Here is a 288358-nt window from a genome sequence, read left to right as displayed (position 1 = left end):
TATTTTTTTTTTACTTTTGGCATGCTTCAATAGTCTCCATGGGAGGCTAGAAGCTGCCACAACTTGATCGGCTCTGCTACATAGAGGTGATGATCAGATCGCCTCTACGTAGCTGAATTGCAGACTTGCTATGAGCGTCGACCACAGGGTGGCGCTCACAGCAATCCAGCATCAACAACCATAGAGGTCTCAAGGAGACCTCTGGTTGTCATGCCAACACACTAGTGACCCGCTATCACGTGAAATGAGTTGCCGGTGAACGCATTTCCGGCTGGATCACAGGGAGCACTTGTTAAATGCCGCTGTCAGAGTTTGACAGCAGCATTTAACTAGTTAATAGCCACGGGAGGATTGAGATTCCGCACCCGGCTATTGCAGGCACATGTCAGTGGTTCAAAACAGCTGACATCATGTCCCAGCTTTGAGGTGGGCTCACTGCCCAAGCCCACATCAAATCGGGCAATACTGACATCGGACATACTATTCCATCCGATTTCAGTAAGGGGTTAACATGTCACTCTCCGCAAGGAGAAATGATACTTCTTGGATTTTGGATAATATGAACATTTTTGAATATTAGTTTTAATTAGAGTTGAGCGAAACAGGTCTGTCAGATTCAAAAGTCGCCTACTTTCGACAAAGTCGGGTTTCATGAAACGAAACCCGACCACAGTGTGAAGTTGGCCAGGCGGTCGGTGACCTAAGCGTCAAAGTCGGGTTTCGCTGAATGCTTGCACGTGACTTTTTTCAGCCAATAAGAGAAGCGGAGCGTAGCTGGAGTGGGAGTGGGAGAGGGAGAGAGAGAGAAGAGAGAGAGATTTCGCCGCCTCTAGGGTTAAAATTCATGCCAGGTGTGCTTACAGTCCTCCACTCACTTTTCTTCCCATTGACTTGCATTGGGTTTCGTGTTTCACGACTTTTCCCTGTAGTCGGCCGATTTCGTTCGACTCGACTTTTGAGAAAGTCGGGTTTCATGAAACCCGACTTGACCCTAAAAAAGGCAAAGTCGCTCATCTCTAGTTTTAAGATATTCCATTTACTCACCTGCCCTGGCTCCAGCAATGAGCTGCCCATCTTCTTCCTCCAGTGGTAAGCTCCCTATGTGTCTGTGTGTGTTGGGTTAAAATGATACCTAGGCAAGCATCTATGATATCACCATCTAAGTCATGTTACCTGACTATTCATCTTGTCTGCTTGGACTTTGCTGTTTCTTTTAAGTATATTATAAAATATGGGAACCCACAAAGCTCTCCACAGTGCAGCACCCCCCTATATATGCTCCCTCATTTCTGTCTATTGGCCTAACTGACCACTGCGCTCTGCAAATGACTTTTGACTAACCTCTGCACTAATCCGTACCTCCCACTTCCGACTCCAAGACTTTTCCCGTGCTGCGCCAATCCTCTGGAATGCTCTACTCCAAGAAATTAGGACTATCCACAATTTGCATAGTTTCAGGCACTCCCTCAAAACACATTTGTTCAGAGCGGCCTATCACGTTCACTAATCACAGTCATTCTATGTGTAAGTGTGCGTGTGTAGCCCATTCACTATCTCCATCCATCCCTCACTCCCTCAAGATGGCTGGACCATCATTGTAAGTACACCATTGTAAATACACACCTGTACTCTGTATCTCCCCCACCTCATTGTAGATTGTAAGCTCTCACAAGCAGGATCTTCTTATTTTGCTTTAATTATTGTATTGTTAACGTTGTTACTTATGACTTGTGTTTTGAAAATGTTAAGCTGCAAAGCGCTGCGGAATATGTTGGCGCTATATAAATAAAGACTATTAGTATTATTATTATTATGGGAAGCTTGAAGAAATTACCACAGAATGTCTATATTGGTGCTGAACTCTATGTGTATTCCAATGTCCGATCCGCCTCTTACGGAGACATCCAGGTTTCCGAAAATGCACAAATAAGCACTTAGTTACTGGTCTGTTTTATGAGGGTGCAAAATGAGGGTGAGTTAATACAATTTGGTGTTACTCCCTTGCTCCTTTATTCTCTGTATCTACTGATCGTAATGTTGATCTGGCTCATGTATGGTGGGATTGTATAATGTCCAGAGATTTAAAAATCTGAGGGGGGGGGGTATTTTTCTGCTTTTGTTGTATTATTTAAACAAAACCTTAATAAAAAAGTTATCTGATTAAAAAAATATATCTCCTGAGAAACCCAGTTTTAATGAAACACTGGGCTTCATTTGATCAGTTTAAGTGGGCTCTGCTATACTGCTGGGCTCTGCTGCATTAGTTCTAAGTGTGTCTCCTGTCAAGCCCAGCTCTGCTGCATCAGCTCCAAGTTTGTTTCTTAACCTAACCAGCTTAGCTGTTCCAAATGGGTTTCCTGACAAACCCAAACTCTGCTGTACTGCTAGGCTCAGCTGTTCCATGCAAAGTTTACAATATCCAGCACTGTTCCATTTTCCAATAGGTGAAGTCCACCATATCCAGCTCAGCTGGTCAGTGCTGCTCCAGATGCCATTCCGCATAACCAGCTGTACTGCTTGATATGTCGTCAAGTTAATCCACCTCTGCTGTACCAAACCATTCTATTACAATCCACCATGTTCAGTTTTACTGCTTTACATGTTGTCCTGCACATTCAACTCTGCTTTTCCAAGATGTTAAATTATCCACTATATCGAGCTCTTCTGATTTATATGCCGCCCAGCACATCCAGCTCTACTGTTCCAAGCCGTTCTACGACTATCAGCTACTGTATATCCAGCTCTATTTCTTTATATCTCATCCAGCACATTCAGATCTGCTGTTCTTCACTTATGCACTACTAACTGGAGAGCCCGGCGTTGCCTGGGCATAGTAACCAACTGTGGTTAGTTATAACAAATTATAATGATTATATTGCACATAAAAACATTTCACATCATATATTCAACACTACAGATTTGCAACACAAATTAACTAAACGATTACCCAAGTATTGATAGCATTTTATTTTCAACTCAATTTTGGTTTTTCCTTTCGGTGCAAAGATGAACAGATTTTTGGCAGTTCCAACGCTTGAACAGACCACGTAAAGTTGACCATGAGAAAAGCATGGAGATTGCAAATCGATCCCTACTACTTTCAAGGACTGTCCCTTTGCATTGTTAATGGACATTGCAAATAGCAGTTGAACTGGAAACTGGAGACGTTTAAAATCAAAAAACAAATCAGATGGAAAGAGTGGAATTCTTGGAATGAAAATGTCCTCTCCTTTGCCACATCCTGTTTCTGAGCTGTGCATCTAACCCTATCCTGTGTGATAATGTCTGCTGAGCTGTGTACCTAACCCTCTCCTGTGTGATACTTTCTGCTGAGCTGTGTATCTAATCCTATCGTGTGTTACTGACTGCTCAGCTGTATATCTAATCCTATCCTGTGTGATACTGCCTGCTGAGCCGTGTATCTAATCCTATCTAGTGTGATACTGACTGCTGAGCAGTGTATCTAATCCTATCCTGTGTGATAACGTCTGCTGAGCCGTGTATCTAACCCTATCCTGTGTGATACTGACTGCTGAACCGTGTACCTAATCCTATCATGTGTGTTACTGACTGCTCAGCCATGTATCTAATCCTATCCTGTTTTAATACATTAGATAGGGACGCTCCATTAAGGGTTACCTTGATGAGGTGGAGTAACTTGGTATACATTTTTTTGCAAAAAAACATATCGACTAAATACCCTGTATTTGTTGTCATCTTTTTACCAGCACTTGCTGATTACTGTCATATTTGTTACTGCAGGGTATTTCTGCACATTTGTCATTCTGTGTTTTCGCTTTGTGTTTCAGTCAGTGGGTGGTGTGAACACTGTCTGACCGACTTGTTCACATTTGTGCATGTCACATATGTTTTTAATCCTATCCTGTGTGATACTGACTGCTGAGCTGTGTATCTAATACTATTCTGTATGATACTGTGTGCTGAGCTGTGTATCTAATCCTATCCTGTGTGATATTGACTGCTGAGCCATGTATCTATTCCTATCCTGTGTGATACTGTCTGCTGAACTGTGTATCTAATCCTATCCTGTGTGATACTGACTACTGAGCCGTGTATCTAATCCTATCCTGTGTGATACTGTCTGCTGAGCCGTGTATCTATTCCTATCCTGTGTGATACTGACTGCTGAGCTGTGTATCTAATCCTATCCTGTGTGATACTGACTGCTGAGCTGTGTATCTAATCATCTCCTGTGTGATACTGACTGCTGAGCTGTGTATGTAATCCTATCCTGTGTGATACTGACTGCTGAGCTGTGTATGTAAGCCTATCCTGTGTGATACTGACTGCTGAGCTGTGTATCTAATCGTATCCTGTGTGATACTGGGCTCCCCCTGCAGTCTGTGTCAGAGGGTGGTCTGTGTTGGCATGGTAATAAATTGTGTTATTTCCAGCTTTACAGAATGACGATAACACCATAGAAATGATAAGAATAATAGGCCAAATTGTTTGGTAAATTGGAACGCACGGGGTTAAAATTTTGCCTCACAACATAGCCTTTGACGCTCTCGGGGTCCAGACGTGTGACTGTGTAAAATTTTGTGGCTGTAGCTGCGACAGTGCAGATGCCAATCCCGGATAAACACACATACACACATACATACACACATTCAGCTTTATATATTAGATAGATAGCTTTACTGCTTTACATGCCATTCAACAAATCCTGCTTTTCTCTTCCAAACTATTCTATGACTAGCCACTGTGTTCAGATCTACTGCTTTTTATGTCATCCAGCACATCTAGCTCTGCTGTTCCCAGCTGTTTTATGCTATCCACTATATTGAGCTATACTGCTTTGATGTCATCCAGCACATCCAACTCTGCTGTTCCAAGCTGTTCTTCAACTATCCACTATATCCAACTCTACTGCTTAACATGTCTTCCAGCACATCCAGTTCTGCTATTTCAAGCAGTTCTATGATTATCCGCTATATCAAACTCTACTGTTTTACATGCTGTTCAGCACATTCAGCTCTGCTGTTCCAAGCTAGTCTACAACTATCCACTATATACAGCATATCCAGCATTGCTGTTTCAAGCTGCTCTACAATCATCAAATATATCCAGCTCTGTTTCTTTACATGTTGTCCAGCACATCCAGATCTGCTGTTCCAAGCTTCTCTATGACTATGCACTATATCCAGCTCAGCTGCTTTTCATTCCATCCAGCTCTACTGTTCCATGTAGTTCCACGACTCCAGCTCTGCTATTTCTTGCTGCTCCAAGTGGCTTCCAGCTCTATTGCTCCTCACTCCACCAATGCCGTTGTTCCATGCTGCACATCCAGGCCTTAGATCTTGAAAATCCACCTCACCAGGTGAGCCATAAAAGTTTCATTTTGTCCTACAGGTTGACTGAAATTAAAATTCAATAAAAAGCTTCTTATTCTAACAAAATATAAAAATAATTACTTTTCAGAATGAAATCATAATAGCTATTCGCTCTATTTTAATTAACTAAACACTGCCAAAGTGTGAATGCAGCTGATAACCTAAAAAAACATTTTCTGGTTATTTACCCATGAGGTTTTTGCTTCTATCAAGCAGGCTTACTGACAAGTCATGCATCATTTCAAAAAGACATATATAGCCTGGAAACAGCTTTAAGGCAGCTGCGAGCAAGTGTCACTTTGAGTTAAATGCATTATTAAACTATTGGGAAATTTCACATCATGGGTCATTTATCTATGCTAAATTAGGTCAAAAAGCCTCTACACTTGCCTAGATAAATGAATAAGAAGCAATGATTCTCTCTTGGGATACCATTCATTGACAGGTTAGCGCTATGTATTTTCTTGTGTTTTGTCGATGCCGGGTTAAAATGTGCATAATAATCTATAATGGCCACAGGAAAAGCCATTTGTGAAAATCGAACACATCGATATATCCTTGCGAGAAGCTTGAAACCAGTCAGACAGCGCCATTGGAAATGACAGGTTTTCCGCCGAATGACAAAATTACCGTAGCCCTTAAGCTTTGTTTGTCTGCTACAGTCCGTCGGGCTGTTTTTGCCTGACTGTGCTTCTACAGTATGCATTGTAATTCTAATAATGCCCATTAAAAATTTGCAAGAGAATCTTCCAAAAATCTTCATCATGAGAATGACAGAGTCAAAAGTTATTAATGGATCTATGGAAAATTTAGTTTTTGCCATCTAAAAAAATTATCTTTAGGGCTTGTGAACATGACAATTCCACAAAACACCCGGACCATTGTTACTCTAAGATTTTTTCTTCCAACCACTTCGGATCAAACTACATGCCTGAGTTTCATCCAACGCTCAGATCGCACTCGGCCAGGCAAGTCAATGAGTCCGTGGAAAATATTGGACTTGGATGACATCATAATAACTCCGATTTCCAAGACTGACACAATAAAGAAGGTGGAGACATTTTTTTCTCCATCTTCTCCTCATCCAATAAAGCATGAGACAATTTCTGTTGAAAATTGACAATTGGAATCTCACCCAAAAGTAATTAAACATAATATAAAGCAATAGGTGAAAAAATAATTATGTTTAATCATTTTGTATTAAAGCTCCTTCGATTTTGTCTAAGGCTGGTTTCACATTCGCGCTTTTTAAGCGCACGCACGGCCGGGGGTAGCTCCGCCCCCGAGCCGGCTCTCTGCCCGGCGTGCCCGCCCCTTCCTTGTAGCGCCGCCTCCTAGCGCACAGCGGCGCCTGCGATCGGCGCACCCTATCTTTAGCATAGGGTGCGCAGATCGTGCGCAGGCCGTGCGCTAGTTGCGCTTTGACCTGCGCTGCGCACTTTTGACGGTGCGCCGTGCGCGCCAAAATCAAACTTTTCGGATTTTGGCGCGCACGGCGCACCGTCAAAAGTGCGCAGCGCAGGTCAAAGCGCAACTAGCGCACGGCCTGCGCACGATCTGCGCACCCTATGCTAAAGATAGGGTGCGCCGATCGCAGGCGCCGCTGTGCGCTAGGAGGCGGCGCTACAAGGAAGGGGCGGGCACGCCGGGCAGAGAGCCGGCTCGGGGGCGGAGCTACCCCCGGCCGTGCGTGCGCTTAAAAAGCGCGAATGTGAAACCAGCCTAACACAATTTTTTTATATTTAACCATAAGTTCTACCACCAGCTGAGGGGGACCGCCATTGGGAGTCCCTGTGCGCCGGCTTATGCAAATCTCCTCCTCGGCTGCTGGGAGGAATCGGTGGTATTCGGGAGTGACCAGTTGGATGGTTCGTCTATGTGCCATGCCCCTGAGATATGGACACGGTACATAGACGATATATTCATCATCTGGAAAAATTCAGTTGAGGAATTTGGTGAATTTGTGACTAAGCTCAATTGCAATGATGTAGGTTTATTTTTTACATCAGTAATTGAGACCTCGAGATTGCCCTTTCTTGACATTCTTATCGAGAAAAATGAAAAAGGAGACTTGGTGACTTCCACATACAGGAAGCCAACGTCCACAAACTCCTTATTACATTGGGGTAGCCACTACCCACAACATCTGAAGAGAGCCATCCCTCTCAGGTGTTACCAACTATGTGTGATCTCACATGAAGTGATTTTATCTATAGATATGCCCTTCTTCCTCCACCGCTTGTGGGTAGCAAAGGGAGTGGAAGGTTTTTGTTCCTCTCATTATTAGCACTATGGCACTTTACAAGTTAAGTCCCCTGAAGATTTTACTTGGATGAAACGCGTTGGGACACCCCCTTAGGGAAAGTGCAGGGCATGTGCAATTTAGGGCTAGCTGTGGACTGCCCTTGTTAGGGTGGGAGTTGGGGGATTAGCTGATTGTTAGCCCCTTAGGGATGTGACAGGGTATTGTCTTCCCCTATCTATTCTCCATTTGGACTGAACAGAGGATCCTTCGAGACTCCCGACCCATCATTTTACCTGGTGAGATTGTTCCTTTTACATTACCATCTCACTTGATTGTTTGTTTTATGCGGTCCTGAAAGACCATTTTGGTGATTTCTGCATGATGTGTATGTATATATGTGCAATTAGGTTATAGCATTTATGAGTGGAATATGTTTCTACTGCTGTACCTTCTAGATTTTTGTCTTCCTATTTAATTGATTTTTAGGTGACAATCTACGTCCTCACTGCATCTAGGTGTGGTTTCCCTCCCTTATTTTTAGGGCCCACCCATCAGATTGGCATTTTGTATGCGTTTTATTTCACATTTGGGTAATATATGTTAGTAGTTTTTTTAATTGACGGATTAAAGGTTATGTTTTATTTTTTCACCTATTGCTTTATATCATCTTCTCCTCATCCAAGAGAATTGGATCACACTCTGATCAAACTCTGGTCAACTCTGTGTGACTTGCATAATCAACCAGATTCTCTTGATTTGGAGAATACATGGTTGTCTGCACCTAGTCTTAGGCAGTGGCAGGCTACAACCAGATATTATAATCCCCATTCATCTAAGTGATTACACAAGAATTCTGGCGTAAAACACCTGGAAAAGTTGCCAAACTTTTGCAAACGCAAAGTTGCACAAAATAGTTGCCACTTTTACTATTTTTCAGGCACAGTTTCACTCAGTTCTGACAAAATGGGTGTAGCTAGGGCAGGGCAAGGGTGCAATAGGGGTGTGATAGAACAGCTCATCTAATCCATTCCATTAAGGGCTCAAGGTGGTGACCATAAAAATTGAATTACTGCTGTCTGTGGTTTTTGTGACAGCACTCATCCTTGTGCTATTCTACGGGGCTGTGCATATGTTCAATTCTTTCCTTGGATCAATGCAGTCCAAGGAAAAAATTGCAGCATGCACAATTGAATGGCATTCCCCCATTCAACATTATGGGTCCGAGGAAAAATTTTCAGTGACTGACAATATGGAGAAAAGTTTTGGGGTTTTATTCACCACGTTTGAGAAAATCGTATCCAACTATGATCAAATTCTGATCAGAGTGTGATCAGAGTTTGATGAGCATATCAGACCGATTTTCTCAGATGAGAGAAAAATGGTTGTGTGACCACAGTTTGACAGTAAGATTCCTGGCGTGGAGCAAAGAGGCCTACTCCAATTATCCAATACTCCTAATATATAAAGAGGCGTGCCCCTGTTAATTAATCAGGAGCATTAGACTTCTACATACCCCCTCAGCAACACCGGTGAGAAAAATACTGGTCTTGATGAATTGGGACCTAAGGGTAGAATTTTCTGGTGTTAAATAATTACAAACTTTATCGCACTCTGTCTCTATGTGTAAATGTAAAGCTTGTTCCACTTTATAGCTACTTGTTAGGGCTGGCGGAACCCACCCAGTTAATATAAAGACGGTAATAAGGTGCGTTCACAGCCCGGGGTCCACCGTGCAGAGATGTTAACTGCTGCTTGGTAATGGCAGACACTAAATGGCAGTATCGCACTGGACACACGTGAGTTAAACGCCACCCCGTATGTAGTAGCGACAGGCTATGTTGCTTCACAGAGCCAAGGTAGCACACGACACAGATGCCGTACCCTGTTGACTGTCAAAGGGCACAGCTGAGTCAGCGCTAGTGTACGGTCACAAGACTCTGCCCCAAGGACGCAGGGTAAGAGCCTCTCTAGACCTACTAGTCGCACAGCGTCGCACCTGCGAACGCCACTAATAGACAATGGCTACTGTGGAGTGCAAAGCACACAGTGGTGTACAAGCAAGCCACTGCAAAACGCTAAAGCTAGACCCTGACTCTGCCTCCTACCTGCACTATCAGCATAGGCACTAACTGGCAAGGCTGATCAACACATGCGTACCAAGGATAGGGGTTTCATAATGAGTCAGTCACCAGAGACATTCATATGTTCATACAACACTCACTCCACATTGTCTATACTAGCGCACGGCGATCCTTTTATAACCGCAGCCTTCCAGGACCTTGCTGATGGCCCAATCTGAGCTGCTTGAGGACCTGAGCATGTGACCTCCGACCACCAATGAGCGGTCATCTAACGGGTATGCTCAGATGGAGAAAAGCAGGACTTAGTCCCAGGAGTGTCTGCTCCCCGCTAACTAATGCTGAAGGCTATAGCTGAACCTGGGGCAGCAGCAGCAACCAGACACATGGCATTAGCCTGAGCAAGATGATCATCTGACTGGGATGATTTTGCGAATCCTGCCTTGAGCAGGGGTTTGGACCAGATGGCCCAGGAGGTCCCTTCCAACTCTACGATTCTATGATTCTAAGACGCTGGAACCAACATCTCTGCTGAGCAGGAACCTCTGGGGCTGAAGAAAAATGGAAGACCACAGAGGACATGGCTTGAGATTCCCCCTGTGCAGTGGTGGCTACTCGACACCTCACACTAATCTTGCCTCTTTCAAAGTATGCGTGTGAAAGTAACAATGAGCACCCTGAGTGAATATGTGACTTTAATCACCATTAGGGCTCATTTGGACATCAGTGATTGATCTTGTATTAAAAAGTTGATTTGATCAGAGTGTCATCAGAGTTTGGTATGTATCAGAATTTCATCGTTTTCTCAGATGAAAAATAAACTGATCAAAGTTCTTTCCTATTAAACAGCTCGTGAAAAAGGGCAACACATGAATGTCATGCAAGTGAAGTCCAATTTTTAAACAGACCCATAGACGTGCACTTATGATTTTGCTCAGATACTCGGGTCATATCCTAGGTGGTACTCGTGGAATTGTTTCTTTCCAAAAGAGAGCTGGTTTACATACTTGTCTCCCATGGATCTTTGCACATATGTAAGATTAGCAAATCTATACTTAGCAAGAAAAATTGAATGTAAAATTTCCCAAAATTTGTCAATTCTATGGGAACTGAATTTTTGGGATTTGTGTGACTAAAGAAAAATAGAGCCCAAGCTTGCTGAATTTATATGAGCAGGAAAGAGTTTAAATACACAATTTAATAAAAGTACTCATCCAGCCAATCATCTGTCACAACCACTGCAGCTCCACTTTGGTGTTCTGTTGGCTTCCAAGACACATGATTCACTCCTGCGCCAGTCTCCTCTTCTCTTTTTACCAGTGATTATGGCACCAGCTAGGGCTTGAGTGAAGAGTAGACCAGTGCTGCAACTGAGCAGAGGAATACCATTTTTGTACATATTTGTACATATTCATCTCAACTTGCTACCTCTTCTAGGTGGTTGTTGTAAGATAGTTTATTTCATTCCAGTAGAAAGAGTTCAATGTCCCTGCTCACAATGAAGTGACAGTGGAAGCGTACCTACAGTGACCTGCGGTAACCTCTTTGACATCACCGCTCGTCACTGAAGCTGCATCCTGCTTTTCGGCCTGGGCGGTTGCATCATGAGAGCATTCAGGTTGTGAACCATGTTTTTTTTTTCAGGGGATAAAAGCTTCAGTTGATTAGGCATAAGGTAGGTATAATGGTTGTTTATTGTTTTCTGTATTTTACAGGGGCAAGGGCTTCAAGGCAGAAGGTGAGTATAACTTTGTTTTTTATTTTTAAATAAATGTGTAAAACACAGTGTTGATTTTTATTTCAAGTAAAGGATTTTATTTATGTTGTGTGTTTATTTCTAAACTTACTATTGGGTTAGTAATAGGGGCATCTTATAGACAGCTCTCCACTACTAACCCCTAGGCTTGATGTTACCTGACAATTCAAAGGTGACATCAACCCCACAAATATTTCCCTACTTGTCTTCACCATCGGACAAGTGGGAAGAGTGAGGGTAAGTGCCAGATTTGGTGCATCCTATTGATGCACCTTTTCTTGGCAGCTGAGGGCTGATGTTCTTAGCCTGGGAGGGGGGGCAATTTTCCTGGCCCCTTTCTTGCTCACGGTGCGATAAATAAGGTCACCAGGTTTCAACTATGAATTCTGGAGAACTTTCTCACGAGAGATCAGCGCTAGACACTGCAGGAGCAATTAGGCTCCTGTCATTGTGTATCGGCTGACAGAGAGAGCGTCACTGGTGTGACTGCTCTACAAATTATCCAAATCATCGTGGGGCAGTATGGAATATCTTCATGTCAAACACGTGAGGGATATGGTTGTTTATTTATTCCTGTTTTTTGCAGGTGACAAGGGCTTCAATTGAATAGGCGTAAGGTCAATATAACTATTCTTTTCTTTTATTTGAAATAAAGGAGTCTATGTCTTACTTTCAACTAAAGGATTTTATTCTAGCTATTTCTTTTTTACAATCTAACTATGGGGTTATTAATAGGGGTGTCTTGTAGTCCCCTTTCTACTACTAACCTGTGGACTTAATGCCAGCTGCCATAAAACAACTGTCATCAACCCCACAACAATTACCCCATTTACCATTGCACCAGGGCAGGTGAGAATAGGCAGGAAAAGTGCCAGGGTTGGTGCATATAAGCGATACGCCATTTCCAAGGTGGCTGCGGGCTGCCATTTTTAGGCTGAGGGGCCAATGTCCATGGCCCTTTACCATTCTGAGAATTCCGTCCACAGCTTTTTGCTTTAGCTTGGCTGGTTGTCAAAAATGGGGGAACCCAAGCCATTTTTTAAAATTACTTATCTAAATAGTTTAAAAAATCGGAGTGGGACGCCTTTATTCTTGATAACCATCCATGATATAGTGGACAGCTGAGGGTTGGAGCCTTTAGTTGTCAGTTTTGCCTGTGCTGATAATTAAACATAGAAGATACCCCATGCTATTTTTTAATTATTATTTATTTATTGCACAGGTGCCAGCTGATGAATACTCCCTTCAGTGGCAGTTGCTGTCGCTGTTATCAGGCTGATGGAAGTAGTACTCTCTCGGTTGGTGCCTGTGACCAACCGTAGCTTATTTACCACTGGTCACAGCTGCTGGCTCACACTGTCTTCTGACAGCATGGGAACTCTCTGATCGTCTCGGTAAGATCGTTAGCCTGTGTTTTCCACTCCATGTTTGCCACCAATCAGAGCCTTTGATTGCCATGCTGTCATGCAACGGATGTTAGGGCCCCTTATTCATCTGAATGAGGTTCAGTTTCGGATACGGGTACCGTTCTGGTACCCAAACCAAACTTTTATTACATGTTCGGTCAAACCCGCCGGACCTGAATATCCACGAGTTTGCCCATCACTTGGTCATCAAAGAAGTTGTTCGTCCTTAGGCTACAAGTCTACAGTCACTCTGTGTGACTGCACATTTCTGAATCCTTACAGTGCAATCACTGTGAGAATTCTCCAGTGCTGTCACCGCGAGAATGTTGCCATGTGACTGCAAGTATCTGATTTGCATATTTCTGACCACATTTCTACTAAACCTGTCTGACCTCATTCAATGAACATAATTTGAGCGAGGCTGTCTCCGTCTAGTTGGCATACAATCACATGTAGGCAAATCACATACTTGTGGTCATGTGCCCGTGATGACATCGGAGAATCCTCATAGCATGCTGCATATTTCTCAGTGGATCTATTTTCTGATTTTATGCAATTGCCTTTATGTTTTACCTCCATTAATAGATGTGCTTTAGGCTCTTATGTTCTGTTATTTTTACTTTTTCTATCTTTCTTTTAGCACCGCTTGCTCTAGGCTATGATGGACAATGTGTATTTAATAACTAGTATTTTTTTTAGCATTTTTCAATGTAATACACTAGGCATTTTATTGATAAGATACAGCCATGCGGTTTAGTATGTTATTTTATTGTTAGTCCCAATGTATTAGGATTTTACTGCTAGTAGGATTATATTTTCGTTATGGTTTGTGATTGATTATGTACCAACATGATCACTGCATCTTATAAGAGTGATACTCCATCTTTTATGTGTTTGATATGGACTGTGAATACAAAGATATTCTTTTCATGGATTATCTCTTTGGGACTTTATTTTTGTCTCCGTAAACATTGCGCAGACATAAGTCACAACAATTGTTTTATTTCGATACGTGACAATCCATTTGACTATTTTATAGTACAAAATTAAGACTTTCATAGCATAAAGTTCCTTCCCGAACTAATCACTGTTCTCTCACTTCTATCAAGTACAAACATCTTTAATTTGTACTCTGATTTACTCTGTGATACATTGTTGTAATATCTCCTTCAGCGCATGTATCTATTGATTGCTTTTTAAAAAAAAAATCATTTTAAAATATAGCAAGCATTATGAGATTGTGCTTTCTGCAAACATGTTGTGAAATATTATTTACGGGGATATAAAAATTTCCCAACAGGGATTTTTTTTAAGACTTTGTTCTAAATAACTTCTTTGCAAAAGCATTTTGTTTGGTGTTTTCTTTTTCTTCTCGCTACTTGTAATCAGCAAAAGTTCAAGGACACCTGCAAAATAATTCCTCTAGTATTAATTAGCATTCTAATCCTTTATTTCTAGAAAACCCAAATCAAACAGTGAGATAATTAGTACAAAATATCACCAAAAGCAACAAGCAGAAAAAGAAAATCCAACATTTACTGCTCACTAACCCACAAGCGCTTTTGACTCTTTTTCTTCTTATTATTCGATTTAATCTTTTCTTTTTCCTTTTCTTTCTCTTTTTCCTTTTCAGTTTCCTCTTCTTCATCAGCTATTTCTTTTTCTTCAATTTTTCGTCTCCTATTTGTCTTCGTCTTCTTTTTCTTCTCCTTTACATTGTATTTCTTATACTTATTCTTTCCATTCTATTTCTTACTTTTCTTCTTCTTCTTTCCATTCTTCTTCGTCTTCCTCTTTTTTTTCCATTGTACTGCTTCTTATTCTTCTTTTTCTTCTTCCTCTTCTTCTTCCTGTTTCCATTCTACTTTGTCTTCCTCTTTTTTTCTTTCCATTGTACTGCTTCTTATTCTTCTTTTTCTTCTTCCTCTTCTGGTTTCCATTCTACTTCTTCGTCTTCCTCTTCTTTCTTTCTTTCTTTCTTTCCATTGTACTGCTTCTTAATTCTTTTTCTTCTTCCTCTTTTTCTTTCTGTTTTCATGCTACTTCATCTTCCTCTTCTATTTTCTTTCCAATGTGCTGCTTCTTATTCTTCTTTTTCTTCTTCCTCTTCTTCTTCCTGTTTCCATTCTACTTCTTCGTCTTCCTCTTCTTTTTTTCTTTCCATTCTACTGCTTCTTATTCTTCTTTTTCTTCTTCCTCTTCTTCTTCCAGTTTTCATTCTATTTCTTCATCTTCCTCTTCTTTTTTTTCCATTGTACTGCTTCTTAATTCTTTTTCTTCTTCCTCTTCTTCTTCCTGTTTTCATTATACTTCATCTTCCTCTTCTTCTTTTTTCCATTGTACTGCTTCTTATTCTTTTTCTTCTTCCTCTTCTTCTTCCTGTTTCCATTCTACTTTGTCTTCCTCTTCTATTTTCTTTCCAATGTACTGCTTCTTATTCTTCTTTTTCTTCTTCCTCTTCTTCTTGTTTCCAGTCTACTTCTTTGTCTTTTTCTTATTTTTCTTCTTTTTTCCATTGTACTGTTTCTACTTCTTCTTTCCATTCTACTTCATCCTCTTCTTTTTCTTTCCAGTCTACTTGTTTTTCCCCTATTCTTTTTCTTTCTGTTCTCCTTCTTCTTTTTCCTCTTCTTCATTTTCTATTTCCTCTTCGATTATTATACCATCTCTTCTTCTAAAATTGAACTACACAGATATTTACAAAAAAACATGTCCAATCCATTGATTGGGCAGGCTGTATGAAAACCCTATTAAATTCATTATAAGCTAAAAAATAACTCTCACCCAGCCCTTTTTCCATCATGGCTCCTCTTCTGACCCAATGCTTCAGAATCGAGTAGGAAGACAAACACTGATGGTTTGATGTCTCTTCCCATGCTCTCTATTTACCAAGACAACACTGACATTTATTGCCCTATATTGGCACTGGAAAAAAGTCATGGTGACTTTATCTGGTATCCTCACATTTGGAGATGAGTAGAGTCGCCGGGATTCGAATTTGGAAAATATTGTATTACATGGTAAACCAGCCATTTTGTCTGTCACATAGATTTACTGGAAGTCTGTGATAAATGCCATATTATGTCATTCATCACCTATAGTAATCTATTAGAAAAGAAAACATTCCCTAATATAGGTTTTTAATGGGATGAATTGTATGACATATAACAGCCTGTCATTCTATTCCATGCAGGAAAAAAAAGGATGGAAACCCAAATGCATACTACTGAATAGAGATTAAATTAGCATCTTTCAAGTAAATGGGGGTTCAATAGTTCTGTATATGTGAAATGTTATGCATTGGCACGTAAGATAAAATGTAAAAAAATGCAGTGTGTAAAGACCCTACTATTACCCTATTTTCCATAACAAAAACAGCTGCAAATAAAATATACAGAAGGTGAAATAATTTTAATACCATCACTAATTCTCTAAATAAATATATTTCCAAAGGTGCTATGTACATGAAATTATCACCAGATGTCGGTAACAACCCATCCAATTCACACACGCAAATAAATCAAACCTTAGATGTCCATAAATTAAGTTATATCTGTGTAATAATGAGAAACCAACTGAGAGTTTCATTGACTCTGTGTTTGGGATCATTGTCTTGCTGAAATGTTTGCCCTTGTTTCATGTTCATCAGCCTGGTATCAGATTTTTATCAAGAATGCCTCGATATATTTTTCCATTCATTCTTCATTCAATACAGTTTGTCAGTGCCGTTTGCTGAAAAATAGCACCACATCCTCATGTTTCAATCTCTAATTATGACTGTTGGTATGGTGTTTTGGGTTGATAGACAGTGCCTTTTGGCCTCCAAACAAGGTGTGTATTATGCCATCCAAGGAGTTCAGCTTGGGTCTTATCTGAACTGATTATATTCTTTCAGTATTTCACAGGCTTGTCTAAATTTTGCTGAGCAAACTTTAAACGCGCTTGAACATGTCTTTTGTTCAGCAATGGAGTCTTGTGTGGTGAGCGCTCATACAAGCCATGAAGGTTGAGTGCATTACTTATTCTTCCCTTTGAAACAATTATACATCCTGATAGCAGGTCTTTCTGTACTTCTTCACAAGTGGTCCATGGCTCCAGGACAACTATTCTAATAACTATTTTCACTCATCTGTCTGAAATCTTGTTGGGTGCATGTGGTCATGGCCAGATTATGGTGAAATGATGTCCTTTCCACTTCTAGATATGTACCCAACAGTGCTTGCTGGAACCATCAGTAGTTTAGAAGTCTTCTGTAACAAATGCCATAAATATGTTTTGCAACAAAAATGTTGTAAAGGTCTTGAAACAGCTTACTGGTTTTACCCATCATGAAATGTTTCTTGTGTGGCACCTTGGTAATGAGATACCTTTATATAAGCCATAAGTTGAACCAGCTGATATTATTTTTCACTAAGAGGCAGGATTGTTTTCTAATTACTGATATATTTCAGCTGGTGTCATGGCTTTTTGCACCTCTCTTTCTTCATGTGTTCAATACTTTTCCCTGTATCATTTCTCATTATTATGCATAACTTAATTTATGGATATCTACAGTGGCATGTAAAAGTTCTGGCACCCTTGTTCAAAACAACTTTTATTACGAACTGAGAAACTTAATATTGTATTTTGATTTTGTGGTCTGTCCCTGCAATGCCATCACAATAGGGTCTTGTAGGGAGAGACCTATAGGGAGAGCCGTCATGGAGCGTCCAAGAGGGTGCCAGCCTTCGCTGCCAGGTAGGGACAAAGCTAGGGGACAGAAGAGGGTGACGGCCCTGGCCTCTCGTAAATAGTGTCTTAAACCATTTTGGATTGTAATTTTTAAGGGTTTTTTTGTATGTTTTTGCATTTATTTTAATTGATACCAGTAAATAGAGATTTTATGTGTATAGTCTGTGAACCTAAAAATTATAAGTAGGAAAATAGGCGGATGGAAAAGTTTGGGTACTCTTGAAGATTTGTGTGCTCAGATAACTTTGACCAAGGTTTCAGTTCTGGATTTAGCATGTTAGAGTTATGGCTTTTTCACTATCCTAAGTGGGAAAGGCTATGTGATGCAAATTTCCCAGCTTTATAAAACCACATCCTCCTCTATCCTTGTGTCACGCTCGCGCCTTGGCTGAATGGCGCGAGCCGGGGGTTTGTGGCCCCACTGTGCCAGCAACACAACAACTACCTCGGTCTTCACTGGAGCCTCTGATGGTGAGGTCAGGCTTGTGCGGCAGATAGCTGTCGGGTGCCACTCCAGGGTGGTGTCTGGCTGTGGCTGCTGGTCCCACTCGGGGACAAGTCACTTGGACAGGTGTGACTAACAGGCAGGCTGAGACACTGGGCAAGCAGGCACGGCTTGGTACACTGGCAGGCAGGCACGGCTTGGAGACACAGCTTGGAGACACTGGGCAAGCGGGCACGGCTTGGAGACACTGGGCAAGTGGGCACGGCTTGGAGACACTGGGCAAGCGGGCATGGCTTGGAGACACTGAGCAGGTAGGTGACGGCTTGAGACACAGAGCAAGCAGGAGTGGTATATGAGAGAACAGGTTTGGACCTGTTCACACAGGAGGTGCAGGTAGGCGGAGCCGCAGGAGTGCGGAGTAGGCAGAGCGGCTAGGGAGCCGTGCAGGCAGAGCGGCTAGGGAGCCGTGCAGGCAGAGCGGCTAGGGAGCCGTGCAGGCAGAACGGCTAGGGAGCCATGCAGGCAGAGCAGCTAAGAAGCCGAGCAGGTTTGGACTTGTTCACACAGGAGGTGCAGGTAGGCGGAGCCGCAGGAGTACGGAGTAGGCAGAGCGGCTAGGTAGCCATGCAGGCAGAGCGGCTAGGGAGCCGTGCAGGCAGAGCGGCTAGGGAGCCGTGCAGGCAGAGCGGCTAGGGAGCCGTGCAGGCAGAGCGGCTAGGGAGCCGTGCAGGCAGAGCGGCTAGGGAGCCATGCAGGCAGAGCAGCTAGGGAGCCGTGCAGACAGAGCGGCTAGGGAGCAGAGCCTCTGACAGGGAGGACACAAGGAAAGATACAGCAGAGAAGGAGCCACAGACAAGGAGACAGACAGACAGAGGTAAGACTGAGTTCAGACAGAGACACAGGGACAAAGACACAAGGACCAGGATATTCTGCCTCCTGGCAGGCGGACAGAAAACAGACAAGGCACTGGGAACAAGACTCAAGGGCCAGGATATTCTGCCTCCTGGCAGGCGGACAGAGAAATGCTAGGCAAGGTACCAAGACACAGGAATACGCAGTAAGAGCCTTCAGAGAAGGCAAGACATAGGACAGGGCCTGGCTAGCTCAGCAGCAAGGAGCTGAGTTTAGACATTGCACAGGCAAAGGTCAGTGGGTGTGGCGAAACTAAATAGTCAAGGGCTCTAGGTGATTGGTAAGGGACATATTACACAGGTGCACCCTGACTGCATAAGAACCAGAGAGTTCAGGTGCCGCCCCCCTATACACACAGTCAGGAAACATGGAGAGCAAGCAGGAAAACAAGAGGCATAGCACATGGAGCTCAGGGCTGGCAACAGACAGAATTCACAGCATGGCTTGAAGCAGAAAGTAAGTTGGTGTGCAGGGAATGGGAGGCCATGCAGTGATGCCAGCAGGGTTGTTACACCTTGTGGCAAAAACAGCAGCAATGGATTCTTCTATGCAGCTGCCTAGCACTTTGGAAATGAAAATGATGGAGCCCCACAAAGTAATGGGAAGGCTATAAGAAGATAGCAAAGTGTTTTCAAGTTGCCCTTTCCCCAATTTGAAATGTAATTATCAAATGGCAGCTAACAGGAACAGTGGAGATCAAAATAAGGTCTGCAAGATTAAGCAAAATTTCAGTGACAGCTGCTCGCAGGATAGAGAGGCAACTCAGAACCCTTGCTTGAGTGCAAAAGGCCTTAAGAAGGATTTAGAAGTCTCTTCAGTTGTGGTACACTGTTTTACAGTTCAGAGACACCTGTACAAATATGGCCAATATGGACGAGTCATCAGAAGAAAATCTCTCGTGTGTCTTGATAAAATTAAGCATCAGAAATATACAAAAGAACATATAAACAAGCCTGATGCATGTTGGAAACAAGTCCTGTGGACTGATGAGGTTAAAATTGATCTCTTTGGCCACAATGACCAAACGTACGAGGGGCGCCTGAAAAGTTTGATGCCCACCCATGAAATCTTTTTTGCATGGTCTTGTTTTGCAATGCAATATGTTATTTAGTTAGTTGAATGTTCTTATGAGCAATCTGGATTCATTTTGATTTTTTTTGTTTCCGTTACAGCATTTTAAAGTTGGGTCGCAAGGCTGAAATATGGAAATGGAGAAGTTGGCAAAGCGTCCATGACGGCTTCATCAGAAGGAAAACGACTTCCACCAAGGTGCTTTTTCATCTGTGGGAATAGGTGATAGTCCGAGGGAGCCAAATCAGGGGAATAGGGTGGGTGCTGAAGCCTTTGGAAACCACAGGAGTGAATTGCAGCCATTGCAACAGCCGATTTGCCAACTTCTCCATTTCCATATTTCAGCCTTGCGACCCAACTTAAAAATGCTGTAACGGAAACAAAAAAAATCTAAATAAATCCAGATTGCTCATGAGACCATTCAACTAACTAAATAACATATTGCATTGCAAAACAAGACCATGCAAAAAAGATTTCATGGGTGGGCCTCGAACTTTTCAGGCGCCCCTCGTATTTGTGGAAAAAAAAGGGAGCAGAATTTCAGAAAAAGAACATCTCGCCAAATATTAAGCAATGAAGAAAAATGAACTTTTTCGAATTTGCCAAATGGCTGCAACGAAACAAAGAGTGAAAAATTTAAAGGTGTCTGAATACTTTCTGTACCCACTGTAGATAGCAATATAAGAGTAAACCGAGTGAATCTATCTTCAACTGGTCAAATAAACTTGCTTGAATTTGACTTTCAAAAAGGTCCGTGAAAGTATGGGAAAAAATAGTGAGCGCCATATATATTAATTACCCATTGTGCCAGTAACCCTAACCACTGTACCAGTCTAGCTTGGCTCATCAGATAGGGCCAATGAATGTGCAGCCTCTGTTTATCTGATTTCTTTAACGTTTTGTAGCTTTTTGTTTTCCCCGAAGATTAAATCCTGTATTTGCAAAGAACATCGAACATAAATGGAAAATAAATGATATAACTCGAGCGAGCCCCATCCGTTCTTATTTACTGCCAGTTCCTGTGTTACAAAATAAGCAAACAATTTGAATAATTTTGTATTCACCTGTATAATTGCATTCTTTATTTTTATGACATAAACACACTTATTATTAATGATTTTAATTATAGCAATTCAATGTTCTTCATCTTGGATTTGCATTTCCCATTTGAATGCATTTAATCTGAACCAGTTTGTAGTCAAAAATATATTTAAAACCTCCATTACAAAACCAGCATGGAACATAAAGTATAAAGCAATAGCGGGAACAAAACCCTTTTAATCTATCATAATGCGCCAAATAATCTTTGCAACGTTAAAGATTTCAGTCAGTCATCGAATATATGACAATGTTTTATAAATCGATACATCATTGTAACAAAGCCACCAGAAGAAATGTTCATTTTTTTAATCTAGGCTAAAACATACAAAGTTGCTGCGTTCGAGAAAGTAATTGCTGCTTTTGTGGCAGTGCTGGAATCATGAAATGATAGAGATCTACAGGAGAGCGAGATGTGGCAGTGTTGGAACCATGTTGACCACAATATCAGTCCTGAATTTTCAGAGGCTTCACAGGGGTAGGAATGTAAACTACCTGAATACTCAGGTGGTTTAATGCCGCCTGAGCTGACCAGGATAAATGATGCTGTTGGAGAAGGTTGTGGGTGGAGGAGAAGAAACAAACCAGATAATCTTGATCAGGACTGAAGAGGTGAGCAACAACACGCCTTGCAAGGAACACCTATGAAGCTTTAATAGGCAGCTCTATAAGCAGATATCTGAAAAATAGCAGGTCTTAAAACTTAAAAAAAAGGAATCAGTCAATGGCATAGTAGGACTTAAACCTCAAAACATGTAGATATATGTGCATTTTTTTCCATTACACAGGTGCACATATTCCTTTAAAGGGAATCTGTCACCTTTTTTTGCTCTATCAGCTGCCGGCATTGACATCAGGGGCTTATCTACAGCATTCTGTAATGTTGTAGATAAGCCCCCAATGTAACCTGAAAGATAAGAAAAACACGTTAGATTATACTCACCGGAGGGGGCGGTCCGGTCCGATGGGTGTCGCCGTCCCGTCCGACGCCTCCCAACTTCATACGATGCCATCCTCTTCTTCCCTTCCTGTAGTGGCTCCGGCTCAGGCACACTGCTCTGCCCTGTTGAGAGAAGAGCAGAATACTGCAGTGCGCAGGACCTCTCCCGATGCCTGCGCACTGCAGGACTCTGCTCTGCCCTCAACAGGGCAGAGCAGTGCGTCTGCCCCTGAGCCACTACAGGACGGGAAGAAGAGGATGGCATCGTATGAAGATGGGAGGCGTCAGACCGGACCGCAACACCCATCGGACCGGACCGTCCCCCGGTGAGTATAATCTAACGTGTTTTTCTTATCTTTCAGGTTACATCGGGGGCTTATCTACAGCATTACAGAATGCTGTAGTTAAGCCCCTGATGTCAATGCTGGCAGCTGATAGGGTAAAAAAAGGGTGACAGATTCCCTTTAACATACCTTAACCTGTAATCAAAAATGTGAAAAAATAATGCAATAACTCTACTGCATACTTTTTTGATTGAGTCTTTTGGGTGGAGCCAGAGATGATAACAGTCACAATTGTACTCAATGCCTTCCCTTTGAATGTGTTCAGTGGGGCATGAAACAGGTAACAGTAGGCATTACAGATGATTGGATTGGAGTAGTAAATGGCGTGGATTTAACTTTATTCTAAGCTGGCAGGTTCCCTTTAAATTTCCATTCAGTGTGATCGGAAAACAAGTTAGAATGGATCTCAAGCTCAGTACGAGACATCAAGGATTCTTTTGAATTCAGGCATTTTTTCTATTAATGCCTGATGGGTGGGTGTCTCACCTCAGGGACCCCTATTTTGTGGAGAATAATGGACCCTTACTTATCATAAATGCCCCTTTAATACATAGTAAATTCCATTACAGAGCTATTTGTTCTGGACATCCCCTTAGAATCCAAGGGTCCTTAGTGTAAGCCAATGAGGATTGTCAGGTCCAAAAATTTTCCACCATGAAATGGATCTAGAAAATCACTTCTGCCTTTCGTAACAATGCAGGAACATGAATGTAACATCTTTTTCAATAGCAAAGAAGCATTTTTATATGAAACGGAGTACTTGAATCTCCATTTTGCTTCCATCACCCGTCTATGTTTAGCAATAAATTTGTTCCGAATCTCTATAAAAGTCCTTCTTGGCCGAGCCGCCTGATCTGTTCCTACTTGTTTCTGCAATAGGCCACATTTTACATTGCACATTATATTACCGCCACTATTGCTTAACATTCGCACTGTCCATTTTAATCTATTGCATGGATTTTCTCTTCTATAAATGCTGCTGTTGTGTAAAACAAGCCTCTGTGATCGATCTTTCTCAGAATTAATAGGAATGGTATCATTTTTATTTTTATTGCTTAAAAATCCAATAAAATCAGGTTTTACCAATTCCCAGAGGATTAGAGAGCTGTAATGTGTTTTATATAATGTAACCCGCATTTATAGATACAATGTTAATGGAAAAAATGCTATTTCCTATTTCAGCTTCTTCTGATGCTAGAATCATTGTGACTATTGAACGAATGTTTGTCATAGCAGGTGGTTCTATATTGCTAGCGTATGCCAAAACTTTATAACTGAAGTGTGTCCCATATTTGGGACCCCTGTTCAAACCAAGAACACAGGTGCAATGATTTTCTTAAGACATTTTGGAAAGTGGAACACATTTAGGGTGCAGTGAAGACGGCCATAAATCACTGACGATGACTGCATAGCAGTGGGCGGACTGGCCGGTGGATCTGTTGACCCGAGCATAACAGCTGCATGGAAATACATGCTGTCATGAGTGGGGTTTGTCAGACTTAATTGGCAAGGGCCCACTGGTAACGTTGATTCTTTGGGCCCACTTTTCAGCTACATGTAAAAATAACCTGACCCTTGTGCGCAAATTTACTTTTATTAGCACTACTCATTAGCACTCCTTTACAGCGGCCAACCGGAGGATTCTCCAGTTCTCCTGTGGGCCAGTGCGAGCTTGTGCTTGGGTTAGGAGAGCTACCGGCCAGTCGGAGCATTGGGATGTGATCATCATCCATGTAATACGACCATCTGACTGCGCCTTTAGAGTTAGGAGTTCTGACTCTGTTGCCAATCAACGGCTACATTGGTTAGTTCATTGGAGGTAGGTCCAGAAGAGATCATTGAAAAAGCAGTTCTGGAGCAGGGAACAGAGAAGCCGTATTACAGACGAGCGGATCAGGCAAAATTAAAATTTTTCTGTTTGTGTGGATGTTTCGGAGAATTTTTTTTCATGGAGAAGGCCTTCTCTGCAAATATAATGTCCCTTGTTATGCTCTAGAGTCTTGTCAGACACCAGAGCATACTAAACATAATATGAATAGAGTAAAACAAATCCTTATACTCGGCTCAACGCTCATCTCTATGGACCTCCACACGTCACCATCACCCGTTTGGACTTTTTGCATCTTCAGATCACCGCCACTTATAATAAAACCCCTAGACTCTCACGCTGGACCAGAACTTTTGGCTTTGATGTGGCCCGCGAGGGTTCTGCACATGTATATTCAAGGTCACAGTGCACAATGTGACATCATTACACAGTGACCTTTTCATGCCCTTGTGAAGATTTCAGTACAAGCGATTATGTGAAGAGGAGGCAAGAACCAGTAAAAGTGTCATGTAGTGGCCTGCAATGAGAATGCTGTTGACCTTCTGCTCGCTTGCACAGAACACTCCTGGGAATCATGTCAGCCAGAAATCTGGCACAGTGCTAGAGGTTTTCATCACTAGCACTAGGGATCGAAAGATGTGGCAAGGGCTAGAAGGTTAGTGATTAGAAGCAGAGAGGCTGGGGAACGGTGGGGTGAGTATAAGGATTTTTAACTTTTTTTAACCTTTTGATGGCCCAAAATGGTACAGAAGAATAACAGCCATCAGCTGCCATTTTCCTTTATCAGCACAGATGAGAATTACACAAAAGTCGAATTTTGGTGAATGTGAGATTTTTAATAAACTTCGAGTAGAACTCAATTCCACTTGAATTTATTCACTCACCTCTACTAAGTATGCCATCTTTCATTGTTTTAACTCTATGAATGCTCACAAGGAAATTTACCTAACAAACAGAGAACCCCTTTAAAGACGTTGACCGCTACAAATCGATAAATCTACAGTAACTCTGTGTGACTACAGACTCATGATTCCTCCCAGTGAATGCATTGTGTTCTTCAAGGATTCGTCGGTTTCTGAGCTGGGACCGGAGGGTATGTATTCGTTATACATACACCCGGCGAGAGCCCATCTAGTGGGTGCAGGAATATACTCTGGGGGTTATCTTCACGAGACAACCCTTTTAAAATCTAAGAATCCCTTTGAAAATACATGAAATATGACTTTTTTGGTAAGACGTGACATGTTGTCCTCTTGATGCCAGTTGGATTTAATTAATGGTTAAAGTTATTGTAAAATGAAAATTTAATTTTAGGCTAAAAACTCTGTGGAGAAATGAAGAAAGGATGAAGAATAGTTATTAAAGACGGAGCTTCTTCTAGAACGTTAAGTATTCCAGATAAAACCACCTATGAGTCGGAGGAAGATAATAAAGTGAAATAGAAATGTTGCGCCATGCTTATTAATCTCTGACCATCCAAGGACTTCTGCTGGAGAAGAAGAAATGTGTTTGATCTTTGATGAATGATGGAGTGTAAGTAATTAAATATATAGTTCATACCCAATTATGCAAACAAACTTCTGTGGAGTTCATTTTAATCACTTTTCACAGTTCATTTCATTAAATATCAGTGTTGGGAATTTGTTTTAATTATACGTATAATATACGTTCGCTGTGAAAAATTGTATCTCAGGCAAGACTTAGCCTTAAAGGATCCCTTTCTCCCGTTTCCATCTTACAATTCTTCATACTCTCTTACGGGGTTTTACGGAACGTCATTAATTGTTCTGGGTTGTGGGGCATGAATATGCTGTGCTATAATGATAGATCACATGGGTAGGATCAGATCTTTTTTATGTTTTTGTAGGCTTAATTTTGAGATTAAAAAATGCAGAAAAATTGAAATGGTTGGCAACTTGGATCAACAGATGGCAAGCAACTGCACAGCGAAAGGTGGCAGTACAGATTACATAAAGGTAGGTTGATGGGTACACATTAGAGATGATCATGATCAAATCTGTTTGAGGTGTATTCAAGTCTCCTATTTTGTAATTAATTTTCATGAATTTGATATTTTTGCAATTAATTTTGTTTTAATTCAGCAAGGTGGTGGCCCTGCTCCGCTTGTACAATGAGTGCTGGGTGTGGGGGTCACAGGGTAGCAGGGGGGGTTAGACATACAGTAGCTCTCTATTCAGTGTGCCACACAATACAGCAATAGATGGCAGTTATTCAGCTCATCACAAGCCTTTTTTAAAGGGAATATGGCACCAGATTTTTGCTATCTTATGTAAAAGCAGCATATTATAGGGGCAGAGATTCTAATTTCAATGATATATCACTTACTGGGCTGCTTGCTGCTTTTGAAAAAAATACTGTTTTATCTGCTCCAAGTCTAACAGTTCTCTGAATGCTGAGCTCTGTATAACTCCACCCATACCACTGATTGGCAGACCTATGCACAGTGCATGTCACGCTCGCGCCTTGGCTGAATGGCGCGAGCCGGGGGTTGTGGCCCCACTATGCCACAAACCAGACTACCCTGGAAGGGGCGTAACTATTGCAGCTACCTTGGTCTTCACTGGAGCCTCTGATGGTGAGGTCAGGCTTGTGCGGCAGGTAGCTGCCGGGTGCCACTCCAGGGTGGTGTCTGGCTGTGGCTGCTGATCCCACTCGGGAACAGGACACCTGGATAGGTGCGAGTGACAAGCAGGCTGATACACAGGGCAAGAAGGTACGACAGATACAGGGCAAACAGGCGTGGCTTGGAGACACTGGGCAAGCAGGCGTGGCTTGAGACACAGGACAGGTGGGCACGGCTTGAGACACAGGACAGGCGGGCACGGCTTGAGACACAGGACAGGCGGGCACGGCTTGAGACACAGGACAGGCGGGCACGGCTTGAGACACAGGACAGGTGGGCACGGCTTGAGACAGGACAGGCGGGCACGGCTTGAGAAGGAACAGGTAGGGACCTGTTCACACAGCAGGTGCAGGTATGGATGCAGGCAGGCAGGAGTGGAATATGAAGGAACAGGTTTGGACCTGTTCACACAGGAGGTGCAGGTATGGATGCCAACAGGCGTGGAATATGAAGGAACAGGTCTGGACCTGTTCACACAGGAGGTGCAGGTATGGATGCAGGCAGGCGTAGAATATGAAGGAACAGGTTTGGACCTGTTCACACAGGAGGTGCAGGTATGGATGCAGGCAGGAGTGAAATAAGAAGGAACAGGTTTGGACCTGTTCACACAGGGGGTGCAGGTGAAGGCAGGAGTGGAGAGAGAAGCTGCAGAAAGAGGTTCTGCAGCGGCAGCAGGAGTGGAGCAAAGCAGAACCACAAGGTCTGTGGAGAGAAGCTGCAGCAAGAGGTTCTGCAGCGGCAGCAGGACTGGAGCAAAGCAGAACCACAAGGTCTGTGGAGAGAAGCTGCATCAAGAGGTTCTGCAGCGGCAGCAGGAGTGGAGCAAAGCAGAACCACAAGGTCTGTGGAGAGAAGCTGCAGCAAGAGGTTCTGCAGCGGCAGCAGGACTGGAGCAAAGCAGAACCACAAGGACTGTGGAGAGAAGCTGCAGCAAGGGGTTCTGCAGCGGCAGCAGGAATGGAGCAAAGCAGAGCAGCTAAGGGGCCATGCAGACAGAGCGGCTAAGGAGCCGTGCAGATAGGGAGGACACAAGGAAAGACACGGCAGAGAAGGAATCACAGACAAGGAGACTGACAGACAGGGGTAAGACTGAGTTCAGACAGAGACACCAGGACAAAGACACAAGGACCAGGATATTCTGCCTCCTGGCAAGTGGACAGAGAACAGACAAGGCACTGGGAACAAGACTCAAGGGCCAGAATATACAGCCTCCTGGCAGGCAGACAAGGTACAAAGCAAGACTAGGAGTAAACCTCCAGAGAAGGAGATACACAGAACAGGGCCTGGCTAGTTCAGCAGCAAGGAGCTAACTGAGTTTAGACATTGCACAGGCAATGTTTCAGTGGGAGTGGCGAAACTAAATAGTCAAGGGCTCCAGGTGATTGGTCAGGGACAGATTACCAAGGTGCACCCAGACTGCATAAGAACCAGAGAGTTCAGGCGCCGCCCCCCTATACACACAGTCAGGAAACATGGAGAGCAAGCAGGAAAACAAGAGGCATAGCACATGGAGCTCAGGGCTGGCAACAGACAGATTTCACAGCATGGCTTGAAGCAGAAAGTAAGTAGGTGTGCGGGGGCTGGGAGACCATGCAGTGATGCCAGCAGGGTTGTTACAGTACCCCCCCTTTACGTCCCCTCTTCCTCAAGCCTGCCAGAATGAGGACCACACACAGTCCAGGTTGACACGACATCCTTCAGGTAGGGTGGAGTATGTGTGCCATCAGGAATCACAGATTGCCCGGTTTCTTGGTGCCTAAGGCAGTCAGTTTCCAACACAGAGGGTACAAAGACTTCTTCCTCCTGATTGACAGAGAGCAGGGACCTGGAAGCTTCAGACTTGACCCCTACATCAGCCGGCCAGCTAGAAACAGCAGACACCTTCACTAAGTCCGACTTCAGCCCGACATGCCAGAAAAATTGGACCTCCTCCTCCTGGTTGATGAGAAATGGAGATACGTGGGTCACTGTTCCAACCTCTTCACCCACCTGCCAAATGGAAGCTGGAGGCATACATACGGGGAGCCACTTCAGCCTGTTACCCTGAAAAAACTGGACCACATCCTCCTGGTTAGATGAGTGAAGCTCTGTCTTGGGACCTACACCCCTAGGCCACAGGGGAGCTGAAGGCATTCACTCTGGATCCATCTTCAGCCCTTTATCCTGGGGAAGACAATCAATAGGCAGGGGTGCTCTTGGGAGCAGAACACTGGTATAGTCGCTGGGGATGTGTAAGGAGACTGAGACCGCCTCCCCCTCTTCAGAGGCATCCTCACACGTTGACTCGGCGACTAGCAAACCAGGCAAAGAAAACGACTTTGCTGACTGAATGCGACACAAGGGAACCAGACACCTCTTGTCACTTGGTTGTTTCAAGTGTGGTGCCTTGCTGGGTCTCCAAACATAAATGGGCATCAGGATCTCTGGTTCAGAATGACCCATGGGCATACCAGACAGCAAATGGAAGACGAACTTCTTCGTATACAAGGCTCCGACCTGGAGCTGTAGTTGTCCTTGCAGGACTAGACTGTTCTCCAAGAGGGCTCGGCCACCTCGAGACAACGCCCACGCCGGCTTCGGGAGCTGTATGACAGAGACCACACACTGACTCTGTAAGACTGGCGACTTAAATACACCAAAGCTCCCTGAAGGCAGAGAAACAGTTAAAGAGTTTAATGGATAGGGAGTACTCTCGCCAGGGACAGCCTCTTCTACTGGCTCAGGGTTCTGGAGTACAGGCTTCACAGGACAGAGGCCAGATTCCGGCTGCAACTTGGCCCGCTTCTTCTTTTTAGACCTCTTGGATCTTGCACGGGAGGCCGCATCGGCAGACTGTGGAACAGGAGATGGCTGGACTGTCATAGGTGGTTGAGACGATTCTTCCACAGGTTCCTCTTGTCTGGTCTGTATCTGGAAGCTTGAAGGGGAAGACATCTCAAGAGCAGCTGGACGAGGCATGTCGAAAACTTTACGGAAGGCCACCAGGAAGGCCCCCAGGCTCATGACGACAGGGTCCCCTGCTTCCCAAAGGGGACAGATCCAATTCAAGGCATCACCAGCTAGGTAGGACATGATATATGCCACCTTGACCCGGTCAGAGGGGAAACAAACTGCCTTCTGCAGGATGTAGTGCAGGCACTTTTTCAGGAACCCTTGGCACTCTTTGGGGTCCCCATAGAACCTAGGCGGATCTGCTGGGTCGTGCTCTTCGTAGGCCAGGAGCTGCTCATAGATGGCCTTAGAGACTATGAGTGGTTCAGAAGTCTCCACAATTGGGACCACACAAGGCGGAACAAACTCTTCCGGAGGCTCACACTCGCAGGGAGAGAGTTCATGACGCTCTGCGAGCGGAAGGACATGGGACTCAGCGGGGACCATGGCCTGTGCAAACTGTCACGCTCGCGCCTTGGCTGAATGGTGCGAGCCGGGGGGTTGTGGCCCCACTATGCCACAAACCAGACTACCCTGGAAGGGGCGTAACTACGGCAGCTACCTTGGTCTTCACTGGAGCCTCTGATGGTGAGGTCAGGCTTGTGCGGCAGGTAGCTGCCGGGTGCCACTCCAGGGTGGTGTCTGGCTGTGGCTGCTGATCCCACTCGGGAACAGGACACCTGGATAGGTGCGAGTGACAAGCAGGCTGATACACAGGGCAAGAAGGTACAACAGATACAGGGCAAGCAGGCGTGGCTTGGAGACACTGGGCAAGCAGGCGTGGCTTGAGACACAGGACAGGCGGGCACGGCTTGAGACACAGGACAGGCGGGCACGGCTTGAGACACAGGACAGGCGGGCACGGCTTGAGACACAGGACAGGCGGGCACGGCTTGAGACACAGGACAGGCGGGCACGGCTTGAGACACAGGACAGGCGGGCACGGCTTGAGACACAGGACAGGCGGGCACGGCTTGAGACACAGGACAGGCGGGCACGGCTTGAGACACAGGACAGGCGGGCACGGCTTGAGAAGGAACAGGTAGGGACCTGTTCACACAGCAGGTGCAGGTATGGATGCAGGCAGGCAGGAGTGGAATATGAAGGAACAGGTTTGGACCTGTTCACACAGGAGGTGCAGGTATGGATGCCAACAGGCGTGGAATATGAAGGAACAGGTCTGGACCTGTTCACACAGGAGGTGCAGGTATGGATGCAGGCAGGCGTAGAATATGAAGGAACAGGTTTGGACCTGTTCACACAGGAGGTGCAGGTATGGATGCAGGCAGGAGTGGAGAGAAGCTGCAGCAAGAGGTTCTGCAGCGGCAGCAGGACTGGAGCAAAGCAGAACCACAAGGTCTGTGGAAAGAAGCTGCATCAAGAGGTTCTGCAGCGGCAGCAGGAGTGGAGCAAAGCAGAACCACAAGGTCTGTGGAGAGAAGCTGCAGCAAGAGGTTCTGCAGCGGCAGCAGGACTGGAGCAAAGCAGAACCACAAGGTCTGTGGAGAGAAGCTGCAGCAAGGGGTTCTGCAGCGGCAGCAGGAATGGAGCAAAGCAGAGCGGCTAAGGGGCCATGCAGACAGAGCGGCTAAGGAGCCGTGCAGATAGGGAGGACACAAGGAAAGACACGGCAGAGAAGGAATCACAGACAAGGAGACTGAGTTCAGACAGAGACACCAGGACAAAGACACAAGGACCAGGATATTCTGCCTCCTGGCAAGTGGACAGAGAACAGACAAGGCACTGGGAACAAGACTCAAGGGCCAGAATATACAGCCTCCTGGCAGGCAGACAAGGTACAAAGCAAGACTAGGAGTAAACCTCCAGAGAAGGAGATACACAGAACAGGGCCTGGCTAGTTCAGCAGCAAGGAGCTAACTGAGTTTAGACATTGCACAGGCAATGTTTCAGTGGGAGTGGCGAAACTAAATAGTCAAGGGCTCCAGGTGATTGGTCAGGGACAGATTACCCAGGTGCACCCAGACTGCATAAGAACCAGAGAGTTCAGGCGCCGCCCCCCTATACACACAGTCAGGAAATATGGAGAGCAAGCAGGAAAACAAGAGGCATAGCACATGGAGCACAGGGCTGGCAACAGACAGATTTCACAGCATGGCTTGAAGCAGAAAGTAAGTAGGTGTGCGGGGGCTGGGAGACCATGCAGTGATGCCAGCAGGGTTGTTCCATTGCACACACAAAGCTGTCAATCAAGAGAGTGGGCGGGGTATACAGAGCTCATTAATATGGAGGACTACATGACAGCAGATTTACTAGTCCTCTAGTGATAATCTCCTGCTGATAAAATAGTGATTTTTTTTCAAACCTACAGCAAGCAGTCAAGGAGGTGACACAGCGCTGGAGTCAGGGTCTTTGTCTCAACATTGTTCAGCTCTCAGATTAGGTGGCAAAGACCTGGTAACAGAGTCCCTTTAATTCATATTGAAAAAGGCTTGTGGAAAACTAAAACATTCAGGTGAAACAGCTGAAATAAAGTCATTCCTAATAGAGCAGTCCCCTTCATGTGAATGCAGCTTAAAGCAGGTGTCATAAGTTCATAAATGGTTAAAATAGCAAAATACTTGTAAAAAAGAGCAACTTTGCAATTTTACCCTTTATTAAGAAATATCTCTATTGTCAAGAATGGAAGAATTTTAACTTTTATAATGTACAGCTGATTTTCTAGTTTACTGGCCACCCTGCAGTTCCAGAGTGGCCAGTTACCTAGGCAAAGAGAGTGGAACACGAGTAGTCTCTATGATCTACAGCCTGTTCACTCGACTCTGAAGCTGGATCTGTGGTGCCCCTGCAGGTCCAGTCACCACAGAGGTGCTGCATCTCATCCAGAGGTGTGGTATCTCATGACCAGGTAAGGTGGGGGCACCTCACCACACTCTTAACACTGCACTCAACACACACACTAGCTAGTCAGGGCACCTGGGTGTACCCTTCGGGAGAATGGCCTCATCCCAGGCTGGCTAGGAAAGGGTGTTGGGAGCTAGTGGGGAAAGTAGGAAAAGGGGAGGAGCTTAGAAAGTGGAGTGATGTAGAGCAGCCAATGAGAACAGCGAGTGGGCGGAGCTTAGAGAAAGAGTGAGAGATCTGAAGTGAGTTGAAGGGAGTTCCCTCAGTGGGAGAGCAGGTGGAAGGATGCGCTTGGAGCAGCTTCTGTCAGGAGGAGCTGCCAGATAGATTGGCTTGGAGGAAAGCTTCCGGGAGGAAAGAGTGGAATTTCTAGAGTCCCACGCTGATTGCTATCAGGTGGGGGAAGAAATTAGGTCACAGAAGGGTCTCAGCCCCTAGCCTAGCGAAGTGAACAACGAACTTAACTAGCAAGCTGACAGCTGTGGTTACTGTATGAGCCACAGTGATTCCCACAGTTACCTTCCCAGAAAGGCAGCCACATAGGATCACGAAGCCGCTTGATAGACAAATTCGGACAGGATCCGCGGCAGCTAGCCTGGGACACTGACTGTGAAGGTGCTGGAAAGGGAGGAAGGAGAGTGGAAACCAGCACAGTGAGACGGCCTAGGAAGGAACATACTAAAAGGGAGTGTTGGAGGGGTGTACTCATCTACCCAGGAGTTTACTGGACCCCTGACCTGGAGGACTCAGCACCAAAGTGGGTGTCTGTGCGCACCAGACAGTGAGTAAAGCCCTTCTGAACTACATTGAGTCCTTGTCTCCTTTCTACAACCAACACTCAGCACTGCTACATCTTCCCATCTGCTTGTCACCATCAACCCTGAAACGACACTCAACAGATCGGGGACTATTGCTCTACCTGTGGAGAGCCATTGCCACCTCAGCTGCGTCATACCAATGGTCCCAGGAGAACAACACCGCAGCGCTGGTCACCTCTGACCAGAATACCACAGGTGGCGTCACGTATTTAATCTTATTTAAACTTTATCTTCATTTTTACAACATCTAACAACATCACAAACAACTTCCCCCCTTTTTCCCCCCTAATTTATTATTTAATTGACACCCCAGGGCCACGGACCAGGTCACCTCCGCCGTGACACCATCCCCCATTGAAGTCGACAGGCCCGGTACTGAGAACCCCACGGCCCTGCCTGCCCATGCTCTCACACACGCGCCCTGGGCGCTCCAGATCCAGCTAGCTTTAGAGCCCCTCTGCTTCTCCCATGCAGCAGAGGCAAAGCTGCGTTGGGTTGTTCCCTGGAAGAGAAAGCATGACCATGCCGCTGGTCTGAACTGTCAGTCTTCAGGAGTGTACCACCCCCAGCAAAGCAGGAAGCAGAGGAACAGGGTACTTCAGAAGCTTCATCTTGAGAAAACCCTAAAATTGCCAAGATGGCAACTTTGGCTTCGATTCAGGTTGCACGGCCAATTAACACTGTGCTGCTGCTCCATCACAACATAATGCAGGTGTGTGGGATCACATGATGAGATGCAGGGTACCGCAACCACAGCAAGCAAGTTGCCAAAACTTTCAACTGTTTCAGCCTTTTTGTGATGTGCACCAATCGCCTGAAATATGCTGCGATATAACAGCTGCAAGAGAGATTTTTGATAGCAACTTTGGCTGTGGCACAGGTGGCACTATCTACCCCAACTTAACACTGGCCACTAGAGAAGATTAGATTGATTAGTGGGACTTCAGACCAGCATCCAGGTCAGACAGCTAGAAGAGAGGCCCACTCATTTCTTACTATCCGGCATCCCTGATGGAGCATTTCATTTTTCCTGGCTGGTGCAACGTCACCTGTGCGACGTTACATGCAGATGATGGACCTCCAAACCGGTTGATCAAAAGCCATGCCGGAGATGCCAGAAGGTAAGAGATTTGTGGACCTCCTGTCAGGATGCTAGGCACCACCGACCAGAGCCCAGCCAATCGATCCACTCATCTCCACTGACCACTCAGACAAAGGGTTGTCTATAGGATCATCTTTAGCATAAGCTTCATGTAGAGCAATTCTATTACACATTTCTAGTATGAGATTTTCTACTTCTCCGAGCGGGAGTGCGACGGTACAGCCAAATTTCATATTTCTAAATGATTTTAGTCTTTCCATAAACAGTGCAGAAATTCATTTTCCTTCTCAGCAGGTTATATCTAACTACACTGAGCTCACACATCTAATGCCACATTACATTGTATCGTTACATGATTCGCAATCTACATTTCAAATGACGGAATTGCAAATTTTGCTAAGAGCACAAAAAAAAAAACAAGTGCAGAAGGGTACATTTTTTTGCAGGTAAGCAGCTAATAATATTTGCATGAGGAAATTACAAAACCCACTGGCGGTGACCCGGGGGCACTTATTTATTTTGATCACAGACTAATATAATTCAGAATCATTCAAATATTTTATGATATGTCGACTTTTTCCTTAAATATGTTTTACGAGGTTTAGACAGGGTCACTTGATGGAATTATTAATATTCGCAAAAGGAAATAAAAGTAAAGCAAAGATCAAAGAAAGACAAGAAAATGCAAAGTCTGAAGATTATGGACATTTACCGTTTATTACAGCTGTTCTCTTTCATAGCAGTAGCCACCAGATCTCCTCCTAGAGGCCCAATCCCCCCAAAATGGCAATGCTTCAGAAAAGACCTGGCAATGTTTAAAAGTAAAAATATAGATTAGATAATTGCAGTTAGAGCCAAAGTCTAAATTAAATTTTTGGAATTGCTTCTTGTATTGATAAGAAAAATCTGAAACTAGTTGTGATGTCAGAGCGGCTCATCTAATAGAAACACAGTTGTGATGTCACGACAGCTTATCTAATAGAAACACAGTTGTGATGTCACGACAGCTTAGGGCTGTTTCACACTTCAGTGTTTTGTGTCAGTTAAAATCCGCCAAAATGGCGGAAAGCGGATCCGTTGCTAAACTGATGTGAACGGATGCCACTGGACCATTTTTTTTGACGGATCCGATGAATGAAGAATTTTAAAGGAACCGTAGCCCGAATTTTTTCCTTCCGCCAGAAATGATTTCAGGGTTAAATTTCCAGCTGACTTCCTTCCTCCGGGCATGCGCACTCTAATATGCGGATCCTGCAGCAAAAAAAAGTTGCATGGTCCGTCCGGGCATGTCGGCGGATGCAAAAAATTTGGCGGATCCGCAAAAAAACGGATCCAACGGATGGCCATCCGTCAAGATCCGCCGGTAATGCAACTCAATGGGGAAAAAAACAGATCCGCCAAAAAAAATGGCGGATCCGTTTTTTTTAAAAACGACGGATTTTGACTGATGGTCAAAAACGGAAGTGTGAAACAGACCTTATCTAATAGAAACACAGTTGTGATGTCACGACAGGTTACCAGATGGAAATATGGTTGTGGTGTCACACAAACTTACCTAATAAAATTTATGAACCCCAATTTTTTTTTCTTTTAGCAACTAGCAGACACCTTTAATCCTTAAGGCCTCTCTACAGCTAGGTTGCACATATGAGTTTTCTGTCCCTGTCCGGGAGTTGTACAACTCTTAAGAATAAGGAGAACAACCGTTCAGGCTTTTTTTAATGAAACTGTGTTGCAGTTCCTTACTAAAAAGCTGGATATTGTGAACACAAAATGGAAATTAAACCATTTTTATTCATCCTAAAAATCAGTTGCAGTCCTGACCCTGCATCTGAACAAGAAGTAATTGCATATCCTAGCTGTGTGCCTAACCATACACCATTTCTTTAAGGCAGCACCTTGACAAAGTTATGCAATGTTCAGCTCTACCTACATCATGAATGCCTCCAGTGTTAGTCTGGGGTGCCAAGGAACAACCAGTAATATCAACTCTAGAGGTCTACTGTCCAGCTACATGCTCATATAGAAGGATGGTGGACCAACTCTTGCACTGTGGCCTACCGGGTGATTCTCCTGTTCTCCCGTAAGCCAGTCCGAGCATACATATCTCCTAACCTTTACCCTCCAAATCACTGTACATTTTAATTCTACCCTATTCTACCTAAAATGATCCCTTTTATACAAATATGCATAACCTCTACTCTTTGTAGCCCTTTTTTGAGCATTGGGTGGGACAGAGTTGATATTTTCCATAGGCAGTATTATCCATTTAATGTCGTGCTTAAGAAGAAGGCAGAATTCTGAGATGTCTTCCAGTATTTACTTGCAGAACGTCTTCTTTACCAGAACATTCTCTCCTTATTAGTATGTATTGTTGTCTTCAGCCTCAGACTGTTAGTTTTATTTAACCTTGATGTACAACTATGTCAATGCAAATATATAGAGAATTTAATTATTCTGCTCAAATAATTTCCAACGAGATTGTGTTTTCTACCTAATCAACAAAGGGATTTTTGTTCTGCTTTGTGTCTCGTCCTCAAGATGAATTACTCTGCTTACTTCGCCTAATTGTGTTATGAAGCTTCTTCTCAAGGTAAATTCTCTTCCTGTTGTCGGATGTCACAAGTAAAAACAGCTGCTCAGAGAAAGGTTTTTATTACTTTTGAGAGTCTTTTTTGCTTATTTATTGTAGTTTTTTTGTTTTTGGAACCTTTTAATCCCTTGAGGAAAGAGTGTTTTTTTTTCCATTTTTCGTCACTGTGTCCTGAGAGCGATACATTTTTAAATGTTATAGTTAATTTATGTATAATTGGTGGAGAAAAGTTGAACTTGATGGACCTAGGGCTTTTTCAACCCATGTAACTATGTAATTTTTGTTATTTTCCATGTTACAAGTTTTTTTTTTTAGTGCCATTATTATGGGGTACTTATTGCACACTGAAATAATTTTTAGTAAATTCACTTCAGAAGTCCGAGGGCCATAATTGTTTTTATATACCGTATTTTTCGGATTATAAAACGCTCCCCAAATTTTGAGGAGAAAAATAGGATTTTTTTTTTTAATAAAATGGTGGTGCCTCTTATAATCCATGCATCTTATTGCTTACTGGGGTGGTGGCTGCGGTGAAGCGGGGTCCCAGGGTCGCTGCTAGAGTAGGCAGAAGTGGGGGATGCTGCAGGCTGCAGGCTTGGATTAAGGGGGCGTGCCGCTGCAGGTGTCCTGTGCTGCCGGTGTCCTGTGCTATGGGTGTCTGCGACGGTGCTGCTGGGGTGCCCGGCATTGCTGCTCGGGGTGTTCGCCGCTGCTGCCTGAGGTGTTCGCTGCTCTGCCGACATTTTTTGAAAGACCACCGAGACAGGAAACCATGTAACAGCGAGGGGCTCTGGCCTTTCACAAAATGTTGGCAGAGCCCCCAGCAGCACCGGACACATCGGGCAGCACCGCCAGGCACCCACTCATCCCAGCCTGCAGCATCGGTACCGGTAAGGTATATATGCATTATAAGACGCATCCCCATTTCCCCCCCAAATTTGGGGGGGGAGTGCGTCTTATAATGCATAGAATACGGTATATTTTTCTTCATTTTTGGCTTTTTTTGCAATACATGTAGTAGTTTTAATTGGCTTTATTTGGAAAGGATGATCTATTGATTACAGATTCTTGACAGAGAAGATGAATGAAAAATAGTTTTGGCATTGTTTTCCGTTTACGTTATCACAGGACAAATATCCTCAACCTGCGGACTAGATTTGGCCCGCAAGTCGGAGTTTGACATATGTGCTCTAGAGAAAACCTTAATTCTGTATATTTAATATAAATAAAAAATAACCTATATTTTTAAATAAATATATTAATGTAATAATAATAATAGTAACAGAATTTAAAAAAAAAAACTAAAAATATATATATATTTTTTAGATATATGCAGAATCAAGAAAGTTGTTTTCCCGGGCTTCGAAATCCATCTGTTCCATATACTACATGAGGACTAAGTGTCACATAAATAGATGCATATATACATTGCCTCTGCGGTAATTTAATTCAAGAACTTGTAGCATTAGCTAACATGCCGACACACATGTAATAAAAATTCACATTATTATGTTGTCATTGCAAAATTTACTGATTTGTTTATTTGGCCTTCTAGGATCGTTCTAGTGCATTTTAATAAGTGTATATAATTTAACAATCAAACATATTTTATTTTTATTTTCCCGCGGGCCACAATAGACCTGTAAAATAAAAATGATATTGCTTTATATAAAACATTCTCATCGGGATAGAAATTTCTTTTTTTTTTTTTTTTCTTCCTCTCCTATCTACAAGGCCATTTTAATGAGCAATATTCATATTCTTCGGTATATTGGGAAAGCGTTTTTAATTTGAGCTAAATGCATTTTAGTGTTACGGAGCGCAGCTCTCTAGCGCAGAAAACACATTTCTACGTATCACAAAGCGAAGCATTTTAGAGTTATTATCTCTTTATTATCTGTACTTACACTACTTAATCTTAATGACGAAGCCGAGATATCTTCAGAACAACGCGAAAAAAAAAAACAGATTTTTTTCAAATAAAAAATTTCCTAAAATGCCGTCCAAGGAATTTGTACATGGAGCGGTTTGTGGCAATTATATTGTTATGGAAAAAGATTACCTTCGTAATAATGAAAGTCGCTTTGTGTTTTATGTTTCATTTTAATGGATCAACATTACAAGGTACCTCGGCGCATAAGCTTCCTAGACTTCACAGGTCTCTTCATCTTCCTATAATAATATGGGACATATGTTATCTTGGATCTGAATAAAATAAATAGAGATTATTTTTCAAAGACTCGTGTCTGAAAAAAACAGCGGCTGTGGATAAAAGCAACGCGAAAAGTATAATATTAAGGTAAAAAGTACGATTGAGGCTTTACTTTTTCCATGCTCGAAACTTATTCATGAAAATTCCCATCCAAATAAAACGTATACATTACCCTGAAGCCTCGTGTATGTGGTCAAGTTACATTGCACATGGTCACAAAGCATAAAGATATATTGTATTACATATAGTCATTTTACAATGCACAAGGTCATATATTACTGCACAAGGTCATATATTACTGCATAAGGTCATATTATGCTGCTCAAAGTCATATTACAACATACATGGTCATATAAGTATGTGCAAGATCATATTTTGTCTCACAAGGTCATATTACAGTAACATTAAAGCTTTTTGCTCTCTAGAGCTCAAATATGACTCCCACAGAAGTCCAGCAGGTCACCTTAAAACTCTTTAAGTGCTAATGCGATCATAGTACAATAGATGGATCTATGTTATAATACAATTAGGGTTGAGTGAACCCGAACCCCGAACACGAACTTCTTAGTGTGCGGTCGATTTACAGTTCGGGTTCTGCACACTAATAGCTTGCTGACTGGGCAGCCAATCAAGAAGGTTTTTGGGTGTGGGCACTTCCACCACCATCACAGCCATGTAAAGTATTGGTATGGCTGTTATTGGCCGTCGCACCATATTAGAAAAAAAAATGATAAAAAAAGACGTGGGGTCCCCTGCATTTTTTATAACAAATGCAGATAAAGCAGACAGCTGCAGGCTGTAGCCCTCAGCTGTCTGCTTTATCTCGGCTGGTTATCAAAAACAGAGGGGCCCCCAAGCTGTTTTTTTAGATTATTTAAATGAAAAAATTAAAAAACGGCATGGGTCCGCCCCATTTTTGATAACCAGGCAAGGTAATACCAGCCCCAAGGCTAGTATTCTCTGTCTGGGAAAGTACATGGATATTTGGCCCTGCCCCAGCCTAAAAATAGCAGCCTGCAGCCATCCCAGAAAAGGCACATCCAGTATATGCACCAATTCTGACACTTTGCCAAGCTTTTCCCACTTGCCCTGGTGCATTGGCAAGTGAGGTAATATTTGGAGTTGATGTCAGCTGTGCAATTTCTGCTGATATCAAGCCCAGAGGTTAGTAATGGGTTGATTTCTATCAGACATCCCATCACTAACCTAGTAAGGGAATAGTTAAACAAACATAGACACACATAAAAAATATACTTTACATGAATAAAGACTCCCACACACTGCCTCGTTTACCCATTTATTAATTAAAAATAAACCCAGAAAATTCAAATGTTAATCCAATAGTGAAAAGTCTCAGAATGCCCATTGAATCCTATGAAGTCTCACTGTGAGAAAGGTCTCAGAATGAGACTTCATAGTTCACTCCTGTTCAGTGACAGGCACAGAAATTCTCATGATCATGCCTGCCGCTGACCACAAATAACCCTACTTGCTCTCAGAACGTTCTTAGAACAAGACTCCATAGGGTTATTCATGGTCAGCAGCAGGCAAGAGTGTGACTGTGGCTCTGAACCTAAGTAAACTTAAGGTTGCCAGAGTTCACAGCCTAATCTGGTCTCCTGGAAGCTCGTAGGCTCAGAAACCTTAAGGTAGCCATTAAGTGAGACTTTAAGGTTACTAAAGTTTCCAGCTGCCCTCTTGAGAACAGGCCACTGTACCTGAGATGAGATCAGTTATGTTACCTCAGTTCATAGCTATGTTTCTCTCCTGAGAACTGGCAACTGGGAACTGAGATAACCTTACTGACGACACCTCAGTTCATTGCATCCGGGTTACGCAAATGGCAGCTCAAGATTCGGCACTGGCTGCTGTTCCAGTCTATGGAGCCACGATCTCTGAATGCAGCTCCATAGACTGGATGAAAAACACTGGGATCATCGATGGACCTCCATATTATGAATTATGGCATACCCTGTGGATTATTTTTTTCAAATAAATGGGGGAAAGAGTGAAACTATTAGTGAGTTTTTTTAAATAAAGATTTTTTATTCTGTGTGTCTACCCTGTGGGTTTGATATCAGTGGAAATTACACACCTGGCATCAATCTCACAATCCCATTACCTCGATTGCCTCTGCACCAGGGCAATTGGAAAGAGTCAAGGCTAAGCGCCAGAATTGGTGCATTTAATGAATGGTCCATTTCTGGGGCGGCTGAGGGCTGGTCTTATTAGGCTGGAAAAGGGCTAATATCCTTGGACCTTCCCAGCCTATTTATATCAGCCTCCAGATGTCTGCTTTACCTTAGCTGGTTATTAAGAATAGGAGGAACCCCACATCATTTTTTTAGGGTCTCCACATTTTTAATAACCATCAAAGGCAAACAGACAGCTGGTGGCTGATATTAATAGGTTGGGGAGGTCCATGGATATTGACTCATTTTCAAATTAATAAGACCAGCTCACAACTGTGTGCTTTCCCTTTGGTGGTTATTAAAAAAGGGGAGACTGCACATTGCTGTTTTTTCATTTATTAGTATTTTTCATTTACTTATTTATTATTAATAAATAAATACATGAAACAACAGCTTGGGGGGCCTCCTTATTTTTAATGACCAGCTAAGGGAAAGAAGACAGCTAAGGGCTGATATTGAAAGACTGGAAATGCCAGCAGTAAAAATAAACACACAGTAAAAAAAAACTTTATTTAAATAAAGACTCTCCCATACTTGCCCTCGTTCACTCATGTATCAATAAAATGATCCCACAAAGTAATCCACGTTCATCTTCTTTGTCCCTGGCTATCAGTGAGAGCAGGAGATGCTAATGACAGTAGTAGTCATCATCAGCGAGCGCCTGACAGGTGGTAACCTTGTCACCACTGGTCACAGTCACTGGCTGACACACTATAATCTATGGGACAACAAGGGAACCGTGATACCCAGCATCTGTCACAGGCAGTGACTTCTAAGGTTACCGCCAGTCAGACCCTCAGTTTGCCTCACTGTGACACAGAGAACAGTGTGGGAACCACCACATGTTCAAACCCCACATTGTCTTAAATGAGGTTCAGGATTAAGTTTTGGTACCATTATGATACTTGAACCAAGCTTTTTTTTTAAGGTTAGGCCAGACCCAATGAATCCGAACATCCTCGGGTCTGCTCACCCCAAATTACAATAAATCTGGTCATATCCCTGCACTGCAAAAGCTTTGAGTTCCCCAGAGCTGCAATATGGGCCATAATGAAGTTTCTTATATCTCTATCAAAGAACTTTATGAAAGTATTTTTACGAAAAGTTTTCAACAAATTGCAGAAAAAAAATAGCGAAAATTGACCCGCAGTGTGAAATTTAAATATGCAACATTTCCGTTCATGTTGAAGATTTTTGCAGTAGATTTTACCCTTTATAATGAATTGGAGAAAATCTGTAGCAAAGCTGAGTCAACATTGTAACGTAAACCTTGCAGATTTTGATATGATTTGACATGGTAACTAGTGATGATGTTTGTCAGGTAATTCCTGTATTTGTTGTGTCAGCTGTCAGACAGCCTTGAGGCATCTAGGCGTGGATACTCGAATATATTATCGGCTAGCAGTCGAGCATGCTCTGATAACACCTTATCCAAGCACGCTCGCTCATCACTAGTGACAACATCTACAGCAGGAAATCTTCAGAGGAAAAATTGTTCACGTGAACAGACTGATAGACTATTAATTTTCTTTTCGATCTCCTTAGGGTAGGACCAATTACAGTACGTCTTGAGCTAAAGACATGAGTAATTGCACATACTGCCTTCAAATAGCATGCATCAAATAATAAATTTGTCATATTTTTTAGATATCTGAGCCACACTATGCGCTTAAAGTATTACATGTTTTAAATACTTAAATTATCATTCAGGACAAGGCTCGGACTGTCCCACAGGAGAGAGGGTGAATCCCCCGGTGGCCCTATGCTGCAACTTATATGCAACGAATGATACAATACACTGGATTTACTATTGAAAATACCAGAGAACAAAGAGTTTGCGGTAAAAAAAATTTTTGAAAAATATTTATTAAGGACACAATACATTATAAAAGCACACGGATATTACAAAGACATGATATATGTTTCCAGGAATGTCCCAAAGTAAGGGGGTATCACCCTCAGACAAAGGTACCTAAACAGCTCATTTTTATGGATTCATAATGCCATAATTTTAACACCACATATAAGGGCTTCCATAACACATGGTGCAGTACCAGGTAATGACTAGAGTTGAGCGACTTTTGGTTTTTTAGGGTCGCGTTTCGTTTCGTGAAACCCGACTTTTCCAAAAGTCGGGTCGAGCAAGATCGTCCGATTATAGGGAAAAGTCGGTGTCGTCCCGAAACACGAAACCCAATGTAAGTCAATGGGGAATAAAAGTCGGCAGTGAGAGGAGGACAGGAAACACACCAACAGTGCCCATTTGAATGCCAAAAGCATCAATTCTTCTTACTTAAGCTTGTCAACCTTAATTAACTTCATAATACAAGTTACGCACTGAAAAATGGGGGTTATTTGGCTACAGACTGTGGGGGGGGAGGGTTGGCTCCAGGTTTTCATGTGCCCTGGGCGAAAGAGCGCCCCTTTAACACATACCACAACTCATCATGCTCCGATACGGCAGAGAAATAGCGGTATAGTACAATGAAAAATACCTCACTTTTTACATCTCATGACGAGGCCCATCTATTTCTCCATACAGAATCATTGGTCCCATATAATGTTTGAAACAGTATATGATGAGCTCCACATAATGCTACAGTATATGTTGGTCCCCATGGATGAAGCTCTACTGTCTTATGGGCCCAAATAATGCTCCAAACATAATGGGCCCCATTTCTAATGCTCTAGTGTATAATGGGCCCTGTAAATGCTGCTCCAGTGTCTGATGTCCACCTTTGGAATGTTCCAGTGTATGGTGGGCCCCATCTATCATTCTCAGACGGTGTTAGGCCCAGTATGGATTGCACGTGATTGCACAAAGGTGAGAAAGGGTACCGTATCCCCAGATAACATGTATGGATAGTGTACACATTAAAAATATATGTCTATACATCAGGAGGCAGGCTCAGACGGAGTTAGGCCCAGTATGGATTGCACGTGATTGCACAAAGGTTAGAAAGGGTACCGTATCCCCAGATAACATGTATGGATAGCGTACACATTCAAAATATATGTCTCAGGAGGCAGGCTCAGACGGTGTTAGGCCCAGTATGGATTGCACGTGATTGCACAAAGGTTAGAAAGGGTACCGTATCCCCGGATAACATGTATGGATAGCGTACACATTCAAAATATATGTCTCAGGAGGCAGGCTCAGACGGTGTTAGGCCCAGTATGGATTGCACGTGATTGCACAAAGGTTAGAAAGGGTACCGTATCCCCAGATAACATGTATGGATAGCGTACACATTCAAAATATATGTCTCAGGAGGCAGGCTCAGACGGTGTTAGGCCCAGTATGGATTGCACGTGATTGCACAAAGGTTAGAAAGGGTACCGTATCCCCAGATAACATGTATGGATAGCGTACACATTCAAAATATATGTCTCAGGAGGCAGGCTCAGACGGTGTTAGGCCCAGTATGGATTGCACGTGATTGCACAAAGGTTAGAAAGGGTACCGTATCCCCAGATAACATGTATGGATAGCGTACACATTCAAAATATATGTCTCAGGAGGCAGGCTCAGACGGTGTTAGGCCCAGTATGGATTGCACGTGATTGCCCCAAGGTTAGAAAGGGTCCCTTTTCCCCGGATAACATGTATGGATAGCGTACACATTCAAAATATATGTCTATACATCAGGAGGCAGGTTCAGACGGTGTCAGGCACAGTATGGATTTGACGGCCCAGATTACACAGCGGAGGAGCAGGGAGAGGTAAAGATTGCAAATGCTGGGGCCCTGCCCAAGCAAGGGGGGCCCACTCGTGGGCGTCGGTACTGGCACTGGGCCCCTCATAGTACAGCGGTGTGTCTGACGGCGGGTGTGCACCACCACCGTCAGAGACACTTGATTGCACTATGAGGGACCCTGTGCCAGTGCCCGCGCCCAAGAGTCGGCCTACCCACCTGTCCAGGGCAACGGCACTCGCACGTTGTCGTGCGCTAGGTGGTGACCCCGGCCATGGGGGGGGAGGCAGCACAGTTAGGGAGTTTTAGAAAGTGGCATATGTTGATGTTGGACATTCAGCTGATGCAAAAGGTGAAATAGGTGAAGTACCAGGAAGAGGTGGACCAAAGCAAGCCATTTTTCTGTCACCCTATGTGTCATCAGGGGAAGGTGGGACAAAATCCTTGGAAACCCATGCGTGGTTCATTTTAATGAAGGTTAGATCATCCACATTTTGGGTTGACAGACGGGTCCTTTTTTCTGTCAGGATTGATCCAGCTGCACTGAAGACTCTTTCCGATAGCACACTTGCAGCTGGGCAAGCGAGCTCCTGTAAGGCATATTGGGCCAATTCAGGCCAGGTGTCCAGTTTAGCGGCCCAATAGTCAAAGGGGAATGACCTGTGTGGGAGAACATCGATATGGGAGGAAAAGTAGTTTGTAACCATAGTTGACAACTGCTGTCTCCTGTCAATTTCCATCGATGCAGTATTACCAGTTGTGTGAGCGGTATTTGAAAAATCAGTCCACAACATTGTCATGAAACCCCTGTCTCCAACGCCACTTCTGCTGTGTGCACCACGAACACCTCTGCCAAGCTGCCCCCGGCCCGTACGGCTCGTGTGAGAACCATCACCGCTGCTGTGTGCTGGGAATGCCTCAAGCAACCGATTTACCAGAGTTGCTTGTTTATTAGCCAATATTAGGTCAAGGTTCTCCTGTGGCATGATGTTTTGTAATTTGCCTTTATAGCGTGGATCCAGGATGCTGGCCAACCAGTAGTCGTCATCGTTCATCATTTTGGCAATGCGGGGGTCCCTTTTTAGGATCCGCAAGGCATAATCTGACATGTGGGCCAATGTTCCCGGTGTCAATGATGCACTGCGAGTGCTGGGTGGAGGAGCACTTTCTGGCAAATCCACATCCCTCCAGTCACGCACAAACCCTGTACCAGCCCTTGCCACGCCAACATTTTCACTTGCCCCACGAGATGCATCCTCCTCCCCTAAGTAATCATCCCCATCATCATCCTCCTCCTCCTCTTCTTCCTCCACCTCGTCCAGGAGAGGTCCCTGAGCAGACAATGGCTGAATGTCATCAAGGATTCCCTCCTCCTCCTCATCAACATTGGCTGCAGACGCCTGCTCCTTAAGGTGCGTCAAAGTTTGCATGAGCAGACGCATAAGTGGGATGCTCATGCTTAGGATGGCGTCGTCTGCGCTTACCAGCCGTATGCATTCCTCAAAACACTGAAGGACTTTACAAAGGTCTTTCAGCTTCGACCACTGCACACCTGTCAACTCCATGTCTGCTCTCAAAGTGCCTGGCCGTGTATCCTCCCACAAATGCATTATGGCCTGCCTCTGCTCGCACAGCCGCTCCACCATGTGCAGGGTGGAGTTCCACCTTGTTGCAATGTCGATAATGAGGCGGTGGTTGGGAAGGTGGAGCAATCGCTGCAGCTTCTGCATACGAACGGAGTGTACAGGCGACCGGCGGATGTGCGCGCACAGTTTTCGCACCTTCTGGAGCAGGGCTGTTAACTCCGGATAATGTTTGAGGAAGCACTGCACCACCAGGTTCAAGGTGTGAGCCAAGCAAGGTATGTGTCTGAGTTTTGAAAGGGCTATGGCTGCCACAAAATTACGGCCGTTATCACTAACTACCTTGCCTGCCTCAAGATGTACACTGCCCAGCCATGACTCAGTTTGTTGCTTCAAGTACTCGGCCAGCACCTCGGCGGTGTGTCTGTCTCCCAAACACATCATCTGCAACACAGCCTGCTGACGCTTTCCACTAGCTGCTCGATAGGGGGACACATCGTGTGCAACAGTGGCAGCTGCAGATGGAGTGCTCGTACGACTGCGCTCTGTGGACGAGCTTTCGCTTCTGGAGGAGGAGGAGGAGAAGGAGGGTCGAACACCTACAGCCAACTGTTTCCTATACCGTGGGCTAGGCAGCACTGTCCCACCACCGCTGTCCCCTGTGGACCCTGCATCCACCACATTAACCCAGTGCGCAGTGATGGACACGTAACGGCCCTGGCCATGCCGACTGGACCATGCATCAGTTGTGAGGTGCACCTTTCCGCTCACTGACTGCTTGAGTGCATGGACAATGCGGTCTTTCACATGATGGTGGAGGGCTGGGATGGCTTTGCGAGAGAAGAAGTGGCGACTGGGTAGGTCATAGCGTGGTACTGCATAGGCCATGAGTTCGCGGAAAGCTGTGCTTTCCACCAACCGAAAGGGCATCATCTCAAACGAGATTAGTTTGGCAATGTGGGCGTTCAAACGCGGATGAGAGACTGAGTACTTTCTTGACCTACTCATAGTGTCTGGGAGGGTGAGCTGGACTTGAGAGTTGCATATGGTGGAAGTAGCGGTGGACAGGGCGGACTGAGAGAGGGTTGATGATGGTGATGGAGTTGGTGTTCTTTCTGATGGCCTAGAATCAGTCTTTCGTTGATATAACAGTGGGATTCCCTGACTGCTGTGGTCTTGCAATGACACCTCAACATTTGCTGCTGTGCTAACCGGTTGGCTTGCAGTGGGGGAAACAATGTAGCGTTGCTGACTACCTTCGTTGTGATCAGTTGCACATGTGGCACTTGAGGTTTGGTGTTGTGTCCACGCTTGCAAGTGCATGCTGGTTAAATGTCTAAGCATGCAACTGGTATTCAAATTTTTCAGATTTTTCCCTCGGCTAAAGGTCTTTGCGCACTTCTTACAGATAACCTTGGCCTGATCATGAGGATTTTGTTCAAAAAAGTGCCACACTGCACTCTTCCTACTTTGGCAGACATTTTGCGGCCTAGCACGCTGTGATCTTTTGACCCTCTGGACAAGCTGTCCAGCAACTCTTTTGATGTTTGGAACCTGTCTTTGGAGTGCTCCGGGCCTGCCAGACAACAGCTGTTGCGATGTCGATGTCTGCTGTGGATGCTCCTCATCTGAGCTATTGGAAGCAGCACCCTCTTCCCCCAATGGATGCCAATCTGGGTCAACAACTGGGTCATCCATCACCTCCTCTTCTATGTCATGTGCACCTTCCTCTGTGTCACCTTGTATGGTGGTATAGTGTGCGGGAAGGGGCACCTGAGTCTCATCAGGGTCAGAATCTGGCTCTGTACACTGCGAGGACAATGTAGTGCTCTGAGTGAATGTACCAGCAGAATCATCCATCAGCAGCTGTGCATCAGTGCACTACATGTCAGATTCATCTTGGCCTGGGTAATTCACCATTTGACTTGATAATCCAGGCATGGTATGTGAAAACAGCTCCATGGAGTAATCAGTAGTATGGCCTGCGTCATCCTTCAATCTTGGTTGGGGTGAAGGACACAAGGAAAGGTGTGGTTCATGAACATGAGCCTCCAATGACGACTCAGTGCTTTTACTTTTTACAACTGAAGAAGAGGAGGCGATAGAGCTGGAGGCTGAGTCAGCAATGTAAGACAAAACTTTTTCCTGATGCTCTGGCTTTAAAAGCGGTTTGCCAACTCCTAGAAAACTAAGTGTTCGAGGCCTTATGTAGCCAGACGATGACGCAGGGTCAGCACCTCCTGCATTCGGTCCTATTTTGCTCTTGCCACTACCATGAGATCCACCACCAACACCATCATTACCAGCTGCCAACCCCCGCCCAATTCCACGGCCTCTTCCACCAGCCTTCCTCATTTTTGGTAGAAATGTAGACAAAATCCAACAAACTATATAGTAATGTAAAACAAGGTACAAGGTGTCTATAGGACAGGGGAGATTTTGAATTTCTGCAGACACTTGTTGACACTGGACACTTTTGGATTGTGTGAGGCCCACTGATATCTGAGCGCTATGTGACAGGCTCGATGGCACAGCTGTGACCAAAGTGACTAGAGGATAAGGGAGATTTTGAATCTCTGCACACACTTTTGGACACTGGATGGACACTTTTGGATTGTGTGAGGCCCACTGATATCTGAGCGCTATGTGACAGGCTCGATGGCACAGCTGTGACCAAAGTGACTAGAGGATAAGGGAGATTTTGAATCTCTGCACACACTTTTGGACACTGGATGGACACTTTTGGATTGTGTGAGGCCCACTGATATCTGAGCGCTATGTGACAGGCTCGATGGCACAGCTGTGACCAAAGTGACTAGAGGATAAGGGAGATTTTGAATCTCTGCACACACTTTTGGACACTGGATGGACACTTTTGGATTGTGTGAGGCCCACTGATATCTGAGCGCTATGTGACAGGCTCGATGGCACAGCTGTGACCAAAGTGACTAGAGGATAAGGGAGATTTTGAATCTCTGCACACACTTTTGGACACTGGACACTTTTGGATTGTGTGAGGCCCACTGATATCTGAGCGCTATGTGACAGGCTCGATGGCACAGCTGTGACCAAAGTGACTAGAGGATAAGGGAGATTTTGAATCTCTGCACACACTTTTGGACACTGGATGGACACTTTTGGATTGTGTGAGGCCCACTGATATCTGAGCACTATGTGACAGGCTCGATGGCACAGCTGTGACCAAAGTGACTAGAGGATAAGGGAGATTTTGAATCTCTGCACACACTTTTGGACACTGGATGGACACTTTTGGATTGTGTGAGGCCCACTGATATCTGAGCGCTATGTGACAGGCTCGATGGCACAGCTGTGACCAAAGTGACTAGAGGATAAGGGAGATTTTGAATCTCTGCACACACTTTTGGACACTGGATGGACACTTTTGGATTGTGTGAGGCCCACTGATATCTGAGCGCTATGTGACAGGCTCGATGGCACAGCTGTGACCAAAGTGACTAGAGGATAAGGGAGATTTTGAATCTCTGCACACACTTTTGGACACTGGATGGACACTTTTGGATTGTGTGAGGCCCACTGATATCTGAGCGCTATGTGACAGGCTCGATGGCACAGCTGTGACCAAAATGACTAGAGGATAAGGGAGATTTTGAATCTCTGCACACACTTTTGGACACTGGACACTTTTGGATTGTGTGAGGCCCACTGATATCTGAGCGCTATGTGACAGGCTCGATGGCACAGCTGTGACCAAAGTGACTAGAGGATAAGGGAGATTTTGAATCTCTGCACACACTTTTGGACACTGGACACTTTTGGATTGTGTGAGGCCCACTGATATCTGAGCGCTATGTGACAGGCTCGATGGCACAGCTGTGACCAAAGTGACTAGAGGATAAGGGAGATTTTGAATCTCTGTACACACTTTTGGACACTGGACACTTTTGGATTGTGTGAGGCCCAATGAATATCTGAGCGCTATGTGACAGGCTCGATGGCACAGCTGTGTCAAAAGTGACTAGAGGATAAGGGAGATTGGATTGCTTTTAAAAAAGCAGTTTGCGGAGCAGTGGGTAAACAGCAATGCAGGAATGTCAAGAAGCCTTAGAAGGCAGCCCAACAACCAACACCACTGATACACCACTATATAGCCTCCCCTTGCACTGCACACACAGTGACTGGTGTGTTGTGCAGGCCAAATTGCTAGCAGCAGAAGCAGTTTTTTTTTCTTCTCAGCAGGACAAAAAAAAAAAATTGGGATTGCTTTTAAAAAAGCAGTTTGCGGAGCAGTGGGTAAACAGCAATGCAGGAATGTCAGGAAGCCTTAGAAGGCAGCCCAACAACCAACACCACTGATACACCACTATATAGCTTCCCCTTGCACTGCACACACAGTGACTGGTGTGTTGTGCAGGCCAAATCGCTAGCAGCAGAAGCAGTTTTTTTGTCTTCTTCCCTGCCTAACACTCTCCCTACAGAATCAGCAGCAACCTCTCCCTATACTAAGATCGGCAGAAGTAAGATGGCGGTCGGCGTGCACGCCCTTTTATACCCCCTGTGACGCCCACCAAAGCAAGCCAATCACTTGTATGCCCTTCTGAAAGATGGTGGTGACCCGTGCCTATGTCATCACGTTGCCCACAGTGTCCGTGGATCCTGATTGGCTGAAAAAGAGCGCAAAACAAACTTTTGAAACGCGACTTTGGCGCGTAAGTCGCTGACCTCGTGGCCAACCTCATCCTAGGGTTTCGTTTCATGAAACCCGACTTTGCCAAAAGTCGGCGACTTTTGAATTTTTTCGACCCGTTTCGCTCAACTCTAGTAATGACGCTCTATATGATGCCCATAGTACAAAGTATGCATAAAAAAGTGCTTTAAGATAAACAAACAAGGGCAGGAAGAGCTTACCAAGTGTTGAAGGGTAAAGAGAGGGGATCCCCACGCCAGATGTAGCCCCGACGCGCGTTTCGCTGACCTAACATGCAGCTTTCTCAAGAGGACAGACAAGGAAAATTTACCATCATTCATTCGACAAACTACGTAGTTTAGAATTATACAGAAGAAAGGTAAATTTGGGTATAAAGGTGATATAATATTTGTATGTAGCCGAACAGTGGGCCTCCAGAGGTAACATTAATGGTGGGACCTTGGAACCCCTGTCTGACGCAGGCATCTGGGAAAGTTGGCTGACAACTAATGTAAGATGGAAAGTGTAATCCCAACCGTCTAAGTTGATACCCAGGGAAATGCATATAAAAAAAATGGCTAAAAAGAATTGTTAACAACAAGCCAGCAGAGAATAACAACAAAAAAATGAAAACGTAGAATTAAATTGGCCTGACTATCAGTATTGAGAGGAAAGCGTTTTAAATCTGTCCATTTCCATCAAATTTACATGAAATTATTAGATGCATCATGAGCGCCCTACATGGAGCATTATTTTGTGAAGATTGAGTAACCTTGCTGTTTGCATATAAAGTCGAGCTGAGCCTAATATTTACACTGCAGAATATAAAAAAACAACATAAAGTAGTAAACCAACACAAAGCATACCCGCAGTTTCCATAAAATAAGCTGAACTTGTTCGTTAGCAATCACGTATAGTACATCAATGGTCAGTTTACTTCTGTAAATACCCACCCCACATTTGCATGGATTATTTCAGGTGGCATGTGATTGTATCCTGATTTCGACTTAAAGGGGACAATATTTTTTTCTTACTTAAGTGTATGTAACCGAAGCTAAAAATCTTTTCTGCAATTGGGTATCATTAAAAATGTTGCACTGTTTGCCTACTATAGCCTCTGTGATACAGTATGTGTTACTGGCTGCAGAATGTGTTACCTGCTGACAATCCATTAGTGAGCTCGTTCTGATGGTCCAATGGGAGAATTTTCAACTCTCTTGTCTGTCTTTTTCTAAAGTCATCTCAGCTGACTTATAACCAGAGACCACACCTAAGTTGGGCGTGAAGAAAACATCGAGCACGTAAAAGCCAAACAGTGCAAAATTGTTAATGAGACCCAATTGCAAAAATTATTTTTAACCCAAAATAAATGGATTCAATTTAAAAAATAATGTCCCCAAAGGTGGACAACCCTTTTAAATGAATGAATGGTTTATCATACGTTTCCATGTTTACACTTTACAAACTCTTTGCTGTCTGATCCTGCCGTCCCGTGTTTCTCCACTTCCTCTTCCTCTCTTTTTGATAACCCCCCCAAGAGTAGAAAAGAGGTAGTAGGAAAGGAATAACATAAGGCGGCATGTCTATAACAATGGAAGCACAAAAATCTACAATTTGGCTCTGGCAATATCTGCGGTGGCACACCTGGGCTTTTGAGCAGGGCATAACTTTAGTGGGTCCAAGGGTTGCAATCGCACCAAAGCTCTAGAGAATAAGGGTGCCCAAAGATCCCTTTGGCCTGTATGAGAAGACTAATGTTTATTATAGAGTCTTGATTTTCAGAGGCTCTATTGGAAATTTTGCCGTAGTGCCTTCAAGCTACAAGTTCCTCTATTGTAGAGAAGTTCTAAAAGGTCTCTATGTCACGAGAAGACATTAGAACTATAAATGGTGCATTTTAAGAGGCTTTGTACCAAATTTTGCATTTGAGTTGAGTTTAAAGTTATGCCTTTTAATGATAGAAAATTGAAGAATGCTCCGCCAAATGCAGAATATCAGACCATGTTGCCTCCTAGAAACACCACATGATGGTGCATTTGTTTGTGCAGCCTTAATTTCTTCTTGTTGGCCTGAATTTGAGACCTTCATTAATCGGGTCCAATTTTAAGTATTATTTTATGGAGAAGGATAATCTAAAACAAGGAAGTGCTATCATTATGAAATCAACTAGAATTTTTTTTTCACCTTAATAGAACGTGGTTACTTTAGAGGAACATCCACCAGGAAGCCTCACTAGATTATAGCACTTTTAATTGTAACTATGTACCATTTCTAAAACATACCGTATTATAATCTACATGAAAAATGGTACATTTTGTGCATCTAGTTAAGACATTTACATTTATATGCGGCTCATTCAGCATCTTCCTGAGCAATAAACGTATACATATTTCTAACGGATGACACAGACTATCCGGAGATAATATAAGTGGTGTAATTATCACTGTTTTGATTAACATGAAAGCCAAGGAACATGCCTCAGCAGATTACTCCTACAATCCACAATGTACCTTCCTTGATATTTATTGGGAACATTATGATATTGAACCTCTAAACTTGGCACCGTAATGATTTGCGATGCTCTTGAAACTTACTCCGACGCAGCTCTATTTGCATCTAAATCATCATCGGAGACTTCTGTCTTTGAAAACATCTTCAAAATTTGTCGGACGAAAGGTGAGGATGGAAAGATTTCGGACGATGACAATGAAGGTGATCAGGAACGTTATTGAGTAAATAAGGGTTGTGGCTCAATTTTTTTCATTCGATTAAAGTGGAAAATTTTTGATTTTTTTTTTGCACAGAGCTCAAATTATTGTCCGAAGAAACCAATAAAGTGTCAGATACCAAGGAAATAGACTGTCTAATCCATCAGCCTGGTAGAAGCTAAACCAGTGGTATCCTTTAGTCTTCAGTCCTGATTCCCCCAAAGGAAGTAGGTATTTTGTTACATGGAAGTCTCAAGGTTGTGGTCTATAAAAGAGTATATAATCAGTGTCAGATTTGTAGAAATCAGATTAAGTACAGGTAGTTGCAGTCAGCATATAGTGCAAGTGCAGACATACCACTGCTGCAACCTAAGTGGTTGCACAGGGGACTAAAAGGCATTGGGACCCACAACCAGCTCCAAACCAGGTGGAATTTTACATTATGATGAATCATTGGACTGCAAAGGCGTTACATATTGTTTATACATAATAGCCCTCTTCTGTTTGCCTCAGTTATATGGTGAAAGCAGTGTTAAATCTATAGTAGTTTCAAAACTTGCAGTCGAATGCAGCCTTGATCCTAGAGGGGCCTAAAAAGTTCCTTTTGCCTATTTAGGAAGACTAATACTATTAAAGACAAATGCCAGTTTCTGGCTCTTTTGAATGTTTTGGAGACTACAAGGTTCAAGGCTGAATGGTCTAGTCAGGAGAGTAATCAGTAAAAGTACAAATGCCTGACTACTAGATGGATTGGGTGTTGAAATTCAACATGATCAATCCTTCTCGAGGAGGTTGAATTTCAAGTGAGGAAGATCCAACTACACCTTAAATAGTCTAAAGATTGCATGAAAAATTGATGAGCATGGTCAACAGCTAATGAACCTGGAAATCATAAAGCAGTTGTTCAACCCTGGTAAAATCTTTAGCAAGTGCTGAAGCTTGCCAAATCCAAACAGTGATTATTGCACAAAGGATTAGGCTTCACCTCTGCTTTCTGGTTTCTAACGATTGTGGTGTGAAGCTTGGTGTCATGATTTGCGTACTTGCAGTCATGTCATGACTAGTGTCTAAGCGGAGTCTCTCAATAGCTGAGACTCTAGTCGGCATATGTCACGAATATACAAATCACAGAATTTGCAAGATGCGGTCCATCAGCTAACTCAGTAATCTGTGGCTGGTGGACATGAGCCCTGAGAACCGCCTCTTACGCTGACAGGCTGGCAGCAACTCTGGATCCTTTGATTAACTGGCATGGCACAACATTATCATTGTCGTAGCTGTGATGTCATGCCAGATGGTTCTCAGGGCTTCCATCGAGCGGCCACAGATAACTCACAAGGCCAATAGATTGGGTCCTCCAAATCAATTAGTTAGTTAGCACCCATTTTTGGGATGTGATAATTTGATCTAACTGGACTACCCATTTCAGGCATTCCTTGATACATAGCACCACTTTTCTTGGACAGAGTTTTTGGAAAGTATTCCTCTTTGATATGAGCAAATCAAATAGAGGAAAATCAAAGTCAACTCTAATTATATTAAAGAAAAATTGGCTTCACCTGACTGAAAATCTTTTATGATCCACTTCGGACTTCAATAGACTCTAAGTCATTAGTTGACAAGTGACAAACATCTGTCACGTTCCAAATGACTCGATGTGGCTCAATGCAGTCAATGAAGTGCATTGAGCTCCATGTGATAAAAAGGGATCTAGTGATTAGAATCTCCAGATAAAAGAAAGATAGGAAGTGGAACAAAAAAGATTTGATCAAGGGACCGGTTTTGGTGGGGCAAGTACGGGGAGTGTCAAGGAGAGGTGAGAACTATTTTTTTATCCCCTTCCCGGCCTATTCAATTCACATAAAATCTGTTTGATGCAATTTAATACCACCACCACCACCAGGTCCTGTATTGAGTCATCCTGCACAAATGTAATTTGTGGAGATTCACTCAACTTTTGAACCAAGAACAACCACATTTAAAAAGAAAACAATGAATCATGTAATGCTTAATTTCTCCTGTGGAGGTGCTGTTGGAAAATTAAAGATATGATACCAGACTATCGAATAGAATAGAAATAATGTGGAAACGTTTCAAATTTATGTTTATCTGATCGGAAAATTTTTGTTAATCCAAAGTCGGAAAACACAAATAATTATGTAGATATTTATCCTAATTACATTAACATATTTATTCGCACACATGGATAAGACTCTTCTGATGATTCTTCCATTCATTTATTCTTTTTAATTTTCAATTTATCTCAGAGATTGTCAAAAAAGTGACAGAATCTCATTTAAGGCCTGTGAAGTCAAATGACAGAAAGTGCATTAAAAATGAGAGTTTGAATTGGAGAAGTGAAAGCCTTAAATCACTACAGGCATGTCTGTAGGACAAGATTGATACCAGATGCCATTTAGTACATGTTATTAAGAAACCATTCAAGCCTTGAAGGGACCTTGTCACCACATAACTTCTGTCTATGTAAATAAGAATGAAGAAAGGATTTATATTCACACCAATTTCAGGAAACCATTACATCAAAGAAGCTAGGACAGAGTGTAATACTCATCTTGGGAATGTACCTGTGAATACTAAAAATCTTTGACTTTCCATTGACTTTGCTTATAGACATAAATCAGACTGATACAATGTGTATCGTATGGAAATATGGTGGAATATTTGTTTAGACGGATCTTTTTTTTTCCTCTCCCATGTTAACCTCTTAAGCAACCGCTAATGTGTTATCAGCAAGTGATATATGTAGACCATATAGATATAAGTGATATATGTAGACCATGGTGTAACTTGAATCTGTTGAGGCCCAACTAATACAGGTCTGTAATAGTCTTTTATATGAGGGAAAATGCATCTTGGGTCCCCATAGTCTCCAGGGTTCAGGTGCCTTGTAACCCCTGCATCTATTGTAGTTACACCCCTGATGCCGAGCCTTAAAGTGGTTGCACAGGTTTAGGATGAACGTCTGCAGTCTCACTACGTGACTGCAGACTTTTGAATCCTCACAGAGCATCAATAATCTCCGGATCGGAGGTGACGGGACCACAAGTATGTGATTTGCATACATGTGGCCACATGTCAACTAGACGTGAATGACTTTGCTCAATTCACTTGTATTGAGCGAGGTCACGCATGTCTAGTCGGTATGTGGTCAGAAGGGTAAATGACAGATTTTTTTCTGAATTCTTTTATTCAAACTGAGAACCTCCTCAAATTGCTGCTGATCTTCTGATTCTGGAACTGTTTTTCTTTTTCTTCTGTGGTCCTCCATTCCAAAGTTATACTCCTTGGAAATAATTGCGCAAATTTTCCCTTCCACCAACTGGGCATATACCACAGAACAATTTCTGTGGGCGTTGGCTTTTTTCCCTCTGACTCTGGCCAATCAATGGACAGCAGCGACAACATAAACATTCTCTGGTATACGCCCACCTAGTTCAAGGGAAAAATTGCATCTTTATTACTGGAGGCATAACTTTGAAACAGCGGAACCCAGAAGGAAAAGAAAAAACTTCCAGAATCAGGGGAGCAGTGACAATTGGAGGAGATTCTAAACTTAAATTAAAGTATCCAGTAAAAGTTTCCCTTTAAAGCACTTGTTCACCTTTTTTTATATTAAAAAGTGCCAGGGTATGCACTAAGAAAATTAAAAAGCACATACTCACCTACCTATCCCTGACCTTTTTCCCTACTCCTGACCTTGTCCCCTTTCTGTCTTTTCTAAAATGATCAGAGTTAGGTTCGATTGTCTTTTGCAGTTATGGACTGACAACACCTGAAGAAGAAGAAAGTAGATAGCGATAGAAAAGATTGCCCACTCAGGATAGTGTCCAGTTCTTTAGGCCTTAGCACAGACCAACACACAAGAGAACCACACATCTCCAGACCCAGACACTGAATGAAACATTCGGTCTCCATTTTATCTGCCAAACCACGCCCCTTGGGTTGGGATATGTGAGCGGTAATTTCCACCCATCTCTTTTGACTTCTCGTAAAACCCGGCCCTGGAATGGCCTAATAACTCTCAGCCTTATATGTGCTGAAGCATGCTTTCCGAGCTCACATCACCGAAGCTACCAAACGGCGATGACACATATCTCCCCTCAAGGACCCATCTGGCACTGTTCTGTATATGTTAAACACCTTCTCTTGCCTTTTATAATCCAGGAAAATGACTGCAATCTTTCTGGATTCATCCAAAGTTTGCCGCAAAAAGTTTAGATTCTGCAAGTTTCAATTTTTTGGTGCAATTTTTTGGACGAATTAGATTTGCCTCGAATACCTACTAGGAATGATCTAACGTGTATAAGCCAAGCAAGAAAGAAAGCACTTGATTGCAAGAGGTCAAACACACACCAATATATAACGCCGCACGACCCCAAATGAAACGGGTGCTAAATCCATAAGAAAAAACAAATCAGAAATCAACATAAGAAAAAATGATGGATGGCACTCATGGTTCCGATACATCAGGCTTTATTCAGGAAAAAAAGACATCGGTATGGGAGACATGGGCAAAGTACGGACTACGGCCGTTTCGTGCTGTTGCGCTTCAACGGGTCCTGATGATCAGAACGGCCGTAGTCCGTACTTTGCCCATGTCTCCCATGCCGATGTCTTTTATTCCTGAATATAACGTGTATGAGTTATCCATTAATGTATAGTCCCCTGTTCGGATGGAATGTGAAGTCTGAAGACCGTCAGCCGCTCGTGACATTAAAAATGAAAGAAGATCGAAGATCCATAGAGAAAGGACAGAAGCAAGTGCAGAAATGTGGCACCAGTAAGTGAGGCGCGCATAGGTTTGCTATTCATTGTCCACCACCTTGGGTCTAAACAAAAAAAGTTTTAAAGAAGAGCAAACTCCTTTAACGAGACATCTTTCTGGAAACTTCAGAGAAAGATTTATAATATTGTGTGCTAACCCTTCAAGTTGTCATCCATGGAGGTATGATATCCCCCAGTGCAGCATCTACACACTAGAATGATAGAAGGTATTCTGCGAGAGGGTATGACAGCCATTGGTCAGCTGAAGATTGTAGTAAATGAGAAAGAAGACGATTATTTGCAACGACAACACACGAAAATAATTAAATTCAATAACTGTAAAAAATTGATTAGGATGAAATGCCACAGAGGATATTGACTGGCGCTGTCAGCGGTTGACTTTGATGTCACTTGAGCAGCTTAACTCCCATTATAATGTATGAAATTAACAATCTCCTCTTTGATGCAGGTGAAGGGGATTTTAAAGTTGCAAGACGGCATCTAAAATGTATCAAAGATCTTTAGTGTAGAGCTGAAGGAGAGGCTTTATGTTAAGTCACCAAAAGCAAAATCAGATCACAGAGTTTTAAGAGACTAATCACAAGGTGCTTCATTGATGATGGAGAGAAGCCCGTGTCCTTACGTGAACCGATCCATATTCTTTCTAATCTTAATGTTGATTTGCAAACTTAATAGGGTTTTGGTTAAAGTGATACTGTCAAATATTATAGTAAATTCTCGTATTCTACGTAAAATAGTAATGCTTGGAACCCTGCAGTGTATTATTCCTATGTTACTCTTCTTCCAAATGTATGGCTGTTACATTGCCCGTGTTAAAAAAAGGGTCACTTTTGAGTTTGACACTGTCAACTCAGTGCTGAGTAATAAGAAGCCTTATTGTAAGTTGGAAAAGAATAATCAAGCCCAGCTAACAGTGGTGAAACTAGAGTCGGATAAGCCCCAATGCAAAATGTAGACCTAAGCCCCATCTGCATGTTCGTCAGATGTATGGGATCTTGTAAGATTCCAGATCCTGTGAAGATATACATGTTCACCCTTTCATGCAACAATGTTCCCCATGCCCTATTAACATCCCCCATCTTGGCCCCTTCCTATAATAACGCTCCCTGTTCTGTGTACCTTTCCAGTAATAATACCATGATTAAGGCTCCTTAGCCGAAACGCGTTGGTCAGTGTACCACTGCTGATTCCATCTCTGTTTTTGAATTTTATTCATTTTTAATAATAAAGTTTTTTTCTGAATTTTACCACATATACCTTGTTGGATTTCCAATCCCTTTCATATTGAATGCTGAAGATTTTGCCTTGCCCCAGGCCAGCTACACGGGACATCTCATCTGTATTCCTACAACGTGGTGAGCTGACTTTTCTTTCTTATTTTTTCCTGTAATAATGTCCTCCATCCTGGACCTTTCCTGTAATAATGTCCCTTTTCTGTGTGCCTTTACTGCAATAATGTCCTCCATTCTGGCCCCTTCTTGCAATATCCCCTATCCTGGGCATTATTCGAGCACACCAAAATGCAACATGGTGCGTTTGGCGCACGTCTGCGCTCTGTCAAAAGGGCGCATGCGCCGCGAAAAGCATACCAGCAAATGGTCTGCATACCAAATGCTAAAAAGGATACGCAGGTCGCATGAAGTGGCATGCGCCCATAGGAGGAGCTGACCGAAGGGGTGCGGCAGGAGGCAGAGCTGCACAGCGGCCGTGCACTGCGCCTCCTAATGCAAGTGTGAAAGTAGCCTAACAGGGAAGATGTGACTTTGAGATGGAGGATGTGTGATGGGTATATAGGCACAGGAGGGGTGGATTCATTTCTGTCATGTACTCACTGCTCCCTTCTGGGGGACAGACGATGGCTGGGAGCTTATGGTCCCAGGGATGCTAGATTTCTCCCACCATGTCAGTGTCTGCTGAGGTGTTGTCAAGTGGGAAAACTTGCTCATAGCAACCAATCACAGCTCAGCTTCTTTTAACCAGCTCTGGTGAAATGAGAGATGCTTAGTGATTGGTTGCAAGGAAAACTGTTGCTCGTAGCAACCAATCACAGCTCAGCTTCCTTTGAACAGCTCTGGTGAAATGAAAGATGCTTCATGATTGATTGGTGATACACACATACATACATATATTCACTTTTATATGTAGAGATGAATAGAGCCGAGGCAGAGTGGTTCCACCACCACTGATCCAAAGATTGTGTCATGCCGGCGCCGCCTATCAGGTCGGTACCAGCGCCTCCTGTCAGGTCGGGGCCGGCGTCACCTGTCTTGCCGGGTCCCACTCTGCCTGCTCCTGCTCCCTGGGTCTCCCCCCGGCTCCCCGCTCACCGCTCCAGCCGGCGCGCGGCACCCCCGGTCATTCATCCTGCAGCTCTGCACAGGGCTTCCTCCTCTTCCTCTGCTCCTGTCCCAAGCATGCGCCTTAGGCCACGGGCGCGCGCTCTTCCCCTCTCTTTACCCCTTCTGCACCTTCCCTGTGGAGCACTTGCCAAACAAGCTCCAGCACAGGGTATATCAGGCGGTTCCTCCCTCATGGAGGCGCCTGATTATCGTGTGCCTTCCGTACGGTACTCTGGCCCCGTCTGGTCACTCCTGTCTCCAGTCGCTCCTGACTCCGGTCACTTCTGACTCCAGTCACTCCTGACTCCTGTTGTTTCTGACTCCTGTCACTCCTAACTCCTGTTGCTCCTGACTCCGGACTCCTGTCGCTCCTGACCCTTGTTGCTCCTGACTCCGGTCACTTCTGACTCTAGTCACTCCTGACTCCAGTCGCTCCTGACCCTCTGCCTTGTCTGTCTCACCCGCACCTGAGCCGCCCCTCTTGGTATCAGCTGTCACGGTATTTGACTCCTTTGGGCCTGATCCTAACGGTCCCTGTAAAGGGGTCAGCACCACCTGGCCAGCTCACCCCAGGGATCCCGGTACGTGACCCAGAGGGTCCACTCTTGCTACTCATAACAGATTGAGGTTCTAAAATACCCATGGGAATGGAGGCGTGACTTTGCATGAGCACCACTTCTCCATCCATTGACTATGGGGCTTCCTGGGATTTTTTTTGGCAGTCCGTTAGAGAAAGGACAAAGGTGTGGTACATCGATAAAAAACTTTATCACTTATCCTTTGGATTGGTGCTAACTTTTAATGATTGAAATTACTCATTAACAAGTTTATCGCTATAGAAATAATCTTGGACGGAAAATCCAATCTATTGATTTGGGTTTTTTTTCCATGGTCTTATGTGTCTTTATCCTACCATACAGATAAATAAATAAATAGGGTCCCTATCTTTTTTCATGAGTATTATAGTCATGGAAACTTCTTTTTGGCTTGCCGCCGAGATCTTCCTTCATCTGTTTCGTTCAATATCTGGACATGAATATTAATCTGGTCTCCATTCATTGACGGTGAGTTCTCCTTCAATGGAAGTCTTCAAACAGAGGCTGGACAGACATCTGTCTGAGATGGTTTAGTGACTCCTGCATTGAGCAGGGTGTTGGACATGATGACCCTGGAGATCCCTTCCAACTCTAACATTCTAGGATCCTATGGTCATTTTCTTCTCATTTCTAGACTTTCTTGTCTCTAATGACACTTGTTTCACATTCCTTTTACGACGTTCCTTTAGCTCTCCCCAGCTAGGTCTGGTAAGAATTTTCTATTTCTACACCTGAGTAATAAATTCCGAGCAATTATTCATTAAGGGAAGTCTTATGAAACTTCTAGTCTGCTCATCAGTCACCGCGGCTTCAGTAGGCAATGAAAAGTAAATATACAAAGCCAGTCTGCTTCCCCTCAGTTAATGTATTAACCGGAGATTTATAATCACGCTTCCATCAAGCTCGGCTGGGCTGCCTTTTTCCTCTAACTAATATTTCAGCCATTAACTGGTATACTTTACAACATATTGACTGACTGTTTTACTATGCCGGTAATATAGGTTTCCCTCAATAGACATAAATCTTGGCCTTACAGAGGGAACACAGACGTACTCAAACATAAAAAGTGGGAAATGTCTTCTGCAAATGTTGACCAAACTCTTCCATTGTGTCATTCTCGAAGAAAGTAGTAAATAAAATATACTTCCGCCTCCGATTTCGTAATGGAAGTTAATTAACCCCTTTTGCTTGTAATGAGTCTTGCCTCCAAGTTCCATTGTAAAATTTTACTACTGTAACAAAATGATTCCTCATTTATTAGAGCCGGTTAAGCATTGTTTATTCTAGAAATAAACCGGAGCGCGACACACAGAGCTACATTTTATAGCTTGTTTTCAGGCAGGGCTAGATATATGTCAATTTTTTGGCAACCAAGAGTATTTTGATCTTTTTTCCCCTTTTTTTTCCATTTATGGGCCGATTCATTAAGACTGGCATTGTAAACACTGGTTTTAATGAAGGGTTCAGGGGAGAACAATGTGCTAAATTCATTAAGAGGTGCACACTAGAGATGAGTGGATTCATTCGTAGTACTCCAGTTTGGCGTCCAGGTCAGTAGTACCCGGCAGCTAAACAAGAGGTCCACAAATGTCTTATTTTCCTGCGTCTCCAACACGCCTTTTGATTAGCCATGGCTGGTGTGACCTAATATGTGTGTCATGTTGCAGAGATGACATTGCGCTAACCATGAAAAATCAAATATGTCACCAGGGACATCGGAATGTAAGAGATTCATGGGATTCCTGCCTAGACACCAGGTACCACTGACTTGGACGCTAGACTGAAGTTCCTCAAATTGATCTACTCATCTCTCCAATGAATTTAGGGCATCTTCTCAGTGATAAGTGTCTCTGTGCGCCCCGCCTCGCCATTTTTTGCAAAACAAATGCCAGCACTTCTGCTGGATTTTTCTAACTACACCAAGCCCCATCCCCAGCAACGTCCATTTTGGTGGAGCTGCTTTTACAGCATTTTTGAACAGCTCCACCTTGTACAACCATTTGGTAACTTTTCCAAGCATTCTACTGAAAAAACTTTGATGAATCGGGGCCATGTTGTCATAGTGAAGCACTTTCATTATGTCTTTTTTTTATTTAATATATTGCACTATATTTACAGTATGTGATTACCTGAGCCGTGAATGGAAGCTTTGAGATTTGCTTGAAGGAAACTTGCTTTTTTACAGAATTTTTGTGAACCGCTTCCTCTAGTTGAAATTTCAAGCAGACGCCATCTTTGCCAGCGGCTGTGCATGCACAGTCACTTCCAAATTATGTCATTGAGCTGAGAAGTCAGTTTTCCTCTGGCAATTGTGACACTTGCGTGAGATTTCAGCCATTACCAGGCTGGTCAGTTCTTAAAGGGGATGTCACGGCAGCGGTGACTTGTTCCATGGCCCTGGGCGTCCAGTAAATGATGATGATGGGGTAGATGATGGTGGGGTAGTTTGTAGGGAATCCTGTTCGTTACGCCAGTTGGAGCGCCCAGCAGGGGCATAAGGTTACTCGGTACCGGGCCGGTCAGTTCTTAAAGGGGATGTCATGGCAGCAGTGATCCGGTCCATGGCCCTGAGCATCCAGTAAAATTAATAAATGATAATGATGATGGAATAGATAAAAGATGATGATGATGAGGTAGTTTGTAGGGAATTTAGTCATGACGCCACCTGTGGTATTCAGCAAGGGTAGCCGACGCTGCAATGCAGATCCTCTGGGATGATGTTAGAGCAGCAAAGATGGTTATGCTCTTCACGGGAAGAGCTGTCCCAGGGCAGTTAGGATGTTATAAGTCAAGATGGTGGCTGTTGTGGTGAGTGCGGTGCAGGGCCAGTGAGACGTAAAATGACACAGAAGACACAGCAGGGTGCAGTTTCCAGAGTTTTACTCACAGTTCTTGTGTACACAGGTGCCCACTTGGTGCCATGTCTTCCAGGTGAGGGGTCCAGCAAGCTCCCAGGTAGATTGGGATACATCTTTCCAGGACTTCCTTTTGTGTATTTCTCTCCTGGCTGTCTCACTGTACTGGTTTCTGCCCTCCTGCCCATCACCTTCACAATCAGGGTCCCCAAGTCAGCAGCCGTGGACCTTGTCGGGTCAATTTCTCTGAGTCCCCTTGCTCCTATATGGCTGACTTTTTTAGTGAATGACTGTGGATGTGGCTGAGGTACGTACAGTTACCCCAGCCTCTGGCTTGCTAACTGAGTCTTGCAGTCCTCCACTAATCTTAGGGGCCGGCTCCCCCACTGCGACCTGGTCCATCCACTTCTGGATATGGGCCCCACGGATGGCTTTCACACTTCCTGTGCCCCTAGGACCCATTCTGTCCTCACAGGAGCTTCCTTCAGGCTTACCTCACAACTCTCTCTAGTTCTTCCTACACCCAGTCCTTCTCTTCGCTGTCCCAACACCAACTGACTAACTGTCACTGATCACTCACTCTTATCGTCTAAGCTCCTCCCTTTTCACCTACCAACCCCACCCACCTCCCAACACCCTTTACTACCCAGCCAGGGATGAGACCATCCTCCTGTAAGGTACATCCAGGGTTCCCTGCTGCTATAGTGTGTGTTAGGTGCAGGTGTTAAGAGTCCTGGGTGATGCCCCCTCCTTACCTGAGAGCGGGATACCACACCTCTGGATGAGGTGCAGTACCTCTGTGGCAACTGGACACTCAGGGGTGCCACAAAAGCAGTGGCCTGTGAGTCATTAACCAAAAGCAGTTGAGGGTGCGGATAATATGTCGACAGGCAGGAGATAACCTGGTGCCACCATGCAGCAACACTGCACTTGCGCATCATTGACGTAAACTTTTTGACAAACTGGCTAATTACAGAAAACAGATTTCTTCAAATAAAGGTATAATTTTAAGCAGTCTTTAGTTGAGTCCAAAAATCTGCTGAGAAGTCTTCTTTAAGGACTCCAATTTTTAAAATACAAAAGCATTGGAATATTCTGACATTCTAGCAAACTCCTTGACAGGATGCAGTACACATCACAACCACTAGATGACCTCATGGACACATATAGTATAAACATCTCTCAGCAGAGTACCTTGAAACCATTTTTTTTGTTGTTGCAAATCTGGTCACTTTAGATCACACATTTAGACTTTTTTGGAGATTCTTAAGCAATTGCCAATTTTTTCTTCACTTAACAGTAATGTGGCTAAAGATGTCTGGAAAGACAGAAGCTCATTTCATAAAACAGAACATAGTAATTGTATAAGACACAAGCTAACCTTACATACATTCCAACACATTACAGAAAAAAAGGTTTCATTTTGTCGCTGATACTTCTGACCATGAAAAAGCAGTGAATTATGATAATATAAATCAAATGGCCGGACCCGCTCTTTGAGTGACAGTCAAATTTCACGCAAGTATTAAATGTCTGAACCTAATGCTTTCCACAGTCTTCCAAAGTGATTTAATATTTAGGCTGCCACTCAAAGGCTTAATAAACAATGCAAGATTCCCGAGTTCAGAATTGTTCTGTATGAGCTGAGTGATCATAAATGGACCACAGAAGAACAAAAAAGGAGAGAAAAGAAAAAAGACGCAAAATGTAGTGTATAAGAAGTGAAAAAATACAATGAAATAACAAAGAATTATATATTCCTTTCTGTACATTATTCTATTGAGAAATTCCATTTACTGCTGGTTGTATAAGGCCTCTTTCACACATCAGGTTTTCGCCGTCAGGCGCGATCCGGCGGTTTTGACAGAAACCGGATCCGGCGAAATGCAATGCCGGATCCGGTTTCCCCCCCATTGACTTGCATTTGCGCCGGATAGCGCCGGATGGCCATGCGTTTCATCCGGTTTTCGCCGGATCCGGCAATGTGTCACAATGTGTCGCGATCCGGCGTCTGGAAAAAACGTCTACTGTAACGTTTTTTGTCTCCGGCGAAAAAGCCGGACACGCCGGATCCGGCGCGTCCGGCTTTTTCACACAATGAAAGCCTATGAGCGCCGCAATGCGCCGGATCCGGCGAAAGCCTGATCCGGCGGCCGGATCCGGTTTTTTGGTCTGAGCATGCTCAGTAGCTCTGCCCACAAGACATATATAAAAGCAAGACAGTGGGACCCACAGCCACACCCAACATGCCACCCAAGACAGCAACCAGGCGCAGGAGAAGGCAGGAGACATCTGCAGCAGCACCATCAGCACCACCCCAATTGGAGCAGCATGCTGAACAACGGGAGGGGAGTCCAGCAGCAGATGAGAGACGGTAATTATCAAATCACCCATTCCTCCAAACTAGGGCTATTGAATATCAAGATATTCATTGGCCCTTTGTTTCTCTTTATTCAACAGCCGCCCAATAGATGCAGCAGCTGGAACACCACCCACAGGCATGGAGTGTGGCCACCAGGAAGACAGCACATCATCTTCTGGGAGCCCTCCCTCGCATCGTCAGCGTTTGACGGTAAGTTTTTATTTCCAAAATCCATCTTCTCTGTAATATATGTCTATTCATGGCCTTTTATTTCAAAACAGGAATCACAAGATGAAGAGGAGCTCCCAGAAGAAGAAGGAAGGGGTGGACAGACACCTGGAGTGGGCTCACAATTGGTAAGTTTTTTGCATCAAACGCAGAAACACAACATCACACTACACACAACACATAGAAAACAATGTTCTGCAGACCACACACAGCAAACAAATGCCTACATCCAAAGACATAACTTTTTTTGTTTTCTTCTCTAGTCTTCCCAATCTGGTGCTTGGCCAAGAGGTCCTCGCAGTGCCTCCCAGGGTCGTCGGCGACAGCAACGCGGCGGTCACCAGCGTGTAAGTATAAATATTTTTGCTTTGTTTTTTTGCACTTTTTATTTCATTTCTTTTGTGGAGGCTAATTATGTTATTTTTGTCTTTTTCTTTAACAGCCTTCACAGCGTGCTCCCGACTCTGACGTTGAGGATGGAGGGATTGATGTGGACCGCCTCATCGATCTCGTCAGAGAAAGGGAGCCGCTCTGGAATATGGCTGACCGCCGCCACGCTGACCTGATCGTTACCCGACGACTCTGGGAGGAAATCTGTTCGCTCCTTGTGGGCCGCTGGGAGGACCTCGATGTTCGGGCCCAGATTACAGAGCGTAATTATATACAGTACCGGTTGCTTGATTTAAACCAGTGTTTCCCGAACTCCAGTCCTCGTGGTCCCCACGGATCATGTGTTCAGGATTTCTATTTACTATGGAAATCCTGAAAACATGACCCCTTGGGACCATGAGGACTGGAGTTTGGGAAACACTGATGTTGTATACTAACCACTCCTTTCTCGTTTCAGGGAACAGAATTGTGAATCGGTGGCGGTCTGTGAGGGATCGTTTCAAGAAAAAGTTCAATAAAGAGATGCGGGCCCCGAGTGGATCTGGAGGACGCAGGAGCAAGTACAAGTACGCAGAAGCCCTGTCGTTCCTCCGGGAAACAATGGTCACCAGAAGGTAAATATTACACACCACATGTGAAAAAAAATGTTAGATGTAATTTTTTTTTTCAGCCAGGGCCATACCATGTCAGTATTTTAATTGTTTTTTTTTCTCTTTATTCCACAGCACGGTGAGCAGCACTCGGGAGCCGGCACGATTGGACCCTTCTGAGGCGATCCCTGAGGAGACCGGCACCGAGGGACACTTCGACCGCCCCGGTACATCTGCACCTTCCCAGCCTTCCCACACATTCGACCCATCTGTCCCATCCACCAGCACAGGAGCATCGTGGCCGCCTACATTACATGAAGCTGCTGGTGAGGAGATCGCTTTCCCTTTACCCCACCCTTCTGCCCCCTCTAGTACACCTGCGGGTACTGGGCGGCAGCGGCAGAGGGGTCAGGAAAAGACTTATGCGCCAGAGTTCTTGCATCTGAATGCATCTTTCTAGAACTGTCTAAAAGTCTTGTCAGAGCAAATCTCCGCAGGCTATCAGCAGATCAACTCCAGCATTCTGGAGGTGAAGACACTTCTGCAAACCATGCATTCAGAAGCAAGATCTTCGCCAGACCACACCTTTTTCAGGTCTGTTGTGGAGCGCATGGAAACGCTCTCTCCTGCCCAGCAGATGCATGTAATGCATTCATGCCACGCTGCTCTCCAGCAAGTTACCTCCCAACCTCCTCCTCCTCCCACCACAGTAGTTCCTCCACCTGCACCCCCTCCAGCCACTTTCCATCCTCCCCCTCCTATTACATCTACACCCCCTCCAGCCACTTTCCATCCTCCCCCTCCTATTACATCTACACCCCCTCCAGCCACTTTCCATCCTCCCCCTCCTATTACATCTACACCCCCTCCAGCCACTTTCCATCCTCCCCCTCCTATTACATACCATCCACCTCCAGCCACTTTCCATCCTCCCCCTCCTATTACATACCATCCACCTCCCCAGCACCATCCACCTCCCCAGCACCATCCACCTCCCCAGCACCATCCACCTCCCCAGCACCATCCACCTCCCCAGCACCATCCACCTCCCTAGCACCAGCAACCTCACCAGTACCAGCAACCTCCACAGTACCTGCAAACTCCCCAGTACCAGCAACCTCCCCAGTACCAGACATCTCCCCACTTCCAGCAACCTGCCCCGTACCAGACATCTCCCCACTTCCAGCAACCTGCCCCGTACCAGACATCTCCCCACTTCCAGCAACCTGCCCCGTACCAGACATCTCCCCACTTCCAGCAACCTGCCCCGTACCAAACTCCTTCCCCATACAACTTGCCATCAACATCATCTGCTCCTACAGTCCCTGCCCAACCCTCCACTCCACCACCCACCACCTCTTCTGCTTCCCACATGTCCACCCATTCTGTAGTTTTTTCCACACCTTCACCTCTAACTGTTCCTTCCCCACCACGATCCCAGTCCTCTCTCCACACTCCCAGTGTCGAAGTGTCCCGCAGCCCCTACAGAAGTATTTCCACCACACACTACACAGAATTATAATGTGTGTATTTAAATAAAAATGACCAGTTTTATGGTTTCAGTTTTATAGTTTCAAATTTTTATTAAACATGTTTATTAAAATTTTAAAAAAGTTTACTAAAAAAAACATTTTTCAATAAAAGTTAAATTATTTTACACTGGTTGTCTGTCATTTCTTTCTGCGGCGAAAAAGGTTAAATACAGGGTATTTAAAAGGTGAAATGGTATTCAAAACTAGGTATATAACTGTGGGTAAATTTTAGCTTTTTGCCACAGTTGTGTTCCTGGTTGTGTTTGAAGCAAAGTATTTCACCTAAAAAGTTGTGTTTATTGTTGGTGATTTCCTAACAATGTACACAACTTTTGTTAAAAGGTGAAATACTTTGCATAAAACACAACCAGGTACACACATGTGGCCTAAAGCTAAAAATAGAAACCATGACAAGATAGCCAACTTTGGTTGGCAAAGGTATATACTGTTGGTACAGAAGGTACACAAGTTTGGTTAGGGCACAAATCTTTCACACTCTGTCATCCTGCCAGTGTACTCTGCCTTGAGGTGACATAAAGTATAGTGCAAAATTGTCCCTCATTACTGAAACCGTCACAGAACTTCTAGTGGTAATGTCATGGTAATCTTGCAAGGTGGTTTCTTCAGAGGTGTCCTCAATGGAAATGGGTTCCTTGCAGATAACAAAATTGTGGAGTACCATGCACGCTTTGATCACCTCGTCCACAGTTTCTGTCTTGAGGTTGATCGCAGTCAATAGGACCCGCCATTTGGCTGTCAGAATACCAAAGGTACATTCAACCATTCTTCTTGCTCTTGTGAGGCGGTAATTAAAAATGCGTTTTGGTCTTGTCAATCCTCTGCTAGAGTACGGTTTCAAAAGGTGTTCTGACAGCTGGAAGGCTTCATCCCCTACACAGACAAATGGCATAGGTGGACCAGATGTTTGCGGCAGCGGTCTAGGTGGTGGGAACTGGAAGGTGTTTCCATACAGTTTACGCCCCATGGCAGACAGTTTGAAAACTTGAGAGTCATTGGAGCGGCCATAGGCCCCAATATCAACCGCAATAAATTTGTATTCCGCGTCAGCGATGGCCATGAGGACAATTGAAAAATATTTCTTGTAATTGAAATATTCCGATCCCGATCCAGCTGGCTTTACAATGCGGATATGTTTCCCGTCCACAGCGCCCAAGCAGTTTGGAAACTGACATATCTGTTGAAACTTGTCAGCAATTTCAATCCACCTCTCTGTTGTGGGCTCTGGTAAAAACTCTTCAGCTAAGGAGTCCCACAGTGCACGGCATGTGTACTTCACTATTCCAGATATGGTGGAAATCCCGAGTCTGTACTGGAAATGCAGTGACGAAAGGGATTCTCCAGTTGCAAGAAATCTGTGGGGAATTAACAAACAATAAATTAGTTTTAAATCACAGCATTACATACCAAAACTGACCTATAACACTTGGAGATACAAATTACCACCAACAAGATTGCAGTGAAAGTGTGCTCTGATGCGATCATATCCAATAAATGTGGCTTACCTTAAAGTCACCATCAGACGCTCTGCGGGTGAAACAGAGAAGCGGCAATAGGTGTCCGCTTTTCTTATGAGGTGTGCAATGCGCTCCACCAAGTAATCAAAATTCTCCATTTTCATCCTAACATATCCAAAAAATGTATCCGGGTTTCGTCGAAGGTCCATGCATAGTGTAGAATAGACCCCACGCGTCATTCTCTTGGCTGTGATGGGGTGGATCCACAAACATCGTCTACGATGCCTGATGCGCTGCTGTCTCGCTCTCTCCTTCTCCAGAACAATCACCCTCAAACGATTTGCCTCCGCTGTAAAATCCGCCAAATTCTTCAAAATATTTCCAATGACAACATCCATCTTCGCCAGTACTTGCTCTTCTCTCCAACCTGCACTTTCTCCTCTACAACCTGTCAAAGAAGGGCTGTAGGAACATGCTATATATAGTTTTCCAGTAGCCACTCCCGTTCGGAAGGCCACAAGGGTCAATTTTAAAAACCGGATCCGGCGTAATCCGTCGAAAAACGGATAGAAAAACGGATGAACCGGATGAGACGGATCCGGTTTTGTCTGTCAAGAAAAAGACGGATCCGGCAGAAAACCGGATCCGTCACATCAGGTTTTACTAAACATTTGCCGGATCCGGCGTTCCGGCACGACGCCGGATCGCGCCTGACGCCGAAAACCTGATGTGTGAAAGTAGCCTTACACTTCTGTCTTTAATTTCTTGACACGGACACGAATTATTTCATTCTAAATCCCTCATAATGCACAACCCAAACCTGCAGAACCACATAGTGCAAGACCCTGGTTCTACTGAACATCCCAAAAAATCCCAACAGAAGCATGTTTTAGGATGCCAGCGATGGCAGTCAAGCCTACACTAAGACTGGACCAAATAAGACAAAGCAGAACTGTACAGTGGGACAGGTGAGACCCTGGTGGATATAAGTTGGCATTGCCTTTGTCCAAGTTATGTTTTACTGTATTTTATGGAAATTGTCTCTTCAGGGAGGAAGAGGATTAGAACTCTAGTGCCACCCATCAGAAGTAGGAGCATTGTTACATGACTTAGGATAAAAGCCTAAACCATAATCTCAATTTGCAGACATTGTGTTTTGAGGTACTGCCCCTCGTCAGTGCAAAGTGTGAGATCTGGTTTGGTTGGGTGAGAAGCGTCTGACCGTGATCCAAGGGGTAACATTTCTCCTTGCAGAGAGTGACGGGTCAAGCCTGACATGCCAAGGTGAGGAGACTTTTAACCCTTGCAATAGTCCTCTGGGAAATATAATTTTTTTCTCTTCCAATAGAAAGAGGACTACAACTCCAGTGCCACCTATTGTAAGCAACAATCCTAAAAGTTAATATCGACCCTCGAACGAGCCTTGTAAGAGGACTACAACTCCAGTGCCACCTATTGTAAGCAACAATCCTAAAAGTCAATATCGACCCTCGAACGAGCCTTGTAACATGACTTAGGCTTAAGGACAAAACCATAATGTATTTTATGACTGATTCTTGAGCCAGAATTTCCCAATTCCCTGTAATGGGATCGTAACCTAAGATATTCAAGTTAGAAGACACAGTAACACAATGCTGCGAGCATGTTGTTCTAGTTGCGCATAGAGCACGTGTGTCAGCATGTCTGGATGGTTCGTCAAGAGTTGGGAACTTGGGCCGAAAGGTGGCAGATGCAGTTTAACAATGATAAATGTAAGGTTATACACATGGGAAGAAGGAATCAATATCACCATTACACACTGAATGGTAAACCACTGGGTAAATCTGACATGGAGAAGGACTTGGGGATCCTAGTTAATGATAAACTTACCTGGAGCAGCCAGTGCCAGGCAGCGGCTGCCAAGGCAAATAGGATCATGGGGTGCATTAAAAGAGGTCTGGATACACATGATGAGAGCATTATACTGCCTCTGTACAAATCTCTGGTTAGACCGCACATGGAGTACTGTGTACAGTTTTGGGCATCGGTGCTCAGGAAGGATATAATGGAACTAGAGCGGGTACAAAGGAGGGCAACAAAATTAATAAAGGGGATGGGGGAACTAAAATAACCAGAGAGATTAGCAAAATTAGGATTATTTAGTCTAGAAGAAAGACGATTGAGGGGCGATCTAATAACCATGTATAAGTATATAAGGGGACAATACAAATATCATGACATGACAGGTAACGAGGAGCGGACCAGGCACAGGAAGTATGGTAGTGTCCCTGTGTAGGGTCAGTGGGCAGAGCTGGGGGGTGGTCCCTCGATATACCGTGCAGAGATGTAACAGAGACACGATGGAGGCAAATATTGGGTACAACAGGTCCAAGTTTTATTCTCTCTTGCCGCCCACTTGACGGCCTCCGCAGTACACCGCACTTCAATGCACTTCTTCACTTTACTTATCGGCCATCTGTTCCCAGAGCCGCTTCCCGCACACCATACTTTACACTGGGGACATGTATGTATACACCGTCCCCTCTTCACTCTTTGACGCTCCTGTCAGATCCGTCACTGTGGCCGCCTTAGGCCCGTAAACCAACAGTACTTCTACTGAACAGTCGTCTCTCTCAATACGGTAAGCTTTACCTCAGTGCCTCGTCTTTTCTGTGGTACTTTCCTGTCAGGACCACCCCCCTGACGTTCTCTCTCCTCAGTCCCCCCTGCTTTGGTTTTCCTCAGAGTGCACAGACTGTCGTAGTCCTCCTGTCACTTGAGCTCCCCCTGGGAACTGGAACTTTCTGGAACCCTCCCTCAGTATATATACCTTTCCTGGCTCCCTGTAACTCCGCCCCCATGACCAACGGTTTCCTAAGCCCTAAGCTGATGTCAAGTCCTTTGCTCACACTCCTCCCTGCCCTCTAATGGTCAACCCAGGTACTGCACGTCCACTACAGTTTCCTAGCTGTTTCCCCACTGTAATAACTGACACCTACCTACACTGTGCAAACCTTTCCTTCTTCACTCTGACTAGTCCATCCGTCCATCAGGTCACCTTCCCTACACCTGCAGGGGATGGGGACCAGAGCTAAGCAGGGGAACCAGCGCTACACATGCGCTGGGAGGATTCACATGTCAGCTGCCATTCTCAGAATGACTGCAGATTTGTCATTCTAGACCAGTCAACCCCTTTAAGCACCACACAATACAGGTGTTATGGCTCACCTGGTGAGATGGGTTTGGAAGCGGTTGTTCTGGATGAGCAGCATGGACCAGAGGCATTGGTGCTGTCAGGTACAGCGTTGTTATATATGCCATACTGCATATAGAACAGCAGACATTATTATGCTGGTTAATACCTGGAGGAACAGTAGAACACTGGAGATAAACATGGTAGACAATGTGTGGAACAGCTGAATAGGCTAGATGGCAGCATGCCCATGAAATGGCTAATTTGAGGGTGCAAATACTTACAATGAAAAAACAAAGACTAGTGTGTGGAAAGTTACTTTGTAACAGCAGAGGCGAAAATACAGGCAAGCACCTTGGAGTAGCAGGACCAAGTTTATAGATAAACAACTTGGAACAGCAGAGCTGAGTATCCAGACAAACACTATGGAATAACATTGAGCAGATCCTAGTGTGGCAGCATAGTTTATCTGGAGACCCACTTTGGAGATATGTAGCTGATCCCAGTGATTGGACAGATTTGGGTTAGTCTTGCGACACATAATTCATAATGGTAGACTCAAGCATGCTGGACAACCTAAATACTCAGGCGGCACAATACCACCTGAGCTTTCATGTAAGGGCTATGGAGCTATGTATGTGACATCAGTGGTGTGTGCCGGACCACCATAGTAACACAACATGTACTACTGCAGACAATGCCATCCACCATAAAAGGGGGAAGCAGATGCTGGGGACTCAATTTGCATATGGAGGAAGAATTTTTCTAACTTATTTTAAAAGACGTGACAATACTGGACTATAATAACTTTTTGTTTTAGAAAGGTCTTTTTCTAACTTGCATCATGGTGATAATGAACTACATAAATTTTATTCTACAATTTTAATATTTTGGCATATTTTTGTATTGTACTTCTTTATAAAGAACTATCAAACCCGTACGCCATTCATTTGTTGGACTTTTTACTTTTGCGTGTCTCCTTTTCTTCAACTTTCTTTCAGGCTACAAGGAAATCCTCAGTGGAGACATCTTCACTTGTGACCAGTTAGTCTATTTGCGCTCCTGTCACTGCTGGGCAGGTTATTTGAGGTAGATTCGCCTGACATATCCATGTACCCTGCAGGCAATATTCTATTTTAATGGTTTCATAACTGCTGGAGATAAACAACTGGGAGGAAAGTTTTGTGTCACAAGGGTTATTGCTTTGTATTCATCTTAATATCCACAGATATGTAGACACCAATGTGCCCCAGTTATAGAACAGTCATTCTTTTCAATATTTTGTAGACTATGCTCATCTTAGGTGAACCAATGACAATATTCTAGTAGAGCCCATTCTTTAAATGTCACAGTTGCTCGAATAGAAAATGGGGCCAGTCGTGACCACAAATTGCGGATGTGCTTGTGAGTATTGTGGCCAGGTTCTGAAGCTGCCTTTAGATGCCATGCATTAGTCTGGTCCATAAAATGAGCCAAAGTTGTACATACTGTAATTTTTTACATGCAGACCATCTGTTTGAGTGGGAAATTAGCCATTTGCACTAGCACACTAAGGCCGGGGTCAGACTTACGAGAAACTCAGATGAGTCTTGCACGTCAATACCCGGCATTGCCGCCAGAACAAGGATGGGAGCATTCAGCTGCATGTATTTCTATGCAGCTGAATGCTCCGGTTCCAAGTTCCGGCGGCAGTGCCGGTTATTGATGTGCAAGACTCATCTGAGTTTCTCGTAAGTCTGACCCCGGCCTAAGTTGTAATGTTTCTCTTTATGGAAAGTGACATGCCTGACATGTTGGCATCACATCATGGCCTCCCATCCCCCGCACACCAACTTACTTACTGCTTCAGCCATGCTGTGAATTCTGTCTGCTGCCAGCCCTGTGCCTCTTCTCTCCTGTATGCATCCAAGCTATGTGTGTATAGGGGGGCGGCGCCAGAACTCTCTGGTTCTTATGCAGTCAGGGTGCACCTGTCTGATCTGTCCCTGACCAATCACCTAGCGCCCTTGACTATTTAGTTTGGCCACACCCACTAACCCTTGCCTGTGCAATGTCTAAACTCAGTTAGCTCCTTGTTGCTGAGCTAGCCAGGCCCTGTCCTATGTCTTGACTTCTCTGAAGGCTCTTATTGCGTATTCCTGTGTCTTGGTACCTTGCCTAGTACTTGTCTGTCTGCCTGCCAGGAGGCAGAATATCCTGGTCCTTGTGTCTTTGTCCCTGTGTCTCTGTCTGTCAGTCTCCTTGTCTTTGGCTTCCTTCTCTGCTGTGTCTTTCCTTGTGTCCTCCCTATCTGAGGCTCTGCCTGCTCGGCTCCCTTGCAGCTCTGCCTGCTCGGCTCCCTTGCTGCTCTGCCTGCTCGGCTCCCTTGCCGCTCTGCCTGCTCGGCTCCCTAGCCGCTCTGCCTGCTCGGCTCCCTTGCCGCTCTGCCTGCTTGGCTCCCTAGCCGCTCTGCCTGCTCGGCTCCCTAGCTGCTCTGCCTGCTCGGCTCCCTAGCCGCTCTGCCTGCTTGGCTCCCTTGCCGCTCTGCCTGCTCAGCTCCCTTGCAGCTCTGCCTGCTCGGCTCCCTTGCAGCTCTGCCTGTTCGGCTCCCCTGCAGCTCAGCCTACTCCGCACTCCTGTGGCTCCGCCTACTCCACACTCCTGTGGCTCTGCCTACGCCGCACTCCTGCGGTTCAGTTCCTAACCTGTTCCAACATACTCCACTTCTTCCTGCCTAAACCTATACCTGCCCCTGATGTGTGAACAAGCCCCTACCTGTTCCTTTCCGAGCCGTGCCCGCCTGTCCTGTGTCTCCAAGCCGTGCCTGCTTGCCCTGTGTCTCCAAGCTGTGCCTGCTTGCCCTGTGTCTCCAAGCCATGCCTGCTTGCCCTGTGTCTCCAAGCTGTGCCTGCCTGCCAGTGTACCAAGCTGTGCCTGCTTGCCCTGTGTCTCCAAGCCGTGCCTGCCTGCCAGTGTACCAAGCTGTGCCTGCTTGCCCTGTGTCTCAGCCGTGCCTGCTTGCCCAGTGTCTCACCTGTCCAAGTGACTTGTCCCCAAGTGGGATCAGCAGCCACAGCCAGACACCACCCTGGAGTGGCACCCGACAGCTACCTGCCACACAAGCCTGACCTCACCATCAGAGGCTCCAGTGAAGACCGAGGTAGCTGTCATAGTCATGCCCCTTCCAGGGTAGTCTGGTTTGTGGCACAGTGGGGCCACAACACCCCTGCTCGCGCCATTCAGCCAAGGCGCAAGTGTGACACATGTCAATGTAAAGAGACTTATAGGCCTTGTAATGCTTCCCTGGGAGGTTAAATATGCAAATTGCCTCTTCAGAGAACAAGAGGACTTGGACTCTAGTGTCAACTATTGGGAGTATCAATTCTAAAAAGTCAATATTGATGTTTTAACAAGCCTTGCCACATGACTTAGAAAAAAAGCCAAACCAGAATCTCAATTTGCAGACACATGTTTCGGGATGTTGATTCTTTTCAATACCAAGAGTGAGATCTTACTTTGCTGTATGAGAGGTCTCTGACTAGAGTTTGAGGGGCAACATTTCTCCTTGTGGAGAGTGACATGCCAGGGTAAAAAGACCCAGTGAGAAGCCTCACATACAGCCAAATCAGATCTCTTGCTTTGCAATGAGGAGGGGTAACATCCCAAAACACGTATCTTCAAATTGAGATAATGCTTTGGCTTTTATCTTAAATCACATGGCAAAGCTTGTTAAAGGGTCGATGTTGACTTTTAGGATTGCTGCTTCCCATAGGTCACATTAGAGTTCAAGTCCTCTTCCCTTCTGTAGAGGCATTTTGCATACTAGGACATTGGCACACGGAAAGCGCACAGACCGATTAAACTCTGGTCTGAACAAGCCTAACTTAAAGGGAATCTGTCACTTATTTTTTTGGCATATAAGATGCTGCCACCGCCATCAGGGGCATATCTAGAGCATTCTGTAATGCTGTAGATAAGCCCCCGATGTAACCTGAAAGATAAGAAAAACGAGTTAGATTATACTCACCGGGGAGGACAGTCCAGTCTGGTCTGGGTCCGATGGGTGTCGCCGTCCAGGTCCGGCGCCTCCCATAATCTAGAGATGACGTCCTCTTCCTTGCTTCCCATCGCGGCTCTGGCGCAGTCGTACTGCTCTGCCCTGTTGAGCCGCGACAGGAAGCAAAGAAGAGGACGTCATTGCTAGAAGATGGGAGGCGCCGGACCTGGACTGCGACACCCATCGGACCCAGACCGCCCCCCGGTGAGTATAATCTAACTCGTTTTTCTTATCTTTCAGGTTACTTCGGGGGGACTTATCTACAGCATTACAGAATTCTGTAGATAAGCCTCTGATGGCGGTGGCCGCATCTTATATGCCAAAAAATAGGTGACAGATTCCCTTTAAAAGGTCACCATAAATGATCATTTTTTATCCACAGAGAGATTAAAATTGATTACAGAGTAGGGAGGAAGAGGATGTATTGAATTTTTCTGATACTTCTTTACTGTCTCTATAAAGGTCTATTTTAACATCAGGCTAAATTTTGGGGCAGAAAATCCATTGGAAAATGGCAAGGACCTAGTATATAAGGAAGTAAGGAAAGGGAAGAAACAGCACTTACAGTGCTGGCAGCATGCCGATAGAAAGGAACCAACCATTCAAAAGAGTCAAAAGAATGCAAGTGAAAGTTAAATAATGGCGGAATCAGGAAATTTCCTAAAAATAATAGACTGGTTTGAATAGACTGTAACTTGACTTGGGTCCGGTTGATGTCAGGCTAAATCTGCAGAGGTTGGTTTTCTTGTTCGACCTCCACTTAATAAAAACATTCACGAACAAACGTTACAAGTCATTGCAGTAATGTTTTCCTAGCTCATAAGGGAAGTTTTCAGATTTCTCGACTAACAATTATCCAATGACGAATTTTAGAACCCGGAAAGATTGTCTAACGCTTGTCCAATTATGTTATTTTCATAAGTCTCAATTATTTTATTTTACCTTTATTGCTCGTTTAAATGGTGCGACGTGATGCAAACGACAGCCTCATTTGCTTACACAACAGCCCCTATCTCATAATGCATGGATTTACAAACATCTTAAATATTCAATGTTCGCTAATTTGGGTAAATTGAGAGACAACACAAACACATCACCATGTTAATTCATTCTGTTGATGCCTTCTGCTCGGTGCAGTTTTGGTATAGGATTCGGAGGGAGCCGTGATGTTGGCTGGAAGTAAAAAATAATCTGAGTGTAAACAATATGAATGTAAATGTACAATGTCCAGCCGACGTATACATCACGCCGTCCCCCTGTTGAGGAATGTGCAGAAACTAGGAAAAAAGCAATTTTCTAACTGTAAATTGGAATGCCTGCCAACCAGTTAAATGCTGTGCCACCAATTAGTGGCTGATTCCTCTCGGGTATTAGAAGACTGGAAGTTTTCATAGATGTTACTGTAATTTTATTCAGTATGCGCAACATTCTTAAAGAGAAAAATGCCTCTGAAATGATCAAATGTAGCACATCAGCATGCTTTGTAGAAAAAGATGTGATAATATGAGCTTTACTAGTGATGATCGACCATGCTCGTGTGCGAACCGATTGACTTCATTGCCTTGGGACTCAAACATTTTATTCGAGCATGCCAAAGTCACTCGGTTAGCACCAGAGCATGGTCAGAAAACACCTTACCCGAGCACATTCACTCATCACTAGTGCTTACTATTTTCTTCCAATCTAATATCTATCTATCTAGAAAAAGAAAACACATCACCATTCTATTGGAGCCAAGATATATGCAAACACTGAACACATTGTGTTAGGGCTGGCAGAACGCACCAAATTATATAAAGACGGTAATAAGGTGCGTTCGCAGCCCGGGGTCCACCGTGCAGAGATGTTAGCTGCTGCTCGGTAATGGCGGACACTAAATAGCGGCATCGCACTGGACACATAGGTTAAATGCCACCCAGTATGTAGTAGCGACGGGCTCTGTTGCTTCACAGAGCCATGGTACCGCATAACACAGATGCCGTACCCTGTTGACTGTCACAGGGCACAGCTGAGTCAGCGCTAGTGTACGGTCACAAGACTCTTCCCCAAGGACGCAGGGTAAGAGCCTCTAGACCCACTAAGCACACGGCGTCACACCTACGAACATCACTAATAGATGCTGGCTACTGTGGTGTGCAGACCAAGTGCACAGTGGCGTACAGGCAAAGCCACTACTTGGCATTGATGCTAGTCCCTGACTCTGCCTCCTACCTGCACTATCAGCCTAGGCACTAACTGGCAAAGCTGAACAACGCATGCGCACCAGGGGTAGGGGTTTCATAATGAGTCAGTCACCAGAGACATTTATACGTGCATACAACACTCACTCCACATGGTCTATACTAGTGCACGGCCGTGCGGCCATGTGATCCTTTTATAACCGCAGCCTTCCAGGACCTTGCTGATGGCCAATCCGAGCTGCTTGAGGACCTGAGCATGTGACCTCCGACCACCAATGAGCGGTCGTCTCGTGGGCACGCTCAGACGGAGAAAAGCAGGACTTAGTCCCAGGAGCGTCTGCTTGCCACTGACTAATGCTGGATGCTATAGCTGATCCTGGGGCAGCAGCTGCAACCAGATGCATAGCATTAGCCTGAGCAAGACACTGGGACCAACGTCTCTGCTGCACAGGTACTTCTGCGACTGCAGAGGAATGGGAGACTGCAGAGGACATGGCTTGAGATTCCCCCTGTGCAGTGGCGGGAACTCGACGCCTAACAGTTCATAGCTATGACTTTTTTTTTTACTCCAAATGGCTAATTTTTCTAGCATCCATAATATCAAAATTAACAACCCGATAAAATGTAACCTGCACAAAGTCCTGCAATATAAATATTTCCCAATGTTTCCAATTCAAACTTTGAAAAGAAATTCAAGTGTTTTTCCAACCCTACTTTTAAACGCCTTTGTTAAACATATGCTAATTGCAATTGCAAGTGGCTGTGGAATACGACTCCATTGTTCTAAAAATGAGGGTAATTATTTGCAAGTGTTACATTGTTCCTTAATAATAACAATTAAAACTAATTTGTGAATAAACTGGGAAGCACCTGGCATAGCAGGTTTTCCACTGTCTAATTAAATCACAAGGAAGTGTAAATTATTATTTGAGTGCGCGGATCACAATAAATCTTTATAAAAAAAATTCTAGGTAGAGTAAATTAACCATTTCCTAAAGGCAGTTCTTAATAAGGAAACTAATAACTGTCCTGGGAAGAATAAAAAAACAAAACAATAAAAAGATAAATGCGATCAATAAAAGGGAAATTATTAATATTTATTTTTTTTTTATTCATACAAACCATACATTTGCTTTTTCAGGCTAATACAAAGTGCAAAAACCTGATGAAATATTTTGCATTTATTTTTTCACTCCCTATATTCAAATTACTGTAGCTTTTCATTTTTCCACCAACATATGAGGTATCCCACTTTAGCAATGTAGCAGAGTACAGCAGTGCAGTAGAAGTGAGCAGCTCAGTTGACTCACTGTAGATGTAGCAGATCCCAGCAATGTAGCTTAGTTGACTCACAATAACTGTAGCAAACCTCCTTGAGGCAGAGTTGAGTAGCTCTGGTGACACACAGTGGATGTAGAAGAAGCCAACGGTGTAGCAGAGTTAAGTAGGCTAAGTCGTTTGTAGCATAGTGAAGCAGCAGTAAAAATAAGTAGTAGATTGAACTACCTGAATACTCATGTAGCAAGGCGCTGCCTGAGAAAGCCTGTAAAGTTTGGAAGTGTGACCTCAGAGATATGCTATGGTTTACTATGGTTAACATGCAGAAGAACAGAGGCTAGAGTAAGACAGGAGACAAGAGGAGAGGCTGGTGCTGAAGTGGGGACAGTAAAGGCCCCGTTACACACAACGATATTGTGAACGATATCGTTGCAACGTCACCAGTTTGGTGACGTTGAAGCGATGTCGAAACGACATCATTGCGTGTGACATGTAGCAATGATCAACGATCAGCTGGCTGATCGTTAATCGTTGCCTAATGGTCTGGGCCATAATTCTGTCCTTAGTCTCCCGCTGGACAGCACACATCACTGTGTGTGACAGCGAGAGACCAAGTGCAGCGACGCTGGGAGCTGGTATCCAGGATAAACAGTGGGTAGCTAAGAGCCGCGCAGCTCTTAGATACCAGCTGTTTACCCTGGATACCAGCTTGCTTGCTGGTCCTGATCGCTGGTGAGTCTGTCTATGTGACAGCTCACCAGAGATCAGCTAACTATGTCCCAGCGATCCCATCCATGTCGGATCGTTGGTGGGATCGCTTGGACATTGAAGCATGTAACGGGGCCCTAAGTCTTTCCACTTTATCTTCATAATTATTTTTAATGGATCAACTGCTACATAGATAGAGGATCAGTATGTGAGTGTGGAACATGTAAGTCTCCTATCAGGCTAGCAGTATTAAAATCTTGGCTAAACTATAAAAAAACAAACCTATCAGCTGACGAGAGCCTGACAATCTAATACCAAGGACGACATGGAGCACAACATAAGGCAGCAGTCCGAGGTGAAGGGAGCCAAACCGGGATACCCGGGACAGGTGTGAAATACCACCAGATTTTGAGCTACCTTTCCATTCAATATATTTTCTTCATAGCGGAGAGGGCTCCCAAATGAAGAATGCCCTCTGTATAGGGTGAATGCGCAAGACTAAAGGCCCTTTTACATTTAGCGATGCACCAGCGATCCGACCAGCGATCCCACCCGGTCAGGATCGCTGGTGCATCGCTAAATGATCGCTAGTGAGCTTTCATACAGAAAGATCTCACAGCGATGCAGCAGCGACGCAGCGCACGATACTTACCATTCACACACAGCGATCCTGACGTCCTCCCGCCCGCCTCCACGCGTCGCTCGTCGTCACAGCAGGAAGTCTCAGCAGGACGCGCCCGACGAGAAATGGAGCCGGACATTCTCGCGCGATCAGCGATGGACAGCGGGGGAGCCGGTCGCTGGTAAGTATCACACATAGCGATATCGCTAGCAATATCGCTATAACGTCACAAAACCAGTGACGTTTTAGCGATATTGCTAGCGATATCGCTTAGTGTAAAACCCCCTTAATACTTAAACTTATCAGAAAAGCTCTATGGGCTGCACTAATTTAGTATCCACAGGTATCAAGTACATATATACTATGTTGGTACGCCACATGAGATATATGGGGCTCCTGGTTTAAGGGAACCTATTCCAGGTTGGTCTCATCTACAATTTAGAGGTTTTACCGAAAAGTGATCCTGGGTCGTGAAAATGGAAGCGCCGAAAGACCAAGTCTTGAGAGTCTAACCAAATATATAACATGTGAGAAAGATATTCAAGGATGAGGATTAGAGTTGAGCGAAACGGGTCGGTCATATTCAAAAGTCGGCGACTTTCGCTGAAGTCGGGTTTCATGAAACGAAACCCGACCATAGCGTGAGGTCGACGACCAGAGCGCCAAAGTCGCGTTTCAAAAGATGCTTCCATCGCCCTTTTTCAGCCAATGATGGAGGACGCACACTGTGGGCAACGCGATGACATAGGCATCGGTCACCACCATCTTTGAGAAGTGCATGCAAGTGATTAGCTGGCTTTGTGTGGCATCACAGGGGCTATAAAAGGGCGTGAACGCTGACCGCCATCTTACTTCTGCCGATCTTAGCAATAGGGAGAGGTTGTTGCTGCTGTTTCAGAAAAAGAGAGAGCATTAGGCAGGGAAGAAGAACCCAAAAACTGCTTCTGCTGTTAGTGATTTCCACTTACAACACAACACTTTGTGTGCAGTGACAGGGGAGGCTCTATATTTGTGCATCAGCTCTGTTGGCTATTAGGCTGCCTTATAAGGCTCCCTGATAGCTGCATTGCTGTTTGCACACTGCTGTGCAAACTGCTTTTTTAAAAGCAAAAATACTGTTTTTCCTCTTTTCTGCACAGTTACCAAGCGTTCATTTTTCCACCCTTTTGTGTGTGCAGCAGTCCTGCTTATTAGGCTGCCTGCGTCCATACTTGGACTGAGAGCATCATTGTAAGCGTCCTCAAATCTCTAGTGAGATCCAAATTCTCACCAATTCTATAGACACCCTCCACCTTGTCATACACCACCCAATTTCAGCCTGTTACATTGAGGTGTAATCTCTCCTGGGCCTGAGACAATAGTTCTGCATCCTCAAATCTATAGTGAGATTCAAATTCTCACCAATCCTATAGACACCCTCCACCTTGTCATACACCATCCAATTTTAGCCTGTTACATTGAGGTGTAATCTCTACTGGGCCTGAGACAATAGTTCAGCGTCCTCAAATCTATAGTGAGATTCAAATTCTCACCAATAGTAGATACACCTGTGGTGCCCCTGAGGATCAGTCACCACAGAGGTGCTACACCTTCTCCCAAGGTGTAGTGCCCCACCATCCAGGTAAGGTGGGAACTCCTTTCCACACTCCAACACTCGCACCCCACACAACAGGGTAGTTCTGCACAACCACCTTGTGGCTCAGTGCTTAGAGAGAAGCAGAGCACCTCTGGTGGTTCCCTGCATGGAACACTGGATGTGCTGGGAGTGGGTGGAGTTTAGATACATAAAAGAGTGGGAAAGTGTAGGATTACAGGCTCAGTCTGGCAGGAGGTCAGGCGGGTAAGAAGTCACTCAGACAGGAGTGAGGATCCCTGGAAGGAGGGATGGAGGAAGGAGTGCTGCAGCTGCCTCAGTGATCTGAGCCAGCTGGCACGGGAAAGGAACAGAAGGAGAAAGACGTAGAACTGTAACCTAAGCTTCCATAAGAGAGAGAAGGATCAGTACGTAACGAAGGAGTAGGAGAACAGAGAGGAGATGTGGGTTGGAAGAGGAACCCTGCCTATAGGTTCTCAGCGCAAAGCCGGGGCCCGGTCCCCGAGGTTGTATGGACACTTATGGTTCTGCAGCAGACACCGGTGGAGTAGCTGGCTGTAAATGCACTACTCCCAACTAAGACTTGGGGCACAACAGCAATTGAATAGAGAGCCAGGACTCCAGAGAAAGGAGTCCCCGAGAGAGGCTACAGCTGTCTGCCATACGAGTAGAATTGTTAGGAACATCTGACAGGAGGAACTTCAGAGTACCACGGTACTGGAGATCTTCACACTTTAAGGAGCAATAGAGGAGTCGTTCAGGAAAGGTTCCTGTTGGCGGAGTGTTGGAGAAGAACTTTCCATCTGGACTGGAGGTTGGCTGAGTCTCTGACCCGGAGGACACGGCCCGGAGGCAGGCACCCTTGTGTACCGCAGACTGTGAGCAAAGCCTTGGAACTACAAGCCTCAGTGTCCTCCATTCATTCTTGCGCCAACCTGCTCAGCACCGCTACATCTGGGTACCATCCTTTACACTGCCTGTGCCTTTCCACCACTATTTCAACTACACTGCCCTGGGACATCATCCCTGCCTGTGGAGGGCTATGCCATCACTGCTGCATCCTACCATCTGTCCCAGAGGATCTGTCTGCAGCGTCGGCTTAACACCTCCCTTGCCGAGCACCACAGGTGGCATCACGAACTATTCCATTCCACATAAACTACATTACATTCTGCCATTGACTTGGGCGCCCAGGGCCACGGTCGGGGTCAACGCTGCTGTGATACGCTCCCCTGACACCGGCCCGGTACCGAGTAACGACCCACACCTACTACCTTGTTTTACAGTACCATATAGCTGGTGGTATTTTGGGTACATTTTCACAAAAATGAGGAAGTATGGTGGAAGACACCATGGAAGTGGGCGGGGGTTGCCAGCTGGTCCCGATGGTGGTGGTGGTGGTGTTGCATCTGTTGGTAGTGGCAAAAGCACAATAGCACCTAAGGCAGGAGGTGTTGACCCTGCGTCATCGTCTGGCTCCACAAGGCCTCGAAGGCTCTCTTTTCTGGGAGTAGGTAAACCACTTTTAAAGCCGCAGCTTCAGGAACAAGTTTTGGCCTACATTGCTGACACAGCCTCCAGCTCTCTCGCCTCCTCTTCTGAAGTTTCAAAAAATAAAAGCACTAAGTCATCAGTGGAGGCACCTGGTCAGGAACAACACCTTTCCTTGTGTCCTTCACCCCTACCAAAAGTGAAGGATGTGGCAGGCCACATTACCGATTACTCCATGGAGCTCTTTTCACATACCATGCCTGGGTTAGCAAGTCAAATCGTGAATTCCCCAGTCCAAGATGAATCTGACATGGAGTGCACTGATGCACAGCCACTGCTAGATTTTTCTGCTGGTACATTCACTCAGAGCACTACATTGTCCTCGCAGTGTACTGAGGCAGAATCAGACCCTGATGAAACTCAGGTGCCCCTTCCCGCATGCTATACCACCTTACACGGTGACAAAGAGGAAGGTGCAGATGAAAGTGCAGGTTCCTTGAGCAGGTAGGGGGGCATACTCATGGGCGACGGCACTGGCACAGGGCCCCTCATAGTACGCAAAAGTGTCTCTGCTGGTGGGACACACCCACCCACCGTCAGACACACCGCCGTACTATGAGGGGCCCTGTGTCAGTGCCATCGCCAACGAGTGGGCCCCCCCTGCTTGCTCAGGATCACAGCACTTGCAAAGTTGAAATACTTACCTCTCCCTGCTCCACCGCCGTGACGTCTTCCGCGTTTCCTGACAGTGACATTCTGGTCTGAGTGCGATGACATCACATCTGTACGCCCTCTGCCTAAACAGTCCAAGTGCAGTGAGATGGAAGATGGGGACGACGAGGAGTCCAGACTAGTACAGGGATTCCCTAGCTAGGAGACTTATTGAATTGTTTTCAATGTTGGGACAGCTACTTTTGGGGAGCACTATATTCTGGAGAATGATATATGAGGCCCATATACACTGGAGCATTCCAAAGGTGGACATCAGACACTGGAGCAGCATTTACATGGCCCATTATGCACTGGAGCATTAGAAATGGGGCCCATTATATATGGAGCATTATTTATGGGGCCCATAACACAGTGGAGCTTCATCCATGGGGACGAACATATACTGTAGCATTATGTGGAGCTCATCATATACTGTTTCAAACATTATATGGGACCAATGATTCTGTATGGAGAAATATATGGGCCTCATTACTCTGAATAGCGCACTATGCGGTGGCCATAATATTGTATGGAGGAATATACTGTCCGTTTTGGGAGCTATTGGAGAATTTAAAATGGATATCAGTCATGAGATGTAATAAGTGAAGTATTTTTCATTGTACTATACCGCTATTTCTCTGCCGTATCAGAGGAACACGAATTGTGGCATGTGTTAAAAGAGCCCAGTGACACTCTTTTGCCCAGGGCCCACGAAAATCTGGAGCCAGCCCTACCCCTCCCCACAACTTTAGCCAAATAACGCCCAGTTTTCAATGCCTAAATATTGTTATAAAGTAAGTTAAGGCTGACAAGCTTAAGTAATAAGAATTGATGTTTTTGGCATTAAAATGGGCACTGTAGGTGTGTTTCCTGTCCTCCACTTCCAGCCGACCTTGGTTCCCCATTGACTTGCATTGGGTTTCGTGTTTCAGTCGGCCTTCGACTTTTCACGATAATCGGCTGATTTTCTTCGATCCGACTTTTGAAAAAGTTGGGTTTCATGAAACCCGACTCAACCCGAAAAAAGGCAAAGTCGCACATCTCTAATGAGGATTACACCAGACATGGCATTATATGTACCAATGTCAATTTTTTCTCTTCTGCTTTGGAGGTAGGTGATGTTGCTGATAAAAGGGGGAGAAGGAAGCAAAGAAGTGCCAAAGGGGCTCTTTAATCACCGAAAAGAAGATCATTTCCTGAAAGTTCAACGGAAAATAATATCCTAATCATAAAAACGTGGAGATAAAGATTTGATAACAGGCAGATTGGATATGAAGCTCTACAGATAACAGCGCTGTTAGGAATCTCCAGCAATTTTTTATTATTTTTTTCGAAAGATCATAAAGTCATCATATCAATATTAACTATGAATCTAACCTAAAAGGGAGAGCGAAATGGGTCAAGTGTAGGTCAATATTGTATTAGCTGAAGAATGGCCCAATTATTCTAATGTGTTCTCAGTGAAACATTATTTTTCAGATTTCCGGCACTGGGTTAGTAAACGACAAACGTGTACTTGAAATGTCATCAAACCTTATGACACCTGAAATGCAAAAATAAATCATTTACCTGGAAAGGGAGAATCTGGATCCTGTTTTACACTTTTTTTTTTATTCTCCATTTAAGAAGAATATTTTGAATGAAAGATGAGACTCATACACAATGCTAAGTGCCTATTTAAGTGCAATGCTTTCCCCCGGGCTTCCTGGCATTATTTTAAATTGATGGAACTAAATTTTATATTCAGTCATTTTAAGAGACAGGGATATTAGGGAGGAATTTATAGATAATATGCTTACATACATTACAATTACAATTGATGGCAAAGACTAAGAGCCAGCAGCCCACTGGAAAAAGAGATACATTGCTTATTAATAGAGCCGCGCTGGATTGGAGCTCACTATTGAATTAGTCACTGAAGTAGCAGAGCCCAAATTACATAGCCATAGTAGGGTTAGCCACTGGGATATCCCAAGGCGGATAGTATTTGGAATTGCATAAAGTTAATTTATTTCAGTTCTTCAATACAAAAAGTGAAACTCATGTATTATATAGAGTCATAGAGTCTATTTCAAGTATTTATTTCTGTTAATGTTGATGATTATGGCTTACAGCCAATGAAAACCCAAAAGTCAAGATATCAGTAAATTAGAATAATTAACAAAAAACACCTGCAAAGGCTTCCTAAGCGTTTAGAAAGGTCCCTTAGTCTGTTTCAGTAGCTCCACAATCATGGGGAAGACTGCTGACCTGACAGATGTCCAGAAGGCAGTCATTGACACACTCCACAAAAGGTCATTGCTAAAGAAGCTGGCTGTTCACAGAGTGCTGTATCCAAGCATATTAATGGAAAGTTGAGTGGAAAGAAAAAGTGTGGTAGAAAAAGGTGCACAAGCAACTGGGATAACCGCAGCCTGGAAAGTGTTACACCCTCCGACACTTACCTGGGGACCTCCTCCTTCCTGCGCCCTCCCTCTCCGCTCTCGCGCCGTCCCCTGTCTGGCTTTACAGGGTTACGGCGCGTCAGAGGCCCGCGCATGCGCGCTCGCCCTTCCCCGGTCGCTGGGCATCCTGGGACCACGTGACCCGGTGGCTCCGCCCCATCATGGCGGCGCCCACTGGGTATTTCTGCTTGGCGTCTTGGCAGGTAAGACGCCTGTTTGTCATTGTCCGTGGCGCTTAGCTGTCCTTGCGCAGCGTCACCCCTGGCTCTCAGGTCCCTGCGCACCCCCTGTGCTGCGCTCTGCTCTCTGCCCTGTTTCCCGTCTGGGATTCCTGTCCGGTGTCTCCCTGCTATTGCTTCCCCCTCTGTTCTCCCGTCCTACCTCCCTCTCCTGGTCCTCTGTTCGCCATCCTGTATTCTCCTGTGCCTGCTTCCCGCCTGTACCGCTGCCTCTGTAATTGTCTGTCTCCTGCGTATTATGCTTCTTCCCCCTATCTTGTGCTCTGCCAGAACCCCCTAGGTCCAGTGTCTCCTAATCTCCTTGTGTCCTTCTTCCATTCCAGCTATTGGCCTCGGCTCCGTCCTGATCCTTCCCGGTTCCCACAGCCTGTTTCCTCCTGCCTTGGGTCCACTCAATCCCTCATATACCCTCCCACACTCTGATCTGCTCTCCTGTTTACCCCCCGGGTCATCCCTTTGGTTCCGGCTGTTGTGGTTCCATCTCTTGGGCCTGCCCCTAACACTCCCTGTATAGGGGGTGGTCATCACCTGGTCCGCTCGCCCTCAGGGGCTCTGGAGCCATGACCCAGAGGGTCCACTCTCGGATTTCTACCTAGAACCCTAACAGAAAGGATTGGTAAGAAAAGGCCACTTAAAATTTGTGTGAGATTTACAAGGAGTAGATTAGAAAAATTTATAAGACCAGCTTGAAAAAATGATTTTAATATCTGAAATGTTGGCCTACTGAAATGTATAAAAGAGAAAAAAGCGGGTGGCACCGCTATTACCGTGAGAAGGTCAACTTGTGCGCGGTTGTCGGTTATAGGCTTGCCTGCAGCCACGGGTGCACGTCCTGGAAAATCACAGCAGTGTCCAAATCCATATAGAGAAAAATAGACCGCACTCTTCAGGCTGGTGAGGGAACGATGCTATTTTATTGGCACATACAATACATGTTGGCCGGGGAGTGATAGCAGGAATGAGCAGAAAGCTGACAACGGCCGTTTCACTCTGGTGTTTTTGGTAATTATTCAAATTTACCGAGGTAATGACTTTTGGGTTTTCATTGGCTGTAAGCCATAATCATCATTAATAGAAATAAACACTTGAAATAGACCACTCTGTTTGTAATGACTCTATAGAATATGTGAGTTTCACCTTTTTGTATTGAAGAACTGAAATAAATTACATTTTTGATGATATTCTATATGCAATTATGAATACTAACTGCTTTGTGATATCCCAATGGCTAACACTCATATAACTATGAAACCAGGGCTCTGCTACATACAGTTGAAACCAGAAGTTTCCATTCACTATACAAATAGACACATCTGCATGTTTTTCTCAATATCTGACATGAAATCAGAATAAACCTTTCCCGTTTTAGGAAAATTAGGATTACCATAATTATTAATATTTGCCAAATGCCAGAATAATGAGAGAGAGAGTGTTAGGGACGGCGGAACGCACCAAATATAAATAATAGGAGGTGCGTTCGCCGCCCGGGGTCCACCGTGCGGTAGGTGACTAGACCACTGCTGGACAATGGCAGATGCACCAGAAGAAGAAGTAGTGCGCACGGGTTAATGTCACCCGAACGCTAGGAGCGGCTCTGTTCAGACACAGAGTCGCTGGGCATACGTAAACGTAACGCCGCTAGCCCTGTTAACCCCACAGGAGCCGGCATGTGGCGTCGCAGCCGCGAACACCAATAGCTGCTGTTACTGCAGCGTAGCGGCAACTATAGCCGCAAGCGTCGGCGCCGAGAACCAGGCACCGACGGACGCTAGTGTAAGCGTGGAAAGCACAGTGGCGTGTAGCTTGCCACAATCTGGAGCTGACTAACCCAACACACAGTCACCATTCGTAATATCCAAGGGAAGGGGTTTCATAATAAGTCAGACACCAGTCCATGCATCCATCACCATACACACACAGCATAATATGCTACACTAGCGCATGGCCGAGCCGCCATGCGAGCTTTTTATAGCCATGCGCTTCCGGGACCTTCCAGTACCCTGGAAAGGACCAATCAGATCCGACGCAGGACCTGAGCATGTGACCCCTGCTTTCCAGTGAGAGGTCACCTTGCGGGCATGCCCAGTAGCACGGCATGAGGACTTAGCCTCTGGAGCGGTTCCCTGCAGAACAGGATGCGCTACCATTGCTGCACCAGAGGTGGCAGCAACATCCAGGCTGTCAGAGCAAGTCTGAGTAGCACGCCTGGCTCGCCGTGATTGCTGAGCAGCACCCGGAGCGGTCAGAGGAGAATGGGAGACCGCTGGATGTCTGGCTCTGGATTCCCGCTGTGGAGTGTCAGGAATCCGACGCCTAACATTACCCCCCCTCCTAAGGTCCCCTTCACTGCGCTCAAAAGCCGCGATCAGGAGCGGTGCGTGGATATTCTCCACCGGCTCCCAGGTTCGAGCCTCGGGCCCATGACCCTTCCAATCCACAAAATATAATTTTTTGCCACGGACAAACCTGCGCCCTATGATGGCATTAACCTCAAACTCGTCAGATGATAAGTCTGACGACCCGGCCGATGACTCAGAAAACCGGGCCATGTGAACTGGTTTGAGGAGGGACACATGAAACACGTCCGAAATGGCTAAATGCGGAGGAAGAGCCAGGCGGTAGACCACTGAGCTAATTCGCTCATGGACCTTGAATGGTCCAATATATCGCGGCGCGAACTTAGGGGACTCGACCCGTAGTTTGATGTTTCGGGTGGAGAGCCACACCATGTCACCAGGGGAGAAGCTTGGAGCGGGTCGCCGATATGTGTCGGCGGACGCCCTCATCCTTTCCTTAGAAGCACGAATAGCATCCTGAGTGCGATCCCAAATGTCCCGGGCCTCCACTGCCCAGTCTGCCACCCTGGAGTCAGTGGAGGACACTGGCATCGGAACAGGAACGCGTGGATGTTGACCGTAGTTTAGGAGGAAGGGCGTCTGACCAGTGGAATCAGCCACCGCATTGTTTAGGGCAAATTCAGCCCAAGGTAGCAAGGATGCCCAGTCATCCTGCCTGGCCGAGACAAAATGCCGCAGGTAGGTAACCAAGGTCTGATTGGCTCTTTCGACCAAGCCATTCGTCTCGGGATGGTAGGCGGAGGACAGATTTAGCTCGATGCTGAGTAAGCTGCAGAGCTCCCTCCGGAACCTAGACGCAAACTGGGGACCTCGGTCACTCACGATTTTGTCCAGCATGCCATGTAGACGGAACACGTGCTTTATGAACAAAGTGGCAAGACCACGGGCGGAAGGCAGCCGTGCAAGTGGCACCAGATGCACCATTTTGGAAAAATGGTCGGTGACCACCCAGATGACCGTACTGCCACCAGACTAGGGCAGGCCAACTATGAAATCCATGCCAACCATCTCCCACGGTCTATCCGCCACTGGCAGGGGATATAACAACCCCGCCGGCCTCTGTCTAGAGGGTCTGTTCCGAGCACACGAAATGCATGCCTGCACGTATTCCTTAACGTCTCGAGCCATATGTGGCCACCAATATGACCTTGCCAGGAGTTTGGTGGTCCGTTTATTGCCAAAATGACCACCTACCCTGGAGGCGTGTGCCCAGGCGAGGACCTCCGGCCATAGCTAAGGAGGAACCAAGGTCTTGCCCGGTGGCACTGACTCGAGTGAAACTGGAGCCACGGTTGTAAAACTCTCCGAGGGGAGAATAAGCCGAGGCTCAGCCTCTCCCTCTTCCGCCGAAACCACCGATCGTGAAAGAGCATCCGCACGGACGTTCCTCTCTCCGGAGAGATAATGCAGGGTGAAGCGGAAGCGGGAAAAGCGACCACCTAGCCTGACGGGAGTTCAGGCGCTGGGCCGTTTGCAAATAGACCAGATTCTTATGGTCCGTGTATACCTGGAAGGGAAACCGAGCCCCCTCCAGGAGATGTCTCCACTCAGAAAAGGCCAACTTCATGGCCAGCAGCTCCCTGTCACCGATGGAGTAATTCTTCTCCGCCGGTGAGAAGGTCTTTGAGAAAAAGAAGCAAGGATGCTTCCGACCTTGAGCATCCTTCTGGAAGAGGACTGCTCCTGCACCGACGGAAGAGGCATCTACCTCCAGAATAAATGGCTTGTTCACATCGGGACGATACAAGATGGGAGCGCCAGCAAAGTGGGATTTGATAGACAAGAAGGCCTTGGAGACCTGTTCTGACCAAGCATTAGGGTTAGCTCCTTTCTTGGTGAGAGCAACCAAAGGAGCCACCAATGTGGAGAAGTGCGGTATAAACTGGCGGTAATAATTTACGAACCCTAAGAAGTGCTGCACCGCTTTGAGTGAATGGGGTTCTTGCCAGTCCATCACCGCTTGAAGTTTGGCCGGATCCATAGCCAATCCCTGGGCCGAGATGATATAGCCCAGGAATGGCAAGGACTCCTGCTCAAACTGGCACTTCTCCAGCTTGGCGTATAGAGAGTTCGCCCGTAAACGGTCGAAGACCCTGCATACGTCTCTCCGGTGAGTGGTCAAATCTGGCGAGAAGATGAGTGTATCATCCAGATAGACCACCACTAAAGTAGACAGCATATCGCGGAAGACGTCATTGACGAAGTCTTGGAAGACAGCTGGCGCATTACATAGGCCAAAGGGCATGACCAGATATTCATAGTGGCCATCCCTGGTGTTAAAGGCTGTCTTCCACTCGTCTCCCTCGCGAATGCGGATCAGGTTGTATGCCCCCCGTAGATCTAGTTTTGTAAAGATCCGGGCCCCTCGCAACCTGTCAAACAGTTCAGAGATCAAGGGAAGAGGGTACTTGTTCTTCACTGTTATGGCATTGAGACCTCTGTAATCAATGCAGGGACGTAACTCTCCGCTCTTTTTCTGAACGAAAAAGAACCCTGCACCAGCCGGCGACACCGACTTCCTGATAAAACCTCTAGCCAGGTTCTCCCGGATGTAATGTGACATAGCTAGTGTTGAGCATTCCGATACCGCAAGTATCGGGTATCGGCCGATACTTGCTGTATCGGAATTCCGATACCGACTTCCGATATTTTTTCAATATCGGAATTCGGCATCGGAATCGGAAGTTCAAAGTTGATTGACAGACTGACGTCATCATGATGCGCGGTGTGTGCTCATCATGATGCGCCGTCATTTCGGGCCTTCCGGGGGTCTCTGCCGGCCTGCCGGGGGGCTGTGCCGGCCTGCCGGGGGGCTGTGTGGACTGCCCGGGGTCTGTACCGGCCTGCCGGGGGGCTGTGCCGGCCTGCCGGTGGTCTGTGCACCCTGTGGGGGTCTGTACCGGCCTGCCGGGGGGCTGTGCCGGCCTGCCGGTGGTCTGTGCACCCTGTGGGGGTCTGTACCGGCCTGCCGGGGGGCTGTGCCGGCCTGCCGGGGGGCTGTGCTGATGTCCGGGGGTCTGTGCAAGCATGGTCCGATGGGACTACAAGTCCCATCGGGCGATGCCTGCTACCATGACAGTGATTGACACATTAGCCAATGATGGGACAGTAGTAGTCCCATCATCCGGCTAATGTGTTAAATGTTAAAAAAAAAAAAAAAAAAAATACTACATACATACTACATGCATGCTACATACATACTACATGCTACATACATACTACATATATACTACATACATACTACATACATACTACATGCATGCTACATACATACTACATGCTACATACATACTACATGCATGCTACATACATACTACATGCTACATACATACTACATATATACTACATACATACTACATACATGCTACATACATACTGCATGCTACATACATACTACATACATACTACATGCATGCTACATACATACTACATGCATGCTACATACATACTACATGCTACATACATACTACATATATACTACATACATACTACATACATACTACATGCATGCTACATACATACTACATGCTACATACATACTACATATATACTACATACATACTACATACATACTACATACATGCTACATACATACTGCATGCTACATACATACTACATACATACTACATACATACTACATGCATGCTACATACATACTACATACATGCTACATACATACTACATGCTACATACATACTACATATATACTACATACATACTACATACATACTACATGCATGCTACATACATACTACATGCTACATACATACTACATGCATGCTACATACATACTACATGCTACATACATACTACATATATACTACATACATACTACATACATGCTACATACATACTGCATGCTACATACATACTACATACATACTACATACATACTACATGCATGCTACATACATACTACATGCATGCTACATGCATGCTACATACATACTACATGCTACATACATACCACATACATACTACATACATACTACATACTACATATATACTACATGTATGCTACATACATACTACATGCTACATACATACCACATACATACTACATACATACTACATACATACTACATGCTACATACATACTACATATATACTACATGCATGCTACATACATACTACATGCTACATACATACCACATACATACTACATACATGCTACATATATACTACATGCATGCTACATACATACTACATATATACTACATGCATGCTACATACATACTACATGCTACATGCATGCTACATACATACTACATACATACTACATGCTACATACATACCACATATATACTACATACATACAATACATTCATACAATACATACATAGACATACAGTACATATAACATAGAGTAACATACTTACCAATACTTGTCACATTGTTCCCCGAAGCCATTGTCTTTTCCGGAATAAATATTAACATAACAAACCACAAAAATACTCACCCACGATCCGAAGCAGTCCACGAGTGTGTCCCACGACGATCTTGGGTAGAGAACTGCAGCATCAGATGATGCTGCCGTTCTCTACGGGCTGCAGGAATCCAATGACGGAAGGTAGGTATCCTTCCGCACTGTATTCCTCCGCCACTTAAAAAAAAAAAGTCCCTAGTCTCACTTTATGCCATTGCTGCGTGGGAATTTCCCACACAGCAATGGCATAAAGTGAGACTAGGGACTTTTTTTTTTTTTTAAGTGGCGGAGGAATACAGTGCGGAAGGATACCTACCTTCCGTCATTGGATTCCTGCAGCCCGTAGAGAACGGCAGCAACAGCTGATGCTGCAGTTCTCTACCCAAGATCGTCGTGGGACACACTCGTGGACTGCTTCGGATCGTGGGTGAGTATTTTTGTGGTTTGTTATGTTAATATTTATTCCGGAAAAGACAATGGCTTCGGGGAACAATGTGACAAGTATTGGTAAGTATGTTACTCTATGTTATATGTACTGTATGTCTATGTATGTATTGTATGAATGTATTGTATGTATGTAGTATATATGTGGTATGTATGTAGCATGTAGTATGTATGTAGTATGTATGTAGCATGCATGTAGCATGCAGTATGTATGTAGCATGCATGTAGTATATATGTAGTATGTATGTGGTATGTATGTAGCATGTAGTATGTATGTAGCATGCATGTAGTATGTATGTAGCATGCATGTAGTATATATGTAGTATGTATGTAGCATGTAGTATGTAGCATGCATGTAGTATATATGTAGTATGTATGTAGCATGTAGTATGTATGTAGCATGCATGTAGTATATATGTAGTATGTATGTAGCATGTAGTATGTATGTAGCATGTAGTATGTATGTAGCATGCATGTAGTATGTATGTAGCATGCATGTAGTATGTATATGGTATGTATGTAGCATGTAGTATGTATGTAGCATGCATGTAGTATATATGTGTTATGTATGTGGTATGTATGTAGCATGCATGTAGCATGCATGTAGTATGTATGTAGTATGTATGTAGTATATATGTAGTATGTATGTAGCATGTAGTATGTATGTAGTATGTATGTAGCATGCATGTAGCATGCAGTATGTATGTAGCATGCATGTAGTATATATGTAGTATGTATGTAGCATGTAGTATGTAGCATGCATGTAGTATATATGTAGTATGTAGCATGTAGTATGTATGTAGCATGCATGTAGTATATATGTGTTATGTATGTAGCATGCATGTAGCATGCATGTAGTATGTATGTAGTATATATGTGGTATGTATGTAGCATGTAGCATGCATGTAGCATGCATGTAGTATATATGTGGTATGTATGTAGCATGCAGTATGTATGTAGCATGCATGTAGTATATATGTAGTATGTATGTTGCATGTAGTATTTATGTAGTATGAATGTAGCATGTATGTAGTATGTAGTATGAATGTAGCATGTATGTAGTATGCATGTTGTATGTATGTAGCATGTAATTTTTTTTTTTTTTTTTTTACACTTAACACATTAGCCGGATGATGGGACTACTACTGTCCCATCATTGGCTAATGTGTCAATCACTGTCATGGTAGCAGGCATCGCCCGATGGGACTTGTAGTCCCATCGGACGATGCCTGCACAGACCCCCGGAGCCTGCACAGCCCCCCGGCAGGCCGGCACAGCCCCCCGGCAGGCCGGCACAGTCCCCCGGAGCCTGCACAGCCCCCCGGCAGGCCGGCACAGCCCCCCGGCAGGCCGGCACAGACCACCGGCAGGCCGGCACAGACCACCGGAGCCTGCACAGACCCCCTGGCAGGCCGGCACAGCCCCCCGAAAGGCCCGTACAGACCCCAGAGAGGCTGTACAAGGGCAGGAAAGGGTTTTTCTTATTCCGATACCGGAAGTCCCATAGACTTGAATGGGACTTCCGGTATCGGAATCGGCGATACCGATACTTTTTTTAAAGATCGGCCGATACCATCCGATACGATACTTTGAAGTATCGGACGGTATCGCTCAACTCTAGACATAGCTTCTGTCTCAGGGAGTGATAATGGGTACACACAGCCTCTAGGAGGTTCTGTGCCTGGCATGATATCTATCGGGCAATCATATGGGCGGTGTGGCGGAAGCGTCTCCACAGATCTTTTGGAGAAGATGTCCGCGTACTGATGGTAGGGTTTAGGAAGTGCGGAGAGATCCGCAGGCACTTCAGTGGAAGCCACCTCAAGACTGCCCTTCAGACACTTTCCCTCACAACTTTTGCTCCAGGCCAGTATTTTCCCTGATTCCCACTCAATATGAGGAGAGTGGCAACGGAGCCAGGGAAGACCAAGTAGCACCTGGTCAATACCGTCAGGCAAAATGAGCAGGGATAGGATCTCTCGATGGGACGGAGAGATAGAAAGCCTGAGTGGGACTGTCTGATGGGTCACCTGGGTAGGCAAACGCGCCCCATTAACCACCATGATGGTCAGTGGTTGAGGCAGCAACACCTGAGGGATAGCGTGTTTCTGGGCGAAGGTTGAGGACATAAAATTCCCTTCGGCCCCAGAATCCACGATAACATCCGCCTCCCAGGTGAGGGGACCACTGTCTAAAGTACCCCGGAATACCGGTTTGGGTGAGAAGGGTTTCATGCTGGACTGACCACCTCCTATGACCACAGGACGTGGGAGTTTTTTCATCCGCAAAGGACACGTGCTGGCCGAGTGTCCAAGTTGTCGACACTGGTAGCAGCGTACATAACTACGCACCGGTGGTGACTTGGAGTCGGTGCAGGACACCTCCATAGGTTCGGAGAGTACAGGCTCCTGTGCGGGGTATCTCAGCGGCTCGGTGAAGGTGGGAGCCAAATTAACCCTTCGTCTGGATTGTGCACGTTCCAGCCCGCACTCCGTAAACCGGAGGTCAATGCGGGTGGAGACTGCAATCAATTCCTCCAGACTTGTGGGAACCTCCCTGGTAGCTAGAGCGTCTTTAACGTGCTCAGACAACCCTCTCCAAAACACCGGGACTAAAGCTTTGTCCGGCCACTCTAATTCGGAAGCCAATGTCTGGAACCGGACGGCATAATGGCTGACCGAGAGTGACCCCTGTGTTAGGGAGAGTAATTGTAAAGAGGTGTCGTGCGTGATCCACGGTCCTAAAAAGACCTGCTTCAGAGCTGCGAGGAACTGGGCAGCACCCTGAACCACCGGATCATCACGTTCCCACAAAGGTGTAGCCCACTGCAATGCCCGGCCAGACAAGAGTGACACAATAAAGCCCACCTTAGCCCACTCTGTAGGGAACCGTGCAGCCAGCAGCTCGAGTTGAATTGAGCACTGGCTCACGAATCCCCTACAGGTGGCGCTGTCACCCGAAAACTTGTCGGGAAGCGGGAGGCGGGACAGTGTCGGCGTGGGCAAAAGAGTAGGCACACGTGAGACAGCCTCTGCGACTGTCTGAGCAGCAGCCAGCATGGTATTCGCAGCTGAGTTGGCGCTCTCAATAGCCACCAACCTGCTCTCCAGCTGCCGAATATAGCGCTGCAACTGCTGCACGTCAGCCATTACCAGCCAGACCCTGGCGCTAGTGTAATGTTAGGGACGGCGGAACGCACCAAATATAAATAATAGGAGGTGCGTTCGCCGCCCAGGGTCCACCGTGCGGTAGGTGACTAGACCGCTGCTGGACAATGGCAGATGCACCAGAAGAAGTAGTGCGCACGGGTTAACATCACCCGAACGCTAGGAGCGGCTCTGTTCAGACACAGAGTCGCTGGGCATATGTAAACGTAATGCCGCTAGCCCTGTTAACCCCACAGGAGCCGGCATGTGGCGTCGCAGCCGCGAACACCAATAGCTGCTGTTACTGCAGCGTAGCGGCAACTATAGCCGCAAGCGTCGGCGCCGAGAACCAGGCACCGACGGACGCTAGTGTAAGCGTGGAAAGCACAGTGGCATGTAGCTTGCCACAATCTGGAGCTGACTAACCCAACACACAGTCACCATTCGTAATATCCAAGGGAAGGGGTTTCATAATAAGTCAGACACCAGTCCATGCATCCATCACCATACACACACAGCATAATATGCTACACTAGTGCATGGCCGAGCCGCCATGTGGGCTTTTTATAGCCATGCGCTTCTGGGACCTTCCAGTACCCTGGAAAGGACCAATCAGATCCGACGCAGGACCTGAACATGTGACCCCTGCTCTCCGGTGAGAGGTCACCTTGCGGGCATGCCCAGTAGCACGGCATGAGGACTTAGCCTCTGGAGCGGTTCCCTGCAGAACAGGATGTGCTACCATTGCTGCACCAGAGGTGGCAGCAACATCCAGGCTGTCAGAGCAAGTCTGAGTAGCACGCCTGGCTCGCCGTGATTGCTGAGCAGCACCCGGAGCGGTCAGAGGAGAATGGGAGATTGCTGGATGTCTGGCTCTGGATTCCCGCTGTGGAGTGTCAGGAATCCGAAGCCTAACAGAGAGAATGTTTTAAGGCATTTTAATTACTTACTTGATTCTTTACCAACGCTTGGATCAGAATCTCCGCGGAGAACAACCAGGCACAGGACTGGCAGCATGTAAAACAGAATCAGATTCCATTTCCAGAAAGTCAGTAATTTCAGTAAGTTGGTTATAGAACCATATTGTACGATTATTGAAGTATTTAATCTTTCTATTTCTCTCAGGCTTTTCAGTATTGTGATTTGTGACAAATTTATTTGAAATTAATTAATTTTGGGGGAAAACACGTAGAACCTGGTGAATTTAAATTTAAAAAAATCTGCGATTAACGGTGTGCCAACGTGCCCGGATATCTTGCATGCTCGGGTGTTATCCAAGTATCTCAGGAGTGCTGGAGTAATATGTTGAAGTCCCCATGACTGCATGTCTCGCGGCTGTTCGACACATGCAGGGACTGCCTAATAAATGTGGCAATCCCCGCGTGTGTTGCGACTGTCTAACAGCAGCGAAACATGCATCCACGGGCAATTGACTTTTACTCCAGCACACCGAAGACACTCGGATGACAAGATATCCGAATACGCTAACTCATCACTATCTGTGATCCTTTGCCCTCAAAACAGTGCATACTATATATAGAGAGCGGTAAGGCTTCCTCTACGACCGGCAATGGAGAGCATGGTTCAGACCAGATGCTTAGTTATGATCTGAACTGTTAATCTTCAGATGTGCACCACACCCGTAAAGCCGAAAGCCACGACATAGGGAAGTGTTAAGAATGAGTCACCGAGGAGGAAAAAACAAAAAGCAAGCTAAGCTCAGAAAACCAGAGAGGTTGGTAACTAGCGGATTGCAGACCCCTGATCCTATCCATAACAACTAGCAGTAGCCGTGGAGCGTGCCTACGGTGGTCCTAGACACCTCGTCACGGCCGGAGAACTAAATAAGCCTAAAGAAAGAAAGGGAAAATCTAAACTGCCCCAGAGCAGACCCCCAAAGCAATAGACAGTCCCCAACATGTATTGTCGGTGAAACAAGATGAAAACACAGACACAGGTAGAAAGATAGGCTGAGCAAACGATGGGGCCCTAGCTAGCTAGAAAGGACAGGAAAAAAAAGCTGCTGTCTGCAATCATGCAAAAAACTCTGCCAAAAAGAATGTCCAACACGTCTGATAGAAAAAGGCCCTGAAGTCGCTAGACTTCAAATCACTATATCAGCACTCAGGTATATTCTGAAGACAGAGCAAAAGAGATCAACTGATCAGAGACAAAAATGGGGATTCAGCCCAGTCCCAGCCAGGGCTGGCTGAACACAAGAACTTAAGTAAACCAGACAAAATACTCATATAAACAATAGCAGAGAAAACTTAGCTTTCGGAAGGCAGGAACCAAACTGGAAACCAGGAGCCACAGTCAGGAAAAATCACCAGCAAGAAACTAGGGAGTCGGCTGCCTTAAATCCAATCAGAAACTCCTGATGTCCAATTGCAGTCCTCTTCCTCAGGTGGCCGGTCTCTGCCATTTAGATCAGCTTCATTACCTCCCTTCACCAACAGAGGGAGTCCAGATAGAGAACTCACTACTCCTATGTCAGCACAGCCAGCTTCATAACCCTCACCAGAAGCCAGAGGCAAACCCGAAAATGAGCTCACAACTGGGAAGTTATGTTCTCCTGATTATAGAAGATGAGATGAGAACCAGAAAAAGTCTGGGCTAACTACATCACTATGTAGGTAGCAGCATATAACATCATGGCACCTCCAAGCCATATATTTTTAGTGTTACTGTGGTCTTAATTTGAAGGTTTCCATGCTCCTCAGCCCTAGGGACTCATCGGCCATTGCAATCTCTATCTCCAGCCACTAACTTCCTGGAAAATTTACGAAGCACAGCTGACAGTGGCGAAGCGGTTGCTTCAGAAGTTGTGTTTTGCTTTCGACATTTCTCAGCACAGTACATGCAGGAAACTATTACAAGATGTGTAGATGACACTTGTGATTCCTCAGAAATATTGCTTTGTGAAGTGGTGTTCTAATGCCAGGTAATGGAGCCATAGAAAATCTAGAGGGTAGAAGTTGTGCTATAGATCACTGCAAAAAAAAGTCTCTCCTGGCTGTGTACCAGACTTCCTTTCAGTGCAATGTAAGCTCAGAAAACTCTAGTGTCTTTCATGTGACAGATAGGATGTGATTTCTCTCTCCCACTCCCTGTGCCATATCTACGAAATGACACACATGCAGAATACAAAACTGTAGCTGAACATGATCTCTCAGAGGGCAGCTCATAAAATTGTGGGTTCAATAATTTACTGTCAACAGGGCTTTTCTTACATAAAAGAGGATAGCACACATAACATACTGTAATTAGCAATTTTTATATGTTTTCATGCAATTCCAGGTAACATAATACCGTCATAAAGTGACGAGATGAGCAAACCCAAATTTTAAAGTCCGGTGTTCGTACAGAACAGTAAGTGCCCAGTGCTCAATGCGGAACATGAACTTCTCACAGGTGTCCATTGCAATATTCAGAGTTCCAGGGGAAAAAGAGACAAAGAAAGAGAGAATTTTCCAAGCTCAAAAGTTTGGTTCTCCATTATTTTCAGTGGGATTTTGGTTCAAGTTCAGGCGCAGTTCTTGCACCCAAACCAAACTTTGGTATAAAATTTGGGTTGTGTAACAGAACCCAAACTTCCACAGGTTCACTCATCCCTAAAAGTGACAAGGTAAAACTGCCATACAAGGCCAACATTATACTGTAAAGTCCCAAAACAATTAGAATATCCAAATAATACTCCATTTAAAGAACTCACATAGTGCTGACATATTTTTTTTTACTTCATAATGCATTTCATGTAGTGATACTGCAGTGCAGTAAAGCGCAACCTCCACCAGGGGGAGCTGATGAGGGAGGAGAGGCTGCACTCACAGCATAGCACCACAGTGTGGCAGCACAGGAGCCACTAGATGGTGAGAGAGTGGCCAGATGAGCCGGGTCAGCAACAGTCAGGAAACGCAGTACCAGGGGGAAACACAATACACATGGCCAAGTACAAGCCAGAGAAGTCAGAACCAACCGGGAGCAGAGATATCAGAGACGTAAGATAGTCAGAAAGGTCAGAAGGCAAGCCAGGTCACATACCAAGAAGTCAAAGCACGGGGAGCAAACACTAATACAAGCGGGGAAGCAGAAGTAATCAGGCAGATGACAAACCAGGGTGAAATGGGGTCAACTGCTCAAGCCTGGGGCAGGAACTATAAATGATGCTGCTAGCCAGCTGCAGTGAACTGAAATAGCAACACAAATCCCAAAACGAGTCAGAGAAAGATAACCCTTGCATGACCAGACCGGGGAGAGAATAGCAGGAAGCAAACTCCAGCTTGGATCATGACAATTCAATTTTTCAATTATATCAGTATACATTGCAAAGAAAATACTGAGTGCTTTTATTTTGTCGCTAGAGTATTCAGGTATGGAGGATATTATTAAAGGTGATGCATCAGAAAAAAACATTTATGGCATGTGTCTTATACAGTCATGGCCAAAAGTATTGACACCCCTGCATTTCTGTCAGATAATACTCAGTTTCTTCCTGAAAATGATTGCAAACACAAATTCTTTGGTATTATTATCTTCATTTAATTTGTCTTAAATGAAAAAACACAAAAAGAATTGTCCTAAAGCCAAATTGGATATAATTCCACACAAAACATAACAAAGAGGGTGGACAAAAGTATTGGCACTGTTCGAAAAATCATGTGATGCTTCTCTAATTTGTGTAATTAACAGCACCTATAACTTACCTGTGGCACCTAACAGGTGTTGGCAATAACTAAATCACACTTGCAGCCAGTTAACATGGATTAAAGTTGACTCAACCTCTGTCCTGTGTCCTTGTGTGTACCACATTGAGCACGGAGAAAAGAAAGAAGACCAAAGAACTGTCTGAGGACTTGAGAAACCAAATTGTGAGGAAGCATGAGCAATATCAAGGCTACAAGTCCAACTCCAAAGACCTGAATGTTCCTGTGTCTACCGTGCGCAGTGTCATCAAGAAGTTTAAAGCCCATGGCACTGTGGCTAACCTCCCTAGATGTGGCCGGAAAAGAAAAATTGACAAGAGATTTCAACGCAAGATTGTGCGGATATTGGATAAAGAACCTCCACTAACATCCAAACAAGTTCAAGCTGCCCTGCAGTCCGAGGGTACAACGGTGTCAACCCGTACTATCCGTCGGCATCTGAATGAAAAGGGACTGTATGGTACGAGACCCAGGAAGACTCCACTTCTTACCCCGAGACATAAAAAAGCCAGGCTGGAGTTTGCCAAAACTTACCTGAAAAAGCCTAAAACATTTTGGAAGAATGCTCTCTGGTCAGATGAGACAAAAGTAGAGCTTTTAGGGCAAAAGCATCAACATAGAGTTTACAGGAGAAAAAAGAGGCATTCAAAGAAAAGTACACGGTCCCTACAGTCAAACATGGTGGAGGTTTCCTGATGTTTTGGGGTTGCTTTGCTGCCTCTGGCACTGGACTGCGTGACCGTGTGCATGGCATTATGAAGTCAGAAGACTACCAACAAATTTTGCAGCATAATTTAGAGCCCAGTGTGAGAAAGCTGGGTCTACCTCAGAGGTCATGGGTCTTCCAGCAGGACAATAACCCAAAACACACTTCAAAAAGCACTAGAAAATGGTTTGAGAGAAAGCACTGGAGACTTCTAAGGTGGCCAGCAATGAGTCCAGACCTGAATCCCATAGAACACCTGTGGAGAGATCTAAAAATGGCAGTTTGGAGAAGGCACCCTTCAAATATCAGGGACCTGGAGCAGTTTGCCAAAGAAGAATGGTCTAAAATTCCAGCAGAGCATTGTAAGAAACTCATTGATGGTTACCGGAAGCGGTTGGTCGCAGTTATTTTGGCTAAAGGTTGTGCAATCAAGTATTAGGCTGAGGGTGCCAATACTTTTGTCCGGCCCATTTTTGGAGTTTTGTGTGAAATGATCAATGTTTTGCTTTTTGCTTCATTCTCTTTTGTGTTTTTTCATTTAAGACAAATTAAATGAAGATAATAATACCAAAAAATTTGTGTTTGCAATCATTTTCAGGAAGAAACTGAATATTATCTGACAGAATTGCAGGGGTGTCAATACTTTTGGCCATGACTGTAAATATTGGTCCAAACTCTAAACCTACACCTATCTCCAAAGTGGGAGTCTTCCAATACCATATTCCAGAAACCCAATCTGGAGATAGGTTTGGGTTACAGAGGTCGGACATGCACATACAGTATGAGACCTTTATGGTATATACAAAAGATATGTCTTAAAAGTCTCTTGTGAGTCAACGAATTTAAGAGCAAGTGCAAGGAGATGGACACACCGCCCATGTTCCCCCATGAAGAACAAGTGTAATGTCGTATTTTGTAATGAGAATTGTGACATGCATTAATAATGTTGGTATTGTATGTTGCCCGACGGAAGGGAGAATTAGACATACCTTTTGAGACTAGTCCAGAGTTGGGGGGCTAAGGTGAAGGGACAGAGACAATTTCCTGTCAGAACATCAGATAGGGCCCAGTGTTCATAGAAGATCTAAGACTTGGTCAGTGAGCAGTGCCGCATGACGTAGGTGTCCCTAATGGGAATGGAGATTGTTACAGAGTATAGTGAGATCCTAGTGTAAAGAAGGAATGAAGTGATTGAAAGGAAGAGTGATCGAGCGGAGAAGGGTCCTGGGAGGGGATGCCAAACAGTGCTGCCTATAGCTTATAACTCAGAGAGGTAACGGGAATAGATGGGACAGAGTACGTGAGATGAAAAGAGTGCCCCGGGCGAGAGTTCTGAGGTGTCATTAGAACAGAAGTTAAATACCGGCCATACTGGAAACTTAGCTCCCTAGAGGGTAAAAAAGACACGGAACCACGGGTTGAGAATTGGACTGTCAAAGTGTGAATGTGGGATAATAATGTGCTTCTATTCTGACCCTCAGGCTTGGGGTCCCTGGATATCCCTGTCCTAGGTTTACTGCTGAAGGTGGAGATGCCTGGGCCTCATTCCTTCCTATGCTCCTACATAGCTCAAATCTGTACAGTTTGTGGGAAAAACAAGACTGCCAGGGCAGAAACGGAAGCTTTCTCAGGGAAATACACAGAGGAATATAAAGTGTACAGTCCAAGATACAACAAAGAAATATAAAGACATGTAGGGGGAAAGGAAAGGATTAACCCAACATCGATCGTAACAACGTTAGAAATAAGCACAAATAACCAGCATGTGTCCAACTCTCCAGACCAGGATAGAGAACTATTGCTGGCATTACTTGAACAGTGGAGCCCAAATACATTAGAAATACTCCCACTGTGGCACTCATGCACTAGTACTGTCCACCTTTTATGCCCTCATACAGATGTGACATCCCTCTTTGTGACTACAATGACGTAGAAATATTCCCATTTTTGGCCCAATACATAAAAAATGATCCCTATGTTGCCCCCATACAATAATAATGTCCCCTAATGTCTTACTAAGTAGCCTCCATATAGTAATACTGTCTTACCTATGTAGCCCCATAAATATATTAATGTACTCCTATGAAGTCCTCATATACTCACATTACCTCCCATGACGCCTCATACAAGTATTCATGCATGGTCCACGTAGAAGGACATTATTAATGTATTGGGCCATAAAAGGAGGAAATGATACTAAATGTAGGCCAAAAAGCGGCCTACATTTCCCACATAGAAATACATGCAGCTGAGCGCTCCGATCCAAGTGCCGGCGGCACCCGTTCGCGTTTCTCGCACGTGAGTATGAGCCCTAAAACCGAGAACATCACTCAGGTTCCATAACAATGTGATGAGACAGCTCAGTGGAAAGAGACCAGAGTAATACCAACGTACTTTCTCCATTTTTCTTATTCATGAGCCCCATGTCTCTGTAAGTTTATTGCTTTGGAATCTCGAGCAAGTGTTGCCGAATATATTCTGAAGATGAATGCACATGTTCTGGATGCCCTTAACCGCGCGCGCACACAATGTGATATACATTTATGCTTATTCCTTGACAGATGTGAGAATACATTTTACCACAGGACATAATTACAATATGTGTCTGGAACATACAGTACTTGTCAATAATGTAGAGTTTTCTCTCCTTTAACCTCCCGGAGTTGTCTGTTTCTGCCTGTATTTTTTTTTAACACTTCCTCCTTTCTCCATTTCCCTCCGGCGCCAGTGGGATCAGTAAAGTAGGATTTATAGTAGCTGCAAACCCAAGGCAGTTCCTTCTACTCTCACTCTGGTGCTTTGGGATTTGCAACGTATTGCCTCTTTTATTTTCTTACAAAAAAGCGCTCTATCCCTCAGCTTGCTTTAAACAGTTTTTTATATATATATGTATGTGATAAGGGGGCTGCGGTGGAGCTTTTGATGTGTTAAGAGAAAACTTTGTTACTTTGTAGAAGAATAACTTCATTCACATCTAAAGTATCTCATACAAATAAAACCAGCAACAATGCATGGGGATAAACTCAAATTTATTACAAAGATGATTTTTTAGGAATATCACACAATCAGGCAAATTTATCAAAACTAATTCTTAGACAGTCTTAAAATGTGCCAAATTTATTAAATTGGTTCCCGCTGTTCGGTAAATATGTCTAATTTTAAGACTGTCTTTTCGAAGTTTACACCATCGATTACTTTGTGCCAGAAATGTGCTTAACAATTTCGGTACATTTTGGGCACACCGTGTTGCACATAAGGCTGCACCCTTTTTGCGATAAGTTGTGCTCCTTTTTCTTGAGGCCAAGCCCCTTTGATGGACAAGACTAAAACAAATCTCTAAAACACTTTTGGGTTTTGCATGTTTTTTTTGGACATAGCGCATGTGCAACGCTCCCGAGGGCCGGGGGTACTCAGTCTGGGCCGGTCAGTTCTTCAAGGGATGTCATGGCAGCAGTGACCCGGTTCGTGGCCCTGGGCATGCAGTAAAATGCAAGGGGAAAAGTTTATAGGGGATTAAGTCGTGACGCCACCCGTGGTGCTCAGCAATAAATGGCCAACGCTGGAATTCAGGTCCACTGGGGCAGTTGGTGATGCAGCGGAGATGTTACAGCTCTCCACAGGTATTTGATGATGGAAATAGCTGTAGTGCAGGGCAGGTGACGCAGTAAATAAATCTTAGGACACAGCAGGGTGCAATATTCACACTTTACTTACAGTCTTTAGGCTACAATCACCAGCTGGGTGCAGTGTTCTCCGGCTCAGTGGTCCAGCCAGCTCTCAGGTAGTTTGGGTGCACTTTTCCAGGACCCCCTTCTTGTGTACCTTCCCAGGTCATCTCTCTGCACTGGCTCATGCCCTCCTGCCCTGCGCCTCATACACAGTGTCCCAAGCCAGCAGCCTCAGGTCCTGTCGGGCGACAATCTCCTGGTCCCCTTGACCCTATGTGGCGGCCTTTTTAGCAATTGTGTGTGGATTTGGCTGCAGCACATGCAGATACTACAGCCTCTGGTTAGCTAGCTGAATCCTAAAGTCTCTCCACTAGTCTGGGGCCGGTCCCCACTGCGATCTGGTCCCTCCATCTGAATACGGTCGGCGTGGATTCTGGCAACATGTGTGGATTCTTATCTTCCCTGGCCTCTAGGACCCCTTCTCTTCACTGGAGCCCCTCTCCATCACTCCTCTCCTCTCTTGACACTCGCTCCAACTCACTCCCATTTCCATGACCACTCTCCACCACTAACTGTCAACTTTCTCTCCAGCTGTCCTACCCTTATCTACTTCCTCCAACCATACCCTCTACCTAGTTTCCCCTCCAGCCTGAGATGGGGCCCTCCCTAAATAGGTTCCGCCCAGATCCCCTGGCCTGGAGCGGTGTGGTGTTGGATGCTAGTGTGCGGTTACTGGGTAGTGCTCCCTCCTTACTCGAGAGTGGGGTACCACACCTCTGGCTGAGGTGCAGTACCTCTGTGGTGACTGAACCCTCAGGGGCGCCACAAGTTACTTCTTTCAGTCTTTTTTCATTGTATTTCACCCATTGAAAGCAATTGTTGCTGACAAAATGCTGCAAAAATGCAGGTATCAGGTTTTGCAGAGTTTTTAAATGAAAACAAAGCAAGTACAGCAATATATGAAACCCATTTACTTTTGTGATTTTTTCCAGATTTACCATATTGTCTTGGTTACCTGAGATGGCAGTTTGGATTAGCACAGTTTAATTAAATTAGTGATGAGTACAAAATAAACATTGTCTGACAAAGGTGTGAGATTGAACAATGCATGTGGCTTACCAAGGTGTGAGATTGAACAATTCCTGAGTAACTCAATAGCAGAACAAAGTGTGAAAGTTAAACTGTGTCCTACAAACTCACTGCACTGCCAGTGTCTTCAGTAAATTATTCCAGACCAATTCACCTTCCCCAGCTGTTATATTTGTATGTGTATTTTTTCCTGAACATGTCTCATATTCTTGACCTGTGTTCATGCTTCTGCAGTGGAAGCAAAGCTGAACTTTGGGATCCTGAAAAGCGCAGCAAAAAAACTTAGCAAAAATTGCACCAAACAAGTATTTTTGATGCTGCTTCTTTTCTGCCAAAAGTGCAGGTTTTGCTGCAGAAAAAATGCAGCAAAAATGCCTTGTGAGAACTTAGTCTAAAAGTAAGAATTAATGCATTTTAGAGATATTGTTGTTAGGCCCCCTGCACAGGGGGAATCTCAAGCCATGTCCTCTGCAGTCTCTCATTCCTCTGTGGCTGCAGAGATTCCTGCTCAGCAGAGACGGCGGTCCAGGAGTCTTGCTCAAGTTAATGCTAAGCGTCTGGCTGTTCCTTCAGGCTGTGCTGTAATACCATGTTTGAGTCAGCAGCAAGCAGACACTCCAGGGACTAAGTCCTGTATTCTGCCTACTGAGCATGCCCGTGGGACGACCTCTCATTGGAGGTCGGAGGTCACATGCGCAGGTCCCATTCCTGCTCTGATTGTTCCACTACTGGGAAGTCCGGAAGGACGCCGCTATAAAAGAGTCACATGGCCGCTCGGCCATGCGCTAGTATAGACTCTGATGGCTAGTTGTGTGTGTGTGATGACAGATGTATGAGACTTGTGACTGACTCATTATGAAACCCCTACCCTCGGTTATGTATGTGTTAGGGTTTAGGGAGATAGAGTCAGTGCCAGTAGTGGCATAAGCTATGTGCCACAGAGCATCCCGCTCTCCACACGAGCATTAGCACCAGATAGTGCCATTCAGCACAAGGCACCACTGGACCGCATATGCAGCAGCTTTCCTCGCAGCGGCACCATGCGCAAGTCAAGCGCATACCTCCCTGCTCAGGGTGGTTAGTGGCATCCGCTGAACCGGTGCAGTGTGTACATGGTGCAATTAAATTATTAGTTCTGGCATTGCAGTTGCGGTGTCGAACGCTAGTGGGACTAGAGGGACTCTAACCCTGTGTCCTTGGGTCAGAGTCCTGTGTCTCTTGGCTAGTGTTCACCTTGCCGAGTCCTGTGAGGTTAACAGGCTCCGGAATTTACGTTAAGTGGTAGTGCGGCTCTGTGAGGTAATAGAGCCCGCTTTCTTTCACACCGGGCAAGTGGTTACCCGCCGGTGTTAGTTACTACTACTCCATATAGCATCCGCCATTACAGAGCAGAAGTTTGTCATCTCTACACGGTGGACCCCGGGCTGCGAACGCACCTTATTCCATCTTTATTATTTGGTGCGTTCCGCAAGCCCGCAACAATTGTTTTGCTCCAAAATTAGTAAGATTGAAGTGCACCAAGAATGGCAAAAGCTGAAAAGTATAGCAATTACTTGATTTTAAAGAAATTAAAAGCAGTGTGTCACCATTTTTTTGCTATGTAATTTGAGAGCAGCATGATGTAGAGGCTGAGACTCCCTGTATGTGTCACTTGCTGTTTTTTTATACAATCACTATTTTCTCTGTTGCAAATCTATCATAGCTCAAATGTTGAGCTTTGAATAACCCTGCACACATCACTAATTTGCAGCTTTCTGTGTACACTATTCATAGGTCGAAAGCTGCCAATCAGTGATCAGGGTGGGGTTACACAAAGGAGTTGACTAGGAGGCACAAGACACCTAGTCATGTGGTGATAATCTACTGCTGATAAAATACTGATTTTATTGAAACAGCAAAACACAGCCTAGAATGTGACATCACTGGAATCAGGCTCTCAGCCCTTACATTGTGCTCCTCTCAGATTATGGAGCAAAAACTTGCTGATAAATTCCCTTTAAAGTAAAAAAACACTTAAAATTGTTCATATGCACTTAAATAAAAAAATTAGTAGCTCTATAAACCTTAATGTAATACAGTATATGGACACTGACAAGATTTAAACACAAAATCTGTAAAATGAAGGAGCAAAATATTGCCCCTTAAGAGAAGCTGCCTTGTTAAAAATTTTTGTATTTTAGCCACTTTCTAACGCAGCCACATTTTATTTTTGCATTTTCATTTTTTCTTCCTTCCTTCATCCAAGAACATTTTCTCATTGATATAGTAGCATGAGAGCTTGTTTTTTTTTTTGCAATCTCAAGTGCGGTGAAATTACGAATGGCAATTCTGCCATTTTTCTTCGGGGTTTTATTTTTACGTGCATACAACATTCACTCCACATGGTCTACTCTAGCGTACTGCTGTGCGGCCATGTGATCCTTTTATAACTGCAGCCTTCCAGGACCTTCCTGATGGCCCAGTCTGAGCTGCTTGAGGACCTGAGCATGTGACCTACGACCACCAAAGAGCAGTCATCTCACGGGCATGCTCAGATGGAGAAAAGCAGGACTTAGACCCAGGAGCGCCTGCTTACCGCTGATTAATGCTAAATGCTATAGCCAGGGCTGGTTTTAGGCAAAGTGGGGCCCTAGGCAAAGTTTAAAATGGGGCCCCAAATGCTGACATATTGTGTAAGGGGGTGAAGTGCAAGAAGAGCCATGAGAAGGCTGCCCTCTCTGCTCCATGCCTCAAACAGTTAAACAGGACAGCAGGTTCCCCGGGAGACAGAGGAAGGGCTGAGCACAGGGGGCCAGGAGAGGAGAGCAGAGAGCGGGAATGTTCCCGGGCTTTGCAGTGGAGTGCAGCGTGAGGAGCTGAAGGGGAAGGACGCTGATAGAGACTGCAGAAGAGACAGAGCTCCTAGTCACAGAGAGAGTCCGGGGTATAGTTGCAAAGGGACAGCAGAACGTTAGTACATGAAGCTGCGTACTGTGGAGAGAGTGGAGCTGCGTCCTGACCCCGTGGACAGACTGAGACCTGCAGAAAAGCAGAGACAGTATCCTGTGACTACTAACAGTTGGGGTCTGCAGTGACAGATAAGTTGTGTCCTGATCCCCCTGTGAAGTCTGTGTGTGCAGAGCACGGGCTGTATGCTGTGACTAGAGACTTCCCTGTGAATCTTCTCAGAGAGACTGTGATAGTGGCAAGACTCTTCCTTGCAGACAGGCTGTATTCAGTGGCTGACACACATCCCTGTGACCAAGGAACAGACTAACGTGACACTGACCTGCCAAGAGAGACTGGCACAGGCAGATCCCCTGACCCTGGTGAGGGAGCGCTGCTACCGCAGCAGAGGGAAGGATATTGCATACAGGGGGATACCCCCATCATCATACCCCTTGAGCCTCCACGTTAACCCCCCATACGCCAGTTGGACTATACCTAGGATACCAGAGACTGATGACATCAAGCATCCCTTGTGCCTGGGTGCCTACATGGGAGAAGAGTGATTTCTACAATCAAGTTCTCCAGTAACTGATAAGTTTCCTTCCCAAAAGAGAATAACTGTCTGTTGTTGTGCACTTCTGTTATTTCCTCAGTCTCTGATATTACCTTGTACAGCATTTTCTCTGTTATATTATATGTTTATCTGTTTTACTCCCTGTAAATAAACCTCCCCTTTTACTGTTGGTCTGTCTGTTCCGTGGTGACATATATCCCTCCTGCACGTTATTACAATTGCACATCACACAGAAGCATTTCTGTTGTATTTACATGCGCTGAGTTCAAGACGCTAAATGAGTGTGATCGACAAAATTGAAGAAGTCGTTCAACACTTGTTTCCCGGCCTCTTTCCACCGTCTGAGAAAGAATGATGGGAACAGAATGATCACTAATGTATCACTAAGGGTGTGTGCACACGTTGCGTTTTTCGCTGCGGATCCGTAGCAGTTTCCATGCGGTTTACAGTACCATGTAATCCTATGGAAAACCAAATCTGCCGTGCACATGCTGCGGAAAATTCTGCGCAGATTTGCTGCGGTCTATTTTCCGCAGCATGTTACTTCTTTTTTGCGAAACCGCAGCTGCAGTGTACGTTCCGGGACATACAAATCAATCTCTCTCTCTCATCCGCACTGCCAAACCGCACTAGAACCTGCATCAAATCCACTGTACACATGCTAGGAATCCGCAGGAAAAATGCATGCGTTTTACCCTGCGGTTTCTGCCAAGAGATATGGATTCTCTGCAGAAAAAGCTGCACACTAATCCTCAACGTGTGCACTCACCCTAACAGATCACCATACAGTATCATGTTATCAGCAGCACATCTACAGTTTACACCCCATAGTCCTCCATATAATATAATCTGCCCCATAGTCCTCCATATAGTATAATACACTCCTCAGTCCTCCATATAGTATAATAAACTCCTCAGTCCTCCATATATTAAAATACACTGCTCAGTCCTCCATATAGTATAATACACTCCTCAGTCCTCCATATAGTATAATAAACTCAGTCCTCCATATATTAAAATACACTGCTCAGTCCTCCATATAGTATAATAAACTCCTCAGTCCTCCATATATTAAAATACACTGCTCAGTCCTCCATATAGTATAATACACTCCTCATAGTTGTCCATATAGTATAATGCACCGCCATAGTCACCCATGTAGCACAATTCACTTCCCATAGCATAATGCACCCCATAGTTCTTCATTTAATGTATTCCCCATAGTCCTCAACACAGTATAATGCAGCCCACATATAGTATAATGCAGCCACCCCATAGAGCATAATGCAGCCACCCCACAGAGTATAATGGAGCCTCGCCATACAATATAATGTAACCCCCATAGAATATAATGTAGCCCACCTTTTATAGCATAATGCAGCCACACCTTAGAGAATAATGCAGCTACCCCAGAGTATAATGCAGCCACTCCACAGAATATAATGTAACCCCCCCATAGAATATAATGCAGCCCCACCCCCATATAGTATAATGCAGCCCCTCCATAGAATATATGGCAACCCCCTCATAGGATATAATGCAGCCCATTATATAGTATAATGTAGCCCCTCCATAGAATACAATGTAGCCCTCCTCATATAGTATAATGCAGCCCTCATCAAATATAATATAATACAGCCCCCCATATTATATAATGTAGCTCCCCATATTATATAACAAAGCATCCCCCTATACAATATAATGTAAAATGTACCCCCCATGGTATATAACACAGCCGCATAGTATATAGCCCAGCACCACATGGTATATAGCCCAGCACCACATGGTATACAGCCCAGCCCACCATGGTATACAGCCCAGCCCACCATGGTATACAGCACAGCATGGTATAATACAGACCAACCATGGTATACAGCCCACCATGGTATAATACAGCCCAGCATGGTATACAGCCCACCATGATATAATACTGCCCAACATGGTATATAGCCCCCTCAGAATGGTATAAAACAGCCCAGCATGGTATATAGCCCCCCAGAAAGGAATAATACAGCCCAGTAAGGTATAATACAGCACAGCATGGTATATAGCCCCCCAGCATGGTATAATACAGCCCAGCATGGTATAACACAGCCCAGCATGATATATAGCCCCCCAGAATGGTATAATACAGCCCAGCATGGTATATAGCCCCCCAGAATGGTATAATACAGCCCAGCATGGTATATAGCCCCCCAGCATGGTATGATACAGCCCAGCATGGTATATTGCCCCCCAGAATGGTGTAATACAGCCCAGCATGGTATATAGCCCCCCCAGCATTGTATGAAAAAGCCCAGCATGGTATATAGGCCCCCCCACAATGGTGTAATATGGCCCAGCATGGTATAATACGGCCCAGCATGGTATATAGCCCCCCAATATGGTATGATACAGCCCAGCATGGTATAATACGGCCCAGCATGGTATATAGCCCCCCAAGAATGGTGTAATACAGCCCAGCATGGTATAATACGGCACAGCATGGTATATAGCCCCCCAGCATGATATGATACAGCCCAGCATGGTTTATAGCCCCCCCAGAATGGTGTAATACAGCCGTGCATGGAATACAGCCCCCCCCAGCTTGGTATGATACAGCTGAGCATGGTATATAGTCCCCCCAGAGTGGCCCCACAGTCCAGTACTCACACTGATTTAAAAAAAAAAACACTCCTCACCTTCTCGTGCCTGCGCTGCTGGATGCTACTGTCTCCTGCTGCTCTGTCTGGCACAGAGTGAGAGGGCTATGACATCATCGCGCCCCCGCTGTGTCAGAGGCAGAGCGGGGAATGATGGGAGAGGGAGTGTCAGGTGACGCTCTCTCCTCCATCACTGTCTCCTTCAATGTGGCGGCGTCGGCGCTGGGGGCAGGCGGGCCCCCCTGCCTCACAGGGGCCCCATAGCGGCTGTGTGATGTGCTGCTGGCTGGAGGCCCCTGGAGGAGTGGGGGCCCTAGGCAGCTGCCTGGTCTGCCTGCCCCTAACGCCGGCCCTGGCTATAGTTGAACCTGGGGCAGCAGCAGCAACCAGACGCATAGCATCAGCCTGAGCAAGACGCTGGGACCGACGTCTCTGCTGAGCAGGAACCTCTGTGGCTGCAGAAGAATGGGAGATCGCAGAGGACATGGCTTGAGATTCCCCCTGTGCATTGTTGGGATCTCGACGCCTCACACAGGTTAGGTGTTTTGGTTATTTAAGTAGTGAAAAAAAATGTAGAAATTCGAAATTTTTTTTTACTTTTGCCACCCATTTCCATTTATGACCAGTAACTTTTTTCTTTTTCCATATATGGTGCTATATGCGAAGGTTTGTTTTCAGCAGGGCAAGTTAATGGAGCATGGCATGCAAAATGACATTAGCCAATTCAACAATGGTGTCAGGGAAGCTGTATTTTTGGGGAGGAAAATCACGAATTGAATCTCAAATTGTCAAATTCGTGTGAACTTAATACTGTGGGAATCAATCTGATCTACTTAAATGATTGATAATCATCATTAGGCCGGAATCACACATGCGAGGAATATGGCCGAATCTCGCATGTTAATACCTGGCACTGCCGCCGGCAATTGAATCGGAGCGTGCGGCCGTACAGCAATACATGCAGCCTCAGACTCCGCTACTGCGTGCCGGTGGCAGTGTCGGGTATTAATATGCGAGATTTGGCCGTATTCCTCGCATGTGTGATCCCAGCCTTTAAAAGTACCTACACCTCTCTTGATGTGTCTGATCAGTGCATTCACCAAAAAACTAAAAACAATTTTCTTCCAACTCAGCATTTTTCTTTTCTTCTGTTTTCCCCTTCTTGAATAGTATGAATAAATTGACAACGAGATGTCACCATTTCCCTTCCCTAAGAGGTTTGTCCAAATGTTGTCTAACACAGCTCTGATTGGTTAGTGTGTGTGTATGGACACACCCCCAAGGGATAACAACCAGTTATTTTTTTCAGACAACTGGGGTGGTGTTTATAAGTGTGTTGGTAGTAGAACTGCCTAAGGTTCATCACACTCATTAAAGGGGTTGTCCAGTCAAAAACTACGAGTCTGCAGTCACTCTATGTGTCTGCAGACTTGTGAATGCTTACAGCGTGCTGCTAAGATTCTAGAGTGCCATTGCCAGAAACGGGAGGTTTGAATACATGTGGTCACATGCCTACTAGACTGCGTCCTGCTTCCTCAATGGAAGTGTATTGAGTGAGGCAGGATACAGTCTAGTCTGACTGCGGCCAGAAGAATGCAAATCACATAGTTACAGTCACATGGACACTCGCACTGTAATCCTCACAGCACACAGTGCACACGATGTGAGGATTCACAAGTCTGCAGTCACATAGAGTGACTTCAGACTTGTAATTTTAGACTGGACGACCCGATTAAGCTTTTGATTCACATGTGCTCTCTCTGGAGCGGTAAGGAGGACACAAAATGCATGACTCCTGCTATTTTTGATGCAGGACAGAAAATGTTTAAACAAAAAAAAATATATATAAAAATATATACAGTATATACACTATTCTAGTGTTGCATGTTTGACTTTTACATGCAGTTCTAAATAAAGTAACATGAACTGTCGATATTTTCCCAGCAACCCTTTTAAAAACACTCGCACTTGACTAACCACAGCCTCCACCATGTTGACCGATGTACTAGCAATAGCTTTTAACTCCGGCACTCAGCTGCAATCAAGTCAGATAGGAGAGACCGCGCAAAATTGTCATTCCTCTTAACTTCCTCTGTCTACGAAACAAAACTTGGCATCCTCATAAATACTTAAAGGAATATTCCTCACCGAGTCTCTCTCATCTACATGTACCTGTATCGAGTGGCATATCAAAGCAATAGAACATGACAAACCGGTTTAGATTCTCCGATGCAGTGACATTCTGTAGAACATCTGCATTAAAATATAATTACGTGTAATGATGCAAACAGCGCACTTGACAGAGATGTTGGAGGAGATAGTCGATGAAATGAAGTCAGGCTAAAAGGAGCGTGACACTTCCTGATTTATGGATTGTAGATAGTGGAGTGCTAAATCTTTGATGAAGTGTCTTTATTTTGTACGATAACCTTTTGGAAGTATGGGCACTCAGACAGGTATTCAATTTATTTGGAGTGTCTTAAATTTGAAAGGTAATTTCAGATTGTGACGAAATCCTTAAATCTATGATTGGCTTTTTTTTTCTAGTAAGAAGGCAGCGATTCCGAGAATAGCTCTTAATTAGTTGTACCTAACTCCGCCGTGTTTTCCAACAACACGCATTAGCGACTTACTCAGCCGTGAAAGTTTTTAGAGACTCGGTAAAACACAATATATCGGAAGCTGTGAGCTGTCATGATTTGAACAGAGTTCTTGCCCTGCACTCACAGGGTTAAGTGTTCGTGGCCTCTTTCTGGATCAGGGAGGGGTATTTATACTCACTCTTCACCAGGGTTCTCTATCAGCTATACTGTTGTTCTGGTGTGTCTGACCCCTGGTGTGCGTGTATTCTGCGTTGCTTGTTTGCTTCCCGTGTATGACCCGGTCCGTCCCCTCACTCTGTACTCCGTCTCTCATTTTGGTACTATTGTCTTCTCCGGTTCTGACCTCCTGGCTTGGCTATCGTTACTCCATTACAGTTTGTCCCTATTGTACCGTCTATTGCCCGTTCTGGTTTCTGACCTATTGCTACGTCCTGACTATCCTTTCTGTCTAAACCTTTGGTACTGTATTGCTATCTTGTGCTTTGACCCTGGCTTCATCTGGTATCTGTCTCTGTCTTTGCCCCTTGGTAACATTGTCCTGTAGTTACCTTTCTAGGAGTTTCCCTGCAGCTCCTAGATCTGTGGAGCTTAGGCCACGCCCCCAGCAGTCATGTGCTTCAGGTCCTGATACTCTGAAGCACGCATCGTCACCGCTGCTGCCCTGCTCCACAGGTATCTTTGAGCACTGTCTTTGTACTCAGGACACCCGCACTGGCTCAGTGAGCAAGTGCAGTGCGGGGCTCCTGACATGAGCGAGGACGAGGATTATCATATTAGGCGAAACCTTGTAGGGAATAATTTCATCAAGATTAATCTTACAGACAAGATTTTGCTTTGGAGATACAGAAAAAGCAAATGGTGAAAGGAATAAATTAAAAAAGCTGAGTTATGGACGGTGGGATTCGAACTCGGGTTTATAATGTTTTCTGTGTCTACAAATACTAAGGAAAAAGGTCCGAAAGGCATAACTTTTTATCTACAATGATAGATTGGGTCAATAGGCGGCTCCCAACACGTTTACTCTCTGACAAGGGTGATACGAGCCACTATGGGCACAACTTAAAAAGTGTCTGTGATCCCTTGAGTACATGAAAGATGTAATTATTTACGGAGGAACACTCCATAGTATTTTCTCCATCTACTATGTGTTATTTTAGTGCTTGTGTATAACATAGTTTCCATAAGGCCGGGATCACACTACCGTGTGTGACGCGAGAAACTCGCACGAGTCTCTCGCATCAACACCTGGCGCTACCACCGGCACTCATGACCGGAGCTGCAGCTGTATAGAAATACAAGCAGCCGCAGCTTCGGTCCTGTGTGCCAGCGGCAGTGCCGGGTGTTGATGCGAGAGTGTGATGTACTGTGTACAATTCACTTGTATTACTTCATACAAGTAAGCCAAAAGGGTTCACACGGTTTGCAGATACAGAGGCAGGAGACACAGCAGGCCAGAGTAAACATTAAGCACAGCAGAACTTCCACAACAAGCTCATGGTCTCTCTTTGTTACTTCCCGTGCAACTGTGGATTTGTCAGGCAGCAGGTTTCCAGTGTCCACAAGTGTTCAAAAGTTCCTCAGCAGGAGACGACTGGAGTACCAAGTCCAAGCCTTCCAGGAGCAGGTCTCAGGCAAACTGCAGACTTGATTTTGAAGCAACTGATTGCTTATCTGAGGCTGCTAAAGAGGCAAGAGGGAGAGAATCAGGGCGGGAACATAAAAACTGGAAACTCCATACTAACTGAGGGCAAGATAGCTGCAGCCGGACAGAAAGCAAAATGGCCGCCGGAAAAAACTGAATTTCAAAAACATGTCAAAAAAGACTGAGAACCTTACAGAGAGACTCATGCGAGTTTCTCGCATCATCATCACGGTAGTGTGATCCCGGCCTAACGCAAATAATATCCAGGAAAAAGGACTTCCCAGAAGAATTTACATGTCTATTGGTCAATTCAAAAGCCTCCAAATACTTCCATAAAGATACTAACCTGACATAATCGAGTTCTATTAGGGGTAAAATTTCTCCTTTTGGAGAGTGCAAGTCTAATATGTCTGTGTACGGAGACTTATAGGCCATACAATGCTCTTCTGTGAAGTTAAAAGTGATCTTCAGAGAGAAAGAAGACTTTAACTCTAGTGCCACCTATTGGAAGTAGCATCCAAAAAGTCTAAATCGATCCTTTAAAGGGAACCTGTCACCAGGTTTGGCCGATACGAGTTATGGCCACCACCTTTCAGGGCTTATCTTTAGCATTCTATAATGCTGTAGATAAGCCACAGTTCCGACCTGAAAGATAAGAAAAATAACTTTTATTATACTCACCTGCAGGGCGGTCTGGTCCGAGTGGTGTCATTATTCTTGGTCCGGCGCCTAACATCTTCATGCGTTGCCGTCCATCTTCTTGCTTCATGTGGTTGACGCGTCCCTGCATCATCCACACAGTTTGCTCGACATAGCGCTCCTGCGCAGGCGTACTTATCTGCCCTCTTGAGGCAAAGCAAAGTACTGCAGTGCGCAGGCACTGACCTTTCCCAAGTGCCTGTGCAGGATTTTTTGGAGTATGATTGAAATATAAACCCTACCTGCCGACATTTGGTGAGGGTGGGCAATCCGGTCAGTTGCCCAGGGTCTCTACTCTCTTAGGAGCTCCCAGCATTTCTACTCAAAGATTGAAAATGCTTAAATACCATTGGGGATATCACGGTCATCTGACCATGATGTCACCAAAAGTCATTTAACTGCAGCAATCTAGAGGATCTAAAGAGGAGACAGACTGATATGAGGTTGTATGTATAAATAGGACATGGTACTTATGATTAGTTTGGTGCTCAAGTTGGGGCCCAACCCATAATATGATATATAAGGAACTTAGCACCCAAGTAATAAGTGAAGAAGTGATTTAATTGCAATCCACAGCCAACATATGACGTTTCAGTCTCACACAGACCTTCTTCAGGTATATAGATTGCCCAATAAATGATAGACACAGAAAGGTGCTAGAAACTAGAATAGCATTCAACTTTGGCAAAATTGTGGAAATACCGCTATCAATATGGCGCCTAGTGAGCAGGACAAATTTATAAAATCTGATGTGTCACTTTAAGTAGCAATAACTCTGGAAGGTTTCAACGAATCCCATTGATTTTGAGATTGCTTTTTCGTGACACATTGTATTTTATAATAAGGGTAAATTTAGGGCTATATGTTTTGCATTTATTTATAAAATATTAGAAATTTGACAAAATATTTTTTTAAAAATTAGCTATTTTCAAACTTTTAATGATTATTCCTTTAATCCAAACAGTTATACCACACAAAATAATTGATAAATAACATTTCCTTCTTGTCTGCGTTACATCATCACCATCTGTAAAATGTTCTTTTGTTTTGTTAGGGTGTTAGAACTTAGAAGCTTTAAAAAAATTTTCAAGGAAATTTCCAATTTTTTAGTTTATTTTTCTATTCAGCTGTGAAATGACTTTGGGGGTCCTAGATGCTGCAAAAAAAACCCAAAAGTGATACCGTTTTCAAATTTGCAGCCCTCAACATATTCAAAATGGCTGCCAGATAGTTAATTAACTCTTAATGTGCTTTTCAAGAATTAATGCAAAGTGGCATGACTGGAAAGAAAAACTTTATTTTTTACCACTCAAGGGGGTTGTCTATTACAAGGACAACTCCTTCTTAAACTAAATGTTCGGTCCCGATAAAATTAAAAAGCCCATACTCAACTCCCGTGCCGGCGCCGTTCCATGAAATGACACGTGATGCCCGGTGTCCAAACACTGCTATCGTCACTGTCTCCGCCTTTGGACAAACTGAACATGAAGAGGAAGTCTGGGATGAGCTACAGTCCGGACTTCCTCTTCATCTTCAGTTTGTAAGAAGGTGGAGACAGTGACGCCAGTGCTGTGTGGACACCGGCGTCACATGTTACAACACCTGATCACAGCCCCAGGGAGAGCGAGGGCCGTCACCACAGGAACGGCATTTTAAAAGGGGTTGTGCTAGTAGTGGACACCCTCTTTAAATGTTGCTAACATCTGAATAGGTCACTATAGCTGGCAGACTCTAAGGCCGTATTTTGCCTTGACTTGCCATGGTAAACATCAGGACCACACAATCATTTTCTCAGGATGCCGATGGGGTTAAGGAGAGAGCCCCCACACTCTGCTAACCATCTAGATGCCTTAGTCACTATTCACAGGAGCATCTAAGTTCTGTTGCTTTTTCTACACACTATAATAGAGTGGCTTAGTATTTGTAGCATCCGTGCCTGCAGAAAAAATGGACATTGAACCCAGCTGACCAACACTGCATTGGGTAATGTACCTATTCTGCAATCGCTAATAATTACTTTTGCTAGACTCGTTTTTGAGCAAAACTATGAAGTAAAAGTCAGGAACGCAATATCCTAAGAACATACGGTACATTTCTGTGGTCCACAAGCGGGTATCTGCTGATCTGAATGCCTTCCATACATTATCTGGATTATCTTTCTCTATGTATTCCGCTGCTTCAAACCAAGTTCTACCCTATTTAGGCATTCAGAAAGCAAAAGACAGAAAGAATGAAGGCTACGAAAATTCAGAATTTCCAGTGTATTATACACTCTGTCACTTCTCAGCAGGAGATGCGATTTCACACTAGAAGAAAAGTTCAAGTGGACAAAGAAGTAGATAGATCGAAACTATTTCTGACATGTATATTGCAATCATAATACCACTTCATAGGATGGCAGCTATTGTTTTGGTATCTTTTGCTGCTCTCTAATATGTATATGGATATATACTGTATATATAGCTAAAAAAGGGAAACAGCACAAAAATATAAAAAACATGGACTTTAATGTCCAATGGCATTGTGACGTTTCGGATATAAAATCTCTCGCAGGCCCTTTATATCAAAAACATTACCACACCTTTGGGCCTTAAAGTTCTATAATATTTTTGCTATTTATTCTAAGGAGCCAATTGATTGCTAGTTGGGGAAGCGTGCACACTATTGAGGTATTTTCTATGGTGCTGTTCCAATATATATATATATATATATATATATTAGCTGAAGAGCCCGGCGCTGCCCGGGCATAGTAACTAACTGTGGTTAGTTATAGCAAATTATAATTATCCTCCATCCCATAGTCCTGTGCCCATATACCCATCATACATATTCACGATCCCATAGGCCCGTGCCCATATACCCATCATACATATCCTCCATCCCATAGTTGAGTGCCCATATACCCATCACACATCCTCCATCCCATAGTCCCATGACCATATACCCATCACACATCCTCCATCCCATAGTCCCATGCCCATATACCCATCATACATATCCTCCATCCCATAGTCCCGTGCCCATATACCCGTCATACATATCCTCCATCCCATAGTCCAGTGCCCATATACCCATCACACATCCTCCATCTCATAGTCAACCATTATGACATCATAATGAGCGGCGGGGCTTGCAACCTATGATGACATCAGCGTCGCCATGGCAACCATTGTGACATCATAATGAGGGGCGGGGCTTGATACATACACTTTTTCCCCAGTATGTAGATAGTGGCAAAATTGTTTGGTGAATTGGAATGCGCGGGGTTAAAATTTCACCTCACAACATAGCCTAGGACGCTCTCGGGGTCCAGACATGTGACTGTACCAAATTTTGTGGCTGTAGCTGCGACGGTGCGGATGCCAATCCCGGACATACACACATACATACACACACTTGAGCTTTATATAATAGAGATATATATATATATATATGAAAAGAGCACAGCAGCACCCTGTGAATGCCAAGACATATGATGTCAATGGAAATAAAAAATTCCAAACGCTCTGTCCCTCAGCAAGATGTACTTACAAAAGCGAAGGTTCTTAGTGCATGATTTGGCCAATTCATGTGTGCCCGTCAACCGCACCTTGCACCTATTCACACTTGGATGTGCTGGTCAGGTTTTCTTGTATAGCTATTTATAGGGGGGTGTGACTCCCTCTGCCAGATGTTCTCAACCAGTTCTACTAGCCCATTCACTTGTAGGCTTGCAGCCCAGGAGAGACATGTTTGTCCATTATAGAAGGTTTTTTTAACCTGAAAGTGGCATATACAGTAGGATATGGTAGGGTTCAGACAGGACCCGTCAGAGAAGTGTCACCTTGCTGCGGTTGACGGGCACACATGAATTGGCCAAATCATGCGCTAAGAACCTTCGCTTTTGTAAGCATATCTTGCTGAGGGACAGAGCGTTAGGAATTTTTTATTTCCTTTGACATCATATGTCTTGGCTTTCACAGGGTGCTGCTGTGCTCTTTTCATATATGTTTTGTAGTCACTGCAGCTTGCACCTATTCACACTTGGATGTGCTGGTCAGGTTTTTTTGCATAGCTATATATATATATATTAAAAAAGTTATTTAAGTTTTAGAAAAGTACAGTGTACATTACAATCTAGTGCCACCTATTGGAAGTGGCATCTCAGCTAGCCAAATCAAATCTCATACTTTGTACTGATGAGGGGCATGACCCTGAAACACCATGTCTACAAATTGAGATTTTTATTTGGTTTTTAGTTTTTACCCTAAGATATATTTCAAGGCTCGTTAAAGGATCGATAATGACTTGTAGGATTGCTAATTCCTGTCGGTGGTGCTAGAGTTCTAGTACTCTCCTCTCTGAAGAGACGTTTTGCATATTTAATTTCCCAGAGGAGCTTGCAAGGCATTTAGTTCTCCTCATTCTGGCATGTCACTCTCCACAAGGGAAAACCTTCCCAATTAGGTCCCAGTGTATATTGTTAGGGTTTGTGGATCGCACCAAATATAAATTATGAAAAGGTGCGATCACAACCCAGGTTCCACCGTGCAGAGATGGTATACTGCTGCTATACAACAACGGACAGCAAGAGGTAAACTGCTCGCTTGACACCGGTGGGTAACCACTGACCCAGTGTGATAGGAAACGGACTCTGTTACTGCACAGAGTCTGCAGAAACCAATGCCGAAGCCTGTTAAACCTCACAGGCTGCGGCTAGAGGAGCGCTAGCGTGAGGTCACAGGACACTGCTTCTGAGACACGAGAAGCGTACCCCTCTAGACCCATTAACGCCTGCAACCACTACTGCGGAGCCAGGGAAAGTTCCCCCTGGAGTGCTGTGCCCTGCTAAACGTCACAGGGTGCATCAAGCATTAGCCCACCGCTCTGAGCATGTACCGCGTCTGCACTTGCGGTCGCCACTAACCAGTCTGAGATTAGTGCTGGAAAGCACACTATGTGTGCACGGCGCCGTACAGATGGACGTTGCAACATATGCGGTACTGTAACACCTGTGCTGAATGGCACCCACTGGAGCTAACAGATGAGTAAGCTGGATGCACTGTGGCGCTAAGCAGTACCAGTACTAAGCGCTGACTCTAACCTCTAAACCCTAATAACACGCATATCAAAGGGAAGGGGTTTCATAATGAGTCATTCACCTGTCTCACACATCCATCATCACACACACCACTATAAACATAAGAACTAATGTCTATCATAGCACATGGCGGGGCAGCCATGCAAACCTTTTATAGCAGTGACCTTCCTAATGGTTCAATCCGAGCTGGAGCAGGACCTGAGCATGTGACCTCCGATTTCCAATGAGAGATCGTCCCACGGGCATGCTCAGTGGACTGAAAGGAGGACTTAGTTGCTGGAGTAGCTCGCTGCTGACCAGCATGCATTGCTATAGCTGAACCAGATGTAGCAGCAGCTGCAACCAAGCCCACAGTGCTAGTCTGAGCAGAGCGCCGGGATTGATAAGTCTGCAGAGCAACCTCCTCTGCGGCCGGAGAGGAATGGGAGACCGCCGAAGGCTGTGCAGAAACCTGATGCCTAACATATATTCTATTAATTTTTAGTGGTGTAGCAATAGAGGTTTCTGTCATATAAGAAGACACCAATTCAGATTGGACTTTGTTACATATTTTGCAGTGAGGCCCAGGAACTATGTATTTTGTTGGTAACTATAAAAGAATTGTCTACAGGGGTGCAATGATTGTGGAGAGTGTGATCACGACCGGGGCCAACCGACATCATCAGCTATTTCAGCTAGATATGCGTCCTCTTCTCCGTTGGCTATAGAAGAGGAGCTGCACATTGTGGGAATGGGTAAGGGGAGAAGAATCATTTTATTTTTTTAATTTCTTGGAGAAGAGCAGCAGAACAAGGACACTATTACTGGAAGAAGTCAAGGATGGGTCATGCTTAGTGATAGGCGAGTAGCATATTTCCTCGGGTCTCACCGAGCATGCTCAGGCAATCTCCGAGTATTTTGGCTTGCTCGGAGATTACCTAGTCTCAGCTGCATGATTTGCGACTTGTAGACAGGTATTATACATGTGGGAATTCCCTAACAAACAGGCATTCCTCACATACTGTCAGTCTGTCTAGCAGTCGAAAATCATGTAGTTGAGACGAAAGATAAATCCCGGAGCACGCCAAAATACTCGGAGGACACCGAGCATGCTCGGGAAAACCCGAGCAACGAGTATACTCGCTCATCACTAGTCACGTTATAACAGGATGGGGGATATATATTACTGGAAGTGTGTCAGGTAGTGTTGAGCGATACCTTCCGATATCGGGAAATATCGGACCGGATTGGATTGGACCGATACCCAAAAAGTATCGGATATCGCCGATTCCGATACCGGAAACCAATGCAAGTCAATGGGTCAGAAATATCGAAATTAAAATAAACCCTTTCTTTTCTTGTAGGTTAATTCAACATGAAGGAAAACAACTAAGAATAATGTAGAATGTATTGGGGGAGGTGGAAGAGACATTAAAGGCATAGAGGTTTAGCCCAATCAAATGGAATAGCAGGAATAATTTTTTTTTTTTAAGACGTTCGGAGTTACAAAGATATTGACTATGTTAACCTTTTTAATATGTTGTCAGATATGTATGTTTCACTACTTCCATGCTCTTCACCTTCTTTTTTTACTTCTCCCACACTTTCTCCTTCATGATCCTCAGCAGAAGCAGCATCTTTTTCATCAACTTTTTCTTCACCTTATTCATCTTCTTCTTCACCTTCTTCCTATTATTCTTTTTTTTTACATTTTTCATATTCTTCTTATTCAACTTTTATTCTTCTTCATATTCTACTTCATCTTCTTCCTATTCTTCTTCTTCATCATATTCTTATTTGTGACAGTCATTCCTGTAGTTGTTATCTATAAAAGTTTGAAGATTACACCTTCCGTTCTACCTGTCACAAAAGATTTACAACAGGATTTGTCCGCGTTCAGTTTGGCCTGCAGCAGCAGGCATTTTCCAGGGGCACCACGAGGAGGAACGGACTCACCCCCATACACTGCTTAGTCATCTTCTGCTTATAATTTAAATAATATCTTTTGCTCTGATTTTTAGTCTTATGCTTAATGTTCTTCTGCTTTTTGCTCTTCTGATTTTTGTTCTTCTGCTTCTTGGTCTTCTGTCTTTTGTTGTTCTGTCTCTTGTTGTTCTGTATCTTGGTTGTTGTCTTCATGTTCTTTGTCCTCTTGGTCATCTTCTTCAGGGTCATCTTTTTGGTCTTCTTTGAGGTGGTCTTCAGGGTCGTCGTCTTCAGGGTCGTCGTCTTTGGGGTCGTCGTCTTCTTCGGGGTGGTCTTCAGGGTCGTCGTCTTCAGGGTCATCGTCTTCAGGGTCGTCATCTTCGGGGTGGTCTTCAGGGTCGTCGTCTTCAGGGTCATCATCAGGGAGATCCAGAGTGATTGCCAAAAACCATTTCAAAAAGCTTGAACTTGGAAATGTAGCAGAAGGTACAAGAAGGCTGAGGAACTGCCGAGAACCAGCTGACGGTACTGGAACCCGGATGGGTAGCAGAAGGAACAAGAGCCAATGGCACTACCGAGGACCAGCTTATGGTACTGGAACCTGGTTACTAAGCAGGAGGTACCTTTGCTAGAAAGCACTACCAAGGACCAGCAGACATTGCTGGAACTCGGATACCGAAAAGGAGGCACCTGAGCCAAAGGTACTGCCGAGAACCAGCTGACGGTACTGGAACCCGAATGGGTAGCAGAAGGTACCCATGAAAAACAAAGTTGCAAGGCCACGAGCCGGCCGCAGTTACTGAAACCCAACAGTCCTACAGGGGGTGCTTGTCCTTTTGGCACTACGGAACCAGCCTTTATTGCCAGATCCCGCAGCCCACATAGGAAGCACCTAAACTGCAGGCACCATAGAGTCAGCTAACCCGACCGCAACACAACAGGACAACGTATTGGTGGCAAAGTGACGTTGACACTATCCGGAAACAGCTGGCGTGCTGGAACCAGGCTGGGCAGGAGGGAGTACCTGTGCCAAAGACACTGCCGGGAACCAGCTGACGGTGCTGGAACCCGGATGGGTAGCAGAAGCTACAAGAGCCAATGGAACTACCGAGGACCAGCTGACGGTGCTGGAACCCGGAGAGGCAGCAGAAGGAACAAGAGCCAATGGCACTACCGAGGACCAGCTGATGGTACTGGAACCCGGTTACTAAGCAGGAGGTACCTGTGCTAGAAAGCACTATCAAGGGCCAGCAGATTTTGCTGGAACTCGGATACCGAGAAGGAGGCACCTAAGCCAAAGGCACTGCCGAGAACCAGCTGACGGTACTGGAACCCAGATGGGTAGCAGAAGGTACCCATGAAAAACAAAGTTGCAAGGCCGCGAGCCGGCCGCAGTTACCAAAACCTAACAGTCCTACGGGGGGGCTTGTCCTATTGGCACTATGGAACCAGCCTTTATTGGCAGATACCGCAGCCCACATAGAAAGCACCTAAACTGCAGGCACCATAGACTCGGCTAACCCAACCGCAACACGACAGACGAAGTTTTGGAGGCAAAGTGACGTTGACACTACCCGGAAACAGCTGGCATGCTGGAACCAGGCTGGGCAGGAGGGAGTACCTGTGCCAAAGACACTGCCGGGAACCAGCTGGCCATGCTGGAACCCAGGGTAAATACTACAGAGTGGAGACAGAGGCCTAATTGGAGCAAGTTTAAAATCTGTAGTTGTGTGAGTGTGGACAGAGAAGGAGAAATTGCCAGACACATAGCTGGGGATCAGCTGACATTACTGAACCCCAATAACACTGGAGCATATGTTGACTGTGCAGACGGCACTTCTGAGTAGCAACTGGCGGTGTTGGAGCCCAGGGTCAATAGTACAAAGAGAGTGGAGGCAGAGGCCTATTTGGAGCAAGTTTAAAATCTGTAGTTGTGTGAGTGTGGACAGAGCAGGAGAAATTGCTGGACACACAGATGGGGATCAGCTGACATTACTGAACCCCAATAACACTGGAACATATGTTGACTGTGCAGACGAAACTTCTGAGCAGCAACTGGCGGTGTTGGAGCCCAGGGTCAATAGTACAAAGAGAGTGGAGGCAGAGGCCTATTTGGAGCAAGTATAAAATCTGTAGTTGTGTGAGTGTGGACAGAGCAGGAGAAATTGCTGGACACACAGCTGGGGATCAGCTGACATTACTGAACCCCAATAACACTGGAGCATATGTTGACTATGCAGATGGCACTTCAGAGCAGCAACTGGCGGTTTTGGAGCCCAGGGTTAATACTACAAACATAGTGGAGCCAGAGGCCTAATTGGATCAAGATTAATATCTGTTGTAGACTACTACTGATTTTAAACTTGCTCCAATTAGGTCTCTGGCTCCACTCTGTTTCTAGTATTTACCCTGGGCTCCAACACCGCCAGTTGCTGCTCAGAAGTGCCGTCTGCACAGTCAACACTTGCTCCTGTGTTATTGGGGTTCAGTAACGTCAGCTGATCCCCTGCTGTTTGTCCGGCAATTTCTCCTGCTCTGTCCACATTCCCACTACTAATGTGGACAGAGCAGGAGAAATTGCTGGACAAACAGCAGGGGATCAACTGACGTTACTGAACCCCAGTAACACAGGAGCAAATGTTGATTGTGCAGACGGCACTTCTGAGCAGCAACTGGCGGTGTTGGAGCCCAGGGTCAATCAGGGTGTAGGCTGAGGCCTAATTGGAGCAAGTTTAATATCTGATGTTGTGTGAATGTGGACGGAGCAGGAGATATTGCCGGACACACAGCAGGGGAGCAGCTGACATTATTGAACCCCACTAACACAGGAGCTAGTGTTTTTCTCTGTGCAGACAGCACTTCTGAGCAGCAACTGGCAGTATTGGAGCCCAGGGTCAATGAGGGTGTAGGCTGAGGCCTAATTGGAGCAAGTTTAATATCTGATGTTGTGTGAATGTGGACGGAGCAGGAGATATTGCTGGACACACAGCAGGGGAGCAGCTGGCGTTACTGAACCCCACTAACACAGGAGCTAGTGTTTTTCTCTGTGCAGACGGCACTTCTGAGCAGCAACTGGCGCTGTTGGAGCCCAGGGTCAATCAGGGTGTAGGTTGAGGCCTAATTGGAGCAAGTTTAATATCTGATGTTGTGTGAATGTGGACAGAGCAGGAGATATTGCCGGACACACAGCAGGGGAGCAGCTAACATTACTGAACTCCACTAACACAGGAGCTAGTGTTTTTCTCTGTGCAGATGGCACTTCTGAGCAGCAACTGGAAGTGTTGGAGCCAAGGGTCAATGAGGGTGTAGGCTGAGGCCTAATTGGAGCAAGTTTAATATCTGATGTTGTGTGAATGTGGACAGAGCAGGAGATATTGCCGGATACACAGCAGGGGAGCAGCTGACATTACTGAGCCCCACTAACACAGGAGCTAGTGTTTTTCTCTGTGTAGACAGCACTTCTGAGCAGCAACTGGCAATGTTGGAGCCCAGGGTCAATCAGGGTGTAGGCTGAGGCCTAATTGGAGCAAGTTTAATATCTGATGTTGTGTGAATGTGAATGGAGCAGGAGACATTGCCGAACACACAGCAGGGGAGCAGCTGGCGTTAGTTAACCCCACTAACACAGGAGCTAGTGTTTTTCGCTGTGCAGATGGCACTTCTGAGCAGCAACTGGCGGTGTTGGAGCCCAGGGTCAATGAGGGTGTAGGCTGAGGCCTAATTGGAGCAAGTTTAATATCTGATGTTGTGTGAATGTGGAGGGAGCAGGAAACATTGCCGAACACACAGCAGGGGAGAAGCTGGCGTTACTGAACCCCACTAACACAGGAGCTAGTGTTTTTCTCTGTACAGATGCCACTTCTGAGCAGAAACTGGCAGTGTTGGAGCCCAGGGTCAATCAGGGTGTAGGCTGAGGCCTAATTGGAGCAAGTTTAATATCTGATGTTGTGTGAATGTGATGGAGCAGGAGACATTGCCGGACATACTGCAGGGGAGCAACTGGCATTACTGAACCCCACTAATACAGGAGCTAGTTAATATCTGATGTTGTGTGAATGCGGAGGGAGCAGGAAACATTGCCGAACACACAGCAGGGGAGAAGCTGGCGTTACTGAACCCCACTAACACAGGAGCTAGTGTTTTTCTCTGTGCAGTTGCCACTTCTGAGCAGAAACTGGCAGTGTTGGAGCCCAGGGTCAATCAGGGTGTAGGCTGAGGCCTAATTGGAGCAAGTTTAATATCTGATGTTGTGTGAATGTGATGGAGCAGGAGACATTGCCGGAACACACTGCAGGGGAGCAACTGGCGTTACTGAACCCCACTAATACAGGAGCTAGTGTTTTTCTCTGTGCAGATGGCACTTCTGAGCAGCAACTGGCGGTGTTGGAGCCCAGCAATTACAGTTCAGGTGGTAGAAACATGAACACAACAGGAGACCTGGATATGTTGCCAACCAGTTATTTAATCTGGAAGAGGACTGGCCTTGTTCATTTTCAAAAAAGTAAGCCGGTCAACGTTATCGGAGGATAGTCACATGCGACGGTCTGTTAGTACACCACCTGCGGCACTAAAGACACATTCCGATAATACACTAGCAGCAGGGCAAGCCAGCACCTCAAATGCATACTGGCTAAGCTCTGGTCATGTATCCAGCTTAAAGACCCAAAACTTGAAGGGGGAAGAGCCGTCTGGGAGTACACTGAGAGGGCAAGACATGTAGTCTGTCACCATCTGACAGAAACGTTGCCTGCTGCTGACTGGAGCCGTCTGTGATGGTGTAGACATTTGTGGCGGGACACAAAATGGACACAAAACTTTGCCACATTTGGGCCATACTGGTCTTGCCTTGTGCTAAGGCGCTGCTTCTGCTTCCTCTTTGTGCAGAGCTTCCTCCACTGCCTCGACGCACAGAGCTGCTTTGTAAAGCACTAGCAGCACTGCTCTCGGGTGGAATGGAGAACATGATGGAATGCACCAGTGTGTCTTGGTACTCCCGCATTTTACGCTCCCGGTTCAATGGTGTTATGAGGCTTTGTAAGTTGGCCCGGTAGCGAGGATCTAGGAGGGTGTACACCCAATAATAAGCCGTGTTGAGAATGTGGGCGATGCGGTGGTCGTTTCTCAGGCACTGCAGCATGAAATCAACCATGTGCTGCAGACTCCCAACTGCCCAAGAAACGCTGTCCCCTGCTTGAGGTGTCATCTCTGCCTGCTCTGCATCACCCCACCCTCGCTCTACGTACTGACTACTAGAGAACTGTGTACCTCCCTCCTCTGGAGAGATGTCTTCCTCCTCCATTGACTCCTCCTCATCCTCCTCAGAAAGTGACATCATCTGCTCCACATGCTTTTGCAGGGCAGGGACGGCTTGCCTGCTGAAATAAAAGCAGCTGGGCATGTTGTATTGTGGGACTGCCAAAGCCATGAAGTTAAGGAAGGTGTCAGTCTCCACCAGCCTGAATGAGAGTATTTCAAGGGACAGTAGTTTTGCAATGCCAGCATTCAGAGCCTGTGCTCAGGGATGGTTTGCCGAGTATGGCCGCCTTTTCTCTCATGCCTGTGCTACCGATGGCTGTAGAGTGGCCTGGGAGTGTGAGGATGACAGGGAACGTGGTGCTGTGGGTGGAATTAAACTGTGTCTCTGCACAACAGTGCCAGAGGTTCTTCCATGGCGATCCTGTGAGGAAGCCGAACCAGCTGTGTGTGAGCTGGAGGAAGAGGCTACAACACGAGCTGAAGAGGTGGTAGGTGGTGTTGTAGGTTGGCCTACGTCTTCAGTGTGTCTTTGTAACTCCACCACGTGCTTGGTCCGCACATGTTTCCACATATTTGTGGTATTGAGGTTGCTGACACTTTTCCCTCTTTTGACTTTCAGATTACACAGCTTGCATTTGACTAGAGTTGAGCGAAACGGGTCGAAAAAATTCAAAAGTCGCCGACTTTTGGCAAAGTCGGGTTTCATGAAACAAAACCCGACCCTAGGATGAGGTTGGCCACGAGGTCGGCGACTTACGCTCCAAAGTCGCGTTTCAAAAGTTTGTTTTGCGCTCTTTTTCAGCCAATCAGGATCCACGGACACTGTGGGCAACGTGATGACATAGGCAGGGGTCACCACCATCTTTCAGAAGGGCATGCAAGTGATTGGCTTGCTTTGGTGGGCGTCACAGGGGGTATAAAAGGGCGTGCACGCCGACGGCAATCTTACTTCTGCCGACCTCAGTATAGGGAGAGGTTGCTGATTCTGTAGGGAGAGCGTTAGGCAGGGAAGAAGACAAAAAAACTGCTTCTGCTGCTAGCGATTTGGCCTGCACAACACACCAGTCACTGTGTGTGCAGTGCAAGGGGAGGCTATATAGTGGTGTATCAGTGGTGTTGGTTGTTGGGCTGCCTTCTAAGGCTTCCTGACATTCCTGCATTGCTGTTTACCCACTGCTCCGCAAACTGCTTTTTTAAAAGCAATCCAATCTCCCTTATCCTCTAGTCACTTTTGTCACAGCTGTGCCATCGAGCCTGTGACATAGCGCTCAGATATCAGTGGGCCTCACACAATCCAAAAGTGTCCAGTGTCCAAAAGTGTGTGCAGAGATTCAAAATCTCCCTTATCCTCTAGTCACTTTGGTCACAGCTGTGCCATCGAGCCTGTCACATAGCGCTCAGATATTCATTGGGCCTCACACAATCCAAAAGTGTCCAGTGTCCAAAAGTGTGTGCAGAGATTCAAAATCTCCCTTATCCTCTAGTCACTTTGGTCACAGCTGTGCCATCGAGCCTGTGACATAGCGCTCAGATATCAGTGGGCCTCACACAATCCAAAAGTGTCCAGTGTCCAAAAGTGTGTGCAGAGATTCAAAATCTCCCTTATCCTCTAGTCACTTTGGTCACAGCTATGCCATCGAGCCTGTCACATAGCGCTCAGATATCAGTGGGCCTCACACAATCCAAAAGTGTCCAGTGTCCACAAGTGTCTGCAGAAATTCAAAATCTCCCTTATCCTCTAGTCACTTTGGTCACAGCTGTGCCATCGAGCCTGTCACATAGCGCTCAGATATTCATTGGGCCTCACACAATCCAAAAGTGTCCAGTGTCCAAAAGTGTGTGCAGAGATTCAAAATCTCCCTTATCCTCTAGTCACTTTGGTCACAGCTGTGCCATCGAGCCTGTCACATAGCGCTCAGATATTCATTGGGCCTCACACAATCCAAAAGTGTCCAGTGTCCAAAAGTGTGTGCAGAGATTCAAAATCTCCCTTATCCTCTAGTCACTTTGGTCACAGCTGTGCCATCGAGCCTGTCACATAGCGCTCAGATATTCATTGGGCCTCACACAATCCAAAAGTGTCCAGTGTCTAAAAGTGTGTGCAGAGATTCAAAATCTCCCTTATCCTCTAGTCACTTTGGTCACAGCTGTGCCATCGAGCCTGTGACATAGCGCTCAGATATCAGTGGGCCTCACACAATCCAAAAGTGTCCAGTGTCCAAAAGTGTGTGCAGAGATTCAAAATCTCCCTTATCCTCTTGTCACTTTGGTCACAGCTGTGCCATCGAGCCTGTCACATAGCGCTCAGATATTCATTGGGCCTCACACAATCCAAAAGTTTCCAGTGTCCAAAAGTGTGTGCAGAGATTCAAAATCTCCCTTATCCTCTAGTCACTTTGGTCACAGCTGTGCCATCGAGCCTGTCACATAGCGCTCAGATATTCATTGGGCCTCACACAATCCAAAAGTGTCCAGTGTCCAAAAGTGTGTGCAGAGATTCAAAATCTCCCTTATCCTCTAGTCACTTTGGTCACAGCTGTGCCATCGAGCCTGTCACATAGCGCTCAGATATTCATTGGGCCTCACACAATCCAAAAGTGTCCAGTGTCCAAAAGTGCGTGCAGAGATTCAAAATCTCCCTTATCCTCTAGTCACTTTGGTCACAGCTGTGCCATCGAGCCTGTGACATAGCGCTCAGATATCAGTGGGCCTCACACAATCCAAAAGTGTCCAGTGTCCAAAAGTGTGTGCAGAGATTCAAAATCTCCCTTATCCTCTAGTCACTTTGGTCACAGCTGTGCCATCGAGCCTGTGACATAGCGCTCAGATATCAGTGGGCCTCACACAATCCAAAGATGTCCAGTGTCCAAAAGTGTGTGCAGAGATTCAAAATCTCCCTTATCCTCTAGTCACTTTGGTCACAGCTGTGCCATCGAGCCTGTCACATAGCGCTCAGATATTCATTGGGCCTCACACAATCCAAAAGTGTCCAGTGTCCAAAAGTGTGTGCAGAGATTCAAAATCTCCCTTATCCTCTAGTCACTTTGGTCACAGCTGTGCCATCGAGCCTGTGACATAGCGCTCAGATATCAGTGGGCCTCACACAATCCAAAAGTGTCCAGTGTCCAAAAGTGTGTGCAGAGATTCAAAATCTCCCTTATCCTCTAGTCACTTTGGTCACAGCTGTGCCATCGAGCCTGTCACATAGCGCTCAGATATTCATTGGGCCTCACACAATCCAAAAGTGTCCAGTGTCCAAAAGTGTGTGCAGAGATTCAAAATCTCCCTTATCCTCTAGTCACTTTGCTCACAGCTGTGCCATCGAGCCTGTCACATAGCGCTCAGATATCAGTGGGCCTCACACAATCCAAAAGTGTCCAGTGTCCACAAGTGTCTGCAGAAATTCAAAATCTCCCCTGTCCTATAGACACCTTGTACCTTGTTTTACATTACTATATAGTTTGTTGGATTTTGTCTACATTTCTACCAAAAATGAGGAAGGCTGGTGGAAGAGGCCGTGGAATTGGGCGGGGGTTGGCAGCTGGTAATGATGGTGTTGGTGGTGGATCTGATGGTAGTGGCAAGAGCAAAATAGGACCGAATGCAGGAGGTGTTGAGCCTGCGTCATAGTCTGGCTACATAAGGCCTCGAAAGCTTAGTTTTCTAGGAGTTGGCAAACTGCTTTTAAAGCCAGAGCATCAGGAAAAAGTTTTGTCTTACATTGCTGACTCAGCCTCCAGCTCTATCGCCTCCTCTTCTTCAGTTGTAAAAAGTAAAAGCACTGAGTCGTCATTGGAGGCTCATGTTCATGAACCACACCTTTCCTTGTGTCCTTCACCCCAACCAAGATTGAAGGATGACGTAGGCCATACTACTGATTACTCCATGGAGCTGTTTTCACATACCATGCCTGGATTATCAAGTCAAATGGTGAATTACCCAGGCCAAGATGAATCTGACATGGAGTGCACTGATGCACAGCCGCTGATGGATGATTCTGCTGGTACATTCACTCAGAGCACTACATTGTCCTCGCAGTGTACAGAGCCAGATTCTGACCCTGATGAGACTCAGGTGCCCCTTCCCGCACACTATACCACCATACACGGTGACACAGAGGAAGGTGCACATGACATAGAAGAGGAGGTGATGGATGACCCAGTTGTTGACCCAGATTGGCATCCATTGGGGGAAGAGGGTGCTGCTTCCAATAGCTCAGATGAGGAGCATCCACAGCAGACATCGACATCGCAACAGCTGTTATCTGGCAGGCCCGTAGCACTCCAAAGACAGGTTCCAAACATCAAAAGAGTTGCTGGACAGCTTGTCCAGAGGGTCAAAAGATCACAGCGTGCTAGGCCGCAACATGTCTGCCAAAGTAGGAAGAGTGCAGTGTGGCACTTTTTTGAACAAAATCCTCATGATCAGGCCAAGGTTATCTGTAAGAAGTTCGCAAAGACCTTTAGCCGAGGGAAAAATCTGAAAAATTTGAATACCAGTTGCATGCTTAGACATTTAACCAGCATGCACTTGCAAGCGTGGACACAACACCAAACCTCAAGTGCCACATGTGCAACTGATCACAACGAAGGTAGTCAGCAACGCTACATTGTTTCCCCCACTGTAAGCCCACCGGTTAGCACAGCAGCAAATGTTGAGGTGTCGTTGCAAGGCCACAGCAGTCAGGGAATCCCACTGTTATATCAACGAAAGACTGATTCTAGGCCATCAGAAAGAACACCAACTCCATCACCATCATCAACCCTCTCTCAGTCCGCCCTGTCCACCGCTACTTCCACCATATGCAGCTCTCAAGTCCAGCTCACCCTCCCAGACACTATGAGTAGGTCAAGAAAGTACTCAGTCTCTCATCCGCGTACACTGGATTTGAACGCCCACATTGCCAAACTAATCTCGTTTGAGATGATGCCCTTTCGGTTAGTGGAAAGCACAGCTTTCCGCGAACTCATGGCCTATGCAGTACCACGCTATGACCTACCCAGTCGCCACTTCTTCTCTCGCAAAGCCATCCCAGCCCTCCACCATCATGTGAAAGACCGCATTGTCCATGCACTCAAGCAGTCAGTGAGCGGAAAGGTGCACCTCACAACTGATGCATGGTCCAGTCGGCATGGCCAGGGCCGTTACGTGTCCATCACTGCGCACTGGGTTAATGTGGTGGATGCAGGGTCCACAGGGGACAGCGGTGGTGGGACAGTGCTGCCTAGCCCACGGTATAGGAAACAGTTGGCTGTAGGCGTTCGACCCTCCTCCTCCTCCTCCTCCTCCAGAAGTGAAAGCTCGTCCACAGAGCGCAGTCGTACGAGCACTCCATCTGCAGCTGCCACTGTTGCACACGATGTGTCCCCCTATTGAGCAGCTAGTGGAAAGCGTCAGCAGGCTGTGTTGCAGATGATGTGTTTGGGGAACAGACACACCGCCGAGGTGCTGGCCGAGTACTTGAAGCGACAAACTGAGTCATGGCTGGGCAGTGTACATCTTGAGGCAGGCAAGGTAGTTAGTGATAACGGCCGTAATTTTGTGGCAGCCATAGCCCTTTCAAAACTCAGCCACATACCTTGCTTGGCTCACACCTTGAACCTGGTGGTGCAGTGCTTCCTCAAAAATTATCCGGAGTTAACAGCCCTGCTCCAGAAGGTGCGAAGACTGTGCGCGCACATCCGCCGGTCGCCTGTACACTCCGTTCGTATGCAGAAGCTGCAGCGATTGCTCCACCTTCCCAACCACCGCCTCATTATCGACATTGCAACAAGGTGGAACTGCACCCTGCACATGGTGGAGCGGCTGTGCGAGCAGAGGCAGGCCATAATGCATTTGTGGGAGGATACACGGCCAGGCACTTTGAGAGCAGACATGGAGTTGACAGGTGTGCAGTGGTCGAAGCTGAAAGACCTCTGTAAAGTCCTTCAGTGTTTTGAGGAATGCACACGGCTGGTAAGCGCAGACGACGCCATCCTAAGCATGAGCATCCCACTTATGCGTCTGCTCATGCAAACTTTGACGCACCTTAAGGAGCAGGCGTCTGCAGCCAATGTTGATGAGGAGGAAGAGGAGGAGGGAATCCTTGATGACATTCAGCCATTGTCTGCTCAGGGACCTCTCCTGGACGAGGTGGAGGAAGAAGAGGAGGAGGAGGAGGATGATGATGGGGATGATTACTTAGGGGAGGAGGATGCATCTCATAGGGCAAGTGAAAATGTTGGCGTGGCAAGGTCTGGTACAGGGTTTGTGCGTGACTGGAGGGATGTGGATTTGCCAGAAAGTGCTCCTCCACCCAGCACTCGCAGTGCATCATTAACACCGGGAACATTGGCCCACATGTCAGATTATGCCTTGCAGATCCTAAAAAGGGACCCCCGCATTGCCAAAATGATGAACGATGACGACTACTGGTTGGCCAGCATCCTGGATCCACGCTATAAAGGCAAATTACAAAACATCATGCCACAGGAGAACCTTGACCTAATATTGGCTAATAAACAAGCAACTCTGGTAAATCGGTTGCTTGAGGCATTCCCAGCACACAGCAGCGGTGATGGTTCTCACACGAGCCGTACGGGCTGGGGGCAGCTTGGCACAGGGTCCCTCATAGTGCAATCAAGTGTCTCTGACGGTGGTGGTGCACACCCGCCGTCAGACACACCGCTGTACTATGAGGGGCCCAGTGCCAGTACCGACGCCCACGAGTGGGCCCCCCTTGCTTGGGCAGGGCCCCAGCATTTGCAATCTTTACCTCTCCCTGCTCCTCCGCTGTGTAATCTGGGCCGTCAAATCCATACTGTGCCTGACACCGTCTGAGCCTGCCTCCTGAGACATATATTTTGAATGTGTACGCTATCCATACATGTTATCCGGGGATACGGTACCCTTTCTAACCTTTGTGCAATCACGTGCAATCCATACTGGGCCTAACACCGTCTGAGCCTGCCTCCTGAGACATATATTTTGAATGTGTACGCTATCCATACATGTTATCCAGGGATACGGTACCCTTTCTAACCTTTGTGCAATCACGTGCAATCCATACTGGGCCTAACACCGTCTGAGCCTGCCTCCTGAGACATATATTTTGAATGTGTACGCTATCCATACATGTTATCCGGGGAAACGGTACCCTTTCTAACCTTTGTGCAATCACGTGCAATCCATACTGGGCCTAACACCGTCTGAGCCTGCCTCCTGAGACATATATTTTGAATGTGTACGCTATCCATACATGTTATCCAGGGATACGGTACCCTTTCTAACCTTTGTGCAATCACGTGCAATCCATACTGTGCCTGACACCGTCTGAGCCTGCCTCCTGATGTATCGACATATATTTTGAATGTGTACGCTATCCATACATGTTATCCGGGGATACGGTACCCTTTCTAACCTTTGTGCAATCACGTGCAATCCATACTGGGCCTGACACCGTCTGAGCCTGCCTCCTGATGTATAGACATATATTTTGAATGTGTACGCTATCCATACATGTTATCCGGGGAAACGGTACCCTTTCTAACCTTTGTGCAATCACGTGCAATTCATACTGGGCCTAACACCGTCTGAGCCTGCCTCCTGAGACATATATTTTGAATGTGTACGCTATCCATACATGTTATCTGGGGATACGGTACCCTTTCTTACCTTTGTGCAATCACGTGCAATCCATACTGGGCCTAACACCGTCTGAGCCTGCCTCCTGATGTATAGACATATATTTTGAATGTGTACGCTATCCATACATGTTATCTGGGGATACGGTACCCTTTCTCACCTTTGTGCAATCACGTGCAATCCATACTGGGCCTAACACCGTCTGAGCCTGCCTCCTGATGTATAGACATATATTTTGAATGTGTACGCTATCCATACATGTTATCTGGGGATACGGTACCCTTTCTCACCTTTGTGCAATCACGTGTAATCCATACTGGGCGTGAGAACGGCTGGCGAGCTGTTAAGCAAGCTACAGCACCTGTGGTTTGCACACGTAAGTTTTTCATTTTTTCAGGAATGACGGTTAGGCCTAATTCCGGAACTGCGTTTGACCTGCACTTACTGGGAAATCATTGTTCGCGGGTAATAATTGTAATCAGTGATCCCCATCACTAACGTTGTTCAGCGGGTTATCTGCACCTGTAAGCGACAAACGCTGGCCTTTTCAGTGTAGCGCACATGCAGCCACGGACATGTAAGGGCATGACACACCAGTTATTGGCCAATCTCATGTGCCAGAGCCTCACGTGTCCCTCTAGTAAGCCGGACACGGACCGCGGGGCATGACGGAGTCTCGTTCGTTAACGGAATTAAGCTTGCAATGTGTGCATCTGTTCTGTAGCTGGCATGGTTGAGGTTTCCCAGGTGGAGTCGAATTTAACCGTAGGCTCCACTCCTGGTGGTGCCCTTCTGGACATTCCTTTAAGGTTTAGCTTTGCAACCATACTGCCCACGTAAAACAAACACTTTGCCTTCATGAACGCTGTTTGGAGGGTCATGACTCGTGGGAATAACGCCGCCCAATCAGTTAACCTGCTAGAGAGATCCTTCGTTGCTCCCAAGCATGACATCACACTCCCTAGGAAGAAGGTAATGCCACTGTGGCGACCGTACTCCTGGGGGCGACACAAGTGCACTGATGCCCAGCCACTGCTCGATGAATCTGCTGGTACATTGACCCAGACCACTACATTCCCCTCGCATGCTACCCGGCCTGAATCTGACCCTGATGAAACTCAGGTTACCTTTCCCATATACAGTTCCATCTTACACGGTGACAAAGAGGAAGCTGCAGATGAAAGTGCAGGTTCGGCCCACCCGCCATCAGACACACCACCGTACTATCAGGGGCCCTGTGCCAGTGCCGTCGCCAACGAGTGGGCCCCCCCTGCTTGCCCAGGATCACAGCACTTGCAAAGTTGAAATACTGTACAGTGAGATGGAAGATGGGGACGACGAGGAGTCTAGACTAGTACAGGGATTCCCTAGCGAGGAGACTTATTTGATTGTTTTCAATGTTGGGACAGCAATTTTTGGGGAGCACTATACTCTGGAGAATGATAGATGGGGCCCACCATACACTGGAACATTCCAAAGGTGGACATCAGACACTGGAGCAGCATTTACAGGGCCCATTATACACTAGAGCATTAGAAATGGGGCCCATTATGTTTGGAGCATTATTTGGGCCCATAAGACAGTGGAGCTTCATCCATGGGGACCAACATATACTGTAGCATTATGTGGAGCTCATCATATACTGTTTTAAACGTTATATGGGACCAAAGATTCTGTATGGAGAAATAGATGGGCCTCGTCATGAGATGTAAAAAGTGAGGTATTTTTCATTGTACTATACCGCTATTTCTCTGCCGTATCGGAGCATTATGAGTTGTGGTATGTGTTAAAGGGGCGCTCTTTCGCCCAGGGCACATGAAAACCTGCAGCCAGCCCTCCCCCCCCACAACTTTAGCCAAATAACCCCCATTTTTCAGTGCGTAACTTGTATTATGAAGTTAATTAAGGTTGACAAGCTTAAGTAAAAAGAATTGATGCTTTTGGCATTCAAATGGGCACTGTAGGTGTGTTTCCTGTCCTCCTCTCACTGCCGACTTTTATTCCCCATTGACTTACATTGGGTTTCGTGTTTCAGGACGGCCCCGACTTTTCCCTATAATCGGACGATCTTGCTCGACCCGACTTTTGGAAAAGTCGGGTTTCACGAAACGAAACTCGACCCTAAAAAACCAAAAGTCGCTCAACTCTACATTTGACAAAGCAAATGTCATCTGCAACTGTGTCAAAAAAGGACCACGCACTGCAAGTCCTGGGAGCGCCCGTTTTGAGTTTTGGAAGAGGTATGCTCCTAATGGGTGCCGAAGTGGAGGCTACAGGCAACCGAGTCTGCCCACTCCCTCTCCTTCCTGTTTTGGCTGTTCGGGGAATCTCTTCCTCAGAGCTGCTCCCACCACCTTCCTGTTCCTCACGCTATGATGGGTCAAGGACCTCATCATCTACACTACCCTCTTCAAACACTTGCTTCGCCTGGGTAGTCTCGCCAGCACAGTACGCACCATAAAGTGGCACCTGAGTCTCATCATCAGATGCGTACTGAAGTGTGCTGACCATAGGCACTGGCCCACCCGTCTCTTCAGATTAAGAGAGACAAAGCTGTTGCACATCACTGCATACTACCTCTTCTTCACATTCTAGAATGCTGCTTGGCTTGCTCCCTATTTCCAAGCCAAGAGATTCAGAGAACAGAAGTAGAGATGGCTCCTGTCCAGGGCTCTCTGACTGCCTGGGCAATTTGGCAGGTGGTGAAGAGACAGATGGTTCCTCTTCAGTGCTCTGGACCTGAGAGGATGTGGAAGTAATTGAAGTCGATGCGTTAGCTGCCATCCATCCGACAACGGCTTCAATTTGTTCCTCCCGCAGCAGTGGGGTATGGCGAGCTCCTACAAAGCTGCACATAAAGGACTGTTCCCTGGTAAAACTGGGGGATGCTGAGTCACTGGTGCCCGCAGCAGGCACAGAATCCCCATGTCCTCTCCCTGCTGAAACTCCACACCCACGACCACGTGCCTTACTCCCTGCCTTCTTCATCTTGGTAGACTGATAAAGATAGGCAGAAAAGTACTAAGGGCTTAGTGTGCTTATTCCTGAACTGTTGCTAACAGGTATAAGAAACAATAATTTTATAAAGTGTGGACTACACTTTAATAAGAGCTAATGTGGCCTACACAACTGTAAAGTGAAGTGTTTGGTGAACTTTTTTTACGTGTTTTTTTTTCACAAAAAAAAGGATGTGACCAAAGATGTGAAAGCGATAGTATCACAAACTTTTTGTAGCTATTACAATGCAGGAAGGTAACCTACAATGCAAAAGATGAGGCTCCAAAAAATAGGCTAATACTAATCTGGCTTGGGCTGCAGGGCACAAGCCAGCAGAAAGGCTCCTCTATCTACTCCTATATAGTGTTTGCAACCAATCTAGCTGGATACGGAGGATGGAAGCACACTAATAGGAGAAATTCAGGAAAAATAAGCAGCACTACAGCAAAAAAGGACAATGTATGAGGCAGTGACGCACGCTGAGCGGACTACAACCGGAGGTGGCTGCAGAACACACCACACTCACACAGAGACCTCACAGACAGCTGTGAACAGTGCAGAGAACTGTGCACTAGCACTGAAAGGCTGCAGAAAGGCTCCGCTATCTGCTCCTATATAGTGTTTGCAACCAATGTAGATGGATACGGATGGAAGCATACTAATAGGAGAAATCAGGAAAAATGAGCAGCAATAAAGCAAAAAAAGGACTATGTATGAGGCAGTGACGCACGCTGAGTGGACTACAACCAGAGGTGGCTGCAGAACACACCACAGCGTGAGCTGCACTCACACACAGAGACCTCACAGACAGCTGTGAACATTGCAGAGAACTGTGCACTAGCACTGAAAGGCTGCAGAAAGGCTCCGCTATCTGCTCCTATATAGTGTTTGCAACCAATGTAGATGGATACGGATGGAAGCACACTAATAGGAGAAATCAGGAAAAATGAGCAGCAATAAAACAAAAAAAGGACTATGTATGAGGCAGTGACGCACGCTGAGTGGACTACAACCAGAGGTGGCTGCAGAACACTACAGCGAGAGCTGCACTCACACACACAGACCTTGCAGACAGCTGTGAACAGCGCTGCAAGGCAAAAGAAAGCTACAGCAGTTGATAAAGTAGCCTGGGTAAAGCACTGTCCCTCAGAGTCCGAACAGCAGCGTCCTGTCCCTAACTGAATTCACAGCAGAGCGAACCCAAAATGGCGGCGGCGGCTTTTATAGTGCATCATGACATAATTTCAGCAGCCAATCACAGCCATGCCATTAGTTAACATGCCTACATGCCTAACAGGATGTGCCCACACTTCTTAGGATTCCTCATTGGCTGAATCAAATCAAACTGGCTCATAGCATTATGGGAACTTCCGATTCCGGTATTCGATATGCAAAAAGTATCGGAACTCAGTATGGAATTCCAATACCGCGAATATCGGCCGATACCTGATATTTGCAGTATCGGAATGCTCAACACTAGTGTCAGGATAAAGGACATAATACCAGGATAAGGGACATATTTTACTAGAAGGGGCACATGATTGAGGCTATTATAATATAAAAGGCCAAGGTGAGGGATATTATACCAGGAAAAGGACACATTATTTCAGGAAGGGGCCCGTGATGGAGGACATTATACCAGGAAAAGGGCATCGGCATCTCCCATCTCCCAAAAGACATTGAAGCTCCGTCTGCACCGTCGACACTGGTGGCAGAAGAAAGTCATATTATGACTCAAAAAAAATGTCACAACGCTATCTGCCTGTACCATGCAAATCTGATCTGCCAGCCATTCTTCTCTAAGTGTAACTGTGTTTCTTCTGCTGAACATGCAACCTCTGAATCTGAGTGAATAGTAATCAAGTAGCATCTAAGTGCATTGCTGATAAGTTTTTTTTCCTAGTTTTAATGTTTAGTAATACTTCTGTCATGAAAACTGGAGGCTATTTGGCGGTAGTTGAGAAATTTGGTTGTTTTTGTATTAATATGTTTATGATTAGATTCTTTTTTTTTATTTGCCATCTGATGTGTGTATTCTCTTTTATTACATCTCAATGAAGGTCACTGAATACTTTTAGAGTCGTGAAATTGAGATAATTAGATACTGTAATATAGGTGGTTTTATAACCTGGGCCTGCTGAGAGCACAGCGCCTTAAAATGGGGGACAGAGCCTTAAAATAGGAGTGCCAGAGGTGCGCCTGACAGAGGGTTAATATAGATAGGATTTTCTCTAAAAAGAGAATTGTACAAAACTTGAAATCACACAGAGAACGCATTAATTCTCCGAGCAGTATCTGACCTTGGATAGCTTCATTCGTATATTGTAATTTTTGCCGGCTCTTATTTATTTGAAATAACAAAAGTATTGAGAACAATTGATAAGATGTCATGTAATTTAGCACAAATCACTCAACCAGTTATGAGTCATAACAGAGATAACCTTTAAAGTATATCTCGATATTATGTGCTACAAATCAGCCGGCTTTTCCCTGGGTCTAATCTCATTTGACTACGCAGAGAAAATGAGTTTTATTAAGTCTACCAAAATCTTACACTCATTGTAAATTTATTTCTGTTTAAAAAGAATTCTTTCAGCAGGTTTTTGCTATGTAATTTGAGATCAGCATGGTGTATGGGCACAGACCCTGATTCCAGTGATGTGTCTCTTACTGGGCTGTGTTTTGGTTTATACAGTAAGTAGGAGATTTTCATTACAGGACTAGGTGTCTCATGCCTCCTCGTCCAACCCCACACCCATCACTGATTGGCAGCTTTGTTCCTATGCACAGTGCATATATCATGGAATTTGAGCTCAGCATGATGTAGGGGCACATACCCTGATTCCAGTGATGTGTCACTTACTAGGCTGTGTTTTGGTGTATTAATAAAATCTGTGTTTCATCAGTGGTAGATTTTCACTACAGGACTAGGTGTCTCATGCCCAAAGCAAATAGTGGTGTGGGCGGGGTAATACAGAGCTTGGCTTTCTGAGCTCTGATAGATATACAACTGATGCTATAAGAACTGTTTCACCCAGTAAACTAAGTGATACATTGTTAGGGCTGGCAGAACACACCAAATAATAAAAAGATGGTAATAAGGTGCGTTTGCAGCCCGGGGTCCACCGTGCAGAGATGTTAACTGCTGCTCGGTAATGGAGGACACTAAATGGCGGTATCGCACTGGACACACGTGGGTTAAACGCCACCCCGTATGTAGTAGTGACGGGCTCTGTTGCTTCACAGAGCCACGGTACCATATAACACAGATGCCGTACCCTGTTGACTGTCACAGGGCATAGCTGAGTCAGCGCTAGTGTACGGTCACAAGACTCTGCCCCAAGGACGCGGGGTAAGAGCCTCTCTAGACCCACTAGGCACACGGCGTCGCAATTGCGAATGCCACTAATAGGCGCTGGCTACTGTGGAGTGCAGACCAAGTGCACAGTGGCGTACAGGCAAAGCCACTACTTGGCGCTGAAGCTAGGCCCTGACTCTGCCTCCTACCTGCACTATCAGCCTAGGCACTAACTGGCAAGGCTGAACAACACATGCGTACCAAGGGTAGGGGTTTCATAAGGAGTCATTCACCATAGACATTTATATGTGCATACAACACTCACTCCACATGGTCTATACAAGCGCACGTCCGTGCGATCCTTTTATAACCGCAGCCTTCCGGGACCTTCCTGATTGCCCAATCCAAGCTGCTTGAGGACCTGAGCATGTGACCTCCGACCACCAATGAGCAGTCGTCTCACGGGCATGCTCAGATGGAAAAAAGCAGGACTTAGTCCCAGGAGCGTCTGCTCGCCGCTGACTAATAGTGAATGCTATAGCTGAACCTGGGGCAGCAACAGCAACAGCAACCAGATGCATAGCATTAGCCTGAGCAAGGTGCTGGGTCTGACGTCTCTGCTGAGCAGGGACCGCTGCAGATAAATGGGACACAGCAGAGGACATGGCTTGAGATTCCTCATGTGCAGTGGCAGGAAGCTTGACGGCTAACATACGTCGCTGAAATCAGGCTCTTTGTCCCTACATTTTAGATTACATAGCAAAAGCCTGCTGAAAAATTCCCTTTAATAACTTGATGATGGTGGAGTTCAGATTAACAGTATAAGTCTATGTTAAACAATATTGTTATACATACGGTACTTTCTTTTATAAATCAGGAAAACATGTTCTTCTCTATGGGTTGTTTGTAAGGTCTTTATAGATCCCGGTTATAGGATTGCACTGATCAATTATTACCATAAGGCTAGGGGCACACGACGGTTTTTACTCCATCCGAGAGAATCAGGCAGATTATACTAATCACATTCTGATGAGAGTTTGATAAGCGCGTGATCAGAGTGGGATACAAATTTATCAGAGATGGGAGAAAAATAAAAGAAAATTTCTCCATCTTCTCCATTATGACAGTCCGTGAAAATCTGACCTCATTTGGGTGTCATCTGAGGGCAGCCCAATTTTTTTCACGGACCCATAGACATTAATATGTGAGTAAAGTAACATATGAACGAGTGCTATCCATCAAAACCATGGGTAGGACTTGATCGATTTTTGCAAGTCCTTACATGACCTCGTAAGTCACACCGACAGTTTCCAGCTGTAAAATAGCTTGAGCTGTATGAAATTTTATGCTAGATCTAGTTAATTTTTCTGGGAAAGACTTTGCTCCTGAATGTGGGGAACGTCTTGTGTTGCGTCTCAGCTTCATTCATTCTACATTTAGTGGAAATTGGCCACCGCTGACATCTCTGGCCACTCCACTCCTCACAATCACCCATCCAGTCCTGTTAGCAACTTTTGATTCCTACAGATGGTTCTAGAATTCCTAGACCAGGAGGGTTCTGAGCAAGTGAGTGAATGGTCACGACATCATGACTTGCGCCATGACCTTGCAGCAGAAAGGTCCTCAATTGTACCGAAACGTTGCCGTCACTGTGGGCCATAAAAATGTTCATAATTTTCCATTTTGGATGTGCTGCCTCCATTTTTGTGTATATTGGAGGATTGTTTTTTGCCAGGGAGGCTCTGTACCCCTCTCTCTTTTAGAGCACCTGTTTAGAAGTGTTGTCCAACGCCGGTTTGCTGTGGGCCGGATCTGAGTTCTATTTGGCCTTAAACCCCTCTTCAAAACAGGAGTCAGTCATGAGTGTTTGGTTCTGTGGAGTGGGTTTTTTACTCACTGTTCTTTCAAGAATACTATCTACCTCCCTTTCCATGGGATCAGGTCCGGCTGTAGCTTCAGATAAGACAGGAGAACTTGGGTCCGTGTTCAATTTTGCTGTATAATTCAATTACATGTAGCTGCAGCATACAGAATAGGACATAGTCCAATTTTAGCAAAGTTCCCATTGTTTCCTGGCCTGTCAGTTTTCATCTCCACCTGCCCGACAGGTCCCTAGCTCAACTGTCCTAGCCGGCCCTCCTGGCATAACAGCTTCCCTGAAGACCACCATCCTTTCCTTTCCCTGTGACCTGGTTGACATCTTCCTCACAGAGGGGACAGGAGTATGGCTCTCAATACCCCTTCCAGAACTCAAGCCCAAGTCTGTCCCGGCATCCAGACGAACATCAGAATGTGCTCTCCTGCTGTGTGGAAACTCGACCTGACAGCACCTGTTCAGTTCTGCTGCACCTGCCTCTTCTTTCTCCTGTTAATGCTATCTTGTCCAGCTTTTACTCTCCACTCCACCCTCCTTTACTGACTGAGTCTTGGACTCTGACTAATTCTCTGAACGAACTGAACTCTTTAAGCCGGAAGAACCTTTTGTTATAAAACTGGTCTAACCCCTCCCACACTGTGGGCTAATCCCAACTCTATTAACTATCTAATCCCTAGTGGACAGGGATGGCCTTAGGCAGACCCTGTAGAAGAACCGAACGCCTAACACCAGCCACTGGGATAAAACGTAATATGACTTTTATCACACCCATACTTAACATAACATTCTAACAAACCCTTTGTTGCCACAACATCTTCATCATCCCAGACTCCCCCCCGACAAATAGATAGATAGATAGATGATTGAATGAGACATGATGTCCCAGATGTGCTTGAGTGGATTCAGGTCTGGGGAATGGGCTGGCCATTCCATAGCATCAATGTCTTCATCATGTAAGAACTGCTGACACAATTGAGCCACATGAGGCCTCTCATTGTCAGGCATCAGAAGAAATCCAAGGCCCCCTGCACCTGCACATTGTCTCACAATGGGTCTGAGGATCTCATCCCGTTACCTAATGGCAGTCAGGGTACCTCTCTGGCTACCACATGGAGGGCTGTGCAGCCTTTCCAAAGAAATGCCTCCCCATACCATTACTGACCCACTTCCAAACCAATAATGCTGGAGGATGCTTCAATCAGCAGAATGTTCTCCACGGTGTCTCCAGACTCTGTCATGTCTGTCACATGTGCTCAGTGTGAAACTGCTCTCATCCGTGAAGAGAACAGGGTGCCAATGTCGCATCTGCCAATTTTGGTGTTCTCTGGCAAATGCCATTCGCACTGCTCAGTGTTGGGCTGTAAGCACAACACCCACTTGTGGATGTCTGGCCCTCAGACAACCTCATGGGGTCTTTCTGACAGTTTGAGCAGACCAGACACATGGATGTTAATGGCCTCCTGGAGGTCATTTTGCAGGGCTCTGGTACTGCTCCTCTTGTTCCTCCTGTTCCTCCTTGCACATATGAAGATGTAGCGGTCATGCTGCTTGGTTGCTGATCTCCTAAGGCCTCCTCCAGTTCTCCTGGTGTACTGACCTGGCTCCTGGTATCTGCTCCATGCTCTAGACACTGTGTTGACAGACACAGTTACACTTCTTGCCACAGCTCTCATTGAGGTGCCATCTTGGATGAGCTGCACTACCTAAGCAACTTCTGTGGGTTGCAGACACAGTTTCATGCTACCATACAATACCTCTAGTGGTGAGAGCAATGACAAAATGCAAAAGTGGCCAAAACAACATCAAAAAGGATGAGAACATAGAAATGGTCTGTGGTCACTCCCTGCAGAACCACTCCTTTATATGTTTTGCTAATTGCCTATAATTTCTACCTGTTTTCTGTTCCTTTTGCACAACAGCAGGAGAAATTGATTCACAATTTGTGTTACCTCATAACTGGACAGGTTAATTTCACAGAAGTGTGATTGATGTGGAGTTACATTATGTTGTTTAAGCATTCACTTTATTTTTCAAGCTCTGTACATAGATATATATAGATAGAAATATAGATGCTAGACAGATAGATAGATAGATAATAGGTAGATAGATATATAGATATAGATAGTATTTATGATGTTCTATGACACTTTTTCCAAATGCAACAAAAATAAACTAGGTATAAGAGAGGCCAAAATGAAGTCACTGGTAGAAGAAGTAGAAAAGCTATATTTTTATAATCTGTCCCCAGATACCTGCTTCTCATATGAAGCTCTGCCCTTCAAACTCCACATTTCTTGTTTAGAGTTATGAATACTGTCTGTCACTAGAGCCGACATGAAAATTTGTCACTAAACCAAACTCTGTTCAGAATGTTCCTCACCTTTATAAATAATACTGATTAAGATGAAAAGCCAAAGTAGTCGAAAGGACACAGATGTGACAAAAAGGCTTTAAAGAGGAAGCATGGTCTTAACTTTTTGCTCAAAAGATTCAGTGATGGCTGTGGTGGGGGCTTACGGTTTGTTATCTGAGTGGTCTCCTTCTAGGAAATAGAATGTTCCTGGCTTCTATAGGCTTGTGAGTGGAACGACTTTGCAAATAGTCTTAATTAAAAACATCAATTTTTTAGTGTGTGTACAGCTCCTATGTAAATTTTTATGCCACCATGGTAAGAGACTACAATGAAACCCAAAATAACATGAACAAGTCAACGCAACACCCAGTTCTAAGACCTATTAATGTGCATATTGTACTTTTTAAAAAAGAATTCACAAAATTCAAATATAAACTCAATAATACTGAAATGTTATCACCGAGAAGGAAAAGTCTTACGGAATGAGAAAATTTTTACCAAAATATTCAAAGTAACTTAATTTTTTCAGTATCAAGTATAAGCAATACGCACAGAAATTTTCACACTTACAGTCTTGGCAGCAATCAATGAGGTTATTAATGGTTGTCTGAGGAAGGTTCTACTGCATACTATGGACTTGGGCAAATCATCAAGATCCACTGCTGGCAGCTTCCTGTGCAATTGCCAATCAATGACTTCCTTGATGTGTTCTTTGGGAGAAAAGTCAAATGATATAGCACGTATAGATCTTGCTGGTTGCTTACAGTAGCATGAGCAACATATGGTCTTGTGTTGTTGTGTTGAAAGATGACAGCTTAGACAAATGGCCCTACCATAGGTACTCTCAATTTTATACTGGAAATGAAATTGGACATCTTATACCAGGCCTGGGTGTCAAACAGCTTCTGCACAAACCATCAGTGGGCAATTACATGACATTGGTCTACGAGTTAGATGTCCACCTACAGGTGTCAAATTGACTTCATGCTGCCACTCTCAAAGGTTATCATGATGCAGAGCAAGATGGCAATGGAGGCTGGAATGGAGGTCTATCCTCTTGAGCAATGACTCCCTCTTTTCTCTTAAGCACAATGACCGCTGTAGATTGGGTTTTACAAGAGGATGTCGTATAGGTCCTACTGTTAGTATTGCGATGTGTGGTTGCATAATACTCAATAGCTATAACCCCCTTACTCTTTACTCAATTTTAGGCACACTTACAGCTTGTTGATACATTGAATTGGTCGTGGAACCAATGGTACGGCCATTCTTCAAAGTTGTCTTAAGCCATTTTTCAACAAGACAATGCATGTTGGTCATGCTACTGTAAGCAGCACGCATGGCCTAAACATGTTACCATGACCTTCAGTGTCTCCTGACTTGTCCTTCATTGAATACATCTGGGAATTCTTTGGGTGGCAATTACCAAGGCGAAGAGGATCTTGATGACTTCTTCAAACAGAGGCTGGACAGACATCTGTCTGGGATGATTTAGAGAATCCTGCTTTGAACAGAGGTTTGGACCAGATGACCCAGGAGGTCCATTCCAACTCTAGGATTCTATGAGTTCCGTGCCCAAGTGCATTCCTCATGGCAGAACATTCCTTAGACAACTGTTAGCAACCTCATTAATAGCGTCCAAGGCCAGTAAGTGCGGAGATTTCTGCATGTGTCGCTCATACTTTATGATGAATAAATCGAGATGTTTTGAAAGTTTTGTTTCCAGTTTTTTCATCATTTGCTTATCATTAACATGTCTATCCATCCTCTGATTTCCATAATTCGACAATTTTTCCTTCTTGTTGCTGTAATTTCATAGTTGAAACGTGTCATTCATAAATCAATACCCTTTATTTCATACATTAGTAGATAAATCACAAAAACACAGAAGGAACAGAACTTCACTCCAATGGTACCAGAATATCATTGTTGTGCCATCACTCATTGCCCTTAGTGAATAATATTGTTCATGAATGCCAAGACTGTGATACCGCTTAGCTTTTATTATAAGTATTAAAGCGCTTGTTAGCACAGAGTTCCTCAGAGGCTGCACAGTTCTTCTGTCAACAAATAATTGGTGCTGCTTGAGGAGCAGGTGACCAAACCTGTCCAACAGCCTCACCCTAATGGAAAAATAGCTTTTCCCGTGTGCAGTGTTTCTCAATTAGAGGATGGTTATGGAAAGATTTGGTCATGTGCTCCTTCATCAGGACATTTGGTGAACAGTAAAACTGCGCAATTTACTGGAAAGGCTGTATTTACAAGTGAAGAAGGAAAACCAGAAATACATATATTAATAGATGCCATATAACAATGTCACCAACACATCCATTAAAATAATGATAAAGTGACCAACTCCATTAAAATATACGTGAGATTATATATCTTTTGTTTGTGAGAAAGGGAAACAAAACTAAGTCGACCCATTTATCAGGTAGACAAAATTTATACAGTGCTTTGAAAAAGTATTCCTGCCAAGTGAACTTTTCCATATGTTTTACTGTTACATCCACAAACTTAAATGTATATTTTTGCGATTTTATGTGCATTTGTATTCAGCCCCCCTGAGTCAATACTTTCTAGGACCACCTCTTGCTGCAATTTTTTACCTCAAGTCTTTTGGGGTGTGTCTCTACCAGCTTTGTAAATCTAGAGGCTGAAATTTGTGCCTATTCTTCTTTTCAAACTAGTTCTAGCTCAGTGAGATTGGATGAAGACATCTGTGAACAGTAATTTTCAAGTCTTGCCATAGATTCTCAATGGGATTTAGGTCTGGACTCTGACTAGGCCATTCACACAGATAAATTTTGTCATGGGTTTACCGAGACAGAGAGGAGCCAAAAGACCACAGCGTCTGATTTCTCCTACTTCTGCAATGATTAGAAGCACTTCACCTTCTTATTAAACAGTGTAACTTTATTTTGGCAGTGTAGGGGTTAATCTGCTCTGCTGAGAGCTCCTGGACCATTGGGGCTCTCAGCTGTGCACTGTTAGCTACTTCCATCTCCTATATAAACTGGTGGCTAGCATTCATTGTCAGAGTTAGCTTATGCTGCATGGCTGGAGGGTGTTGGTGGTGGTTATTGAAGAAGGCGGTTGGTGGATTTATCTGTGAATGTTGGTAGGTTGTGAGTATGTGGTAATTCCCTTTCTTCTCCTATTTCAGTTTAACACTATCCCTCACTTCCCGGTGTTTTCCTCTGTTACATGTGTGAAAATAATTGTATGTTTGGTATTTTTCATTACCCCTGTTCGTATTACCTTGTTAGTCTGGTTGGTGTATTACCTTATACTACTTCTCCCCTCTTCCTTGGGTGGGAGAAGGGTACTGGCTGAAGGTGGATTCAGGAGCTAAGGCAAGGTACATGGCCCCGGCATCTACACCATCTGAAGTAATCCAGGGAACAGGGTAAGCTAGGGCACCCCTACTGTTAGGGACAGGGAAGGAGACCCTGGTCCCAGGACACCTGACAACAGAGTCATGACAAATATGCTTGGCTTTAAACTATTCCATTGTATCTCTGGCAGTTTGTTTAGGATCGTCCTGCTGGAAACTGAACCTACACCCCAGTCTCAAACCTTTTGCAGCCTCTAATAGGTCTTCCTCCAGGAATATCCTGTATTTAGCTCCATCCATCTATCTTCACATAAACTCTGACCAGCTTGCCTGTCTCTGTTGAAGAAGAGCATCACCACAGCATGATGCTGCTATCACCATGTTTGACAGTGGGGATGCTGTTTTCATGGTGATGCACAAGACTAGTATTCCACCACATGTATTGTATTAAATTCAGCCCAAAGAATTCTACTTTGGTCTCATCTGACCAGAGCACCTTCATTCACATGCTATCTGTGTCCCTTACATTCACAGCTCATCTCTGCAGCCTTCCATCTTCTCCAGTCTTATACAGCAAATCCTGACATGACGCCCTTAAATATAACGGTATCATTATAATGTTTCTAAATAAAAAATATCTGCACAAAGCTGTGCCTCTGAATAAACAATTTCCCCTCACTGGGCTCCCTGTACAAAACATGTCTTCCACACTGTCCCTCTTATTGTACATGGCCTCCACATTGTTCTCTCCTATAAAACAGTGCCTTTACACCACGCTCCTTATGAACTATAACTGCTACACTGTCCTCCCTTATTATCTATAACCACCACATTGTCTGACCTTTCTACCTAAAACCTCCACACTGCCCACCCCTTTATCAGCTTTAACCGGCACATCGTACCTATCTTCAGTGTCCCCTCACATTGCCCCTTTTTCATTCCGGTCTTCTTATTTACATTATTCCCTGGCACTGTGCTCCCCAGTCTCTTCGCTCTGCCCCCTCTTCACTCTCCCTATGCATAATTTCACACATAATGTGGCCTAACACTGTCCCCCCAATCAGACCCATCTCTATAAATTTTCCCCTTACTCTACCCTCACACAGGGTCTCCCCATAGTGCCCAGTCTCTATTCTCTGCCCCTTCTCACACTTTTACCTCCTCTGTTTACAGTCCTCTCCACATTATCCTCTCACATTGTTCCCCCATGTTGCCATCTTTCTATGCTACAACACACACTATTCCCTCACACTGTGTCCACCTCCACCACTTCCGTGTCTCTATACTGTGCCACCTCCTCAGAATTTTACTCTTCATAGTGTCGCCTCACATTTTGCTGTCCCCACACTGCCCAGACGCTATACCATGCCCCACTTTACACTTTTCTCCCACTATCCTGTCCCCTCAATACTGTTTCCTCACATGACCTAAGAACGCTGAAAATTTAGGTGAAAATTTCTGGGTTAGGAAAATTACAAATTTGCAACAAATGAAAAGCAAGATCAATTCTAAAACATTCGAGTTATTCTAGTTATCAATGTGGAGTCCAGAAGTTCTATACGTTTTCTTAAATGAAAACTTCTAGACATAGCTCCCCTTGCTTATTCTAGCCCATTTTGCATATGCCTGCATACAGGGCAGCAGGTGGCTCAGTGGATAGCATTGCAGCGCTGGAGTCCTGGGTTCGAATCCCACCAAGGACAACATCTGCAAGGAGTCTGTATGTTCTCCCCGTGTTTGCGTGGGTTTCCTCCGGGTACTCCGGTTTCCTCCCACATTCCAAAGACATAGTGATAGGGAATTTAGATTGTGAGCCCCATTGGGGACAGTGATGATAATGTGTGCAAACTGTAAATCGCTGCAGAATATGTTAGCGCTATATAAAAATAAAGATTATTATTATTCCCCCTCAATAAATCTCCCCTGTATCGTCTGCTCTACTGTAGCACTTACCTTCGGCGGTCTTCTCCTCCCCTGTGGTGGGTCAGTGACATTAGCAGCATGATCAGGTAACCTCATTGTGTTACTGCACATCGCCTTGATCCTGGAAGTGGCAGAAAAGAGAGCTTCAATTGTATTAAGGCCCCGTCACACATAGCGATCTCGCTAGCAAGATCGCTGCTGAGTCACAAGTTTTGTGACACAACAGTGATCTCACCAGCGAGATCGCTGTGTGTGACAGCGATCAGCGAGCGGCCCCCCTGCCGGGATCGCTGATCGCTGCAAGAAACCTCTGTACATTTTTTTCGTCGCTGATCTCCCGCTGGCCAGCACGCATCGCTGCGTGTGACAGGCAGGAGACCAGCGATCAGCTGTAAAATAATAAAAATAAATTATAAATATTGTTTTATTCTCACCTTCTGACATCCCGCGCAGCATTCCCGCCTCTCTCCACGCTCCGGTCCCAGTAATCCTTTGCAAGAATGACCATGAGACTTCGCGATCCCGCGAGAACGGACGTCATCATGGTCATTCTCGCAAAGGATTACTGAGATCGGAGCGTGGAGAGAGGCGGGATGGCTGCGCGGGACGTCGGAAGGTGAGAATAACAATATTTTTTATTTTAATTCTATTTTTTACATGGATCCATGGCATCAGCGCTAACGAACACAGCCATGCCGCGCGCGGCATCGCTGTGCTGATCGCTGGTGAAGCTGTCTGTTTGACAGCTCACCAGCGATCACATAGCGACTTACCAGCGATCCTGACCCGTTGATATCGTTGTCGAGATCGCTGGTAAGTCGCTATGTGTGACTCCTGCTTTAGTGTCTGAAAGATGTGACTACAATTGACAGTAGGGAACCAGCCTCTTACCTCTTCCACAGGCCAAGCAGTCAGTTTAACAACTGACTTGGAAAACAACAGTATCCTGCACCCTGGCAGAAAACTTAGACCTCCACATGAGGCAACAGAATCCCCCTGATGACTGCACCCAAGGCACATTTTCCTGTCTAGTTATGACCTTGCCTTTAAAAAGTATGCAGGCACATGCAAAATGGGCTAGAATAAGCAAGAGGAGCTATGTCTAGAAGTTTTCATTTAAGAAAAAGTATAGAATTTCTGGACTGCACATTGATAACTAGAATAACTCGAATGTTTTAGAATTGATTGCTTTTCATTTGTTGCAAATTTGTAATTTTCCTAACCCAGAAATAATTTTCACCTAAATTTGCAGCATTCTTAGGTCATGCCTCTCTCCCAAAACATATTTGTTAACCATCATTTTATAGAGCAGACCTACAGAAAGAGTGAAAATCGTGTGGAAAGTATCTGTGCTTCTATTTATGCTTTCTCACCTCTCTGAGAAAAGTGATTGAATTATGAAATTGTCTCATCTTCATTTTACCCTTTCATCTGATATTAACCGTCTGGAGAATTATACACGATGGGGGAAACAAAAGCAATCTTTTCTCTTTTTCGAGAAAGCCTTGAAGAACATTGACCTTTGTGCTCACCTACTTTCATTTCAAATTTACACCATTTACTCAATAAACCATAAACTGATATGTTGCTTTCCCGAGTCACAATGTATAGTAGTGTGTAAATAGAAGTTTCCGCTAATAACACTTTAAAAAATAGAATTATTAATATTATTTTTATTTATTATTGATTTATCTTTCTCAACGGCCAAAATTCAAATTGAATGAGCAAAAGAAAAATCTAAATCAAATCAATATTAAGTTTTACTATCTTTTGCATCTTTTCAAGGCAGCATAAATGCCTGTAGAATCACTTACATGCAGTTTTTGAAGGAATGAGGCAAGGAGGTTGTTCAAAACATCTTGGAGAGCTAACCGCAGATCTTCTGTAGATGTTTCTTCACGAAATCCCAGAGAAACTCGATGATGTTGAGATAAGGGCTCTGTGTGTGGTCGTATCTTCACTTTCAGGACACCTTGTTCTTCTTTATGCTGAACTTAGTTCTTAGTCACATTGAAAGAAAGTGTGGTGTCATTGTCATGTTCCAGAATAAATAAATTTGGAACAAATGAGAGATCTCTGTCGGGTCTGCATGATGGCATTATGCGTTCTACATACCAATCTCCAGCTATCATATTGCATCCAAGATAAAAGCAGAACTTATCTCTGAAGAGCAGTGTTCCCCAACTCCAGTGCTCAAGAGCCACCAACAGATCATGTTTTCAGGATTTCCTTAGAATTGCCCAGGTACTATACTATCATCTGTGCAATACTAAGGGAATCCTGAAAACGTTATCTGTTTGGAGCTCTTCAGGACTGGAGCTGGAGTTGGCTTGGCACTATGATAGCCTCTGTAAATGGTGGAATGAAAATGATAAGAATAGGAGGAGGAGAGGAAAAAACGGGAATTACCACATGGAGGACTAAGTCTGGAATCCAATGGAGGTTGTCATAGTACAACAGGTGGGTGCCAATCCTGCAGGTGAGCACAGCAAACAAGTAGAAGAGAAGGATGTCCAGCTCACCGACCAGGTAAAATCCAAATTTATTGGAACATGGTTAAAATAAAAACATTAAAAAGAACCTAACATTGTTTTTAATGTTTTCTTTTAACCATTTTCTAATAAATTTGGATTTTACCTGGTCTGTGAGCTGGACAACCATCCCTTTCCTTCTACTTGATAAGAAGAATAGGCTAGGCATCAAAAGGCCTCAAGACATCGAAAGGTCCAGGAGGCCACTATAAATGCAATGTTGTGCCATTCTAAACATAAGATAACCCAGTTATTGGAATTCTCTCTTGATCAGAATCAGATGGTCTTTTAGTATGTTGAGTCTTCAGACCATCATAAATTGGAGTGTATTTGTCTAAAATGCAAAACATCCAGGGAAATAATCCTAATACTTTCATGCTACTAGACAGACAAACATCCAACCAAAGTATAAAACAGCAACGATTTGTTCATTCTGGCCAATTTATAGATAAATACCGCAGCACTTTCTCCGGAAAGATACAGAAGGCTTACTGTTTATTGGTTTTAATTGATTTTAAACAGCACTTTTATGTATCTACATTCAGAGAAGAGATTAGCTATAAGAAACAAATCTTTGCTCTTTTATAGTATGGCCAGATATTGTCTGTCTATAGAATTGACACAGGAGAGTTAAGGCCCCGTTACACGCATCAATGTCCCAGTGATCCCACCAACGGTCCGACTTGGATTGGATCGCTGGGACATAGTTAGCTGATCGCTGGTGACCTGTCACATAGACAGACTCACCAGCGATCAGGACCAGAGAGTAAGCTGGTATCCAACGTAAACAGCGGGTTTCTAAGAGCCGCGTGGCTCTTAGAAACCCGCTGTTTACGTTGGATACCAGCTCCCAGCGTCGCTGATCGCTGGTCTCTCGCTTTCACACGCAGCAATGCGCGCTGGCCAGCGGGAGACCAGTGATTAAAAAATGGCCCAGGACGTTCGAGCACGATCAGCGATGCCCGGTGGGGTTGGCATGTCGCTGATGCATGTCACAAACAGCGATGCCGCTGGCGAGATCGTTGTGGTATCACAAAATCAGTGATCTCGCTAGCGATCTCGCTGTGTGTGACTGGGCCTTTATTCTCCTGGATGTTTTGCCTTGTAGATGAAAGGATGCCCATTCATGGTGGTTTGAATGGAGTCTTCAATCTCAAGACACTCTTGAATGGACTATAAAACATCTACTTTTCATTGTGTGGATTTATAAGTAACTGGCTTATCTTATCTTTAAAGTTGTCAATTGCATTTATTGTTTTACTACAGGGCACTTCTAGGGATTTCTGACTCACTGCTCCACATTTATATGTTTAATGTGTGTGCTAAATTGTTTAATTCTGTGCAATTAATTCTTTGGGAGTTTCTGTAAATCAATGTTTTTTAGTGGGAGTACTTAGTGAGACAAGCTTCCAAGATGCTGGGAACAGAATTAAAGATTGGCTGTCATGGAGGACTGGATTGAATACTCAACCAAGGTAACACGACTTTTGGCAAATGTGCGCATGCAACCCTTGTATGAATCTTTGCTGAATTTGTTTTCAACACTCAACCTATATCACAGCACTAGAGATGAGTGAATAAACTCAAGTGGAATTAAAGGCTAATCCTCAATCACCAAAGTGGAGATTTATTTTGTAATTTGCATCCACATGGATTCCGCAAAATGTCAATCACTGATCGTCAATTTTTCTGAACCATTAAGGGCCATCATTAGGTAAAAAAAAAAAAATCCATATAATCACCTTATCACTCAACTCTCCTTCACATGTTATGATTCCCGCCGCTTGCTCTGAAATCTCCAGGCCTTTCATGCTTAGACAGGACTTCTAGCTTTCATGAGCCCCGAGAGGATTTTGTGCATGCATGAGGAAGATCATATTGCACGGTATTGTAACAGCCCTGGTATGGGGCCATTCTGTTCACTGATATCCACCCCCACGCAGTGTCCACAGCCGATTGAATAACCACAGACAACAGGTCTCGGGGATAACAGCTGCTTTACTTCAGCAGAACGGGGAGAAATAAAATGGTGCAATGGTAACAGTTCACGTGGGGAATCCACGGCCAATACAGTTCAGGATTGGATTCTGACACAGAATTGAGGTTCTGGAGCTTTAAGAACCTGTATTACTTAGGAGCAATACTTTCAGGTAATTATAAGAGATTTCAAAGTCTCTTGGTGGCATGAAGGCAGAAGAGGGAATATATGGCAATATTTACAGGCCTGAAATCCTGTATTCATTTTCTCAGCTGCTCACGGTACGTGCAGAAATATACTTGAAGTAAATAACAGATAATTTGCGGTGAGGCGGGGGACCCTCGATTTCCTTAACACGCAGAGCAATAGGTTCTTCTGTACACATTTAGTGTGACCTAATGCTGGAGAAGCACACCCTAAACCGGACAGCGGGGACCCAGGCTTAAATAAAGGTTAAAAGTCTTCAGCCATCTTGGCTGTGGAAGTCAGGGGAAAATCCAAGGCATTAGACCTGACTGTAAGTCTTGAGATGAAGAGAAGGATGAACCTCCAGGCTCGGAGCCTGGAGGGTGGTCAGGAGACACCCTCACATGAGGTCTACTCTGGGTCACATCTTTCCAGATGTCTCCAGGAAACTTTCCAGAACCCTGTCTTGGAGGTAGCTTCTCCCATTGAACCTTGGTGACAGGGTCACTGACCAATAGAATAACTCTCAATTCTTGTGTCAGACTTCACATTGTGAGATTAATATATAAATCATGAATATATGAGATTAGTGAGTAATGGATTCATTTACACCATATAACAGTAAAAGGATAACTTAGGAGTTAGTTGCAGTGTACAGAAGCTACTCACGGTCCAGGGTTACTTAAAGGGACATACACAGTCTGGACCGGGTCATTACAGTATGACATCATGACTTGTTGACCTTCCACACGCTTCCTAAGAACTTTCAAATTTCCTAATTTCCTGGGAAAAACAAGCAAATTAGAATTTTGCCTAGTCTGCTCATGTCAAAGCTGCACCACTTCCTGTGTACTGTATCTCTTTCAATAAGGTGATCTGTGAAGTGCCAGACATCAGACACCCACCGATCTAATAATGATAGCCTATCCTAATAAGGTAATCAATAATAAAGTAAAAAATACCCATCTTTAATAGAAAATTTAGGAAAAACCTTGTAAAATTTCAATATTGCCAGTTTGCTTTTTTGCAGTACTTATTTAATATAACTATATAACTTAACAGATGTAGTGAGAGGGTTGTAAGAACATTTTTCAAGATATCCAGTGACCTCGCACTCCATGCCAAGACTCATCATGTGTTCTTCAACACCCTCAAAGGATCAGGACTTTGCCATAGATTCCTGCGAACACATGTGGATCTGTCAGAATGATTCACAAGGTTATATTTCACACTAATAACTATGTGTAGTGTCTCTGATTTCAGCAGCTGAGGCTTAAAATGTTAGACTTTTTACAAAACAGCTTACGAATTTCATCAGGAACTATAGGGCTGAAGGTCGTACTGAAATTTCCCGGTCTCCAATGATCAAGTAAGGAATATATTGAGAAAAGCACGATGGCTTGTAACCCACAGACAGGTAAGGTAGGCATATGGAGGTATTAGGAAAAGGAAAAGTAGCTGGCATGTTTAACAAACTTTGTTGAAAAATTTCAAAAGGTCAAATTTTCGATTAAACTACACCCTTAACCAGACTGGATTTCCTACCACTTCCTAGAAGACTAGTCAATGCAATTTTGATCGGTCAACTAAGAGGTTTTTTATTGGTGTGTACAGACATCACCAGGTGCATATAACATGAGACATGTAGTAGGTTAACGTTTCAACCAGCAGTGGTCTTTTTCAAAACCTCACTTACAAAGGGGAATAGATAGGATTTATATTCATTTAAGGGTAAGTCCCGAGTGGGCACAGAGAAGTTTCCAAGTGACCTGTCCGCCTGGTGGGTGATGTAGGGAAACATTCAAATTAATACGGCATATAGATAGGGGTTACCCTGTCCTGGTTTCGGACTGTCTTAAAAGGGTTTTCTCACAAACAAAGCTAATTTTAAAGTTGATTTTAATCAATACATCTTGGAATAATAATAATTTCTGCAATTAGATGTGTTTAAATAAAATGTTCCTGTGCTGAGATAATCTTATTAATGTGCCCCTGCTGTGTACTGTGTAATGGCCGTGTCTCACCATGCAAGGACATGGCCTGATCATACCACATCTCCTCTGCAGGGGGGGAAACAGAATAGCATACAAACAGGATAGCAAAAGATCGCAGCTGATACATTTGGGGGTAAAACATTTCACTGCCTGTTTTTAAAAAATGTTTTACCTCAAAGAAAGAATTATTTGAGATTCCATGCTGTCCTGTCTATATACTGTTTTGCTTCCTTCCCTACCCAGGAGATGTGGTATGATCGGACCATGTTCGTGTACGGTCAGGCACAGCCATTGCACAGTACACAGCAGAGGCACATTTATAAGATTATCTCAGCAAAGCAAAGATGATAATAACACACACTTGCAGCAGGAATCCTCTATAGTATCTAGCTACTCTCTAGTAGGTGCAACATTTACAGAATAAGAATGTCACTGAATGGTTCTCTAACACAGTCCGCTTAAGTTAAAGGCACTAAGTGGGTCATCGGTATTTCCCGCTAGGCCACAAGTCCTTCTAACAAAGTCAAGTAATGTTCACTGAACCTTCCTCATATTGGCCTGTCCTTGTCCCATCTGCTGCACAGCCCTTGACTGGTCCCTGTACCGTACGTGACCGTTAGAAGCAACAGCTCCTGATCACCACAGCGGATGTCAACTTCCCTTATTGGGGTCCCCACCCAGTCTTTGATGCTTGACCTGTAATGGTCGTCTATCAGGCCAGGACAAATGATGGCTGGGCCTCAGGTCTTGAATGACTTGGTCTTGTTCAAGGATCTTGGCTCCCATATGGGTAGGCCTCAGGTCTTGACTGGTGAGGACTGGTTCATAGATCTTGACTGGATTCATCTGAATCCCACTTATTGGCGCACAACATCCTGCTGGTTTAGGCCTCCGAACACATGCTGGTGACTTATCAGTGGCATCCTTCTCAGCATACATCCTGCTGGATTCACTTATTGGCACCAAATCTCTTTCTACTTTGTCACTCCGCCTTTTATATTGGAGAGCTGAATCACATATGTCACTAAACCAGGTGCTCTTTTTAGACCCATCCTTGCCAAAGCACTTCCCCCTTCCTTTAGTTGTGCAGGCTTCCATCTGAGAAGTATGTGGCAGTCTCTGACCACAAATGCTGCACAACACTAGGGAATCTGATCTTCCACGGCACACCCCCTTACAACTGCATGGTGACCACTGCCACTATAAGGAAGACCCAGGTGCCCAAAGGAATCACTGCTGCTAGTCTATGCCAAGGACTCAGATCAACTCACAGACAGAGCATCTGGTGCATCATTGCTTCCATATTTCAGAGGATGTAGGGACTAACACATCACTCTCTTAGTTATGACTCGATTGTAAAAAACCTTATTCTTGGATTCTGGTCCTTACCTGCCTAAAGTCTGTCTTCTCCTGCACTCTTACGCTGAGGCCAGTCAACTCTTTGCAGAAAGCTCAAGCAGCTCTCTATTTAGTCACAAGCTGCTCTAATATTCACTTGCTACAGCAGAATTTTCTTTTTTTTTGCACCATTGGCAGATTACCATGTGTAACTCTATCCAAAGGTCTCATTCTCTGAGTATTCCACTACTTCTTGACTAAAAGAACTAGCTATAAATAAGCTACTACCACCATGGTGGAGTAGGCTGCCCCAGGACCTCTTCCTTCAGGATCTGCCATGATAGTTACAGCCAATGGCTTTCCTTTCAAATAGAAGCATTTCAATTCATTGGGGCACTGCATGACCCCATAACTCTGCTTCTTTCTTCTCTTTGATGTCCATTTAGAGAAGCATTTCTCATCAGTATTATTTTGCTCTTCTTAAATTTTCAGCATTTTGGTCAATGTTGGATCACCACCACTTCAGTAAATGCAAGGGCTTGTCTAACCCTTACATGATCCTACATTCAAGAGATACTATCTTCCATCTGCCTCTTCTTCTACTGTCTGCAAGATAAGACTATACAGTGAATTTAATACAAACACCAATGAAAAGCAGTGTAACAAGTCCGATATAAAAGATAAAATAGAAATCTTTATTGTAAGCAGATGAGGCACAATAGAGCTAAAAAGTGACACTACAAAAGTAGCAGTGTATAGTGAGCCACAAATAAATAAAGAATGGTAAACATATGGATATAATATCCCATTGGCAATGTGAGACAGGTACTGTGTAGGCAAAGTGATACATGGAAATGCCATCCAAATAAAGGGAACAATCCCTGGCTAAACCATCAAGAGTAAAAATGCTGCCTAGACATTGAATTAGTAGAATCACATACCTAATGGGGAATGCAGCTCAGTGTACACAGCCGTACCCCAACGCGCGTTTCGGAGAAGTTCCTTCCTCAGGGGGCGTGTGCTAAGGCCGGTATCTGTGCAATTTATAGGATAATCACAGGGAGAAATCCCTAATTATGCCCGGTGTATGTAAGACCTTCCCCCCATCCCAACATGGCAACCACTGCTGGCGCTGACACACAACGGGGCCCCGTGATGTCAGACGCCAGACAGTGGGCGGAAGGGAGGAGGAGAGAGGTGACATCATCCGGCACGTCAAACCGCGCATGCGCAGACCGCACTGTTGCAGCGGCGGCCATCTTGAAAAGGGGCAAATCAAAGATAAACAGCATGATACATAATAAACATATATCGCCGCGTTACATAGTGTGATCAGGTGTCAAAAGGGAGATTCAAACCGCAAGTAAGGATGAATATATAAAGAAATGAAAAGCTGTGTAACAAGTCCGATATAAAAGATAAAATAGAAATCTTTATTGTAAGCAGATGAGGCACAATAGAGCTAAAAAGTGACACTACAAAAGAGGCTGTGTATAGTGAGCCACAAATAAATAATGAATGGTAAACATATGGAAATAATATCCCATTGGCAATGTGAGACAGGTACTGTGTAGGCAAAGTGACACATGGAAATGCCATCCAAATAAAGGGAACAATCCCTGGCTAAACCATCAAGAGTAAAAATGCTGCCTAGACATTGAATTAGTAGAATCACATACCTAATGGGGAATGCAGCTCAGTGTACACAGCCGTACCCCAACGCGCGTTTCGGAGAAGTTCCTTCCTCAGGGGGCGTGTGCTAAGGCCGGTATCTGTGCAATTTATAGGATAATCACAGGGAGAAATCCCGGGTGGCACAGAGGAATCCTTATGAATTTTTGGAAGGAGATACAGGGTAGAGATCCGAGGCTCGGGTACCAGTAATGCACTAAAGAGATCCTTGGTGATAATGCCGTCCTGTACCGATCTTTTCAAAATGGTTTCCAAGTGGGTGGAATATGTAGAGAGAGGGTTATATGTAAGTTTTTTATAACAGATGTTATTGTTAAGCTGTTGAAAAGCCTCTCTCTCATACATATCCACCGGCCACAGGACGACATTACCACCTTTATCTGCTGGTTTAATTAAAATCCCCGGTAATTCCTGAAGTGATCTCAGCCTGCACCTCTCTTCGTTGGTCAAATTGTCATTCAAAATAAATCTAGGGATCTTGTATAATTCCTCCGTGACTACTCGTACAAACATGTCTATGTTTGCACAAGAAGATAACGGGGGAGCGACTTGGTCAGCTTGAATCAAAATGGATATGGCAGCTTAAGACAGTCCATCCACATGGTCTTAATGAATGCCTTTCCTTTGCTCCTTTTCTATAGGCCTATGTCCGGTTATGTGACACTTTTGTAGTGTGTGTTTTAATTATTCTTTGTTTTTAATTTTAGTGACCTTGTGTTTTCCAATTATTTGGCCGTCGTCTGTTCAACTTCGGGGTGGATCTGATATATACCAGCCTTTGGTTGTTCCCTACTTTCGTCTACCAACATCTTGAAGCTCTGGCCCGTGGTTCTCTGTTCAACATATAGACCAAAAAGCTTATGGATGTATTTTTTTATTTTTTACTATTTAATAATAAAAACATAATTAGGTATTAGTGTTATATATGTTCTGTGCTTTTCATGCATAGTTTTAGATAACTATAGTTTGAATAAGTGCTTCCATGGCAATTGTTGCCCCATAGAAAAAATTTTTTTTTGTCCTAAAGGGTTATCAAGCACATAAATGTGCTCTTATTCATGTTTCAACTAATGTGATTTCATATGATATATTGTCATCTATTTGCCTGTAATCTTTATATATTCATCCTTACTTGCGGTTTGAATCTCCCTTTTGACACCTGATCACACTATGTAACGCGGCGATATATGTTTATTATGTATTATGCTGTTTATCTTTGATTTGCCCCTTTTCAAGATGGCTACCGCTGCAACAGTGCGGTCTGCGCATGCGCGGTTTGACGTGCCGGATGATGTCACCTCTCTCCTCCTCCCTTCCGCCCACTGTCTGGTGTCTGACATCACGGGGCCCCGTTGTGTGTCAGCGCCAGCGGTGGTTGCCATGTTGGGATGGGGGGGAAGGTCTTACATACACCGGGCATAATTAGGGATTTCTCCCTGTGATTATCCTATAAATTGCACAGATACCGGCCTTAGCACACGCCCCCTGAGGAAGGAACTTCTCCGAAACGTGCGTTGGGGTACGGCTGTGTACACTGAGCTGCATTCCCCATTAGGTATGTGATTCTACTAATTCAATGTCTAGGCAGCATTTTTACTCTTGATGGTTTAGCCAGGGATTGTTCCCTTTATTTGGATGGCATTTCCATGTATCACTTTGCCTACACAGTACCTGTCTCACATTGCCAATGGGATATTATATCCATATGTTTACCATTCATTATTTATTTGTGGCTCACTATACACTGCCTCTTTTGTAGTGTCACTTTTTAGCTCTATTGTGCCTCATCTGCTTACAATAAAGATTTCTATTTTATCTTTTATATCGGACTTGTTACACTGCTTTTCATTGGTGTTTGTATTATATATATATACAGTGTGCCCTACACTGTCCCATGATGTGCTGGAATCTTGATGGTGGTCACCAATACATTTAGTGTCAATATGTGGTTGACTAAGTATTCCAGCTCATTCTGCTACCATTTGTTCTCATTATACAGTGAATTTGTAGCAACTGTAAGGCAGCGCTCGCTGAGTGCATTGGGGAATGCCTGCTTGGCAGCGCTATAACATACAGGAAGACTCAATTTCCTTAAAAGTTCTCCTGGGTTTATTGCTCCATATCCCCAGCAGCACAAACACAGAGTAGTCAGCCTTTAGGTCCGGCAACATAAAATAATAATGTCCAAAAACATAGATTTGCTCCCTCAGACCCTGTTCACACACAGGCCAGGGCAATGTCCGTTAAACACTCAGTTCCATAGGACAGTACAGTCTCTTACTGACCGGGGTCAGTGCCACTCACGGTTGTCCGACCGTCCACTCTAGAGGTATCTCACAGACCTCGTTCCGCTGGTTCAGGAAAGCCAGCACTGCTTCCCCAGGCTGTGCGATATCCAGCATGCAGGGTTGGCCAGGAGCCACACACACTGGAGGCCTTCTACCTCCCAGGTCACAAACAACTCTTTAGTGTCCCTCCTGGACACATGGAAGTCTGTGCACAGACCAGACTCCCAACACTCTCTCATGTGCTAAACACACCTTCATTATGTAGGCTGTAACCCCACCCCCAGGTGAGGTATGGATCAAATGGCTGGTCACCTGGTCATGACCTCACGGCAGGTCCTGAAAATACCTGCAGGTCCTGAAGGAAAGCAGGTGTAAAGCCAGCACCCTCACCCAAAGGTGAGGTAATATGGGTAGCCTGACCCTCCCATCTCTCATAGCTACCCGCAACCCAGACCAAGGTGCAGTAACCGTTATAAGTGCTCACGTGCATTACTAATAAAACATTCCGGGTTACACCTCAGGGAGCATCCATCTCTGTGACATATATCGGCCATTCACAACCCTGCCAGTCACTGTTTATGCATCACCACAGAGGGAACGCCTGTATGCATGACCCAGGGAGTCCACATAGCACCCCCCTAGCTGTCACAGGGGTCACTGCAATACACAACGCAGACACATAGGTTTTCCTAGGAGCTGTAAACTCAATTTTGATTTTCGTCAAGAATATACAATTAAGTATTTAGTTTAGATTTGATGCATAGGAGCAAAAAATGGCGGCAAAAATATACATACAATTAAAATAGCAATTAATAAAGAGATGATTCATGTAAAGTGCCTTTATTGCTATGGAATAGTAGTTGTAGTAACATATTATTCTGGTTTGTACAATGCTATAAAGGAGGTTTGAGTGCAAGAAACTGGAGTAGATTGTGATTAATCCCTGCAGTCTCGTTCTGCTCCAACATAAGATCTTGATGGACCTGATTACTGCTGGCACGGAGCTGTAACCTATCATTCTTAGTGGAAAATCACCACAAACCTTGTAGACATTCTCAGGGAGAGGGCTGCACATTTGCTTTTAAAAGCTCTTCTTGACTTATTCGATTAGGGGATCCAACTGACAGGGAAAGTCATTGCGTGCCGCGATTCCTTGTCTAAATAAGGGATTGTGCCAAGAGATGAACATAAAACATGTTGTGCAACATGGCTTGTGTGTGGTGACACGTTCTCATGAGAGGGATTCCTTTCAGGACTGTTTTCGGGATTAAGGCTGGAGTCACTCCTCAATACTAACAATTGACTGTAGAATCAAATCCCCCATGCTGTGAAGGGTAAATTATATTATGCATAGACTCAGCTTCATACTGAGGTGAAAAAGCCCCACCGATAGCGTTGACTCTGGGGGCTCACTGTTCATTTACATGCGAATATTACATTACCCTATTCACAAATGTATCTATCCTTCGTTATAATAATAAACTGGGTAGTTTGTTAGATGAATGATGATATGTTGCCTTTGTTTTTACATAGTTAATTAAGTGTATTCTTCCAAATGCTGCTCATATAGAATGGTGATAGTCAATTCTTGTACAGAGACCTACCCGGGAATTCTCCTGCTCCCCGGTGGTCCAGTCTTAGCATTAATTGACCAATTATTTTGAAGGATCCTAACTGAGGATACATGCTGCTCAATGCACGGGAAGTATGCATCAAACACTGGCTGTATGATTCTATCCATGTTTATTATATTCTGAAATGCTGCAGTCTTTCAGAAGAAAACATGTTTCAAAAGCCACCGGGGACCAAACCACACAGGTAACTATTTGAAAAGGCAGGTCCCCGATGGCTTCTCACCACCCTCTGCCAATGAGTGACTGGTATCTCCTTATACATGCATGCAGGAAGAGATCCATTACTCAAGGCGTGTGGGCGGGAAGAAACAACTGGCAACCTGCTTTTTTGATTTGTTATCCACGCGGCTTAATTTTAAAATCTGCTTTTCTATGAACCTTTTCAATGTCAAACATACGTGGCTAAAATCATACAGTCAGGGTTGGATATATGTTGCCCATGTTTCGGGCATGTATCCACTTTCAAGAACACGTTAAATAATAGGTCTATGCAAGCTCGGACTGGCTCACAGGAGAACAGGTCAATTCCCCGGTAGGCCCTTGTGCATGTGCAAGAGGAGGGCAGGACGGTAGTCATAGCTGAGGACACTGGGGCTCTGGTGTCCTGTCCTCCCCCCACAGAAATATCTTCAGCATCTACCGGTGTACCTGTTCTTGCTGCTGATCCACTGTCAGGGATTCCACTGTGGTGCGACCCAGCTCCTGCACACTTGTTTCCAGTGCATGTAGAAGAAATAACGGACACAGATACCTGTTCTGATGCAAAGTTAATGCTTTTACTTTCTTCTTCAACAGTTCCGGACACATCAGTTACATCACAGTCCACACAGTATTCCTCCTGCTCTTTCCCTTTCTAACTTTCTTCGCATTCACGTAAATTACAGGGTAGTAGCACCCTTGGCAGTACCGCAGCTTTACTACTGTAGGACCACAGTACATAGGGGATCCCGCTCATCCGTTTCACCCTGGACTTGCCAGCTTCATCCCTATTGAGAATCTGCCACATCATGAACATTCTGAACCTGCACAGCTTTTAGACCACGTTTCCTTCTCCGTTCCTGTTTCTGATGCAAACTAACTTCCCCAGGTTCTCCGGTCTTATCCAGCACCCGTCTAACTGGGCCTGTGCTTTCCTGCTTCTTATCAACATTGTGTAGCTGCTATGTTGTCCTGGGCTTAGAGCCCTTGTGGACCTGTCGGGCGTGCACACCCTTCTGACTAATTCCTATTACCTACGCTAGATTAACCCATTGCAGCTCCTCCTACAGTTAACCCCTATGTGAACTATTAACTGTACCCATCAAGGACCCACTAGTATGCCCCATCTAGTGGCCCGTTCCAAAATTACACTTACCCAGTTTATGAATGCTATATACTACAAGTGCCCTCCTCCATTGAACCCGACGGATGCACTGACTTACTCTAAGCTATAAAGAACATATTACAATACAATGGCATACAATATAATATAATACATCATGGTAACACATAATGTGGCAGTACCAATAAGACAGTCGGTAGTACACAGCCATGTAGCAGTACCGAAGACATCATAAAAACTGAACATTAGTTTACAATACATAATACTAGTAGAACTCTTTAAAGGGGAGGTAGCATTCAAGGGATAGTCTACACAACCCCTTACACATGAGTAGACCAACATTCCACCTCATAAGCAGAAGTTGGGACAATACTCTTGATTTTTCTCCTTTAACCTCATACACTGATCCTGACTCGTATTTAGTTTAAACTTAGACTAAACAGTCTTAAAATGTGCCAAATTTACCATAGTGCAGTCAGTCAATGGTGCTTCAACTCTAGCCCTCAGCTCATTATGGAATCATGGAAGCCCACCACTGGAGCTACCTCACTCACCTTTCCTGGCCAAAGACAAAACCACACCAGACATCAGCTTCTGTTGAGGAGATGTTCATCCTGCCTGATGTGGCTAGAGCGGTATCGGAGCAAGCAAGAACGACTCAAGACAGTGCTGCTACTTCTCTGTGAATGTCCGCATGACACAAAGGGCCGTTGTTCCTTCCAGACCTGGTTGCAGTTGGAACCAGTGTGAATGCAATCATTTCGACCCTGCATCTACTGTGGATTAAGGAGTGATTAGAACACTTTTAGAAAGGCTTTAGACATTCAATTTTTCCTTCTTACTGTATGTGACTCTGAGTACCATTGGCGTGGTGCCCATGTAATCAATATATGCATGTTTTTTTCCATCTCTCCAAATAAAAAAAAGATAACATATCAAAGCCATAATGAAAAACTGCCTCAACATTGAGTGTTTTTCACCATTTTTAGGAATAACCACTTGGGATTAAACTCTAATACACGTTGGCTAATAAAACTACATTCACCTGAGCTGTCAGTATGTAAAATGGTTTACTTTTTAATTTCGAAAGCCGTGGCAGCTTGAGAGCTGCTGGAAATGGTCCAGATAGCTGTCACAAAGGTTCTGCCAGGAAGAACAGAGTGAAAACGCAGCTGATGTTCCAACCGCTGGACCCCCAAAGGATGCTATAGGTATCTGTATCAGATATGAAATGAACTGACAGGACAATGCATCAAGGTACAAAAATTCATATCAGCTGCCAAAAACTGTAAAGACACGTGAAGACAATAACATTAATAATCTCAAAGTTGCGTGCACCTGTCAGTAAAAGACATCAAGTTGCAGGTACCATTGAGACTTTCACAAGATTTCTGTCTTTTTACTTTTTTTTTCCTAGAAAACTGCTAGGTAAACTTTTAAACCTCTTCAAATAGAGCGTTTTTCAATTACATAAATGGCCCTATGGGCAGAAAGCAAGCTACAGATCCAATAGAATAGAGGATTGAGATATTTTTACAACCATTTGAGTTGTGTCTGGTTTGATAAGTTACTATGCTTCTTCCATATCATGATGATGCCAAGATAGATGACTTCATTCATGTTCTGGTGATATAACTTCCCTAAAAAAAGGGTTGAAAAATAATGAGATCACCCATCCGTAGCTAACGCTATAAGAACACGTGACAATAGTGTCCTTCCGGCAAGAAGGAAAAATTTAAACAAAACCATCAAAGAGAACGTAGTTCTTGAAAAAAGTTATAGGGACTGTTGAACTCAATGAAGAGTGTTCCAAAACTGCAAACTGGATTAGTTGTCAACAGTACTGGTTGAGGCTCAATGGAAGACACTAGGATAGAGATAATCATACCATTGAAGTCCTAAACTGCTTTTGTAGCCCATACCAGTCTGATATGTTCAGGAACTGCTCTGATTCCTATTTAATCTTCTATTTTATGAGGGACAGATTCCATGAATATTCTGCCAGCACTACAGGGGTAGGAACTTCCTTTTCCTTACCTTCCAGCATGGATGTCACCTAGCATTGTTCAGTGGCTTGTCTGCCCTGAACTAAAAAACAGAGACTCCTTTCTCCAGGCCAGAGAAACCAAGGAAAGACCTGGCCACAGGCCGTCTTGAAGCGCAAACAGTAGGTCTTTATGATGAGGATCATGTTTATGCTTCGGGGTGGGCCTGTGTCAGGTCTTTCCTTGGTTTCTCTGGCTTAGAGCAGGCGATAAGACTCTGCCTATAGTCTCGCCCCGGAACACAAGCATATTATTAAATTAAAACTTAAGTATTGGAGAAGTGGAGGGCACCGCTCATAAATTTCAAAACAAGATTTGCTTTAACCAGTGTAGATGCATTAAGAGTCAGGTTAGAGCCATGGCTAGTCCCTTATTTTTAGCTTACTGGCTGATAAGAACCTATGGAGAATTTTCTTCTTCAGAAAACCTACACTGTTAGCAGACAATGGGGTAGAAAATTAACTCTAGTGTCATAAAAAATAAAAAAGGAGCACCAGACCTTCTGTCCTTGGAAGCTAAAGCTGGCCAGACACATTAGATGTTGTCTGCCAAATAATGTTAGGTGGATCATTTGTCTGGCAGCCATCGTATCTGGCTCTCCCATAAAAAGGACCGCTCATTTGGTCAAGTACTCCTTTGCTCTATATTAAAAGCTGCTGACGGATATGTTGGATAGCGGATTGTCTCCAAGACAGCAATAAGTTTGGTATTCTGAAAACGGACATGCGCGATCGATATTTCGACTAATTATCAGATGGCCGGTGCCCCCGTACACATTAGATCATTGGCCAGACCCATCAATACTGGTGGGTTCTGCCAACCTTAGTCTAATTTGTATGAAGGCCTTAAGCTTGACACCATAAAAAGGAGCCCATATTTATATTTGGTAAATGGTAGCACCTACCGTAATTAATCTGTTAATAGCAGACGTATTACTTGAGGTCTGTTCTTATTAATCTCCCTTTATCTTTGTCTGTGCTGCTCCACTGATTCCGGAACATGTTGTCTTTTTTTCCAGGCAGTTTTGTTCCAAAGTTATGCTGAATGGTAATAATGGTGCAAAGTTTCTCTTCAGCCAACTGGGCATACAACATCGAAGATCTCTGTGGGTGTAGCGATGTTTTTATTGGCTGGGTGTAGCGATGTTTTTATTGGCCAGCATCTGAATAAAAAAATAATTTTGAACTGAAGATGTACAGAGGAAAAAATAAAAACTGCTCCAGAATCAGTGGAACAGCACCCACTGGAGGAGGTACTCCGATTAAATTTAAAAATGCCAGTGAAAATTCCACTTTTCAAAATGATCATTTCCTATAACAGACAGATTTCAGTGCAACTTCTGTACTAATGAGGAGTAAAAAACCCCAAACAGCTGTTTACAGATGGGTATCTCCAGTTTGTTCAGACATTGCTGGGATAATTAATTACCTCTACAGGACACTATAGAGACAATTCTTTTCCTTTTAGAGGAGAGACGATGTAAAAAAAAAATTCCAGTCCGATTTTTGAAAGTGAACCTGTCACCAAGCTTTCCCAATATAAACAATGGCCTGTCACCAAGCTTTCCCAATATAAACAACGGCCACCACATTTACCGCCTCTTTTCAGTAGTTTAATAACCTGTATATAAGTCACCAAACCTAAAAAAAAATTACCATTTATAACCCTCTCATACGGCACGGTCTGGTTCAATTGGCATGGTGGTCTTACTTGGCGCCTCTTCTCCCCGCAATCACAGTCCTCGTGTCCCGCTTCATGGGGATGGTGCATCCTACGTCATCCACACAGAACACCTAATCATGCTCCTGCGTAGGCGTACTTCCCTCTGCCCTTATGAATGCAGGGCAATGTATTGAAATGAACATGCGCCGGCTTTACATTATTGCCATTTTTTTGTCCTCTCTTGACAGTATCTACATGGAGCAGGGCAAGAGGACAGCTATTGTTGGGAAAGAGGAGGCGCCACTCAAGATCAGTACCAACCATTGGACTGGAACGTGTCATATAAAAGGATTATTAAAGGTGTTTTTGGGGATATATTGAGGGGGTTTGTGGATTATATGCAGATTGCTAGACTAGTGTAAAAGAGCTGGTAAAGCTGGTGGCCTTAGTTTATATTGGGAAAAGCAAAGATGGGTCCTCTTTAAAACTCTTTACACCAGTTGGATGTCTACATGGAGAACTAGTAAATTCCGAGAGCATGACATCCTCACAATATTGATCCTCGGAAGGGGGGAATCATGCCTATGATCTTGCCACCTGAAGGCAAAGTGGATGTAACCAGCTCCCTTTCGAGGCGCCCCATACTTTAGTCTACCGCTATCATACATGTGGCCTTGAATGTTTTCCCAGTCAATCTCGAGCCACATGTCCTACAAAAAAAAAATATCTGAAGAATTCATCTCATTAGTTAAAGGGCAAGAATGTCAAAGAAAAAAAGGAATTTAGGCTCCAGAACCATTAGTTTATACTAGCAATTTAGATGTTATTTAAGTAATAACCCTTAGAGGAATTAGTCCCTGCAAGCAGTTAGCAACTAGTAACTTAATGACCGGAGGCAAACTAATTGAATGGTTCTTAAAAGAAATGGCCTCAACAACTGTATGCGAGGGCACGGATCAGTAACACATCAAAATGTAAGTAATTTGCTTGCACTTAACAATTGATTTTAAAGTGTATAACACACTGGGTTGGTCTAATGTAATTTCTAGCACAAAGCTCTAAACACATTTATACCCTGGGTGAGGAAAGGAAGAAAAAAAAAAGAACATTATGTCCAGTCTTAATTAAGTGAAATAAAATGATGCTATTCATAATTAGAGGCGATGTAACACTGTAGTTCACGCTGAGTACTCTCATTTCAATTCCTTCTTCATACACTGTATACCTGATGTGTCTGCTCTGCCTCTCTGGAGCCCAATGTAAAAACCACATCAAACATTACGGAGAATGAGGAGCAGAGGGCTCCCAGGAGTCAGAATGTGATGCCAAAAATGCTCCTTCTCCAACAAGGAAAAAAAATGAAGTTTTCTACACAGACATATTAATTTGAAGTGCATTAAAAAAAGACCATATGTATTTAAAGTAGCTGCAATCAGACAACTATTCCTAGAGGAACAAGCCTCATAATGCAAATCCTCTACGCTATAGGAGATGAGCCACCTCGGCATACATCTTAACAGCAGGTACATTAGCTTATTGACAGTATAGTTTGTCCTTCTCAGCATGCCATTGGATTGGAAGAGTTAAAGCAAAGTATCTCGAGCAGCCCTGTTGGTACTGTAGGTGGTAAATACCATTATGTTTTTATTACCAGCCACCATTCTACATTTATAACCTCCCTTCAGCACCTCGCGGAGGAGATACTGTACAACTAGGTCATTGAAACAGTTCAGCTGTGATAAGACACGGTGCTGAATCTTAATGCAGCACTATCCCAGACTTGATTAGAAGGTGTATTTCCACTTTGCGGGAAGATTTTAGAGATGCAATAAGAGGAAAGCACTAAGACATGCTGGATATTTAAGAAAAAAAGTGCAAAAATAACTTTCTCGACTAGAGTTGAGCAAAAAGAACCCTACTCAAGAGGCTCGGTGATCCATAGCTGCCGGATGAGTTCCATGTGAACCTTCTCATACTTGCCAGCATCCATAGCACCTCTTTTGATTGATATGCCAATGCAACCTCATGGTTGTGGCCCAACAAACACATGATGTCGAGCCAAGGATACCGGCCAGTAGAAGGCGGTTCACAGGTCTCTGGTGGGTCAGTCACAAACTAATAATGTGGCTCCTAAACTAGGGTCTTGCAAATCCTTTTGTTTTGTTACTGCAGTAAGTGAATTGCTTAACCAATCATAATGTCCACCTTTGAACATATTTTAAAAATGTTCTTATGAAAGTTAAGAAATAAAAAGTTGATTATCTTTGGTAAATCCATTACAACACCTAAGGTGCTTTTAAATGGCATGGTAATTGTGAAATGAGTGTTTCTAGAAACACTTGTTTCACTCTAATCATGCAGTCTAAGCAGGCTTCAAATCACACCACAAATGAACAAAATGCTTGTTCGTCGGGTGAAACCATCTTTTAGGTTGCATAAAAGATCATCATTCTTGGCAGTGCATCGTCCTAAACAGTAGCAGCCAATGAGTTTGATTGAACAATCGGATCCAGTAAAAGCAAGCTGCTGACCGGCTAAAATGTAACGATACTCATCTTGGGTCCTTATCTTGTACTGATAATAGATATCTGTGTGTTCAAAAGGGTTCATGAAGCTGAAAACATCCCAGTTCTTGCATGGCCAGCATACTCACCGGACATGTCACCCATTGAGCATGTTTGGCATGCTCTGGATTGGCATATACGACAATGTGTTCAAGCTCCTGCCGATATCCAACAACTTCGCACAGTCATAGAAGAAGAGTAGACCAACATTCCACAGGCCATAATCAACAATCAGCTCTTGATATGCCAGGTGGATGGATAATCTTGGCAAAGGTGAAGGGCTCACTAACACAGATTTAGACAAATTTGTGAACAATATTTGAGAGAAAAAAGCCTTTTGTGTCCAGAGAAAGTCAGTTCAGCTCATGAAAAATGGGAGAAGAAACAAGTGTTACGCTTATATTTTTGTTCAGTGTATATGCTTCTATATATTTCTATACATATAATTATATATACATATACTTAGTAGTGTTACAGTGTTAAAAGTTTTGTCTGTCCTTACAGTACAAGTCTACAGTCACTATATGTGACTGCAGACTTGTGAATCCTCACAGTGAGTGATTCTACTGGCTGACGCCGGGAGCATGCGGTCATGTGACCTGAAGTATGCGGTTTGCATATTTCCATTTCCTAAATGTGTCCTGCCTTGCTCAATACACCTATACCTGTAAGGCCATGCACACCTAGTTGGCACGTGACCGCATGTATGCAAATCACATACTTGTAGTCAAGCGCCTGTCGCTCCCGGCACCAGAGAACCATGACAGCATGCGCCGTGAGAATTCACAAGTCTGCAGTCATGTAAAGTGACTGCAGACATGTACCCTAAGGCTGAACAACCTCTTTAAGGCTAGTTTCACACTAGCGTTTATTCGACGCAGCGCACGGCGCCGCTAAGCCCCGCCCCCTGCCGGCTCCCTGCCCGCCCCATCCGGTCATCGCCGCCTACTATCGCACATGGACGCTTGCAATCTGCGCACCCTATCTTTAGCATAGGGTGCGCAGATCGTGCGCTGGCCGTGCGCAAGTAGGATTTTGGCGTGCGCTGCACACTTTTGAAGGTGCGCCCGTGTGCGCCGAACGCAGCATGTTGCATTTCGGTGCGCATGGCACACCTTCAAAAGTGCGCAGCGCACGTCAAAATCCTACTAGCGCACGGCCAGCGCACGATCTGCGCACCCTATGCTAAAGATAGGGTGCGCAGATCGCAAGCGTCCATGTGCGATAGTAGGCGGCGATGACCGGATGGGGCGGGCAGGGAGCCGGCAGGGGGCGGGGATTAGCGGCGCCGTGCGCTGCATCGAATAAACGCTAGTGTGAAACTAGCCTAAGAGATGGATGAAAACAAGATGAGAAAGTAGTAAAAAATAGAATGTTAATCACTTTCTGCATTTGTAATCTGGCACTTAGCGGTTTATACATCTTCCCTTTTCTCTCCCGCCTGACATCCAAAGTTTCTAATGTGAACTTGGGGAAAAATAGGGAGGTCCCATGCCATCAAGCTTATTTCCCCTTTAGTAGACACATACTTTTTTATAGGAATATGACAATAATGAACCGACGCAACTTTTTTCTTACACTGTTTCATTATTCAGATTTTCAGACTGTTAAGAAGTGCCATGTTACAGAATGTGTCACATTCCCCTGCCACCCATGTCAGAAAGCCTATGTCAGGCATTAATATTTTCTATACTTACGAACGTAAAAATATATTTCATTTTTGACCTTCGCGCAAGCACAGAATGATAGATCATGGATAGGAATTAATAATTCATACGGTATCAAACAATATTGGTCTTCTTACTGACATGGAGGTTGGGTGGCCGGCAAGGAGAGTAATTCTCTCGGTCTAAAGGTTTCTTTTGCTCAGAAGTCAACCTTATACACCAGAGTGGATAATTCTCCTTGGAGTGTTCCGTAGACTTCTGTGACACACTGTCAATCATCGCTCAAAGCAACTGAATCTCGTTAGTTCATGGTATGTCAAAACGCTTTTAGCAGCTATACCAAAGACGAACAAGAAGAAAGGAGTAAGGCGAAAATCTCTGGCATATTTCTTCTAACCTCTCCACAATAATTGGTAACTTACAAAGTATGACCTATAGCAATTTTTTCCTAATGCAATACTTAAAGAGCCCCTTGGACAACGTCTTAAGGATTTTTTAAGGGCGGTTTCACATGCGTTTATCAGCCTGATCCTTTTGACTTGGTGCCAGTTTCCGTACGACAAAACTGCACTTTTTCAACTACATATTGCCATGGTTTTGCGATGCAATTTTTGCTCTGATGGCAAAGTGTCTACATGTAAAATAAAGTAAAGGTATTCAATTTTTCTATAAAAAAAATCATACATCCACAGCGATGGGGTATAAATTGCGTGCAGCTTGGTCATGCAGTAACTGACGCATAAAAAAGGCTAAAAGCGTCAATCAATGCTAAGATGATTTAACTACAGGGTGGGCCATTTATATGGATACACCTAAATTAAATGGGAATGGTTGGTGATATCAACTTCCTGTTTGTGGCACATTAGTATATGGGAGGGGGAAAACTTTTCAAGATGGGTGGTGACCATGGCGGCCATTTTGAAGTCAGCCAACCCAGGTGTATCCATATAAATGGCCCACCCTGTAGTTTCATCAAATTAGAAAATGTAGCAAATAAGTTTTCTCTATGATAAATCCTTAATATGTGACCTCGTTTCTTTAAACAGTTGTCTTACTTATAATATACATCAATTAAAATAGTGTGCTGTGTTTTCCGTACATTCAACTTCCATCTGTAATAGTATCCCTTGCAGTTTCTCTATTGGCGGATCAACACATTCAGTAGCTTCTGGGAAGGAAAAGAAAAGATGAGGAATTCGCAAAATCCGACTGCAATACACTTCCTGGGAAATTCAGTTGCATCGGACACGCTGCTTCCTGCTCACGGGGTGAAATAAAGTCCAAAACTGCACAGAAGTGAATAAAGAAGACAAAAGAGATGAAAATTACTCTGGAGAGTTAAGTTTCTTGTATTGATATGGTAGAGATATGATGTGTATTACTCCAAGAATGTATACTGTATATATGTTTTTTTTTTAGTTTGTTGGATAGCCCCTTTAAAACAGAGGTCTGGACAAAATTTTAATTTTGTAAACTGTCCTAATTATTTATGTGATGATGTGTAAGTGCATTGCTATACTTACTGATTGCTATTTTCTCCAGTTTCCAGCACAGTGTTAGTACAACATATGCACTCATGTTCTTTGCCAGCCCCCACTGTTGTGATTGGGTCACCGAGGAGGAAAACAAGGCCAAGCTAAGCCACAGAAAACCAGAGAGGTTGGTAACTAAGCGGATTGCAGACCCTTGATCCTATCCACACAACTAGCAGTAGCCGTGGAGCATACCTATGATGATTCTAGACGCCTCGACACAGCCGGAGGACTAAATAAGACTAAAGCAAGAAAAGGGGAAATCTAAACTGCACCAGAGCAGACCCCAAAGGAATAGATAGCCCCTAAACATATATTGTCGGTGAGACAAGATGAAAACACAGGTAGGAAAATAGACTGAGCAAACGATGGGGCCCACACTAACTAGAAAGGACAGGAAAGGAAAGATGCTGTCTGCAATCACGCCAAAAAAACCCTGCAAAAATGTCCACTTCTGATAGAAAAAAACCCCCAGAAATCACTAAACTTCACCCACTATATCAGCACTCTGGCATATTCTGAAAACAGAGCAAAAAGAGGCCAATCTAATAAGGGACAAGAAGCAAACTGGCACAAACAGTAACATAAGGATGGAAATTCAGCACAGCCCCAGCCGGGGCTTGCTGACCACACAAAACTGAATAGACAAAACCAAATCAAATGTGAACAATAGCAAAGAACACTTAGATTGAGAATGCAGGGACTGAACTGGAAACTAAGACCTCAGAAGGCAGGAAAAAATCACCAGCAGGGAGAGAGGGAGTCGGCTGTCTTAAATCCAGTCAGAGACTCCAGATGTCCAATCGTCGTCCTCATTATCAGGTGGCAGGTCTCTGTTAGTTAGATCAGCTTCATTACCTCCTGCAACCACCAAAGGGAGTCCGGAAAGGAGAACTCACGACTCCTCTGTCAATACAACCAGCTCCAACACCCTCACTATCAACCAGAGGTAGACCATAAAGTGAATTCACAACACCCCACATTGGTTGTTTGGCTGTAGGTTCTTTCTTCAATATAAACCTATGTAGCCTCAGAATGACATTTAAGCAGAAAAAAATTACTTCTGTCTCACACATAAACCCCAGTTAATCTCTTTGTAGGTCAGGTGGATAAGAAGAGCATCTGAGCAACGCTGCAAACTGGAGAAGACGGCGATTGGTAAGTATAGTACTACAGTTGCCCATTAGTACATAGTAAATACAAATTTTGCTAGGACATCTTCTTGAAAGACTTGGTTTACACAAACTTGTAATATGAATCAATCATCAAATTCTCCAAATGATAACAATCAAACATCTTCAAAAAGGCCGCTCATGAATTACTATATTATTATTTCTCGCTATCTTCTTTTGAAAAGACCAACCCTCTCTTGCTCCTTTAAAAAGGATCTTTTTTTTTCTTGTTGCATACATCATGTCCACAAAACTTATTGCTCCCAATAGAGATTGTGAATTCTGATGATTCCAAAGTGGTGTCACCCGGGCTCTAATATCTGAAAGGACCCAAATGCTCCTTTGTTTTGTAAGGAGATACAAGTATTGGCCCTAAATAGTTTGTAGTTACAGATGTTACAATGTTGTCTATTTCCAGTTATCACTAGATTTGAGCTCTTGCTAGTGAGGCTACTTGTTTCGCGCTTCAGCTTTCTCTTCTTGGTCTTTCCTTCTTGTACCATTCTTGGCTAGCACCTATTGGTCAGTGGATTCGTTTTCCATGGTGATTTGGGTCAACATCCAGTGGTACATTTGCTGTCAAATACACCCTACATTGATGAAAACCCCATCTAATGGAAGCCAAAAAGTTCCACATCTTAGTACACAGTATCTTTCTATACAACATACATGAGATGAACAGATCTTTTAAAAATGCTATTTAACCCGCTTCCCCGAATTTGTCAAAAGCCTGCTGAGCATAGGAGCAGATACTGTACAGTAGAGAAGAAGAATACCCCAATGACTGTAGAATCATTCAATGATTGAGTTGGAAGGGACCTCAAGGGTCATCGGGTCCAAACCCTGCTACTTGCAGGACTCACTAAACCATCTCAGACACATATCTGTCTAGCCTCTGTTTGAAGACTTCCATTGAAAGAGACCTCCATATTGACCATAAGAACTTCCAGTCAAACAAAATATCCAAAGTCCAGCCACGGAAATTATGCAATAAATATCTTAATTTATAAATGAGAATAAGACATAAACATAGAGAGACTGAGGTGCAAAACCTACTCATTTTGAACAATTCACCTATTCTTAATTACTTGTTTGAGAACAGATGAACCATTCAAAATGTGCCGATTTTGTACCTCAACTTTACTTTAAATTGGGATGCTAAACAGGAACTGGTTCCAAGCATGAGAATATGCATATCAGCACCTGGTGAGCTGGTTATTTCTTGTTATTTTTTGAACATAGGAACTTACATTCCACAGGAGAGAGAGATGACCCCACTCATTATGAGAGCTTCTACTCTACAGGAGAGAGAGAAGACCATGATAACCATAAGAGCTTACACTTTACACGAGAGAGAGAAGACCATGAAGACCACAAGAGCTTACACTCTGCAAGAGAGAGAGAGGACCCCGCTGACCATAAGAGCTTACACTCTACAAGAGAGAGAGGACCCCGCTGACCATAAGAGCTTACACTCTACAGGAGAGAGAGGACCCACTGACTATAAGAGCTTACACTCTACAGGAGAGAGAGAGGACTCCACTGACCATAAGAGCTTACACTCTATAGAAGAGAGAGGACCCCACTTACCATAAGAGCTTACCCCCTACAGGAAAGAAAGAAGTCACCACTGACCATAAGAGATTACACTCTACAGGAGAGAGAAAGGACCCTGCTGACTGTGGAGATAGAAAATGACTCTGCCATAGAAACTATGCTCAGCTGATAATTGTTGATCTGTGATGACTCAGGTACTGACCACCACTATACAGGGTATGATCATGCCATAGCTGCATGGCACTATGGCAAGGCCCACGCAAAAAGACATTAGCCTGCTTTCTGATGATTTAGTATTGTGGGAAATGGTGGTGGGCAAGTTTTTATTTTTTGCAAACCACAATTCAAATCTCAAAGTGTTTGAATTCGCAAGAAACCATAACTTTCTTGAAATTCGACTCAAACTTGATCTTCTATGGATCGATCTGTTCGTCTCCATTTTATGCAAGTCTACCAATCCCTGAAAATATTTCTACCATTTATGTTCTAACTTTCTGTTTGTAAATTTTAGCAATATATTTTGAGATTTGCGAAATTGAACTACAGGATGCATGGAATATTTCCATCTTCTCTAGCATTTAACATCTCAACTATTGAACTCGGCAATATCGGCCACACGATATCGTGCTCTAAATTTCTATTCTTTAATCTGCACCATATTTTCCTACAGAGCAGTATCATAATCTGCTGAACGTGATACACAAATATGCTGGTTATATTAGGAATTCAAAAATGTATCTAAACCCCCAAACAAAAAAAAAGGAAACCAAAAAAGTGCTTCAAGGCAAAGCAATGACAATATTACAACCCTATTATTTACCGAGTAAAATGTTCCCCTCTACAACCACTAAATCCAACATAAATCAAATTATTTCTCTTATTCTTTATTTATTATTCAACCAACAGTTCCCAAAGTGCTGAAACATGGTGAAAAATGCATAAAAGATTTGTGGCCAGAAATATTTATATGCACTGAGCTGAGTTTTCTACGCTCGAGAACTTAAATTTCTTTTTTTTATTATACATACAGTAGCCATAAAACACAAGTTTTCAAAACCCATTAAGTAAGTGAGCGAGTCGGAAAGTTCATGAAATCAATGAGTATATTTAGTTTGATCGTCCCCCCAGAATTGTGTGCACTGAGCATTGAGTGGAAATGTGATCTATTTATATGTCTATTATTTAGGGAGTATTTTAGATTTACTGCAGATAATGTCATGTCTGAATATGCTTATTATAAGCTGGGCTTGGGTAAACCAATATATATTAATATTGTGCCGGGCCAAACAACTGTCGGATTAACTTAAAAATGTCAGTAGGTATTTTTGAACTCTGCTCAGTTCCTAAAAAAAAAAAAATAACAATAAAGTAACTTGGCACTCAACTGAATGATCCTTTTTCAAAATACGTTTTTATTGTGGCAGTCACAAAAGACGTTTCGGCCTACAATTGGCCTTCAAGTAATAAAGCAAACCCCGGCACTCAAATGAGGACAAAGGAATAGATGCATAAGTGAATTTATTGACACACTGCAAAGGGAACCTAACCAGAGCAACAGCACCAACGTTTCGGCATAAAGCCTTTCTCAAGGTAGTTGCATTACTGGTTAGAGCAGGAAAACGCGGGTCTCACAGGACAACCGGGTATTTTCAAATGGAGGTAAGGTTCCATACATTTCGCAGAGTGTGGTTCGTGGGTGGAGGAGTGATCAGGTCACTATGCTAGGTGAGTGGATGGTGGATGGACGCCTGCAGTAGAGGTCCGGGACAGCCGCAGCCGTTCCCACCGCCACATGTGCCTGTCCCGGACCTCTACAGCAGGCATCCATCCACCATCCACTCACCTAGCATAGTGACCTGATCACTCCTCCACCCACGAACCACACTCTGCGAAATGTATGGAACCTTACTTCCATTTGAAAATACCCGGTTGTCCTGTGACGCGTGGAAGTTGGTGGAGGACGTCATCATCGCCGTGTCTGAAAGGTAAGTAACGACCGCTGCTGCGTCGCTGCGTCGCTGGTGGGATCTGCCTGTGTGGCAGCTCACTAGCGACCATTTAGCGATGCACCAGAGATCCTGACCGGATCATATCGTGGTCGTGATCGCTGGTGCATCGCTAAATGTAAAGGGGGCTTAGGGGGGATGCGTGGGAGAAATCTTGTATGTGATTGTGGAAAGAGGAGATAAGAGGGGAGTCAAGTAGATATCAAGGTATCATTTTATTCCGCTTTCTGTGACCGGCATGCCCATGTAGATAGCATGGCCAGACCAGATATCAGTGTCTGTACTTGAACCGTTAATTTTGGACACGTGGATCTGGTCTTAGTGTTTAGACCAGGCTTCTTTACCTTGATTTCTTTCAATATAATGTGGAAGTTTCTGCAGAGAAGGCCAGATTCACTAAGTCTGTCTTTGGTAATCTTTTCAAGTTGACTGATACATTACAACTATGGAGCAAGGGCATTAAATTGAATCTGTGCCCAATGTGAAGGAAAAATAACTAGGGCTCTGCACAGAACTTGTATTTCTGCCCACACTGCAGTCCTCTATTATAAATTTTGATAAAAAACATTATTTTTCCTTTAGTAATTTCTACAGCAATCACTCCATTCCATTTGTACTTGCGCTGCTCTCGTCCTCCATCTCCAGACAGCTCAGGTTTATGGAAAACTATGCATGTGCCGCTTTTGGCTTCCTCTGAGAATAATAATTCCGTTTTATTTGCGCTCCAGGAATTCTTTCTGAAACTTAAAAACATTATGCTGAGCTCTTAGCATCGATCGCTTTGTATTTTGCAACTGCATTCAATATTATTCTTCAATTCTATTGTCCTAAAGAAAAAAAAATTCTGTATCAGGTGTAAGTTACAAATAGTTAATTATCCACTTTTCAATTCCTTTGTGTCCTGCCTCTCGTACAACATCTTACACAGGAATCTTCAATCAGACGATAACGGTTTTACAAATAAAGATCTTTTTTATGGCGCAGAAAGCTTGGAAAAATATGGAAGCAAGAATTAAAGTGACATTCTGATCATTAGCATTAAGAGCACATCTGTTGTGATTCCACCACTCACGGTGTCCTTAGTAAGCTGTGAGTGACAGCTCAGTCCCCCTATAGGATCAGGTGAGTGTTCAGCTGGCAGTATTGTGAGGGACAGCCCAGCCAGTCAATCAGAGCCAGGGGTGATCAGGGCTGTTAATATTGTGAGGGACAGCTCAGCTGCCTAATCTGGCTGGGCATGCGGGGTTTCCTCCCGGTATCACCCATTCAAGGTAATTACCTGGCTATTTGGCTGGCTGGCAATGGTAAGAATATTGCAAGTCGTAGTCTTGCTTGGTGGAGTGCTTGCTCTGTTCTCTGCACTCTAAAGGTCCCGTCACACCTAGCGACACAACAGCGATCCCGACAGCGATACGACACGACAGGGATCGTTGCTGCATCGCTATGTGGTCGCTATAGAGATGTCAAACAGTCCAATGTACCCAGCGACGGAGCAACGACCTGGCGTGTCATAGCGACCTTTGTAGCGATGTCGGTGGTCGTTGGGACCCTGTCACATTGCATGTTCCATTGACGATTCACACCTCAATGAGGGATGTACTGTGTGACGCAGTATTTACACAGGCGTGGATTGCGCTCACTTTTTCACACCCTCTCTGCTCTGATTGGTGGTCGCTACCGCGTCAAGATTGGGTATCCATTTTAAAAGAAGGAGACGTAGTAGCGCTTCATTTCATTGTTCCTACTTTTTTTGGCTAGCAGAACCTAGTAGCGTACAGCGGTGTCCTATCTGCGATCACCGGCTGCCCTAGTGGCGTTCACCGGCTGTCCAAAGACCGTTCACGGGCGGTGATTACAGAAAATCTTTGGCTAGCAGAACCTAGTAGCGATCTGCGTTGTCCTATTTACGTTCTCCTGCTGTCCAAATAGCGTTCACGAGATATGATTCAAAATTGATTTACCCAGACGCCAATTCAGTGTTGACGGTATGTATCTTTGGGGTTTATTTTGCTGTACATGAGGGAGGGCTTTGGTTTAACCGCCTTTTGTACGGTCAGCCATTTTAGTTGGCGGGTACATATCTGGCTTGCCCATATCCAATCGAATTGTCAGCCATCTTGGTCAAAGCACGTATACTGCCATTCCCGGTAATAGGATGGTATGCAATTGATTTTGTCCACGCCAGGGTAATAGGATGGTATGCAATTTAGCATAACACGTAGCTTGCTGTGACTTCTTCATTTTCTTAATGTTTCTAATATTTCAACTTTATTTTTTGCAGTTTGCTCCATCATGAACAAGGCGCAGTGTTCAGTTGTGGTGGCTGCCTTCCTGGCAGAGGAAGCTCGCCGTCGTCATGAGGCCCAGACCCTGGAGAGGCGTTCCAAAAGAAAATGACGAATGTGGACCAGAGAGTGGCTGCAGAGGGGGTCCGAATTGTCGCACATGCAGCTGGTCAGACAGTTGCAGGACAAAAATCCATACGATTTCCGGAACTACCTGCGGATGTCCGAGGAATCGTTTATCTATTTATTAGAGCAAATTTCACCACTCATTGAAAGGAGGGATACAAGACTGCATGCTGCTATCCCTGTTGATGAAAGATTGGCAGTCACGCTGAGATTTCTGGCCACCGGGCGCTCATTTCAGGACCTGCATTTCTCGGCCACAATTTCAAGGCCCCTCCTCAGTGTTCTTATTCCGGAGACATACAGAGCAATTTTCCAGTGTCTACGCAGCTTCATGGATTTTCCAAAAACGGACGAGGATTGGTAACAGATAGCCTCCGATTTTGAGGAACTCTGGCAGCTTCCTAATTGTGGTGGTGCCTTGGACGGGAAACATGTCCGCATCACCCAACCGCCCAACAGCGGCTCAGACTTCTACAATTACAAGGGCTATTTTAGTATCATCCTGATGGCCCTTTTAAACGCCAAGTATGAATTTATTTATGTGGACATAGGGATGAACGGAAGGCTTTCCGATGGGGGGGTTTTGGAACATACCCATTTTGGAGAAAGTTTATTTGGCTCTGACCTAAAGTTGCCTCCAAACTCCAACACCCGAGGAAACATGAACTTTGTGTTTGTCGGCGACGAGGCATTCCCGCTTCATCCACATTTGCTTAAACCGTTCCCTCAGAAAACTCTAACGCCAGAAAGACGTATTTTCAATTACCGCTTGTCAAGGGCACATCGAGTGGTTGAAAATGCCTTTGGGATCATGGCCAATCGATTCTGTGTATTGCACACGCCAATGAACATGAAACTGGACTCAATTGACTCTGTGGTGATGGCCTGCTGTGTGCTCCACAACTTTCTCCGTCGGAGAGATTCGAGTTCGTACTGCCCGCCTGGGTTTATGGACTCTGTGGATGCAACCAATGGCGAAGTTGAGCTGGGGGAATGGCATACGACAGCACCCGCAATAGCCGGTCTTCGACCTCTTGGACCCGGCCAATACACACAGGATGCAAAGACCAGCCGTGAACAGTATTGCTATTATTTCAATGGTCCTGGTGCTGTTCCTTGGCAGCATCAGCAGTGACCTATTTTTGTTTTGTGGTATCGTGTGTAAAAAAAGAGTTACTGTTTTATACATTTTACAATAATAAATTTTTTTTTGTCTTTTGTCCTAAAATAATTGTTGGTGTTTTTCATTCTTTACAAAACATATAAAGGTTCATACAATTCCATGTACACACATTAAGACACTGTTCCATTAATGTGTTTTTACCAAAAATAATACATATATGCCCATGTGAATTGTGGTTTGGTTTCGGGACGCTAAAGCGCCCCCGTCCGGTCGTTGCTATGCGGAGGAACCCCTTTGAGGATGCTATAGCGTCTGAGAAACCGCCGCATGTCAATATTACATGTGGGTGGAGCTGTAGCATTGTGGGCGTGTGTTAGGACCTAATTGCGGCATAGCACATTTTAACATGGCGACCAGGCAGCGTTCCAGTCACTGGGGTGATGCAGAGGTGCGATATTTAATCAGGAAGGTGGAAGAGGAGGATTATGCCTGCACCCAGCCGCATCCACACCCTGTACTGCATAAACAGGCTGTACTCCGGAGTATTAGGCGGGGCTTGGCCAGACAATTTGGAGTGGATCGGTCCACCAGGCAGATCCGGAAAAAGCTTGCCGATCTGCGCTACCGCTCAAGCGGCAGGATTGCCCGTGTCCGTGCCCAGATGTTCTACCATCGTGGTAAGTGCACATTGTACTGACACACCACAATATATTCCTTGAAATAATAATAATAATTTTTATTTATATAGCGCCAACATATTCCACAGCGCTTTACAGTTGAACAGTTTCAAACACAACAGTGGGAGGTGCGGATTGGGGCAGAGGTTTGTCGAAAGTCATTTGCGGTCGGTTAGGCCGATAGACAGAAATGAGGGAGGAGATGTAAGGGGGTGCCGCACTGTGGAGAGCTTTGTGGGTGAGAACAAGTACTTTCAATTGAATTATGAAGCCACCCACGGAGAGGGAAATGTCAGATTTAGGGAGGTTAGTAGATGGTGGGAGCAGAAGAAGTTCAGTTTTGGAGAGGTTGAGTTTCAGATAGAGAGCAGACATGATGTTGGAGAGTGCAGACAGACAGTGGCGTTCTGTTGTACAGCGGGGGTTCGGTCAGGGGATGATGTGTATAGTGGTGTGTCATCAGCATAAAGTCCCTGAAAAGCCCAGCCCAGAACTTGCACACACCCGCATAGTACCTGCACAGACACACGCACCCCAATATAGTCAATGAAACGTCCCACCTAGAACCATGCACACACCCGTATAGAACGAGTGCAATTTATTAATTGTTTTTTGTCCTCTAGATACAGAGAGCGAACTTGGCACCGAAGACGAAGGGCCGGAGCCACAGCCAGACACACCGGACAACAAAGGAGAAGATGCACGAGGTTCCGGTTGGAACATAAGCCCCTCATCCTCTGACGAATCGGAAGCAGCAAGGAACCGTAAGAGTTTATTACACAAACAAAATAACCGATAATATGTTTCATGTTTTGTATTCTAAAGTTGTAACTTTACACACCATAGAAATCCCAACACCAGAAGAGCTCCTGCCGTCACTGAGGAGAGTGACACAAGCAGTTGAGGAGCACAGACAGCTGCTGCTACGGGTGACGGCGGCGCAAGCACGTGGCGGAAGACGCTAAATTTTTTATTTTTGTTCATGTAAGTTCTTGTTTTATGTCAGTTGCCAAAACCACAGAGATAAAAGAGTTAACACTTAAACAGTTGTTGCATTTTTTGTATGAAAAAAAAAAATAATATTACCCTCGCTCGCAAGCATTACAAAGCTTTTCATCCCAATGGAGGCTACACATATTTGTTCAAACAAGGCAAAGTAAAATGAAGAATGCAGTCAATAAAAGTTGTAAAACAGGAAACGTTTATTAAAACACACCAAACTATAAAGAATAAAAATTTATAAATTATATTAGATATTTACAAAAATTAAAAATAATCAAATATATTTTTATTACGGGATTGAGGGAACAAGGGTAAAAAAAACTATAATTCCTCATATTGATTATCTGAATTTGGAAAACCCCGCCTGGGCGGTGAAGATACTTGGGAGTGAAAAGACTGGGAGTACTGGGTAAAATGGTGGTTGGGTGGGGTTTGGGGATGGTTTTGCGGTGGCCAAATCCTCCGCACTGGTGTGCTCCGCAGTGGCTCTGGAATTTCTGTGCATGAAGCTGGCTAAGAAGGGTCACGGGTGATCAATCTTTTTAGGGTATAAGTTTCATCCAACCGACCGGAATCAGTTTCACTCAAAGTTTCAAATATGAGGCGTTCGGCATGTTTCCTCTGGTTAGCATCCAACCTTCCAAGGCGATCAGCTGTGAATTGGGCAAAGGTGTCCATGGCCGAGCTTGCCATTATTTGGTTGGCCAAGCACATAAGGTCTGGGGATGGGGGCAGAGTTTCCTTCCTTTTCCGGGCATTATTTTTTCGCCGGCAAACATTAAGGGGAGCAGGTTCTTGACTCGACCCCTCAAATGCGTCCTCCAAACTACGTTCACACTCCGTTATGGTGTCACTCCCATGCTTCGCCTGTTCATGTTCACGCTGCTGATGTGGGAACAAAGGAAAGAAAACAAATAATGTCACACAAAGATTGGCTAATAAGTTGCAAATTTAAATGACTGGTGGGCCAAAATGTAATGTTTAAATTTTTAACACTAAAAATCCGGCATGTACATGAAAATGAATCAATTATTTTCAAAAAATACGATTCTTACATCTCCAACTAGGGGGTCAGGATCATTCTCGATACCGTTGTCAGGTTGCACATTTGGGCGCATGGAAGACACTGTTTTCCTCGGAAGTTCTTGGTCGCGGGTAAAGCCGAGTAGGTCATAGTACCATAGCGAGGGCACATAAACCTCATCAGTGCCGGCACCAGACTTCCTCGACTTCTCCACCTTATTGAGCTCCTTTTTAAAAACAGTGTGGAGAGACTGGATCATTTTCCTAACAACAGTTTCGTCCACCTTCTCGCTAGGGTTGTGACGCTTGAAGAGGCAAATCAACTTAAATAAGCCTCCCTTTTTTTAATCCTGTTACTGTACTCGGCAGACTTTATTTTCCAAAGACAAGGAAGAGATCGGTACAGCTCGATCAGCTCCCGAATAAACTCCTCGCTGTTGTAAGACATCTGTAAAAAGAAAAAAAAAAGTAACAAAGAAAGAACATGAATGGAACTTTATTTAACGTATACGACGAAAAAAAAAAATTAAAAGGGTGCTGGGTTTGTTCAATTCATACAAATGGCTGCCCATACATGGCCCTTTGTTCTCACAAAGAAAAAAAAAACCCTCCCACCAAAACAAAAAAACACAAAATAACCAAAAAAATATTATATGTAAAATCGCTTTTGAGACCACAAACATATACCTACCATAAACTGGCTATAGAAGCAATGAAGAGGGAAAATCAGATGAGCCAAATTGGAGTCGCAGACGTTGGACGCAAACGGGATCTCAACTGGGACACACCCGGCTCAGGGACAAAGAACTGAATCGCAACTTTGTGAGCTTCTTTTAAAAGGAAGACCGCCAATCAGGACGCTGTAGTGACCACCAATCAGAGCCGTAGGAGGTGTGGAAACGGGAATGCTAATCCACGCCCCCTTTTCTTGCTTGTGAGTCGCTAACGAGGTCGGTAGGCTAGATGTCAAACTTGACGATACAAGCGACACAGCGGGACATGAGCGACGAAAAAAATGTCCAGACATTTCGGCCGCGATCAGCGATACCCACCAGGGGGGCTGATCGCTGGTCTCTGTCACACACAGCGACCTCGCTGGTGAGATCGCTATAACATCACAATAATAGTGACTCAACATAGATCTCATTAGCGATCTCGCTTAGTGTGACGGGGCCTTAATGCTCTGACTTTGTTTTCAGACCTCAGGTTTGCTTTTGACTGCTCTTTTGTATTACCCCTTTTGTCTTTGCCATACTCTGACCTTTGTTGCCTAACCCCAGACTTTGAGTTTGATTATTTGTTTGTCATCCCTTTTTCCATTTGACCTCGGCCTCCTTGACTTCATTTCCTCATGGCTTACCCATGAGAAGGGTCTCAGTATCATAACATCTATACAGCCATACATTAATTTTTGCTATCATTTTTATCTTTGAGATCCTCATACATTGGGAGAAGTGAAGTCTCTAAACTCTTTTCACCAATTTACTTCCATTGCAATCTTCATGTAGTTTAATGGAGAGTTAGACTTGATCTTTAAGAAGTCTATATAAGGTGCAAGGAATGGTTGGCTCCCAATTCACATAGTAACATAGTAACATAGTTTCGAAGGCTGAAGGAAGACCTTATGTCCATCTAGTTCAGCCTATTTTTAGTGCAGCTGTTCTGCATTGTTGATCCTGGGGAAGGCAAAAAACCCACAGAGTAGAAGCCAATTTTCTCCATAGGGAAAAAATTCCTTCCCCTAAGCTGGGTCAACCATCTACCTATAATATTCTGTTATTCGTAACCTTCTATACTGTTACTCACAAGAAAAGCATCCATTCCTTTCTTAAATTCATTCAGTGAGTTGGCCATCACCACTTCCTCAGGAAGAGAATTCCAGAGCCTCACTGCTCTTACCGTGAAGAACCCTCTTCTATGCTGGTGCAGAAATTGTCTTTCCTCCAAACGAAGAGAATGCCCCCTTGTTCTTGTCACAGTCCTTGGTACAAACAGTTCATTGGAGAGATCTCTGTATTGCCCTCTGATATACTTGTACATATACACTCACTGGCCACTTTATTAGGTACACCTGTCCAACTGTGTGTTAAGACTTAATTTCTAATCAGCCAATCACATGGCGGCAACTCAGTGCATTTAGGCATGTAGACATGGTCAAGACAATCTCCTGCAGTTCAAACCGAGCATCAGTATGGGGAAGAAAGGTGATTTGAGTGCCTTTGAACGTGGCATGATTGTTGGTGCCAGAAGGGCTGGTCTGAGTATTTCAGAAACTGCTGATCTACTGGGATTTTCACGCACAACCATCTCTAGGGTTTACAGAGAATGGTCCGAAAAAGAAAAAAAATCCAGTGAGCGGCAGTTCTGTGGCCGGAAATGCCATGTTGATGCCAGAGGTCAAAGGAGAATGGGCAGACTGGTTCGAGCTGATAGAAAGGCAACAGTGACTCAAATTGCCACCCGTTACAACCAAGGTAGGCAGAAGAGCATCTCTGAACGCACAGTGCGTCGAACTTTGAGGCAGATGGGCTACAGCAGCAGAAGACCACACTGGGTACCACTCCTCTCAGCTAAGAACAGGAAACTGAGGCTACAATTTGCACAAGCTCATCGAAATTGGACAGTAGAAGATTGGAAAAACGTTGCCTGGTCTGATGAGTCTCGATTTCTGCTGCGACATTCGGATGGTAGGGTCAGAATTTGGCGTAAACAACATGAAAGCATGGATCCATCCTGCCTTGTATCAACGGTTCAGGCTGGTGGTGGTGGTGTCATGGTGTGGGGAATTTTTTCTGGGCACTCTTTGGGCCCCTTGGTACCAATTGAGCATCGTTGCAACGCCACAGCCTAACTGAGTATTGTTGCTGACCATGTCCATCCCTTTATGACCACAATGTACCCAACATCTGATGGCTACTTTCAGCAGGATAATGCGCCATGTCATAAAGCTCGAATCATCTCAGATTGGTTTCTTGAACATGACAATGAGTTTACTGTACTCAAATGGCCTCCTCAGTCACCAGATCTCAATCCAATAGAGCATCTTTGGGATGTGGTGGAACGGGAGATTCGCATCAGGGATGTGCAGCCGACAAATCTGCGCCAACTGTGTGATGCCATCATGTCAATATGGTCCAAAATCTCTGAGGAATGCTTCCAGCACCTTGTTGAATCTCTGCCACGAAGAATTGAGGCAGTTCTGAAGGCAAAAGGGGGTCCAACCCCTTACTAGCATGGTGTACCTAATAAAGTGGCCAGTGAGTGTATATTAAGTCTCCCATAAGTCTTCTCTTTTCTAGAGTAAATAGACCTAATTTTGATAACCTTTCTGGGTATTGTAGTGAACCAACTCCATTTATCATTTTAGTAGCCCGCCTTTGAACCCTTTCAAGTTCAGTAATGTCTTTCTTGAGCACCGGCGTCCAAAATTGCACACAATACTCCAAGTGTGGTCTGACGAGTGATTTGTACAGAGGGAGAATTATGTTTTCATCTCGTGTCCCCAGGCATCTTCTAATGCATCCCATGACCCTATTTGCTTTGGTGGCAGCTGCCTGACACTGGGCACTCCAATTTAGCTTCTTATTGACTAAGATGCCTAAGTCTTTTTCCATGTCTGATTTCCCCAGCAGTTTCCCATTTAGTAAGTAATTGTAGCATCTGTTTCTCCTTCCCATGTGCATTACCTTACACTTATCTGTGTTAAACCTCATTTGCCTTTTTTCAGCCCAATTCTCCGATTTACTCAAATCTGTCTGTAGTTGCAAACTGTCCTCCTTTGTGTTAACTACCTTACATAGTTTTGTATCATCTGCAAATACTGATATTTTACTGTGTAAGCCATCCACTAGATCATTGATAAATATATTAAATAGTAGGGGGCCCAAGACAGAACCCTGTGGTACCCCACTAGTAACCCTGGCCCAATCTGAGGATGCCCCATTAATAACCACTCTTTGTTTTCTATCACTAAGCCAGCTACCTACCCATCCACACACATTTTCCCCTAGCCCAAGCTTTCTCATCTTACTTACCAATCTTTTATGTGGGACAGTGTCAAATGCTTTAGAGAAGTCAAGATAAATGACATCCAGTGATTCTCCTTGGTCCATTTGAGAGCTTACATCCTCATAGAAGCTGATCAGGTTAGTTTGACAGGAGAGATCCTTCATAAATCCATGTTGATATGGAGTTAAACATTTATTAACATTGAGATATTCCATAATTGTATCCCTTAGAAACCCTTCAAAAATTTTACCCACAACGGATGTTAAGCTTACCGGCCTATAGTTTCCAGGTTCCGTTTTACACCCCTTTTTGAATATTGGTACCACATTTGCTTGCCGCCAATCAAAAGGAACAGACCCTGGTTCTATAGAGTCTTTAAATATAAGGAATAGAGGCCTGTCTATCACATTACTTAACTCCCTTAATACCCGAGGGTGAATGCCATCAGGGCCTGGTGATTTGGCAATTTTAATCTTACTAAGGCGGTTCTGCACTTCTTCCTGGGTTAGGCAGGTAATACTTAATGGGGAGTTTACATTATCACTCTGCATTTCCCCTGGCAAATCCTTTTCCAGTGTGAACACTGTTGAGAAAAAAGTATTTAAAACATTTGCTTTTCCCACATCGCTCTCTATGATTTCACCCTCATTGTTCTTTAAAGGGCTGACACCATCAATTTTAATCATTTTACTGTTTATATAATTAAAGAATAGTTTGGGGTTTGTTTTACTTTCCTTAGCAATGAGACTCTCAGTTTCCACTTTTGCTAAATGTATTTGTTTTTTACACATTTTATTTTTTTCTCTATAACTTTTTAATTGTCAGGAACACCGCCCTGCACTTGCTCACTGTGCCAGTGCGGGTGTCCTGAGTACAAAGACAGTACTCACAGATACCTGTGGAGCAGGGCAGCAGCGGTGACGATGCGTGCTTCAGAGTATCAGGACCTGAAGCACATGACTGCTGGGGGCGTGGCTTAAGCTCCACAGATCTAGGAGCTGCAGGGAAACTCCTAGAAAGGTAACTACGGGGCAATGTTACCAAGGGGCATATACAGAGACAGAAACCAGACGAAGCCAGGGTCAAAGCACCAGATAGCAATACAGTACCACGGGGTTTAGACAGAAAGGATAGTCAGGACGTAGCAATAGGTCAGAAAACCAGAACGGGCAATAGACGGTACAATAGGGACAAACTGTAACGGAGTAACGATAGCCAAGCCAGGAGGTCAGAACCGGAGAAGACAGTAGTACCAAAGCGAGAGACGGAGTACAGAGTGAGAGAACAGGCCGGGTCATACACGGGAATCAAACAAGCAACGCAGAATACACGCACACCAGGGGTCAGACACACCAGAACAACAGTATAGCTGACAGAGAACCCTGGTAAAGAGTGAGTATAAATACCCCTCCCAGATCCAGAAAGAGGCCACGAACACTTAACCCTGTGAGTGCAGGGCAAGAACCCTGTTCAAACCATGACATTAATGCTTCTTCATTGCCTTCTTGTTTTAGCTTCCTAAATGCCTTGTTCTTGTTATTTATTGCCCTTTTTACATCCTTATTTAGCCACATTGGTGCTCTCCTGTTCCTAGCCCTTTTATTTCTGTACGGTATGGCTAGCCCGCAGTGGGTGTGTAAAACTGATTTAAATATTTCCCATTTATTTTCTGTGCTCCTATTTTTGAGGACATTGTCCCAATCAATTCGGTGAAGGTCCTCTCTAAGCTGATCAAACTTTGCTTTCCTGAAATTCAGCGTTTTCATAACCCCCTTCCAGGGCACCTTACTGAAGGACAAGTGGAATTGTATTGTATTGTGGTCACTGTTCCCTAGGTGCCCATCGACTCGTACTTATGTTATTCTATCTGGCCTGTTGCTTAAAATTAAGTCCAGAAGGGCTGTCCCTCTAGTTGGGCCCTGCACAAGTTGTGACAGATAATTATCCTTAGTAGGGATAGGGATGATAGGGATTAGAATCTGTGCAAATTGACTTGCAGGACTTGGTCCATTTGGCACATCGGTAGTTTATTACATCTTACTAGGAGCCCTGGGAACGACCTCCTACCTTCAGGCATCTGCAGCTTATCTTTTGATTAGCCAGCCATGCCTAACCATAAGAAAAGCCACAGATTCAGGGAGGTAGGAGGCAGTTCTCAGGACTCACATCCAGTCGCCTCAGAATATTGATGTGATTGAAGGACCAGATCCTTTGAATCAATCTGTCCCAACACTAACAGGGACTAAAAGTGCCCATTAGAGATGAGCAGATCGAACTGTGGAAGATCAAAGTCGAGTCGAATTTCCTGAAATTTGTGTGAGTTCAATCATTTTGAGATTCAATTTGCAGAGATAAAAAACTTTCCCATCACAATTTTCCACACTGTTAAAGCATCAGAGAGCGGGCTAACTTCATTTTGCATTGCCTCTCGGGCTTCCCCATAATGCCCTGCAGATATGACATCTAGCGGATTATCATACTTTGCACAGTGGTGGTCAGTACCTTGGTCATCACAGATCAGGAGTTCCCAGTGGAGCAAATTTTATACAGCAGAGTCGTTTTTCCTCTCCAGAGTCACTGTGTAAGTCTTTTTCTTCGGTAGAGTATAATTTCTTATGGTCAGCGGAGTTCTTTCTCATGTAGAATATAAGCTTTTAAGGTCAGTGGAGTTCTATCTGTATTTTCCAAGCAATTACAAGCTTTCCAGAGATTTGTGCTGAGTTATTTGGTACAAACCAAATTTTTGGGAAATTTTGTGAATTCATCAAGTTCGAATTTCAAATGATCCGTTCATCTCTAGTGCCAATATATTTTATTTGATTGCCAGCCGAGCGCTAGCTCGGCCAACAAGCAAATCTCTTGAATTTACAATACACATGAACATGTGGCTCGGCTAAGTGTTCAAGTGTTTTGTAAGGGGTAGAGCATAGTAAGCTGCTACCCTACTTCTTGAGCAGAAACCTATCTCCTTTGGAATATCAATTTAAACTGATCAATCCCCTAAAACTGTCCATACACATTATATGGCTGTCCACCCAAAAGATGCTTCACTCAATTGCTCGGACTGCCATCTCAGCTGACTCTAACATACACATTAGCTCTCATGCAGCCAAGCGCTCTTGTTATCTAAGAGTAGGCGGCAGATAGACATGTCAGCCAGCGGCTTATTTCTGGGAGAACAAAGCTATCGGCAGTCAGAAATCGACATGTCTTCCAGTGATCAGTCGGCTGGCGCCCCTATACACATTAGACCATCAGCGGAATCCATCAATAGTCTAATGTGTATGGGGGCCTTTAGAGTTGAGAGGTTCCCATACAAATTAAACGATCTGCCAATCTCGCAGCTATTGAAAGGTTTGGCCAAGTTAATGTCAGGAACACCGCACTAAACTTGCTCACTGAGCCAGTGCGCGTGCCCTGAGTAAAGCGAACTGTGCTCAAAGATACCTGTGGAGCGGGCAGCAGCCGAGTAGGTGCGTACTTCAGAACAGCAGTACCTGAAGCACGTGACTGCTGGGGGCATGGCCTAAACTCCAGAGAGCTAGGAGCTGCAAGAGAACTCCTAGCAGGGTAACTGCGAGACAAAGTTACCAAGGGGCATAGACAGGGAGGATAGTCAGGACGTAGCCAATGAGTCATACACAGAGATAGCTGCAAGGTGCAAGAGGGGCGAGCAGAGAGTAGTCAGATTATAGGCAACGAGTCATACACAGAAAGGGTAGCGCAGTACAGAATCAACAGGCAAACTCACAACAGGGAATAGAACCGGGTCAGAACCATATAAACAAGCTATAACAACAAACAGGCACAGGCACACTCATCCAGAGGCAAAAGTATAACTGACAGGGATTGGAGCTTCCCAGGGGTTTAAGAACCTCTCCCAGAACCAAAGAGAGGCCACAATCATTAACTCCAGGTGTGCAGGTCAAAACCTGCACTGAGCTCCAGACATTAACCCCCGGTGTGCAGCTCAAAAACCTACACTGGGATCATGACAGTTAAACTCAATATACATTGGAACATTGGGACCTGTGGGCAAATCTAAAGCACCTCACAATTGTTCCGTATTCAATGGGCCAGAGAGAAAAACTCTTTATTTATAATAAAAAAAATCACAAAATAATATTATATTCTAAAATCCTGTTTCATTTGTACAGGGATAAATCCAATTTGTCGAATATTGTACATTTTACACTTATGGATCTGTACCATTCTAAGAGGGTAAAAAAGTTGTAACAGTTAAATACGTTTCCAGTTACACAATGGGCCATTTAATTGCAACATGCTTGATTGCAGCTATTTACATACATACATTAAAGACAGATACTCATGTTAAGGTGAATGTATAAAAATTCTCATTCAGTTTGGGCTGAATTAGCATCACATCTATAAAGCTAGTGATTACTGGAAGAAGCGAACCGAGTTTATGGTGGAATTTGATTGACAGACCTGATTAGTATGTTGTTTACCAACTTATTCATTTCCTTCTGTTTTTGCTCTTCTTTCTATGAATAAAAATATCTCTGAGTAAATACGGAAAGATGTGCAGTCGAGAAGAGCAAGAAACAGAGCTGTCATTTACTGTCCTTCAGGAAAACCTCCAGGCTGGTAATGAAGTCCTCACCAGAAATGAAGATGAAGACAGTACCTTAGCCTTAATGTGCATTTACATACCGAGCCTCATCGAAGGTTTTACATAAGTAAACATTAGGATGGCCAATTAGCAGACATCTGGCATGAAAATACTGACTCAAACAATTATAGTTATTTGTTTGCATTTTTTACTTTTATTATTTATATTTTTCTTATTAATTTATCGTTCTAGTTTTATTTAGGTTTTTTTTTTGCATTATTCTTATTTTTTCCCTTTTTTAAAGTGTATATTTAAAAGGGTTTATCCAGTACTTTACTAAAAAAAACAAAAAAAAATGTACCTAAGCACTAACAGGTTGGTAATTGCAAATTACCTGCCTGTTGTGCATGGTGCCCTTCTTCCCCAGCATAAAGCGGTCACAGACCGCTCCTGCTAGGGATTCAGCTACCTCTGCTGACACGTCTACAGAGCGGAGGCTCTGTTGCATTTTTGTGCGCTCGGCGCAGTGCCAAAAGGGCGCAAGCGCCGGAAAAATCATAGCAGCATACGGCCAGCGTACCCAATGCTAAATATAGGGTATGCTGATCGCATGCAGCGCCATGCTATCATAGGAGGAGCTGACCAGAGGAGGCACAGTCGGGGGCGGAGCTTAGCGGCAGCCCTGCGCTGCGCTTCTGTACGCTAGTCTGAAAGTAGCTTAAGACAGCTGTCTTTAATGCAGGTAACAAGTTGATTAGGAGAGTTTAACTGGTCTGTAGGAACTCAGTGGTTGGTAGGGGATCAAATACTTATTTCTCACTGCAAAATGCAAATAAACTTAAACAATTTATACAATGTGATTTCCTGGATTTTATTTTTGATATTCTATTTCTCAACGTTAAAATTAACCCACCCTCAAAATTATAGACTGTCCATGTCTTTGTCGATGGGCAAACTTACAAAATCAGCGAGGAATCAAATACTTATTTCCCCCACTGTATTATAGGTAGCAAAAACCTTCAATGGGTCATGTTTTCCAGTGAGGGAATCACTATTTCCGTGCTGAGAGAAGGGGCTTGGAGTGGATGATCTATGTCATATTGTCCATCATCTAATATAGGATGTTCTCATAAGACCACCATCATAACAATAAACTTTTGATAAGAAACCAGATGTAATCAAGACTGAGACATGATAACTAAGGGTCAAAAATCTAGCTATGCATTAATTGAAATTAATACACTCATTTTCAGAATTGAAAAAAAAAATACAGTATATATATATATATATATATATATATATATATATATACAATACAGTATATATAACTATAAAATCTCATACTGAGCAAAATTTGGTAAATTAGTATAATCTTTGAAACAAGAAATTATAGGTTTCGGTTAAGAACATATTTTATTTTCTCTCTTTGAGAGATTTATCAGTGAGATATATGATGCTGGGAGCCATTTTTATCCTGCTAAATCTGTTGGTAACACCGGAACAACAAAAATAAAAATCAATGTCATCCCTAGGAGCAGTTTTCTAATATTGATCCATGACACACCAGGGTTATTTGTCACACCGCAGTCTGCAAAAGTCACACACAAAAAAACGTACTCAGAGAAGAAGTTCCCCAACGAAAAAATATCTTGTGGTCACAAATTTGAGATATTTTCGAAAAATGTCATGAAACAATTGTGATACTTGAGTAGCTTTGGTGTATAGAAAGCCAAAAATAGCAGAAACTGAAAATGCACTGAAAATTGTCATAGGTTAGTACAGTATTCTACTTTATTAAGGCTGAAAAAAACTATGTAATTTACATATCAACCACTAGAAAGATAAAAACTATGACTAGTGTTGAGCGATACCAGCCGATACTTGAAAATATCGGATTGGAATGGATCGGCCGATCTTAAAAAAAAGTATCGGTATCGCCGATTCCGATACCGGGAACCAATGCAAGTCAATGGGGCCAAAATATCGGAATTAAAAAAAAACCTTTCTTTCCTTGTAGGTTAATTCTACATGAAGAAAAACAACTAAGAATAATGTAGAATGTATTGTGGGAGGTGGAGGAGACATTAAAGCCATAGAGGTTTAGCCCAATCAAATGGAATAGCAGGAATTAAACTTTTTTTTTAAAGATGTTAGGAGTTACAAAGATATTGACTATGTTAGCCTCATTTATATTTTGCCAGACATGTATGTCTTCTTCTTCTTTCTTCTTTCTTCTTCTTCTTCTTCTACTTCCTTTTTTTACATTCTTCTTCTTCTTCTTCTACTTCCTTTTTTTACATTCTTCTTCTTCTTCTTCTACTTCCTTTTTTTACATTCTTCTTCTTCTTCTTCTACTTCCTTTTTTTACATTCTTCTTCTTATTCCTTTTTTTACATTCTTCTTCTTCTTCTTCTTCTTCTTCTTCTTCTTCTTCTTCTTCTTCTTCTTCTTCTTCTTCTTCTTCCTTTTCTTACATTCTTCATATTCTTCTTATTCAACAATTATTATTCTACATATTCAGCTTCTTCATCTTCTTCCTATTCTTCTTCATCATATTCTTGTTTGTGTCAGGCATTCCTGTAGTTGTTATCTAGAAAAGTTATAAGTTTACACCTTCCGTTCTGCCTGTCACAAAAGATTTACAACAGGATTTGTCCGCGTTCAGTTTGGCCTGCAGCAGCAGGCCTTTTCCAGGGGCACCACGAGGAGGAACGGACTCACCCCCATACACTGCTTAGTCTTCTTCTGCTTATAAATAAGATAATATCATTTGCTCAGAGTATTAGTCTTATGCTTAATGTTCTTCTGCTTTGTTTTTTTTTATGCTTCTTTGTCTTCTCTCTCTTGTTGTTCTGCATCTTGGTGGTTGTCTTCCTGTTCTTTGTCCTCTTGAACCAGCTGACGGTACTGGCACCCGGAGGGGCAGCAGAAGGAACAAGAGCCAATGGCACTACCGAGGACCAGCTGACGGTGCTGGAACCCGGTTACTAAGCAGGAGGTACCTGTGCTACAAAGCACTACCAAGGACCAGCAGACGTTGCCGGAACTCGGATACCGAGATGGAGGCACCTAGGCCAAAGGCTCTGACGAGAACCAGCTGACGGTGCTGGAACCCGGAGGGGTAGCATAAGCTGCAAGAGCAAATGGAAATAGCGAGGACCAGCTGACAGTGCTGGCACCCGGAGGGGCAGCAGAAGGAATAAGAGCCAATGGCACAACCGAGGACCAGCTGACGGTGCTGGAACCCGGTTACTAAGCAGGAGGTACCTGTGCTACAAAGCACTACCAAGGACCAGCAGACGTTGCCGGAGCTCGGATACCGAGATGGAGGCACCTAGGCCAAAGGCTCTGACGAGAACCAGCTGACGGTGCTGGAACCCGGAGGGGTAGCATAAGCTGCAAGAGCAAATGGAAATAGCGAGGACCAGCTGACAGTGCTGGCACCCGGAGGGGCAGCAGAAGGAATAAGAGCCAATGGCACAACCGAGGACCAGCTGACGGTGCTGGAACCCGGTTACTAAGCAGGAGGTACCTGTGCTACAAAGCACTACCAAGGACCAGCAGACGTTGCCGGAACTCGGATACCGAGATGGAGGCACCTAGGCCAAAGGCTCTGATGAGAACCAGCTGACGGTGCTGGAACCCGGAGGGGTATCAGAAGTTACCCCTGAAAAGCAAAGTTGGCATGCCGCAAGCTGGCCGCAGTTACCGAATCACACAGTCCTACAGGGGGTGCTTGTCCTACTGGCACTATGGAACAAACCTTTCTTACCAGAACCCGCAGTCCACATAGGAAGCACCTAAACTGCTGGCACCCTAGCCTCGGCTAACCCAACCGCAACACGACATGGCAACTTGGGGTGGCAAACTGACATTAACACTTCCCGGAAACAGCAGGCAGGGCTGGAACCAAGCTGGGCAGGAGGGAGTACCCGTGCCAAAGTCAGTTATGAGCAGCAACTGGCGATGTTGGAGCCCAGGACAAGCACTTAGCAGGCTGAGGCCTGATGTGCTGTCAATTGGGAGGCAGCAGGACAGATTGCCATCAAAACAGCAGGGGAACAGCTGACGTTACTGAACCCCACAAACACAGGAGCTAGTGTTTTACTCTGTGAAGACGGCACTTCCGAGCAACAACTGGCTGTGTTGAAGCCCAGGGACAAGCACGGAGCAGGCTGAGGCTGCATTGAAGAAATTTTAAGATCGGTTGTAGACTACTAATTTGAACCAAGCTCCACTTAGGCCTGTGGCTTCACTGATTTTCGTATTTCCCCTGTCCTCCAACCCCGCCAGTTACAGCTCCGAAGTGGCGTCTGCACAATCCACACTTGTTCCTGTGTTACAGGTGTTCAGTCCGGTCAGTTAATCCCCTGATGTGTGTCCGGCAATGTCGCCTGCTCTGTCCACATTCCCATAATGGGAATGTGGACAGAGCAGGCGACATTGCCGGACACACATCAGGGGATTAACTGACCGGACTGAACACCTGTAACACAGGAACAAGTGTGGATTGTGCAGACGCCACTTCGGAGCTGTAAATGGCAGGGTTGGAGGACAGGGGAAATACGAGAGACAGTGGAGCCACAGGCCTAATTGGAGCACGGTTAAAAATCAGTAGTGGTACGACTGTGTAGGCAGCAGGAGACTTTGCCATCCACACAGCAGGGGATCAGCTGACATTACTGAACCCCACTGAGACACGGGAGCAAGTATCTCTTTCCGTGTGGACGGCACTTCCGAACTACAACTGGCTGTGTTGAAGCCCAGGAAATAGGAGGGTGTAGGCAGAGGCCTACTGTATTTTGAATGAGGTGACAGCAGGAGAGACTGCCATCCACACAGCAGGGGATCAGCTGACATTACTGAACCCCACTGAGACACGGGAGCAAGTATCTCTTTCCGTGTGGACGGCACTTCCGAACTACAACTGGCTGTGTTGAAGCCCAGGAAATAGGAGGGTGTAGGCAGAGGCCTACTGTATTTTGAATGAGGTGACAGCAGGAGAGACTGCCATCCACACAGCAGGGGATCAGCTGACATTACTGAACCCCACTGAGACACGGGAGCAAGTATCTCTTTCCGTGTGGACGGCACTTCCGAACTACAACTGGCTGTGTTGAAGCCCAGGAAATAGGAGGGTGTAGGCAGAGGCCTACTGTATTTTGAATGAGGTGACAGCAGGAGAGACTGCCATCCACACAGCAGGGGATCAGCTGACATTACTGAACCCCACTGAGACACGGGAGCAAGTATCTCTTTCCGTGTGGACGGCACTTCCGAACTACAACTGGCTGTGTTGAAGCCCAGGAAATAGGAGGGTGTAGGCAGAGGCCTACTGTATTTTGAATGAGGTGACAGCAGGAGAGACTGCCATCCACACAGCAGGGGATCAGCTGACATTACTGAACCCCACTGAGACACGGGAGCAAGTATCTCTTTCCGTGTGGACGGCACTTCCGAACTACAACTGGCTGTGTTGAAGCCCAGGAAATAGGAGGGTGTAGGCAGAGGCCTACTGTATTTTGAATGAGGTGACAGCAGGAGAGACTGCCATCCACACAGCAGGGGATCAGCTGACATTACTGAACCCCACTGAGACACGGGAGCAAGTATCTCTTTCCGTGTGGACGGCACTTCCGAACTACAACTGGCTGTGTTGAAGCCCAGGAAATAGGAGGGTGTAGGCAGAGGCCTACTGTATTTTGAATGAGGTGACAGCAGGAGAGACTGCCATCCACACAGCAGGGGATCAACTGACATTACTGAACCCCACTGAGACACGGGAGCAAGTATCTCTTTCCGTGTGGACGGCACTTCCGAACTACAACTGGCTGTGTTGAAGCCCAGGAAATAGGAGGGTGTAGGCAGAGGCCTACTGTATTTTGAATGAGGTGACAGCAGGAGAGACTGCCATCCACACAGCAGGGGATCAGCTGACATTACTGAACCCCACTGAGACACGGGAGCAAGTATCTCTTTCCGTGTGGACGGCACTTCCGAACTACAACTGGCTGTGTTGAAGCCCAGGAAATAGGAGGGTGTAGGCAGAGGCCTACTGTATTTTGAATGAGGTGACAGCAGGAGAGACTGCCATCCACACAGCAGGGGATCAGCTGACGTTACTGAACCCCACTGAGACACGGGAGCAAGTATCTCTTTCCGTGTGGACGGCACTTCCGAACTACAACTGGCTGTGTTGAAGCCCAGGAAATAGGAGGGTGTAGGCAGAGGCCTACTGTATTTTGAATGAGTTTACAGCAGGAGAGACTGCCATCCACACAGCAGGGGATCAGCTGACGTTACTGAACCCCACTGAGACACGGGAGCAAGTATCTCTTTCCGTGTGGACGGCACTTCCGAACTACAACTGGCTGTGTTGAAGCCCAGGAAATAGGAGGGTGTAGGCAGAGGCCTACTGTCTTTGTAATGCGGAGACAGCAGGAGAGACTGCCATCTCCACAGCAGGGGATCAGCTGGCAATGATGAACCCCACTAACACTTGATCGAATGTGTTTGGCTCTGTGGAGACGACACTTCTGAACACCAACTGACGCTGTTGGAGCCCAGGATTAGGCGAGGAGCAGGCTGGGGCCTACTGGATTTTGGCAGGTGAAGGCAGCAGGAGACTTGCCATCTCCACAGCAGGGGAACAGCTGGCAGTGCTGAACCCCACTAACACTCTAACGAAGGTGTTTGGCTCTGTGGAGACGACACTTCTGAACACCAACTGACGCTGTTGGAGCCCAGGAATAGGCGAGGAGCAGGCTGTGGCCTACTGGATTTTGGCAGGTGAAGGCAGCAGGAGACTTGCCATCTCCACAGCAGGGGAACAGCTGGCAGTGCTGAACCCCACTAACACTCTAACGAAGGTGTTTGGCTCTGTGGAGACGACACTTCTGAACACCAACTGACGCTGTTGGAGCCCAGGATTAGGCGAGGAGCAGGCTGGGGCCTACTGGATTTTGGCAGGTGAAGGCAGCAGGAGACTTGCCATCTCCACAGCAGGGGAACAGCTGGCAGTGCTGAACCCCACTAACACTCTAACGAATGTGTTTGGCTCTGTGGAGACGACACTTCTGAACACCAACTGACGCTGTTGGAGCCCAGGATTAGGCGAGGAGCAGGCTGTGGCCTACTGGATTTTGGCAGGTGAAGGCAGCAGGAGACTTGCCATCTCCACAGCAGGGGAACAGCTGGCAGTGCTGAACCCCACTAACACTCTAACGAAGGTGTTTGGCTCTGTGGAGACGACACTTCTGAACACCAACTGACGCTGTTGGAGCCCAGGAATAGGCGAGGAGCAGGCTGTGGCCTACTGGATTTTGGCAGGTGAAGGCAGCAGGAGACTTGCCATCTCCACAGCAGGGGAACAGCTGGCAGTGCTGAACCCCACTAACACTCTAACGAAGGTGTTTGGCTCTGTGGAGACGACACTTCTGAACACCAACTGACGCTGTTGGAGCCCAGGATTAGGCGAGGAGCAGGCTGTGGCCTACTGGATTTTGGCAGGTGAAGGCAGCAGGAGACTTGCCATCTCCACAGCAGGGGAACAGCTGGCAGTGCTGAACCCCACTAACACTCTAACGAAGGTGTTTGGCTCTGTGGAGACGACACTTCTGAACACCAAATGACGCTGTTGGAGCCCAGGATTAGGCGAGGAGCAGGCTGGGGCCTACTGGATTTTGGCAGGTGAAGGCAGCAGGAGACTTGCCATCTCCACAGCAGGGGAACAGCTGGCAGTGCTGAACCCCACTAACACTCTAACGAAGGTGTTTGGCTCTGTGGAGACGACACTTCTGAACACCAACTGACGCTGTTGGAGCCCAGGATTAGGCGAGGAGCAGGCTGGGGCCTACTGGATTTTGGCAGGTGAAGGCAGCAGGAGACTTGCCATCTCCACAGCAGGGGAACAGCTGGCAGTGCTGAACCCCACTAACACTAACGAAGGTGTTTGGCTCTGTGGAGACGACACTTCTGAACACCAACTGACGCTGTTGGAGCCCAGGAATAGGCGAGGAGCAGGCTGTGGCCTACTGGATTTTGGCAGGTGAAGGCAGCAGGAGACTTGCCATCTCCACAGCAGGGGAACAGCTGGCAGTGCTGAACCCCACTAACACTCTAACGAAGGTGTTTGGCTCTGTGGAGACGACACTTCTGAACACCAAATGACGCTGTTGGAGCCCAGGATTAGGCGAGGAGCAGGCTGTGGCCTACTGGATTTTGGCAGGTGAAGGCAGCAGGAGACTTGCCATCTCCACAGCAGGGGAACAGCTGGCAGTGCTGAACCCCACTAACACTCTAACGAATGTGTTTGGCTCTGTGGAGACGACACTTCTGAACACCAACTGACGCTGTTGGAGCCCAGGATTAGGCGAGGAGCAGGCTGTGGCCTACTGGATTTTGGCAGGTGAAGGCAGCAGGAGACTTGCCATCTCCACAGCAGGGGAACAGCTGGCAGTGCTGAACCCCACTAACACTCTAACGAAGGTGTTTGGCTCTGTGGAGACGACACTTCTGAACACCAACTGACGCTGTTGGAGCCCAGGAATAGGCGAGGAGCAGGCTGTGGCCTACTGGATTTTGGCAGGTGAAGGCAGCAGGAGACTTGCCATCTCCACAGCAGGGGAACAGCTGGCAGTGCTGAACCCCACTAACACTCTAACAAAGGTGTTTGGCTCTGTGGAGACGACACTTCTGAACACCAACTGACGCTGTTGGAGCCCAGGATTAGGCGAGGAGCAGGCTGTGGCCTACTGGATTTTGGCAGGTGAAGGCAGCAGGAGACTTGCCATCTCCACAGCAGGGGAACAGCTGGCAGTGCTGAACCCCACTAACACTCTAACGAAGGTGTTTGGCTCTGTGGAGATGACACTTCTGAACACCAAATGACGCTGTTGGAGCCCAGGATTAGGCGAGGAGCAGGCTGGGGCCTACTGGATTTTGGCAGGTGAAGGCAGCAGGAGACTTGCCATCTCCACAGCAGGGGAACAGCTGGCAGTGCTGAACCCCACTAACACTCTAACGAAGGTGTTTGGCTCTGTGGAGACGACACTTCTGAACACCAACTGACGCTGTTGGAGCCCAGGATTAGGCGAGGAGCAGGCTGGGGCCTACTGGATTTTGGCAGGTGAAGGCAGCAGGAGACTTGCCATCTCCACAGCAGGGGAACAGCTGGCAGTGCTGAACCCCACTAACACTCTAACGAAGGTGTTTGGCTCTGTGGAGACGACACTTCTGAACACCAACTGACGCTGTTGGAGCCCAGGAATAGGCGAGGAGCAGGCTGTGGCCTACTGGATTTTGGCAGGTGAAGGCAGCAGGAGACTTGCCATCTCCACAGCAGGGGAACAGCTGGCAGTGCTGAACCCCACTAACACTCTAACGAAGGTGTTTGGCTCTGTGGAGACGACACTTCTGAACACCAAATGACGCTGTTGGAGCCCAGGATTAGGCGAGGAGCAGGCTGTGGCCTACTGGATTTTGGCAGGTGAAGGCAGCAGGAGACTTGCCATCTCCACAGCAGGGGAACAGCTGGCAGTGCTGAACCCCACTAACACTCTAACGAAGGTGTTTGGCTCTGTGGAGACGACACTTCTGAACACCAACTGAAGCTGTTGGAGCCCAGGATTACGCATGCCGCATGCAGAGGCCAATGGGCAGCGGTTTTTATGGAGGTTGTTGACTACTACTGATTCTAACCATGCTCCACTTAGGCCTCTGGCTCCACTGTCTCTACTATTTACCCTGGCCTCCAACCCCGCCAGCTACATCTCTGAAGTGGCGTCAGCACAATCTACACTTGTTCCTGTGTTACTGGTGCTCAGTCCCGTCAGTTGATCCCCTGATGTTTGTCCGGCAAGTTCGCCAGCTCTGTCCTCATTCCCACTACTGGTTATGGGAATGTGGACAGAGCAGGAGACCTTGCCGGACACACATCAGGGGATAAACTGATGGGACTGAGCCACAGGAACACAGGAACAAGTGTAGATTGTGCTGACGCCACTTCAGAGATGTAGATGGCGGGGTTGGAGGTCAGGGGAAATAGTAGAGACAGTGGAGCCAGAGACCTAAGTTGGGCACGGTTAAAAATCAGTAGTGGTTTGAATGTTGATGGAGCTGGTGACTTTGCCGTCCACACAGCAGGGGATCAGCTGGCATTACTGAACCCCACTAACACAGGAGCTAGTGTGTTTCTCTGTGCAGACGACACATCTGAGCGACAACTGGCTGTGTTGAAGCAAAGGGATTATAGTTCAGGTGGTAGAAAAATGAACACACCAGCAGACCTGGATACAGTTGCCAACCACTAATTTAGTCTGTAAGAGGAATGGCAAAGTCTTTGGAGATCCAGGCCTTGTTCATTTTCAGAAAAGTCAGCCGGTCAACATTATCGGAAGATAGTCGCGTGCGACGGTCTGTTAGTACACCACCTGCGGCACTAAAGACACGTTCCGATAATACACTGGCAGCAGGGCAAGCCAGCACCTCCAATGCATACTGGCTAAGCTCTGGCCATGTATCCAGCTTAGAGACCCAAAACTTGAAGGGGGAAGAGCCATCTGGGAGTACAGCGACAGGGCAAGACATGTAGTCTGACACCATCTGACGGAAGCGTTGCCTCCTGCTGACTCGAGGCGTCGCTGATGGTGTAGACAATTGTGGTGGACACACAAAACTTTGCCACATTTGGGCCATAGTGGTCTTGCCTTGTGCTGCGGCGCTGCCTCTGCTCCCTCTTTGTGCAGAGTTTCCTCCACTGCCTCGACGCACAGAGCTGCTTTGTAAAGCACTAGCAACAATGCTGTCGGGTGGAATGGAAAACATTATGGACTGCACCAGTGACTCTTCGTACTCCCGCATTTTACGCTCCCGGTTCAACGTTGGTATGAGCCTTTGTACGCTGTCCCGGTAGCGAGGATCTAGGAGGGTGTACACCCAATAATCAGCCGAGACGAGAATGTGGGCGATGCGGCGGTCGTTTCTCAGGCACTGCAGCATGAAATCAACCATGTGCTGCAGACTCCCAACTGCCAAAGAACCGCTGTCCCCTGTTTGAGGCGTGACCTCGGCCTGCTCTGCATCACCCCACCCTCGCTGTACATACTGAGTAGAGGTTTGTGTACCTCCCTCCTCTGGAGAGATGTCTTCCTCCTCCATCGACTCCTCCTCATCCTCCTCACAAAGTGTCCCCTGCCTAGGCCTTTGTGAGGAAACACGTAGCGCAGACTGTCCAGAAGCAGATGGCATTTGGGACTCCTCATCCTCCACCTCTTCTGAAACCTCATCCCTTAGTGCTTGCAGTGTTTGTTGAAGCAGGCAGATAAGGGGGACAGTCATGCTGACTAGTGCATCATCTGCACTCGCCATCCGCGTGGATTCATCGAAGGCACGCAAAACGAGGCAGATGTCCTTCATAGAGGCCCACTCAATGGTGCTGAAGTGTGAACGGCGCACAGTGCGACTTGTTTGCGCCTGATGCAGCTGGTACTCCATGACTGCTGCCTGCTGCTCACACAACCGCTCCAACATATGTAACGTTGAATTCCACCGGGTGGGTAGGTCACATATGATGCGATGTTCCGGAAGGCCAAATCGTCGCTGCAGAGCAGCGAGGCGCGATCTTGCCGTGCTGGAACGTCGCAAGTGAGCGCACTCTATGCGGACCTTGTGCAACAGTGCAGCAAGATCCGGATAGTCCCTCAGAAAGCTCTGCACGACCAAGTTAAGAACATGTGCCAGACATGGGATGTGTGTGAGGTTGCCTAGGCCAAGAGATGCCACCAGATTTCGGCCATTGTCACACACTACCAAGCCCGGCTGGAGATTCGCTGGCCCAAACCACACATCGCTCTCCAGCTTGATAGCATTCCAGAGCTCCTGCGCTGTGTGGCTTCGATTCCCCAAAGAAATTAATTTGAGTACAGCCTGTTGACGTTTGGCCACGGCTGTGCTCATATCGGTCGTAACAGGCTCCTGCTCTGCTGTTTCTGAGGAACTTGAGTAGGAGGAGGAGTCTATGTGTACAGACTGGAGTCCTGCAATCCGTGGCGTTGGAAGAACACGTACAGCGCCACTCTCCAGATCCGTACCCGGCTCCACAACATTGACCCAGTGGGCAGTGAGGGAAAGGTATCGTCCCTGTCCATGGTTACTGGTCCACGCATCGGTGGTCAGGTGGACCTTGCTACTAACGGCGTTTAGTAGCGCATGTTTTATTTTGCCCTCAACATGTTTCTGCAGGGCAGGGACGGCTCGCCTGCTGAAATAAAAGCGGCTGGGCACGTTGTATTGGGGGACTGCCAATGCCATTAAGTCCCGGAAGGTGTCAGTGTCCACCAGCCTGAATGACAGCATTTCAACTGCCAGAAGTTTGGCAATGCCAGCATTCAGAGACTGTGCTCGGGGATGGTTTGCCGAGTAAGGGCGCCTTTTATCCCATGCCTGTGCTACCGATGGCTGTGATGGATGGGAACGTGCTGCTATGGGTGTAATCTGACAGGGTCTCCGGACAACAGTGGCAGAGGTTCTTCCTTGGCGATCCTGTGAGGAAGCCGAACCAGCAGTGTGTGAGCTGGAGGAAGAGGGCCCAACACGAACTGAAGAGGTGGTAGGTGGTGCTGTACGTTGGCCTACGTCTTCAGGGTGTCTCTGCAACTCCAACTCGTGCTTGGTGCGCACATGTTTCCACATATTTGTGGTATTGAGGTTGCTGACATTTCTCCCTCTTTTGACTCTCTGATGACACAGCTTGCATTTGACAAAGCAAATGTCATCTGCAACTGTGTCAAAAAAGGACCACGCACTGCAACTCTTGTGAGCGCCCGGTTTGCCTTTGGAAGGAGGAATGCTCCTAACGGGTGCCGAAGTGGAGGGTACAGGCAACCAAGTCTTCCCCCTCCCTCTGCCTCCTGTTTTGGCCGGTAGGGGAATCTCTTCCTCCGAGCTGCTCCCACCACCTTCCTGTTGCTCACGCCATGATGGGTCAAGGACCTCATCATCTTCCCTCCCCTCTTCAAACAGCTGCTTCTCCGGGGTTGTCTTGCCAGCACCATACGCACCAGAAAGTGGCAACTGAGTCTCGTCATCATCTGATGCGTACTGAGGTGTGCTGACCATAGGCACTGGCCCACTCGCCTCTTCAGATTCAGAGGGACAAAGAAGTTGCGCATCACTGCATACTCCCTCTTCTTCACATTCAGGAATGCTGCTTGGCTGGCCCCCTCTTTCCAAGCCAACAGATTCCGAGAACAGAAGTAGAGACTGTGATGGCTCCTGTCCATGTCTCTCTGACTGCCTGGGCACTTTGGCAGGTGGTGAAGAGACAGATGGTTGCTCTTCGGTGCTCTGACCCTGAGAGGATGCGGAAGTAATTGAAGTCGATGCGTTAGCTGCCATCCATCCGACAACGGCTTCAATTTGTTCCTCCCGCAGCAGTGGGGTACGTTGAGGTCCTACAAAGCTGCGCATAAAGGACTGTTGCCTGCTAAAACTGGGGGATGCTGATCCACTGGTGCCCGCAGCAGGCCCAGAATCCCCACGTCCTCTACCTGTAGAATCCCCACGTCCTCTCCCTGCAGAATCCCCACGTCCTCTCCCTGCTGAAACTCCACGCCCACGCCCACGCCCACGCGCCTTACTCCCTGCCTTCTTCATCTTGCAAGACTGCTTAAGATAGGCAAAAAAGTACAAAGGGGGGCCTTAGTGTGCTTATTCCTGAACAGCTGGTTACAGGTACAAGAAACACTAATTTTATGAAGTGTGTGTGTGTGTGGACTAGACTTTAATAGGAGCTGATGTGGCCTACACAAGTTCAAAATGTAGTGTTTGGTGAACTTTTTTTGTGGTTTCTTTGTTGGAAACAAACTCAAAGTATGTGAACAAAGAATTGAAACTGATAGTATCACCAACTTTTTGGAGCTATTACAATGCAGGCAGGTAACCTACAATGCAAAAGATGAGGCTCCAAAAAAATTGGGTAATACTAATCTGGCTGCGCCGGCAGGGCACAAGCCAGAAAAAAAGGCTCCTCTATCTACTCCTATATAGTGTTTGCAACCAACCAATGTTGATGGATACGGATGGATGCACACTAATAGGAGAAGAAAAAATGAGCTGCACTCAAAGACAAATATGTGTGAGGCAGTGACGCACGTTGAGCGTCCTACAACCAGACGTAGCTGCAGGACACTCTACTCAGCGTGAGCTGCACTCACACACAGTCAGAGGCCTCTCAGACAGCCGTCAACAGTGCAGCTAAGTGGGCACTGGCACTGACAGGCTGCAGAAAGGCTCCGCTGTGTACTCCTTTATAGTGTTTGCAACCACCGTAGATGGAGACGGATGGATGCACACTAATAGAAGAAAAAATGAGCTGCACTCAAATAAAAATATGTGTGAGGCACTGACGCACGCTGAGCGTCCTACAGCCAGACGTAGCTGCAGGACACACTACTCAGCGTGAGCTGCACTCACACACAGTCAGAGACCTCTCAGACAGCCGTGAACAGTGCAGCAAAGTGGACACTAGCACTGAAAGGCTGCAGAAAGGCTCCGCTGTCTACTACTAGTGTTTGCAACCAACGTATATGGATACGGATGGAAGCACACTAGATTGAAATTATGTAAAAAATGCAGCTCAAAAAATAAAAGATGTATGAGGCAGCAGTGATCACACTGGGTGGCCTACAGCCTGACGTGGCTGCAGGACCCACTCCACAGCGTGAGCTGCACTCACACAGCCCTTGCAGACAGCTGTGAACACTGCTGCTAGGGCAAAGAAGGCTACAGTGGTGGTTTATGTAGCCTGGGTAAAGCACTAGATGTTTGGTGGAATCGCTATTTCTAACTGTCCCTCACAGTCTTCTACAGCAGCCTGTCCCTAACTGAATTCACAGCAGAGTGACCAGAAATGGCGGCTGCGGTGGCTTTTATAGTGCATCATGACATCATTTCGGCAGCCAATCACAGCCATGCCAATAGCTAACATGCCTACATGCCTAACAGGATGTGCCCACACTTCGGAGGATTCCCATTGGCTTAATCAAAGCAAGCAGGCTCATAGCATGATGGGAACTTCCTATTCCGATTCCGATTCTGGAATCCGATATGACAAAAGTATCGGAACTAAGTATCGGAATTCCGATACCGCTAATATCGGCCGATACCCGATACTTGCGGTATCGGAATGCTCAACACTAACTATGACTTTTACAGTTTATTCATCTTTGTTAAATTGACATACTGCGTGAGTGCCAAACACGAGGGTTTCAGTTTGCACCCTACAGTTCACCGTGATAGCTGCTAAATGGATGTCTTTGAAAGACGATCTCTTGCCTTGTCTCCATCCCTCACCCCAATCTTTTGCCTGTCTAATCTGTTGCTAAATCCCCCAAAACTTGGAATTCTACACTTTTCACAAACTTATCTTGCCGTGTACCAACGCTGATCATCTCTGCCAAGAACCAGCACTTCCAACTCCTGTTGAACTTCTGCCATCCTGGCTAAGATGACAGGTCACACTGATAGCCAATCTGGAGAATCAATTTGTCCACAAATTAGACAGGGGTTGGCCAAACTTTTACACTTCTGTCCAACTCCTCATACTCGTGCTCTCTTTCTTCATCTGTGCATGCATGTGAATGCTGCCACAAACCTCCGGTAGAAGCTTATCTCCTGCAGAAAAAACTATAGGATTTTGTAATTCCATATTCTTAGGGTACTGTTAACACATAGCGACGCTCCAGCGATCTCGACAATGATACGACCTGGTAAGGATCGCTGGTGCGTCGCTACATGGTCGCTAGTAAGCTGTCAAACAGGCATATCTACTCAACGACGCAGCTATGATGCGGCGATCCGTATAACGACCTCGGCGGTCGTTTGATATACTACTCTGCATTCACCTCAGACATTGTGTAGTGTGTACTACATATCAGCTCCTACATCATATCTGGGATCAAGATTGGGTCGCCCTCCCAGGGCCGTGGGGGTACTCGGTACCGGGCCCGATGAGCTTCAGTGGGAGATGTCACGGCAGCTGGGACACGGCCCGTGGCCCTGGGCACCCATTGTAAAAGGGGAAGTTCAGTGTGCTTATTGTGATTAAAGGTTATGAGTGATTCGTGACGCCACCTGTGGTGTTCGGCAATGAAGATGTTGAGCCGACGCTGGAGACAGATCCTCTGGGACAGATGGCGTGGTGCAGCAGTGATGTTATAGCCCTCCACAGGTAGGGCTGTAGTCCCAGGGCAGTGTAGGTGAAGTGACACGTAGATGGTGTAGTGTCAGGTGCAGGAAATGTAGCAGTGTCGAGAAGGTTGACGCAGGAATAACTGGAGGACACCAGAGCATGTTGTTCCAAAGCTTTACTCACAGTCTGTTGTGGTACAAGGGCCCTCATCCGTGCTGTGTCCTCCGGGTCAGGAGCTCAGCCAACTTCCAGGCAAGATGAAGTACTCCTTTCCAACACTCCGCCAACATAATGAAGCACCCTCAGTACTGAGTTACACTGGGGTTCCTCCTGTCAGATGTTCCTATGAACTCTATTTGTACGGCAGCCAGCTGTAGCCTGCTTCGGGGACTCCTTACTACCTAGTCCCGGCTCACTCACGATGCTGTTGTGCCCTCAAGTCTGGTGTGGGAATAAAGTGGTGACAACTTCTATTCCTCCGGTGTCTGCTGCAGGACCATTAGTATCCATACAACCTCGGGGACTGGACCCCGGCCTTGCGCTGTGAACTTCGGAAGGGTTCTCTTCTAACCCTAATCCTTAGTCCTCCTTTTCACCTTATGTTCCGTACAAATCCTTTCTTTTTTATGGATAGTCAGGCTTTCTATAAAGTCTCTCTTTCCTGTGCCAGTGGACCCAGATCACTGAGGTCGGCTGCAGCACTTTCTTCATCCATCCCACTCAGGGGATCTTCTCTCCTCCTCTGATTCTGTCAGACTGACTCAATCCTAAACTCTTCCTGCTCTTTTGAGTGCAAACTAAACTCCACTCGCCTCCCAGCACGTTTTGTGTTCCAAACAGGGAGCCACCAAGGGTGCTTCGCTACACTACTTTGTGGTGTGGGTGGTGCAGGTGTTGGAGTGTGGTCAGGTGTCTCCACCCTACCTGGATGGTGGGGTACCACACCTCAGGAGGAGGTGCAGTACCTCTGTGGTGACTGAACCCTCAAGGGTGCCACAAGATTACCTCAGAAATTCATTTAGCTGCCATGTTCCCTCACTTATTGCAGAGGCAGCTTTTGTGTGACCACCCTGCTGACATTTCTGATATACCACATTACTGCTGTATTATACAGAGTCTTCATGAATTCTGGGTATATGTATGAAAGGACAGAGCAGGGACACATACAGTGTCTGCCATTACTATGGTGGAGCTGGGCAGCCACATGTGTTAGAGACACTGGTGAGAGAGGAGCAGTCGGGGGATGGTATATGTATGATGATGAGAGGCTGCACTTCATGTTAGTGCACTGTATACTGACTCTGCTGTGTGCTGATTATCCCCCCTTCCCAGTTATGGAGTCTGATGATCTGTATGTGACCTCATCTCTGTTACATACTTTGATGCTGGGTGTACAAATCCAGTGTAACCAGGTTACTCACTATAAATGTTATATGTGTAAAGGCTCTATTCCTGTGCTGTATACTTCACCCGTACCACAGGTCTGTATACATGATATCACTCCTCACTCTGCTATATACGGATTATACTGGGTATAGACATCCTGTGTCTCCAGGTCATTTTCCTGGCTGTACATATAATCTGGACATGACTTCCAGCTTAGTGCTTGATTTCTGTAGCTATTGCTGCCTTTAGTCCTCTTATGTTACATGCTGTCCTGCCGGATATATCCATCCTGTTTCTGTATATTGTCCCCCTCGTATGTTGCATGATCAGAGTGTACCCACCAAGAGCTTATTTTATATTACCTAAGATGGTGGATAGCACAGGCCTGAATGGATTATGTTTTATCATGTGTAAAATAAATAATCGGGGAGTAACTCGGCACATTTGAGTGGGCACTAATAACTCAGCACATGGCGGGCAGTGAGTGGGCAGTAATAACTCAGCACATGGCGGGCAGTGAGTGGGCACTAATAACTCAGCACATGGCGGGCAGTGAGTGGGCACTAATAACTCAGCACATGGCGGGCAGTGAGTGGGCACTCCTAGTGTGATGCTGCACATTGCTCTGGAAAACACATCATGGGCCCAGTTTTCAACCCCGTCTCTCATCTATTGTAATTGTATGTAGTAGAGTGACTGACTGGGATGCAGAACTTGCAGTTTTCTGCTCACACACCTATGGCTGCAGGCAGCTTATATTAGACCTACATATTATATTTCTTACCATTTATGCGCAGCTGGTGATTAGAGTCTGTCTGTAACTGCTGTAGAGGAGCAGGCGGCTTCTCATTTATGGTTACAGCATATAACACAGCATTGCCATCTCTGTCTATTTCTGGACCTTACGATGGGATATTTTCCATTATTAACCTGTTGTATACCTTGGTTGTCAACCTGCATGGTTTTCACCCTCACTTATCCCACATTTTGTGCGGTTGGAGGGGTCCTTGAAGTTGGTTAAATATGGTCTTGGGGATCCAATGGCATATGGTTTCCTCCTTTTGGAATTTAATATGGTTCTGGATCTGGTGAAAGGTGGAGGGGAGTTTCGGCAAGGGTTTGTCGGATCCCCAGGAAATTCAAGCGAACATTGGAACCCTTGTGGCTATGGTGCTCCCGAGCTAGTGGGGTAATGGCTGGTAGTAATTGTTGGTACATTTTATGTTTGGTAATCACAAGATTTGGGAGCTTCAAGGACTCCCCCCCAGCGTGTTAATGTTATTTATGCTTTGATGTTTATTTTATGCTTATTTTAATAAGAACATGAATTAAAAATTAAAAAAAATGAAAAACCAAAAAAAAACAACAGTTATTTGTTTTCCTTTTAGTGGGTCCTTGAAGTTATTTATAAATTGGTCAGTAGGGGTAGCCATATCAAGTATGGACCTCTGGTTTGGGGGGGTGTTCATCACAGTATGACCCCTCTGGGTTTGGAAGGGTAACCATTTCAGATATGGCACCCTGGTTTTGAGGGGTAATTGTAGCGCCCCTGAGGCTCAGTCGCCACAGAGATACTGCACCTTCTCCTAAGGTATAGTGCCCCTCCATCCGGGTAAGTTGGGAACTCCTTTCCACACTCCAACACCCGCACCCCACACAACAGGGTAGTTCTGCACAACCACATTGCGGCTCAGTGCTTAGAGAGTAGCAGAGCACCTTTGGTGGCTCCCTGCTTGGAACACTGGACGTGCTGGGAGATGGGTGGAGTTAAGATACATAAAGGAGTGGGAAAGTGTAGGATGACAGGTCAGTCTGACAGAAGGTCAGTCGGGTAGGAAGTCACTCAGACAGGAGTGAGGATCCCTGGAAGAAGGGATGGAGGAAGGAGTGCTGCAGCTGCCTCAGTGACCTGAGCCAGCTGGCACGGGAAAGGGAAAAGAACGAGAAAGACGTAGAACTGCAACCTAAGCTTCCATGAGAGAGAGAAAGACAAGTACGGAACGAAGGAGTAGAGAGAACAGAGAGGACGTGGGTCAGAAGAGGAACCCTGCCTATAGGTTCTCAGTGCAAGGCCGGGGCCCGGTCCCCGAGGTTGTATGGACACTTATGGTTCTGCAGCAGACACCGGTGGAGTAGTTGGCTGTAAATGCACTACTCCCATCTAAGACTTGGGGCACAACAGCAACTGGATAGAGAGCCGGGACTCAGGAGAAGGGAGTCTCCGAAGCAGGCTACAGCTGTCTGCCGTACAAGTAGAGTTCTTGGGAACATCAGTCAGGAGGAACTCCAGTGTAACTCAGTACTAGGAGATCTTCACACTTTAAGGCACTATAGAGGAGTCGTTCAGGAAGGTACATGTTGGCGGAGTGTTGGAGGGGAGCGTTCCACCTTGCCTGGAGGTTGACTGAGTCTCTGACCCAGAGGACACGGCCCGGAGGCAGGCACCCTTGTGTACTACGGACTGTGAGTAAAGCTTTGGAACTACAAGCCCCGGTGTCCTCCATTCATTCTTGCGCCCACACACTCAGCCCCACTACAGCTGGGTACCATCCTCTACACCGCCTGCACCTCTCCTCATCCATTACAGCTACACTGCCCTGGGGCTACAGCTTCACCTGTGGGGAGCTACACCATCTATGCTACAGTACACCACCAGCCCCAGAGGATCTGCATGCAGCGTCGGCCTGACATCTTACTTGCCGAACACCACAGGTGGCGTCACAAACTATTCATATAAACGACTTTACAAACTACCATTGATTTGGGCGCCCAGGGCCACGGACTGGGTCACCACCGCTGTGACACATCCTTCTGACACCGACCCGGCACTGAGTACCCTGCAGCCCTGGGAGGGCGACCCATAATCATCTCAGGTATGGCCCCCTGGTGTGGAGGGTAACCATATCGTGTATGGCCCCCTGGTGTGGAGGGGGTAACCATCTCCGGTATGGCCCCCTGGTATGGAGGGGTGACCATCACGGTATGGCCCCCTGGTCTCCAGAAGCATTTATATTTTATTGGACCCTGTTAGGGTAAAGTCCCTGGGGTCATGGCAATAATATTTTGCATGCCTACAGAATAAATTGGCTCCTCTGAGCCAGGAACAGCGGCTGGAGGGGAGAAGAGAACAAGGTAGGCATGCTTTTCAATACAATCTATAGCTTCAAGGACCCTCTCTTTTTTGATGTGACTTGAGAATGCCGAGGCACGGTTTTTGACTATTTATATTGACCAAACTATGTTTCTTTCAAGGTTGTCGTCTGGACAATGCAGTTATCTAGTGCATGAAACTGAAGAGCAATGTACCTAATCTGTGTGCCCTTGAGTCAGTGGAAGTGACTAAGGGTAAAGTAATCAAGTACATTAACATGAAGGGCAATATGCCTATTCCCGATGCCCTTGAGCTGGTGGGAGCGGCTAAAGGTATAATCTATTGCATTAACACAAAGGGCAGTATGCCTATTCCTGATGCCCTTGAGCCAATGGGAGCGGCTAAGGGTAAAGTAATCAAGTGCATTAACACGAAGGGCAATATGCCTATTCCCAATGCCTTTGACCCAGTTGGAGAGGTCAACAGTAAATGTTATCAAGTGCATGAAAAACAATTAACAATGGCTTGGCAGGGTTATTAATGCCTTTGTAGACTTTTTCTGGTTTAGGTTTATTTAAATGACTACTTCCAGATATTCGGAACATTATTTTATGGTCGGTTATAATGTTGATGTTATATTGTGTATAGTTTTTAATTACTCCCTATTTATAATATCTTTCTATTGATATGTTCATCACTTTTCGAGTAGTGATAGTAAGTGGGTTTAAGAAATTTTACTGCACAGCTACTGTAAATAATGGTGGTTTCTAGAACTAAAATCTGTGAATTGGTGAATTATTAGAGCTGGCTACAATGTATGCAGTATAATAGTTTTTTGAGGCATAACAGATGTCATTATAGAGGTATTCAGATTGTAGCTACGACCTTAATTATGGTTTACTTTCCACATTCCCCATTATGGGATCCTCATTGCAGGATGTTTAGCAACTGTTATTTTGCTGTAGTTACCGTATTATCGATCATAACTTGGTAGCATGGCATTGATAAAATTAATCTGTCGGAGCTCTGGAATTTTAATTTTTTTTTTTTTTTACTTGTATGCACAGTCTTTTCATAGCATGTAGAAATGGTTGATGGCTTTATTAGGCATGGTTGATGGGGGTCGAGTCCATTTAAGATGTCAAATGGCCTCTCTGGTGGCGGTTTAGGAGTCAGGTGGAAGTTGCAGACAAGTTAAGATGGACTCATTTTAACTAATAGAGGATGCAAAACCTCATGGTGGTGAACAGGCTCGGCTTTGGTGGCCAGCCTCAAGGACGTTGTAATGGTAACTAGGGATGGGCGAGTCTACTCGCTAGGACTCGTTACTCGGCGAATAGTAAGGGACTCGCTGGACTCGTTACTCGGCGAGTCTCCCAGTGATTACTCGCACAGTAACGAGTCCAATGCAAGTCAATGGCAATCCTAGTTTTGTCAGAGTTTTTTTTTCTCACTCGCTAGACTCGCTATATCACATCGCTGTCAACAGCGAGTCTGAGCGAGTCTGAGCGAGTCTACGATTCCGAGTACTGTATACTGGATTCGGGACTCGCTTATACAGAATCTGTTATGTTCCTACAAGTTTCCAAGACAGCCTATGTCAACACACAGCGATTGTGAGCGAGTCTGAGCGAGTCTACGAATCCCGAGTCCTGTATACTGGATTCGGGACTCGCAAATATAGAATCTGTTACGTTCCTACAAAGCTTCCGAGACAGCCTAGCGTGTTAGGTCAGAAAACTTTTTTAGATGGACAAGCATGTTAGCCAATCATATTCAGTAATGTTGGTTGTGGCAGGACTATGATTGGCTTCTGTCCATCGTGATGCCTATGTCATGTATGAGAGGCGAGGCTGTATATAAGCCTTTTCCACAGCCATTTCCTCTACATTCCTGAGAGATCTGAGATAGAGCAGGGTGAGGTAGATGCTTGAGCAGATCATAGGGATTGTCAGTTAGTGTAGGGAAACTTCAAGATTCCTTATATTAAACCCAAACAGCTCTTCTGAGAGCTACCAGGAGGACAGAGGAGTACTGTGTAGACTGTAGGCAGGCAGGCAGGGAGGATCAAGCCTTACAGTGCAGTGCACAGTGCAGGGACTAGTGTGCAGCTTCACTGCTAGGTGTCAGCACACACACTTACCCCGCCAGCAAGTGACGCCTACAGCACCACCTAACTCCATCTCGGTGACTGTGCATTTGTCAACAATGTCACAAAAACCACAATTTCCCAAAAAAGAGGTTGCAAAGGGACGAGGTCGTGGCCGTAGAAGTGCAGGGAACATCACTTGAGCGATCTCCCTCCAGGCTGTAGTCCGCTGGATGTTATGCCCATAGGCAGGGTCAGTGGGGAGCCAAAGCAGGGGACGAGCCTCCACCGGATCAATCAACTGCAGCGTGTTGACAGTGACACGGGCCATGATTGCTCTGTATTGCTCTGTGTGTGTGTGCGTATGTCAACTCGACTCGGATTATTTCCTGTTTGCTCAAAGCATGGTGTGTGCTAGAGAAAATCGCTTCCCTCGCCTCATCGGCGCTAAATAAGACAAACAAATGCGAGTTTGGACTCGGACACAGCAGCAACAAACTGTTGCAAGTGGGGTTTACAAATCGCCAATGCAAGCGCTTTCCGAGACACATCTGCGATTTGTAAATCGCACATTACTCGCTAAGACTCGCTTCCCCATTCATTAACATTGGACTCGCTAGACCCGCAACGAGTAGCGAGTCCCGGGCTCGGACTCGCTAGAGTCAAGCGATTCCGAGTAATTTAGGACTCGCCCATCACTAATGGTAACGTCAATCAGGGGCGGGCACAGTGGTTAAGCACAGGAGTGAGGATAATAGGGTCATTGGTGCCCTGAAAGTTTACTGGCTCTGCTTGAATGGCAAGCCAGTGCGTGCCGCCCCTTTATGGCTGTCTGGCCTGGTTCTGTATGTCAGACAGCTGGGGATATCACAGTACTTGAGAATCCCAATGTACTAGCACTTCACCTGACTCCTACTGTGATTGTTTTAATCCTGTGATTTAAATAAAGCTGTGGCCATTTTGACAACAAAAATAATGTGTTGTGTATTTATTCTAGTGCCTAGGTTTACTGTATTTATGGTGGCTTTAAGATGGAGTAGGGGTCCGTCCCATATCCATAAGTCATGCCTTTTAAAGCATACAATTTACAATGGTAATTTACAATAATAAGGCTAGTTTCACACTAGCGTTTTTTTGCGCTGCGCCTCGTGCGCATACCAAACGCATGCAAAAAAAATGCATCACGCGTTTTGCATGCGTTTGCTGTTTTTTTGCGCATGCGATTTAACCAGTTTGTCACCATGTTAACTCAAAAAAATGCATGCGATTTTAAACGCATGCGTGCACATGTCCTAGCACACGTGTGCGTTCCCATAGACTGTAATACTGTTTTTTTTAGCATTCTGTGCGCTAACGTGCGCATGCATTTTTTTGAGACAGGTCGGACAGACCAAAAATGCAACAGGTTGTGTTGTGAGTTCATTTTCCCCTTCACCATTGAGGTCTGATGAACTCCCTCTTCTGGTGAAGGAAGGTAGTGAGGCTGATTACCAAGCACCTGAGCAGAATGATGATGACTGGGTGACTGGAATTGCTGACTGGATATAAGGCAGCCGACGCCCTTCTGCCTTGCGGGTGATTTCTCTGAGGGATTCTAGGAGACCAGTCTGATTCCTGCTCCTCAAAAGCTAAGTTTTCGGCTCTGCTTTTTGCATTTGTGTTTTGGTTTTGTTTTGCCTTGTTTTTCTGGATTTCTGCCATTCCCTGCTGGGGTGAGCTGAATTCTTTTTTGCTCTGTCTTCAGAAAATACCTGAGTACTGATATAGTCTTTTTGAAGCCTAGCGTTTTCAGGGCTTTTTTCCCTATCAGTCTGTTGGCTCTTGTTTTGATAGGGTTTTTGGCGGATTGCAGACAGCAGCTTTTCTATCCTGTCCTATTAATTAGCTTGGGCCCCATCATTTGCTCAGCCTATCTTTCTATCTGTGTGAGTGTTTTTTCATCTTGCTTGGGGGCTGCCTATTACTTTGGGGTCTGCTCTGGGGCAGTTTAGATTTCCCTTTCTGTCATTAGGCTATTTAGTTCTCCGGCTGTGATCGAGGGGTCTAGGGCACCGTAGGAACCCCCCACGGCTACTGCTAGTTGTTGTTGATAGGTTCAGGGGTCTGCAATCTGATAGCTGCCAACTTCTCTGGTTTTCTGGATTTAGCTAGTATTTCTATTGTTGCCTCCTACGGTGACTCATTCATAACAGAATCACCCGCCATACCACAGATCCTAGGGTAATCAATAGCAGGAAAGAATTGTAAAAAAAAAAAAAAAATTGTGTATATTTTTTCCTCTATATCTCTGAGGCCGTAGGGGGAATTTTTTTTTCTCTCAATGGATGATGTTCCTGACTATTTGGCTGACTTTTATGATGTATTTAGTGAGAATGAGTCTGCGTCTTTGCCTCCTCATAGGAGTTATGACTGTGCAATTGAACTGAGCCTGGGGTGTAAATTTCCCAAGGGTCGACTCTTCAATTTATCTGTACCCGAGCACGAGGCTATGCGATCCTATATTAAGGAGGCGTTGGAGAAGGGTCATATTAAACCATCCTCTTCACCCTTAGGTGCCGTTTTTTTTTCCGTGGCCAAAAAGGATGGTTCATTAAGGCCTTGTATTGATTATCATGCCCTCAACAAAATTACTATTAAATATCAGTATCCGTTACCCCTGATTTCGGATCTATTCTCCAGAGTTAAAGGTGCTTGCTGGTTTACCAAGCTTGACCTCAGGGGGGCGTATAATCTTATCCGCATTAAGCATGGGGATGAATGGAAGACGACGTTTAATACTCCGGAGGGACATTTTGAGTACCTGGTGATGCCTTTTGGGCTCACTAATGCCCCTTCTGTCTTCCAGTGATTCATGAACGACATTTTCCGAGACTTTGTGGATAAATTTTTGATTATCTATCTGGATGATATTTTGATCTTCTCCAAGGATTGGGATTCTCATGTGGAACATGTTTGGACTGTGTTCCGGATCTTGAGGGAGAATTCCCTGTATGTCAAAGGATCGAAATGCCTTTTTGGGGTACAGAGGATTTCATTTTTGGGATTTATTTTGTCTCCGTCAACTATTGAAATGGACCCAGCCAAGGTACAGGCCATTTATGATTGGGTTCAGCCCACTTCTTTGAAGGCCCTCCAGAAGTTTTTGGGTTTTGCTAATTTTTATCGGAAATTTATAGCAAAATTTTCTAGTATTGCCAAGCCATTGACTGATCTGACTAAGAAGGGTGCTGATGTGTTGAATTGGTCTCCGGAGGCTGTTTCTTCCTTTCAGGAGCTGAAGCGAAAATTCACTTCTGCCCCGGTTTTGTGGCAACCTGATGTCTCACTCCCGTTCCAGGTAGAGGTGGACGCTTCTGAGATTGGTGCAGGAGCTGTTTTGTCCCAAAAGGATCCTGTAACATCTAAAATGAATCCCTGTGCTTTCTTTTCCCGAAAGTTCTCTCCATCTGAATGTAACTATGATGTGGGGAATCGGGAACTGTTAGCCATGAAATGGGCATTTGAGGAGTGGAGACATTGGTTGGAGGGAGCTAAACATCAAGTTGTGGTCCTCACTGACCACAAGAATTTGATTTACCTGGAGTCGGCCAAACGCTTGAACCCTAGACAGGCTAGGTGCGCCTTGTTTTTCACACGTTTTGATTTTGTCGTCTCTTTTCTTCCTGGCACTAAGAATGTTAAGGCACACGCCCTCTCTATGAGCTTCTTTGCTGATTCTCCTGTGGTGACCAAGCCTGCTACCATCTTAGGCGAAGGGGTAGTTCTTTCTGCCATCTCGCCCGATTTGAGACGTGCTCTGGAAGAGTTCAAGGAGGACAAACCTGACCGTTGTCCCAGTGGAAAGTTGTATGTTCCTGACCAGTGGAAGAAGAGAGTGACGTCTGAAGTTCATTGCTCTGCATTGGCTGGTCATCCAGGTATTTTTGGTACTAGAGATCTGGTGAGTCGGTCTTTTTGGTGGCCCGCCTTGTCTCGTGATGTCAGGAATTTTGTGCAGTCCTATGGGACTTGCTCCCGGTCTAAACCTTGTTCTCGCTCTAGTGGGTTGTTGATGCCTTTGCCGGTCCCCAGGAGGCTATGGACCCATATTTCAATGGATTTCATCTCTGATATGCCTGTCTCTCAGAGAATGACTGTTATTTGGGTGATTTGTGATAGGTTCTCTAAGATGGTTCATCTTGTACCACTCCCTAAGTTGCCATCTTCCTCTGAGTTGGTGCCCCTGCTTTTGCAACAGGTGGTTCGCTTGAACGGGATTCCTGAGAACATTGTATCTGACAGAGGAGTTCAGTTTGTGTCTAGATTTTGGAGGACTTTCTGTTTCAAGCTGGGAATTCAGTTGTCCTTCTCCTCTGCTTTTCACCCTCAGACCAATGGGCAGATGGAGAGAACAAACCAGACCTTGGAGTCGTATTTGAGATGTTTTATTTCCGCTGATCAGGATGATTGGGTTTCATTTTTGCCCTTGGCCGAATTTGCTTTAAATAATAGAGCTAGTTCTTCCACTTTGATGTCACTTTTTTTTGTAACTTTGGGTTTCATCCTCGATTTTCTTCAGGGCAGGTGGAGCCTTCTGCCTGCCCAGGTGTTGACACTGTAGTGGAGAGAATGCACCAGATCTGGGACCAAGTGGTGGATAAGTTATCTCTCTCCCAGGAAAAGGCCCAGCGGTTTTCCAACCGACATAGGACCATTGGTCCCCATTTTAAGGTTGGTGATATGGTTTGGTTATCATCAAAAAATATCGCTATGAAGGTGGTTTCTCCTAAGTTTAAGCCTAGATTTATTGGACCTTACAAGATTTTGGAGATTATTAATCTGGTCTCTTTTCGTTTGGCTCTTCCTGTCACATTTAAAATCCATAATGTGTTTCATAAGTCCTTGTTGAAGAGGTTTGTTGAACCAGTTGTTCCTGGGGTGGCACCTCCGGACCCTGTATTGGTTGAAGGTAACATGGAATATGAGGTAGAGAAGATACTGGATTCCCGTCTGGCTAGACGGAGACTCCAGTATTTGGTTAAGTGGAAGGGTTATGGTCAGGAGGATAATTCCTGGGTCTCTGCCTCTGATATTCATGCCAAAAGATTGGTGCGTGCCTTTCATCGGGCTCACCCTGATCGCCCTGGTGGCGTGGATGAGGGTTCGGTGACCCCTCCTCAAGGGGGAGGTACTGTTGTGAGTTCATTTTCCCCTTCACAATTGAGGTCTGATGAACTCCCTCTTCTGGTGAAGGAAGGTAGTGAGGCCAAGGCTCATTCATAACAAGGTTGCGTCCGGCGTGCCTAGGCGCACACTACAAAAAAAATGCATACGAACGCGTGCATGCACTCGACCATGCGCACCCATGTTAAATATAGGGGAGCGAGGCGCAGCGCTAAAAAACGTAAGTGTGAAACAAGCCTAAGACTGTATTCACTGTGTAAAATACAATCACAAGGACTGTGTGTCATCATTAGAAAGTGCAAATATAGTGCAATAAAAAAAATAAAAATCCAAAATATTTTTGTAGTCTATAAGGCTCAATAAACAAGAATATATGCGTAGTTGTTCTTCCTTTTTTTCCCATCTTTTGTTTTAAAATGGCCATATTTTTGATCTGCTGATGTGCTAACATCGGGGTTTGAGCCTGTGTTGGTTCGGAATATGAATCCAGTTTTGTGAGAGTTTGTGTGTTGTGCTCTTAGCGGTGTATACCACGCTCTTCTCCATTTTGCTATGGGTTATCTATCCCAGCTAATGGGAGGTGTTCCTATATTCTTGATATACCCGACCATGCCTATTCCCCCTTGTTTCGTTTTAAGTGATTTAATAAAAGCACTATATATCTCTTTAGGAATTTTTGTATATAGCATTGCAAGCCTATTATTGTAAGGACTCACTATATTATTTGCATATGCACATTGGTGCCTTCCCTTATCCAAGATGGGGTCGGTGTGCAACCGGAGCTACTGAGCATGAGCGACAGGAAACTGGTGTCTCCATTCGCTAGTTTCAGTCCTGCGCTCTGAGCCTCTGGTAACGCCGGTGCGTGGCGTGTTTTTTTGCTTGTTCTAATGGGGTGAGTCACGTCTAATTTCTATGTTTACAGCTGCCGCTGATTACTAATCATTGTCCAATAACAGGATTTATGCTGATTGTTAATATTTTCAGCATGATTTTTATTTTTCTCACATTGCACTATATTTGCACTTTCTAATGATGACAGTCCTTGTGATTGTATTTTACACAGTGAATACTGTCTTGTTATTGTAAATTACCATTGTAAATTGTATGCTTTAAAAGGCACCATTGTAATGCTGGAGAAAAGTTCACACCCATTGAACCGAAATGTTGCTGCATGGGCACATAGCCATATGGGCTATTAAAAAAGCACTTTATTGAAAACTAATATGGTGTGCTGCTTTCTTTTTTGATGGACTATATATATATATATATATATATATACACTCACTGGCCACTTTATTAGGTACACCATGCTAGTAAGGGGTTGGACCCCCTTTTGCCTTCAGAACTGCCTCAATTCTTCGTGGCAGAGATTCAACAAGGTGCTGGAAGCATTCCTCAGAGATTTTGGACCATATTGACATGATGGCATCACACAGTTGGTGCAGATTTGTCGGCTGCACATCCCTGATGCGAATCTCCCGTTCCACCACATCCCAAAGATGCTCTATTGGATTGAGATCTGGTGACTGAGGAGGCCATTTGAGTACAGTAAACTCATTGTCATGTTCAAGAAACCAATCTGAGATGATTCGAGCTTTATGACATGGCGCATTATCCTGCTGAAAGTAGCCATCAGATGTTGGGTACATTGTGGTCATAAAGGGATGGACATGGTCAGCAACAATACTCAGGTAGGCTGTGGCGTTGCAACGATGCTCAATTGGTACCAAGGGGCCCAAAGAGTGCCCAGAAAAAATTCCCCACACCATGACACCACCACCACCAGCCTGAACCGTTGATACAAGGCAGGATGGATCCATGCTTTCATGTTGTTTACGCCAAATTCTGACCCTACCATCCGAATGTCGCAGCAGAAATCGAGACTCATCAGACCAGGCAACGTTTTTCCAATCTTCTACTGTCCAATTTCGATGAGCTTGTGCAAATTGTAGCCTCAGTTTCCTGTTCTTAGCTGAGAGGAGTGGTACCCAGTGTGGTCTTCTGCTGCTGTAGCCCATCTGCCTCAAAGTTCGACGCACTGTGCGTTCAGAGATGCTCTTCTGCCTACCTTGGTTGTAACGGGTGGCAATTTGAGTCACTGTTGCCTTTCTATCAGCTCGAACCAGTCTGCCCATTCTCCTCTGACCTCTGGCATCAACATGGCATTTCCGGCCACAGAACTGCCGCTCACTGGATTTTTTTTCTTTTTCGGACCATTCTCTGTAAACCCTAGAGATGGTTGTGCGTGAAAATCCCAGTAGATCAGCAGTTTCTGAAATTCTCAGACCAGCCCTTCTGGCACCAACAATCATGCCACGTTCAAAGGCACTCAAATCACCTTTCTTCCCCATACTGATGCTCGGTTTGAACTGCAGGAGATTGTCTTGACCATGTCTACATGCCTAAATGCACTGAGTTGCCGCCATGTGATTGGCTGATTAGAAATTAAGTCTTAACACACAGTTGGACAGGTGTACCTAATAAAGTGGCCAGTGAGTGTATATGTATACATACATCAAATGTCCTAGGCCATTTTTTGATCATTGGTGTCCCGCTGGCCAGCGTGCATCACTGTGTTTGACACCATAACAACGACGAGCGACCTTGTTAGCGACGCAGAACTCAGGGACGCAGGCGTGAGTCATCAGAATAGCTGCTGTGTGACAAGGTCCCAACGACCGCCGAGGTCGTTATACGGATCGCCGTATCGTTGCTGCGTCGTTGAGTAGATCTGCCTGTTTGGCAGCTTACTAGTGACCATGTAGCAATGTACCAGCGATCCTTACCAGGTCGTATCGTTGTCGGGATCGCTGGAGCGTCGCTATGTGTAATGGGACCCTAAGAAAGGAGTCTTGAAAAGCACTGTGGATGCGCGCTGTGCTGCACTATGAAAGAGATAAATAAATTATGTCATTGTGAAGGAAGTGCAGCTGCATTATTTGCCAGCAGTTTCCCTTAAGTGCAAAGTGTTGCCAGTGTTAGTTTGCTGTTGTAAACCAAACTTTCTCTCTCTTTTTAATCCTGCTGCTCTTGAAGTTAAGTTTTAACCATCAAGCTCATTTCCTCCTAGGGAGTAAAACTTATTAGAACTGTTACTGGTATGCATATGGATTGTTTTCTCCATCCTCGAGTTCTTGCCCAGTCTAAGATAAAGAAATGTATTTGATGAAGGTCCGTGTATTCACACTACTTAAAAGGTCACCATGCGCATTGACCCTGTGACCCATTACACCATATACTTTTGCTATAATTAGTGATGAGCGAGTATACTAGTTGTTCGGGTTTTCCCGAGCATGCTCGGGTGTCCTCCGAGTATTCTGGCGTGCTCGGAGAATTTAGTTTATGTTGAAGCAGCTGCATGATTTACGACTGCTAGACAGCCTGAATACATGTCGGGATTCCCTAACAAAGAAACATTCCTCACATGTCACATGTGTTTAGCCTGTCCAGCCACCATAAATCATGCAGCTGCATTGACAAAAACTAAATATCCGAGCACACCAGAATACTCAGAGGATACCCGAGCATGCTCGGAAAAACCCGAGCAACCAGTATACTCGCTCATCACTAGTTATAATGAAGTGCTGCATTTTTTACCTTTGGGATAACATTAAGTGATATGGGATTGACCCTGGTACTAACTTGTAGTAGTGCTATGACTTTCCTGATGCAATTAGGGTACAATAGTCTTTGTAGCACTTAATAGCACGGAATCATTCTGTATATGCACCAGCGATCCCGACAACGATATGGATCTCTGGTGCATCGCTAAGTTGTCGCTAGTGAGCTGCCACACAGGCAGATCTCACCAGCGACACCGCAGGGGTCGGGGGTCGCTACTTACCTGTTAGACGCGGCGATCCTGACGTCCTCCCGCCCGCATCCACGCGTCGCTCATTGGCGCCACAGGAAGCTCCCGACGAGAAATGATCCATGACGTTGTCGCGCGACCAGCAGCGGGGGAGCCGGTCGGAGGCAAGTCTCAGACATAGCGATATCGCTAGCAATATCGCTGCTACGTCACAAAATCGGTGACGTTACAGCGATATTGCTTGCGATATCGCTATGTGTAACGGGGGCTTTACTTAGTGTATATAAGACTAGGAAATCTTGATTGTGAACCCAATAAGTAGGGAGGACATTGCCCCTGTAAATGTATTCTTAGCACAGGGTTGTGTAATATATTGGACGCTGTAGAATATGGTGTAAGCAATTGTAAAAAAAAATAACATACAACCAGCCATTTTCATTTTAGACTAATGTTCTTTTTTGTTATTGTTGCCCGATTTTTTGTTACAATTGATGAACTGCATCTTTGGCTATAAATCTTAAAAAAAAAAAAAAAAAACAATATCCACAATCTGAAATGTCACAAGGCACAGGGATATTATTTTCTGCCATTGTTTATTTACGTACTATTAATATTCAGGCAGAAGGATCAGAAAAGCTTAGTTAATTAAATATAAAGTAATGCGGTGGAATATTTAATTATCTATTCTACACCTTACAACTAATGATTATGTAAATGCTTTGCATTTAATCTTGTTCCCGGGAAATTAACTTAATGGCCTTCAACAAATGAGTATTTTGTATGCATTGCAGGACAGTTTATCTACATTTCGGCAGCATGGTATTAGTTTCAGATAATAACATGATTACACAACTTAAAATGTAAATGTATACAATAGATGAGCTTTATCTGACTTATCCTGGATTAGGAGAGCGCACACCTTTATTACCCCGTCTTCATGAGATGGTAGATGTAAAATTTAGGAATCCACAGGATCAACATAGGTGGAGGTAAAGTTTTGAATATAGAGAGCATTACCATTGCCTTTCAAACATCAGTATTTTTGACTGTTTGTATGAAAAAACCCAGAGTGTCTCCAAAACACAGAACAGGTATCAATCTTCCATTTAGATTTATTTTCTGTACATTTCACTTCTGGTTTTGTCTTACAAAAACTGATGCATGATAGTGACCTGTGAATGGACCCTTAAAGAAACCTGTCATCAAAGAGGAGGTACCGGGTCAAGACCAGAGACGCCCATTGGACCAGACCATGCATCTGTGGGTGTAATAAAAGGTCTTTTTTAGGATTTGCAGAAAGAATTGAGGACTTTTTTTTACAGCATTCTCGTATGCTATAAAAGAAGTCTTAAAGCTGGTGGCTGTACTTTATATGGGGAAAACCAAGTAATAGGTTCACTTTACTGGAAACCTAAAACATTTTTCATGCAGCCCTATTTGTTGACAGCATGTTATAGAGCCAGAGGAGTTGAGCCAATAGCACTACTTGACACAGAATGGTGCTATTTTTCATATTTGTAATAAAATGTTGGGTGTGTTCTGCACACCAGCTAAAGGTAGAGGACATAGCTGCGTCAAAAGGTTAACCTGTTGATAGGAGGATACAGCAGCTTGTAAAAATTTAAGCTGAGCCAAAGTAAGTCTCTTCTCAAAGGGTCAGAGCTTTATATATATATATATATATATATATATATATATATATATATACTAGCTGAAGAGCCCAGCGCTGCCCGGGCATAGTAACTAACTGTGGTTAGTTATAACAAATTATAATTATCCTCCATCCCATAGTCCCGTGCCCATATACCCATCATACATATCCACGATCCTATAGGCCCATGCCCATATACCCATCATACATATCCTCCATCCCATAGTCGAGTGCCCATATACCCATCACACATCCTACATCCCATAGTCCCATGCCCATATACCCATCATACATATTCGCCATCCCATAGTCGAGTGCCCATATACCCATCACACATCCTTCATCTCATAGTCCAATGCCCATATACCCATCATACATATCCTCCATCCCATAGTCCCGTGCCCATATACCCATCATACATATCCTCCATCCCATAGTCCCGTGCCCATATACCCGTTATACATATCCTCCATCCCATAGTCCCGTGCCCATATACCCATCACACATCCTCCATCCCATAGTCCAGTGCCCATATACCCATCATACATATCCTCCATCCCATAGTCCAGTGCCCATATACCCATCACACATCCTCCATCTCATAGTCAACCATTATGACATCATAATGAGCGGCGGGGCTTGCAACCTATGATGACATCAGCATCGCCATGGCAACCATTGTGACATAATGAGGGGCGGGGCTTGATATGCACACACTGTTTCCCCATTATGTAGATAGGGGCATTATGACATCATAATGAGGGGCGGGGCTTGACGCGCACACACTTTTTCCTCATTATGTAGACAGGGGCAAAATTGTTTGGTGAATTGGAACGCGCGGGGTTAAAATTTCGCCTCACAACATAGCTTAGGATGCTTTCGGGGTCCAGACGTGTGACTGTGCCAAATTTTGTGGCTGTATCTGCGATGGTGCGGATGCCTATCCCGGACATACACACACATACACACATACATACATACATACACACTTTGAGCTTTATATATTATATAGATATCTTGCGTATATATATATATAATTGCCTTAAATTGTCTGTCATCCATTTCCGTCTGGATGTCCCCAAATCCCACAATCCACGGCGCCGCACCGGAAGTACGCCGACCACCATTTTGGTACACCCGTGATGCCACCCGGATCCAGGACGCAACTGCGATCCGATCCCGAACGCAGCTGCGACCTCGATGGCGCTCAGATCCAGGACACAGCTGCTATCCCAACCACACCTGGGATCCCAGCTGCCGCTCGGATCCAGACTGCTGCTGCGATCCCGACTGGCGGTGCGATCCCGACCAGCGCGGCGATCATGATTGCCACTGGGATCCCGGCCGCTGCTTGGATCCCAGCTGCCGCTTGGATCCAGGCCGCCGCTGGGATCGAGGCTGTGAAAGGGGTGTAACGAGGGGGTATAATGAGAGGGGTGTAATAAAGGGGGTGTAATGAGGGGGGAGTAATGAGAGGGATGCTGCCGCCGGACCCCCACCAGGACCCACTGCCTGACTACACGCGCCGGATCCCGCCGCTGCCTGCCCACCCACCTCCGTGCAGTCACAGCCGGCAGGAAAGACCGCGGCTTGAGGCCTGTGCTGGAGATTGGGTGCGGCCACCCTCTGGTGGCGCCGCACACCATCTCCAGCACAGACCGCAAAACACCGTCTTTCCTGCCGGTTGTGACTGCACAGAAGTGGGTGGGCCGCCACCCCCAGCGCCACAAAGCTGCCCCATCATGATGTTACTGCCCTCATCTAGTATATATATATCCACCATCGAAGAAAGAAGACCGTAGCACTCACCGATCCAAAGGTAGAATCCGCTTTTATTGACTAACAATATTAAAACTTCATGGCCGGGAGGCTGGAGAGAGGAGTGAGCAAACTCTGACAACGGCCGTTTCACGCCTAATAGCGCTTCAACATGTCAGTTGAACTGACATGCAAGATCTCACCTCGTGGGGTAAAGATGATTTTGAGAAAGATCAGGAATCAGTCCAGAACTAAAAGGGAGGGCCTGGTCAATAACCTGAAGAAATCTGGGACCAAATATTACCATTAGTAACACTGTTGTGAACTCTCCTGATCTGACTTCTGGGTTGGGGCTCCCTCTGGTGGTTGCCACGGGTAGTGCAGCTGGTCGTATTGACAGAAGTCTATCACCTGAAGACAATGATTGGAAGTCAGGGGTTACTGACTGGAAGGATTTAAGTGAGCAAGCTTCCTTCAGTTGCTGCTGGTGATTTGTTTGTCTTCCTGTGCATTGTGAAGTCTGCTTTTGCCCCTCCTTGGTCTTGCATCATTCAGATAAGTTATTTGCTTGCTGAATCTTTTGCGTTTGATATAGTTTTTGCCTTTCTCTGCTTTCTGATTTGCTGTGTGGGTTCAGCATTATTCCCTGCTGGGATTTGTTTTGGACCCCACTCATATGTTACAGCTTATGTCATTCTGTTTAGTATTGCTAATTCCCTGCTATATTAGTATCTTTTGCTTTGCTTCCAGTTTACACCAGAATGCTGATCTAGCAGGGGAGAGGTCGTGTGGCCTCAGTGTTTTTGTATATCAGACGTGTTGGATTTTTTAGGGTTTTTGCGTGATTGCAGACAGTATCTTTTCTGTCCTGTCCTATCTAGACAGTTTGGGCCCCATCATTTGCTCACTCTATTTTCAGCCTGCGTTTGTGCCTCATCTTGTCTCACCGACAATATATGTTTGGGGGCTATCTATTCCTTTGGGGTTCTACTCCAGGGAAGTTTAGCTTTCCCCTTTCTTGCTTTAGGCTTAGTTAACTCTGTGGCTGTGCCGAGGCGTCTAGGGCATCGTAGGCACATCCCACGGCTAATGCTAGTTGTGTTGTTAGGTTTAGGGGTCTTCAATCCGCTAAGTTGCGAACCTTTCTGGTTTCCTTGTTGCTTAGCTAATTCCCTGGTAATCCTCCTCGGTGACCGAATCGTAACATAACACACTATGCCATCATGGATTAAAATCCTTCAGCTAATGCAAGGTCCCCCTGCTTACCCCAGCACACATTCAGTCCCATTTAAAGTTTGCCAATAACCATCTAGATGATCCAGAGGAGGCATGGGAGAAGGTCAGATGAGAGGAAAACTCCACTCGCCATGTTTGAAGGAAGAAGGATGAGTTCAACCCCTAAGAATACCGTCCCAACCATGAAGCATGGTGAGGAAAGCATCATAATTTGAGGGCTTGTTTCTGAAAAAGGGTCAGGACAACTGCATCATACTGAAGGGAGGATGGATGGGGTCATGTATCACGAAATTTTGGCCAAAATCCTCCTTCCCTGGGTAAGAGCATTAAAGGTGGATGTGGCTAGGTCTTCCAGCATGACAATGACCTGAAACACACAGCCAGGGCAACTAAGCAGTAGCTCTGTTTTGAGCATTTCAAGGTCCTGGAGTGGCCTAGCCAGTTTAAAAGACCTAAACCCAACATGAAACCTTTGGAGGGAGCTTAACCTCAATGTTGCCCAGTAACAGTGTAGAATCCTGAAAGATCTGGAGAAGATCTGTATGGAGGAGGGGGGGCAAAATCCCTGCTGCAGTGTGTGCAAACCTGGTCAAGAACTACAGGAAAAGTATGACCTCTGTAATTGGCAACAACAGTTTCTGTACCAAATATTAACTTCTGTTTTCCTATTGTATCAAATAGTTATTTAATGCCATAAAATGCAAATTAATTATGTAAAAATCCTACAATGTGATTTTCTGTTTTTTTATTTTTAGATTCCGTCTCTCACAGTTGAAGTGTACCTACGATATAAACTACACACCTCTCCATTCCTTGTAGGTAGGAAAACTTGCAAAATCAGTAGTGTATCAGATACTTATTTTACCCACTGTGTATATATTATATATGTATATATACATATATATATATATACACTTTGTGCTAAAGATTCAGTATAATTTGTAATATGTACATTTAATAACCATTTTTTAGCGCCATGGGCTTTTAGTCAAATCTCTTGCTTTGTGAAATCACTTTCACTTTCAGTGACTGACAAAGAAGGCTGCCACTTACTAAATAGGACTGCCCACTGGACTCCGAATCACCGAAATACCAGACATGAAAAAATAAAATTATTGACAATTTTTACTTAAGATTTTCCCACAAAACTACATATCAATTGGATCCGTTCCGTATGCTCTTTAACATGCTACCTGGAGATTAGACATTATTTTCAACATGACAACTTACTTTACAGTCATTCAGTTTAATAAGGGCTTCAAAACATTCTCCAAGGACTCACGCATTGTCTAGGACTCTATATTGTAGCACTTTTCATAGGTCTATTTTAAAAAATGTTAGGTACTCTGTGTCATACCATATAGTACTTTTATAAGGACTAATTGTCTAGCCTCGAAGATCCTTCTAGAGGGGGATTTAGGATAATATTTGAAGAATGCTCTGGGTGGAAGTGATACACTTTTATGACTAGTGGTCAGTTGGTGTTGAACAGCTTATCAAGATGTCTTCCATCAAAGGTCGGAATGATACGTTATTTACTTACTATAGAGTACCATTAATTCCACCGGAATTTGCAGACATCAGCATCCCAGTGCCCATTGCGGTTTACAATTTGTACTTCATATTATTGTAAGCTGGTTATTAAGATGTAACGCACAGAAATATACAAGGCGGGAGTAACCAACTTACCAGTTTATTTTTCTTAGCACCGATATAGGGAGGGGCAATTTTGAATAGGAAGTAAATATATCAAAGTACAATATTGGCAAACCTGACATAAAACACAATAAGACTCGTACAGCAGAATTCATCTTCCCTATCTAGCTGATTCCTAATAGGTCCAATGTTCACAGTGATAAGTTGTGCTCTTTAACGTGGTCACTGGTTTTTCACACTAGGCCGCAAGTATTTCTAACAAAGTCAATAAAGTTTTTCAGGGCCATCCTCATATTTGCCGGCACCTGTCCCATCTGCTGCACTGCCCAAGACCAAAACCCTGTACCGTACTTCAGTAATGAAAGTAATGGCCCAGCTCATTTATACCTCCAAATCTCGACAGGATATATCCACCTTCAGATTGGAGTCTGCACTCAGTTTTTGGTGCTTAACTCCAGACGGTCATCTGTTGGGCCAGGACACGAGGGCTATGCCTTGAGTCTTGACAAGCATAGTCTGGGTTGTGGAGCTTGACTGGCACAGGGCTAGGTAGGTCTCAGGACTTGACAGGCGTAGTCTTGGTCATGGATCTTAACCGGTGTAGGGCTAAGCCTCAGGTCATGACAGGCGTAGTCTGGCTTGCGAGTATCAACTTTCGTCATCTGGCGAGTGAAAACCTAGTGCTTGTACTAGTGACTCGGCCATGGCGTCCCTATCAGCACACATCCAGCTGGTCTCACTTTATTAGCACCAAACTGCTTCCCACTTTGTCACTCCGGTCTTTTATATCGGATAGCTGCGTCACAGATGTCACCTGACCTTTTCAACCTGTCCTTCCCACAACAATTCCTCAAGGTTCCACAAGGTTCCGTTTGAGAAGTAGGTGGCAGTCTCTAATCAAAAATGTTGCACAACGCTGGGGTATCCCATCTTCCATTGTACACTTTCTTGCATTACTACGACTTTGGAGCATGGGAGGAAACTGGAAAATTTAGAATAAACCCACACAAACATGGGGAGAACATACAAAGTCTTGCAGATGTTGTCCTTTGTAGGATTTGAAATAAGGACCCAATGCTGCAAGGCAACAGTGCTAACCACTGAGCCAACATGTTGACCATTTTCTAAATAATAACTACTATTATAAGTGGTTTATGACACTAGAATTAAATACTTGGTCAGCTTTACGTGCATCATAGTCATCTGCCATCCATAACAAATAGGTTCCTCCGGTTGAGTCCCATCCAGATATTCCGATTGATCAGTTAAAATTTAATAGATTCCACTAATTCACATGGAAATGAACAAAGTGATTCTCTAAAGCGCAAAATGAATCTGATTTTAAATGCTTCAATGCACCCAAATAAACTTGCAAAATTCTTTCTTAAGAAGTTAGTCAATATGGAAATTTATTTAAAGTGCATTTATAATGTGATAGTTTTCTAAAAAAGGAAGCAAAAATGTAGTAATAAAAATAGCAAGCTACTGTATTTAAAGGGGTTTTCTCAATTTTTATGTTGAGAGTACATGCACTAAATATCCCATAAGTGTTTAAAGGGGTAGGTGTTCCAACTCTTACTAACATGATTGTGGAAGTTCCCTGGCTAGATATTATGTAGCATCAGACAGTTTGGAGAGACAAACATTCTTATCGATGACTATTTTCAAGTTTCCATAGTTCTTTTCAAAGAGCCAAAGTTCCTTTATTTTTCAGTCAGTAGCTACCGGAAAGGAGGTCAATGGATTTTTTGTTTTGTAGGTGAGTATCCCACAGATACAAGTCAAGTAGGCCCAATGTTAGTTTCATATGTTGGGAAACCAAAGCTTAGGCCAAGTGAATTGATTTTGTCTAGAACCTGACAACATCGTCAAGTAGGCCAACAGAAACTGAAGTCTTCTTCTGTCAACCTTTACCAGTGCCTAGTAGAGAGGAGTTAATATATTCAAATTAAATTGAATTCTTCTCAAATTTTACAAAAATTTGTATTCTCCAGAACAACTGTGGCCACTAGGGATGAGTGACTATACTCGTTAGGATTCGGTACTCGGCGAGTAATGCGGTACTCGAATCCTAGCAAGTAAATTTCACTTCTCGCCTCACAATATTTGGATCTCCCGCCCGGCATGTGTCAGCCAATCACAGTAAAACCATCGCCTTCTTTGTTGTGGCATTACTGTGATTGGCTGGCCGCGCGGAGTCATATGTGTGTACCTGGGTCTGTGCTGGCTCTGCCGGGCTGATCGGGGCTCTGTTCGAGCTCTGCAGGGCCCGCACACATCCCTGATCAACCCAGCAGAGCCCGCACAAACACAACCCCACAGATCCCCCCACACATTCTCCGCCCGCACACATAATCTACGCCCATTACTCGTATTTCCCATAGACATACATTGAACTCACTACTCGTTAAGAGTACCTGAGTATTAGAAGCTACTCGTAACGAGTACAGTGAGTCCGAGTATTTCACTACTTGCTCATCCCTAGTGGTCACCATATTGCTGAACCATAGAAGGAATAAGAAAGCTAAAACAAAATTGTAATATTCACCTCATTGCTCACATGTCCTGCAGCCTGCCATCTGGTCTGATCACACATCACACACATCATCATTGGCATGCTTTACTCTAAAGGATTCTGGCTTAGAGACTCCATGGCATAAAAAGGAACATTCAATTTGCTAATCAAATTTCCCTGTTAAATTCATATGATTTTCCAAATATGAATCTTGGCTGATTCATTCATTTCTACATTTTCATATCCAAAAGAGGATATTTGTGAGAGTTTTTCAGAATTATTACTATCCTCAGCTATTTATTTGTGCAGCACATCACCACTGGTTGCTGAACAACGAAATGCATATCGAGAACTTCCTCCTTCTGTAGCCATTCTATTGGATCCAACCATGGGTTCCCTTATGTTTCTGTACAACAGTATTCTGTCATCAAGGCAACCGACACACAAAGATGACGTTAGGACCTGTTAGTCAATAAAAATGAGACCCCAACTGGTTCACCATGTCACCTGCTGATTAAGGTAGTAAACTCTCCTGGCTCCTCACTGACTGGGTGGATAAGGGAAATGTGGTAGATATAGTATATCGTGACTTCAGCAAAGCACTTGATAATGTATCAGTTAGGCGTTGAGTTCCCACCATTGCACAGGGCGAATCTCAAGCCATGTCATCTGCGGTCTCCCATTCTTCAGCCGCAGAGGTTCCTGCTCAGTAGAGACGTCGGTCCCAGTGCCTTGCTCAGGCTAATGCTATGCATCTGGTTGCTGTTGCTGCTCCAGGTTCAGCTAAAGGATCCAGCATTAGTCAGCAGTGAGCAGATGCTCCTGGGACTTTTCTGCTTTTCTCCATCTGAGCATGCCCGTGAGTTGACCGCTCATTGGTGGTCGGACGTCACATGCTCAGGTCCTCAAGCAGCTTGGATTGGGCCATCAGCAAGGTCCTGGAAGGCTGCTGTTATAAAAGGATCAAGTATAGACCACATGGAGTGAGAGTTGTATGCACGTATGAATGTCTCTGGTGACTGACTCATTATGAAACCCCTACGCTTGGTACGCATATGTTGTTCAGCCTTGCCTGTTAGCGCCTAGGCTGTTAGTGCAGGTAAGAGGCAGAGTCAGGGCCTAGCTTCAGCGTCAAGTAGTGGCTTTGCCTGTGCACCACTGTGCACGTGGTCTGCACTCCACAGTAACCAGCTTCTATTAGTGGCGTTCACAGGTGCTACGCCGTGCGCTTAGTGGGTCTAGAGAGGCTCTTACCCTGCGTCCTTGGGGCAGAGTCTTGTGACCGTACACTAGCGCTGACTCAGCTGTGCCCTGTGACAGTCAACAGAGAACTGCATCTGTGTTATACGGTACCGTGGCTCTGTGAAGCAACAGAGTCCGTCGCTACTACATACGGGGTGGTGTTTAACCCACGTGTGTTCAGTGCGATACCGCCATTTAGTGTTCGCCATTACCGAGCAGCAGTTAACATCTCTGCACGGTGGACCTTGAGCTGCGAACGCACCTTATTACCATCTTCTTATTATTTGGTGCATTCCGCCAGCCCATAATAGTATCTCATACTATCCTTATTGAAAAAATGACCAAGTGTGGGATTGCCAAGGCTACGGATAAGTGGATTCATAACTGCCTCAGAGATTGTACTGTACTCAAAGAGTGGTAAAAAATGGTTGCACATCCAATTGGCAGAGTGTTTCAAGGCTTGGTGTATATTAATAGATTACAGACTGCACATGAGTCAACAGTGTGATAAAGCAGCAAAAAAGGCAAACACAGTTCTAGGATGTATTAAGAGATGTATAGAGTCTAGATCTAGCCAACTAATTATCCCCCTCTACTCCTCCTTTTTCAGACCTCATTTGAAATACTGCGTCCAGTTCTGGGCACCACATTTTAAAAAAGACCTTGAGAAACTGGAGCAAGTTCAGAGAAGAGCTACCAGGAGGGTGAACGAACTGCAAAGTATGACCTACAAGAAAAGGTTAAAGGATCTGGGAATGTTTAGCTTGCCAAAAAGAAGGCTAAGAGGAGACTTAATAGCTGTCTACAAATATCTGAAGGGATGGCACAGTGTAGAGGGATCATCCTTATTCTCATTTGCACATGGAAACACGAGAAGCAATGGGATGAAACTGAATGGGAGGAGACACAGATTAGATATTAGAAAAAAAAATGTTGACAGTGAGGGTGATCAATGAGTGGAACAGGCTGCCACAAGAGGTGGTGAGTTCTCCATCAATGGAAGTCTTCAAACAGAGGCTGGACAGACATCTGTCTGAGAAGGCTTATTCAATCCTGCATTGAGCAGGGGGTTGGTCACGATGACCCTGGAGCTCCCTTCCAACCCTAACATTCTAGGATTCTAAATTTGTCTGTACATTTGTCCTTGATATTTTGCTTCATTTGACCTTCATTTGATCTTGCTCCATAATTTTCTCCTCATCTCCCTTTTGGGTTGTTTGTCTGGTAGTTGTTAATGTGCTCTTAATGTTGACTCCTAGCTTTCTTGGAGATGCTTATAGGCTTTGTTCCTGACTATGATACTCCTCTGCTGGCTCTTCTCCCTCCAATGTGTGACTGTTTTGGAGCCTGCAACTTGAGATCTTCATGTAGCAAAGACCACACTTTTCTTACTGGATTTCAATTAGTTTTCCATTATTGGACAAACTTAAATGCTCTAGTGCCCATCATAACATGAAAGTGCTTGATACTTACCTCCCAGAGTGATTTCAATGCTGGATGTCCCGGCACTCATGGAATATTTCTATGTCATGTGACTGCTGCAGTCAATCACCTTATTGGCTGCAGCTAATTATTATTATCATCAGAGAATGACTGCCATGAATTGCAGCACTGACTTTGGTGGCTTGGTACTGCTCCTGGATGAAAATTGCAAACATTTTTAGCTTATGATGAGCACTGGAAAAATTAAGATCGGGTTGTCCAGTGGTGAAAACCCCTTTCAAGCAAGGGATTTAAGACAGCTTATTGATTAATTGGGACGTAGCTATAGTGGGTGCAGAATTTGCATTGACGCCCGGGCACAGGAGCCTAGATTTGCGAAAAAATTACCCGTCAACCTTATGAGAAAATGATCTTGCATTGGAGCCTACAAGTTTCAAGTGACATTACTGACTGGGGGACCAACTACTTGAACACCCACTGCTTTTAAGAATGAGGCTTTGCAGAGTCCAGTCTGAGTGGACTGGATGTTGGGCGTGTATACTTCCGCACCTTTTATTCTCTATGAAACTCCTATTATAGATTGGTACAGTTTTAGACTGTAGTGTTGTAGACCCACCAGTAACATCGACTCTGGGGACCCACTACACAGCTACATGTAAGTATTATATTACTCAAATTCATTCATATATGAACATGGGGGTCTTACTCGTGTACAGTGGCCCACCTGGGGATTTACCTGTTCTCCTGTATGCCAGTCATGGCTTTGATTGGTATAAACCTTGACAAAAAAATACAAGATCATTGTATTGCCATCACCTTATTGATTGTAACTTAGACAATTCCCATCTCTGGTACATGCATATTACATGTAATGTGCTGCTGCAGTGCAGTTCAGCACAACCTCCACCAGGGGGTGCTGGTGAGAGAAGAGCGGTTGCACACACACAGCGTGGTAACACAGAGCAACAGCACAGGTGACGAAAGAGTGACCAAACAAGCCGAATCAGAAACTGTCAGTAGCAGAAGTACCAAAAGTCACAGCAATGCATGTAGTCAGAGAGAAGCCGGAAGTCAGAGCCTACCGGAAACGTGGTATCAAAAACGTGAGACGTAAGACGTAGTCGGGGTACTAGCCAGAGTCAAAGCCAGTCAGGGGGCGTGGTATCAGAGACGGAAAACAAGAGGTGGAGTCCAGAGATCAAGCCGAGTCATGCACAAGTACAGGAAGTCAGAGGCAGAAGGATCACTAGGGTATACGGGTCAGCGGTTTTAGCTTGAAAGCATGAACTATGACGCTGGCAAGCAGGATGTAGAGGACTAAAATAGCCCAGCCAGCTCCAAAACGAGGCAGTGTGGATTAACCCCCACATGACCAGTTCAGAGAGAAGACAGCTGAAAGCAAACTCTGGACTGGATCGTGACATTACAGTACTGGTTTAGAAAAAATAAATATATGAAATATATATATATGAAAAAATATAAAAAATAAATACTCCTTTCCCCAAGACAAAACAAAAATTGGCTACTTTTCCTTCATTTGACTTGACTGCAAAGTAGGCTTTTTACACCATTGGCTTCCACTGTATATTATCACCTTTCCAATGTTGGGCATAATAGTATGTTGATGTCAGATTTCCCCTGTTTGGTGCGGGCTCCAGTGCTGAGCCCGCACCTTTACTGGTACATGTCAGCTGATATATACAGTACCAAAATGGTATCAATAGAAACATCAGCTCGGCACGCAAAAAATAAGCCTGCGTTCAGCCGAAGATCACAAAAATAGAGATGCTACAGGTCTCAGAAAATGGCACCTTTTTTTTTTTTTACCAAATATTGGATATTTTTTTTCACCACTTAAGATAAAAAACAACCTAGACATTTTTGGTGTCTAGGAACTCGTAATGACCTGGAGAATCATAATGGCAGGTCAGTTTTAGCATTTAGTGAACCTAGCAAGAAAGTCATGCAAAAAGCAAGGGTGGGATTGCACTTTTTTTTTGCAATTTCAACTCACTTGGAAATTTTTTGCCGTTTTCCAGTACGCGTTATGTTGCCTTTCAAAAATACAACTCGTCCTGCAAAAAACAAAACAAAGCCCTCATATGGCCATATTGACTGAAAAATAAAAAAAGTTATGTCTCTGGGAAGGAGGGGAGCAAAAAACCAAAAGCCAAAAATGGAAATAGTATTTCGGTAGATTGACCACGCGCGCCGTTTCTTCCGGTTTACATTGTAAAGCTGCAGTTTTCGAACGTCTCCTTTGCATTATATGTAAATGACATTTGCCGAAAAAAGCATTAAGTCAAAGCAATGGCACGTCTTTGAAACGTAAGTCGAGAGTAAGCGTGATCATAGACAGCAATTACAGCAGAGATTGCATTCCTATTAGGCAAAACGTTCTATTGAACCACTAGACGCTGGTTATGAAGCCGCCGGTGCAGTTTATAAAATGAATCTGAGTGCCGTACATTATGCCAATGTAATCATAATCTTCATACCATGATTACAAGATCTAATTTTATTCAATTGGGAAATGCCTGATTGATAAGTGCCGAGGACGCTATGAAGGAATGGAGACAACAGAAGATTTGACACACTCGCAAGATGTTCCGATCTCCAGTTATCGGAAAGCAGCCGAGGAAAATTGTGTTTTTATTTATCCAGATGCAGCGTTGGAATTTCGAAATTAGTATTATATTGCAGATATGAACCCATTTGGTGGCAAAAATAACTGATGTGACACCAGAATGTGACCTATTATTTAAACCAGGTTTTTACATTGATTGAATTTTATTATTATTATTATTTTACTACTATCAATATAAAATAACAAAAAAATACTTGTAATTTTTCCCCATTTTTCTCTAGGTCTAATATGACTTCTTGTCATGATCCCAATGCAGGTTTTTGAGCTGCACACCAGGGGTTAATGTCTGGAGCTCTGTGCAGGTTTTGACCTGCACACTTGGGGTTAATGATTGTGGCCTCTTTCTGGTTCTGGGAGAGCTTCATAAACCTCTGGGTAGCTTCAATCCCTGCCAGTTATACTTTTGCCATTGGCCTAGTGTGCTGACCCTCGTGTGCCTGTTTATTGCTATAGCTTGTTTATATGGTTCTGACCCGATTCTGTTTCCCGTTGTGAGTTTGCCTGTTGATTTTGTACTGCGTTATTATCTGTGTATGACCCATTGCCTGTGACCTGATTACTCTCTGCTCGCCCCTCTTGTACCTTGCAGCTATCTGTGTATGGCTCATTGCCTGTGACCTGACTACTCTCTGCTCGCCCCCTTTGGTACCTTGCAGCTATCTCTGTGTGTGACTCATTGGCTATGTCCTGACTATTCTCCCTGTCTATGCCCCTTGGTAACTTTGTCTCACAGTTACTCTGCTAGGAATTGTCTTGCAGCTCCTAGCTCTGTGGAGTTTAGGCCACGCCTCTAGCAGTCACGTGCTTCAGGCCCTGCAGCTCTGAAGTACGCATCTATTCGGTTGCTGCTCGCTCCACAGGTAGCCTTGAGCACGCTTTTGCTTACTCGGGGCACGCGCACTGGCTCAGTGAGCAAGTTCAGTGCGGTGTCTCTGACATTATAACTGGCCTACTATTTTTTTTTCTCCTCACTTCTGCAGCATGGACCCAATGTGTGCTTTATCTGAGCAGGTGAGAAGCTTGACTCAGTCACTGCAGAAGCTTAGTTTGGAACACCAAGCTCTGGCCCAGTCCCAACGGCGGGTTGAGGACTCAGTTCAGGGGGTACTTTCCGCTGGCTTCCAGCAGGTGGGGAATAGAGATGTCATTTTAGTCCCACCTGAATCCCCGGTTAAATTGCCAGATATATTTTCTGGTAACAAGGATGATTTCAGGGCATTTAAGGAGGGCTGTAAGCTTTTTTTTTCTTTGAGACCCTGCTCCTCTGGGGATGAGAAACAGAGGGTGGGGGTGGTGATGTCCCTGCTTAGGGGGTCCCCACAAGCCTGGGCATTCTCGCTTTCCTCTTCTGCCCCTGAGAGAATGTCTGTGGATGCATTTTTTGAAGCCTTAGGGCTTATTTATGATGAGCCTGATAGAGTGCGGTTGGCTGAGGACAAAGTGATGAGGGTCTGTCAGGGGGAGCACTCGGCCGAATGGTTCTGTACTGAATTCAGACGTTGGGCAGCGGAAATTTCCTGGAGTGACGCCGCCCTGTGGGGGCTGTTCCACAGAGGCCTGAGTGAACGTCTGAAGGATGCTTTGGCACTTCATCCTCCGCCTGACTCCCTGGAGGATGCCATGGTCCAAGCGGTTCGCATGGATCGCAGGCTGAGGGCTAGAGGCATTATGCAACGGGAAACGCCCTTATTCTTCAGTGGAGATGAGACCCAGACTCTTCCTATGGCTATGGAGGTGAACGCTGTCACCTGTGAGGGAAAGGAAAGAAGACGCCGCCGGGAAAAGCAGTTGTGCTTCTATTGTGGGAAATCTGGACATTGGAAGAAGGACTGCCCCTCCTGTCCGTCATCCTCCAAGATGGCGGGAAACGACTAGGTCTGGGTAGTAATTGAGGAGGCTACCCAGACCTTCAGGTACAATTTTCCTCATGTGCAAAAATGGTGCTGCAGGTGGAACTGGAACTTGGTTATGGTCCTGTTCAGACTACTGCTTTTATTGACTGCGGTTCGGCTGTGAACCTGATTGATACCAAGGTTATGACTCTTTATAAGATAGGGACAGTCAGGCTTCACGATCCTGTTAAACTTGTGGCAATTGACTCGTCTCCTCTTACCCAAGATGGTATCTGTTGCAGGTCTGAACTTTTTTCTCTAAAAGTGGGTTCCACTCATGTGGAGAAACTAAGTTGTCTGGTGGTAGATAACTTGCCTGCAGGACTGGTACTGGGGATGCCTTGGCTTCAACGCCATAATCCTACCATTGATTGGGTTACAGGGGAAATCACTCAATGGGGATGCAATAGTAAATGTGGTAACCGGGGACATCTTGTTAACGCTGTTAAATCAGTGTCTGTGTCGTCTGTCGATCTGGAAGGTATTCCGGAGTACCTGAAAGATTTCGAAGACGTTTTTTCCGAAAGTGAGGCTGAGGTGCTGCCACCACATAGACCCTATGATTGTGCCATTGATTTAGTACCCGGAGCCAAGTTACCTAAGGCTCGATTGTTCAATTTGTCTGGGCCTGAGCGCCAAGCCATGAAGGAGTACATAGCTGAGAGTCTCCGCAAAGGGCATATCAGGCCTTCTGTGTCACCTGTGGAAGCAGGGTTCTTCTTTGTGAAGAAAAAAGATGGTGGTTTGCGGCCGTGCCTCGACTTTCGGGAACTGAACAAGATAACGGTTAGGAACTCTTACCCACTTCCCCTCATCCCAGACTTATGTAACCAGTTAGCTGGGGCCCAATGGTTCTCCAAGTTGGATCTGCGGGGGGCCTACAATCTGATAAGGGTTCGGGAAGGGGACGAGTGGAAAACGGCATTCCTCACATCAGAGGGACTCTTTGAGAACCTGGTAATGCCATTTGGATTAACTAATGCACCCGCTATTTTCCAAAATTTCATCAATGTTGTGTTTTCTGATCTGATAGGCCGTTTTGTTATTATTTATTTGGATTATATTTTGGTGTATTCCCCGGACAGTCAATCTCACTTGCAACATCTAAAGACTGTTCTCCAGAGACTCAGGGAGAACCAATTGTTCGCCAAACTGGAAAAATGTTCGTTTTTTGTACAGGAGTTGTCTTTTTTGGGGTTGATTGTGTCCTGTGAGGGGTTTCGTATGGATCCTAAGAAGGTGCTGGCGATCGCTGACTGGGTTCAGCCTCGAGATCTCAAGGGGCTCCAGCGCTTCTTAGGATTTGCGAACTATTACCGGAGATTCATTAAAGGTTTCTCACAAGTGGTTAAACCACTCACGGATCTTACCCAGAAGGGAGCTGATGTAAAAAATTGGTCTGTACTCGCTAAGGAATCCTTCTCAGCAATTAAGAAATGTTTTATGTCTGCCCCGGTGTTGGTGCAACCTGACCCGTCCAAACCATTCATTGTGGAGGTGGATGCTTCTGAAGTGGGGGTGGGGGCTGTGCTGTCCCAGGGTCCGGCCACCCTTACCAATCTCAAACCCTGTGCCTTCTTCTCCAAGAAGTACTCTTCAGCTGAGAAAAACTATGATGTAGGCAATAGAGAACTTCTTGCGGTCAAGCTGGCATTTGAGGAATGGAGGCACTTTTTGGAAGGGGCGGCTCACCCTATCACGGTTGTCACGGATCACAAAAATTTGGCATACCTTGAATCTGCTAAGAGGCTTACTCCCAGACAGACCCGTTGGTCACTTTGGTTGGTCACCCCGTTGGCGGGGGTCTCAACTGAGTTGGAACAAGAAATCCTAAGGGCTCAGGCCCTAGCTCCGGCAACCAGGCCAAGCGATAAACTGTTTGTTCCAGATTCATTGCGGCCTAGACTTCTGCAGGAGTTTCATGATTCTAGGCTGAGTGCTCATCCAGGTATCACGGCCACTAGAGAGGCAGTAACCAGGGGTTTTTGGTGGCCTTCATTAAGGGCCGATGTCAAGGAATTTGTTTCTGCTTGTGGCATGTGTGCCCGTTCCAAAAGCTCGCATAACCGACCGGCTGGGGAACTCATACCTTTACCGGTTCCTGATAGGCCATGGACTCATCTTTCCATGGATTTTATTACCGGTCTTCCACCTTCCAGGGGCAATACTGTGATCTGGGTGGTGGTGGACAGGTTTTCTAAACAGGCCCATTTCATTCCCTTGGCAGCATTACCTTCAGCAGAAACATTGTCAAGGTTGTTTGTGCAGCATGTGGTCCGATTGCATGGGGTACCCCTGAATGTTGTGTCTGACAGAGGTGTGCAGTTTGTGGCCAAATTTTGGAGGGCGTTCTGTATGAAATTGGGCATCTCACTCTCCTTCTCATCGGCATATCACCCGGAGAGCAATGGTCAGACGGAACGCACCAATCAATCCCTGGAACAAATTCTCAGGTGTCTGACCTCCGCCAGACAGGAGGATTGGTGTGATGCGTTACCGTTGGCTGAATTTGCTTTTAACAACCGGGTGAGTCAGTCCACCAACATGTCCCCATTCCTGATTAACTATGGCTTTAATCCGCATTTTGGGGAGTTTTCTCGGGTGGTTCCGGTTGTGCAGGAGCAGAGGGGTCTGTTCAACGGTTAAAAAACCTCTGGGCTGAAGTCCGGCATAATATCTCTCGGGCCCAGGGGAGATACAAATATTTTGCGGACAAAAAGAGAGCCTCGGGAGACATGTTTCAGGTGGGAGAGAAGGTTTGGCTCTCCACGCGTAACATCAACTTGAAGGTACCATCAGTTAAGTTGGGACCAAAGTTCATTGGTCCGTACGAGATTATGGAGATAGTCAACCCTGTGGCATATAGGTTGTGTCTCCCCGCCTCCTTAAAAATATCTAATGTGTTCCATAAGTCTCTGTTGAAACCAGCAGGATCTGTCAAAGAGAACTCTGAGACTGTTGTTCCTCCAGTGCTGGTGGAGGGTCAATTGGAGTATGAGGTCGGACATATTGTGGACTCTCGGCGGGTGCGCCGCTCTTTGCAGTACCTGGTCCACTGGAAGGGATATGGACCAGAAGAGCGCTCATGGGTCCCTGCTCATTTGGTACATGCGGATCGCCTGGTTCGGGCGTTCCATGCCAAGTACCCGGGGAAGCCTGGGGGTCCAGAGGCCCCCCGTTGAGAGGGGGGTACTGTCATGATCCCAATGCAGGTTTTTGAGTTGCACACCGGGGGTTAATGTCTGGAGCTCTGTGCAGGTTTTGACCTGCACACTTGGGGTTAATGATTGTGGCCTCTTTCTGGTTCTGGGAGAGCTTCATAAACCTCTGGGTAGCTTCAATCCCTGCCAGTTATACTTTTGCCTTTGGTCTAGTGTGCTGACCCCCATGTGCCTGTATATTGCTATAGCTTGTTTATATGGTTCTGACCCGATTCTGTTTCCCGTTGTGAGTTTGCCTGTTGATTTTGTACTGCGTTATTATCTGTGTATGACTCATTGCTTGTGACCTGATTACTCTCTGCTCGCCCCTCTTGTACCTTGCAGCTATCTGTGTATGACTCATTGGCTACGTCCTGACTATTCTCCCTGTCTATGCCCCTTGGTAACTTTGTCTCACAGTTACTCTGCTTGGAATTGTCTTGCAGCTCCTAGCTCTGTGGAGTTTAGGCCACGCCTCTAGCAGTCACGTGCTTCAGGCCCTGCAGCTCTGAAGTACGCATCTATTCGGTTGCTGCCCGCTCCACAGGTAGCTTTGAGCACGCTTTTGCTTACTCGGGGCACGCGCACTGGCTCAGTGAGCAAGTTCAGTGCGGTGTCTCTGACACTTCTATTTCCTGTTGGTACATGGACATTAGCAGCAATAGCCTGGCTTAAACCGTTTTTTAATCTGGACACAGAGATCATTGTGAATGGAGGGGGAGGAGGTGAGCTGTGGCATCATTTGCTGTAAATGGTCGATTCTGTGTTAAGTGCTGTATATAAAAGTGTGATCAGTCATTATAGAAGTGGGGAGGAGGTGGTGAGCTGTGACATCGCCTATTGTTAATGGTGGATCCTGTGTTATCTACCACAAACAGAGGTGTTATCAGTCACTCATTGTACAGGAGGAGGAGGTGAGCTGTGACATCACCTATTGTGAATGGTGGATCCTGTGTTATCTACTCTATATAGAGGTGTTATCAGTCATTGTACAGGAGGAGGAGGTGAGCTGTGACATCATGCCTCTGAAGAAGAACCTGTTGTGAGGATCGAAACGCGTAAGGCGTGGGGGTCTTCTTCCCCTTTCTGTTTTTATTATGAAAATATGTGAATAAAGTTTTTCCATGGATTTTATCAAGTCTTCAGTGCCGGATCTTCCTTCTGTTCTTATGTTTGCTACACATGGTGGTCAGCCATTTGATCCATAGGCACGACCGGCTTACAGGACTATTTTTGGTGAGCACAAATCCCTTTCCCTTTTCCTATTTTTCAAGATTGTTGATACTACTGGAACGGTGCTGGCTCGTGAGGTGATTTTATTTTATGAGCACCAAACATTCAAATCGATATTGGGTTGTCCTAGTAGTGGACAACCCCTTTAATTTAGATGAATTCAGCCATTGTACAGGAGGAAGAGGAGGTGAACTGTGACATCACGTATTTTGAATTTGTGTATAATATGTTTGAACTCTGTGGTCCAGAGGGTGGGGGCCCTGGGCGAATGCCCAATTTTGTTCTCCCAACACCGGCCCTGACTGTAACTAGGGCTTATTTTTAGAATAGGTCTTATATTTCAAGCATCCTCCATAAATCCTGTAAAATTACCCTAGGGTTTATTATTCAGGGTAGATCTTATTTTGAGGGAAACACGGTAGGTAATTTTTTAAGGTTTCAAAAATATCCTTTAGTGGAAATTAGTGGTGTCTCACAGAACTTATGTGATTCTGAAATCTGAGCGTTTGGGGTCAAAATAAAAAATAACAAACTATTCTATGTATACAGTGTACTTTTCCAATTCCACTTTGGCCCAGTGTCGTGTGGCCCTTCCTTTTCTCATAAGTGTCATTTGGCCTTTCCTGCTGCTCTTCCTTTTCTTTGGACCTTCTAACATAACATCTGTAGTGCCAGCTAGCCACAGCAGTGTTGTCAAAATGCATGAACAGAATAAGTTCGGAGGACCCCAAAAATAAGATTTAGGGAACACAAGCAGATTGGATTAAGTAAGAATATACCACTATTTGTTATTTTGATGTTTCACTTATCTCCAGAAATTTTCTTGCAAGATCAACTGTTAGGCGCCAGGATTCTCCCGCTGCGTGGGATAGATCCAATGATTTGCTTGGCACTATGGTCTCCCATTCAGGCTCATCCACTGCGAGGGATGCTCAGCACAGAGTTCGGTCACAGCATCTTGCTCAGGATCATGGTGTAGGCTTGATTACTGTTGGCTCTCAAGCCAAGGCCATGGTAATGAGGGATATGCAAATGCTGCCTTGTTCTTTGGATTCTAAGTCCAGAATTCACAATTAGTGATGTGGCGTCATTTCATTGGTGGTCGGACGCTAGTTGCTCTGGTGATGTGGCAGCTCTGGATTGGCCTGCAGGCGATGTCAAGGCTGACTGGGCGTGAGTGCTTGGGGTGGAGTCTAGGGTTTAAAAGGCTCCCAGTGGCGCACCCGGGTGTGCTAGTATCATTTTGTGTGGTGTTGTGAGTGGATACACTACCACTCTGATTGCACGTTTGAGTGTGTTGCCCTATATGCAGAGACTATTTACATAGGCAGGTAGGGTTAGGACTGGGTAACTCCTGCTTGGCTTAGTGTCTCTATCCTTCATGTGAGCGGTTAGCACAGTTGAGTCACAGCAAGTCCAACCCTAGTGCTATAGCTTCTCTGGGAAAGCAACAGGGTATAGGACCATAGCGTCTCCTGCTTGGCTTAGCATCTGTCTCATTCATGTGTGAGGTTAGCACAGTTGAGTCACAGCAAGTCCAACCCTAGTGCTATAGCTTCTCTGGGAAAGCGACAGAGTATAGGACCATAGCGTCTCCTGCTTGGCTTAGCGTCTGTCTCCTTCATGTATGCGATTAGCACAGTTGAGTTGCAGAGCAAGTCCAACCCTAGTGCTATAACTTCCCCTGTGATGTTTAACAAGGTTTAGTACATTATTTACTCTATGCAGTACCACTCTGTGAAGTAACTGAGCTAGGTACTCCGAGCTCACAGTGTGTGGCGTTAACGCTGTGCGTTGAAAGTGATCGCACGCTGTTTGGCACCGTCATTGTTCACACCAGCAGCAGGCTCCATCTCTGCACGGTGGACCCCTAGTTGCGATTGCACTTTAGTTATCAATTTATTTAGTGCGATCTGCCAACCCTAACATCAACTTTCATTTTCTATTTAATTAATTTCGAAAGATCTGATAGAAAAAAAAATCAACTTGAAAATCTTCTCTTTTTTTTTCTTATGAAGAAAAATCACAAAAGTTTTATTTATTTCATTTTCTCCTTTCTTTGTAGGAGCTTCTCCGAGCGGTAGGAATTTCAATTAAAAACCGCAGGAGAGGGAACGAATATGTCAATGAAACCACAGACTTGTAAGTACTGCATACTAGTTTGCAAACAAACACAGCGAGAAACACTGAAAGAAACACACTATTACTGTAAATTTAAACTAAATGTGTCCCGGTGAAGGTGACTGTCCTAGTGAGATGTTTTATGGGTTTTTAGAATTCCTGCTACATTGTTGCCCGTATAGCGTTCACTACTTACTGACACAAAGCCTCTTCTATTTATGAAACTTTAATCAAGGTTCGGAAAACAAGGTCTTAACTCAGTTTCAGTTTACTGTTAGAGTGAACAAAGGCAAATGTCACCACTGAGGACGGCAAAGAACAATGACACCATTCCATTGACACTGACTGATTCCTAACAAGTTAAAAAAAATCAGAAAATAACCTGAAGTTTAATTTAGGTTTTGTGTTTAATCTATTTTTTAAAACAATTTCCAGAATTGCATTTTTCATATCTAATGCCTAGTAAAAAAAAATTCAAATTTTGCAGTATTCACTGTTCTGCCTTCTTCCACATATGACACTTGTGTGGATTCCAGCATATAATAATAATAATAATAATAATAATAATAATAATAATAATAATAATAATCTTTATTTATATAGCGCCAACATATTCCGCAGCGCTTTACAGTTTAACAGTTTCAAAACACAAGTCATAAGTAACAACGCTAACAATACAATAATTAAAGCAAAATAAGACGAAATAAGACGACCCTGCTCGTGAGAGCTTACAATCTACAATGAGGTGAGGGAGATACAGAGTACAGAGTACAGGGGTGTATATACAATGGTGTATTTACAATGAAGGTCCAGCCATCTTGCAGGAGTGAAGGATGGATGGAGATAGTGAATGGGCTACGCACGCACACTTACACAGAGAATGACTTTGATTAGTGAATGTGATAGGCCGCTCTGAACAGGTGTGTTTTGAGGGAGCGCCTAAAACTATGCAAATTGTGGATAGTCCTGATTTCTTGGTGGTAGAGCATTCCAGAGGATAGGAGCAGCACGGGAGAAGTCTTGGAGTCGGGAGTGGGAGGTACGGATTAGTGCAGAGGTTAGTCGAAAGTCGTTTGCAGAGCGCAGCGATCGGCTAGGCCGATAGACAGAAATGAGAGAAGAGATGTAAGGGGGTGCCGCACTGTGGAGAGCTTTGTGTGTGAGAACAAGTACTTTGAATTGGATCCTATAATGAATGGGCAGCCAATGTAAGGACTGGCGAAGAGCGGACGCGTCCGAGTACCGATTACCCAGATGGACGATCCTGGCTGCTGCATTGAGTATGGACTGGAGAGGGGATAGTCGAGTGACGGGGAGGCCAATTAATAGAGCGTTGCAGTAATCCAGGCGAGAGTGGATCAATGCAACAGTGAGGGTTTTTGTTGTTTCCATAGTGAGAAAAGGGCGGATTCTAGAGATGTTCTTTAGGTGTAAGCGGCAAGAGCGGGCAAGGGATTGTATATGGGATGTAAAGGAGAGATTGGTGTCAAACATAACACCCAGACAGCGCACCTGCTGCCGGGGCGTTATTGTGGTACCACCCACGGAGAAGGAAATGTCAGATTTAGGGAGGTTAGTAGACGGCGGGAGCAGAAGAAGTTCAGTTTTGGAGAGGTTGAGTTTCAGATAGAGAGCGGACATGATATTGGAGACTGCGGACAGACAGTCACTGGCGTTCTGTAGTACAGCGGGGGTAAGGTCGGGGGAAGACGTGTATAGTTGTGTGTCATCAGCATAAAGATGGTACTGAAAGCCAAATCTGCTGATGGTCTGTCCAATTGGGGCCGTGTAGAGAGAGAAAAGAAGGGGGCCAAGGACTGAGCCCTGAGGTACCCCGACAGCAAGAGGAAGAGGAGATGACGTGGAGCCAGAGAACAAAACACTGAAGGAGCGGTCAGAGAGATAGGAAGAGAACCAGGAGAGTGCAGTGTCCTTAATGCCTAGTGACTGGAGCCTAGAGAGTAGGAGATGGTGGTCAACAGTATCGAAAGCTGCAGATAGGTCAAGAAGAATGAGCAGAGAGTGGTCACCGTTACGTTTTGCTGTCAGAAGGTCATTGGTCACTTTGATGAGTGCAGTTTCAGTCGAATGTAGGGGGCGGAAGCCGGACTGTGAAGGGTCTAGAAGGGAGTGAATGGAGAGGTAACGGGTAAGGCGGGAGTAAACTAGGCGTTCCAAAAGTTTAGAGATGAAGGGGAGATTGGAGACTGGTCTGTAGTTGTTTGTGCAGGATGGGTCAAGAGCAGGTTTCTTTAGTAGTGGAGTAACGATGGCGTGTTTGAAGGAGGATGGGAAAATGCCCGAGGAGAGGGAGAGATTAAAGATTGTAGTTAGGTGGGTTGTGACGACTGGAGAGAGAGACTGGAGGAGATGTGAGGGAATGGGGTCGCTAGTGCATGTAGTCGGACGACAAGAAGAGAGGAGTCTGGAGACTTCTTCTTCTGTTATGGGATCAAATGTGGAGAGTGAGCCAGGGGAGATGTAGGAAGGGATGGGAGTCACAGCACTTGGTGGTTGGGAGCAGATTTCTTGACGGATATTATCTATTTTTTCTGTAAAGTGGGAGGCCAGGTCATCAGCACAAATGTCTGTGATAGGGGCTTGTGCTTTTGGCCTGAGGAGGGAGTGAAAAGTGTCAAAAAGTTTCTTGGGGTTGTTGGCTAGTGAGGAGATCAGGGTGGTGAAGTAGGTCTGTTTGGCAAGGTGAAGGGCAGCGTTATAGGTTCTTAACATAAATTTGAAGTGGATGAAGTCTTCTGGTGTGCGGGTTTTTCTCCATAGGTGTTCAGCACTCCTGGAGCATCGCTGGAGAAGTTGAGTTTGCGATGTGAGCCAGGGCTCTTTTACTCTGTGTTTGGAGGTTCTGAGGGTGAAGGGAGCTACTTGGTCAAGGGTGCTTCTAAGAGTGTCATTGTAGTGATGAACAGCCAGATTAGGACAGGAAAGAGAGGAGATTGGGGACAGAGATGAGTGTAGGGAATCTGAAAGTGTCTGAGGGTTAATAGCTTGTAGATTTCTGACTGTGTGGTAGGTAGGAATGAGCTGGGGTGGGCGAGGATTTGTGAGCGTGAAGGAGAGAATGTTGTGGTCAGAGAGTGGAAGCGGTGAGTTGTTTAGGTGGGAGATTGAACAGAGCCGGCAGAAGACCAGATCAAGGGTGTTACCGTCCTTATGTGTCTCAGAGGTTGAAAGCTGTGAGAGGCCTAGAGAGGTGGTTAGTGATAGAAGCTGGGATGCAGATGTGGAATTAGGGCTGTTAATGGGGATGTTGAAGTCTCCCAGGATGAGGGTTGGTAGTTCTGAGGACATGAAGTGTGGCAGCCAGGCTGAAAAGTGGTCAAGGAAAAGGGTGGGTGAGCCTGGGGGCCGGTATATGACCGCTACCCTGAGGGAGAGGGGACGGAAGAGCCTGATGGTGTGGACCTCAAAAGAAGGGAATAAGAGTGATGGGACTGGGGGGATGACCTGGAAAGTGCATTGTGGGTGCCAACTCCACCACCAGGTCTGTTTGTGGGTCTCGGGGAGTGAGAGAATTGTAAGCCACCGTTGGAAATGGCAGCAGGAGAGACAGTGTCAGAATCCTGAATCCAGGTTTCAGTGAGGGCCAACAGATTAAGAGAGATGTTCAGAAAGTAGTTGTGTAGGAAAGAAAGCTTGTTACAAGCAGACCGTGGATTCCAGAGGGCACAATTAAAAGATTGAGATGAGGGAGTGCAAGTAATGTTAATCAGATTATTGTGGTTTCGATATGAGGTAGGGTAGGGGTCGAGGTTGGGGGATGGAGGACCAGGGTTGGGGGAGATGTCCCCTGAAATCAGTAGGAGAAGGAAGATAAAGAGCCAATAGTTGTTGGAATTGTAAGTAGTTTTTTTCTGCGATGTGTTTGGGCAAGATGGGCTGAGGTTTCTCAGGAAGGTGAGGAGTGTGTGGGAGCTGTACATGGGAGAGGGAAGTATAGAGGGGCTGATGTGTATGAGTCGTGATGGAGGGGGGATAGGGTGATGAATGTGGATGGCAAGGGAACACAAGAGGATAAAAATAAAGCACATGGTTAAAGGGGAAGGCAAGGTGTGGGTTACCTGTCTCCTGCCCTGACTAACTGCCATGTATAACTGCCGTTTTGCTGGATGCTTATCTTCTGTGATGCTTTGCTTATGGGATGCTTGCGTGCTGTACCCCACACTGCGTGCTTCCCCTTAGCAACTACTACATATATAGGCCACACTACAGGGTCAGGAGAGAGGGATTGTGGGAGATGGTTGGGTATAATTTGGCAGCTGGGGCCAGCACACCAGGGGATGGTTAGATGATCAAAGGCACTAGACCAAGATGTGGCAAAATGCTATAGCACCTTCCACCTGATAAGATCTAGAAAGGCCCCAGTCACAGATCTAAAGCAGTAAGTATTACATACAGTGCAACAAATGAATTATACCAAAGCTTTAGCAAGCACATTTAAATATGCAGCAAAATGGTCAAGCAGCAGAAGTATGGAGTTGTTCCATTTGGATATATTACAGCAGAGAAATAGAGGCAGCAGAGGTGGGAAGTTGTATCATTCAGGCTGCTTGCTGGCAGTGAATGGAGTAAATACATGCAGGGTGGCTCAGTTGATTACCATTTGGATATATTACAGCAGAGAAATAGAGGCAGCAGAGGTGGGCAGCATTACTTGCACTCCCTCAGAGGTGGGAAGTTGTATCATTGTATCATGTTGTATCATTGTATCATGCTCATTTGATTACCATTTGGATATATTACAGCAAAGAAATAGAGGCAGCAGAGGTGGGAAGTTGTATCATTCAGGCTGCTTGCTGGCAGTGAATGGAGTAAATACATGCAGGGTGGCTCAGTTGATTACCTGTGTGAAGAGAGAAGATGAATGTTAATTCCATGCCATGTATAACTGCCGTTTTGCTGGATGCTTATCTTCTGTGATGCTTTGCTTATGGGATGCTTGCGTGCTGTACCCCACACTGCGTGCTTCCCCTTAGCAACTACTACATATATAGGCCACACTACAGGGTCAGGAGAGAGGGATTGTGGGAGATGGTTGGGTATAATTTGGCAGCTGGGGCCAGCACACCAGGGGATGGTTAGATGATCAAAGGCACTAGACCAAGATGTGGCAAAATGCTATAGCACCTTCCACCTGATAAGATCTAGAAAGGCCCCAGTCACAGATCTAAAGCAGTAAGTATTACATACAGTGCAACAAATGAATTATACCAAAGCTTTAGCAAGCACATTTAAATATGCAGCAAAATGGTCAAGCAGCAGAAGTATGGAGTTGTTCCATTTGGATATATTACAGCAGAGAAATAGAGGCAGCAGAGGTGGGAAGTTGTATCATTCAGGCTGCTTGCTGGCAGTGAATGGAGTAAATACATGCAGGGTGGCTCAGTTGATTACCATTTGGATATATTACAGCAGAGAAATAGAGGCAGCAGAGGTGGGCAGCATTACTTGCACTCCCTCAGAGGTGGGAAGTTGTATCATTGTATCATGTTGTATCATTGTATCATGCTCATTTGATTACCATTTGGATATATTACAGCAAAGAAATAGAGGCAGCAGAGGTGGGAAGTTGTATCATTCAGGCTGCTTGCTGGCAGTGAATGGAGTAAATACATGCAGGGTGGCTCAGTTGATTACCTGTGTGAAGAGAGAAGATGAATGTTAATTCCATGCCATGTATAACTGCCGTTTTGCTGGATGCTTATCTTCTGTGATGCTTTGCTTATGGGATGCTTGCGTGCTGTACCCCACACTGCGTGCTTCCCCTTAGCAACTACTACATATATAGGCCACACTACAGGGTCAGGAGAGAGGGATTGTGGGAGATGGTTGGGTATAATTTGGCAGCTGGGGCCAGCACACCAGGGGATGGTTAGATGATCAAAGGCACTAGACCAAGATGTGGCAAAATGCTATAGCACCTTCCACCTGATAAGATCTAGAAAGGCCCCAGTCACAGATCTAAAGCAGTAAGTATTACATACAGTGCAACAAATGAATTATACCAAAGCTTTAGCAAGCACATTTAAATATGCAGCAAAATGGTCAAGCAGCAGAAGTATGGAGTTGTACCATTTGGATATATTACAGCAGAGAAATAGAGGCAGCAGAGGTGGGAAGTTGTATCATTCAGGCTGCTTGCTGGCAGTGAATGGAGTAAATACATGCAGGGTGGCTCAGTTGATTACCATTTGGATATATTACAGCAGAGAAATAGAGGCAGCAGAGGTGGGAAGTTGTATCATTCAGGCTGCTTGCTGGCAGTGAATGGAGTAAATACATGCAGGGTGGCTCAGTTGATTACCTGTGTGAAGAGAGAAGATGAATGTTAATTCCATGCCATGTATAACTGCCGTTTTGCTGGATGCTTATCTTCTGTGATGCTTTGCTTATGGGATGCTTGCGTGCTGTACCCCACACTGCGTGCTTCCCCTTAGCAACTACTACATATATAGGCCACACTACAGGATCAGGAGAGAGGGATTGTGGGAGATGGTTGGGTATAATTTGGCAGCTGGGGCCTGCACACCAGGGGATGGTTAGATGATCAAAGGCACTAGACCAAGATGTGGCAAAATGCTATAGCACCTTCCACCTGATAGGATCTAGAAAGGCCCCAGTCACAGATCTAAAGCAGTAAGTATTACATACAGTGCAACAAATGAATTATACCAAAGCTTTAGCAAGCACATTTAAATATGCAGCAAAATGGTCAAGCAGCAGAAGTATGGAGTTGTACCATTTGGATATATTACAGCAGAGAAATAGAGGCAGCAGAGGTGGGAAGTTGTATCATTCAGGCTGCTTGCTGGCAGTGAATGGAGTAAATACATGCAGGGTGGCTCAGTTGATTACCATTTGGATATATTACAGCAGAGAAATAGAGGCAGCAGAGGTGGGCAGCATTACTTGCACTCCCTCAGAGGTGGGAAGTTGTATCATTGTATCATGTTGTATCATTGTATCATGCTCATTTGATTACCATTTGGATATATTACAGCAGAGAAATAGAGACAGCAGAGGTGGGAAGTTGTATCATTCAGGCTGCGTGCTGGCAGTGAATGGAGTAAATACATGCAGGGTGGCTCAGTTGATTACCTGTGTGAAGAGAGAAGATGAATGTTAATTCCATGCCATGTATAACTGCCGTTTTGCTGGATGCTTATCTTCTGTGATGCTTTGCTTATGGGATGCTTGCGTGCTGTACCCCACACTGCGTGCTTCCCCTTAGCAACTACTACATATATAGGCCACACTACAGGGTCAGGAGAGAGGGATTGTGGGAGATGGTTGGGTATAATTTGGCAGCTGGGGCGAGCACACCAGGGGATGGTTAGATGATCAAAGGCACTAGACCAAAATGTGGCAAAATGCTATAGCACCTTCCACCTGATAAGATCTAGAAAGGCCCCAGTCACAGATCTAAAGCAGTAAGCATTACATACAGTGCAACAAATGAATTATACCAAAGCTTTAGCAAGCACATTTAAATATGCAGCAAAATGGTCAAGCAGCAGAAGTATGGAGTTGTTCCATTTGGATATATTACAGCAGAGAAATAGAGGCAGCAGAGGTGGGAAGTTGTATCATTCAGGCTGCTTGCTGGCAGTGAATGGAGTAAATACATGCAGGGTGGCTCAGTTGATTACCATTTGGATATATTACAGCAGAGAAATAGAGGCAGCAGAGGTGGGCAGCATTACTTGCACTCCCTCAGAGGTGGGAAGTTGTATCATTGTATCATGTTGTATCATTGTATCATGCTCATTTGATTACCATTTGGATATATTACAGCAAAGAAATAGAGGCAGCAGAGGTGGGAAGTTGTATCATTCAGGCTGCTTGCTGGCAGTGAATGGAGTAAATACATGCAGGGTGGCTCAGTTGATTACCTGTGTGAAGAGAGAAGATGAATGTTAATTCCATGCCATGTATAACTGCCGTTTTGCTGGATGCTTATCTTCTGTGATGCTTTGCTTATGGGATGCTTGCGTGCTGTACCCCACACTGCGTGCTTCCCCTTAGCAACTACTACATATATAGGCCACACTACAGGGTCAGGAGAGAGGGATTGTGGGAGATGGTTGGGTATAATTTGGCAGCTGGGGCCAGCACACCAGGGGATGGTTAGATGATCAAAGGCACTAGACCAAGATGTGGCAAAATGCTATAGCACCTTCCACCTGATAAGATCTAGAAAGGCCCCAGTCACAGATCTAAAGCAGTAAGTATTACATACAGTGCAACAAATGAATTATACCAAAGCTTTAGCAAGCACATTTAAATATGCAGCAAAATGGTCAAGCAGCAGAAGTATGGAGTTGTTCCATTTGGATATATTACAGCAGAGAAATAGAGGCAGCAGAGGTGGGAAGTTGTATCATTCAGGCTGCTTGCTGGCAGTGAATGGAGTAAATACATGCAGGGTGGCTCAGTTGATTACCATTTGGATATATTACAGCAGAGAAATAGAGGCAGCAGAGGTGGGCAGCATTACTTGCACTCCCTCAGAGGTGGGAAGTTGTATCATTGTATCATGTTGTATCATTGTATCATGCTCATTTGATTACCATTTGGATATATTACAGCAAAGAAATAGAGGCAGCAGAGGTGGGAAGTTGTATCATTCAGGCTGCTTGCTGGCAGTGAATGGAGTAAATACATGCAGGGTGGCTCAGTTGATTACCTGTGTGAAGAGAGAAGATGAATGTTAATTCCATGCCATGTATAACTGCCGTTTTGCTGGATGCTTATCTTCTGTGATGCTTTGCTTATGGGATGCTTGCGTGCTGTACCCCACACTGCGTGCTTCCCCTTAGCAACTACTACATATATAGGCCACACTACAGGGTCAGGAGAGAGGGATTGTGGGAGATGGTTGGGTATAATTTGGCAGCTGGGGCCAGCACACCAGGGGATGGTTAGATGATCAAAGGCACTAGACCAAGATGTGGCAAAATGCTATAGCACCTTCCACCTGATAAGATCTAGAAAGGCCCCAGTCACAGATCTAAAGCAGTAAGTATTACATACAGTGCAACAAATGAATTATACCAAAGCTTTAGCAAGCACATTTAAATATGCAGCAAAATGGTCAAGCAGCAGAAGTATGGAGTTGTACCATTTGGATATATTACAGCAGAGAAATAGAGGCAGCAGAGGTGGGAAGTTGTATCATTCAGGCTGCTTGCTGGCAGTGAATGGAGTAAATACATGCAGGGTGGCTCAGTTGATTACCATTTGGATATATTACAGCAGAGAAATAGAGGCAGCAGAGGTGGGAAGTTGTATCATTCAGGCTGCTTGCTGGCAGTGAATGGAGTAAATACATGCAGGGTGGCTCAGTTGATTACCTGTGTGAAGAGAGAAGATGAATGTTAATTCCATGCCATGTATAACTGCCGTTTTGCTGGATGCTTATCTTCTGTGATGCTTTGCTTATGGGATGCTTGCGTGCTGTACCCCACACTGCGTGCTTCCCCTTAGCAACTACTACATATATAGGCCACACTACAGGATCAGGAGAGAGGGATTGTGGGAGATGGTTGGGTATAATTTGGCAGCTGGGGCCTGCACACCAGGGGATGGTTAGATGATCAAAGGCACTAGACCAAGATGTGGCAAAATGCTATAGCACCTTCCACCTGATAGGATCTAGAAAGGCCCCAGTCACAGATCTAAAGCAGTAAGTATTACATACAGTGCAACAAATGAATTATACCAAAGCTTTAGCAAGCACATTTAAATATGCAGCAAAATGGTCAAGCAGCAGAAGTATGGAGTTGTACCATTTGGATATATTACAGCAGAGAAATAGAGGCAGCAGAGGTGGGAAGTTGTATCATTCAGGCTGCTTGCTGGCAGTGAATGGAGTAAATACATGCAGGGTGGCTCAGTTGATTACCATTTGGATATATTACAGCAGAGAAATAGAGGCAGCAGAGGTGGGCAGCATTACTTGCACTCCCTCAGAGGTGGGAAGTTGTATCATTGTATCATGTTGTATCATTGTATCATGCTCATTTGATTACCATTTGGATATATTACAGCAGAGAAATAGAGACAGCAGAGGTGGGAAGTTGTATCATTCAGGCTGCGTGCTGGCAGTGAATGGAGTAAATACATGCAGGGTGGCTCAGTTGATTACCTGTGTGAAGAGAGAAGATGAATGTTAATTCCATGCCATGTATAACTGCCGTTTTGCTGGATGCTTATCTTCTGTGATGCTTTGCTTATGGGATGCTTGCGTGCTGTACCCCACACTGCGTGCTTCCCCTTAGCAACTACTACATATATAGGCCACACTACAGGGTCAGGAGAGAGGGATTGTGGGAGATGGTTGGGTATAATTTGGCAGCTGGGGCGAGCACACCAGGGGATGGTTAGATGATCAAAGGCACTAGACCAAAATGTGGCAAAATGCTATAGCACCTTCCACCTGATAAGATCTAGAAAGGCCCCAGTCACAGATCTAAAGCAGTAAGCATTACATACAGTGCAACAAATGAATTATACCAAAGCTTTAGCAAGCACATTTAAATATGCAGCAAAATGGTCAAGCAGCAGAAGTATGGAGTTGTACCATTTGGATATATTACAGCAGAGAAATAGAGGCAGCAGAGGTGGGAAGTTGTATCATTCAGGCTGCTTGCTGGCAGTGAATGGAGTAAATACATGCAGGGTGGCTCAGTTGATTACCTGTGTGAAGAGAGAAGATGAATGTTAATTCCATGCCATGTATAACTGCCGTTTTGCTGGATGCTTATCTTCTGTGATGCTTTGCTTATGGGATGCTTGCGTGCTGTACCCCACACTGCGTGCTTCCCCTTAGCAACTACTACATATATAGGCCACACTACAGGGTCAGGAGAGAGGGATTGTGGGAGATGGTTGGGTATAATTTGGCAGCTGGGGCCAGCACACCAGGGGATGGTTAGATGATCAAAGGCACTAGACCAAGATGTGGCAAAATGCTATAGCACCTTCCACCTGATAAGATCTAGAAAGGCCCCAGTCACAGATCTAAAGCAGTAAGTATTACATACAGTGCAACAAATGAATTATACCAAAGCTTTAGCAAGCACATTTAAATATGCAGCAAAATGGTCAAGCAGCAGAAGTATGGAGTTGTTCCATTTGGATATATTACAGCAGAGAAATAGAGGCAGCAGAGGTGGGAAGTTGTATCATTCAGGCTGCTTGCTGGCAGTGAATGGAGTAAATACATGCAGGGTGGCTCAGTTGATTACCATTTGGATATATTACAGCAGAGAAATAGAGGCAGCAGAGGTGGGCAGCATTACTTGCACTCCCTCAGAGGTGGGAAGTTGTATCATTGTATCATGTTGTATCATTGTATCATGCTCATTTGATTACCATTTGGATATATTACAGCAAAGAAATAGAGGCAGCAGAGGTGGGAAGTTGTATCATTCAGGCTGCTTGCTGGCAGTGAATGGAGTAAATACATGCAGGGTGGCTCAGTTGATTACCTGTGTGAAGAGAGAAGATGAATGTTAATTCCATGCCATGTATAACTGCCGTTTTGCTGGATGCTTATCTTCTGTGATGCTTTGCTTATGGGATGCTTGCGTGCTGTACCCCACACTGCGTGCTTCCCCTTAGCAACTACTACATATATAGGCCACACTACAGGGTCAGGAGAGAGGGATTGTGGGAGATGGTTGGGTATAATTTGGCAGCTGGGGCCAGCACACCAGGGGATGGTTAGATGATCAAAGGCACTAGACCAAGATGTGGCAAAATGCTATAGCACCTTCCACCTGATAAGATCTAGAAAGGCCCCAGTCACAGATCTAAAGCAGTAAGTATTACATACAGTGCAACAAATGAATTATACCAAAGCTTTAGCAAGCACATTTAAATATGCAGCAAAATGGTCAAGCAGCAGAAGTATGGAGTTGTTCCATTTGGATATATTACAGCAGAGAAATAGAGGCAGCAGAGGTGGGAAGTTGTATCATTCAGGCTGCTTGCTGGCAGTGAATGGAGTAAATACATGCAGGGTGGCTCAGTTGATTACCATTTGGATATATTACAGCAGAGAAATAGAGGCAGCAGAGGTGGGCAGCATTACTTGCACTCCCTCAGAGGTGGGAAGTTGTATCATTGTATCATGTTGTATCATTGTATCATGCTCATTTGATTACCATTTGGATATATTACAGCAAAGAAATAGAGGCAGCAGAGGTGGGAAGTTGTATCATTCAGGCTGCTTGCTGGCAGTGAATGGAGTAAATACATGCAGGGTGGCTCAGTTGATTACCTGTGTGAAGAGAGAAGATGAATGTTAATTCCATGCCATGTATAACTGCCGTTTTGCTGGATGCTTATCTTCTGTGATGCTTTGCTTATGGGATGCTTGCGTGCTGTACCCCACACTGCGTGCTTCCCCTTAGCAACTACTACATATATAGGCCACACTACAGGGTCAGGAGAGAGGGATTGTGGGAGATGGTTGGGTATAATTTGGCAGCTGGGGCCAGCACACCAGGGGATGGTTAGATGATCAAAGGCACTAGACCAAGATGTGGCAAAATGCTATAGCACCTTCCACCTGATAAGATCTAGAAAGGCCCCAGTCACAGATCTAAAGCAGTAAGTATTACATACAGTGCAACAAATGAATTATACCAAAGCTTTAGCAAGCACATTTAAATATGCAGCAAAATGGTCAAGCAGCAGAAGTATGGAGTTGTACCATTTGGATATATTACAGCAGAGAAATAGAGGCAGCAGAGGTGGGAAGTTGTATCATTCAGGCTGCTTGCTGGCAGTGAATGGAGTAAATACATGCAGGGTGGCTCAGTTGATTACCATTTGGATATATTACAGCAGAGAAATAGAGGCAGCAGAGGTGGGAAGTTGTATCATTCAGGCTGCTTGCTGGCAGTGAATGGAGTAAATACATGCAGGGTGGCTCAGTTGATTACCTGTGTGAAGAGAGAAGATGAATGTTAATTCCATGCCATGTATAACTGCCGTTTTGCTGGATGCTTATCTTCTGTGATGCTTTGCTTATGGGATGCTTGCGTGCTGTACCCCACACTGCGTGCTTCCCCTTAGCAACTACTACATATATAGGCCACACTACAGGATCAGGAGAGAGGGATTGTGGGAGATGGTTGGGTATAATTTGGCAGCTGGGGCCTGCACACCAGGGGATGGTTAGATGATCAAAGGCACTAGACCAAGATGTGGCAAAATGCTATAGCACCTTCCACCTGATAGGATCTAGAAAGGCCCCAGTCACAGATCTAAAGCAGTAAGTATTACATACAGTGCAACAAATGAATTATACCAAAGCTTTAGCAAGCACATTTAAATATGCAGCAAAATGGTCAAGCAGCAGAAGTATGGAGTTGTACCATTTGGATATATTACAGCAGAGAAATAGAGGCAGCAGAGGTGGGAAGTTGTATCATTCAGGCTGCTTGCTGGCAGTGAATGGAGTAAATACATGCAGGGTGGCTCAGTTGATTACCATTTGGATATATTACAGCAGAGAAATAGAGGCAGCAGAGGTGGGAAGTTGTATCATTCAGGCTGCTTGCTGGCAGTGAATGGAGTAAATACATGCAGGGTGGCTCAGTTGATTACCTGTGTGAAGAGAGAAGATGAATGTTAATTCCATGCCATGTATAACTGCCGTTTTGCTGGATGCTTATCTTCTGTGATGCTTTGCTTATGGGATGCTTGCGTGCTGTACCCCACACTGCGTGCTTCCCCTTAGCAACTACTACATATATAGGCCACACTACAGGGTCAGGAGAGAGGGATTGTGGGAGATGGTTGGGTATAATTTGGCAGCTGGGGCCAGCACACCAGGGGATGGTTAGATGATCAAAGGCACTAGACCAAGATGTGGCAAAATGCTATAGCACCTTCCACCTGATAAGATCTAGAAAGGCCCCAGTCACAGATCTAAAGCAGTAAGTATTACATACAGTGCAACAAATGAATTATACCAAAGCTTTAGCAAGCACATTTAAATATGCAGCAAAATGGTCAAGCAGCAGAAGTATGGAGTTGTACCATTTGGATATATTACAGCAGAGAAATAGAGGCAGCAGAGGTGGGAAGTTGTATCATTCAGGCTGCTTGCTGGCAGTGAATGGAGTAAATACATGCAGGGTGGCTCAGTTGATTACCATTTGGATATATTACAGCAGAGAAATAGAGGCAGCAGAGGTGGGAAGTTGTATCATTCAGGCTGCTTGCTGGCAGTGAATGGAGTAAATACATGCAGGGTGGCTCAGTTGATTACCTGTGTGAAGAGAGAAGATGAATGTTAATTCCATGCCATGTATAACTGCCGTTTTGCTGGATGCTTATCTTCTGTGATGCTTTGCTTATGGGATGCTTGCGTGCTGTACCCCACACTGCGTGCTTCCCCTTAGCAACTACTACATATATAGGCCACACTACAGGGTCAGGAGAGAGGGATTGTGGGAGATGGTTCGGTATAATTTGGCAGCTGGGGCCAGCACACCAGGGGATGGTTAGATGATCAAAGGCACTAGACCAAGATGTGGCAAAATGCTATAGCACCTTCCACCTGATAAGATCTAGAAAGGCCCCAGTCACAGATCTAAAGCAGTAAGTATTACATACAGTGCAACAAATGAATTATACCAAAGCTTTAGCAAGCACATTTAAATATGCAGCAAAATGGTCAAGCAGCAGAAGTATGGAGTTGTACCATTTGGATATATTACAGCAGAGAAATAGAGGCAGCAGAGGTGGGAAGTTGTATCATTCAGGCTGCTTGCTGGCAGTGAATGGAGTAAATACATGCAGGGTGGCTCAGTTGATTACCATTTGGATATATTACAGCAGAGAAATAGAGGCAGCAGAGGTGGGAAGTTGTATCATTCAGGCTGCTTGCTGGCAGTGAATGGAGTAAATACATGCAGGGTGGCTCAGTTGATTACCTGTGTGAAGAGAGAAGATGAATGTTAATTCCATGCCATGTATAACTGCCGTTTTGCTGGATGCTTATATTCTGTGATGCTTTGCTTATGGGATGCTTGCGTGCTGTACCCCACACTGCGTGCTTCCCCTTAGCAACTACTACATATATAGGCCACACTACAGGGTCAGGAGAGAGGGATTGTGGGAGATGGTTGGGTATAATTTGGCAGCTGGGGCCAGCACACCAGGGGATGGTTAGATGATCAAAGGCACTAGACCAAGATGTGGCAAAATGCTATAGCACCTTCCACCTGATAAGATCTAGAAAGGCCCCAGTCACAGATCTAAAGCAGTAAGTATTACATACAGTGCAACAAATGAATTATACCAAAGCTTTAGCAAGCACATTTAAATATGCAGCAAAATGGTCAAGCATCAGAAGTATGGAGTTGTACCATTTGGATATATTACAGCAGAGAAATAGAGGCAGCAGAGGTGGGAAGTTGTATCATTCAGGCTGCTTGCTGGCAGTGAATGGAGTAAATACATGCAGGGTGGCTCAGTTGATTACCATTTGGATATATTACAGCAGAGAAATAGAGGCAGCAGAGGTGGGAAGTTGTATCATTCAGGATGCTTGCTGGCAGTGAATGGAGTAAATACATGCAGGGTGGCTCAGTTGATTACCATTTGGATATATTACAGCAGAGAAATAGAGGCAGCAGAGGTGGGAAGTTGTATCATTCAGGCTGCTTGCTGGCAGTGAATGGAGTAAATACATGCAGGGTGGCTCAGTTGATTACCATTTGGATATATTACAGCAGAGAAATAGAGGCAGCAGAGGTGGGAAGTTGTATCATTCAGGATGCTTGCTGGCAGTGAATGGAGTAAATACATGCAGGGTGGCTCAGTTGATTACCATTTGGATATATTACAGCAGAGAAATAGAGGCAGCAGAGGTGGGAGGTTGTATCAATCAGGCTGCTTGCTGGCAGTGAATGGAGTAAATACATGCAGGGTGGCTCAGTTGATTACCATTTGGATATATTACAGCAGAGAAATAGAGGCAGCAGAGGTGGGAAGTTGTATCATTCAGGCTGCTTGCTGGCAGTGAATGGAGTAAATACATGCAGGGTGGCTCAGTTGATTACCATTTGGATATATTACAGCAGTGAAATAGAGGCAGCAGAGGTGGGAAGTTGTATCATTCAGGCTGCTTGCTGGCAGTGAATGGAGTAAATACATGCAGGGTGGCTCAGTTGATTACCTGTGTGAAGAGAGAAGATGAATGTTAATTCCATGCCTTGTATAACTGCCGTTTTGCTGGATGCTTATCTTCTGTGATGCTTTGCTTATGGAATGCTTGCGTGCTGTACCCCACACTGTGTGCTTCCCCTTAGCAACTACTACATATATAGGCCACACTACAGGGTCAGGAGAGAGGGATTGTGGGAGATGGTTGGGTATAATTTGGCAGCTGGGGCCAGCACACCAGGGGATGGTTAGATGATCAAAGGCACTAGACCAAGATGTGGCAAAATGCTATAGCACCTTCCACCTGATAAGATCTAGAAAGGCCCCAGTCACAGATCTAAAGCAGTAAGTATTACATACAGTGCAACAAATGAATTATACCAAAGCTTTAGCAAGCACATTTAAATATGCAGCAAAATGGTCAAGCAGCAGAAGTATGGAGTTGTACCATTTGGATATATTACAGCAGAGAAATAGAGGCAGCAGAGGTGGGAAGTTGTATCATTCAGGCTGCTTGCTGGCAGTGAATGGAGTAAATACATGCAGGGTGGCTCAGTTGATTACCATTTGGATATATTACAGCAGAGAAATACAGGCAGCAGAGGTGGGAAGTTGTATCATTCAGGCTGCTTGCTGGCAGTGAATGGAGTAAATACATGCAGGGTGGCTCAGTTGATTACCATTTGGATATATTACAGCAGAGAAATAGAGGCAGCAGAGGTGGGAAGTTGTATCACTCAGGCTGCTTGCTGGCAGTGAATGGAGTAAATACATGCAGGGTGGCTCAGTTGATTACCATTTGGATATATTACAGCAGAGAAATAGAGGCAGCAGAGGTGGGAAGTTGTATCATTCAGGCTGCTTGCTGGCAGTGAATGGAGTAAATACATGCAGGGTGGCTCAGTTGATTACCATTTGGATATATTACAGCAGAGAAATAGAGGTAGCAGAGGTGGGAAGTTGTATCATTCAGGCTGCTTGCTGGCAGTGAATGGAGTAAATACATGCAGGGTGGCTCAGTTGATTACCATTTGGATATATTACAGCAGAGAAATAGAGGCAGCAGAGGTGGGAAGTTGTATCATTCAGGCTGCTTGCTGGCAGTGAATGGAGTAAATTCATGCAGGGTGGCTCAGTTGATTACCTGTGTGAAGAGAGAAGATGAATGTTAATTCCATGCCATGTATAACTGCCGTTTTGCTGGATGCTTATCTTCTGTGATGCTTTGCTTATGGGATGCTTGCGTGCTGTACCCCACACTGCGTGCTTCTCCTTAGCAACTACTACATATATAGGCCACACTACAGGGTCAGGAGAGAGGGATTGTGGGAGATGGTTGGGTATAATTTGGCAGCTGGGGCCAGCACACCAGGGGATGGTTAGATGATCAAAGGCACTAGACCAAGATGTGGCAAAATGCTATAGCACCTTCCACCTGATAAGATCTAGAAAGGCCCCAGTCACAGATCTAAAGCAGTAAGTATTACATACAGTGCAACAAATGAATTATACCAAAGCTTTAGCAAGCACATTTAAATATGCAGCAAAATGGTGAAGCAGCAGAAGTATGGAGTTGTACCATTTGGATATATTACAGCAGAGAAATAGAGGCAGCAGAGGTGGGAAGTTGTACCATTCAGGCTGCTTGCTGGCAGTGAATGGAGTAAATACATGCAGGGTGGCTCAGTTGATTACCATTTGGATATATTACAGCAGAGAAATAGAGGCAGCAGAGGTGGGAAGTTGTATCATTCAGGCTGCTTGCTGGCAGTGAATGGAGTAAATACATGCAGGGTGGCTCAGTTGATTACCTGTGTGAAGAGAGAAGATGAATGTTAATTCCTTGCCATGTATAACTGCCGTTTTGCTGGATGCTTATCTTCTGTGATGCTTTGCTTATGGGATGCTTGCGTGCTGTACCCCACACTGCGTGCTTCCCCTTAGCAACTACTACATATATAGGCCACACTACAGGGTCAGGAGAGAGGGATTGTGGGAGATGGTTGGGTATAATTTGGCAGCTGGGGCCAGCACACCAGGGGATGGTTAGATGATCAAAGGCACTAGACCAAGATGTGGCAAAATGCTATAGCACCTTCCACCTGACAAGATCTAGAAAGGCCCCAGTCACAGATCTAAAGCAGTAAGTACTACATACAGTGCAACAAATGAATTATACCAAAGCTTTAGCAAGCACATTTAAATATGCAGCAAAATGGTCAAGCAGCAGAAGTATGGAGTTGTACCATTTGGATATATTACAGCAGAGAAATAGAGGCAGCAGAGGTGGGAAGTTGTATCATTCAGGCTGCTTGCTGGCAGTGAATGGAGTAAATACATGCAGGGTGGCTCAGTTGATTACCATTTGGATATATTACAGCAGAGAAATAGAGGCAGCAGAGGTGGGAAGTTGTATCATTCAGGCTGCTTGCTGGCAGTGAATGGAGTAAATACATGCAGGGTGGCTCAGTTGATTACCTGTGTGAAGAGAGAAGATGAATGTTAATTCCATGCCATGTATAACTGCCGTTTTGCTGGATGCTTATCTTCTGTGATGCTTTGCTTATGGGATGCTTGCGTGCTGTACCCCACACTGCGTGCTTCCCCTTAGCAACTACTACATATATAGGCCACACTACAGGGTCAGGAGAGAGGGATTGTGGGAGATGGTTGGGTATAATTTGGCAGCTGGGGCCAGCACACCAGGGGATGGTTAGATGATCAAAGGCACTAGACCAAGATGTGGCAAAATGCTATAGCACCTTCCACCTGATAGGATCTAGAAAGGCCCCAGTCACAGATCTAAAGCAGTAAGTATTACATACAGTGCAACAAATGAATTATACCAAAGCTTTAGCAAGCACATTTAAATATGCAGCAAAATGGTCAAGCATCAGAAGTATGGAGTTGTACCATTTGGATATATTACAGCAGAGAAATAGAGGCAGCAGAGGTGGGAAGTTGTATCATTCAGGCTGCTTGCTGGCAGTGAATGGAGTAAATACATGCAGGGTGGCTCAGTTGATTACCATTTGGATATATTACAGCAGAGAAATAGAGGCAGCAGAGGTGGGAAGTTGTATCATTCAGGCTGCTTGCTGGCAGTGAATGGAGTAAATACATGCAGGGTGGCTCAGTTGATTACCTTTGTGAAGAGAGAAGATGAATGTTAATTCCATGCCATGTATAACTGCCGTTTTGCTGGATGCTTATCTTCTGTGATGCTTTGCTTATGAAATGCTTGCGTGCTGTACCCCACACTGTGTGCTTCCCCTTAGCAACTACTACATATATAGGCCACACTACAGGGTCAGGAGAGAGGGATTGTGGGAGATGGTTGGGTATAATTTGGCAGCTGGGGCCAGCACACCAGGGGATGGTTAGATGATCAAAGGCACTAGACCAAGATGTGGCAAAATGCTATAGCACCTTCCACCTGATAAGATCTAGAAAGGCCCCAGTCACAGATCTAAAGCAGTAAGTATTACATACAGTGCAACAAATGAATTATACCAAAGCTTTAGCAAGCACATTTAAATATGCAGCAAAATGGTCAAGCAGCAGAAGTATGGAGTTGTACCATTTGGATATATTACAGCAGAGAAATAGAGGCAGCAGAGGTGGGAAGTTGTATCATTCAGGATGCTTGCTGGCAGTGAATGGAGTAAATACATGCAGGGTGGCTCAGTTGATTACCATTTGGATATATTACAGCAGAGAAATAGAGGCAGCAGAGGTGGGAAGTTGTATCATTCAGGCTGCTTGCTGGCAGTGAATGGAGTAAATACATGCAGGGTGGCTCAGTTGATTACCATTTGGATATATTACAGCAGAGAAATAGAGGCAGCAGAGGTGGGAAGTTGTATCATTCAGGCTGCTTGCTGGCAGTGAATGGAGTAAATACATGCAGGGTGGCTCAGTTGATTACCATTTGGATATATTACAGCAGAGAAATAGAGGCAGCAGAGGTGGGAAGTTGTATCATTCAGGCTGCTTGCTGGTAGTGAATGGAGTAAATTCATGCAGGGTGGCTCAGTTGATTACCTGTGTGAAGAGAGAAGATGAATGTTAATTCCATGCCATGTATAACTGCCGTTTTGCTGGATGCTTATCTTCTGTGATGCTTTGCTTATGGGATGCTTGCGTGCTGTACCCCACACTGCGTGCTTCTCCTTAGCAACTACTACATATATAGGCCACACTACAGGGTCAGGAGAGAGGGATTGTGGGAGATGGTTGGGTATAATTTGGCAGCAGGGGCCAGCACACCAGGGGATGGTTAGATGATCAAAGGCACTAGACCAAGATGTGGCAAAATGCTATAGCACCTTCCACCTGATAAGATCTAGAAAGGCCCCAGTCACAGATCTAAAGCAGTAAGTATTACATACAGTGCAACAAATGAATTATACCAAAGCTTTAGCAAGCACATTTAAATATGCAGCAAAATGGTGAAGCAGCAGAAGTATGGAGTTGTACCATTTGGATATATTACAGCAGAGAATTAGAGGCAGCAGAGGTGGGAAGTTGTACCATTCAGGCTGCTTGCTGGCAGTGAATGGAGTAAATACATGCAGGGTGGCTCATTTGATTACCATTTGGATATATTACAGCAGAGAAATAGAGGCAGCAGAGGTGGGAAGTTGTATCATTCAGGCTGCTTGCTGGCAGTGAATGGAGTAAATACATGCAGGGTGGCTCAGTTGATTACCTGTGTGAAGAGAGAAGATGAATGTTAATTCCATGCCATGTATAACTGCCGTTTTGCTGGATGCTTATCTTCTGTGATGCTTTGCTTATGGGATGCTTGCGTGCTGTACCCCACACTGCGTGCTTCCCCTTAGCAACTACTACATATATAGGCCACACTACAGGGTCAGGAGAGAGGGATTGTGGGAGATGGTTGGGTATAATTTGGCAGCTGGGGCCAGCACACCAGGGGATGGTTAGATGATCAAAGGCACTAGACCAAGATGTGGCAAAATGCTATAGCACCTTCCACCTGACAAGATCTAGAAAGGCCCCAGTCACAGATCTAAAGCAGTAAGTATTACATACAGTGCAACAAATGAATTATACCAAAGCTTTAGCAAGCACATTTAAATATGCAGCAAAATGGTCAAGCAGCAGAAGTATGGAGTTGTACCATTTGGATATATTACAGCAGAGAAATAGAGGCAGCAGAGGTGGGAAGTTGTATCATTCAGGCTGCTTGCTGGCAGTGAATGGAGTAAATACATGCAGGGTGGCTCAGTTGATTACCATTTGGATATATTACAGCAGAGAAATAGAGGCAGCAGAGGTGGGAAGTTGTATCATTCAGGCTGCTTGCTGGCAGTGAATGGAGTAAATACATGCAGGGTGGCTCAGTTGATTACCTGTGTGAAGAGAGAAGATGAATGTTAATTCCATGCCATGTATAACTGCCGTTTTGCTGGATGCTTATCTTTTCTGATGCTTTGCTTATGGGATGCTTGCGTGCTGTACCCCACACTGCGTGCTTCCCCTTAGCAACTACTACATATATAGGCCACACTACAGGGTCAGGAGAGAGGGATTGTGGGAGATGGTTGGGTATAATTTGGCAGCTGGGGCCAGCACACCAGGGGATGGTTAGATGATCAAAGGCACTAGACCAAGATGTGGCAAAATGCTATAGCACCTTCCACCTGATAGGATCTAGAAAGGCCCCAGTCACAGATCTAAAGCAGTAAGTATTACATACAGTGCAACAAATGAATTATACCAAAGCTTTAGCAAGCACATTTAAATATGCAGCAAAATGGTCAAGCATCAGAAGTATGGAGTTTTACCATTTGGATATATTACAGCAGAGAAATAGAGGCAGCAGAGGTGGGAAGTTGTATCATTCAGGCTGCTTGCTGGCAGTGAATGGAGTAAATACATGCAGGGTGGCTCAGTTGATTAACATTTGGATATATTACAGCAGAGAAATAGAGGCAGCAGAGGTGGGAAGTTGTATCATTCAGGCTGCTTACTGGCAGTGAATGGAGTAAATACATGCAGGGTGGCTCAGTTGATTACCTGTGTGAAGAGAGAAGATGTATGTTAATTCCATGCCATGTATAACTGCCGTTTTGCTGGATGCTTATCTTCTGTGATGCTTTGCTTATGGGATGCTTGCGTGCTGTACCCCACACTGCGTGCTTCCCCTTAGCAACTACTACATATATAGGCCACACTACATGGTCAGGAGAGAGGGATTGTGGGAGATGGTTGGGTATAATTTGGCAGCTGGGGCCAGCACACCAGGGGATGGTTAGATGATCAAAGGCACTAGACCAAGATGTGGCAAAATGCTATAGCACCTTCCACCTGATAAGATCTAGAAAGGCCCCAGTCACAGCTCTAAAGCAGTAAGTATTACATACAGTGCAACAAATGAATTATACCAAAGCTTTAGCAAGCACATTTAAATATGCAGCAAAATGGTCAAGCAGCAGAAGTATGGAGTTGTACGATCTGGATATATTACAGCAGAGAAATAGAGGCAGCAGAGGTGGGAAGTTGTATCATTCAGGCTGCTTGCTGGCAGTGAATGGAGTAAATACATGCAGGGTGGCTCAGTTGATTACCATTTGGATATATTACAGCAGAGAAATAGAGGCAGCAGAGGTGGGAAGTTGTATCATTCAGGCTGCTTGCTGGCAGTGAATGGAGTAAATACATGCAGGGTGGCTCAGTTGATTACCATTTGGATATATTACAGCAGAGAAATAGAGGCAGCAGAGGTGGAAAGTTGTATCATTCAGGCTGCTTGCTGGCAGTGAATGGAGTAAATACATGCAGGGTGGCTCAGTTGATTACTATTTGGATATATTACAGCAGAGAAATAGAGGCAGCAGAGGTGGGAAGTTGTATCATTCAGGCTGCTTGCTGGCAGTGAATGGAGTAAATACATGCAGGGTGGCTCAGTTGATTACCATTTGGATATATTACAGCAGAGAAATAGAGGCAGCAGAGGTGGGAAGTTGTATCATTCAGGCTGCTTGCTGGCAGTGAATGGAGTAAATACATGCAGGGTGGCTCAGTTGATTACCATTTGGATATATTTCAGCAGAGAAATAGAGGCAGCAGAGGTGGGAAGTTGTATCATTCAGGCTGCTTGCTGGCAGTGAATGGAGTAAATTCATGCAGGGTGGCTCAGTTGATTACCTGTGTGAAGAGAGAAGATGAATGTTAATTCCATGCCATGTATAACTGCCGTTTTGCTGGATGCTTATCTTCTGTGATGCTTTGCTTATGGGATGCTTGCGTGCTGTACCCCACACTGCGTGCTTCTCCTTAGCAACTACTACATATATAGGCCACACCACAGGGTCAGGAGAGAGGGATTGTGGGAGATGGTTGGGTATAATTTGGCAGCTGGGGCCAGCACACCAGGGGATGGTTAGATGATCAAAGGCACTAGACCAAGATGTGGCAAAATGCTATAGCACCTTCCACCTGATAAGATCTAGAAATGCCCCAGTCACAGATCTAAAGCAGTAAGTATTACATACAGTGCAACAAATGAATTATACCAAAGCTTTAGCAAGCACATTTAAATATGCAGCAAAATGGTGAAGCAGCAGAAGTATGGAGTTGTACCATTTGGATATATTACAGCAGAGAAATAGAGGCAGCAGAGGTGGGAAGTTGTACCATTCAGGCTGCTTGCTGGCAGTGAATGGAGTAAATACATGCAGGGTGGCTCAGTTGATTACCATTTGGATATATTACAGCAGAGAAATAGAGGCAGCAGAGGTGGGAAGTTGTATCATTCAGGCTGCTTGCTGGCAGTGAATGGAGTAAATACATGCAGGGTGGCTCAGTTGATTACCTTTGTGAAGAGAGAAGATGAATGTTAATTCCATGCCATGTATAACTGCCGTTTTGCTGGATGCTTATCTTCTGTGATGCTTTGCTTATGAAATGCTTGCGTGCTGTACCCCACACTGTGTGCTTCCCCTTAGCAACTACTACATATATAGGCCACACTACAGGGTCAGGAGAGAGGGATTGTGGGAGATGGTTGGGTATAATTTGGCAGCTGGGGCCAGCACACCAGGGGATGGTTAGATGATCAAAGGCACTAGACCAAGATGTGGCAAAATGCTATAGCACCTTCCACCTGATAAGATCTAGAAAGGCCCCAGTCACAGATCTAAAGCAGTAAGTATTACATACAGTGCAACAAATGAATTATACCAAAGCTTTAGCAAGCACATTTAAATATGCAGCAAAATGGTCAAGCAGCAGAAGTATGGAGTTGTACCATTTGGATATATTACAGCAGAGAAATAGAGGCAGCAGAGGTGGGAAGTTGTATCATTCAGGCTGCTTGCTGGCAGTGAATGGAGTAAATACATGCAGGGTGGCTCAGTTGATTACCATTTGGATATATTACAGCAGAGAAATAGAGGCAGCAGAGGTGGGAAGTTGTATCATTCAGGCTGCTTGCTGGCAGTGAATGGAGTAAATACATGCAGGGTGGCTCAGTTGATTACCATTTGGATATATTACAGCAGAGAAATAGAGGCAGCAGAGGTGGGAAGTTGTATCATTCAGGCTGCTTGCTGGCAGTGAATGGAGTAAATACATGCAGGGTGGCTCAGTTGATTACCATTTGGATATATTACAGCAGAGAAATAGAGGCAGCAGAGGTGGGAAGTTGTATCATTCAGGCTGCTTGCTGGCAGTGAATGGAGTAAATACATGCAGGGTGGCTCAGTTGATTACCATTTGGATATATTACAGCAGAGAAATAGAGGCAGCAGAGGTGGGAAGTTGTATCATTCAGGCTGCTTGCTGGCAGTGAATGGAGTAAATACATGCAGTGTGGCTCAGTTGATTACCATTTGGATATATTACAGCAGAGAAATAGAGGCAGCAGAGGTGGGAAGTTGTATCATTCAGGCTGCTTGCTGGCAGTGAATGGAGTAAATACATGCAGGGTGGCTCAGTTGATTACCATTTGGATATATTACAGCAGAGAAATAGAGGCAGCAGAGGTGGGAAGTTGTATCATTCAGGCTGCTTGCTGGCAGTGAATGGAGTAAATTCATGCAGGGTGGCTCAGTTGATTACCTGTGTGAAGAGAGAAGATGAATGTTAATTCCATGCCATGTATAACTGCCGTTTTGCTGGATGCTTATCTTCTGTGATGCTTTGCTTATGGGATGCTTGCGTGCTGTACCCCACACTGCGTGCTTCTCCTTAGCAACTACTACATATATAGGCCACACTACAGGGTCAGGAGAGAGGGATTGTGGGAGATGGTTGGGTATAATTTGGCAGCAGGGGCCAGCACACCAGGGGATGGTTAGATGATCAAAGGCACTAGACCAAGATGTGGCAAAATGCTATAGCACCTTCCACCTGATAAGATCTAGAAAGGCCCCAGTCACAGATCTAAAGCAGTAAGTATTACATACAGTGCAACAAATGAATTATACCAAAGCTTTAGCAAGCACATTTAAATATGCAGCAAAATGGTGAAGCAGCAGAAGTATGGAGTTGTACCATTTGGATATATTACAGCAGAGAATTAGAGGCAGCAGAGGTGGGAAGTTGTACCATTCAGGCTGCTTGCTGGCAGTGAATGGAGTAAATACATGCAGGGTGGCTCAGTTGATTACCATTTGGATATATTACAGCAGAGAAATAGAGGCTGCAGAGGTGGGAAGTTGTATCATTCAGGCTGCTTGCTGGCAGTGAATGGAGTAAATACATGCAGGGTGGCTCAGTTGATTACCTGTGTGAAGAGAGAAGATGAATGTTAATTCCATGCCATGTATAACTGCCGTTTTGCTGGATGCTTATCTTCTGTGATGCTTTGCTTATGGGATGCTTGCGTGCTGTACCCCACACTGCGTGCTTCCCCTTAGCAACTACTACATATATAGGCCACACTACAGGGTCAGGAGAGAGGGATTGTGGGAGATGGTTGGGTATAATTTGGCAGCTGGGGCCAGCACACCAGGGGATGGTTAGATGATCAAAGGCACTAGACCAAGATGTGGCAAAATGCTATAGCACCTTCCACCTGACAAGATCTAGAAAGGCCCCAGTCACAGATCTAAAGCAGTAAGTATTACATACAGTGCAACAAATGAATTATACCAAAGCTTTAGCCAGCACATTTAAATATGCAGCAAAATGGTCAAGCAGCAGAAGTATGGAGTTGTACCATTTGGATATATTACAGCAGAGAAATAGAGGCAGCAGAGGTGGGAAGTTGTATCATTCAGGCTGCTTGCTGGCAGTGAATGGAGTAAATACATGCAGGGTGGCTCAGTTGATTACCATTTGGATATATTACAGCAGAGAAATAGAGGCAGCAGAGGTGGGAAGTTGTATCATTCAGGCTGCTTGCTGGCAGTGAATGGAGTAAATACATGCAGGGTGGCTCAGTTGATTACCTGTGTGAAGAGAGAAGATGAATGTTAATTCCATGCCATGTATAACTGCCGTTTTGCTGGATGCTTATCTTTTCTGATGCTTTGCTTATGGGATGCTTGCGTGCTGTACCCCACACTGCGTGCTTCCCCTTAGCAACTACTACATATATAGGCCACACTACAGGGTCAGGAGAGAGGGATTGTGGGAGATGGTTGGGTATAATTTGGCAGCTGGGGCCAGCACACCAGGGGATGGTTAGATGATCAAAGGCACTAGACCAAGATGTGGCAAAATGCTATAGCACCTTCCACCTGATAGGATCTAGAAAGGCCCCAGTCACAGATCTAAAGCAGTAAGTATTACATACAGTGCAACAAATGAATTATACCAAAGCTTTAGCAAGCACATTTAAATATGCAGCAAAATGGTCAAGCATCAGAAGTATGGAGTTGTACCATTTGGATATATTACAGCAGAGAAATAGAGGCAGCAGAGGTGGGAAGTTGTATCATTCAGGCTGCTTGCTGGCAGTGAATGGAGTAAATACATGCAGGGTGGCTCAGTTGATTAACATTTGGATATATTACAGCAGAGAAATAGAGGCAGCAGAGGTGGGAAGTTGTATCATTCAGGCTGCTTGCTGGCAGTGAATGGAGTAAATACATGCAGGGTGGCTCAGTTGATTACCTGTGTGAAGAGAGAAGATGTATGTTAATTCCATGCCATGTATAACTGCCGTTTTGCTGGATGCTTATCTTCTGTGATGCTTTGCTTATGGGATGCTTGCGTGCTGTACCCCACACTGCGTGCTTCCCCTTAGCAACTACTACATATATAGGCCACACTACATGGTCAGGAGAGAGGGATTGTGGGAGATGGTTGGGTATAATTTGGCAGCTGGGGCCAGCACACCAGGGGATGGTTAGATGATCAAAGGCACTAGACCAAGATGTGGCAAAATGCTATAGCACCTTCCACCTGATAAGATCTAGAAAGGCCCCAGTCACAGCTCTAAAGCAGTAAGTATTACATACAGTGCAACAAATGAATTATACCAAAGCTTTAGCAAGCACATTTAAATATGCAGCAAAATGGTCAAGCAGCAGAAGTATGGAGTTGTACCATCTGGATATATTACAGCAGAGAAATAGAGGCAGCAGAGGTGGGAAGTTGTATCATTCAGGCTGCTTGCTGGCAGTGAATGGAGTAAATACATGCAGGGTGGCTCAGTTGATTACCATTTGGATATATTACAGCAGAGAAATAGAGGCAGCAGAGGTGGGAAGTTGTATCATTCAGGCTGCTTGCTGGCAGTGAATGGAGTAAATACATGCAGGGTGGCTCAGTTGATTACCATTTGGATATATTACAGCAGAGAAATAGAGGCAGCAGAGGTGGGAAGTTGTATCATTCAGGCTGCTTGCTGGCAGTGAATGGAGTAAATACATGCAGGGTGGCTCAGTTGATTACTATTTGGATATATTACAGCAGAGAAATAGAGGCAGCAGAGGTGGGAAGTTGTATCATTCAGGCTGCTTGCTGGCAGTGAATGGAGTAAATACATGCAGGGTGGCTCAGTTGATTACCATTTGGATATATTACAGCAGAGAAATAGAGGCAGCAGAGGTGGGAAGTTGTATCATTCAGGCTGCTTGCTGGCAGTGAATGGAGTAAATACATGCAGGGTGGCTCAGTTGATTACCATTTGGATATATTTCAGCAGAGAAATAGTGGCAGCAGAGGTGGGAAGTTGTTTCATTCAGGCAGCTTGCTGGCAGTGAATGGAGTAAATTCATGCAGGGTGGCTCAGTTGATTACCTGTGTGAAGAGAGAAGATGAATGTTAATTCCATGCCATGTATAACTGCCGTTTTGCTGGATGCTTATCTTCTGTGATGCTTTGCTTATGGGATGCTTGCGTGCTGTACCCCACACTGCGTGCTTCTCCTTAGCAACTACTACATATATAGGCCACACTACAGGGTCAGGAGAGAGGGATTGTGGGAGATGGTTGGGTATAATTTGGCAGCTGGGGCCAGCACACCAGGGAATGGTTAGATGATCAAAGGCACTAGACCAAGATGTGGCAAAATGCTATAGCACCTTCCACCTGATAAGATCTAGAAAGGCCCCAGTCACAGATCTAAAGCAGTAAGTATTACATACAGTGCAACAAATGAATTATACCAAAGCTTTAGCAAGCACATTTAAATATGCAGCAAAATGGTCAAGCAGCAGAAGTATGGAGTTGTACCATTTGGATATATTACAGCAGAGAAATAGAGGCAGCAGAGGTGGGAAGTTGTACCATTCAGGCTGCTTGCTGGCAGTGAATGGAGTAAATACATGCAGGGTGGCTCAGTTGATTACCATTTGGATATATTACAGCAGAGAAATAGAGGCAGCAGAGGTGGGAAGTTGTATCATTCAGGCTGCTTGCTGGCAGTGAATGGAGTAAATACATGCAGGGTGGCTCAGTTGATTACCTGTGTGAAGAGAGAAGATGAATGTTAATTCCATGCCATGTATAACTGCCGTTTTGCTGGATGCTTATCTTCTGTGATGCTTTGCTTATGGGATGCTTGCGTGCTGTACCCCACACTGCGTGCTTCCCCTTAGCAACTACTACATATATAGGCCACACTACAGGGTCAGGAGAGAGGGATTGTGGGAGATGGTTGGGTATAATTTGGCAGCTGGGGCCAGCACACCAGGGGATGGTTAGATGATCAAAGGCACTAGACCAAGATGTGGCAAAATGCTATAGCACTTTCCACCTGACAAGATCTAGAAAGGCCCCAGTCACAGATCTAAAGCAGTAAGTATTACATACAGTGCAACAAATGAATTATACCAAAGCTTTAGCAAGCACATTTAAATATGCAGCAAAATGGTCAAGCAGCAGAAGTATGGAGTTGTACCATTTGGATATATTACAGCAGAGAAATAGAGGCAGCAGAGGTGGGAAGTTGTATCATTCAGGCTGCTTGCTGGCAGTGAATGGAGTAAATACATGCAGGGTGGCTCAGTTGATTACCATTTGGATATATTACAGAAGAGAAATAGAGGCAGCAGAGGTGGGAAGTTGTATCATTCAGGCTGCTTGCTGGCAGTGAATGGAGTAAATACATGCAGGGTGGCTCAGTTGATTACCTGTGTGAAGAGAGAAGATGAATGTTAATTCCATGCCATGTATAACTGCCGTTTTGCTGGATGCTTATCTTCTGTGATGCTTTGCTTATGGGATGCTTGCGTGCTGTACCCCACACTGCGTGCTTCCCCTTAGCAACTACTACATATATAGGCCACACTACAGGGTCAGGAGAGAGGGATTGTGGGAGATGGTTGGGTATAATTTGGCAGCTGGGGCCAGCACACCAGGGGATGGTTAGATGATCAAAGGCACTAGACCAAGATGTGGCAAAATGCTATAGCACCTTCCACCTGATATGATCTAGAAATGCCCCAGTCACAGATCTAAAGCAGTAAGTATTACATACAGTGCAACAAATGAATTATACCAAAGCTTTAGCAAGCACATTTAAATATGCAGCAAAATGGTCAAGCATCAGAAGTATGGAGTTGTACCATTTGGATATATTACAGCAGAGAAATAGAGGCAGCAGAGGTGGGAAGTTGTATCATTCAGGCTGCTTGCTGGCAGTGAATGGAGTAAATACATGCAGGGTGGCTCAGTTGATTAACATTTGGATATATTACAGCAGAGAAATAGAGGCAGCAGAGGTGGGAAGTTGTATCATTCAGGCTGCTTGCTTGCAGTGAATGGAGTAAATACATGCAGGGTGGCTCAGTTGATTACCTGTGTGAAGAGAGAAGATGAATGTTAATTCCATGCCATGTATAACTGCCGTTTTGCTGGATGCTTATCTTCTGTGATGCTTTGCTTATGGGATGCTTGCGTGCTGTACCCCACACTGCGTGCTTCCCCTTAGCAACTACTACATATATAGGCCACACTACATGGTCAGGAGAGAGGGATTGTGGGAGATGGTTGGGTATAATTTGGCAGCTGGGGCCAGCACACCAGGGGATGGTTAGATGATCAAAGGCACTAGACCAAGATGTGGCAAAATGCTATAGCACCTTCCACCTGATAAGATCTAGAAAGGCCCCAGTCACAGCTCTAAAGCAGTAAGTATTACATACAGTGCAACAAATGAATTATACCAAAGCTTTAGCAAGCACATTTAAATATGCAGCAAAATGGTCAAGCAGCAGAAGTATGGAGTTGTACCATTTGGATATATTACAGCAGAGAAATAGAGGCAGTAGAGGTGGGAAGTTGTATTATTCAGGCTGCTTGCTGGCAGTGAATGGAGTAAATACATGCAGGGTGGCTCAGTTGATTACCATTTGGATATATTACAGCAGAGAAATAGAGGCAGCAGAGGTGGGAAGTTGTATCATTCAGGCTGCTTGCTGGCAGTGAATGGAGTAAATACATGCAGGGTGGCTCAGTTGATTACCATTTGGATATATTACAGCAGAGAAATAGAGGCAGCAGAGGTGGGAAGTTGTATCATTCAAGCTGCTTGCTGGCAGTGAATGGAGTAAATACATGCAGGGTGGCTCAGTTGATTACCATTTGGATATATTACAGCAGAGAAATAGAGGCAGCAGAGGTGGGAAGTTGTATCATTCAGGCTGCTTGCTGGCAGTGAATGGAGTAAATACATGCAGGGTGGCTCAGTTGATTACCATTTGGATATATTACAGCAGAGAAATAGAGGCAGCAGAGGTGGGAAGTTGTATCATTCAAGCTGCTTGCTGGCAGTGAATGGAGTAAATACATGCAGGGTGGCTCAGTTGATTACCATTTGGATATATTACAGCAGAGAAATAGAGGCAGCAGAGGTGGGAAGTTGTATCATTCAGGCTGCTTGCTGGCAGTGAATGGAGTAAATTCATGCAGGGTGGCTCAGTTGATTACCTGTGTGAAGAGAGAAGATGAATGTTAATTCCATGCCATGTATAACTGCCGTTTTGCTGGATGCTTATCTTCTGTGATGCTTTGCTTATGGGATGCTTGCGTGCTGTACCCCACACTGCGTGCTTCTCCTTAGCAACTACTACATATATAGGCCACACTACAGGGTCAGGAGAGAGGGATTGTGGGAGATGGTTGGGTATAATTTGGCAGCTGGGGCCAGCACACCAGGGGATGGTTAGATGATCAAAGGCACTAGACCAAGATGTGGCAAAATGCTATAGCACCTTCCACCTGATAAGATCTAGAAAGGCCCCAGTCACAGATCTAAAGCAGTAAGTATTACATACAGTGCAACAAATGAATTATACCAAAGCTTTAGCAAGCACATTTAAATATGCAGCAAAATGGTCAAGCAGCAGAAGTATGGAGTTGTACCATTTGGATATATTACAGCAGAGAAATAGAGGCAGCAGAGGTGGGAAGTTGTACCATTCAGGCTGCTTGCTGGCAGTGAATGGAGTAAATACATGCAGGGTGGCTCAGTTGATTGCCATTTGGATATATTACAGCAGAGAAATAGAGGCAGCAGAGGTGGGAAGTTGTATCATTCAGGCTGCTTGCTTGCAGTGAATGGAGTAAATACATGCAGGGTGGCTCAGTTGATTACCATTTGGATATATTACAGCAGAGAAATAGAGGCAGCAGAGGTGGGAAGTTGTATCATTCAGGCTGCTTGCTGGCAGTGAATGGAGTAAATACATGCAGGGTGGCTCAGTTGATTACCTGTGTGAAGAGAGAAGATGAATGTTAATTCCATGCCATGTATAACTGCCGTTTTGCTGGATGCTTATCTTCTGTGATGCTTTGCTTATGGGATGCTTGCGTGCTGTACCCCACACTGCGTGCTTCCCCTTAGCAACTACTACATATATAGGCCACACTACAGGGTCAGGAGAGAGGGATTGTGGGAGATGGTTGGGTATAATTTGGCAGCTGGGGCCAGCACACCAGGGGATGGTTAGATGATCAAAGGCACTAGACCAAGATGTGGCAAAATGCTATAGCACCTTCCACCTGATAAGATCTAGAAAGGCCCCAGTCACAGATCTAAAGCAGTAAGTATTACATACAGTGCAACAAATGAATTATACCAAAGCTTTAGCAAGCACATTTAAATATGCAGCAAAATGGTCAAGCAGCAGAAGTATGGAGTTGTACCATTTGGATATATTACAGCAGAGAAATAGAGGCAGCAGAGGTGGGAAGTTGTATCATTCAGGCTGCTTGCTGGCAGTGAATGGAGTAAATACATGCAGGGTGGCTCAGTTGATTACCATTTGGATATATT

This window comes from Dendrobates tinctorius, unplaced genomic scaffold (assembly GCF_039654945.1).
Source record: "Dendrobates tinctorius isolate UK_male_01 unplaced genomic scaffold, ASM3965494v1 ptg000009l, whole genome shotgun sequence".
Lineage (NCBI taxonomy): Eukaryota > Metazoa > Chordata > Amphibia > Anura > Dendrobatidae > Dendrobates > Dendrobates tinctorius.
This window is presented reverse-complemented; position numbering follows the sequence as displayed.